The sequence below is a fragment of the Falco cherrug genome, chromosome 11 (genome assembly GCF_023634085.1).
Source record: "Falco cherrug isolate bFalChe1 chromosome 11, bFalChe1.pri, whole genome shotgun sequence".
Taxonomy (NCBI): domain Eukaryota; kingdom Metazoa; phylum Chordata; class Aves; order Falconiformes; family Falconidae; genus Falco; species Falco cherrug.
The window spans coordinates 3,193,022-3,473,283 of record NC_073707.1 but is presented as its reverse complement, the minus strand read 5'-3'; positions in this window follow the sequence as shown (position 1 = coordinate 3,473,283).

The following is a 280,262-nucleotide window of genomic DNA, read 5'->3' as shown; positions in this document are numbered from 1 at the left end:
CCGGGGTAGTGTAAAAACTACTAACAGAACTCGTTTCTGGCACCTTCCCCGGTGGAGTTGTGCACGGGGTGTGCTTGGAACATTTTGTCAGGAGCCGAGACCAAAATTCAGCGATTCCCCATCTCAGCCCAGAAAGCAGGTAGAACAAGTTTTGTGGTGCCTTTCAGCTGTCTACCGGGGTAGTGTAAAAAGTACCAGTAGAACTCGTTTTTGGCACTTTCCCCGGTGGAGTTGTGCATGGGGTGTGTTTGGAACATTTTGTCAGGAGCCGAGGCCAAAATTCAGCGTTTCCCCATCTCAGCCCAGAAAGCAGATAGAACATCTTTTGTGGTGCCTTTCAGCTGTCTACTGGGGTAGTGTAAAAACTACTAACAGAACTCGTTTCTGGCACCTTCCCCGGTGGAGTTGTGCATGGGGTGTGCTTGGAACATTTTGTCACCAGCCGAGTCCAAAATTCAGCGATTCCCCATCTCAGCCCAGAAAGCAGGTAGAACAAGTTTTGTGGTGCCTTTCAGCTGTCTACCGGGGTAGTGTAAAAGTACCAGTAGAACTCGTTTTTGGCACTTTCCCCGGTGGAGTTGTGCATGGGGTGTGTTTGGAACATTTTGTCAGGAGCCGAGGCCAAAATTCAGCGTTTCCCCATCTCAGCCCAGAAAGCAGGTAGAACATCTTTTGTGGTGCCTTTCAGCTGCCTACCGGGGTAGTGTAAAAACTACTAACAGAACTCGTTTCTGGCACGTTCCCCGGTGGAGTTGTGCACGGGGTGTGCTTGGAACATTTTGTCAGGAGCCGAGACCAAAATTCAGCGATTCCCCATCTCAGCCCAGAAAGCAGGTAGAACAAGTTTTGTGGTGCCTTTCAGCTGTCTACCGGGGTAGTGTAAAAGTACCAGTAGAACTCGTTTTTGGCACTTTCCCCGGTGGAGTTGTGCATGGGGTGTGTTTGGAACATTTTCTCAGGAGCCGAGACCAAAATTCAGCGATTCCCCATCTCAGCCCAGAAAGCAGGTAGAAACACTTTTGTGGTGCCTTTCAGCTGTCTACCGGGGTAGTGTAAAAACTACCAAGAGAACTCGTTTTTGGCAATTTTCCCGGTGGAATTGTGCATGGGGTGTGTTTGGAACATTTTGTCACCAGCCGAGTCCAAAATTCAGCGATTCCCCATCTCAGCCCAGAAAGCAGGTAGAACAACTTTTGTGGTGCCTTTCAGCTGTCTACCGGGGTAGTGTAAAAAGTACCAGTAGAACTCGTTTGTGGCACTTTCCCCGGTGGAATTGTGCATGGGGTGTGTTTGGAACATTTTGTCTCCAGCTGAGACCAAAATTCAGCGATTCCCCATCTCAGCCCAGAAAGCAGGTAGAACATCTTTTGCTGTGACTTTCAGCTGCCTACCGGGGTACTGTAAAAACTACCAACAGAACTCGTTTCTGGCACCTTCCGCGGTGGAGTTGTGCATGGGGTGTGTTTGGAACATTTTGTCACCAGCTGAGACCAAAATTCAGCGTTTCCCCATCTCAGCCCAGAAAGCAGGTAGAACAAGTTTTGTGGTGCCTTTCAGCTGTCTACCGGGGTAGTGTAAAAAGTACCAGTAGAACTCGTTTCTGGCACCTTCCGCGGTGGAGTTGTGCATGGGGTGTGTTTGGAACATTTTGTCAGGAGCCGAGACCAAAATTCAGCGGTTCCCCATCTCAGCCCAGAAAGCAGGTAGAACAACTTTTGTGGTGCCTTTCAGCTGTCTACCGGGGTAGTGTAAAAACTACTAACAGAACTCGATTCTGGCACCTTCCCCGGTGGAGTTGTGCATGGGGTGTGTTTGGAACATTTTGTCACCAGCCGAGACCAAAATTCAGCGATTCCCCATCTCAGCCCAGAAAGCAGGTAGAACAAGTTTTGTGGTGCCTTTCAGCTGCCTACCGGGGTAGTGTAAAATGTACCAGTAGAACTCGTTTTTGGCACTTTCCCCGGTGGAATTGTGCATGGGGTGTGTTTGGAACATTTTGTCAGGAGCCGAGACCAAAATTCAGCGATTCCCCATCTCAGCCCAGAAAGCAGGTAGAACAAGTTTTGTGGTGCCTTTCAGCTGCCTACCGGGGTAGTGTAAAAACTACCAAGAGAACTCGTTTCTGGCACCTTCCGCGGTGGAGTTGTGCATGGGGTGTGTTTGGAACATTTTGTCACCAGCTGAGGCCAAAATTCAGCGTTTCCCCATCTCAGTCCAGAAAGCAGGTAGAACATCTTTTGTGGTGCCTTTCAGCTGCCTACCGGGTTAGTGTAAAAAGTACCAGTAGAACTCCTTTCTGGCACTTTCCCCGGTGGAGTTGTGCATGGGGTGTGTTTGGAACATTTTGTCACCAGCCGAGACCAAAATTCAGCGATTCCCCATCTCAGCCCAGAAAGCAGGTAGAACAAGTTTTGTGGTGCCTTTCAGCTGCCTACCGGGGTAGTGCAAAAACTACCAAGAGAACTCGTTTCTGGCACCTTCCCCGGTGGAGTTGTGCATGGGGTGTGTTTGGAACATTTTGTCAGGACCCGAGACCAAAATTCAGCCATTCCCCATCTCAGCCCTGAAAGCAGGTAGAACAACTTTTGTGGTGCCTTTCAGCTGTCTACCGGGGTAGTGTAAAAACTACCAGTAGAACTCGTTTCTGGCACTTTCCCCGGTGGAGTTGTGCATGGGGTGTGTTTGGAACATTTTGTCAGGAGCCGAGACCAAAATTCAGCGATTCCCCTTCTCAGCCCAGAAAGCAGGTAGAACAACTTTTGTGGTGCCTTTCAGCTGCCTACCGGGTTAGTGTAAAAAGTACCAGTAGAACTCCTTTCTGGCACTTTCCCCGGTGGAGTTGTGCATGGGGTGTGTTTGGAACATTTTGTCAGGAGCCGAGACCAAAATTCAGCCATTCCCCATCTCAGCCTAGAAAGCAGGTAGAACAACTTTTGTGGTGCCTTTCAGCTGTCTACCGGGGTAGTGTAAAAAGTACCAGTAGAACTCGTTTCTGGCACTTTCCCCGGTGGAGTTGTGCATGGGGTGTGTTTGGAACATTTTGTCACCAGCCGAGACCAAAATTCAGCGATTCCCCATCTCAGCCCAGAAAGCAGGTAGAACAAGTTTTGTGGTGCCTTTCAGCTGCCTACCGGGGTAGTGCAAAAACTACCAAGAGAACTCGTTTCTGGCACCTTCCCCGGTGGAGTTGTGCATGGGGTGTGTTTGGAACATTTTGTCAGGACCCGAGACCAAAATTCAGCCATTCCCCATCTCAGCCCTGAAAGCAGGTAGAACAACTTTTGTGGTGCCTTTCAGCTGTCTACCGGGGTAGTGTAAAAACTACCAGTAGAACTCGTTTCTGGCACTTTCCCCGGTGGAGTTGTGCATGGGGTGTGTTTGGAACATTTTGTCAGGAGCCGAGACCAAAATTCAGCGATTCCCCTTCTCAGCCCAGAAAGCAGGTAGAACAACTTTTGTGGTGCCTTTCAGCTGTCTACCGGGGTAGTGTAAAAAGTACCAGTAGAACTCGTTTTTGGCACTTTCCCCGGTGGAATTGTGCATGGGGTGTGTTTGGAACATTTTGTCAGGAGCCGAGACCAAAATTCAGCGATTCCCCATCTCAGCCCAGAAAGCAGGTAGAACAAGTTTTGTGGTGCCTTTCAGCTGCCTACCGGGGTAGTGTAAAAACTACCAAGAGAACTCGTTTCTGGCACCTTCCGCGGTGGAGTTGTGCATGGGGTGTGTTTGGAACATTTTGTCACCAGCTGAGGCCAAAATTCAGCGTTTCCCCATCTCAGTCCAGAAAGCAGGTAGAACATCTTTTGTGGTGCCTTTCAGCTGACTACCGGGGTAGTGTAAAAAGTACCAGTAGAACTCCTTTCTGGCACTTTCCCCGGTGGAGTTGTGCATGGGGTGTGTTTGGAACATTTTGTCAGGAGCCGAGTCCAAAATTCAGCGATTCCCCTTCTCAGCCCAGAAAGCAGGTAGAACAAGTTTTGTGGTGCCTTTCAGCTGTCTACCGGGGTAGTGTAAAAAGTACCAGTAGAACTCCTTTCTGGCACTTTCCCCGGTGGAGTTGTGCATGGGGTGTGTTTGGATCATTTTGTCACCAGCTGAGGCCAAAATTCAGCGTTTCCCCATCTCAGCCCAGAAAGCAGGTAGAACAAGTTTTGTGGTGCCTTTCAGCTGCCTACCGGGGTAGTGTAAAAAGTACCAGTAGAACTCGTTTCTGGCACTTTCCCCGGTGGAGTTGTGCATGGGGTGTGTTTGGAACATTTTGTCACCAGCCGAGACCAAAATTCAGCGATTCCCCATCTCAGACCAGAAAGCAGGTAGAACATCTTTTGTGGTGCCTTTCAGCTGCCTACCGGGGTAGTGTAAAAACTACCAACAGAACTCGTTTCTGGCACTTTCCCCGGTGGAGTTGTGCATGGGGTGTGTTTGGAACATTTTGTCAGGAGCCGAGACCAAAATTCAGCGATTCCCCATCTCAGCCCAGAAAGCAGGTAGAACATCTTTTGTGGTGACTTTCAGCTGCCTACCGGGGTAGTGTAAAAACTACTAACAGAACTCGTTTCTGGCACTTTCCCCGGTGGAGTTGTGCATGGGGTGTACTTGGAACATTTTGTCAGGAGCCGAGACCAAAATTCAGCGATTCCCCATCTCAGCCCAGAAAGCAGGTAGAACAAGTTTTGTGGTGCCTTTCAGCTGTCTACCGGGGTAGTGTAAAAAGTACCAGTAGAACTCGTTTCTGGCACTTTCCCCGGTGGAGATGTGCATGGGGTGTGTTTGGAACATTTTGTCAGGAGCCGAGACCAAAATTCAGCCATTCCCCATCTCAGCCCAGAAAGCAGGTAGAACAAGTTTTGTGGTGCCTTTCAGCTGTCTACCGGGGTAGTGTAAAAGTACCAGTAGAACTCGTTTTTGGCACTTTCCCCGGTGGAATTGTGCATGGGGTGTGTTTGGAACATTTTGTCAGGAGCCGAGACCAAAATTCAGCGATTCCCCATCTCAGCCCAGAAAGCAGGTAGAACAAGTTTTGTGGTGCCTTTCAGCTGCCTACCGGGGTAGTGTAAAAACTACCAAGAGAACTCGTTTCTGGCACCTTCCGCGGTGGAGTTGTGCATGGGGTGTGTTTGGAACATTTTGTCACCAGCTGAGGCCAAAATTCAGCGTTTCCCCATCTCAGTCCAGAAAGCAGGTAGAACATCTTTTGTGGTGCCTTTCAGCTGCCTACCGGGGTAGTGTAAAAAGTACCAGTAGAACTCCTTTCTGGCACCTTCCGCGGTGGAGTTGTGCATGGGGTGTGTTTGGAACATTTTGTCACCAGCCGAGACCAAAATTCAGCGGTTCCCCATCTCAGCCCAGAAAGCAGGTAGAACAACTTTTGTGGTGCCTTTCAGCTGTCTACCGGGGTAGTGTAAAAAGTACCAGTAGAACTCGTTTCTGGCACTTTCCCCGGTGGAGTTGTGCATGGGGTGTGTTTGGAACATTTTGTCAGGAGCCGAGGCCAAAATTCAGCGTTTCCCCATCTCAGCCCAGAAAGCAGGTAGAACATCTTTTGTGGTGCCTTTCAGCTGCCTACCGGGGTAGTGTAAAAACTACTAACAGAACTCGTTTCTGGCACCTTCCCCGGTGGAGATGTGCATGGGGTGTGTTTGGAACATTTTGTCAGGAGCCGAGACCAAAATTCAGCGATTCCCCATCTCAGCCCAGAAAGCAGGTAGAACAAGTTTTGTGGTGCCTTTCAGCTGCCTACCGGGGTACTGTAAAAACTACCAACAGAAGTCGTTTCTGGCACCTTCCGCGGTGGAGTTGTGCATGGGGTGTGTTTGGAACATTTTGTCACCAGCTGAGACCAAAATTCAGCGTTTCCCCATCTCAGCCCAGAAAGCAGGTAGAACAAGTTTTGTGGTGCCTTTCAGCTGTCTACCGGGGTAGTGTAAAAAGTACCAGTAGAACTCGTTTCTGGCACCTTCCGCGGTGGAGTTGTGCATGGGGTGTGTTTGGAACATTTTGTCAGGAGCCGAGACCAAAATTCAGCGATTCCCCATCTCAGCCCAGAAAGCAGGTAGAACAAGTTTTGTGGTGCCTTTCAGCTGCCTACCGGGGTAGTGTAAAAACTACCAAGAGAACTCGTTTCTGGCACCTTCCGCGGTGGAGTTGTGCATGGGGTGTGTTTGGAACATTTTGTCACCAGCTGAGGCCAAAATTCAGCGTTTCCCCATCTCAGTCCAGAAAGCAGGTAGAACATCTTTTGTGGTGCCTTTCAGCTGCCTACCGGGTTAGTGTAAAAAGTACCAGTAGAACTCCTTTCTGGCACTTTCCCCGGTGGAGTTGTGCATGGGGTGTGTTTGGAACATTTTGTCAGGAGCCGAGACCAAAATTCAGCCATTCCCCATCTCAGCCTAGAAAGCAGGTAGAACAAGTTTTGTGGTGCCTTTCAGCTGTCTACCGGGGTAGTGTAAAAAGTACCAGTAGAACTCGTTTCTGGCACTTTCCCCGGTGGAGTTGTGCATGGGGTGTGTTTGGAACATTTTGTCACCAGCCGAGACCAAAATTCAGCGATTCCCCATCTCAGCCCAGAAAGCAGGTAGAACAAGTTTTGTGGTGCCTTTCAGCTGCCTACCGGGGTAGTGCAAAAACTACCAAGAGAACTCGTTTCTGGCACCTTCCCCGGTGGAGTTGTGCACGGGGTGTGCTTGGAACATTTTGTCAGGAGCCGAGACCAAAATTCAGCGATTCCCCATCTCAGCCCAGAAAGCAGGTAGAACAAGTTTTGTGGTGCCTTTCAGCTGTCTACCGGGGTAGTGTAAAAGTACCAGTAGAACTCGTTTTTGGCACTTTCCCCGGTGGAGTTGTGCATGGGGTGTGTTTGGAACATTTTCTCAGGAGCCGAGACCAAAATTCAGCGATTCCCCATCTCAGCCCAGAAAGCAGGTAGAACAACTTTTGTGGTGCCTTTCAGCTGTCTACCGGGGTAGTGTAAAAACTACCAAGAGAACTCGTTTTTGGCAATTTTCCCGGTGGAATTGTGCATGGGGTGTGTTTGGAACATTTTGTCACCAGCCGAGTCCAAAATTCAGCGATTCCCCATCTCAGCCCAGAAAGCAGGTAGAACAACTTTTGTGGTGCCTTTCAGCTGTCTACCGGGGTAGTGTAAAAAGTACCAGTAGAACTCGTTTCTGGCACTTTCCCCGGTGGAATTGTGCATGGGGTGTGTTTGGAACATTTTGTCTCCAGCTGAGACCAAAATTCAGCGATTCCCCATCTCAGCCCAGAAAGCAGGTAGAACATCTTTTGTTGTGACTTTCAGCTGCCTACCGGGGTAGTGTAAAAACTACCAACAGAACTCGTTTCTGGCACCTTCCGCGGTGGAGTTGTGCATGGGGTGTGTTTGGAACATTTTGTCACCAGCTGAGACCAAAATTCAGCGTTTCCCCATCTCAGCCCAGAAAGCAGGTAGAACAAGTTTTGTGGTGCCTTTCAGCTGTCTACCGGGGTAGTGTAAAAAGTACCAGTAGAACTCGTTTCTGGCACCTTCCGCGGTGGAGTTGTGCATGGGGTGTGTTTGGAACATTTTGTCAGGAGCCGAGACCAAAATTCAGCCATTCCCCATCTCAGCCCAGAAAGCAGGTAGAACAACTTTTGTGGTGCCTTTCAGCTGTCTACCGGGGTAGTGTAAAAACTACTAACAGAACTCGATTCTGGCACCTTCCCCGGTGGAGTTGTGCATGGGGTGTGTTTGGAACATTTTGTCACCAGCCGAGACCAAAATTCAGCGATTCCCCATCTCAGCCCAGAAAGCAGGTAGAACAAGTTTTGTGGTGCCTTTCAGCTGCCTACCGGGATAGTATAAAATGTACCAGTAGAACTCGTTTTTGGCACTTTCCCCGGTGGAATTGTGCATGGGGTGTGTTTGGAACATTTTGTCAGGAGCCGAGACCAAAATTCAGCGATTCCCCATCTCAGCCCAGAAAGCAGGTAGAACAACTTTTGTGGTGCCTTTCAGCTGCCTACCGGGGTAGTGTAAGAACTACCAAGAGAACTCGTTTCTGGCACCTTCCGCGGTGGAGTTGTGCATGGGGTGTGTTTGGAACATTTTGTCACCAGCTGAGGCCAAAATTCAGCGTTTCCCCATCTCAGTCCAGAAAGCAGGTAGAACATCTTTTGTGGTGCCTTTCAGCTGCCTACCGGGTTAGTGTAAAAAGTACCAGTAGAACTCCTTTCTGGCACTTTCCCCGGTGGAGTTGTGCATGGGGTGTGTTTGGAACATTTTGTCACCAGCCGAGACCAAAATTCAGCCATTCCCCATCTCAGCCTAGAAAGCAGGTAGAACAACTTTTGTGGTGCCTTTCAGCTGTCTACCGGGGTAGTGTAAAAAGTACCAGTAGAACTCGTTTCTGGCACTTTCCCCGGTGGAGTTGTGCATGGGGTGTGTTTGGAACATTTTGTCACCAGCTGAGACCAAAATTCAGCGTTTCCCCATCTCAGCCCAGAAAGCAGGTAGAACAAGTTTTGTGGTGCCTTTCAGCTGTCTACCGGGGTAGTGTAAAAAGTACCAGTAGAACTCGTTTCTGGCACCTTCCGCGGTGGAGTTGTGCATGGGGTGTGTTTGGAACATTTTGTCAGGAGCCGAGACCAAAATTCAGCCATTCCCCATCTCAGCCCAGAAAGCAGGTAGAACAACTTTTGTGGTGCCTTTCAGCTGTCTACCGGGGTAGTGTAAAAACTACTAACAGAACTCGATTCTGGCACCTTCCCCGGTGGAGTTGTGCATGGGGTGTGTTTGGAACATTTTGTCACCAGCCGAGACCAAAATTCAGCGATTCCCCATCTCAGCCCAGAAAGCAGGTAGAACAAGTTTTGTGGTGCCTTTCAGCTGCCTACCGGGATAGTGTAAAATGTACCAGTAGAACTCGTTTTTGGCACTTTCCCCGGAGGAATTGTGCATGGGGTGTGTTTGGAACATTTTGTCAGGAGCCGAGACCAAAATTCAGCGATTCCCCATCTCAGCCCAGAAAGCAGGTAGAACAACTTTTGTGGTGCCTTTCAGCTGCCTACCGGGGTAGTGTAAGAACTACCAAGAGAACTCGTTTCTGGCACCTTCCGCGGTGGAGTTGTGCATGGGGTGTGTTTGGAACATTTTGTCACCAGCTGAGGCCAAAATTCAGCGTTTCCCCATCTCAGTCCAGAAAGCAGGTAGAACATCTTTTGTGGTGCCTTTCAGCTGCCTACCGGGTTAGTGTAAAAAGTACCAGTAGAACTCCTTTCTGGCACTTTCCCCGGTGGAGTTGTGCATGGGGTGTGTTTGGAACATTTTGTCACCAGCCGAGACCAAAATTCAGCCATTCCCCATCTCAGCCTAGAAAGCAGGTAGAACAACTTTTGTGGTGCCTTTCAGCTGTCTACCGGGGTAGTGTAAAAAGTACCAGTAGAACTCGTTTCTGGCACTTTCCCCGGTGGAGTTGTGCATGGGGTGTGTTTGGAACATTTTGTCACCAGCCGAGACCAAAATTCAGCGATTCCCCATCTCAGCCCAGAAAGCAGGTAGAACAAGTTTTGTGGTGCCTTTCAGCTGCCTACCGGGGTAGTGCAAAAACTACCAAGAGAACTCGTTTCTGGCACTTTCCCCGGTGGAGTTGTGCATGGGGTGTGTTTGGAACATTTTGTCAGGACCCGAGACCAAAATTCAGCCATTCCCCATCTCAGCCCTGAAAGCAGGTAGAACAACTTTTGTGGTGCCTTTCAGCTGTCTACCGGGGTAGTGTAAAAACTACCAGTAGAACTCGTTTCTGGCACTTTCCCCGGTGGAGTTGTGCATGGGGTGTGTTTGGAACATTTTGTCAGGAGCCGAGACCAAAATTCAGCGATTCCCCTTCTCAGCCCAGAAAGCAGGTAGAACAACTTTTGTGGTGCCTTTCAGCTGTCTACCGGGGTAGTGTAAAAAGTACCAGTAGAACTCGTTTTTGGCACTTTCCCCGGTGGAATTGTGCATGGGGTGTGTTTGGAACATTTTGTCAGGAGCCGAGACCAAAATTCAGCGATTCCCCATCTCAGCCCAGAAAGCAGGTAGAACAAGTTTTGTGGTGCCTTTCAGCTGCCTACCGGGGTAGTGTAAAAACTACCAAGAGAACTCGTTTCTGGCACCTTCCGCGGTGGAGTTGTGCATGGGGTGTGTTTGGAACATTTTGTCACCAGCCGAGACCAAAATTCAGCGATTCCCCATCTCAGCCCAGAAAGCAGGTAGAACAACTTTTGTGGTGCCTTTCAGCTGCCTACCGGGGTAGTGTAAGAACTACCAAGAGAACTCGTTTCTGGCACCTTCCGCGGTGGAGTTGTGCATGGGGTGTGTTTGGAACATTTTGTCACCAGCTGAGGCCAAAATTCAGCGTTTCCCCATCTCAGTCCAGAAAGCAGGTAGAACATCTTTTGTGGTGCCTTTCAGCTGCCTACCGGGTTAGTGTAAAAAGTACCAGTAGAACTCCTTTCTGGCACTTTCCCCGGTGGAGTTGTGCATGGGGTGTGTTTGGAACATTTTGTCACCAGCCGAGACCAAAATTCAGCCATTCCCCATCTCAGCCTAGAAAGCAGGTAGAACAACTTTTGTGGTGCCTTTCAGCTGTCTACCGGGGTAGTGTAAAAAGTACCAGTAGAACTCGTTTCTGGCACTTTCCCCGGTGGAGTTGTGCATGGGGTGTGTTTGGAACATTTTGTCACCAGCTGAGACCAAAATTCAGCGTTTCCCCATCTCAGCCCAGAAAGCAGGTAGAACAAGTTTTGTGGTGCCTTTCAGCTGTCTACCGGGGTAGTGTAAAAAGTACCAGTAGAACTCGTTTCTGGCACCTTCCGCGGTGGAGTTGTGCATGGGGTGTGTTTGGAACATTTTGTCAGGAGCCGAGACCAAAATTCAGCCATTCCCCATCTCAGCCCAGAAAGCAGGTAGAACAACTTTTGTGGTGCCTTTCAGCTGTCTACCGGGGTAGTGTAAAAACTACTAACAGAACTCGATTCTGGCACCTTCCCCGGTGGAGTTGTGCATGGGGTGTGTTTGGAACATTTTGTCACCAGCCGAGACCAAAATTCAGCGATTCCCCATCTCAGCCCAGAAAGCAGGTAGAACAAGTTTTGTGGTGCCTTTCAGCTGCCTACCGGGATAGTGTAAAATGTACCAGTAGAACTCGTTTTTGGCACTTTCCCCGGAGGAATTGTGCATGGGGTGTGTTTGGAACATTTTGTCAGGAGCCGAGACCAAAATTCAGCGATTCCCCATCTCAGCCCAGAAAGCAGGTAGAACAACTTTTGTGGTGCCTTTCAGCTGCCTACCGGGGTAGTGTAAGAACTACCAAGAGAACTCGTTTCTGGCACCTTCCGCGGTGGAGTTGTGCATGGGGTGTGTTTGGAACATTTTGTCACCAGCTGAGGCCAAAATTCAGCGTTTCCCCATCTCAGTCCAGAAAGCAGGTAGAACATCTTTTGTGGTGCCTTTCAGCTGCCTACCGGGTTAGTGTAAAAAGTACCAGTAGAACTCCTTTCTGGCACTTTCCCCGGTGGAGTTGTGCATGGGGTGTGTTTGGAACATTTTGTCACCAGCCGAGACCAAAATTCAGCCATTCCCCATCTCAGCCTAGAAAGCAGGTAGAACAACTTTTGTGGTGCCTTTCAGCTGTCTACCGGGGTAGTGTAAAAAGTACCAGTAGAACTCGTTTCTGGCACTTTCCCCGGTGGAGTTGTGCATGGGGTGTGTTTGGAACATTTTGTCACCAGCCGAGACCAAAATTCAGCGATTCCCCATCTCAGCCCAGAAAGCAGGTAGAACAAGTTTTGTGGTGCCTTTCAGCTGCCTACCGGGGTAGTGCAAAAACTACCAAGAGAACTCGTTTCTGGCACTTTCCCCGGTGGAGTTGTGCATGGGGTGTGTTTGGAACATTTTGTCAGGACCCGAGACCAAAATTCAGCCATTCCCCATCTCAGCCCTGAAAGCAGGTAGAACAACTTTTGTGGTGCCTTTCAGCTGTCTACCGGGGTAGTGTAAAAACTACCAGTAGAACTCGTTTCTGGCACTTTCCCCGGTGGAGTTGTGCATGGGGTGTGTTTGGAACATTTTGTCAGGAGCCGAGACCAAAATTCAGCGATTCCCCTTCTCAGCCCAGAAAGCAGGTAGAACAACTTTTGTGGTGCCTTTCAGCTGTCTACCGGGGTAGTGTAAAAAGTACCAGTAGAACTCGTTTTTGGCACTTTCCCCGGTGGAATTGTGCATGGGGTGTGTTTGGAACATTTTGTCAGGAGCCGAGACCAAAATTCAGCGATTCCCCATCTCAGCCCAGAAAGCAGGTAGAACAAGTTTTGTGGTGCCTTTCAGCTGCCTACCGGGGTAGTGTAAAAACTACCAAGAGAACTCGTTTCTGGCACCTTCCGCGGTGGAGTTGTGCATGGGGTGTGTTTGGAACATTTTGTCACCAGCTGAGGCCAAAATTCAGCGTTTCCCCATCTCAGCCCAGAAAGCAGGTAGAACAAGTTTTGTGGTGCCTTTCAGCTGCCTACCGGGGTAGTGTAAAAAGTACCAGTAGAACTCGTTTCTGGCACTTTCCCCGGTGGAGTTGTGCATGGGGTGTGTTTGGAACATTTTGTCACCAGCCGAGACCAAAATTCAGCGGTTCCCCATCTCAGCCCAGAAAGCAGGTAGAACAACTTTTGTGGTGCCTTTCAGCTGTCTACCGGGGTAGTGTAAAAAGTACCAGTAGAACTCGTTTCTGGCACTTTCCCCGGTGGAGTTGTGCATGGGGTGTGTTTGGAACATTTTGTCACCAGCCGAGACCAAAATTCAGCGATTCCCCATCTCAGCCCAGAAAGCAGGTAGAACATCTTTTGTGGTGCCTTTCAGCTGCCTACCGGGGTAGTGTAAAAAGTACCAGTAGAACTCGTTTCTGGCACTTTCCCCGGTGGAGTTGTGCATGGGGTGTGTTTGGAACATTTTGTCAGGAGCCGAGACCAAAATTCAGCGATTCCCCATCTCAGCCCAGAAAGCAGGTAGAACATCTTTTGTGGTGACTTTCAGCTGCCTACCGGGGTAGTGTAAAAACTACTAACAGAACTCGTTTCTGGCACTTTCCCCGGTGGAGTTGTGCATGGGGTGTACTTGGAACATTTTGTCAGGAGCCGAGACCAAAATTCAGCGATTCCCCATCTCAGCCCAGAAAGCAGGTAGAACAAGTTTTGTGGTGCCTTTCAGCTGTCTACCGGGGTAGTGTAAAAAGTACCAGTAGAACTCATTTCTGGCACTTTCCCCGGTGGAGATGTGCATGGGGTGTGTTTGGAACATTTTGTCAGGAGCCGAGACCAAAATTCAGCCATTCCCCATCTCAGCCCAGAAAGCAGGTAGAACAAGTTTTGTGGTGCCTTTCAGCTGTCTACCGGGTTAGTGTAAAAGTACCAGTAGAACTCGTTTTTGGCACTTTCCCCGGTGGAATTGTGCATGGGGTGTGTTTGGAACATTTTGTCAGGAGCCGAGACCAAAATTCAGCGATTCCCCATCTCAGCCCAGAAAGCAGGTAGAACAAGTTTTGTGGTGCCTTTCAGCTGCCTACCGGGGTAGTGTAAAAACTACCAAGAGAACTCGTTTCTGGCACCTTCCGCGGTGGAGTTGTGCATGGGGTGTGTTTGGAACATTTTGTCACCAGCTGAGGCCAAAATTCAGCGTTTCCCCATCTCAGTCCAGAAAGCAGGTAGAACATCTTTTGTGGTGCCTTTCAGCTGCCTACCGGGGTAGTGTAAAAAGTACCAGTAGAACTCCTTTCTGGCACCTTCCGCGGTGGAGTTGTGCATGGGGTGTGTTTGGAACATTTTGTCACCAGCCGAGACCAAAATTCAGCGGTTCCCCATCTCAGCCCAGAAAGCAGGTAGAACAACTTTTGTGGTGCCTTTCAGCTGTCTACCGGGGTAGTGTAAAAAGTACCAGTAGAACTCGTTTCTGGCACTTTCCCCGGTGGAGTTGTGCATGGGGTGTGTTTGGAACATTTTGTCAGGAGCCGAGGCCAAAATTCAGCGTTTCCCCATCTCAGCCCAGAAAGCAGGTAGAACATCTTTTGTGGTGCCTTTCAGCTGCCTACCGGGGTAGTGTAAAAACTACTAACAGAACTCGTTTCTGGCACCTTCCCCGGTGGAGATGTGCATGGGGTGTGTTTGGAACATTTTGTCAGGAGCCGAGACCAAAATTCAGCGATTCCCCATCTCAGCCCAGAAAGCAGGTAGAACAAGTTTTGTGGTGCCTTTCAGCTGCCTACCGGGGTACTGTAAAAACTACCAACAGAACTCGTTTCTGGCACCTTCCGCGGTGGAGTTGTGCATGGGGTGTGTTTGGAACATTTTGTCACCAGCTGAGACCAAAATTCAGCGTTTCCCCATCTCAGCCCAGAAAGCAGGTAGAACAAGTTTTGTGGTGCCTTTCAGCTGTCTACCGGGGTAGTGTAAAAAGTACCAGTAGAACTCGTTTCTGGCACCTTCCGCGGTGGAGTTGTGCATGGGGTGTGTTTGGAACATTTTGTCAGGAGCCGAGACCAAAATTCAGCCATTCCCCATCTCAGCCCAGAAAGCAGGTAGAACAACTTTTGTGGTGCCTTTCAGCTGTCTACCGGGGTAGTGTAAAAACTACTAACAGAACTCGATTCTGGCACCTTCCCCGGTGGAGTTGTGCATGGGGTGTGTTTGGAACATTTTGTCACCAGCCGAGACCAAAATTCAGCGATTCCCCATCTCAGCCCAGAAAGCAGGTAGAACAAGTTTTGTGGTGCCTTTCAGCTGCCTACAGGGGTAGTGTAAAAAGTACCAGTAGAACTCGTTTTTGGCACTTTCCCCGGTGGAATTGTGCATGGGGTGTGTTTGGAACATTTTGTCAGGAGCCGAGACCAAAATTCAGCGATTCCCCATCTCAGCCCAGAAAGCAGGTAGAACAAGTTTTGTGGTGCCTTTCAGCTGCCTACCGGGGTAGTGTAAAAACTACCAAGAGAACTCGTTTCTGGCACCTTCCGCGGTGGAGTTGTGCATGGGGTGTGTTTGGAACATTTTGTCACCAGCTGAGGCCAAAATTCAGCGTTTCCCCATCTCAGTCCAGAAAGCAGGTAGAACATCTTTTGTGGTGCCTTTCAGCTGCCTACCGGGTTAGTGTAAAAAGTACCAGTAGAACTCCTTTCTGGCACTTTCCCCGGTGGAGTTGTGCATGGGGTGTGTTTGGAACATTTTGTCAGGAGCCGAGACCAAAATTCAGCCATTCCCCATCTCAGCCTAGAAAGCAGGTAGAACAACTTTTGTGGTGCCTTTCAGCTGTCTACCGGGGTAGTGTAAAAAGTACCAGTAGAACTCGTTTCTGGCACTTTCCCCGGTGGAGTTGTGCATGGGGTGTGTTTGGAACATTTTGTCACCAGCCGAGACCAAAATTCAGCGATTCCCCATCTCAGCCCAGAAAGCAGGTAGAACAAGTTTTGTGGTGCCTTTCAGCTGCCTACCGGGGTAGTGCAAAAACTACCAAGAGAACTCGTTTCTGGCACCTTCCCCGGTGGAGTTGTGCATGGGGTGTGTTTGGAACATTTTGTCACCAGCTGAGGCCAAAATTCAGCGTTTCCCCATCTCAGTCCAGTAAGCAGGTAGAACATCTTTTGTGGTGCCTTTCAGCTGCCTACTGGGGTAGTGTAAAAAGTACCAGTAGAACTCGTTTCTGGCACTTTCCCCGGTGGAGTTGTGCATGGGGTGTGTTTGGAACATTTTGTCAGGAGCCGAGACCAAAATTCAGCGATTCCCCTTCTCAGCCCAGAAAGCAGGTAGAACAACTTTTGTGGTGCCTTTCAGCTGTCTACCGGGGTAGTGTAAAAAGTACCAGTAGAACTCGTTTTTGGCACTTTCCCCGGTGGAATTGTGCATGGGGTGTGTCTGGAACATTTTGTCAGGAGCCGAGACCAAAATTCAGCGATTCCCCATCTCAGCCCAGAAAGCAGGTAGAACAAGTTTTGTGGTGCCTTTCAGCTGCCTACCGGGGTAGTGTAAAAACTACCAAGAGAACTCGTTTCTGGCACCTTCCGCGGTGGAGTTGTGCATGGGGTGTGTTTGGAACATTTTGTCACCAGCTGAGGCCAAAATTCAGCGTTTCCCCATCTCAGTCCAGAAAGCAGGTAGAACATCTTTTGTGGTGCCTTTCAGCTGACTACCGGGGTAGTGTAAAAAGTACCAGTAGAACTCCTTTCTGGCACTTTCCCCGGTGGAGTTGTGCATGGGGTGTGTTTGGAACATTTTGTCAGGAGCCGAGTCCAAAATTCAGCGATTCCCCATCTCAGCCCAGAAAGCAGGTAGAACAACTTTTGTGGTGCCTTTCAGCTGCCTACCGGGGTAGTGTAAAAAGTACCAGTAGAACTCCTTTCTGGCACTTTCCCCGGTGGAGTTGTGCATGGGGTGTGTTTGGAACATTTTGTCACCAGCCGAGACCAAAATTCAGCGGTTCCCCATCTCAGCCCAGAAAGCAGGTAGAACAACTTTTGTGGTGCCTTTCAGCTGTCTACCGGGGTAGTGTAAAAAGTACCAGTAGAACTCGTTTCTGGCACTTTCCCCGGTGGAGTTGTGCATGGGGTGTGTTTGGAACATTTTGTCACCAGCCGAGACCAAAATTCAGCCATTCCCCATCTCAGCCCAGAAAGCAGGTAGAACATCTTTTGTGGTGCCTTTCAGCTGCCTACCGGGGTAGTGTAAAAACTACCAACAGAACTCGTTTCTGGCACTTTCCCCGGTGGAGTTGTGCATGGGGTGTGTTTGGAACATTTTGTCAGGAGCCGAGACCAAAATTCAGCGATTCCCCATCTCAGCCCAGAAAGCAGGTAGAACATCTTTTGTGGTGACTTTCAGCTGCCTACCGGGGTAGTGTAAAAACTACTAACAGAACTCGTTTCTGGCACTTTCCCCGGTGGAGTTGTGCATGGGGTGTACTTGGAACATTTTGTCACCAGCCGAGTCCAAAATTCAGCCATTCCCCATCTCAGCCCAGAAAGCAGGTAGAACAAGTTTTGTGGTGCCTTTCAGCTGTCTACCGGGGTAGTGTAAAAGTACCAGTAGAACTCGTTTTTGGCACTTTCCCCGGTGGAGTTGTGCATGGGGTGTGTTTGGAACATTTTGTCAGGAGCCGAGACCAAAATTCAGCGATTCCCCATCTCAGCCCAGAAAGCAGGTAGAACAAGTTTTGTGGTGCCTTTCAGCTGCCTACCGGGGTACTGTAAAAACTACCAACAGAACTCGTTTCTGGCACCTTCCGCGGTGGAGTTGTGCATGGGGTGTGTTTGGAACATTTTGTCACCAGCTGAGACCAAAATTCAGCGTTTCCCCATCTCAGCCCAGAAAGCAGGTAGAACAAGTTTTGTGGTGCCTTTCAGCTGTCTACCGGGGTAGTGTAAAAAGTACCAGTAGAACTCGTTTCTGGCACCTTCCGCGGTGGAGTTGTGCATGGGGTGTGTTTGGAACATTTTGTCAGGAGCCGAGACCAAAATTCAGCCATTCCCCATCTCAGCCCAGAAAGCAGGTAGAACAACTTTTGTGGTGCCTTTCAGCTGTCTACCAAGGTAGTGTAAAAACTACTAACAGAACTCGATTCTGGCACCTTCCCCGGTGGAGTTGTGCATGGGGTGTGTTTGGAACATTTTGTCACCAGCCGAGACCAAAATTCAGCGATTCCCCATCTCAGCCCAGAAAGCAGGTAGAACAAGTTTTGTGGTGCCTTTCAGCTGCCTACAGGGGTAGTGTAAAAAGTACCAGTAGAACTCGTTTTTGGCACTTTCCCCGGTGGAATTGTGCATGGGGTGTGTTTGGAACATTTTGTCAGGAGCCGAGACCAAAATTCAGCGATTCCCCATCTCAGCCCAGAAAGCAGGTAGAACATCTTTTGTGGTGCCTTTCAGCTGCCTACCGGGGTAGTGTAAAAACTACCAAGAGAACTCGTTTCTGGCACCTTCCGCGGTGGAGTTGTGCATGGGGTGTGTTTGGAACATTTTGTCACCAGCTGAGGCCAAAATTCAGCGTTTCCCCATCTCAGTCCAGAAAGCAGGTAGAACATCTTTTGTGGTGCCTTTCAGCTGCCTACCGGGTTAGTGTAAAAAGTACCAGTAGAACTCCTTTCTGGCACTTTCCCCGGTGGAGTTGTGCATGGGGTGTGTTTGGAACATTTTGTCAGGAGCCGAGACCAAAATTCAGCCATTCCCCATCTCAGCCTAGAAAGCAGGTAGAACAACTTTTGTGGTGCCTTTCAGCTGTCTACCGGGGTAGTGTAAAAACTACCAGTAGAACTCGTTTCTGGCACTTTCCCCGGTGGAGTTGTGCATGGGGTGTGTTTGGAACATTTTGTCAGGAGCCGAGACCAAAATTCAGCGATTCCCCTTCTCAGCCCAGAAAGCAGGTAGAACAACTTTTGTGGTGCCTTTCAGCTGCCTACCGGGTTAGTGTAAAAAGTACCAGTAGAACTCCTTTCTGGCACTTTCCCCGGTGGAGTTGTGCATGGGGTGTGTTTGGAACATTTTGTCAGGAGCCGAGACCAAAATTCAGCCATTCCCCATCTCAGCCTAGAAAGCAGGTAGAACAACTTTTGTGGTGCCTTTCAGCTGTCTACCGGGGTAGTGTAAAAAGTACCAGTAGAACTCGTTTCTGGCACTTTCCCCGGTGGAGTTGTGCATGGGGTGTGTTTGGAACATTTTGTCACCAGCCGAGACCAAAATTCAGCGATTCCCCATCTCAGCCCAGAAAGCAGGTAGAACAAGTTTTGTGGTGCCTTTCAGCTGCCTACCGGGGTAGTGCAAAAACTACCAAGAGAACTCGTTTCTGGCACCTTCCCCGGTGGAGTTGTGCATGGGGTGTGTTTGGAACATTTTGTCAGGACCCGAGACCAAAATTCAGCCATTCCCCATCTCAGCCCTGAAAGCAGGTAGAACAACTTTTGTGGTGCCTTTCAGCTGTCTACCGGGGTAGTGTAAAAACTACCAGTAGAACTCGTTTCTGGCACTTTCCCCGGTGGAGTTGTGCATGGGGTGTGTTTGGAACATTTTGTCAGGAGCCGAGACCAAAATTCAGCGATTCCCCTTCTCAGCCCAGAAAGCAGGTAGAACAACTTTTGTGGTGCCTTTCAGCTGTCTACCGGGGTAGTGTAAAAAGTACCAGTAGAACTCGTTTTTGGCACTTTCCCCGGTGGAATTGTGCATGGGGTGTGTTTGGAACATTTTGTCAGGAGCCGAGACCAAAATTCAGCGATTCCCCATCTCAGCCCAGAAAGCAGGTAGAACAAGTTTTGTGGTGCCTTTCAGCTGCCTACCGGGGTAGTGTAAAAACTACCAAGAGAACTCGTTTCTGGCACCTTCCGCGGTGGAGTTGTGCATGGGGTGTGTTTGGAACATTTTGTCACCAGCTGAGGCCAAAATTCAGCGTTTCCCCATCTCAGTCCAGAAAGCAGGTAGAACATCTTTTGTGGTGCCTTTCAGCTGACTACCGGGGTAGTGTAAAAAGTACCAGTAGAACTCCTTTCTGGCACTTTCCCCGGTGGAGTTGTGCATGGGGTGTGTTTGGAACATTTTGTCAGGAGCCGAGTCCAAAATTCAGCGATTCCCCTTCTCAGCCCAGAAAGCAGGTAGAACAACTTTTGTGGTGCCTTTCAGCTGTCTACCGGGGTAGTGTAAAAAGTACCAGTAGAACTCCTTTCTGGCACTTTCCCCGGTGGAGTTGTGCATGGGGTGTGTTTGGAACATTTTGTCACCAGCTGAGGCCAAAATTCAGCGTTTCCCCATCTCAGCCCAGAAAGCAGGTAGAACAAGTTTTGTGGTGCCTTTCAGCTGCCTACCGGGGTAGTGTAAAAAGTACCAGTAGAACTCGTTTCTGGCACTTTCCCCGGTGGAGTTGTGCATGGGGTGTGTTTGGAACATTTTGTCACCAGCCGAGACCAAAATTCAGCGATTCCCCATCTCAGACCAGAAAGCAGGTAGAACATCTTTTGTGGTGCCTTTCAGCTGCCTACCGGGGTAGTGTAAAAACTACCAACAGAACTCGTTTCTGGCACTTTCCCCGGTGGAGTTGTGCATGGGGTGTGTTTGGAACATTTTGTCAGGAGCCGAGACCAAAATTCAGCGATTCCCCATCTCAGCCCAGAAAGCAGGTAGAACATCTTTTGTGGTGACTTTCAGCTGCCTACCGGGGTAGTGTAAAAACTACTAACAGAACTCGTTTCTGGCACTTTCCCCGGTGGAGTTGTGCATGGGGTGTACTTGGAACATTTTGTCAGGAGCCGAGACCAAAATTCAGCGATTCCCCATCTCAGCCCAGAAAGCAGGTAGAACAAGTTTTGTGGTGCCTTTCAGCTGTCTACCGGGGTAGTGTAAAAAGTACCAGTAGAACTCGTTTCTGGCACTTTCCCCGGTGGAGATGTGCATGGGGTGTGTTTGGAACATTTTGTCAGGAGCCGAGACCAAAATTCAGCCATTCCCCATCTCAGCCCAGAAAGCAGGTAGAACAAGTTTTGTGGTGCCTTTCAGCTGTCTACCGGGGTAGTGTAAAAGTACCAGTAGAACTCGTTTTTGGCACTTTCCCCGGTGGAATTGTGCATGGGGTGTGTTTGGAACATTTTGTCAGGAGCCGAGACCAAAATTCAGCGATTCCCCATCTCAGCCCAGAAAGCAGGTAGAACAAGTTTTGTGGTGCCTTTCAGCTGCCTACCGGGGTAGTGTAAAAACTACCAAGAGAACTCGTTTCTGGCACCTTCCGCGGTGGAGTTGTGCATGGGGTGTGTTTGGAACATTTTGTCACCAGCTGAGGCCAAAATTCAGCGTTTCCCCATCTCAGTCCAGAAAGCAGGTAGAACATCTTTTGTGGTGCCTTTCAGCTGCCTACCGGGGTAGTGTAAAAAGTACCAGTAGAACTCCTTTCTGGCACCTTCCGCGGTGGAGTTGTGCATGGGGTGTGTTTGGAACATTTTGTCACCAGCCGAGACCAAAATTCAGCGGTTCCCCATCTCAGCCCAGAAAGCAGGTAGAACAACTTTTGTGGTGCCTTTCAGCTGTCTACCGGGGTAGTGTAAAAAGTACCAGTAGAACTCGTTTCTGGCACTTTCCCCGGTGGAGTTGTGCATGGGGTGTGTTTGGAACATTTTGTCAGGAGCCGAGGCCAAAATTCAGCGTTTCCCCATCTCAGCCCAGAAAGCAGGTAGAACATCTTTTGTGGTGCCTTTCAGCTGCCTACCGGGGTAGTGTAAAAACTACTAACAGAACTCGTTTCTGGCACCTTCCCCGGTGGAGATGTGCATGGGGTGTGTTTGGAACATTTTGTCAGGAGCCGAGACCAAAATTCAGCGATTCCCCATCTCAGCCCAGAAAGCAGGTAGAACAAGTTTTGTGGTGCCTTTCAGCTGCCTACCGGGGTACTGTAAAAACTACCAACAGAACTCGTTTCTGGCACCTTCCGCGGTGGAGTTGTGCATGGGGTGTGTTTGGAACATTTTGTCACCAGCTGAGACCAAAATTCAGCATTTCCCCATCTCAGCCCAGAAAGCAGGTAGAACAAGTTTTGTGGTGCCTTTCAGCTGTCTACCGGGGTAGTGTAAAAAGTACCAGTAGAACTCGTTTCTGGCACCTTCCGCGGTGGAGTTGTGCATGGGGTGTGTTTGGAACATTTTGTCAGGAGCCGAGACCAAAATTCAGCCATTCCCCATCTCAGCCCAGAAAGCAGGTAGAACAACTTTTGTGGTGCCTTTCAGCTGTCTACCGGGGTAGTGTAAAAACTACTAACAGAACTCGATTCTGGCACCTTCCCCGGTGGAGTTGTGCATGGGGTGTGTTTGGAACATTTTGTCACCAGCCGAGACCAAAATTCAGCGATTCCCCATCTCAGCCCAGAAAGCAGGTAGAACAAGTTTTGTGGTGCCTTTCAGCTGCCTACAGGGGTAGTGTAAAAAGTACCAGTAGAACTCGTTTTTGGCACTTTCCCCGGTGGAATTGTGCATGGGGTGTGTTTGGAACATTTTGTCAGGAGCCGAGACCAAAATTCAGCGATTCCCCATCTCAGCCCAGAAAGCAGGTAGAACAAGTTTTGTGGTGCCTTTCAGCTGCCTACCGGGGTAGTGTAAAAACTACCAAGAGAACTCGTTTCTGGCACCTTCCGCGGTGGAGTTGTGCATGGGGTGTGTTTGGAACATTTTGTCACCAGCTGAGGCCAAAATTCAGCGTTTCCCCATCTCAGTCCAGAAAGCAGGTAGAACATCTTTTGTGGTGCCTTTCAGCTGCCTACCGGGTTAGTGTAAAAAGTACCAGTAGAACTCCTTTCTGGCACTTTCCCCGGTGGAGTTGTGCATGGGGTGTGTTTGGAACATTTTGTCAGGAGCCGAGACCAAAATTCAGCCTTTCCCCATCTCAGCCTAGAAAGCAGGTAGAACAAGTTTTGTGGTGCCTTTCAGCTGTCTACCGGGGTAGTGTAAAAAGTACCAGTAGAACTCGTTTCTGGCACTTTCCCCGGTGGAGTTGTGCATGGGGTGTGTTTGGAACATTTTGTCAGGAGCCGAGACCAAAATTCAGCCATTCCCCATCTCAGCCCAGAAAGCAGGTAGAACAAGTTTTGTGGTGCCTTTCAGCTGCCTACCGGGGTAGTGCAAAAACTACCAAGAGAACTCGTTTCTGGCACCTTCCCCGGTGGAGTTGTGCACGGGGTGTGCTTGGAACATTTTGTCAGGAGCCGAGACCAAAATTCAGCGATTCCCCATCTCAGCCCAGAAAGCAGGTAGAACAAGTTTTGTGGTGCCTTTCAGCTGTCTACCGGGGTAGTGTAAAAGTACCAGTAGAACTCGTTTTTGGCACTTTCCCCGGTGGAGTTGTGCATGGGGTGTGTTTGGAACATTTTCTCAGGAGCCGAGACCAAAATTCAGCGATTCCCCATCTCAGCCCAGAAAGCAGGTAGAACAACTTTTGTGGTGCCTTTCAGCTGTCTACCGGGGTAGTGTAAAAACTACCAAGAGAACTCGTTTTTGGCAATTTTCCCGGTGGAATTGTGCATGGGGTGTGTTTGGAACATTTTGTCACCAGCCGAGTCCAAAATTCAGCGATTCCCCATCTCAGCCCAGAAAGCAGGTAGAACAACTTTTGTGGTGCCTTTCAGCTGTCTACCGGGGTAGTGTAAAAAGTACCAGTAGAACTCGTTTCTGGCACTTTCCCCGGTGGAATTGTGCATGGGGTGTGTTTGGAACATTTTGTCTCCAGCTGAGACCAAAATTCAGCGATTCCCCATCTCAGCCCAGAAAGCAGGTAGAACATCTTTTGTTGTGACTTTCAGCTGCCTACCGGGGTAGTGTAAAAACTACCAACAGAACTCGTTTCTGGCACCTTCCGCGGTGGAGTTGTGCATGGGGTGTGTTTGGAACATTTTGTCACCAGCTGAGACCAAAATTCAGCGTTTCCCCATCTCAGCCCAGAAAGCAGGTAGAACAAGTTTTGTGGTGCCTTTCAGCTGTCTACCGGGGTAGTGTAAAAAGTACCAGTAGAACTCGTTTCTGGCACCTTCCGCGGTGGAGTTGTGCATGGGGTGTGTTTGGAACATTTTGTCAGGAGCCGAGACCAAAATTCAGCCATTCCCCATCTCAGCCCAGAAAGCAGGTAGAACAACTTTTGTGGTGCCTTTCAGCTGTCTACCGGGGTAGTGTAAAAACTACTAACAGAACTCGATTCTGGCACCTTCCCCGGTGGAGTTGTGCATGGGGTGTGTTTGGAACATTTTGTCACCAGCCGAGACCAAAATTCAGCGATTCCCCATCTCAGCCCAGAAAGCAGGTAGAACAAGTTTTGTGGTGCCTTTCAGCTGCCTACCGGGATAGTGTAAAATGTACCAGTAGAACTCGTTTTTGGCACTTTCCCCGGTGGAATTGTGCATGGGGTGTGTTTGGAACATTTTGTCAGGAGCCGAGACCAAAATTCAGCGATTCCCCATCTCAGCCCAGAAAGCAGGTAGAACAACTTTTGTGGTGCCTTTCAGCTGCCTACCGGGGTAGTGTAAGAACTACCAAGAGAACTCGTTTCTGGCACCTTCCGCGGTGGAGTTGTGCATGGGGTGTGTTTGGAACATTTTGTCACCAGCTGAGGCCAAAATTCAGCGTTTCCCCATCTCAGTCCAGAAAGCAGGTAGAACATCTTTTGTGGTGCCTTTCAGCTGCCTACCGGGTTAGTGTAAAAAGTACCAGTAGAACTCCTTTCTGGCACTTTCCCCGGTGGAGTTGTGCATGGGGTGTGTTTGGAACATTTTGTCACCAGCCGAGACCAAAATTCAGCCATTCCCCATCTCAGCCTAGAAAGCAGGTAGAACAACTTTTGTGGTGCCTTTCAGCTGTCTACCGGGGTAGTGTAAAAAGTACCAGTAGAACTCGTTTCTGGCACTTTCCCCGGTGGAGTTGTGCATGGGGTGTGTTTGGAACATTTTGTCACCAGCCGAGACCAAAATTCAGCGATTCCCCATCTCAGCCCAGAAAGCAGGTAGAACAAGTTTTGTGGTGCCTTTCAGCTGCCTACCGGGGTAGTGCAAAAACTACCAAGAGAACTCGTTTCTGGCACTTTCCCCGGTGGAGTTGTGCATGGGGTGTGTTTGGAACATTTTGTCAGGACCCGAGACCAAAATTCAGCCATTCCCCATCTCAGCCCTGAAAGCAGGTAGAACAACTTTTGTGGTGCCTTTCAGCTGTCTACCGGGGTAGTGTAAAAACTACCAGTAGAACTCGTTTCTGGCACTTTCCCCGGTGGAGTTGTGCATGGGGTGTGTTTGGAACATTTTGTCAGGAGCCGAGACCAAAATTCAGCGATTCCCCTTCTCAGCCCAGAAAGCAGGTAGAACAACTTTTGTGGTGCCTTTCAGCTGTCTACCGGGGTAGTGTAAAAAGTACCAGTAGAACTCGTTTTTGGCACTTTCCCCGGTGGAATTGTGCATGGGGTGTGTTTGGAACATTTTGTCAGGAGCCGAGACCAAAATTCAGCGATTCCCCATCTCAGCCCAGAAAGCAGGTAGAACAAGTTTTGTGGTGCCTTTCAGCTGCCTACCGGGGTAGTGTAAAAACTACCAAGAGAACTCGTTTCTGGCACCTTCCGCGGTGGAGTTGTGCATGGGGTGTGTTTGGAACATTTTGTCACCAGCTGAGGCCAAAATTCAGCGTTTCCCCATCTCAGCCCAGAAAGCAGGTAGAACAACTTTTGTGGTGCCTTTCAGCTGCCTACCGGGGTAGTGTAAAAAGTACCAGTAGAACTCGTTTCTGGCACTTTCCCCGGTGGAGTTGTGCATGGGGTGTGTTTGGAACATTTTGTCACCAGCCGAGACCAAAATTCAGCGGTTCCCCATCTCAGCCCAGAAAGCAGGTAGAACAACTTTTGTGGTGCCTTTCAGCTGTCTACCGGGGTAGTGTAAAAAGTACCAGTAGAACTCGTTTCTGGCACTTTCCCCGGTGGAGTTGTGCATGGGGTGTGTTTGGAACATTTTGTCACCAGCCGAGACCAAAATTCAGCGATTCCCCATCTCAGCCCAGAAAGCAGGTAGAACATCTTTTGTGGTGCCTTTCAGCTGCCTACCGGGGTAGTGTAAAAACTACCAACAGAACTCGTTTCTGGCACTTTCCCCGGTGGAGTTGTGCATGGGGTGTGTTTGGAACATTTTGTCAGGAGCCGAGACCAAAATTCAGCCATTCCCCATCTCAGCCCAGAAAGCAGGTAGAACATCTTTTGTGGTGACTTTCAGCTGCCTACCGGGGTAGTGTAAAAACTACTAACAGAACTCGTTTCTGGCACTTTCCCCGGTGGAGTTGTGCATGGGGTGTACTTGGAACATTTTGTCAGGAGCCGAGACCAAAATTCAGCGATTCCCCATCTCAGCCCAGAAAGCAGGTAGAACAAGTTTTGTGGTGCCTTTCAGCTGTCTACCGGGGTAGTGTAAAAAGTACCAGTAGAACTCGTTTCTGGCACTTTCCCCGGTGGAGATGTGCATGGGGTGTGTTTGGAACATTTTGTCAGGAGCCGAGACCAAAATTCAGCCATTCCCCATCTCAGCCCAGAAAGCAGGTAGAACAAGTTTTGTGGTGCCTTTCAGCTGTCTACCGGGGTAGTGTAAAAGTACCAGTAGAACTCGTTTTTGGCACTTTCCCCGGTGGAATTGTGCATGGGGTGTGTTTGGAACATTTTGTCAGGAGCCGAGACCAAAATTCAGCGATTCCCCATCTCAGCCCAGAAAGCAGGTAGAACAAGTTTTGTGGTGCCTTTCAGCTGCCTACCGGGGTAGTGTAAAAACTACCAAGAGAACTCGTTTCTGGCACCTTCCGCGGTGGAGTTGTGCATGGGGTGTGTTTGGAACATTTTGTCACCAGCTGAGGCCAAAATTCAGCGTTTCCCCATCTCAGTCCAGAAAGCAGGTAGAACATCTTTTGTGGTGCCTTTCAGCTGCCTACCGGGGTAGTGTAAAAAGTACCAGTAGAACTCCTTTCTGGCACCTTCCGCGGTGGAGTTGTGCATGGGGTGTGTTTGGAACATTTTGTCACCAGCCGAGACCAAAATTCAGCGGTTCCCCATCTCAGCCCAGAAAGCAGGTAGAACAACTTTTGTGGTGCCTTTCAGCTGTCTACCGGGGTAGTGTAAAAAGTACCAGTAGAACTCGTTTCTGGCACTTTCCCCGGTGGAGTTGTGCATGGGGTGTGTTTGGAACATTTTGTCAGGAGCCGAGGCCAAAATTCAGCGTTTCCCCATCTCAGCCCAGAAAGCAGGTAGAACATCTTTTGTGGTGCCTTTCAGCTGCCTACCGGGGTAGTGTAAAAACTACTAACAGAACTCGTTTCTGGCACCTTCCCCGGTGGAGATGTGCATGGGGTGTGTTTGGAACATTTTGTCAGGAGCCGAGACCAAAATTCAGCGATTCCCCATCTCAGCCCAGAAAGCAGGTAGAACAAGTTTTGTGGTGCCTTTCAGCTGCCTACCGGGGTACTGTAAAAACTACCAACAGAACTCGTTTCTGGCACCTTCCGCGGTGGAGTTGTGCATGGGGTGTGTTTGGAACATTTTGTCACCAGCTGAGACCAAAATTCAGCGTTTCCCCATCTCAGCCCAGAAAGCAGGTAGAACAAGTTTTGTGGTGCCTTTCAGCTGTCTACCGGGGTAGTGTAAAAAGTACCAGTAGAACTCGTTTCTGGCACCTTCCGCGGTGGAGTTGTGCATGGGGTGTGTTTGGAACATTTTGTCAGGAGCCGAGACCAAAATTCAGCCATTCCCCATCTCAGCCCAGAAAGCAGGTAGAACAACTTTTGTGGTGCCTTTCAGCTGTCTACCGGGGTAGTGTAAAAACTACTAACAGAACTCGATTCTGGCACCTTCCCCGGTGGAGTTGTGCATGGGGTGTGTTTGGAACATTTTGTCACCAGCCGAGACCAAAATTCAGCGATTCCCCATCTCAGCCCAGAAAGCAGGTAGAACAAGTTTTGTGGTGCCTTTCAGCTGCCTACAGGGGTAGTGTAAAAAGTACCAGTAGAACTCGTTTTTGGCACTTTCCCCGGTGGAATTGTGCATGGGGTGTGTTTGGAACATTTTGTCAGGAGCCGAGACCAAAATTCAGCGATTCCCCATCTCAGCCCAGAAAGCAGGTAGAACAAGTTTTGTGGTGCCTTTCAGCTGCCTACCGGGGTAGTGTAAAAACTACCAAGAGAACTCGTTTCTGGCACCTTCCGCGGTGGAGTTGTGCATGGGGTGTGTTTGGAACATTTTGTCACCAGCTGAGGCCAAAATTCAGCGTTTCCCCATCTCAGTCCAGAAAGCAGGTAGAACATCTTTTGTGGTGCCTTTCAGCTGCCTACCGGGTTAGTGTAAAAAGTACCAGTAGAACTCCTTTCTGGCACTTTCCCCGGTGGAGTTGTGCATGGGGTGTGTTTGGAACATTTTGTCAGGAGCCGAGACCAAAATTCAGCCATTCCCCATCTCAGCCTAGAAAGCAGGTAGAACAAGTTTTGTGGTGCCTTTCAGCTGTCTACCGGGGTAGTGTAAAAAGTACCAGTAGAACTCGTTTCTGGCACTTTCCCCGGTGGAGTTGTGCATGGGGTGTGTTTGGAACATTTTGTCACCAGCCGAGACCAAAATTCAGCGATTCCCCATCTCAGCCCAGAAAGCAGGTAGAACAAGTTTTGTGGTGCCTTTCAGCTGCCTACCGGGGTAGTGCAAAAACTACCAAGAGAACTCGTTTCTGGCACCTTCCCCGGTGGAGTTGTGCATGGGGTGTGTTTGGAACATTTTGTCACCAGCTGAGGCCAAAATTCAGCGTTTCCCCATCTCAGTCCAGTAAGCAGGTAGAACATCTTTTGTGGTGCCTTTCAGCTGCCTACTGGGGTAGTGTAAAAAGTACCAGTAGAACTCGTTTCTGGCACTTTCCCCGGTGGAGTTGTGCATGGGGTGTGTTTGGAACATTTTGTCAGGAGCCGAGACCAAAATTCAGCGATTCCCCTTCTCAGCCCAGAAAGCAGGTAGAACAACTTTTGTGGTGCCTTTCAGCTGTCTACCGGGGTAGTGTAAAAAGTACCAGTAGAACTCGTTTTTGGCACTTTCCCCGGTGGAATTGTGCATGGGGTGTGTCTGGAACATTTTGTCAGGAGCCGAGACCAAAATTCAGCGATTCCCCATCTCAGCCCAGAAAGCAGGTAGAACAAGTTTTGTGGTGCCTTTCAGCTGCCTACCGGGGTAGTGTAAAAACTACCAAGAGAACTCGTTTCTGGCACCTTCCGCGGTGGAGTTGTGCATGGGGTGTGTTTGGAACATTTTGTCACCAGCTGAGGCCAAAATTCAGCGTTTCCCCATCTCAGTCCAGAAAGCAGGTAGAACATCTTTTGTGGTGCCTTTCAGCTGACTACCGGGGTAGTGTAAAAAGTACCAGTAGAACTCCTTTCTGGCACTTTCCCCGGTGGAGTTGTGCATGGGGTGTGTTTGGAACATTTTGTCAGGAGCCGAGTCCAAAATTCAGCGATTCCCCATCTCAGCCCAGAAAGCAGGTAGAACAACTTTTGTGGTGCCTTTCAGCTGCCTACCGGGGTAGTGTAAAAAGTACCAGTAGAACTCCTTTCTGGCACTTTCCCCGGTGGAGTTGTGCATGGGGTGTGTTTGGAACATTTTGTCACCAGCCGAGACCAAAATTCAGCGGTTCCCCATCTCAGCCCAGAAAGCAGGTAGAACAACTTTTGTGGTGCCTTTCAGCTGTCTACCGGGGTAGTGTAAAAAGTACCAGTAGAACTCGTTTCTGGCACTTTCCCCGGTGGAGTTGTGCATGGGGTGTGTTTGGAACATTTTGTCACCAGCCGAGACCAAAATTCAGCCATTCCCCATCTCAGCCCAGAAAGCAGGTAGAACATCTTTTGTGGTGCCTTTCAGCTGCCTACCGGGGTAGTGTAAAAACTACCAACAGAACTCGTTTCTGGCACTTTCCCCGGTGGAGTTGTGCATGGGGTGTGTTTGGAACATTTTGTCAGGAGCCGAGACCAAAATTCAGCGATTCCCCATCTCAGCCCAGAAAGCAGGTAGAACATCTTTTGTGGTGACTTTCAGCTGCCTACCGGGGTAGTGTAAAAACTACTAACAGAACTCGTTTCTGGCACTTTCCCCGGTGGAGTTGTGCATGGGGTGTACTTGGAACATTTTGTCACCAGCCGAGTCCAAAATTCAGCCATTCCCCATCTCAGCCCAGAAAGCAGGTAGAACAAGTTTTGTGGTGCCTTTCAGCTGTCTACCGGGGTAGTGTAAAAGTACCAGTAGAACTCGTTTTTGGCACTTTCCCCGGTGGAGTTGTGCATGGGGTGTGTTTGGAACATTTTGTCAGGAGCCGAGGCCAAAATTCAGCGTTTCCCCATCTCAGCCCAGAAAGCAGGTAGAACATCTTTTGTGGTGCCTTTCAGCTGCCTACCGGGGTAGTGTAAAAACTACTAACAGAACTCGTTTCTGGCACCTTCCCCGGTGGAGATGTGCATGGGGTGTGTTTGGAACATTTTGTCAGGAGCCGAGACCAAAATTCAGCGATTCCCCATCTCAGCCCAGAAAGCAGGTAGAACAAGTTTTGTGGTGCCTTTCAGCTGCCTACCGGGGTACTGTAAAAACTACCAACAGAACTCGTTTCTGGCACCTTCCGCGGTGGAGTTGTGCATGGGGTGTGTTTGGAACATTTTGTCACCAGCTGAGACCAAAATTCAGCGTTTCCCCATCTCAGCCCAGAAAGCAGGTAGAACAAGTTTTGTGGTGCCTTTCAGCTGTCTACCGGGGTAGTGTAAAAAGTACCAGTAGAACTCGTTTCTGGCACCTTCCGCGGTGGAGTTGTGCATGGGGTGTGTTTGGAACATTTTGTCAGGAGCCGAGACCAAAATTCAGCCATTCCCCATCTCAGCCCAGAAAGCAGGTAGAACAACTTTTGTGGTGCCTTTCAGCTGTCTACCAAGGTAGTGTAAAAACTACTAACAGAACTCGATTCTGGCACCTTCCCCGGTGGAGTTGTGCATGGGGTGTGTTTGGAACATTTTGTCACCAGCCGAGACCAAAATTCAGCGATTCCCCATCTCAGCCCAGAAAGCAGGTAGAACAAGTTTTGTGGTGCCTTTCAGCTGCCTACAGGGGTAGTGTAAAAAGTACCAGTAGAACTCGTTTTTGGCACTTTCCCCGGTGGAATTGTGCATGGGGTGTGTTTGGAACATTTTGTCAGGAGCCGAGACCAAAATTCAGCGATTCCCCATCTCAGCCCAGAAAGCAGGTAGAACATCTTTTGTGGTGCCTTTCAGCTGCCTACCGGGGTAGTGTAAAAACTACCAAGAGAACTCGTTTCTGGCACCTTCCGCGGTGGAGTTGTGCATGGGGTGTGTTTGGAACATTTTGTCACCAGCTGAGGCCAAAATTCAGCGTTTCCCCATCTCAGTCCAGAAAGCAGGTAGAACATCTTTTGTGGTGCCTTTCAGCTGCCTACCGGGTTAGTGTAAAAAGTACCAGTAGAACTCCTTTCTGGCACTTTCCCCGGTGGAGTTGTGCATGGGGTGTGTTTGGAACATTTTGTCAGGAGCCGAGACCAAAATTCAGCCATTCCCCATCTCAGCCTAGAAAGCAGGTAGAACAACTTTTGTGGTGCCTTTCAGCTGTCTACCGGGGTAGTGTAAAAAGTACCAGTAGAACTCGTTTCTGGCACTTTCCCCGGTGGAGTTGTGCATGGGGTGTGTTTGGAACATTTTGTCACCAGCCGAGACCAAAATTCAGCGATTCCCCATCTCAGCCCAGAAAGCAGGTAGAACAAGTTTTGTGGTGCCTTTCAGCTGCCTACCGGGGTAGTGCAAAAACTACCAAGAGAACTCGTTTCTGGCACCTTCCCCGGTGGAGTTGTGCATGGGGTGTGTTTGGAACATTTTGTCACCAGCTGAGGCCAAAATTCAGCGTTTCCCCATCTCAGTCCAGTAAGCAGGTAGAACATCTTTTGTGGTGCCTTTCAGCTGCCTACTGGGGTAGTGTAAAAAGTACCAGTAGAACTCGTTTCTGGCACTTTCCCCGGTGGAGTTGTGCATGGGGTGTGCTTGGAACATTTTGTCACCAGCCGAGTCCAAAATTCAGCCATTCCCCATCTCAGCCCAGAAAGCAGGTAGAACAAGTTTTGTGGTGCCTTTCAGCTGTCTACCGGGGTAGTGTAAAAAGTACCAGTAGAACTCGTTTTTGGCACTTTCCCCGGTGGAATTGTGCATGGGGTGTGTTTGGAACATTTTGTCAGGAGCCGAGACCAAAATTCAGCGATTCCCCATCTCAGCCCAGAAAGCAGGTAGAACAAGTTTTATGGTGCCTTTCAGCTGCCTACCGGGGTAGTGTAAAAACTACCAAGAGAACTCGTTTCTGGCACCTTCCGCGGTGGAGTTGTGCATGGGGTGTGTTTGGAACGTTTTGTCACCAGCTGAGGCCAAAATTCAGCGTTTCCCCATCTCAGTCCAGAAAGCAGGTAGAACATCTTTTGTGGTGCCTTTCAGCTGACTACCGGGGTAGTGTAAAAAGTACCAGTAGAACTCCTTTCTGGCACTTTCCCCGGTGGAGTTGTGCATGGGGTGTGTTTGGAACATTTTGTCAGGAGCCGAGTCCAAAATTCAGCGATTCCCCATCTCAGCCCAGAAAGCAGGTAGAACAACTTTTGTGGTGCCTTTCAGCTGTCTACCGGGGTAGTGTAAAAAGTACCAGTAGAACTCCTTTCTGGCACTTTCCCCGGTGGAGTTGTGCATGGGGTGTGTTTGGAACATTGTGTCGGGAGCCGAGACCAAAATTCAGCCATTCCCCATCTCAGCCCAGAAAGCAGGTAGAACAAGTTTTGTGGTGCCTTTCAGCTGCCTACCGGGGTAGTGTAAAAAGTACCAGTAGAACTCGTTTCTGGCACTTTCCCCGGTGGAGTTGTGCATGGGGTGTGTTTGGAACATTTTGTCACCAGCCGAGACCAAAATTCAGCGTTTCCCCATCTCAGCCCAGAAAGCAGGTAGAACAACTTTTGTGGTGCCTTTCAGCTGTCTACCGGGGTAGTGTAAAAAGTACCAGTAGAACTCGTTTCTGGCACTTTCCCCGGTGGAGTTGTGCATGGGGTGTGTTTGGAACATTTTGTCACCAGCCGAGACCAAAATTCAGCCATTCCCCATCTCAGCCCAGAAAGCAGGTAGAACATCTTTTGTGGTGCCTTTCAGCTGCCTACCGGGGTAGTGTAAAAACTACCAACAGAACTCGTTTCTGGCACTTTCCCCGGTGGAGTTGTGCATGGGGTGTGTTTGGAACATTTTGTCAGGAGCCGAGACCAAAATTCAGCGATTCCCCATCTCAGCCCAGAAAGCAGGTAGAACATCTTTTGTGGTGACTTTCAGCTGCCTACCGGGGTAGTGTAAAAACTACTAACAGAACTCGTTTCTGGCACTTTCCCCGGTGGAGTTGTGCATGGGGTGTACTTGGAACATTTTGTCAGGAGCCGAGACCAAAATTCAGCGATTCCCCATCTCAGCCCAGAAAGCAGGTAGAACAAGTTTTGTGGTGCCTTTCAGCTGTCTACCGGGGTAGTGTAAAAAGTACCAGTAGAACTCGTTTTTGGCACTTTCCCCGGTGGAATTGTGCATGGGGTGTGTTTGGAACATTTTGTCAGGAGCCGAGACCAAAATTCAGCGATTCCCCATCTCAGCCCAGAAAGCAGGTAGAACAAGTTTTGTGGTGACTTTCAGCTGCCTACCGGGGTAGTGTAAAAACTACCAAGAGAACTCGTTTCTGGCACCTTCCGCGGTGGAGTTGTGCATGGGGTGTGTTTGGAACATTTTGTCACCAGCTGAGGCCAAAATTCAGCGTTTCCCCATCTCAGTCCAGAAAGCAGGTAGAACATCTTTTGTGGTGCCTTTCAGCTGCCTACCGGGGTAGTGTAAAAAGTACCAGTAGAACTCCTTTCTGGCACTTTCCCCGGTGGAGTTGTGCATGGGGTGTGTTTGGAACATTTTGTCAGGAGCCGAGACCAAAATTCAGCCATTCCCCATCTCAGCCTAGAAAGCAGGTAGAACAACTTTTGTGGTGCCTTTCAGCTGTCTACCGGGGTAGTGTAAAAAGTACCAGTAGAACTCGTTTCTGGCACTTTCCCCGGTGGAGTTGTGCATGGGGTGTGTTTGGAACATTTTGTCACCAGCCGAGACCAAAATTCAGCGATTCCCCATCTCAGCCCAGAAAGCAGGTAGAACAAGTTTTGTGGTGCCTTTCAGCTGCCTACCGGGGTAGTGTAAAAAGTACCAGTAGAACTCGTTTCTGGCACCTTCCGCGGTGGAGTTGTGCATGGGGTGTGTTTGGAACATTTTGTCACCAGCCGAGACCAAAATTCAGCGGTTCCCCATCTCAGCCCAGAAAGCAGGTAGAACAACTTTTGTGGTGCCTTTCAGCTGTCTACCGGGGTAGTGTAAAAAGTACCAGTAGAACTCGTTTCTGGCACTTTCCCCGGTGGAGTTGTGCATGGGGTGTGTTTGGAACATTTTGTCAGGAGCCGAGACCAAAATTCAGCGATTCCCCATCTCAGCCCAGAAAGCAGGTAGAACAAGTTTTGTGGTGCCTTTCAGCTGCCTACCGGGGTAGTGTAAAAAGTACCAGTAGAACTCGTTTCTGGCACCTTCCCCGGTGGAGTTGTGCATGGGGTGTGTTTGGAACATTTTGTCACCAGCCGAGACCAAAATTCAGCGTTTCCCCATCTCAGCCCAGAAAGCAGGTAGAACATCTTTTGTGGTGCCTTTCAGCTGTCTACTGGGGTAGTGTAAAAACTACTAACAGAACTCGTTTCTGGCACCTTCCCCGGTGGAGTTGTGCATGGGGTGTGCTTGGAACATTTTGTCACAAGCCGAGTCCAAAATTCAGCGATTCCCCATCTCAGCCCAGAAAGCAGGTAGAACAAGTTTTGTGGTGCCTTTCAGCTGTCTACCGGGGTAGTGTAAAAGTACCAGTAGAACTCGTTTTTGGCACTTTCCCCGGTGGAATTGTGCATGGGGTGTGTTTGGAACATTTTGTCAGGAGCCGAGACCAAAATTCAGCGATTCCCCATCTCAGCCCAGAAAGCAGGTAGAACAAGTTTTGTGGTGCCTTTCAGCTGCCTACCGGGGTAGTGTAAAAACTACCAAGAGAACTCGTTTCTGGCACCTTCCGCGGTGGAGTTGTGCATGGGGTGTGTTTGGAACATTTTGTCACCAGCTGAGGCCAAAATTCAGCGTTTCCCCATCTCAGTCCAGAAAGCAGGTAGAACATCTTTTGTGGTGCCTTTCAGCTGCCTACCGGGGTAGTGTAAAAAGTACCAGTAGAACTCCTTTCTGGCACTTTCCCCGGTGGAGTTGTGCATGGGGTGTGTTTGGAACATTTTGTCAGGAGCCGAGACCAAAATTCAGCCATTCCCCATCTCAGCCTAGAAAGCAGGTAGAACAACTTTTGTGGTGCCTTTCAGCTGTCTACCGGGGTAGTGTAAAAAGTACCAGTAGAACTCGTTTCTGGCACTTTCCCCGGTGGAGTTGTGCATGGGGTGTGTTTGGAACATTTTGTCACCAGCCGAGACCAAAATTCAGCGATTCCCCATCTCAGTCCAGAAAGCAGGTAGAACAAGTTTTGTGGTGCCTTTCAGCTGCCTACCGGGGTAGTGTAAAAAGTACCAGTAGAACTCGTTTCTGGCACCTTCCGCGGTGGAGTTGTGCATGGGGTGTGTTTGGAACATTTTGTCACCAGCCGAGACCAAAATTCAGCGGTTCCCCATCTCAGCCCAGAAAGCAGGTAGAACAACTTTTGTGGTGCCTTTCAGCTGTCTACCGGGGTAGTGTAAAAAGTACCAGTAGAACTCGTTTCTGGCACTTTCCCCGGTGGAGTTGTGCATGGGGTGTGTTTGGAACATTTTGTCAGGAGCCGAGACCAAAATTCAGCGATTCCCCATCTCAGCCCAGAAAGCAGGTAGAACAACTTTTGTGGTGCCTTTCAGCTGCCTACCGGGGTAGTGTAAAAAGTACCAGTAGAACTCGTTTCTGGCACTTTCCCCGGTGGAGTTGTGCATGGGGTGTGTTTGGAACATTTTGTCAGGAGCCGAGACCAAAATTCAGCCATTCCCCATCTCAGCCCAGAAAGCAGGTAGAACAAGTTTTGTGGTGCCTTTCCGCTGTCTACCGGGGTAGTGTAAAAACTACCAAGAGAACTCGTTTCTGGCACCTTCCCCGGTGGAGTTGTGCATGGGGTGTGTTTGGAACATTTTGTCAGGAGCCGAGACCAAAATTCAGCCATTCCCCATCTCAGTCCAGAAAGCAGGTAGAACATCTTTTGTGGTGCCTTTCAGCTGCCTACTGGGGTAGTGTAAAAAGTACCAGTAGAACTCGTTTCTGGCACTTTCCCCGGTGGAGTTGTGCATGGGGTGTGTTTGGAACATTTTGTCACCAGCCGAGACCAAAATTCAGCCATTCCCCATCTCAGCCCAGAAAGCAGGTAGAACATCTTTTGTGGTGCCTTTCAGCTGCCTACCGGGGTAGTGTAAAAACTACTAACAGAACTCATTTCTGGCACCTTCCCCGGTGGAGATGTGCATGGGGTGTGTTTGGAACATTTTGTCAGGAGCCGAGACCAAAATTCAGCGATTCCCCATCTCAGCCCAGAAAGCAGGTAGAACAAGTTTTGTGGTGCCTTTCAGCTGTCTACCGGGGTAGTGTAAAAGTACCAGTAGAACTCGTTTTTGGCACTTTCCCCGGTGGAGTTGTGCATGGGGTGTGCTTGGAACATTTTGTCACCAGCCGAGTCCAAAATTCAGCGTTTCCCCATCTCAGCCCAGAAAGCAGGTAGAACATCTTTTGTGGTGCCTTTCAGCTGCCTATTGGGGTAGTGTAAAAAGTACCAGTAGAACTCGTTTCTGGCACTTTCCCCGGTGGAGTTGTGCGTGGGGTGTGTTTGGAACATTTTGTCACCAGCCGAGACCAAAATTCAGCCATTCCCCATCTCAGCCCAGAAAGCAGGTAGAACATCTTTTGTGGTGCCTTTCAGCTGCCTACCGGGGTAGTGTAAAAACTACTAACAGAACTCATTTCTGGCACCTTCCCCGGTGGAGATGTGCATGGGGTGTGTTTGGAACATTTTGTCAGGAGCCGAGACCAAAATTCAGCGATTCCCCATCTCAGCCCAGAAAGCAGGTAGAACAAGTTTTGTGGTGCCTTTCAGCTGTCTACCGGGGTAGTGTAAAAGTACCAGTAGAACTCGTTTTTGGCACTTTCCCCGGTGGAGTTGTGCATGGGGTGTGCTTGGAACATTTTGTCACCAGCCGAGTCCAAAATTCAGCGTTTCCCCATCTCAGCCCAGAAAGCAGGTAGAACATCTTTTGTGGTGCCTTTCAGCTGCCTATTGGGGTAGTGTAAAAAGTACCAGTAGAACTCGTTTCTGGCACTTTCCCCGGTGGAGTTGTGCGTGGGGTGTGTTTGGAACATTTTGTCAGGAGCCGAGACCAAAATTCAGCGATTCCCCATCTCAGCCCAGAAAGCAGGTAGAACAAGTTTTGTGGTGCCTTTCAGCTGTCTACCGGGGTAGTGTAAAAAGTACCAGTAGAACTCGTTTTTGGCACTTTCCCCGGTGGAATTGTGCATGGGGTGTGTTTGGAACATTTTGTCACCAGCCGAGACCAAAATTCAGCGATTCCCCATCTCAGCCCAGAAAGCAGGTAGAACAAGTTTTGTGGTGCCTTTCAGCTGCCTACCGGGGTAGTGTAAAAACTACCAAGAGAACTCGTTTCTGGCACCTTCCGCGGTGGAGTTGTGCATGGGGTGTGTTTGGAACGTTTTGTCACCAGCTGAGGCCAAAATTCAGCGTTTCCCCATCTCAGTCCAGAAAGCAGGTAGAACATCTTTTGTGGTGCCTTTCAGCTGCCTACCGGGGTAGTGTAAAAAGTACCAGTAGAACTCGTTTCTGGCACTTTCCCCGGTGGAGTTGTGCATGGGGTGTGTTTGGAACATTTTGTCAGGAGCCGAGTCCAAAATTCAGCGATTCCCCATCTCAGCCCAGAAAGCAGGTAGAACAACTTTTGTGGTGCCTTTCAGCTGTCTACCGGGGTAGTGTAAAAAGTACCAGTAGAACTCGTTTCTGGCACTTTCCCCGGTGGAGTTGTGCATGGGGTGTGTTTGGAACATTTTGTCACCAGCTGAGGCCAAAATTCAGCGTTTCCCCATCTCAGCCCAGAAAGCAGGTAGAACAAGTTTTGTGGTGCCTTTCAGCTGCCTACCGGGGTAGTGTAAAAAGTACCAGTAGAACTCGTTTCTGGCACTTTCCCCGGTGGAGTTGTGCATGGGGTGTGTTTGGAACATTTTGTCACCAGCCGAGACCAAAATTCAGCGTTTCCCCATCTCAGCCCAGAAAGCAGGTAGAACAACTTTTGTGGTGCCTTTCAGCTGTCTACCGGGGTAGTGTAAAAAGTACCAGTAGAACTCGTTTCTGGCACTTTCCCCGGTGGAGTTGTGCATGGGGTGTGTTTGGAACATTTTGTCACCAGCCGAGACCAAAATTCAGCCATTCCCCATCTCAGCCCAGAAAGCAGGTAGAACATCTTTTGTGGTGCCTTTCAGCTGCCTACCGGGGTAGTGTAAAAACTACCAACAGAACTCGTTTCTGGCACTTTCCCCGGTGGAGTTGTGCATGGGGTGTGTTTGGAACATTTTGTCAGGAGCCGAGACCAAAATTCAGCGATTCCCCATCTCAGCCCAGAAAGCAGGTAGAACATCTTTTGTGGTGACTTTCAGCTGCCTACCGGGGTAGTGTAAAAACTACTAACAGAACTCGTTTCTGGCACTTTCCCCGGTGGAGTTGTGCATGGGGTGTACTTGGAACATTTTGTCAGGAGCCGAGACCAAAATTCAGCGATTCCCCATCTCAGCCCAGAAAGCAGGTAGAACAACTTTTGTGGTGCCTTTCAGCTGTCTACCGGGGTAGTGTAAAAAGTACCAGTAGAACTCGTTTTTGGCACTTTCCCCGGTGGAATTGTGCATGGGGTGTGTTTGGAACATTTTGTCAGGAGCCGAGACCAAAATTCAGCGATTCCCCATCTCAGCCCAGAAAGCAGGTAGAACAAGTTTTGTGGTGCCTTTCAGCTGCCTACCGGGGTAGTGTAAAAACTACCAAGAGAACTCGTTTCTGGCACCTTCCGCGGTGAAGTTGTGCATGGGGTGTGTTTGGAACATTTTGTCACCAGCTGAGGCCAAAATTCAGCGTTTCCCCATCTCAGTCCAGAAAGCAGGTAGAACATCTTTTGTGGTGCCTTTCAGCTGCCTACCGGGGTAGTGTAAAAAGTACCAGTAGAACTCCTTTCTGGCACTTTCCCCGGTGGAGTTGTGCATGGGGTGTGTTTGGAACATTTTGTCAGGAGCCGAGACCAAAATTCAGCCATTCCCCATCTCAGCCTAGAAAGCAGGTAGAACAACTTTTGTGGTGCCTTTCAGCTGTCTACCGGGGTAGTGTAAAAAGTACCAGTAGAACTCGTTTCTGGCACTTTCCCCGGTGGAGTTGTGCATGGGGTGTGTTTGGAACATTTTGTCACCAGCCGAGACCAAAATTCAGCGATTCCCCATCTCAGCCCAGAAAGCAGGTAGAACAAGTTTTGTGGTGCCTTTCAGCTGCCTACCGGGGTAGTGTAAAAAGTACCAGTAGAACTCGTTTCTGGCACCTTCCGCGGTGGAGTTGTGCATGGGGTGTGTTTGGAACATTTTGTCACCAGCCGAGACCAAAATTCAGCGGTTCCCCATCTCAGCCCAGAAAGCAGGTAGAACAACTTTTGTGGTGCCTTTCAGCTGTCTACCGGGGTAGTGTAAAAAGTACCAGTAGAACTCGTTTCTGGCACTTTCCCCGGTGGAGTTGTGCATGGGGTGTGTTTGGAACATTTTGTCAGGAGCCGAGACCAAAATTCAGCGATTCCCCATCTCAGCCCAGAAAGCAGGTAGAACAAGTTTTGTGGTGCCTTTCAGCTGCCTACCGGGGTAGTGTAAAAATTACCAGTAGAACTCGTTTCTGGCACCTTCCCCGGTGGAGTTGTGCATGGGGTGTGTTTGGAACATTTTGTCACCAGCCGAGACCAAAATTCAGCGTTTCCCCATCTCAGCCCAGAAAGCAGGTAGAACATCTTTTGTGGTGCCTTTCAGCTGTCTACTGGGGTAGTGTAAAAACTACTAACAGAACTCGTTTCTGGCACCTTCCCCGGTGGAGTTGTGCATGGGGTGTGCTTGGAACATTTTGTCACAAGCCGAGTCCAAAATTCAGCCATTCCCCATCTCAGCCCAGAAAGCAGGTAGAACAAGTTTTGTGGTGCCTTTCAGCTGTCTACCGGGGTAGTGTAAAAGTACCAGTAGAACTCGTTTTTGGCACTTTCCCCGGTGGAATTGTGCATGGGGTGTGTTTGGAACATTTTGTCAGGAGCCGAGACCAAAATTCAGCGATTCCCCATCTCAGCCCAGAAAGCAGGTAGAACAAGTTTTGTGGTGCCTTTCAGCTGCCTACCGGGGTAGTGTAAAAACTACCAAGAGAACTCGTTTCTGGCACCTTCCGCGGTGGAGTTGTGCATGGGGTGTGTTTGGAACATTTTGTCACCAGCTGAGGCCAAAATTCAGCGTTTCCCCATCTCAGTCCAGAAAGCAGGTAGAACATCTTTTGTGGTGCCTTTCAGCTGCCTACCGGGGTAGTGTAAAAAGTACCAGTAGAACTCCTTTCTGGCACTTTCCCCGGTGGAGTTGTGCATGGGGTGTGTTTGGAACATTTTGTCAGGAGCCGAGACCAAAATTCAGCCATTCCCCATCTCAGCCTAGAAAGCAGGTAGAACAACTTTTGTGGTGCCTTTCAGCTGTCTACCGGGGTAGTGTAAAAAGTACCAGTAGAACTCGTTTCTGGCACTTTCCCCGGTGGAGTTGTGCATGGGGTGTGTTTGGAACATTTTGTCACCAGCCGAGACCAAAATTCAGCGATTCCCCATCTCAGTCCAGAAAGCAGGTAGAACAAGTTTTGTGGTGCCTTTCAGCTGCCTACCGGGGTAGTGTAAAAAGTACCAGTAGAACTCGTTTCTGGCACCTTCCGCGGTGGAGTTGTGCATGGGGTGTGTTTGGAACATTTTGTCAGGAGCCGAGACCAAAATTCAGCGGTTCCCCATCTCAGCCCAGAAAGCAGGTAGAACAACTTTTGTGGTGCCTTTCAGCTGTCTACCGGGGTAGTGTAAAAAGTACCAGTAGAACTCGTTTCTGGCACTTTCCCCGGTGGAGTTGTGCATGGGGTGTGTTTGGAACATTTTGTCAGGAGCCGAGACCAAAATTCAGCGATTCCCCATCTCAGCCCAGAAAGCAGGTAGAACAACTTTTGTGGTGCCTTTCAGCTGCCTACCGGGGTAGTGTAAAAAGTACCAGTAGAACTCGTTTCTGGCACTTTCCCCGGTGGAGTTGTGCATGGGGTGTGTTTGGAACATTTTGTCAGGAGCCGAGACCAAAATTCAGCCATTCCCCATCTCAGCCCAGAAAGCAGGTAGAACAGGTTTCGTGGTGCCTTTCCGCTGTCTACCGGGGTAGTGTAAAAACTACCAAGAGAACTCGTTTCTGGCACCTTCCCCGGTGGAGTTGTGCATGGGGTGTGTTTGGAACATTTTGTCAGGAGCCGAGACCAAAATTCAGCCATTCCCCATCTCAGTCCAGAAAGCAGGTAGAACATCTTTTGTGGTGCCTTTCAGCTGCCTACTGGGGTAGTGTAAAAAGTACCAGTAGAACTCGTTTCTGGCACTTTCCCCGGTGGAGTTGTGCATGGGGTGTGTTTGGAACATTTTGTCACCAGCCGAGACCAAAATTCAGCCATTCCCCATCTCAGCCCAGAAAGCAGGTAGAACATCTTTTGTGGTGCCTTTCAGCTGCCTACCGGGGTAGTGTAAAAACTACTAACAGAACTCATTTCTGGCACCTTCCCCGGTGGAGATGTGCATGGGGTGTGTTTGGAACATTTTGTCAGGAGCCGAGACCAAAATTCAGCGATTCCCCATCTCAGCCCAGAAAGCAGGTAGAACAAGTTTTGTGGTGCCTTTCAGCTGTCTACCGGGGTAGTGTAAAAGTACCAGTAGAACTCGTTTTTGGCACTTTCCCCGGTGGAGTTGTGCATGGGGTGTGCTTGGAACATTTTGTCACCAGCCGAGTCCAAAATTCAGCGTTTCCCCATCTCAGCCCAGAAAGCAGGTAGAACATCTTTTGTGGTGCCTTTCAGCTGCCTATTGGGGTAGTGTAAAAAGTACCAGTAGAACTCGTTTCTGGCACTTTCCCCGGTGGAGTTGTGCGTGGGGTGTGTTTGGAACATTTTGTCAGGAGCCGAGACCAAAATTCAGCGATTCCCCATCTCAGCCCAGAAAGCAGGTAGAACAACTTTTGTGGTGCCTTTCAGCTGTCTACCGGGGTAGTGTAAAAAGTACCAGTAGAACTCGTTTTTGGCACTTTCCCCGGTGGAATTGTGCATGGGGTGTGTTTGGAACATTTTGTCACCAGCCGAGTCCAAAATTCAGCGATTCCCCATCTCAGCCCAGAAAGCAGGTAGAACAACTTTTGTGGTGCCTTTCAGCTGTCTACCGGGGTAGTGTAAAAAGTACCAGTAGAACTCGTTTCTGGCACTTTCCCCGGTGGAGTTGTGCATGGGGTGTGTTTGGAACATTTTGTCACCAGCCGAGACCAAAATTCAGCGATTCCCCATCTCAGTCCAGAAAGCAGGTAGAACAAGTTTTGTGGTGCCTTTCAGCTGCCTACCAGGGTAGTGTAAAAAGTACCAGTAGAACTCGTTTCTGGCACCTTCCGCGGTGGAGTTGTGCATGGGGTGTGTTTGGAACATTTTGTCACCAGCCGAGACCAAAATTCAGCGGTTCCCCATCTCAGCCCAGAAAGCAGGTAGAACAACTTTTGTGGTGCCTTTCAGCTGTCTACCGGGGTAGTGTAAAAAGTACCAGTAGAACTCGTTTCTGGCACTTTCCCCGGTGGAGTTGTGCATGGGGTGTGTTTGGAACATTTTGTCAGGAGCCGAGACCAAAATTCAGCGATTCCCCATCTCAGCCCAGAAAGCAGGTAGAACAACTTTTGTGGTGCCTTTCAGCTGCCTACCGGGGTAGTGTAAAAAGTACCAGTAGAACTCGTTTCTGGCACTTTCCCCGGTGGAGTTGTGCATGGGGTGTGTTTGGAACATTTTGTCAGGAGCCGAGACCAAAATACAGCCATTCCCCATCTCAGCCCAGAAAGCAGGTAGAACAAGTTTTGTGGTGCCTTTCAGCTGTCTACCGGGGTAGTGTAAAAACTACCAAGAGAACTCGTTTCTGGCACCTTCCCCGGTGGAGTTGTGCATGGGGTGTGTTTGGAACATTTTGTCAGGAGCCGAGACCAAAATTCAGCCATTCCCCATCTCAGTCCAGAAAGCAGGTAGAACATCTTTTGTGGTGCCTTTCAGCTGCCTACTGGGGTAGTGTAAAAAGTACCAGTAGAACTCGTTTCTGGCACTTTCCCCGGTGGAGTTGTGCATGGGGTGTGTTTGGAACATTTTGTCACCAGCCGAGACCAAAATTCAGCCATTCCCCATCTCAGCCCAGAAAGCAGGTAGAACATCTTTTGTGGTGCCTTTCAGCTGCCTACCGGGGTAGTGTAAAAACTACTAACAGAACTCATTTCTGGCACCTTCCCCGGTGGAGATGTGCATGGGGTGTGTTTGGAACATTTTGTCAGGAGCCGAGACCAAAATTCAGCGATTCCCCATCTCAGCCCAGAAAGCAGGTAGAACAAGTTTTGTGGTGCCTTTCAGCTGTCTACCGGGGTAGTGTAAAAGTACCAGTAGAACTCGTTTTTGGCACTTTCCCCGGTGGAGTTGTGCATGGGGTGTGCTTGGAACATTTTGTCACCAGCCGAGTCCAAAATTCAGCGTTTCCCCATCTCAGCCCAGAAAGCAGGTAGAACATCTTTTGTGGTGCCTTTCAGCTGCCTATTGGGGTAGTGTAAAAAGTACCAGTAGAACTCGTTTCTGGCACTTTCCCCGGTGGAGTTGTGCGTGGGGTGTGTTTGGAACATTTTGTCAGGAGCCGAGACCAAAATTCAGCGATTCCCCATCTCAGCCCAGAAAGCAGGTAGAACAACTTTTGTGGTGCCTTTCAGCTGTCTACCGGGGTAGTGTAAAAAGTACCAGTAGAACTCGTTTTTGGCACTTTCCCCGGTGGAATTGTGCATGGGGTGTGTTTGGAACATTTTGTCACCAGCCGAGTCCAAAATTCAGCGATTCCCCATCTCAGCCCAGAAAGCAGGTAGAACAACTTTTGTGGTGCCTTTCAGCTGTCTACCGGGGTAGTGTAAAAAGTACCAGTAGAACTCGTTTCTGGCACTTTCCCCGGTGGAGTTGTGCATGGGGTGTGTTTGGAACATTTTGTCACCAGCCGAGACCAAAATTCAGCGATTCCCCATCTCAGTCCAGAAAGCAGGTAGAACAAGTTTTGTGGTGCCTTTCAGCTGCCTACCGGGGTAGTGTAAAAAGTACCAGTAGAACTCGTTTCTGGCACCTTCCGCGGTGGAGTTGTGCATGGGGTGTGTTTGGAACATTTTGTCACCAGCCGAGACCAAAATTCAGCGGTTCCCCATCTCAGCCCAGAAAGCAGGTAGAACAACTTTTGTGGTGCCTTTCAGCTGTCTACCGGGGTAGTGTAAAAAGTACCAGTAGAACTCGTTTCTGGCACTTTCCCCGGTGGAGTTGTGCATGGGGTGTGTTTGGAACATTTTGTCAGGAGCCGAGACCAAAATTCAGCGATTCCCCATCTCAGCCCAGAAAGCAGGTAGAACAACTTTTGTGGTGCCTTTCAGCTGCCTACCGGGGTAGTGTAAAAAGTACCAGTAGAACTCGTTTCTGGCACTTTCCCCGGTGGAGTTGTGCATGGGGTGTGTTTGGAACATTTTGTCAGGAGCCGAGACCAAAATACAGCCATTCCCCATCTCAGCCCAGAAAGCAGGTAGAACAAGTTTTGTGGTGCCTTTCAGCTGTCTACCGGGGTAGTGTAAAAACTACCAAGAGAACTCGTTTCTGGCACCTTCCCCGGTGGAGTTGTGCATGGGGTGTGTTTGGAACATTTTGTCAGGAGCCGAGACCAAAATTCAGCCATTCCCCATCTCAGTCCAGAAAGCAGGTAGAACATCTTTTGTGGTGCCTTTCAGCTGCCTACTGGGGTAGTGTAAAAAGTACCAGTAGAACTCGTTTCTGGCACTTTCCCCGGTGGAGTTGTGCATGGGGTGTGTTTGGAACATTTTGTCACCAGCCGAGACCAAAATTCAGCCATTCCCCATCTCAGCCCAGAAAGCAGGTAGAACATCTTTTGTGGTGCCTTTCAGCTGCCTACCGGGGTAGTGTAAAAACTACTAACAGAACTCATTTCTGGCACCTTCCCCGGTGGAGATGTGCATGGGGTGTGTTTGGAACATTTTGTCAGGAGCCGAGACCAAAATTCAGCGATTCCCCATCTCAGCCCAGAAAGCAGGTAGAACAAGTTTTGTGGTGCCTTTCAGCTGTCTACCGGGGTAGTGTAAAAGTACCAGTAGAACTCGTTTTTGGCACTTTCCCCGGTGGAGTTGTGCATGGGGTGTGCTTGGAACATTTTGTCACCAGCCGAGTCCAAAATTCAGCGTTTCCCCATCTCAGCCCAGAAAGCAGGTAGAACATCTTTTGTGGTGCCTTTCAGCTGCCTATTGGGGTAGTGTAAAAAGTACCAGTAGAACTCGTTTCTGGCACTTTCCCCGGTGGAGTTGTGCGTGGGGTGTGTTTGGAACATTTTGTCAGGAGCCGAGACCAAAATTCAGCGATTCCCCATCTCAGCCCAGAAAGCAGGTAGAACAACTTTTGTGGTGCCTTTCAGCTGTCTACCGGGGTAGTGTAAAAAGTACCAGTAGAACTCGTTTTTGGCACTTTCCCCGGTGGAATTGTGCATGGGGTGTGTTTGGAACATTTTGTCACCAGCCGAGTCCAAAATTCAGCGATTCCCCATCTCAGCCCAGAAAGCAGGTAGAACAAGTTTTGTGGTGCCTTTCAGCTGTCTACCGGGGTAGTGTAAAAAGTACCAGTAGAACTCGTTTCTGGCACTTTCCCCGGTGGAATTGTGCATGGGGTGTGTTTGGAACATTTTGTCTCCAGCTGAGACCAAAATTCAGCGATTCCCCATCTCAGCCCAGAAAGCAGGTAGAACATCTTTTGTGGTGACTTTCAGCTGCCTACCGGGGTACTGTAAAAACTACCAACAGAACTCGTTTCTGGCACCTTCCGCGGTGGAGTTGTGCATGGGGTGTGTTTGGAACATTTTGTCAGGAGCCGAGACCAAAATTCAGCGATTCCCCATCTCAGCCCAGAAAGCAGGTAGAACAAGTTTTGTGGTGCCTTTCAGCTGCCTACCGGTGTAGTGTAAAAAGTACCAGTAGAACTCGTTTCTGGCACTTTCCCCGGTGGAGATGTGCATGGGGTGTGTTTGGAACATTTTGTCAGGAGCCGAGACCAAAATTCAGCCATTCCCCATCTCAGCCCAGAAAGCAGGTAGAACAAGTTTTGTGGTGCCTTTCAGCTGTCTACCGGGGTAGTGTAAAAAGTACCAGTAGAACTCGTTTCTGGCACTTTCCCCGGTGGAGTTGTGCATGGGGTGTGTTTGGAACATTTTGTCACCAGCTGAGGCCAAAATTCAGCGATTCCCCATCTCAGCCCAGAAAGCAGGTAGAACAAGTTTTGTGGTGACTTTCAGCTGCCTACCGGGGTAGTGTAAAAACTACTAACAGAACTCGTTTCTGGCACCTTCCCCGGTGGAGTTGTGCATGGGGTGTGTTTGGAACATTTTGTCACCAGCCGAGTCCAAAATTCAGCGATTCCCCATCTCAGCCCAGAAAGCAGGTAGAACAAGTTTTGTGGTGCCTTTCAGCTGTCTACCGGGGTAGTGTAAAAAGTACCAGTAGAACTCGTTTCTGGCACCTTCCCCGGTGGAGATGTGCATGGGGTGTGTTTGGAACATTTTGTCACCAGCTGAGGCCAAAATTCAGCCATTCCCCATCTCAGCCCAGAAAGCAGGTAGAACAAGTTTTGTGGTGCCTTTCAGCTGTCTACCGGGGTAGTGTAGAAACTGCCAAGAGAACTCGTTTCTGGCACTTTCCCCGGTGGAGTTGTGCATGGGGTGTGTTTGGAACATTTTGTCACCAGCCGAGACCAAAATTCAGCGATTCCCCATCTCAGCCCAGAAAGCAGGTAGAACAAGTTTTGTGGTGCCTTTCAGCTGCCTACCGGGGTAGTGTAAAAAGTACCAAGAGAACTCGTTTCTGGCACCTTCCCCGGTGGAGTTGTGCATGGGGTGTGTTTGGAACATTTTGTCACCAGCTGAGGCCAAAATTCAGCGTTTCCCCATCTCAGTCCAGTAAGCAGGTAGAACATCTTTTGTGGTGCCTTTCAGCTGCCTACTGGGGTAGTGTAAAAAGTACCAGTAGAACTCGTTTCTGGCACTTTCCCCGGTGGAGTTGTGCATGGGGTGTGTTTGGAACATTTTGTCAGGAGCCGAGACCAAAATTCAGCGATTCCCCTTCTCAGCCCAGAAAGCAGGTAGAACAACTTTTGTGGTGCCTTTCAGCTGTCTACCGGGGTAGTGTAAAAAGTACCAGTAGAACTCGTTTTTGGCACTTTCCCCGGTGGAATTGTGCATGGGGTGTGTTTGGAACATTTTGTCTCCAGCCGAGACCAAAATTCAGCCATTCCCCATCTCAGCCCAGAAAGCAGGTAGAACAAGTTTTGTGGTGCCTTTCAGCTGCCTACCGGGGTAGTGTAAAAAGTACCAGTAGAACTCGTTTCTGGCACTTTCCCCGGTGGAGTTGTGCATGGGGTGTGTTTGGAACATTTTGTCACCAGCTGAGGCCAAAATTCAGCGTTTCCCCATCTCAGTCCAGAAAGCAGGTAGAACATCTTTTGTGGTGCCTTTCAGCTGCCTACCGGGGTAGTGTAAAAAGTACCAGTAGAACTCCTTTCTGGCACTTTCCCCGGTGGAGTTGTGCATGGGGTGTGTTTGGAACATTTTGTCAGGAGCCGAGACCAAAATTCAGCCATTCCCCATCTCAGCCTAGAAAGCAGGTAGAACAACTTTTGTGGTGCCTTTCAGCTGTCTACCGGGGTAGTGTAAAAAGTACCAGTAGAACTCCTTTCTGGCACTTTCCCCGGTGGAGTTGTGCATGGGGTGTGTTTGGAACATTTTGTCAGGAGCCGAGACCAAAATTCAGCCATTCCCCATCTCAGCCCAGAAAGCAGGTAGAACAAGTTTTGTGGTGCCTTTCAGCTGCCTACCGGGGTAGTGTAAAAACTACCAAGAGAACTCGTTTCTGGCACCTTCCGCGGTGGAGTTGTGCATGGGGTGTGTTTGGAACATTTTGTTATGAGCCGAGTCCAAAATTCAGCGGTTCCCCATCTCAGCCCAGAAAGCAGGTAGAACAACTTTTGTGGTGCCTTTCAGCTGCCTACCGGGGTAGTGTAAAAACTACCAACAGAACTCGTTTCTGGCACTTTCCCCGGTGGAGTTGTGCATGGGGTGTGCTTGGAACATTTTGTCACCAGCCGAGTCCAAAATTCAGCCATTCCCCATCTCAGCCCAGAAAGCAGGTAGAACAAGTTTTGTGGTGCCTTTCAGCTGCCTACCGGGGTAGTGTAAAAACTACCAAGAGAACTCGTTTCTGGCACCTTCCCCGGTGGAGTTGTGCATGGGGTGTGTTTGGAACATTTTGTCACCAGCTGAGGCCAAAATTCAGCGTTTCCCCATCTCAGTCCAGTAAGCAGGTAGAACATCTTTTGTGGTGCCTTTCAGCTGCCTACTGGGGTAGTGTAAAAAGTACCAGTAGAACTCGTTTCTGGCACTTTCCCCGGTGGAGTTGTGCATGGGGTGTGTTTGGAACATTTTGTCACCAGCCGAGACCAAAATTCAGCGTTTCCCCTTCTCAGCCCAGAAAGCAGGTAGAACAACTTTTGTGGTGCCTTTCAGCTGTCTACCGGGGTAGTGTAAAAAGTACCAGTAGAACTCGTTTTTGGCACTTTCCCCGGTGGAATTGTGCATGGGGTGTGTTTGGAACATTTTGTCACCAGCCGAGACCAAAATTCAGCGATTCCCCATCTCAGCCCAGAAAGCAGGTAGAACAAGTTTTGTGGTGCCTTTCAGCTGCCTACCGGGGTAGTGTAAAAAGTACCAGTAGAACTCGTTTCTGGCACTTTCCCCGGTGGAGTTGTGCATGGGGTGTGTTTGGAACATTTTGTCACCAGCTGAGGCCAAAATTCAGCGTTTCCCCATCTCAGTCCAGAAAGCAGGTAGAACATCTTTTGTGGTGCCTTTCAGCTGCCTACCGGGGTAGTGTAAAAAGTACCAGTAGAACTCCTTTCTGGCACTTTCCCCGGTGGAGTTGTGCATGGGGTGTGTTTGGAACATTTTGTCAGGAGCCGAGACCAAAATTCAGCCATTCCCCATCTCAGCCTAGAAAGCAGGTAGAACAACTTTTGTGGTGCCTTTCAGCTGTCTACCGGGGTAGTGTAAAAAGTACCAGTAGAACTCCTTTCTGGCACTTTCCCCGGTGGAGTTGTGCATGGGGTGTGTTTGGAACATTTTGTCAGGAGCCGAGACCAAAATTCAGCCATTCCCCATCTCAGCCCAGAAAGCAGGTAGAACAAGTTTTGTGGTGCCTTTCAGCTGCCTACCGGGGTAGTGTAAAAACTACCAAGAGAACTCGTTTCTGGCACCTTCCGCGGTGGAGTTGTGCATGGGGTGTGTTTGGAACATTTTGTTATGAGCCGAGTCCAAAATTCAGCGGTTCCCCATCTCAGCCCAGAAAGCAGGTAGAACAACTTTTGTGGTGCCTTTCAGCTGCCTACCGGGGTAGTGTAAAAACTACCAACAGAACTCGTTTCTGGCACTTTCCCCGGTGGAGTTGTGCATGGGGTGTGTTTGGAACATTTTGTCAGGAGCCGAGACCAAAATTCAGCCATTCCCCATCTCAGCCCAGAAAGCAGGTAGAACAACTTTTGTGGTGCCTTTCAGCTGTCTACCGGGGTAGTGTAAAAACTACTAACAGAACTCATTTCTGGCACCTTCCCCGGTGGAGTTGTGCATGGGGTGTGCTTGGAACATTTTGTCACCAGCCGAGTCCAAAATTCAGCGATTCCCCATCTCAGCCCAGAAAGCACGTAGAACAAGTTTTGTGGTGCCTTTCAGCTGCCTACCGGGGTAGTGTAAAAAGTACCAGTAGAACTCGTTTCTGGCACTTTCCCCGGTGGAGTTGTGCATGGGGTGTGTTTGGAACATTTTGTCACCAGCTGAGGCCAAAATTCAGCGTTTCCCCATCTCAGTCCAGAAAGCAGGTAGAACATCTTTTGTGGTGCCTTTCAGCTGCCTACCGGGGTAGTGTAAAAAGTACCAAGAGAACTCGTTTCTGGCACCTTCCCCGGTGGAGTTTTGCATGGGGTGTGTTTGGAACATTTTGTCACCAGCTGAGGCCAAAATTCAGCGTTTCCCCATCTCAGTCCAGTAAGCAGGTAGAACATCTTTTGTGGTGCCTTTCAGCTGCCTACTGGGGTAGTGTAAAAAGTACCAGTAGAACTCGTTTCTGGCACTTTCCCCGGTGGAGTTGTGCATGGGGTGTGTTTGGAACATTTTGTCAGGAGCCGAGACCAAAATTCAGCGATTCCCCTTCTCAGCCCAGAAAGCAGGTAGAACAACTTTTGTGGTGCCTTTCAGCTGTCTACCGGGGTAGTGTAAAAAGTACCAGTAGAACTCGTTTTTGGCACTTTCCCCGGTGGAATTGTGCATGGGGTGTGTTTGGAACATTTTGTCACCAGCCGAGACCAAAATTCAGCCATTCCCCATCTCAGCCCAGAAAGCAGGTAGAACAAGTTTTGTGGTGCCTTTCAGCTGCCTACCGGGGTAGTGTAAAAAGTACCAGTAGAACTCGTTTCTGGCACTTTCCCCGGTGGAGTTGTGCATGGGGTGTGTTTGGAACATTTTGTCACCAGCTGAGGCCAAAATTCAGCGTTTCCCCATCTCAGTCCAGAAAGCAGGTAGAACATCTTTTGTGGTGCCTTTCAGCTGCCTACCGGGGTAGTGTAAAAAGTACCAGTAGAACTCCTTTCTGGCACTTTCCCCGGTGGAGTTGTGCATGGGGTGTGTTTGGAACATTTTGTCAGGAGCCGAGACCAAAATTCAGCCATTCCCCATCTCAGCCTAGAAAGCAGGTAGAACAACTTTTGTGGTGCCTTTCAGCTGTCTACCGGGGTAGTGTAAAAACTACTAACAGAACTCATTTCTGGCACCTTCCCCGGTGGAGTTGTGCATGGGGTGTGTTTGGAACATTTTGTCACCAGCCGAGTCCAAAATTCAGCGATTCCCCATCTCAGCCCAGAAAGCAGGTAGAACAAGTTTTGTGGTGCCTTTCAGCTGCCTACCGGGGTAGTGTAAAAAGTACCAGTAGAACTCATTTCTGGCACTTTCCCCGGTGGAGTTGTGCATGGGGTGTGTTTGGAACATTTTGTCACCAGCTGAGGCCAAAATTCAGCGTTTCCCCATCTCAGTCCAGAAAGCAGGTAGAACATCTTTTGTGGTGCCTTTCAGCTGCCTACCGGGGTAGTGTAAAAAGTACCAGTAGAACTCCTTTCTGGCACTTTCCCCGGTGGAGTTGTGCATGGGGTGTGTTTGGAACATTTTGTCAGGAGCCGAGACCAAAATTCAGCCATTCCCCATCTCAGCCTAGAAAGCAGGTAGAACAACTTTTGTGGTGCCTTTCAGCTGTCTACCGGGGTAGTGTAAAAAGTACCAGTAGAACTCCTTTCTGGCACTTTCCCCGGTGGAGTTGTGCATGGGGTGTGTTTGGAACATTTTGTCAGGAGCCGAGACCAAAATTCAGCCATTCCCCATCTCAGCCCAGAAAGCAGGTAGAACAAGTTTTGTGGTGCCTTTCAGCTGCCTACCGGGGTAGTGTAAAAACTACCAAGAGAACTCGTTTCTGGCACCTTCCGCGGTGGAGTTGTGCATGGGGTGTGTTTGGAACATTTTGTTATGAGCCGAGTCCAAAATTCAGCGGTTCCCCATCTCAGCCCAGAAAGCAGGTAGAACAACTTTTGTGGTGCCTTTCAGCTGCCTACCGGGGTAGTGTAAAAACTACCAACAGAACTCGTTTCTGGCACTTTCCCCGGTGGAGTTGTGCATGGGGTGTGCTTGGAACATTTTGTCACCAGCCGAGTCCAAAATTCAGCCATTCCCCATCTCAGCCCAGAAAGCAGGTAGAACAAATTTTGTGGTGCCTTTCAGCTGCCTACCGGGGTAGTGTAAAAACTACCAAGAGAACTCGTTTCTGGCACCTTCCCCGGTGGAGTTGTGCATGGGGTGTGTTTGGAACATTTTGTCACCAGCTGAGGCCAAAATTCAGCGTTTCCCCATCTCAGTCCAGTAAGCAGGTAGAACATCTTTTGTGGTGCCTTTCAGCTCCCTACTGGGGTAGTGTAAAAAGTACCAGTAGAACTCGTTTCTGGCACTTTCCCCGGTGGAGTTGTGCATGGGGTGTGTTTGGAACATTTTGTCACCAGCCGAGACCAAAATTCAGCGATTCCCCTTCTCAGCCCAGAAAGCAGGTAGAACAACTTTTGTGGTGCCTTTCAGCTGTCTACCGGGGTAGTGTAAAAAGTACCAGTAGAACTCGTTTTTGGCACTTTCCCCGGTGGAATTGTGCATGGGGTGTGTTTGGAACATTTTGTCAGGAGCCGAGACCAAAATTCAGCGATTCCCCATCTCAGCCCAGAAAGCAGGTAGAACAAGTTTTGTGGTGCCTTTCAGCTGCCTACCGGGGTAGTGTAAAAAGTACCAGTAGAACTCCTTTCTGGCACTTTCCCCGGTGGAGTTGTGCATGGGGTGTGTTTGGAACATTTTGTCAGGAGCCGAGACCAAAATTCAGCCATTCCCCATCTCAGCCTAGAAAGCAGGTAGAACAACTTTTGTGGTGCCTTTCAGCTGTCTACCGGGGTAGTGTAAAAAGTACCAGTAGAACTCCTTTCTGGCACTTTCCCCGGTGGAGTTGTGCATGGGGTGTGTTTGGAACATTTTGTCAGGAGCCGAGACCAAAATTCAGCCATTCCCCATCTCAGCCCAGAAAGCAGGTAGAACAAGTTTTGTGGTGCCTTTCAGCTGCCTACCGGGGTAGTGTAAAAACTACCAAGAGAACTCGTTTCTGGCACCTTCCGCGGTGGAGTTGTGCATGGGGTGTGTTTGGAACATTTTGTTATGAGCCGAGTCCAAAATTCAGCGGTTCCCCATCTCAGCCCAGAAAGCAGGTAGAACAACTTTTGTGGTGCCTTTCAGCTGTCTACCGGGGTAGTGTAAAAACTACCAACAGAACTCCTTTCTGGCACTTTCCCCGGTGGAGTTGTGCATGGGGTGTGTTTGGAACATTTTGTCAGGAGCCGAGACCAAAATTCAGCCATTCCCCATCTCAGCCCAGAAAGCAGGTAGAACAACTTTTGTGGTGCCTTTCAGCTGCCTACCGGGGTAGTGTAAAAACTACTAACAGAACTCATTTCTGGCACCTTCCCCGGTGGAGTTGTGCATGGGGTGTGCTTGGAACATTTTGTCACCAGCCGAGTCCAAAATTCAGCGATTCCCCATCTCAGCCCAGAAAGCACGTAGAACAAGTTTTGTGGTGCCTTTCAGCTGCCTACCGGGGTAGTGTAAAAAGTACCAGTAGAACTCGTTTCTGGCACTTTCCCCGGTGGAATTGTGCATGGGGTGTGTTTGGAACATTTTGTCTCCAGCTAGAGACCAAAATTCAGCGATTCCCCATCTCAGCCCAGAAAGCAGGTAGAACAAGTTTTGTGGTGCCTTTCAGCTGTCTACCGGGGTAGTGTAAAAGTACCAGTAGAACTCGTTTTTGGCACTTTCCCCGGTGGAGTTGTGCATGGGGTGTGTTTGGAACATTTTGTCAGGAGCCGAGGCCAAAATTCAGCGTTTCCCCATCTCAGCCCAGAAAGCAGGTAGAACATCTTTTGTGGTGCCTTTCAGCTGCCTACCGGGGTAGTGTAAAAACTACTAACAGAACTCGTTTCTGGCACCTTCCCCGGTGGAGATGTGCATGGGGTGTGTTTGGAACATTTTGTCAGGAGCCGAGACCAAAATTCAGCGATTCCCCATCTCAGCCCAGAAAGCAGGTAGAACAAGTTTTGTGGTGCCTTTCAGCTGTCTACCGGGGTAGTGTAAAAGTACCAGTAGAACTCGTTTTTGGCACTTTCCCCGGTGGAGTTGTGCATGGGGTGTGTTTGGAACATTTTGTCACCAGCTGAGGCCAAAATTCAGCGTTTCCCCATCTCAGTCCAGTAAGCAGGTAGAACATCTTTTGTGGTGCCTTTCAGCTGCCTACTGGGGTAGTGTAAAAAGTACCAGTAGAACTCGTTTCTGGCACTTTCCCCGGTGGAGTTGTGCATGGGGTGTGTTTGGAACATTTTGTCACCAGCCGAGACCAAAATTCAGCGATTCCCCTTCTCAGCCCAGAAAGCAGGTAGAACAACTTTTGTGGTGCCTTTCAGCTGTCTACCGGGGTAGTGTAAAAAGTACCAGTAGAACTCGTTTTTGGCACTTTCCCCGGTGGAATTGTGCATGGGGTGTGTTTGGAACATTTTGTCACCAGCCGAGACCAAAATTCAGCGATTCCCCATCTCAGCCCAGAAAGCAGGTAGAACAACTTTTGTGGTGCCTTTCAGCTGCCTACCGGGGTAGTGTAAAAAGTACCAGTAGAACTCGTTTCTGGCACTTTCCCCGGTGGAGTTGTGCATGGGGTGTGTTTGGAACATTTTGTCACCAGCTGAGGCCAAAATTCAGCGTTTCCCCATCTCAGTCCAGAAAGCAGGTAGAACATCTTTTGTGGTGCCTTTCAGCTGCCTACCGGGGTAGTGTAAAAAGTACCAGTAGAACTCCTTTCTGGCACTTTCCCCGGTGGAGTTGTGCATGGGGTGTGTTTGGAACATTTTGTCAGGAGCCGAGACCAAAATTCAGCCATTCCCCATCTCAGCCTAGAAAGCAGGTAGAACAACTTTTGTGGTGCCTTTCAGCTGTCTACCGGGGTAGTGTAAAAAGTACCAGTAGAACTCGTTTCTGGCACTTTCCCCGGTGGAGTTGTGCATGGGGTGTGTTTGGAACATTTTGTCAGGAGCCGAGACCAAAATTCAGCCATTCCCCATCTCAGCCCAGAAAGCAGGTAGAACAAGTTTTGTGGTGCCTTTCAGCTGTCTACCGGGGTAGTGTAAAAACTACCAAGAGAACTCGTTTCTGGCACCTTCCGCGGTGGAGTTGTGCATGGGGTGTACTTGGAACATTTTGTTATGAGCCGAGTCCAAAATTCAGCGGTTCCCCATCTCAGCCCAGAAAGCAGGTAGAACAACTTTTGTGGTGCCTTTCAGCTGCCTACCGGGGTAGTGTAAAAACTACTAACAGAACTCGTTTCTGGCACTTTCCCCGGTGGAGTTGTGCATGGGGTGTGTTTGGAACATTTTGTCAGGAGCCGAGACCAAAATTCAGCCATTCCCCATCTCAGCCCAGAAAGCAGGTAGAACAACTTTTGTGTTGCCTTTCAGCTGCCTACCGGGGTAGTGTAAAAACTACTAACAGAACTCGTTTCTGGCACCTTCCCCGGTGGAGTTGTGCATGGGGTGTGCTTGGAACATTTTGTCACCAGCCGAGTCCAAAATTCAGCGATTCCCCATCTCAGCCCAGAAAGCACGTAGAACAAGTTTTGTGGTGCCTTTCAGCTGTCTACCGGGGTAGTGTAAAAAGTACCAGTAGAACTCGTTTCTGGCACTTTCCCCGGTGGAATTGTGCATGGGGTGTGTTTGGAACATTTTGTCACCAGCCGAGACCAAAATTCAGCCATTCCCCATCTCAGCCCAGAAAGCAGGTAGAACAAGTTTTGTGGTGCCTTTCAGCTGTCTACCGGGGTAGTGTAAAAAGTACCAGTAGAACTCGTTTCTGGCACTTTCCCCGGTGGAGTTGTGCATGCGGTGTGTTTGGAACATTTTGTCAGGAGCCGAGACCAAAATTCAGCCATTCCCCATCTCAGCCCAGAAAGCAGGTAGAACATCTTTTGTGGTGCCTTTCAGCTGCCTACCGGGGTAGTGTAAAAACTACCAAGAGAACTCGTTTCTGGCACCTTCCCCGGTGGAGTTGTGCATGGGGTGTGCTTGGAACATTTTGTCACCAGCCGAGACCAAAATTCAGCGATTCCCCATCTCAGCCCAGAAAGCACGTAGAACAAGTTTTGTGGTGCCTTTCAGCTGCCTACCGGGGTAGTGTAAAAAGTACCAGTAGAACTCGTTTCTGGCACTTTCCCCGGTGGAATTGTGCATGGGGTGTGTTTGGAACATTTTGTCTCCAGCTAGAGACCAAAATTCAGCGATTCCCCATCTCAGCCCAGAAAGCAGGTAGAACATCTTTTGTGGTGACTTTCAGCTGCCTACCGGGGTACTGTAAAAACTACCAACAGAATTCGTTTCTGGCACCTTCCGCGGTGGAGTTGTGCATGGGGTGTGTTTGGAACATTTTGTCACCAGCTGAGACTAAAATTCAGCCTTTCCCCATCTCAGCCCAGAAAGCAGGTAGAACAAGTTTTGTGGTGCCTTTCAGCTGCCTACCGGGGTAATGTAAAAACTACCAAGAGAACTCGTTTCTGGCACCTTCCCCGGTGGAGTTGTGCATGGGGTGTGTTTGGAACATTTTGTCAGGAGCCGAGGCCAAAATTCAGCGTTTCCCCATCTCAGCCCAGAAAGCAGGTAGAACATCTTTTGTGGTGCCTTTCAGCTGTCTACTGGGGTAGTGTAAAAACTACTAACAGAACTCGTTTCTGGCACCTTCCGCGGTGGAGTTGTGCATGGGGTGTGCTTGGAACATTTTGTCACCAGCCGAGTCCAAAATTCAGCCATTCCCCATCTCAGCCCAGAAAGCAGGTAGAACAAGTTTTGTGGTGCCTTTCAGCTGTCTACCGGGGTAGTGTAAAAGTACCAGTAGAACTCGTTTTTGGCACTTTCCCCGGTGGAGTTGTGCATGGGGTGTGTTTGGAACATTTTGTCAGGAGCCGAGACCAAAATTCAGCGATTCCCCATCTCAGCCCAGAAAGCAGGTAGAACATCTTTTGTGGTGCCTTTCAGCTGCCTACCGGGGTAGTGTAAAAACTACTAACAGAACTCGTTTCTGGCACCTTCCCCGGTGGAGATGTGCATGGGGTGTGTTTGGAACATTTTGTCTCCAGCTAGAGACCAAAATTCAGCGATTCCCCATCTCAGCCCAGAAAGCAGGTAGAACAAGTTTTGTGGTGCCTTTCAGCTGTCTACCGGGGTAGTGTAAAAGTACCAGTAGAACTCGTTTTTGGCACTTTCCCCGGTGGAGTTGTGCATGGGGTGTGCTTGGAACATTTTGTCACCAGCCGAGTCCAAAATTCAGCGTTTCCCCATCTCAGCCCAGAAAGCAGGTAGAACATCTTTTGTGGTGCCTTTCAGCTGCCTATTGGGGTAGTGTAAAAAGTACCAGTAGAACTCGTTTCTGGCACTTTCCCCGGTGGAGTTGTGCGTGGGGTGTGTTTGGAACATTTTGTCAGGAGCCGAGACCAAAATTCAGCGATTCCCCATCTCAGCCCAGAAAGCAGGTAGAACAACTTTTGTGGTGCCTTTCAGCTGTCTACCGGGGTAGTGTAAAAAGTACCAGTAGAACTCGTTTTTGGCACTTTCCCCGGTGGAATTGTGCATGGGGTGTGTTTGGAACATTTTGTCACCAGCCGAGTCCAAAATTCAGCGATTCCCCATCTCAGCCCAGAAAGCAGGTAGAACAAGTTTTGTGGTGCCTTTCAGCTGTCTACCGGGGTAGTGTAAAAAGTACCAGTAGAACTCGTTTCTGGCACTTTCCCCGGTGGAATTGTGCATGGGGTGTGTTTGGAACATTTTGTCTCCAGCTGAGACCAAAATTCAGCGATTCCCCATCTCAGCCCAGAAAGCAGGTAGAACATCTTTTGTGGTGACTTTCAGCTGCCTACCGGGGTACTGTAAAAACTACCAACAGAACTCGTTTCTGGCACCTTCCCCGGTGGAGTTGTGCATGGGGTGTGTTTGGAACATTTTGTCACCAGCCGAGACCAAAATTCAGCCATTCCCCATCTCAGCCCAGAAAGCAGGTAGAACAAGTTTTGTGGTGCCTTTCAGCTGCCTACCGGGGTAGTGTAAAAAGTACCAGTAGAACTCGTTTCTGGCACTTTCCCCGGTGGAGATGTGCATGGGGTGTGTTTGGAACATTTTGTCAGGAGCCGAGACCAAAATTCAGCCATTCCCCATCTCAGCCCAGAAAGCAGGTAGAACAAGTTTTGTGGTGCCTTTCAGCTGTCTACCGGGGTAGTGTAAAAAGTACCAGTAGAACTCGTTTCTGGCACTTTCCCCGGTGGAGTTGTGCATGGGGTGTGTTTGGAACATTTTGTCACCAGCTGAGGCCAAAATTCAGCGATTCCCCATCTCAGCCCAGAAAGCAGGTAGAACAAGTTTTGTGGTGACTTTCAGCTGCCTACCGGGGTAGTGTAAAAACTACTAACAGAACTCGTTTCTGGCACCTTCCCCGGTGGAGTTGTGCATGGGGTGTGTTTGGAACATTTTGTCACCAGCCGAGTCCAAAATTCAGCGATTCCCCATCTCAGCCCAGAAAGCAGGTAGAACAAGTTTTGTGGTGCCTTTCAGCTGTCTACCGGGGTAGTGTAAAAAGTACCAGTAGAACTCATTTTTGGCACTTTCCCCGGTGGAGATGTGCATGGGGTGTGTTTGGAACATTTTGTCACCAGCTGAGGCCAAAATTCAGCCATTCCTCATCTCAGCCCAGAAAGCAGGTAGAACAAGTTTTGTGGTGCCTTTCAGCTGCCTACCGGGGTGTGCAAAAACTACCAAGAGAACTCGTTTCTGGCACCTTCCCCGGTGGAGTTGTGCATGGGGTGTGTTTGGAACATTTTGTCACCAGCTGAGGCCAAAATTCAGCGTTTCCCCATCTCAGTCCAGTAAGCAGGTAGAACATCTTTTGTGGTGCCTTTCAGCTGCCTACTGGGGTAGTGTAAAAAGTACCAGTAGAACTCGTTTCTGGCACTTTCCCCGGTGGAGTTGTGCATGGGGTGTGTTTGGAACATTTTGTCACCAGCCGAGACCAAAATTCAGCGATTCCCCTTCTCAACCCAGAAAGCAGGTAGAACAACTTTTGTGGTGCCTTTCAGCTGTCTACCGGGGTAGTGTAAAAAGTACCAGTAGAACTCGTTTTTGGCACTTTCCCCGGTGGAATTGTGCATGGGGTGTGTTTGGAACATTTTGTCACCAGCCGAGACCAAAATTCAGCCATTCCCCATCTCAGCCCAGAAAGCAGGTAGAACAAGTTTTGTGGTGCCTTTCAGCTGCCTACCGGGGTAGTGTAAAAACTACCAAGAGAACTCGTTTCTGGCACCTTCCGCGGTGGAGTTGTGCATGGGGTGTGTTTGGAACATTTTGTTATGAGCCGAGTCCAAAATTCAGCCATTCCCCATCTCAGCCCAGAAAGCAGGTAGAACAACTTTTGTGGTGCCTTTCAGCTGCCGACCGGGGTAGTGTAAAAACTACCAACAGAACTCGTTTCTGGCACTTTCCCCGGTGGAGTTGTGCATGGGGTGTGTTTGGAACATTTTGTCAGGAGCCGAGACCAAAATTCAGCCATTCCCCATCTCAGCCCAGAAAGCAGGTAGAACAACTTTTGTGGTGCCTTTCAGCTGCCTACCGGGGTAGTGTAAAAACTACTAACAGAACTCGTTTCTGGCACCTTCCCCGGTGGAGTTGTGCATGGGGTGGTGCTTGGAACATTTTGTCACCAGCCGAGTCCAAAATTCAGCGATTCCCCATTTCAGCCCAGAAAGCACGTAGAACAAGTTTTGTGGTGCCTTTCAGCTGTCTACCGGGGTAGTGTAAAAAGTACCAGTAGAACTCGTTTCTGGCACTTTCCCCGGTGGAATTGTGCATGGGGTGTGTTTGGAACATTTTGTCAGGAGCCGAGACCAAAATTCAGCGATTCCCCATCTCAGCCCAGAAAGCAGGTAGAACAACTTTTGTGGTGCCTTTCAGCTGCCTACCGGGGTAGTGTAAAAACTACCAACAGAACTCGTTTCTGGCACTTTCCCCGGTGGAGTTGTGCATGGGGTGTGTTTGGAACATTTTGTCAGGAGCCGAGTCCAAAATTCAGCGATTCCCCATCTCAGCCCAGAAAGCACGTAGAACAAGTTTTGTGGTGCCTTTCAGCTGCCTACCGGGGTAGTGTAAAAAGTACCAGTAGAACTCGTTTCTGGCACTTTCCCCGGTGGAATTGTGCATGGGGTGTGTTTGGAACATTTTGTCTCCAGCTAGAGACCAAAATTCAGCGATTCCCCATCTCAGCCCAGAAAGCAGGTAGAACATCTTTTGTGGTGCCTTTCAGCTGTCTACCGGGGTACTGTAAAAACTACCAACAGAATTCGTTTCTGGCACCTTCCACGGTGGAGTTGTGCATGGGGTGTGTTTGGAACATTTTGTCACCAGCTGAGACCAAAATTCAGCGTTTCCCCATCTCAGCCCAGAAAGCAGGTAGAACAAGTTTTGTGGTGCCTTTCAGCTGCCTACCGGGGTAATGTAAAAACTACCAAGAGAACTCGTTTCTGGAACCTTCCCCGGTGGAGTTGTGCATGGGGTGTGTTTGGAACATTTTGTCACCAGCTGAGGCCAAAATTCAGCGTTTCCCCATCTCAGTCCAGAAAGCAGGTAGAACATCTTTTGTGGTGCCTTTCAGCTGCCTACTGGGGTAGTGTAAAAAGTACCAGTAGAACTCGTTTCTGGCACTTTCCCCGGTGGAGTTGTGCATGGGGTGTGTTTGGAACATTTTGTCACCAGCCGAGACCAAAATTCAGCCATTCCCCATCTCAGCCCAGAAAGCAGGTAGAACAACTTTTGTGGTGCCTTTCAGCTGTCTACCGGGGTAGTGTAAAAAGTACCAGTAGAACTCGTTTTTGGCACTTTCCCCGGTGGAGTTGTGCATGGGGTGTGTTTGGAACATTTTGTCAGGAGCCGAGACCAAAATTCAGCCATTCCCCATCTCAGCCCAGAAAGCAGGTAGAACAAGTTTTGTGGTGCCTTTCAGCTGTCTACCGGGGTAGTGTAAAAAGTACCAGTAGAACTCGTTTCTGGCACTTTCCCCGGTGGAATTGTGCATGGGGTGTGTTTGGAACATTTTGTCAGGAGCCGAGACCAAAATTCAGCCATTCCCCATCTCAGCCCAGAAAGCAGGTAGAACAACTTTTGTGGTGCCTTTCAGCTGCCTACCGGGGTAGTGTAAAAAGTACCAGCAGAACTCCTTTCTGGCACCTTCCGCGGTGGAGTTGTGCATGGGGTGTGTTTGGAACATTTTGTCATGAGCCGAGTCCAAAATTCAGCCATTCCCCATCTCAGCCCAGAAAGCAGGTAGAACAAGTTTTGTGGTGCCTTTCAGCTGCCTACCGGGGTAGTGTAAAAACTACCAAGAGAACTCGTTTCTGGCACCTTCCGCGGTGGAGTTGTGCATGGGGTGTGTTTGGAACATTTTGTTATGAGCCGAGTCCAAAATTCAGCCATTCCCCATCTCAGCCCAGAAAGCAGGTAGAACAACTTTTGTGGTGCCTTTCAGCTGCCTACCGGGGTAGTGTAAAAACTACCAACAGAACTCGTTTCTGGCACTTTCCCCGGTGGAGTTGTGCATGGGGTGTGTTTGGAACATTTTGTCAGGAGCCGAGACCAAAATTCAGCCATTCCCCATCTCAGCCCAGAAAGCAGGTAGAACAAGTTTTGTGGTGCCTTTCAGCTGCCTACCGGGGTAGTGTAAAAACTACCAAGAGAACTCGTTTCTGGCACCTTCCCCGGTGGAGTTGTGCATGGGGTGTGTTTGGAACATTTTGTCACCAGCTGAGGCCAAAATTCAGCGTTTCCCCATCTCAGCCCAGAAAGCAGGTAGAACAAGTTTTGTGGTGCCTTTCAGCTGCCTACCGGGGTAGTGTAAAAACTACCAACAGAACTCGTTTCTGGCACTTTCCCCGGTGGAGTTGTGCATGGGGTGTGTTTGGAACATTTTGTCACCAGCTGAGGCCAAAATTCAGCGATTCCCCATCTCAGCCCAGAAAGCACGTAGAACAAGTTTTGTGGTGCCTTTCAGCTGCCTACCGGGGTAGTGTAAAAAGTACCAGTAGAACTCGTTTCTGGCACTTTCCCCGGTGGAATTGTGCATGGGGTGTGTTTGGAACATTTTGTCTCCAGCTAGAGACCAAAATTCAGCGATTCCCCATCTCAGCCCAGAAAGCAGGTAGAACATCTTTTGTGGTGACTTTCAGCTGCCTACCGGGGTAGTGTAAAAACTACCAACAGAATTCGTTTCTGGCACCTTCCACGGTGGAGTTGTGCATGGGGTGTGTTTGGAACATTTTGTCACCAGCTGAGACCAAAATTCAGCGTTTCCCCATCTCAGCCCAGAAAGCAGGTAGAACAAGTTTTGTGGTGCCTTTCAGCTGCCTACCGGGGTAATGTAAAAACTACCAAGAGAACTCGTTTCTGGAACCTTCCCCGGTGGAGTTGTGCATGGGGTGTGTTTGGAACATTTTGTCACCAGCTGAGGCCAAAATTCAGCGTTTCCCCATCTCAGTCCAGAAAGCAGGTAGAACATCTTTTGTGGTGCCTTTCAGCTGCCTACTGGGGTAGTGTAAAAAGTACCAGTAGAACTCGTTTCTGGCACTTTCCCCGGTGGAGTTGTGCATGGGGTGTGTTTGGAACATTTTGTCAGGAGCCGAGACCAAAATTCAGCCATTCCCCATCTCAGCCCAGAAAGCAGGTAGAACAAGTTTTGTGGTGCCTTTCAGCTGTCTACCGGGGTAGTGTAAAAAGTACCAGTAGAACTCGTTTCTGGCACTTTCCCCGGTGGAATTGTGCATGGGGTGTGTTTGGAACATTTTGTCAGGAGCCGAGACCAAAATTCAGCCATTCCCCATCTCAGCCCAGAAAGCAGGTAGAACAACTTTTGTGGTGCCTTTCAGCTGCCTACCGGGGTAGTGTAAAAACTACCAGCAGAACTCCTTTCTGGCACCTTCCGCGGTGGAGTTGTGCATGGGGTGTGTTTGGAACATTTTGTCATGAGCCGAGTCCAAAATTCAGCGGTTCCCCATCTCAGCCCAGAAAGCAGGTAGAACAACTTTTGTGGTGCCTTTCAGCTGTCTACCGGGGTAGTGTAAAAAGTACCAGTAGAACTCGTTTCTGGCACTTTCCCCGGTGGAGTTGTGCATGGGGTGTGTTTGGAACATTTTGTCAGGAGCCGAGACCAAAATTCAGCCATTCCCCATCTCAGCCCAGAAAGCAGGTAGAACAAGTTTTGTGGTGCCTTTCAGCTGCCTACCGGGGTAGTGTAAAAACTACCAAGAGAACTCGTTTCTGGCACCTTCCGCGGTGGAGTTGTGCATGGGGTGTGTTTGGAACATTTTGTTATGAGCCGAGTCCAAAATTCAGCCATTCCCCATCTCAGCCCAGAAAGCAGGTAGAACAACTTTTGTGGTGCCTTTCAGCTGCCTACCAGGGTAGTGTAAAAACTACCAACAGAACTCGTTTCTGGCACTTTCCCCGGTGGAGTTGTGCATGGGGTGTGTTTGGAACATTTTGTCAGGAGCCGAGACCAAAATTCAGCCATTCCCCATCTCAGCCCAGAAAGCAGGTAGAACAACTTTTGTGGTGCCTTTCAGCTGCCTACCGGGGTAGTGTAAAAACTACTAACAGAACTCGTTTCTGGCACCTTCCCCGGTGGAGTTGTGCATGGGGTGGTGCTTGGAACATTTTGTCACCAGCCGAGTCCAAAATTCAGCGATTCCCCATCTCAGCCCAGAAAGCACGTAGAACAAGTTTTGTGGTGCCTTTCAGCTGTCTACCGGGGTAGTGTAAAAACTACCAACAGAACTCGTTTCTGGCACTTTCCCCGGTGGAATTGTGCATGGGGTGTGTTTGGAACATTTTGTCAGGAGCCGAGTCCAAAATTCAGCGATTCCCCATCTCAGCCCAGAAAGCACGTAGAACAAGTTTTGTGGTGCCTTTCAGCTGCCTACCGGGGTAGTGTAAAAAGTACCAGTAGAACTCGTTTCTGGCACTTTCCCCGGTGGAATTGTGCATGGGGTGTGTTTGGAACATTTTGTCTCCAGCTAGAGACCAAAATTCAGCGATTCCCCATCTCAGCCCAGAAAGCAGGTAGAACATCTTTTGTGGTGACTTTCAGCTGCCTACCGGGGTACTGTAAAAACTACCAACAGAATTCGTTTCTGGCACCTTCCACGGTGGAGTTGTGCATGGGGTGTGTTTGGAACATTTTGTCAGGAGCCGAGACCAAAATTCAGCGTTTCCCCATCTCAGCCCAGAAAGCAGGTAGAACAAGTTTTGTGGTGCCTTTCAGCTGCCTACCGGGGTAATGTAAAAACTACCAAGAGAACTCGTTTCTGGAACCTTCCCCGGTGGAGTTGTGCATGGGGTGTGTTTGGAACATTTTGTCACCAGCTGAGGCCAAAATTCAGCGTTTCCCCATCTCAGTCCAGAAAGCAGGTAGAACATCTTTTGTGGTGCCTTTCAGCTGCCTACTGGGGTAGTGTAAAAAGTACCAGTAGAACTCGTTTCTGGCACTTTCCCCGGTGGAGTTGTGCATGGGGTGTGTTTGGAACATTTTGTCACCAGCCGAGACCAAAATTCAGCCATTCCCCATCTCAGCCCAGAAAGCAGGTAGAACAACTTTTGTGGTGCCTTTCAGCTGTCTACCGGGGTAGTGTAAAAAGTACCAGTAGAACTCGTTTTTGGCACTTTCCCCGGTGGAGTTGTGCATGGGGTGTGTTTGGAACATTTTGTCAGGAGCCGAGACCAAAATTCAGCCATTCCCCATCTCAGCCCAGAAAGCAGGTAGAACAAGTTTTGTGGTGCCTTTCAGCTGTCTACCGGGGTAGTGTAAAAAGTACCAGTAGAACTCGTTTCTGGCACTTTCCCCGGTGGAATTGTGCATGGGGTGTGTTTGGAACATTTTGTCAGGAGCCGAGACCAAAATTCAGCCATTCCCCATCTCAGCCCAGAAAGCAGGTAGAACAACTTTTGTGGTGCCTTTCAGCTGCCTACCGGGGTAGTGTAAAAACTACCAGCAGAACTCCTTTCTGGCACCTTCCGCGGTGGAGTTGTGCATGGGGTGTGTTTGGAACATTTTGTCAGGAGCCGAGTCCAAAATTCAGCGGTTCCCCATCTCAGCCCAGAAAGCAGGTAGAACAACTTTTGTGGTGCCTTTCAGCTGTCTACCGGGGTAGTGTAAAAAGTACCAGTAGAACTCGTTTCTGGCACTTTCCCCGGTGGAGTTGTGCATGGGGTGTGTTTGGAACATTTTGTCAGGAGCCGAGACCAAAATTCAGCCATTCCCCATCTCAGCCCAGAAAGCAGGTAGAACAAGTTTTGTGGTGCCTTTCAGCTGCCTACCGGGGTAGTGTAAAAACTACCAAGAGAACTCGTTTCTGGCACCTTCCCCGGTGGAGTTGTGCATGGGGTGTGTTTGGAACATTTTGTCACCAGCTGAGGCCAAAATTCAGCGTTTCCCCATCTCAGCCCAGAAAGCAGGTAGAACAAGTTTTGTGGTGCCTTTCAGCTGCCTACCGGGGTAGTGTAAAAACTACCAACAGAACTCGTTTCTGGCACTTTCCCCGGTGGAGTTGTGCATGGGGTGTGTTTGGAACATTTTGTCAGGAGCCGAGTCCAAAATTCAGCGATTCCCCATCTCAGCCCAGAAAGCACGTAGAACAAGTTTTGTGGTGCCTTTCAGCTGCCTACCGGGGTAGTGTAAAAAGTACCAGTAGAACTCGTTTCTGGCACTTTCCCCGGTGGAATTGTGCATGGGGTGTGTTTGGAACATTTTGTCTCCAGCTAGAGACCAAAATTCAGCGATTCCCCATCTCAGCCCAGAAAGCAGGTAGAACATCTTTTGTGGTGACTTTCAGCTGCCTACCGGGGTACTGTAAAAACTACCAACAGAATTCGTTTCTGGCACCTTCCACGGTGGAGTTGTGCATGGGGTGTGTTTGGAACATTTTGTCACCAGCTGAGACCAAAATTCAGCGTTTCCCCATCTCAGCCCAGAAAGCAGGTAGAACAAGTTTTGTGGTGCCTTTCAGCTGCCTACCGGGGTAATGTAAAAACTACCAAGAGAACTCGTTTCTGGCACTTTCCCCGGTGGAGTTGTGCATGGGGTGTGTTTGGAACATTTTGTCACCAGCTGAGGCCAAAATTCAGCGTTTCCCCATCTCAGTCCAGAAAGCAGGTAGAACATCTTTTGTGGTGCCTTTCAGCTGCCTACTGGGGTAGTGTAAAAAGTACCAGTAGAACTCGTTTCTGGCACTTTCCCCGGTGGAGTTGTGCATGGGGTGTGTTTGGAACATTTTGTCAGGAGCCGAGACCAAAATTCAGCCATTCCCCATCTCAGCCCAGAAAGCAGGTAGAACAAGTTTTGTGGTGCCTTTCAGCTGTCTACCGGGGTAGTGTAAAAAGTACCAGTAGAACTCGTTTCTGGCACTTTCCCCGGTGGAATTGTGCATGGGGTGTGTTTGGAACATTTTGTCAGGAGCCGAGACCAAAATTCAGCCATTCCCCATCTCAGCCCAGAAAGCAGGTAGAACAACTTTTGTGGTGCCTTTCAGCTGCCTACCGGGGTAGTGTAAAAACTACCAGCAGAACTCCTTTCTGGCACCTTCCGCGGTGGAGTTGTGCATGGGGTGTGTTTGGAACATTTTGTCATGAGCCGAGTCCAAAATTCAGCGGTTCCCCATCTCAGCCCAGAAAGCAGGTAGAACAACTTTTGTGGTGCCTTTCAGCTGTCTACCGGGGTAGTGTAAAAAGTACCAGTAGAACTCGTTTCTGGCACTTTCCCCGGTGGAGTTGTGCATGGGGTGTGTTTGGAACATTTTGTCAGGAGCCGAGACCAAAATTCAGCCATTCCCCATCTCAGCCCAGAAAGCAGGTAGAACAAGTTTTGTGGTGCCTTTCAGCTGCCTACCGGGGTAGTGTAAAAACTACCAAGAGAACTCGTTTCTGGCACCTTCCCCGGTGGAGTTGTGCATGGGGTGTGTTTGGAACATTTTGTCACCAGCTGAGGCCAAAATTCAGCGTTTCCCCATCTCAGCCCAGAAAGCAGGTAGAACAAGTTTTGTGGTGCCTTTCAGCTGCCTACCGGGGTAGTGTAAAAACTACCAACAGAACTCGTTTCTGGCACTTTCCCCGGTGGAGTTGTGCATGGGGTGTGTTTGGAACATTTTGTCACCAGCCGAGACCAAAATTCAGCCATTCCCCATCTCAGCCCAGAAAGCAGGTAGAACAACTTTTGTGGTGCCTTTCAGCTGTCTACCGGGGTAGTGTAAAAACTACTAACAGAACTCGTTTCTGGCACCTTCCCCGGTGGAGTTGTGCATGGGGTGTGCTTGGAACATTTTGTCACCAGCCGAGTCCAAAATTCAGCGATTCCCCATCTCAGCCCAGAAAGCAGGTAGAACCAGTTTTGTGGTGCCTTTCAGCTGTCTACCGGGGTAGTGTAAAAAGTACCAGTAGAACTCGTTTCTGGCACTTTCCCCGGTGGAGATGTGCATGGGGTGTGTTTGGAACATTTTGTCAGGAGCCGAGACCAAAATTCAGCGATTCCCCATCTCAGCCCAGAAAGCAGGTAGAACAAGTTTTGTGGTGCCTTTCAGCTGCCTACCGGGGTACTGTAAAAACTACCAAGAGAACTCGTTTCTGGCACTTTCCCCGGTGGAGTTGTGCATGGGGTGTGCTTGGAACATTTTGTCACCAGCCGAGTCCAAAATTCAGCGATTCCCCATCTCAGCCCAGAAAGCAGGTAGAACAAGTTTTGTGGTGCCTTTCAGCTGTCTACCGGGGTAGTGTAAAAAGTACCAGTAGAACTCGTTTCTGGCACTTTCCCCGGTGGAGTTGTGCATGGGGTGTATTTGGAACATTTTGTCAGGAGCCGAGACCAAAATTCAGCCATTCCCCATCTCAGCCCAGAAAGCAGGTAGAACAAGTTTTGTGGTGCCTTTCAGCTGCCTACCGGGGTAGTGTAAAAACTACCAAGAGAACTCGTTTCTGGCACCTTCCCCGGTGGAGTTGTGCATGGGGTGTGTTTGGAACATTTTATCACCAGCTGAGGCCAAAATTCAGCGTTTCCCCATCTCAGCCCAGAAAGCAGGTAGAACAAGTTTTGTGGTGCCTTTCAGCTGCCTACCGGGGTAGTGTAAAAACTACCAACAGAACTCGTTTCTGGCACTTTCCCCGGTGGAGTTGTGCATGGGGTGTGTTTGGAACATTTTGTCAGGAGCCAAGACCAAAATTCAGCCATTCCCCATCTCAGTCCAGAAAGCAGGTAGAACAACTTTTGTGGTGCCTTTCAGCTGTCTACCGGGGTAGTGTAAAAACTACTAACAGAACTCGTTTCTGGCACCTTCCCCGGTGGAGTTGTGCATGGGGTGTGCTTGGAACATTTTGTCACCAGCCGAGTCCAAAATTCAGCGATTCCCCATCTCAGCCCAGAAAGCAGGTAGAGCCAGTTTTGTGGTGCCTTTCAGCTGTCTACCGGGGTAGTGTAAAAAGTACCAGTAGAACTCGTTTCTGGCACTTTCCCCGGTGGAGATGTGCATGGGGTGTGTTTGGAACATTTTGTCAGGAGCCGAGACCAAAATTCAGCGATTCCCCATCTCAGCCCAGAAAGCAGGTAGAACAAGTTTTGTTGTGCCTTTCAGCTGTCTACCGGGGTAGTGTAAAAAGTACCAGTAGAACTCGTTTCTGGCACTTTCCCCGGTGGAGATGTGCATGGGGTGTGTTTGGAACATTTTGTCAGGAGCCGAGACCAAAATTCAGCCATTCCCCATCTCAGCCCAGAAAGCAGGTAGAACAAGTTTTGTGGTGACTTTCAGCTGTCTACCGGGGTAGTGTAAAAAGTACCAGTAGAACTCGTTTCTGGCACTTTCCCCGGTGGAATTGTGCATGGGGTGTGTTTGGAACATTTTGTCAGGAGCCGAGACCAAAATTCAGCGATTCCCCATCTCAGCCCAGAAAGCAGGTAGAACATCTTTTGTGGTGACTTTCAGCTGCCTACCGGGGTACTGTAAAAACTACCAACAGAACTCGTTTCTGGCACCTTCCGCGGTGGAGTTGTGCATGGGGTGTGTTTGGAACATTTTGTCACCAGCTGAGACCAAAATTCATCGTTTCCCCATCTCAGCCCAGAAAGCAGGTAGAACAAGTTTTGTGGTGTCTTGCAGCTGCCTACCGGGGTAGTGTAAAAAAGTACCAGTAGAACTCCTTTCTGGCACTTTCCCCGGTGGAGTTGTGCATGGGGTGTGTTTGGAACATTTTGTCAGGAGCCGAGACCAAAATTCAGCCATTCCCCATCTCAGCCCAGAAAGCAGGTAGAACAAGTTTTGTGGTGCCTTTCAGCTGCCTACCGGGGGTAGTGTAAAAACTACTAACAGAACTCGTTTCTGGCACCTTCCCCGGTGGAGTTGTGCACGGGGTGTGCTTGGAACATTTTGTCAGGAGCCGAGACCAAAATTCAGCGATTCCCCATCTCAGCCCAGAAAGCAGGTAGAACAAGTTTTGTGGTGCCTTTCAGCTGTCTACCGGGGTAGTGTAAAAAGTACCAGTAGAACTCGTTTTTGGCACTTTCCCCGGTGGAGTTGTGCATGGGGTGTGTTTGGAACATTTTGTCAGGAGCCGAGGCCAAAATTCAGCGTTTCACCATCTCAGCCCAGAAAGCAGGTAGAACATCTTTTGTGGTGCCTTTCAGCTGTCTACTGGGGTAGTGTAAAAACTACTAACAGAACTCGTTTCTGGCACCTTCCCCGGTGGAGTTGTGCATGGGGTGTGCTTGGAACATTTTGTCACCAGCCGAGTCCAAAATTCAGCGTTTCCCCATCTCAGTCCAGTAAGCAGGTAGAACATCTTTTGTGGTGCCTTTCAGCTGTCTACCGGGGTAGTGTAAAAGTACCAGTAGAACTCGTTTTTGGCACTTTCCCCGGTGGAGTTGTGCATGGGGTGTGTTTGGAACATTTTGTCAGGAGCCGAGACCAAAATTCAGCGTTTCCCCATCTCAGCCCAGAAAGCAGGTAGAACATCTTTTGTGGTGCCTTTCAGCTGCCTACCGGGGTAGTGTAAAAACTACTAACAGAACTCATTTCTGGCACCTTCCCCGGTGGAGATGTGCATGGGGTGTGTTTGGAACATTTTGTCAGGAGCCGAGACCAAAATTCAGCGATTCCCCATCTCAGCCCAGAAAGCAGGTAGAACAAGTTTTGTGGTGCCTTTCAGCTGTCTACCGGGGTAGTGTAAAAGTACCAGTAGAACTCGTTTTTGGCACTTTCCCCGGTGGAGTTGTGCATGGGGTGTGTTTGGAACATTTTGTCAGGAGCCGAGGCCAAAATTCAGCGTTTCCCCATCTCAGCCCAGAAAGCAGGTAGAACATCTTTTGTGGTGCCTTTCAGCTGCCTACTGGGGTAGTGTAAAAAGTACCAGTAGAACTCGTTTCTGGCACTTTCCCCGGTGGAGTTGTGCGTGGGGTGTGTTTGGAACATTTTGTCATGAGCCGAGTCCAAAATTCAGCGGTTCCCCATCTCAGCCCAGAAAGCAGGTAGAACAACTTTTGTGGTGCCTTTCAGCTGTCTACCGGGGTAGTGTAAAAACTACCAAGAGAACTCGTTTTTGGCAATTTTCCCGGTGGAATTGTGCATGGGGTGTGTTTGGAACATTTTGTCACCAGCCGAGTCCAAAATTCAGCGATTCCCCATCTCAGCCCAGAAAGCAGGTAGAACAACTTTTGTGGTGCCTTTCAGCTGTCTACCGGGGTAGTGTAAAAAGTACCAGTAGAACTCGTTTCTGGCACTTTCCCCGGTGGAATTGTGCATGGGGTGTGTTTGGAACATTTTGTCTCCAGCCGAGACCAAAATTCAGCGATTCCCCATCTCAGCCCAGAAAGCAGGTAGAACATCTTTTGTGGTGACTTTCAGCTGCCTACCGGGGTACTGTAAAAACTACCAACAGAACTCGTTTCTGGCACCTTCCGCGGTGGAGTTGTGCATGGGGTGTGTTTGGAACATTTTGTCACCAGCTGAGACCAAAATTCAGCGTTTCCCCATCTCAGCCCAGAAAGCAGGTAGAACAAGTTTTGTGGTGCCTTTCAGCTGTCTACCGGGGTAGTGTAAAAAGTACCAGTAGAACTCGTTTCTGGCACCTTCCGCGGTGGAGTTGTGCATGGGGTGTGTTTGGAACATTTTGTCAGGAGCCGAGACCAAAATTCAGCCATTCCCCATCTCAGCCCAGAAAGCAGGTAGAACAACTTTTGTGGTGCCTTTCAGCTGTCTACCGGGGTAGTGTAAAAACTACTAACAGAACTCGTTTCTGGCACCTTCCCCGGTGGAGTTGTGCATGGGGTGTGTTTGGAACATTTTGTCAGGAGCCGAGACCAAAATTCAGCCATTCCCCATCTCAGCCCAGAAAGCAGGTAGAACAAGTTTTGTGGTGCCTTTCAGCTGCCTACAGGGGTAGTGTAAAAAGTACCAGTAGAACTCGTTTTTGGCACTTTCCCCGGTGGAATTATGCATGGGGTGTGTTTGGAACATTTTGTCAGGAGCCGAGACCAAAATTCAGCCATTCCCCATCTCAGCCCAGAAAGCAGGTAGAACAAGTTTTGTGGTGCCTTTCAGCTGCCTACCGGGGTAGTGTAAAAACTACCAAGAGAACTCGTTTCTGGCACCTTCCGCGGTGGAGTTGTGCATGGGGTGTGTTTGGAACATTTTGTCACCAGCTGAGGCCAAAATTCAGCGTTTCCCCATCTCAGTCCAGAAAGCAGGTAGAACATCTTTTGTGGTGCCTTTCAGCTGCCTACCGGGGTAGTGTAAAAACTACCAAGAGAACTCGTTTCTGGCACTTTCCCCGGTGGAGTTGTGCATGGGGTGTGTTTGGAACATTTTGTCAGGAGCCGAGACCAAAATTCAGCCATTCCCCATCTCAGCCTAGAAAGCAGGTAGAACAACTTTTGTGGTGCCTTTCAGCTGTCTACCGGGGTAGTGTAAAAAGTACCAGTAGAACTCGTTTCTGGCACTTTCCCCGGTGGAGTTGTGCATGGGGTGTGTTTGGAACATTTTGTCAGGAGCCGAGACCAAAATTCAGCGATTCCCCATCTCAGCCCAGAAAGCAGGTAGAACATCTTTTGTGGTGCCTTTCAGCTGCCTACCGGGGTAGTGTAAAAACTACCAAGAGAACTCGTTTCTGGCACCTTCTGCGGTGGAGTTGTGCATGGGGTGTGTTTGGAACATTTTGTCACCAGCTGAGGCCAAAATTCAGCGTTTCCCCATCTCAGTCCAGTAAGCAGGTAGAACATCTTTTGTGGTGCCTTTCAGCTGCCTACTGGGGTAGTGTAAAAAGTACCAGTAGAACTCGTTTCTGGCACTTTCCCCGGTGGAGTTGTGCATGGGGTGTGTTTGGAACATTTTGTCACCAGCCGAGACCAAAATTCAGCGATTCCCCTTCTCAGCCCAGAAAGCAGGTAGAACAACTTTTGTGGTGCCTTTCAGCTGTCTACCGGGGTAGTGTAAAAAAGTACCAGTAGAACTCGTTTTTGGCACTTTCCCCGGTGGAATTGTGCATGGGGTGTGTTTGGAACATTTTGTCACCAGCCGAGACCAAAATTCAGCGATTCCCCATCTCAGCCCAGAAAGCAGGTAGAACATCTTTTGTGGTGACTTTCAGCTGCCTACCGGGGTAGTGTAAAAACTACCAAGAGAACTCGTTTCTGGCACCTTCCGCGGTGGAGTTGTGCATGGGGTGTGTTTGGAACATTTTGTCACCAGCTGAGGCCAAAATTCAGCGTTTCCCCATCTCAGTCCAGAAAGCAGGTAGAACATCTTTTGTGGTGACTTTCAGCTGACTACCGGGGTAGTGTAAAAAGTACCAGTAGAACTCGTTTCTGGCACTTTCCCCGGTGGAGTTGTGCATGGGGTGTGTTTGGAACATTTTGTCACCAGCCGAGACCAAAATTCAGCGTTTCCCCATCTCAGCCCAGAAAGCAGGTAGAACAACTTTTGTGGTGCCTTTCAGCTGTCTACCGGGGTAGTGTAAAAAGTACCAGTAGAACTCGTTTCTGGCACTTTCCCCGGTGGAGTTGTGCATGGGGTGTGTTTGGAACATTTTGTCAGGAGCCGAGACCAAAATTCAGCCATTCCCCATCTCAGCCTAGAAAGCAGGTAGAACAACTTTTGTGGTGCCTTTCAGCTGTCTACCGGGGTAGTGTAAAAAGTACCAGTAGAACTCCTTTCTGGCACTTTCCCCGGTGGAGTTGTGCATGGGGTGTGTTTGGAACATTTTGTCACCAGCCGAGGCCAAAATTCAGCGATTCCCCATCTCAGCCCAGAAAGCAGGTAGAACAAGTTTTGTGGTGCCTTTCAGCTGCCTACCGGGGTAGTGTAAAAACTACCAGTAGAACTCGTTTCTGGCACTTTCCCCGGTGGAGTTGTGCATGGGGTGTGTTTGGAACATTTTTCAGCAGCTGAGGCCAAAATTCAGCGTTTCCCCATCTCAGTCCAGAAAGCAGGTAGAACATCTTTTGTGGTGCCTTTCAGCTGCCTACCGGGGTAGTGTAAAAAGTACCAGTAGAACTCGTTTCTGGCACTTTCCCCGGTGGAGTTGTGCATGGGGTGTGTTTGGAACATTTTGTCAGGAGCCGAGACCAAAATTCAGCGATTCCCCATCTCAGCCCAGAAAGCAGGTAGAACAAGTTTTGTGGTGCCTTTCAGCTGCCTACCGGGGTAGTGTAAAAACTACTAACAGAACTAGTTTCTGGCACCTTCCCCGGTGGAGTTGTGCATGGGGTGTGCTTGGAACATTTTGTCAGGAGCCGAGACCAAAATTCAGCGATTCCCCATCTCAGCCCAGAAAGCAGGTAGAACAACTTTTGTGGTGCCTTTCAGCTGTCTACCGGGGTAGTGTAAAAAGTACCAGTAGAACTCGTTTCTGGCACTTTCCCCGGTGGAATTGTGCATGGGGTGTGTTTGGAACATTTTGTCACCAGCTGAGACCAAAATTCAGCGATTCCCCATCTCAGCCCAGAAAGCAGGTAGAACATCTTTTGTGGTGACTTTCAGCTGCCTACCGGGGTAGTGTAAAAACTACTAACAGAACTCGTTTCTGGCACTTTCCCCGGTGGAGTTGTGCATGGGGTGTACTTGGAACATTTTGTCAGGAGCCGAGACCAAAATTCAGCGATTCCCCATCTCAGCCCTGAAAGCAGGTAGAACATCTTTTGTGGTGCCTTTCAGCTGTCTACCGGGGTAGTGTAAAAAGTACCAGTAGAACTCGTTTCTGGCACTTTCCCCGGTGGAGATGTGCATGGGGTGTGTTTGGAACATTTTGTCAGGAGCCGAGACCAAAATTCAGCCATTCCCCATCTCAGCCCAGAAAGCAGGTAGAACAAGTTTTGTGGTGCCTTTCAGCTGTCTACCGGGGTAGTGTAAAAGTACCAGTAGAACTCGTTTTTGGCACTTTCCCCGGTGGAATTGTGCATGGGGTGTGTTTGGAACATTTTGTCAGGAGCCGAGACCAAAATTCAGCGATTCCCCATCTCAGCCCAGAAAGCAGGTAGAACAAGTTTTGTGGTGCCTTTCAGCTGCCTACCGGGGTAGTGTAAAAACTACCAAGAGAACTCGTTTCTGGCACCTTCCGCGGTGGAGTTGTGCATGGGGTGTGTTTGGAACATTTTGTCACCAGCTGAGGCCAAAATTCAGCGTTTCCCCATCTCAGTCCAGAAAGCAGGTAGAACATCTTTTGTGGTGCCTTTCAGCTGCCTACCGGGGTAGTGTAAAAAGTACCAGTAGAACTCCTTTCTGGCACTTTCCCCGGTGGAGTTGTGCATGGGGTGTGTTTGGAACATTTTGTCAGGAGCCGAGACCAAAATTCAGCCATTCCCCATCTCAGCCTAGAAAGCAGGTAGAACAACTTTTGTGGTGCCTTTCAGCTGTCTACCGGGGTAGTGTAAAAAGTACCAGTAGAACTCGTTTCTGGCACTTTCCCCGGTGGAGTTGTGCATGGGGTGTGTTTGGAACATTTTGTCACCAGCCGAGACCAAAATTCAGCGATTCCCCATCTCAGCCCAGAAAGCAGGTAGAACAAGTTTTGTGGTGCCTTTCAGCTGCCTACCGGGGTAGTGTAAAAAGTACCAGTAGAACTCGTTTCTGGCACTTTCCCCGGTGGAGTTGTGCATGGGGTGTGTTTGGAACATTTTGTCACCAGCCGAGACCAAAATTCAGCGGTTCCCCATCTCAGCCCAGAAAGCAGGTAGAACAACTTTTGTGGTGCCTTTCAGCTGTCTACCGGGGTAGTGTAAAAAGTACCAGTAGAACTCGTTTCTGGCACTTTCCCCGGTGGAGTTGTGCATGGGGTGTGTTTGGAACATTTTGTCACGAGCCGAGACCAAAATTCAGCGATTCCCCATCTCAGCCCAGAAAGCAGGTAGAACAAGTTTTGTGGTGCCTTTCAGCTGTCTACCGGGGTAGTGTAAAAGTACCAGTAGAACTCGTTTTTGGCACTTTCCCCGGTGGAGTTGTGCATGGGGTGTGTTTGGAACATTTTGTCAGGAGCCGAGGCCAAAATTCAGCGTTTACCCATCTCAGCCCAGAAAGCAGGTAGAACATCTTTTGTGGTGCCTTTCAGCTGCCTACCGGGGTAGTGTAAAAACTACTAACAGAACTCGTTTCTGGCACCTTCCCCGGTGGAGATGTGCATGGGGTGTGTTTGGAACATTTTGTCACCAGCTGAGGCCAAAATTCAGCCATTCCCCATCTCAGCCCAGAAAGCAGGTAGAACAAGTTTTGTGGTGCCTTTCAGCTGTCTACCGGGGTAGTGTAAAAGTACCAGTAGAACTCGTTTTTGGCACTTTCCCCGGTGGAGTTGTGCATGGGGTGTGTTTGGAACATTTTGTCAGGAGCCGAGGCCAAAATTCAGCGTTTCCCCATCTCAGCCCAGAAAGCAGGTAGAACATCTTTTGTGGTGCCTTTCAGCTGCCTATTGGGGTAGTGTAAAAAGTACCAGTAGAACTCGTTTCTGGCACTTTCCCCGGTGGAGTTGTGCGTGGGGTGTGTTTGGAACATTTTGTCAGGAGCCGAGACCAAAATTCAGCGATTCCCCATCTCAGCCCAGAAAGCAGGTAGAACAAGTTTTGTGGTGCCTTTCAGCTGTCTACCGGGGTAGTGTAAAAAGTACCAGTAGAACTCGTTTTTGGCACTTTCCCCGGTGGAATTGTGCATGGGGTGTGTTTGGAACATTTTGTCACCAGCCGAGTCCAAAATTCAGCGATTCCCCATCTCAGCCCAGAAAGCAGGTAGAACAAGTTTTGTGGTGCCTTTCAGCTGTCTACCGGGGTAGTGTAAAAAGTACCAGTAGAACTCGTTTCTGGCACTTTCCCCGGTGGAATTGTGCATGGGGTGTGTTTGGAACATTTTGTCTCCAGCTGAGACCAAAATTCAGCGATTCCCCATCTCAGCCCAGAAAGCAGGTAGAACATCTTTTGTGGTGACTTTCAGCTGCCTACCGGGGTACTGTAAAAACTACCAACAGAACTCGTTTCTGGCACCTTCCGCGGTGGAGTTGTGCATGGGGTGTGTTTGGAACATTTTGTCACCAGCTGAGACCAAAATTCAGCGTTTCCCCATCTCAGCCCAGAAAGCAGGTAGAACAAGTTTTGTGGTGCCTTTCAGCTGTCTACCGGGGTAGTGTAAAAAGTACCAGTAGAACTCGTTTCTGGCACTTTCCCCGGTGGAGTTGTGCATGCGGTGTGTTTGGAACATTTTGTCAGGAGCCGAGACCAAAATTCAGCGATTCCCCATCTCAGCCCAGAAAGCAGGTAGAACAACTTTTGTGGTGCCTTTCAGCTGTCTACCGGGGTAGTGTAAAAACTGCTAACAGAACTCGTTTCTGGCACCTTCCCCGGTGGAGTTGTGCATGGGGTGTGTTTGGAACATTTTGTCACCAGCCGAGACCAAAATTCAGCGTTTCCCCATCTCAGCCCAGAAAGCAGGTAGAACAAGTTTTGTGGTGCCTTTCAGCTGCCTACCCGGGTAGTGTAAAAAGTACCAGTAGAACTCGTTTCTGGCACTTTCCCCGGTGGAGTTGTGCATGGGGTGTGTTTGGAACATTTTGTCACCAGCTGAGGCCAAAATTCAGCGATTCCCCATCTCAGCCCAGAAAGCAGGTAGAACATCTTTTGTGGTGACTTTCAGCTGCCTACCGGGGTAGTGTAAAAACTACTAACAGAACTCGTTTCTGGCACCTTCCCCGGTGGAGTTGTGCATGGGGTGTGTTTGGAACATTTTGTCACCAGCCGAGTCCAAAATTCAGCGATTCCCCATCTCAGCCCAGAAAGCAGGTAGAACAAGTTTTGTGGTGCCTTTCAGCTGTCTACCGGGGTAGTGTAAAAAGTACCAGTAGAACTCATTTTTGGCACTTTCCCCGGTGGAGATGTGCATGGGGTGTGTTTGGAACATTTTGTCACCAGCTGAGGCCAAAATTCAGCGTTTCCCCATCTCAGTCCAGTAAGCAGGTAGAACATCTTTTGTGGTGCCTTTCAGCTGCCTACTGGGGTAGTGTAAAAAGTACCAGTAGAACTCGTTTCTGGCACTTTCCCCGGTGGAGTTGTGCATGGGGTGTGTTTGGAACATTTTGTCACCAGCCGAGACCAAAATTCAGCGATTCCCCTTCTCAGCCCAGAAAGCAGGTAGAACAAGTTTTGTGGTGCCTTTCAGCTGTCTACCGGGGTAGTGTAAAAAGTACCAGTAGAACTCGTTTTTGGCACTTTCCCCGGTGGAATTGTGCATGGGGTGTGTTTGGAACATTTTGTCACCAGCCGAGACCAAAATTCAGCCATTCCCCATCTCAGCCCAGAAAGCAGGTAGAACAAGTTTTGTGGTGCCTTTCAGCTGTCTACCGGGGTAGTGTAAAAAGTACCAGTAGAACTCGTTTCTGGCACTTTCCCCGGTGGAGATGTGCATGGGGTGTGTTTGGAACATTTTGTCACCAGCTGAGGCCAAAATTCAGCGTTTCCCCATCTCAGTCCAGAAAGCAGGTAGAACATCTTTTGTGGTGCCTTTCAGCTGCCTACCGGGGTAGTGTAAAAAGTACCAGTAGAACTCGTTTCTGGCACTTTCCCCGGTGGAGTTGTGCATGGGGTGTGTTTGGAACATTTTGTCAGGAGCCGAGACCAAAATTCAGCCATTCCCCATCTCAGCCTAGAAAGCAGGTAGAACAACTTTTGTGGTGCCTTTCAGCTGTCTACCGGGGTAGTGTAAAAAGTACCAGTAGAACTCCTTTCTGGCACTTTCCCCGGTGGAGTTGTGCATGGGGTGTGTTTGGAACATTTTGTCACCAGCCGAGACCAAAATTCAGCCATTCCCCATCTCAGCCCAGAAAGCAGGTAGAACAAGTTTTGTGGTGCCTTTCAGCTGCCTACCGGGGTAGTGTAAAAACTACCAAGAGAACTCGTTTCTGGCACCTTCCGCGGTGGAGTTGTGCATGGGGTGTGTTTGGAACATTTTGTTATGAGCCGAGTCCAAAATTCAGCGGTTCCCCATCTCAGCCCAGAAAGCAGGTAGAACAACTTTTGTGGTGCCTTTCAGCTGCCTACCGGGGTAGTGTAAAAACTACCAACAGAACTCGTTTCTGGCACTTTCCCCGGTGGAGTTGTGCATGGGGTGTGTTTGGAACATTTTGTCAGGAGCCGAGACCAAAATTCAGCCATTCCCCATCTCAGCCCAGAAAGCAGGTAGAACAACTTTTGTGGTGCCTTTCAGCTGCCTACCGGGGTAGTGTAAAAACTACTAACAGAACTCGTTTCTGGCACCTTCCCCGGTGGAGTTGTGCATGGGGTGTGCTTGGAACATTTTGTCACCAGCTGAGGCCAAAATTCAGCGTTTCCCCATCTCAGTCCAGTAAGCACGTAGAACAACTTTTGTGGTGCCTTTCAGCTGTCTACCGGGGTAGTGTAAAAAGTACCAGTAGAACTCGTTTCTGGCACTTTCCCCGGTGGAGTTGTGCATGGGGTGTGTTTGGAACATTTTGTCAGGAGCCGAGACCAAAATTCAGCCATTCCCCATCTCAGCCTAGAAAGCAGGTAGAACAACTTTTGTGGTGCCTTTCAGCTGCCTACCGGGGTAGTGTAAAAAGTACCAGTAGAACTCGTTTCTGGCACTTTCCCCGGTGGAGTTGTGCATGGGGTGTATTTGGAACATTTTGTCACCAGCCGAGACCAAAATTCAGCCATTCCCCATCTCAGCCCAGAAAGCAGGTAGAACAACTTTTGTGGTGCCTTTCAGCTGCCTACCGGGGTAGTGTAAAAACTACCAAGAGAACTCGTTTCTGGCACTTTCCCCGGTGGAGTTGTGCATGGGGTGTGTTTGGAACATTTTGTCAGGAGCCGAGTCCAAAATTCAGCGATTCCCCATCTCAGCCCAGAAAGCAGGTAGAACATCTTTTGTGGTGCCTTTCAGCTGTCTACCGGGGTAGTGTAAAAAGTACCAGTAGAACTCGTTTCTGGCACTTTCCCCGGTGGAGTTGTGCATGGGGTGTGTTTGGAACATTTTGTCAGGAGCCGAGACCAAAATTCAGCTATTCCCCATCTCAGCCTAGAAAGCAGGTAGAACAAGTTTTGTGGTGCCTTTCAGCTGCCTACCGGGGTAGTGTAAAAAGTACCAGTAGAACTCGTTTCTGGCACCTTCCCCGGTGGAGTTGTGCATGGGGTGTGTTTGGAACATTTTGTCACCAGCCGAGACCAAAATTCAGCCATTCCCCATCTCAGCCCAGAAAGCAGGTAGAACTAGTTTTGTGGTGCCTTTCAGCTGTCTACCGGGGTAGTGTAAAAAGTACCAGTAGAACTCGTTTCTGGCACTTTCCCCGGTGGAGTTGTGCATGGGGTGTGTTTGGAACATTTTGTCAGGAGCCGAGACCAAAATTCAGCCATTCCCCATCTCAGCCCAGAAAGCAGGTAGAACAACTTTTGTGGTGCCTTTCAGCTGTCTACCGGGGTAGTGTAAAAACTACCAGTAGAACTCGTTTCTGGCACCTTCCCCGGTGGAGTTGTGCATGGGGTGTGTTTGGAACATTTTGTCAGGAGCCGAGTCCAAAATTCAGCCATTCCCCATCTCAGCCCAGAAAGCAGGTAGAACAAGTTTTGTGGTGCCTTTCAGCTGCCTACCGGGGTAGTGTAAAAACTACCAAGAGAACTCGTTTCTGGCACCTTCCCCGGTGGAGTTGTGCATGGGGTGTGTTTGGAACGTTTTGTCACCAGCTGAGTCCAAAATTCAGCGTTTCCCCATCTCAGTCCAGAAAGCAGGTAGAACATCTTTTGTGGTGCCTTTCAGCTGCCTACTGGGGTAGTGTAAAAAGTACCAGTAGAACTCGTTTCTGGCACTTTCCCCGGTGGAGTTGTGCGTGGGGTGTGTTTGGAACATTTTGTCACCAGCCGAGACCAAAATTCAGCCATTCCCCATCTCAGCCCAGAAAGCAGGTAGAACAAGTTTTGTGGTGCCTTTCAGCTGTCTACCGGGGTAGTGTAAAAAGTACCAGTAGAACTCGTTTCTGGCACTTTCCCCGGTGGAGATGTGCATGGGGTGTGTTTGGAACATTTTGTCTCCAGCTGAGACCAAAATTCAGCGATTCCCCATCTCAGCCCAGAAAGCAGGTAGAACATCTTTTGTGGTGACTTTCAGCTGCCTACCGGGGTACTGTAAAAACTACCAACAGAACTCGTTTCTGGCACCTTCCGCGGTGGAGTTGTGCATGGGGTGTGTTTGGAACATTTTGTCACCAGCTGAGACCAAAATTCAGCGTTTCCCCATCTCAGCCCAGAAAGCAGGTAGAACAAGTTTTGTGGTGCCTTTCAGCTGTCTACCGGGGTAGTGTAAAAAGTACCAGTAGAACTCGTTTCTGGCACATTCCGCGGTGGAGTTGTGCATGCGGTGTGTTTGGAACATTTTGTCAGGAGCCGAGACCAAAATTCAGCGATTCCCCATCTCAGCCCAGAAAGCAGGTAGAACAACTTTTGTGGTGCCTTTCAGCTGTCTACCGGGGTAGTGTAAAAACTGCTAACAGAACTCGTTTCTGGCACCTTCCCCGGTGGAGTTGTGCATGGGGTGTGTTTGGAACATTTTTTCACCAGCCGAGACCAAAATTCAGCGTTTCCCCATCTCAGCCCAGAAAGCAGGTAGAACAAGTTTTGTGGTGCCTTTCAGCTGCCTACAGGGGTAGTGTAAAAAGTACCAGTAGAACTCGTTTCTGGCACTTTCCCCGGTGGAGTTGTGCATGGGGTGTGTTTGGAACATTTTGTCACCAGCCGAGACCAAAATTCAGCGATTCCCCATCTCAGCCCAGAAAGCAGGTAGAACAAGTTTTGTGGTGACTTTCAGCTGCCTACCGGGGTAGTGTAAAAACTACTAACAGAACTCGTTTCTGGCACCTTCCCCGGTGGAGTTGTGCATGGGGTGTGTTTGGAACATTTTGTCACCAGCCGAGTCCAAAATTCAGCGATTCCCCATCTCAGCCCAGAAAGCAGGTAGAACAAGTTTTGTGGTGCCTTTCAGCTGTCTACCGGGGTAGTGTAAAAAGTACCAGTAGAACTCATTTTTGGCACTTTCCCCGGTGGAGATGTGCATGGGGTGTGTTTGGAACATTTTGTCACCAGCTGAGGCCAAAATTCAGCCATTCCCCATCTCAGCCCAGAAAGCAGGTAGAACAAGTTTTGTGGTGCCTTTCAGCTGCCTACCGGGGTAGTGTAAAAAGTACCAGTAGAACTCCTTTCTGGCACTTTCCCCGGTGGAGTTGTGCATGGGGTGTGTTTGGAACATTTTGTCAGGAGCCGAGACCAAAATTCAGCCATTCCCCATCTCAGCCTAGAAAGCAGGTAGAACAACTTTTGTGGTGCCTTTCAGCTGTCTACCGGGGTAGTGTAAAAAGTACCAGTAGAACTCCTTTCTGGCACTTTCCCCGGTGGAGTTGTGCATGGGGTGTGTTTGGAACATTTTGTCAGGAGCCGAGACCAAAATTCAGCCATTCCCCATCTCAGCCCAGAAAGCAGGTAGAACAAGTTTTGTGGTGCCTTTCAGCTGTCTACCGGGGTAGTGTAAAAACTACCAAGAGAACTCGTTTCTGGCACCTTCCGCGGTGGAGTTGTGCATGGGGTGTGTTTGGAACATTTTGTTATGAGCCGAGTCCAAAATTCAGCGTTTCCCATCTCAGCCCAGAAAGCAGGTAGAACAAGTTTTGTGGTGCCTTTCAGCTGCCTACAGGGGTAGTGTAAAAAGTACCAGTAGAACTCGTTTCTGGCACTTTCCCCGGTGGAGTTGTGCATGGGGTGTGTTTGGAACATTTTGTCACCAGCTGAGGCCAAAATTCAGCGATTCCCCATCTCAGCCCAGAAAGCAGGTAGAACAAGTTTTGTGGTGACTTTCAGCTGCCTACCGGGGTAGTGTAAAAACTACTAACAGAACTCGTTTCTGGCACCTTCCCCGGTGGAGTTGTGCATGGGGTGTGTTTGGAACATTTTGTCACCAGCCGAGTCCAAAATTCAGCGATTCCCCATCTCAGCCCAGAAAGCAGGTAGAACAAGTTTTGTGGTGCCTTTCAGCTGTCTACCGGGGTAGTGTAAAAAGTACCAGTAGAACTCATTTTTGGCACTTTCCCCGGTGGAGATGTGCATGGGGTGTGTTTGGAACATTTTGTCACCAGCTGAGGCCAAAATTCAGCCATTCCTCATCTCAGCCCAGAAAGCAGGTAGAACAAGTTTTGTGGTGCCTTTCAGCTGTCTACCGGGGTAGTGTAGAAACTGCCAAGAGAACTCGTTTCTGGCACTTTCCCCGGTGGAGTTGTGCATGGGGTGTGTTTGGAACATTTTGTCACCAGCCGAGACCAAAATTCAGCGATTCCCCATCTCAGCCCAGAAAGCAGGTAGAACAAGTTTTGTGGTGCCTTTCAGCTGCCTACCGGGGTAGTGTAAAAACTAACAAGAGAACTCGTTTCTGGCACCTTCCCCGGTGGAGTTGTGCATGGGGTGTGTTTTGGAACATTTTGTCACCAGCTGAGGCCAAAATTCAGCGTTTCCCATCTCAGTCCAGTAAGCAGGTAGAACATCTTTTGTGGTGCCTTTCAGCTGCCTACTGGGGTAGTGTAAAAAAGTACCAGTAGAACTCGTTTCTGGCACTTTCCCCGGTGGAGTTGTGCATGGGGTGTGTTTGGAACATTTTGTCACCAGCCGAGACCAAAATTCAGCGATTCCCCTTCTCAGCCCAGAAAGCAGGTAGAACAACTTTTGTGGTGCCTTTCAGCTGTCTACCGGGGTAGTGTAAAAAAGTACCAGTAGAACTCGTTTTTGGCACTTTCCCCGGTGGAATTGTGCATGGGGTGTGTTTGGAACATTTTGTCACCAGCCGAGACCAAAATTCAGCCATTCCCCATCTCAGCCCAGAAAGCAGGTAGAACAAGTTTTGTGGTGCCTTTCAGCTGTCTACCGGGGTAGTGTAAAAAGTACCAGTAGAACTCGTTTCTGGCACTTTCCCCGGTGGAGTTGTGCATGGGGTGTGTTTGGAACATTTTGTCACCAGCTGAGGCCAAAATTCAGCGTTTCCCCATCTCAGTCCAGAAAGCAGGTAGAACATCTTTTGTGGTGCCTTTCAGCTGCCTACCGGGGTAGTGTAAAAAGTACCAGTAGAACTCCTTTCTGGCACTTTCCCCGGTGGAGTTGTGCATGGGGTGTGTTTGGAACATTTTGTCACCAGCCGAGACCAAAATTCAGCCATTCCCCATCTCAGCCCAGAAAGCAGGTAGAACAAGTTTTGTGGTGCCTTTCAGCTGTCTACCGGGGTAGTGTAAAAAGTACCAGTAGAACTCGTTTCTGGCACTTTCCCCGGTGGAGATGTGCATGGGGTGTGTTTGGAACATTTTGTCTCCAGCTGAGACCAAAATTCAGCGATTCCCCATCTCAGCCCAGAAAGCAGGTAGAACATCTTTTGTGGTGACTTTCAGCTGCCTACCGGGGTAGTGTAAAAACTACCAAGAGAACTCGTTTCTGGCACCTTCCGCGGTGGAGTTGTGCATGGGGTGTGTTTGGAACATTTTGTCACCAGCTGAGACCAAAATTCAGCGTTTCCCCATCTCAGCCCAGAAAGCAGGTAGAACAAGTTTTGTGGTGCCTTTCAGCTGTCTACCGGGGTAGTGTAAAAAGTACCAGTAGAACTCGTTTCTGGCACATTCCGCGGTGGAGTTGTGCATGCGGTGTGTTTGGAACATTTTGTCAGGAGCCGAGACCAAAATTCAGCGATTCCCCATCTCAGCCCAGAAAGCAGGTAGAACAACTTTTGTGGTGCCTTTCAGCTGTCTACCGGGGTAGTGTAAAAACTGCTAACAGAACTCGTTTCTGGCACCTTCCCCGGTGGAGTTGTGCATGGGGTGTGTTTGGAACATTTTTTCACCAGCCGAGACCAAAATTCAGCGTTTCCCCATCTCAGCCCAGAAAGCAGGTAGAACAAGTTTTGTGGTGCCTTTCAGCTGCCTACAGGGGTAGTGTAAAAAGTACCAGTAGAACTCGTTTCTGGCACTTTCCCGGTGGAGTTGTGCATGCGGTGTGTTTGGAACATTTTGTCACCAGCCGAGACCAAAATTCAGCGATTCCCCATCTCAGCCCAGAAAGCAGGTAGAACAAGTTTTGTGGTGACTTTCAGCTGCCTACCGGGGTAGTGTAAAAACTACTAACAGAACTCGTTTCTGGCACCTTCCCCGGTGGAGTTGTGCATGGGGTGTGTTTGGAACATTTTGTCACCAGCCGAGTCCAAAATTCAGCGATTCCCCATCTCAGCCCAGAAAGCAGGTAGAACAAGTTTTTGTGGTGCCTTTCAGCTGTCTACCGGGGGTAGTGTAAAAAGTACCAGTAGAACTCATTTTTGGCACTTTCCCCGGTGGAGATGTGCATGGGGTGTGTTTGGAACATTTTGTCACCAGCTGAGGCCAAAATTCAGCCATTCCCCATCTCAGCCCAGAAAGCAGGTAGAACAAGTTTTGTGGTGCCTTTCAGCTGCCTACCGGGGTAGTGTAAAAAGTACCAGTAGAACTCCTTTCTGGCACTTTCCCCGGTGGAGTTGTGCATGGGGTGTGTTTGGAACATTTTGTCAGGAGCCGAGACCAAAATTCAGCCATTCCCCATCTCAGCCCAGAAAGCACGTAGAACAACTTTTGTGGTGCCTTTCAGCTGTCTACCGGGGTAGTGTGAAAACTACCAAGAGAACTCGTTTCTGGCACCTTCCGCGGTGGAGTTGTGCATGGGGTGTGTTTGGAACATTTTGTTATGAGCCGAGTCCAAAATTCAGCGTTTCCCCATCTCAGCCCAGAAAGCAGGTAGAACAACTTTTGTGGTGCCTTTCAGCTGCCTACCGGGGGTAGTGTAAAAAACTACCAACAGAACTCCTTTCTGGCACTTTCCCGGGTGGAGTTGTGAATGGGGTGTGTTTGGAACATTTTGTCAGGAGCCGAGACCAAAATTCAGCCATTCCCCATCTCAGCCCAGAAAGCAGGTAGAACAACTTTTGTGGTGCCTTTCAGCTGTCTACCGGGGTAGTGTAAAAAGTACCAGTAGAACTCGTTTCTGGCACTTTCCCCGGTGGAATTGTGCATGGGGTGTGTTTGGAACATTTTGTCACCAGCTGAGACCAAAATTCAGCGATTCCCCATCTCAGCCCAGAAAGCAGGTAGAACATCTTTTGTGGTGCCTTTCAGCTGCCTACCGGGGTAGTGTAAAAAGTACCAGTAGAACTCGTTTCTGGCACTTTCCCCGGTGGAGTTGTGCATGGGGTGTGTTTGGAACATTTTGTCAGGAGCCGAGACCAAAATTCAGCCATTCCCCATCTCAGCCCAGAAAGCAGGTAGAACTAGTTTTGTGGTGCCTTTCAGCTGTCTACCGGGGTAGTGTAAAAAGTACCAGTAGAACTCGTTTCTGGCACTTTCCCCGGTGGAATTGTGCATGGGGTGTGTTTGGAACATTTTGTCTCCAGCTGAGACCAAAATTCAGCGATTCCCCATCTCAGCCCAGAAAGCAGGTAGAACATCTTTTGTGGTGACTTTCAGCTGCCTACCGGGGGTACTGTAAAAACTACCAACAGAACTCGTTTCTGGCACCTTCCGCGGTGGAGTTGTGCATGGGGTGTGTTTGGAACATTTTGTCACCAGCTGAGACCAAAATTCAGCGTTTCCCCATCTCAGCCCAGAAAGCAGGTAGAACAAGTTTTGTGGTGCCTTTCAGCTGTCTACCGGGGTAGTGTAAAAAGTACCAGTAGAACTCGTTTCTGGCACTTTCCCCGGTGGAGTTGTGCATGCGGTGTGTTTGGAACATTTTGTCAGGAGCCGAGACCAAAATTCAGCGATTCCCCATCTCAGCCCAGAAAGCAGGTAGAACAACTTTTGTGGTGCCTTTCAGCTGTCTACCGGGGTAGTGTAAAAACTGCTAACAGAACTCGTTTCTGGCACCTTCCCCGGTGGAGTTGTGCATGGGGTGTGTTTGGAACATTTTGTCACCAGCCGAGACCAAAATTCAGCGTTTCCCCATCTCAGCCCAGAAAGCAGGTAGAACAAGTTTTGTGGTGCCTTTCAGCTGCCTACAGGGGTAGTGTAAAAAGTACCAGTAGAACTCGTTTCTGGCACTTTCCCCGGTGGAGTTGTGCATGGGGTGTGTTTGGAACATTTTGTCACCAGCTGAGGCCAAAATTCAGCGATTCCCCATCTCAGCCCAGAAAGCAGGTAGAACAAGTTTTGTGGTGACTTTCAGCTGCCTACCGGGGTAGTGTAAAAACTACTAACAGAACTCGTTTCTGGCACCTTCCCCGGTGGAGTTGTGCATGGGGTGTGTTTGGAACATTTTGTCACCAGCCGAGTCCAAAATTCAGCGATTCCCCATCTCAGCCCAGAAAGCAGGTAGAACAAGTTTTGTGGTGCCTTTCAGCTGTCTACCGGGGTAGTGTAAAAAGTACCAGTAGAACTCATTTTTGGCACTTTCCCCGGTGGAGATGTGCATGGGGTGTGTTTGGAACATTTTGTCACCAGCTGAGGCCAAAATTCAGCCATTCCTCATCTCAGCCCAGAAAGCAGGTAGAACAAGTTTTGTGGTGCCTTTCAGCTGTCTACCGGGGTAGTGTAGAAACTGCCAAGAGAACTCGTTTCTGGCACTTTCCCCGGTGGAGTTGTGCATGGGGTGTGTTTGGAACATTTTGTCACCAGCCGAGACCAAAATTCAGCGATTCCCCATCTCAGCCCAGAAAGCAGGTAGAACAAGTTTTGTGGTGCCTTTCAGCTGCCTACCGGGGTAGTGTAAAAACTACCAAGAGAACTCGTTTCTGGCACCTTCCCCGGTGGAGCTGTGCATGGGGTGTGTTTGGAACATTTTGTCACCAGCTGAGGCCAAAATTCAGCGTTTCCCCATCTCAGTCCAGTAAGCAGGTAGAACATCTTTTGTGGTGCCTTTCAGCTGCCTACTGGGGTAGTGTAAAAAGTACCAGTAGAACTCGTTTCTGGCACTTTCCCCGGTGGAGTTGTGCATGGGGTGTGTTTGGAACATTTTGTCACCAGCCGAGACCAAAATTCAGCGATTCCCCTTCTCAGCCCAGAAAGCAGGTAGAACAACTTTTGTGGTGCCTTTCAGCTGTCTACCGGGGTAGTGTAAAAAGTACCAGTAGAACTCGTTTTTGGCACTTTCCCCGGTGGAATTGTGCATGGGGTGTGTTTGGAACATTTTGTCACCAGCCGAGACCAAAATTCAGCCATTCCCCATCTCAGCCCAGAAAGCAGGTAGAACAAGTTTTGTGGTGCCTTTCAGCTGTCTACCGGGGTAGTGTAAAAAGTACCAGTAGAACTCGTTTCTGGCACTTTCCCCGGTGGAGTTGTGCATGGGGTGTGTTTGGAACATTTTGTCTCCAGCTGAGGCCAAAATTCAGCGTTTCCCCATCTCAGTCCAGAAAGCAGGTAGAACATCTTTTGTGGTGCCTTTCAGCTGCCTACCGGGGGTAGTGTAAAAAGTACCAGTAGAACTCCTTTCTGGCACTTTCCCCGGTGGAGTTGTGCATGGGGTGTGTTTGGAACATTTTGTCAGGAGCCGAGACCAAAATTCAGCCATTCCCCCATCTCAGCCTAGAAAGCAGGTAGAACAACTTTTGTGGTGCCTTTCAGCTGTCTACCGGGTAGTGTAAAAAGTACCAGTAGAACTCCTTTCTGGCACTTTCCCCGGTGGAGTTGTGCATGGGGTGTGTTTGGAACATTTTGTCAGGAGCCGAGACCAAAATTCAGCCATTCCCCATCTCAGCCCAGAAAGCAGGTAGAACAAGTTTTGTGGTGCCTTTCAGCTGCCTACCGGGGTAGTGTAAAAAACTACCAAGAGAACTCGTTTCTGGCACCTTCCGCGGTGGAGTTGTGCATGGGGTGTGTTTGGAACATTTTGTCACCAGCCGAGTCCAAAATTCAGCGGTTCCCCCATCTCAGCCCAGAAAGCAGGTAGAACAACTTTTGTGGTGCCTTTCAGCTGCCTACCGGGGGTAGTGTAAAAACTACCAACAGAACTCGTTTCTGGCACTTTCCCCGGTGGAGTTGTGCATGGGGTGTGTTTGGAACATTTTGTCAGGAGCCGAGACCAAAATTCAGCCATTCCCCATCTCAGCCCAGAAAGCAGGTAGAACAACTTTTGTGGTGCCTTTCAGCTGCCTACCGGGGTAGTGTAAAAACTACTAACAGAACTCGTTTCTGGCACCTTCCCCGGTGGAGTTGTGCATGGGGTGTGCTTGGAACATTTTGTCACCAGCCGAGTCCAAAATTCAGCGATTCCCCATCTCAGCCCAGAAAGCACGTAGAACAACTTTTGTGGTGCCTTTCAGCTGTCTACCGGGGTAGTGTAAAAAGTACCAGTAGAACTCGTTTCTGGCACTTTCCCCGGTGGAATTGTGCATGGGGTGTGTTTGGAACATTTTGTCACCAGCTGAGACCAAAATTCAGCGATTCCCCATCTCAGCCCAGAAAGCAGGTAGAACATCTTTTGTGGTGCCTTTCAGCTGCCTACCGGGGTAGTGTAAAAAGTACCAGTAGAACTCGTTTCTGGCACTTTCCCCGGTGGAGTTGTGCATGGGGTGTGTTTGGAACATTTTGTCAGGAGCCGAGACCAAAATTCAGCCATTCCCCATCTCAGCCTAGAAAGCAGGTAGAACAACTTTTGTGGTGCCTTTCAGCTGCCTACCGGGGTAGTGTAAAAAGTACCAGTAGAACTCGTTTCTGGCACTTTCCCCGGTGGAGTTGTGCATGGGGTGTATTTGGAACATTTTGTCACCAGCCGAGACCAAAATTCAGCCATTCCCCATCTCAGCCCAGAAAGCAGGTAGAACAACTTTTGTGGTGCCTTTCAGCTGCCTACCGGGGGTAGTGTAAAAACTACCAAGAGAACTCGTTTCTGGCACTTTCCCCGGTGGAGTTGTGCATGGGGTGTGTTTGGAACATTTTGTCAGGAGCCGAGTCCAAAATTCAGCGATTCCCCATCTCAGCCCAGAAAGCAGGTAGAACATCTTTTGTGGTGCCTTTCAGCTGCCTACCGGGGTAGTGTAAAAAGTACCAGTAGTACTCGTTTCTGGCACTTTCCCCGGTGGAGTTGTGCATGGGGTGTGTTTGGAACATTTTGTCAGGAGCCGAGACCAAAATTCAGCTATTCCCCATCTCAGCCTAGAAAGCAGGTAGAACAAGTTTTGTGGTGCCTTTCAGCTGCCTACCGGGGTAGTGTAAAAAGTACCAGTAGAACTCGTTTCTGGCACCTTCCCCGGTGGAGTTGTGCATGGGGTGTGTTTGGAACATTTTGTCACCAGCCGAGACCAAAATTCAGCCATTCCCCATCTCAGCCCAGAAAGCAGGTAGAACTAGTTTTGTGGTGCCTTTCAGCTGTCTACCGGGGTAGTGTAAAAAGTACCAGTAGAACTCGTTTCTGGCACTTTCCCCGGTGGAGTTGTGCATGGGGTGTGTTTGGAACATTTTGTCAGGAGCCGAGACCAAAATTCAGCCATTCCCCATCTCAGCCCTGAAAGCAGGTAGAACAACTTTTGTGGTGCCTTTCAGCTGCCTACCGGGGTAGTGTAAAAACTACCAGTAGAACTCGTTTCTGGCACCTTCCCCGGTGGAGTTGTGCATGGGGTGTGTTTGGAACATTTTGTCAGGAGCCGAGTCCAAAATTCAGCCATTCCCCATCTCAGCCCAAAAAGCAGGTAGAACAAGTTTTGTGGTGCCTTTCAGCTGCCTACCGGGGTAGTGTAAAAACTACCAAGAGAACTCGTTTCTGGCACCTTCCCCGGTGGAGTTGTGCATGGGGTGTGTTTGGAACGTTTTGTCACCAGCTGAGGCCAAAATTCAGCGTTTCCCCATCTCAGTCCAGAAAGCAGGTAGAACATCTTTTGTGGTGCCTTTCAGCTGCCTACTGGGGTAGTGTAAAAAGTACCAGTAGAACTCGTTTCTGGCACTTTCCCCGGTGGAGTTGTGCGTGGGGTGTGTTTGGAACATTTTGTCACCAGCCGAGACCAAAATTCAGCCATTCCCCATCTCAGCCCAGAAAGCAGGTAGAACAAGTTTTGTGGTGCCTTTCAGCTGTCTACCGGGGTAGTGTAAAAAGTACCAGTAGAACTCGTTTCTGGCACTTTCCCCGGTGGAGATGTGCATGGGGTGTGTTTGGAACATTTTGTCTCCAGCTGAGACCAAAATTCAGCGATTCCCCATCTCAGCCCAGAAAGCAGGTAGAACATCTTTTGTGGTGACTTTCAGCTGCCTACCGGGGTACTGTAAAAACTACCAACAGAACTCGTTTCTGGCACCTTCCGCGGTGGAGTTGTGCATGGGGTGTGTTTGGAACATTTTGTCACCAGCTGAGACCAAAATTCAGCGTTTCCCCATCTCAGCCCAGAAAGCAGGTAGAACAAGTTTTGTGGTGCCTTTCAGCTGTCTACCGGGGTAGTGTAAAAAGTACCAGTAGAACTCGTTTCTGGCACATTCCGCGGTGGAGTTGTGCATGCGGTGTGTTTGGAACATTTTGTCAGGAGCCGAGACCAAAATTCAGCGATTCCCCATCTCAGCCCAGAAAGCAGGTAGAACAACTTTTGTGGTGCCTTTCAGCTGTCTACCGGGGTAGTGTAAAAACTGCTAACAGAACTCGTTTCTGGCACCTTCCCCGGTGGAGTTGTGCATGGGGTGTGTTTGGAACATTTTTTCACCAGCCGAGACCAAAATTCAGCGTTTCCCCATCTCAGCCCAGAAAGCAGGTAGAACAAGTTTTGTGGTGCCTTTCAGCTGCCTACAGGGGTAGTGTAAAAAGTACCAGTAGAACTCGTTTCTGGCACCTTCCCCGGTGGAGTTGTGCATGGGGTGTGTTTGGAACATTTTGTCAGGAGCCGAGTCCAAAATTCAGCCATTCCCCATCTCAGCCCAAAAAGCAGGTAGAACAAGTTTTGTGGTGCCTTTCAGCTGCCTACCGGGGTAGTGTAAAAACTACCAAGAGAACTCGTTTCTGGCACCTTCCCCGGTGGAGTTGTGCATGGGGTGTGTTTGGAACGTTTTGTCACCAGCTGAGGCCAAAATTCAGCGTTTCCCCATCTCAGTCCAGAAAGCAGGTAGAACATCTTTTGTGGTGCCTTTCAGCTGCCTACTGGGGTAGTGTAAAAAGTACCAGTAGAACTCGTTTCTGGCACTTTCCCCGGTGGAGTTGTGCGTGGGGTGTGTTTGGAACATTTTGTCACCAGCCGAGACCAAAATTCAGCCATTCCCCATCTCAGCCCAGAAAGCAGGTAGAACAAGTTTTGTGGTGCCTTTCAGCTGTCTACCGGGGTAGTGTAAAAAGTACCAGTAGAACTCGTTTCTGGCACTTTCCCCGGTGGAGATGTGCATGGGGTGTGTTTGGAACATTTTGTCTCCAGCTGAGACCAAAATTCAGCGATTCCCCATCTCAGCCCAGAAAGCAGGTAGAACATCTTTTGTGGTGACTTTCAGCTGCCTACCGGGGTACTGTAAAAACTACCAACAGAACTCGTTTCTGGCACCTTCCGCGGTGGAGTTGTGCATGGGGTGTGTTTGGAACATTTTGTCACCAGCTGAGACCAAAATTCAGCGTTTCCCCATCTCAGCCCAGAAAGCAGGTAGAACAAGTTTTGTGGTGCCTTTCAGCTGTCTACCGGGGTAGTGTAAAAAGTACCAGTAGAACTCGTTTCTGGCACATTCCGCGGTGGAGTTGTGCATGCGGTGTGTTTGGAACATTTTGTCAGGAGCCGAGACCAAAATTCAGCGATTCCCCATCTCAGCCCAGAAAGCAGGTAGAACAACTTTTGTGGTGCCTTTCAGCTGTCTACCGGGGTAGTGTAAAAACTGCTAACAGAACTCGTTTCTGGCACCTTCCCCGGTGGAGTTGTGCATGGGGTGTGTTTGGAACATTTTTTCACCAGCCGAGACCAAAATTCAGCGTTTCCCCATCTCAGCCCAGAAAGCAGGTAGAACAAGTTTTGTGGTGCCTTTCAGCTGCCTACAGGGGTAGTGTAAAAAGTACCAGTAGAACTCGTTTCTGGCACTTTCCCCGGTGGAGTTGTGCATGGGGTGTGTTTGGAACATTTTGTCACCAGCCGAGACCAAAATTCAGCGATTCCCCATCTCAGCCCAGAAAGCAGGTAGAACAAGTTTTGTGGTGACTTTCAGCTGCCTACCGGGGTAGTGTAAAAACTACTAACAGAACTCGTTTCTGGCACCTTCCCCGGTGGAGTTGTGCATGGGGTGTGTTTGGAACATTTTGTCACCAGCCGAGTCCAAAATTCAGCGATTCCCCATCTCAGCCCAGAAAGCAGGTAGAACAAGTTTTGTGGTGCCTTTCAGCTGTCTACCGGGGTAGTGTAAAAAGTACCAGTAGAACTCATTTTTGGCACTTTCCCCGGTGGAGATGTGCATGGGGTGTGTTTGGAACATTTTGTCACCAGCTGAGGCCAAAATTCAGCCATTCCCCATCTCAGCCCAGAAAGCAGGTAGAACAAGTTTTGTGGTGCCTTTCAGCTGCCTACCGGGGTAGTGTAAAAAGTACCAGTAGAACTCCTTTCTGGCACTTTCCCCGGTGGAGTTGTGCATGGGGTGTGTTTGGAACATTTTGTCAGGAGCCGAGACCAAAATTCAGCCATTCCCCATCTCAGCCTAGAAAGCAGGTAGAACAACTTTTGTGGTGCCTTTCAGCTGTCTACCGGGGTAGTGTAAAAAGTACCAGTAGAACTCCTTTCTGGCACTTTCCCCGGTGGAGTTGTGCATGGGGTGTGTTTGGAACATTTTGTCAGGAGCCGAGACCAAAATTCAGCCATTCCCCATCTCAGCCCAGAAAGCACGTAGAACAACTTTTGTGGTGCCTTTCAGCTGTCTACCGGGGTAGTGTAAAAACTACCAAGAGAACTCGTTTCTGGCACCTTCCGCGGTGGAGTTGTGCATGGGGTGTGTTTGGAACATTTTGTTATGAGCCGAGTCCAAAATTCAGCGGTTCCCCATCTCAGCCCAGAAAGCAGGTAGAACAACTTTTGTGGTGCCTTTCAGCTGCCTACCGGGGTAGTGTAAAAACTACCAACAGAACTCGTTTCTGGCACTTTCCCGGGTGGAGTTGTGAATGGGGTGTGTTTGGAACATTTTGTCAGGAGCCGAGACCAAAATTCAGCCATTCCCCATCTCAGCCCAGAAAGCAGGTAGAACAACTTTTGTGGTGCCTTTCAGCTGTCTACCGGGGTAGTGTAAAAAGTACCAGTAGAACTCGTTTCTGGCACTTTCCCCGGTGGAATTGTGCATGGGGTGTGTTTGGAACATTTTGTCACCAGCTGAGACCAAAATTCAGCGATTCCCCATCTCAGCCCAGAAAGCAGGTAGAACATCTTTTGTGGTGCCTTTCAGCTGCCTACCGGGGTAGTGTAAAAAGTACCAGTAGAACTCGTTTCTGGCACTTTCCCCGGTGGAGTTGTGCATGGGGTGTGTTTGGAACATTTTGTCAGGAGCCGAGACCAAAATTCAGCCATTCCCCATCTCAGCCTAGAAAGCAGGTAGAACAACTTTTGTGGTGCCTTTCAGCTGCCTACCGGGGTAGTGTAAAAAGTACCAGTAGAACTCGTTTCTGGCACTTTCCCCGGTGGAGTTGTGCATGGGGTGTGTTTGGAACATTTTGTCAGGAGCCGAGTCCAAAATTCAGCCATTCCCCATCTCAGCCCAGAAAGCAGGTAGAACATCTTTTGTGGTGCCTTTCAGCTGCCTACCGGGGTAGTGTAAAAACTACCAAGAGAACTCGTTTCTGGCACTTTCCCCGGTGGAGTTGTGCATGGGGTGTGTTTGGAACATTTTGTCAGGAGCCGAGACCAAAATTCAGCCATTCCCCATCTCAGCCCAGAAAGCAGGTAGAACATCTTTTGTGGTGCCTTTCAGCTGCCTACCGGGGTAGTGTAAAAAGTACCAGTAGAACTCGTTTCTGGCACTTTCCCCGGTGGAGTTGTGCATGGGGTGTGTTTGGAACATTTTGTCAGGAGCCGAGACCAAAATTCAGCTATTCCCCATCTCAGCCTAGAAAGCAGGTAGAACAAGTTTTGTGGTGCCTTTCAGCTGCCTACCGGGGTAGTGTAAAAAGTACCAGTAGAACTCGTTTCTGGCACTTTCCCCGGTGGAGTTGTGCATGGGGTGTGTTTGGAACATTTTGTCAGGAGCCGAGACCAAAATTCAGCCATTCCCCATCTCAGCCCAGAAAGCAGGTAGAACAAGTTTTGTGGTGCCTTTCAGCTGTCTACCGGGGTAGTGTAAAAAGTACCAGTAGAACTCGTTTCTGGCACTTTCCCCGGTGGAGTTGTGCATGGGGTGTGTTTGGAACATTTTGTCAGGAGCCGAGACCAAAATTCAGCCATTCCCCATCTCAGCCCTGAAAGCAGGTAGAACAACTTTTGTGGTGCCTTTCAGCTGTCTACCGGGGTAGTGTAAAAACTACCAGTAGAACTCGTTTCTGGCACCTTCCGCGGTGGAGTTGTGCATGGGGTGTGTTTGGAACATTTTGTCAGGAGCCGAGACCAAAATTCAGCCATTCCCCATCTCAGCCCAGAAAGCAGGTAGAATAAGTTTTGTGGTGCCTTTCAGCTGCCTACCGGGGTAGTGTAAAAACTACCAAGAGAACTCGTTTCTGGCACCTTCCCCGGTGGAGTTGTGCATGGGGTGTGTTTGGAACGTTTTGTCACCAGCTGAGGCCAAAATTCAGCGTTTCCCCATCTCAGTCCAGAAAGCAGGTAGAACATCTTTTGTGGTGCCTTTCAGCTGCCTACTGGGGTAGTGTAAAAAGTACCAGTAGAACTCGTTTCTGGCACTTTCCCCGGTGGAGTTGTGCGTGGGGTGTGTTTGGAACATTTTGTCACCAGCCGAGACCAAAATACAGCCATTCCCCATCTCAGCCCAGAAAGCAGGTAGAACAAGTTTTGTGGTGCCTTTCAGCTGTCTACCGGGGTAGTGTAAAAAGTACCAGTAGAACTCGTTTCTGGCACTTTCCCCGGTGGAGATGTGCATGGGGTGTGTTTGGAACATTTTGTCTCCAGCTGAGACCAAAATTCAGCGATTCCCCATCTCAGCCCAGAAAGCAGGTAGAACATCTTTTGTGGTGACTTTCAGCTGCCTACCGGGGTACTGTAAAAACTACCAACAGAACTCGTTTCTGGCACCTTCCGCGGTGGAGTTGTGCATGGGGTGTGTTTGGAACATTTTGTCACCAGCTGAGACCAAAATTCAGCGTTTCCCCATCTCAGCCCAGAAAGCAGGTAGAACAAGTTTTGTGGTGCCTTTCAGCTGTCTACCGGGGTAGTGTAAAAAGTACCAGTAGAACTCGTTTCTGGCACCTTCCGCGGTGGAGTTGTGCATGCGGTGTGTTTGGAACATTTTGTCAGGAGCCGAGACCAAAATTCAGCGATTCCCCATCTCAGCCCAGAAAGCAGGTAGAACAACTTTTGTGGTGCCTTTCAGCTGTCTACCGGGGTAGTGTAAAAACTGTTAACAGAACTCGTTTCTGGCACCTTCCCCGGTGGAGTTGTGCATGGGGTGTGTTTGGAACATTTTGTCACCAGCCGAGACCAAAATTCAGCGTTTCCCCATCTCAGCCCAGAAAGCAGGTAGAACAAGTTTTGTGGTGCCTTTCAGCTGCCTACAGGGGTAGTGTAAAAAGTACCAGTAGAACTCGTTTCTGGCACTTTCCCCGGTGGAGTTGTGCATGGGGTGTGTTTGGAACATTTTGTCACCAGCTGAGGCCAAAATTCAGCGATTCCCCATCTCAGCCCAGAAAGCAGGTAGAACAAGTTTTGTGGTGACTTTCAGCTGCCTACCGGGGTAGTGTAAAAACTACTAACAGAACTCGTTTCTGGCACCTTCCCCGGTGGAGTTGTGCATGGGGTGTGTTTGGAACATTTTGTCACCAGCCGAGTCCAAAATTCAGCGATTCCCCATCTCAGCCCAGAAAGCAGGTAGAACAAGTTTTGTGGTGCCTTTCAGCTGTCTACCGGGGTAGTGTAAAAAGTACCAGTAGAACTCATTTTTGGCACTTTCCCCGGTGGAGATGTGCATGGGGTGTGTTTGGAACATTTTTTCACCAGCTGAGGCCAAAATTCAGCCATTCCTCATCTCAGCCCAGAAAGCAGGTAGAACAAGTTTTGTGGTGCCTTTCAGCTGTCTACCGGGGTAGTGTAGAAACTGCCAAGAGAACTCGTTTCTGGCACTTTCCCCGGTGGAGTTGTGCATGGGGTGTGTTTGGAACATTTTGTCACCAGCCGAGACCAAAATTCAGCGATTCCCCATCTCAGCCCAGAAAGCAGGTAGAACAAGTTTTGTGGTGCCTTTCAGCTGCCTACCGGGGTAGTGTAAAAACTACCAAGAGAACTCGTTTCTGGCACCTTCCCCGGTGGAGTTGTGCATGGGGTGTGTTTGGAACATTTTGTCACCAGCCGAGACCAAAATTCAGCCATTCCCCATCTCAGTCCAGTAAGCAGGTAGAACATCTTTTGTGGTGCCTTTCAGCTGCCTACTGGGGTAGTGTAAAAAGTACCAGTAGAACTCGTTTCTGGCACTTTCCCCGGTGGAGTTGTGCATGGGGTGTGTTTGAAACATTTTGTCACCAGCCGAGACCAAAATTCAGCGATTCCCCTTCTCAGCCCAGAAAGCAGGTAGAACAACTTTTGTGGTGCCTTTCAGCTGTCTACCGGGGTAGTGTAAAAAGTACCAGTAGAACTCGTTTTTGGCACTTTCCCCGGTGGAATTGTGCATGGGGTGTGTTTGGAACATTTTGTCACCAGCCGAGACCAAAATTCAGCCATTCCCCATCTCAGCCCAGAAAGCAGGTAGAACAAGTTTTGTGGTGCCTTTCAGCTGCCTACCGGGGTAGTGTAAAAAGTACCAGTAGAACTCGTTTCTGGCACTTTCCCCGGTGGAGTTGTGCATGGGGTGTGTTTGGAACATTTTGTCACCAGCTGAGGCCAAAATTCAGCGTTTCCCCATCTCAGTCCAGAAAGCAGGTAGAACATCTTTTGTGGTGCCTTTCAGCTGCCTACCGGGGTAGTGTAAAAAGTACCAGTAGAACTCCTTTCTGGCACTTTCCCCGGTGGAGTTGTGCATGGGGTGTGTTTGGAACATTTTGTCAGGAGCCGAGACCAAAATTCAGCCATTCCCCATCTCAGCCTAGAAAGCAGGTAGAACAACTTTTGTGGTGCCTTTCAGCTGTCTACCGGGGTAATGTAAAAAGTACCAGTAGAACTCGTTTCTGGCACTTTCCCCGGTGGAGATGTGCATGGGGTGTGTTTGGAACATTTTGTCAGGAGCTGAGGCCAAAATTCAGCCATTCCCCATCTCAGCCCAGAAAGCAGGTAGAACAACTTTTGTGGTGCCTTTCAGCTGCCTACCGGGGTAGTGTAAAAACTACCAACAGAACTCGTTTCTGGCACTTTCCCCGGTGGAGTTGTGCATGGGGTGTGTTTGGAACATTTTGTCAGGAGCCGAGACCAAAATTCAGCCATTCCCCATCTCAGCCCAGAAAGCAGGTAGAACAACTTTTGTGGTGCCTTTCAGCTGCCTACCGGGGTAGTGTAAAAACTACTAACAGAACTCGTTTCTGGCACCTTCCCCGGTGGAGTTGTGCATGGGGTGTGCTTGGAACATTTTGTCACCAGCCGAGTCCAAAATTCAGCGATTCCCCATCTCAGCCCAGAAAGCACGTAGAACAAGTTTTGTGGTGCCTTTCAGCTGTCTACCGGGGTAGTGTAAAAAGTACCAGTAGAACTCGTTTCTGGCACTTTCCCCGGTGGAATTGTGCATGGGGTGTGTTTGGAACATTTTGTCACCAGCTGAGACCAAAATTCAGCGATTCCCCATCTCAGCCCAGAAAGCAGGTAGAACATCTTTTGTGGTGCCTTTCAGCTGCCTACCGGGGTAGTGTAAAAAGTACCAGTAGAACTCGTTTCTGGCACGTTCCCCGGTGGAGTTGTGCATGGGGTGTGTTTGGAACATTTTGTCAGGAGCCGAGACCAAAATTCAGCCATTCCCCATCTCAGCCTAGAAAGCAGGTAGAACATCTTTTGTGGTGCCTTTCAGCTGTTTACCGGGGTAGTGTAAAAAGTACCAGTAGAACTCGTTTCTGGCACCTTCCCCGGTGGAGTTGTGCATGGGGTGTATTTGGAACATTTTGTCACCAGCCGAGACCAAAATTCAGCCATTCCCCATCTCAGCCCAGAAAGCAGGTAGAACAACTTTTGTGGTGCCTTTCAGCTGCCTACCGGGGTAGTGTAAAAAGTACCAGTAGAACTCGTTTCTGGCACCTTCCGCGGTGGAGTTGTGCATGGGGTGTGTTTGGAACATTTTGTCAGGAGCCGAGTCCAAAATTCAGCCATTCCCCATCTCAGCCCAGAAAGCAGGTAGAACATCTTTTGTGGTGCCTTTCAGCTGCCTACCGGGGTAGTGTAAAAAGTACCAGTAGAACTCGTTTCTGGCACTTTCCCCGGTGGAGTTGTGCATGGGGTGTGTTTGGAACATTTTGTCAGGAGCCGAGACCAAAATTCAGCTATTCCCCATCTCAGCCTAGAAAGCAGGTAGAACAACTTTTGTGGTGCCTTTCAGCTGCCTACCGGGGTAGTGTAAAAAGTACCAGTAGAACTCGTTTCTGGCACCTTCCCCGGTGGAGTTGTGCATGGGGTGTGTTTGGAACATTTTGTCACCAGCCGAGACCAAAATTCAGCCATTCCCCATCTCAGCCCAGAAAGCAGGTAGAACAAGTTTTGTGGTGCCTTTCAGCTGCCTACCGGGGTAGTGTAAAAAGTACCAGTAGAACTCGTTTCTGGCACTTTCCCCGGTGGAGTTGTGCATGGGGTGTGTTTGGAACATTTTGTCAGGAGCCGAGACCAAAATTCAGCCATTCCCCATCTCAGCCCTGAAAGCAGGTAGAACAACTTTTGTGGTGCCTTTCAGCTGTCTACCGGGGTAGTGTAAAAACTACCAGTAGAACTCGTTTCTGGCACCTTCCCCGGTGGAGCTGTGCATGGGGTGTGTTTGGAACATTTTGTCACCAGCCGAGACCAAAATTCAGCGTTTCCCCATCTCAGCCCAGAAAGCAGGTAGAACAACTTTTGTGGTGCCTTTCAGCTGCCTACCGGGGTAGTGTAAAAACTACTAACAGAACTCGTTTCTGGCACCTTCCCCGGTGGAGTTGTGCATGGGGTGTGCTTGGAACATTTTGTCACCAGCCGAGTCCAAAATTCAGCGATTCCCCATCTCAGCCCAGAAAGCACGTAGAACAAGTTTTGTGGTGCCTTTCAGCTGTCTACCGGGGTAGTGTAAAAAGTACCAGTAGAACTCGTTTCTGGCACTTTCCCCGGTGGAATTGTGCATGGGGTGTGTTTGGAACATTTTGTCACCAGCTGAGACCAAAATTCAGCGATTCCCCATCTCAGCCCAGAAAGCAGGTAGAACATCTTTTGTGGTGCCTTTCAGCTGCCTACCGGGGTAGTGTAAAAAGTACCAGTAGAACTCGTTTCTGGCACGTTCCCCGGTGGAGTTGTGCATGGGGTGTGTTTGGAACATTTTGTCAGGAGCCGAGACCAAAATTCAGCCATTCCCCATCTCAGCCTAGAAAGCAGGTAGAACATCTTTTGTGGTGCCTTTCAGCTGTTTACCGGGGTAGTGTAAAAAGTACCAGTAGAACTCGTTTCTGGCACCTTCCCCGGTGGAGTTGTGCATGGGGTGTATTTGGAACATTTTGTCACCAGCCGAGACCAAAATTCAGCCATTCCCCATCTCAGCCCAGAAAGCAGGTAGAACAACTTTTGTGGTGCCTTTCAGCTGCCTACCGGGGTAGTGTAAAAAGTACCAGTAGAACTCGTTTCTGGCACCTTCCGCGGTGGAGTTGTGCATGGGGTGTGTTTGGAACATTTTGTCAGGAGCCGAGTCCAAAATTCAGCCATTCCCCATCTCAGCCCAGAAAGCAGGTAGAACATCTTTTGTGGTGCCTTTCAGCTGCCTACCGGGGGTAGTGTAAAAAGTACCAGTAGAACTCGTTTCTGGCACTTTCCCCGGTGGAGTTGTGCATGGGGTGTGTTTGGAACATTTTGTCAGGAGCCGAGACCAAAATTCAGCTATTCCCCATCTCAGCCTAGAAAGCAGGTAGAACAACTTTTGTGGTGCCTTTCAGCTGCCTACCGGGGTAGTGTAAAAAGTACCAGTAGAACTCGTTTCTGGCACCTTCCCCGGTGGAGTTGTGCATGGGGTGTGTTTGGAACATTTTGTCACCAGCCGAGACCAAAATTCAGCCATTCCCCATCTCAGCCCAGAAAGCAGGTAGAACAAGTTTTGTGGTGCCTTTCAGCTGCCTACCGGGGTAGTGTAAAAAGTACCAGTAGAACTCGTTTCTGGCACTTTCCCCGGTGGAGTTGTGCATGGGGTGTGTTTGGAACATTTTGTCAGGAGCCGAGACCAAAATTCAGCCATTCCCCATCTCAGCCCTGAAAGCAGGTAGAACAACTTTTGTGGTGCCTTTCAGCTGTCTACCGGGGTAGTGTAAAAACTACCAGTAGAACTCGTTTCTGGCACCTTCCCCGGTGGAGCTGTGCATGGGGTGTGTTTGGAACATTTTGTCACCAGCCGAGACCAAAATTCAGCGTTTCCCCATCTCAGCCCAGAAAGCAGGTAGAACAACTTTTGTGGTGCCTTTCAGCTGCCTACTGGGGTAGTGTAAAAAGTACCAGTAGAACTCGTTTCTGGCACTTTCCCCGGTGGAGTTGTGCATGGGGTGTGTTTGGAACATTTTGTCAGGAGCCGAGACCAAAATTCAGTGATTCCCCATCTCAGCCCAGAAAGCAGGTAGAACAAGTTTTGTGGTGCCTTTCAGATGCCTACCGGGGTAGTGTAAAAACTGCCAAGAGAACTCGTTTCTGGCACCTTCCCCGGTGGAGTTGTGCATGGGGTGTGTTTGGAACATTTTGTCACCAGCCGAGACCAAAATTCAGCGATTCCCCATCTCAGCCCAGAAAGCAGGTAGAACAACTTTTGTGGTGCCTTTCAGCTGTCTACCGGGGTAGTGTAAAAAGTACCAGTAGAACTCGTTTCTGGCACTTTCCCCGGTGGAGATGTGCATGGGGTGTGTTTGGAACATTTTATCAGGAGCCGAGACCAAAATTCAGCGTTTCCCCATCTCAGTCCAGAAAGCAGGTAGAACAAGTTTTGTGGTGACTTTCAGCTGTCTACCGGGGTAGTGTAAAAAGTACCAGTAGAACTCGTTTCTGGCACTTTCCCCGGTGGAGTTGTGCATGGGGTGTGTTTGGAACATTGTGTCGGGAGCCGAGACCAAAATTCAGCCATTCCCCATCTCAGCCCAGAAAGCAGGTAGAACAACTTTTGTGGTGCCTTTCAGCTGCCTACCGGGGTAGTGTAAAAACTACTAACAGAACTCGTTTCTGGCACCTTCCCCGGTGGAGTTGTGCATGGGGTGTGCTTGGAACATTTTGTCACCAGCCGAGTCCAAAATTCAGCGATTCCCCATCTCAGCCCAGAAAGCACGTAGAACAAGTTTTGTGGTGCCTTTCAGCTGTCTACCGGGGTAGTGTAAAAAGTACCAGTAGAACTCGTTTCTGGCACTTTCCCCGGTGGAATTGTGCATGGGGTGTGTTTGGAACATTTTGTCACCAGCTGAGACCAAAATTCAGCGATTCCCCATCTCAGCCCAGAAAGCAGGTAGAACATCTTTTGTGGTGCCTTTCAGCTGCCTACCGGGGTAGTGTAAAAAGTACCAGTAGAACTCGTTTCTGGCACGTTCCCCGGTGGAGTTGTGCATGGGGTGTGTTTGGAACATTTTGTCAGGAGCCGAGACCAAAATTCAGCCATTCCCCATCTCAGCCTAGAAAGCAGGTAGAACATCTTTTGTGGTGCCTTTCAGCTGTTTACCGGGGTAGTGTAAAAAGTACCAGTAGAACTCGTTTCTGGCACCTTCCCCGGTGGAGTTGTGCATGGGGTGTATTTGGAACATTTTGTCACCAGCCGAGACCAAAATTCAGCCATTCCCCATCTCAGCCCAGAAAGCAGGTAGAACAACTTTTGTGGTGCCTTTCAGCTGCCTACCGGGGTAGTGTAAAAAGTACCAGTAGAACTCGTTTCTGGCACCTTCCGCGGTGGAGTTGTGCATGGGGTGTGTTTGGAACATTTTGTCAGGAGCCGAGTCCAAAATTCAGCCATTCCCCATCTCAGCCCAGAAAGCAGGTAGAACATCTTTTGTGGTGCCTTTCAGCTGCCTACCGGGGTAGTGTAAAAAGTACCAGTAGAACTCGTTTCTGGCACTTTCCCCGGTGGAGTTGTGCATGGGGTGTGTTTGGAACATTTTGTCAGGAGCCGAGACCAAAATTCAGCTATTCCCCATCTCAGCCTAGAAAGCAGGTAGAACAACTTTTGTGGTGCCTTTCAGCTGCCTACCGGGGTAGTGTAAAAAGTACCAGTAGAACTCGTTTCTGGCACCTTCCCCGGTGGAGTTGTGCATGGGGTGTGTTTGGAACATTTTGTCACCAGCCGAGACCAAAATTCAGCCATTCCCCATCTCAGCCCAGAAAGCAGGTAGAACAAGTTTTGTGGTGCCTTTCAGCTGCCTACCGGGGTAGTGTAAAAAGTACCAGTAGAACTCGTTTCTGGCACTTTCCCCGGTGGAGTTGTGCATGGGGTGTGTTTGGAACATTTTGTCAGGAGCCGAGACCAAAATTCAGCCATTCCCCATCTCAGCCCTGAAAGCAGGTAGAACAACTTTTGTGGTGCCTTTCAGCTGTCTACCGGGGTAGTGTAAAAACTACCAGTAGAACTCGTTTCTGGCACCTTCCCCGGTGGAGCTGTGCATGGGGTGTGTTTGGAACATTTTGTCACCAGCCGAGACCAAAATTCAGCGTTTCCCCATCTCAGCCCAGAAAGCAGGTAGAACAACTTTTGTGGTGCCTTTCAGCTGCCTACTGGGGTAGTGTAAAAAGTACCAGTAGAACTCGTTTCTGGCACTTTCCCCGGTGGAGTTGTGCATGGGGTGTGTTTGGAACATTTTGTCAGGAGCCGAGACCAAAATTCAGTGATTCCCCATCTCAGCCCAGAAAGCAGGTAGAACAAGTTTTGTGGTGCCTTTCAGATGCCTACCGGGGTAGTGTAAAAACTGCCAAGAGAACTCGTTTCTGGCACCTTCCCCGGTGGAGTTGTGCATGGGGTGTGTTTGGAACATTTTGTCACCAGCCGAGACCAAAATTCAGCGATTCCCCATCTCAGCCCAGAAAGCAGGTAGAACAACTTTTGTGGTGCCTTTCAGCTGTCTACCGGGGTAGTGTAAAAAGTACCAGTAGAACTCGTTTCTGGCACTTTCCCCGGTGGAGATGTGCATGGGGTGTGTTTGGAACATTTTATCAGGAGCCGAGACCAAAATTCAGCGTTTCCCCATCTCAGTCCAGAAAGCAGGTAGAACAAGTTTTGTGGTGACTTTCAGCTGTCTACCGGGGTAGTGTAAAAAGTACCAGTAGAACTCGTTTCTGGCACTTTCCCCGGTGGAGTTGTGCATGGGGTGTGTTTGGAACATTGTGTCGGGAGCCGAGACCAAAATTCAGCCATTCCCCATCTCAGCCCAGAAAGCAGGTAGAACAACTTTTGTGGTGCCTTTCAGCTGTCTACCGGGGTAGTGTAAAAAGTACCAGTAGAACTCGTTTTTGGCACTTTCCCCGGTGGAGATGTGCATGGGGTGTGTTTGGAACATTTTGTCAGGAGCCGAGGCCAAAATTCAGCGATTCTCTATCTCAGCCCAGAAAGCAGGTAGAACAACTTTTGTGGTGCCTTTCAGCTGCCTACCGGGGTAGTGTAAAAACTACCAAGAGAACTCGTTTCTGGCACCTTCCCCGGTGGAGTTGTGCATGGGGTGTGTTTGGAACATTTTGTCAGGAGCCGAGACCAAAATTCAGCCATTCCCCATCTCAGCCCAGAAAGCAGGTAGAACAAGTTTTGTGGTGCCTTTCAGCTGCCTACCGGGGTAGTGTAAAAACTACCAAGAGAACTCGTTTCTGGCACCTTCCCCGGTGGAGTTGTGCATGGGGTGTGTTTGGAACATTTTGTCACCAGCCGAGACCAAAATTCAGCGATTCCCCATCTCAGCCCAGAAAGCAGGTAGAACAAGTTTTGTGGTGCCTTTCAGCTGCCTACTGGGGTAGTGTAAAAAGTACCAGTAGAACTCGTTTCTGGCACTTTCCCCGGTGGAGTTGTGCATGGGGTGTGTTTGGAACATTTTGTCAGGAGCCGAGACCAAAATTCAGTGATTCCCCATCTCAGCCCAGAAAGCAGGTAGAACAAGTTTTGTGGTGCCTTTCAGATGCCTACCGGGGTAGTGTAAAAAGTACCAGTAGAACTCGTTTCTGGCACTTTCCCCGGTGGAGTTGTGCATGGGGTGTGTTTGGAACATTTTGTCAGGAGCCGAGACCAAAATTCAGTGATTCCCCATCTCAGCCCAGAAAGCAGGTAGAACAAGTTTTGTGGTGACTTTCAGCTGCCTACCGGGGTAGTGTAAAAACTGCCAAGAGAACTCGTTTCTGGCACCTTCCCCGGTGGAGTTGTGCATGGGGTGTGTTTGGAACATTTTGTCAGGAGCCGAGACCAAAATTCAGCTATTCCCCATCTCAGCCTAGAAAGCAGGTAGAACAAGTTTTGTGGTGCCTTTCAGCTGCCTACCGGGGTAGTGTAAAAAGTACCAGTAGAACTCGTTTCTGGCACCTTCCCCGGTGGAGTTGTGCATGGGGTGTGTTTGGAACATTTTGTCACCAGCCGAGACCAAAATTCAGCCATTCCCCATCTCAGCCCAGAAAGCAGGTAGAACAAGTTTTGTGGTGCCTTTCAGCTGTCTACCGGGGTAGTGTAAAAAGTACCAGTAGAACTCGTTTCTGGCACTTTCCCCGGTGGAGTTGTGCATGGGGTGTGTTTGGAACATTTTGTCAGGAGCCGAGACCAAAATTCAGCCATTCCCCATCTCAGCCCTGAAAGCAGGTAGAACAACTTTTGTGGTGCCTTTCAGCTGCCTACCGGGGTAGTGTAAAAAGTACCAGTAGAACTCGTTTCTGGCACTTTCCCCGGTGGAGTTGTGCATGGGGTGTGTTTGGAACATTTTGTCAGGAGCCGAGACCAAAATTCAGCCATTCCCCATCTCAGCCCAGAAAGCAGGTAGAACAAGTTTTGTGGTGCCTTTCAGCTGCCTACCGGGGTAGTGTAAAAACTACCAAGAGAACTCGTTTCTGGCACCTTCCCCGGTGGAGTTGTGCATGGGGTGTGTTTGGAACATTTTGTCACCAGCCGAGACCAAAATTCAGCGATTCCCCATCTCAGCCCAGAAAGCAGGTAGAACAACTTTTGTGGTGCCTTTCAGCTGCCTACTGGGGTAGTGTAAAAAGTACCAGTAGAACTCGTTTCTGGCACTTTCCCCGGTGGAGTTGTGCATGGGGTGTGTTTGGAACATTTTGTCAGGAGCCGAGACCAAAATTCAGTGATTCCCCATCTCAGCCCAGAAAGCAGGTAGAACAAGTTTTGTGGTGCCTTTCAGATGCCTACCGGGGTAGTGTAAAAACTGCCAAGAGAACTCGTTTCTGGCACCTTCCGCGGTGGAGTTGTGCATGGGGTGTGTTTGGAACATTTTGTCTCCAGCTGAGACCAAAATTCAGCGATTCCCCATCTCAGCCCAGAAAGCAGGTAGAACAAGTTTTGTGGTGCCTTTCAGCTGCCTACCGGGGTAGTGTAAAAACTACCAAGAGAACTCGTTTCTGGCACCTTCCCCGGTGGAGTTGTGCATGGGGTGTGTTTGGAACATTTTGTCACCAGCCGAGACCAAAATTCAGCGATTCCCCATCTCAGCCCAGAAAGCAGGTAGAACAACTTTTGTGGTGCCTTTCAGCTGTCTACCGGGGTAGTGTAAAAAGTACCAGTAGAACTCGTTTCTGGCACTTTCCCCGGTGGAGATGTGCATGGGGTGTGTTTGGAACATTTTATCAGGAGCCGAGAGCAAAATTCAGCGTTTCCCCATCTCAGTCCAGAAAGCAGGTAGAACAAGTTTTGTGGTGACTTTCAGCTGTCTACCGGGGTAGTGTAAAAAGTACCAGTAGAACTCGTTTCTGGCACTTTCCCCGGTGGAGTTGTGCATGGGGTGTGTTTGGAACATTGTGTCGGGAGCCGAGACCAAAATTCAGCCATTCCCCATCTCAGCCCAGAAAGCAGGTAGAACAACTTTTGTGGTGCCTTTCAGCTGTCTACCGGGGTAGTGTAAAAAGTACCAGTAGAACTCGTTTTTGGCACTTTCCCCGGTGGAATTGTGCATGGGGTGTGTTTGGAACATTTTGTCAGGAGCCGAGACCAAAATTCAGCGATTCCCCATCTCAGCCCAGAAAGCAGGTAGAACAACTTTTGTGGTGCCTTTCAGCTGCCTACCGGGGTAGTGTAAAAACTACCAAGAGAACTCGTTTCTGGCACCTTCCGCGGTGGAGTTGTGCATGGGGTGTGTTTGGAACATTTTGTCAGGAGCCGAGACCAAAATTCAGCCATTCCCCATCTCAGCCCAGAAAGCAGGTAGAACAAGTTTTGTGGTGCCTTTCAGCTGCCTACCGGGGTAGTGTAAAAACTACCAAGAGAACTCGTTTCTGGCACCTTCCCCGGTGGAGTTGTGCATGGGGTGTGTTTGGAACATTTTGTCACCAGCCGAGACCAAAATTCAGCGATTCCCCATCTCAGCCCAGAAAGCAGGTAGAACAAGTTTTGTGGTGCCTTTCAGCTGCCTACTGGGGTAGTGTAAAAAGTACCAGTAGAACTCGTTTCTGGCACTTTCCCCGGTGGAGTTGTGCATGGGGTGTGTTTGGAACATTTTGTCAGGAGCCGAGACCAAAATTCAGTGATTCCCCATCTCAGCCCAGAAAGCAGGTAGAACAAGTTTTGTGGTGCCTTTCAGATGCCTACCGGGGTAGTGTAAAAACTGCCAAGAGAACTCGTTTCTGGCACCTTCCGCGGTGGAGTTGTGCATGGGGTGTGTTTGGAACATTTTGTCAGGAGCCGAGTCCAAAATTCAGCCATTCCCCATCTCAGCCCAGAAAGCAGGTAGAACAAGTTTTGTGGTGCCTTTCAGCTGCCTACCGGGGTAGTGTAAAAACTACCAAGAGAACTCGTTTCTGGCACCTTCCCCGGTGGAGTTGTGCATGGGGTGTGTTTGGAACGTTTTGTCACCAGCTGAGGCCAAAATTCAGCGTTTCCCCATCTCAGTCCAGAAAGCAGGTAGAACATCTTTTGTGGTGCCTTTCAGCTGCCTACTGGGGTAGTGTAAAAAGTACCAGTAGAACTCGTTTCTGGCACTTTCCCCGGTGGAGTTGTGCGTGGGGTGTGTTTGGAACATTTTGTCACCAGCCGAGACCAAAATACAGCCATTCCCCATCTCAGCCCAGAAAGCAGGTAGAACAAGTTTTGTGGTGCCTTTCAGCTGTCTACCAAGGTAGTGTAAAAAGTACCAGTAGAACTCGTTTCTGGCACTTTCCCCGGTGGAGATGTGCATGGGGTGTGTTTGGAACATTTTGTCTCCAGCTGAGACCAAAATTCAGCGATTCCCCATCTCAGCCCAGAAAGCAGGTAGAACATCTTTTGTGGTGACTTTCAGCTGCCTACCGGGGGTACTGTAAAAACTACCAACAGAACTCGTTTCTGGCACCTTCCGCGGTGGAGTTGTGCATGGGGTGTGTTTGGAACATTTTGTCACCAGCTGAGACCAAAATTCAGCGTTTCCCCATCTCAGCCCAGAAAGCAGGTAGAACAAGTTTTGTGGTGCCTTTCAGCTGTCTACAGGGGTAGTGTAAAAAGTACCAGTAGAACTCGTTTCTGGCACCTTCCCCGGTGGAGTTGTGCATGCGGTGTGTTTGGAACATTTTGTCAGGAGCCGAGACCAAAATTCAGCGATTCCCCATCTCAGCCCAGAAAGCAGGTAGAACAACTTTTGTGGTGCCTTTCAGCTGTCTACCGGGGTAGTGTAAAAACTGTTAACAGAACTCGTTTCTGGCACCTTCCCCGGTGGAGTTGTGCATGGGGTGTGTTTGGAACATTTTGTCACCAGCCGAGACCAAAATTCAGCGTTTCCCCATCTCAGCCCAGAAAGCAGGTAGAACAAGTTTTGTGGTGCCTTTCAGCTGCCTACTGGGGTAGTGTAAAAAGTACCAGTAGAACTCGTTTCTGGCACTTTCCCCGGTGGAGTTGTGCATGGGGTGTGTTTGGAACATTTTGTCACCAGCTGAGGCCAAAATTCAGCGATTCCCCATCTCAGCCCAGAAAGCAGGTAGAACAAGTTTTGTGGTGACTTTCAGCTGCCTACCGGGGTAGTGTAAAAACTACTAACAGAACTCGTTTCTGGCACCTTCCCCGGTGGAGTTGTGCATGGGGTGTGTTTGGAACATTTTGTCACCAGCCGAGTCCAAAATTCAGCGATTCCCTATCTCAGCCCAGAAAGCAGGTAGAACAAGTTTTGTGGTGCCTTTCAGCTGTCTACCGGGGTAGTGTAAAAAGTACCAGTAGAACTCATTTTTGGCACTTTCCCCGGTGGAGATGTGCATGGGGTGTGTTTGGAACATTTTGTCACCAGCTGAGGCCAAAATTCAGCCATTCCTCATCTCAGCCCAGAAAGCAGGTAGAACAAGTTTTGTGGTGCCTTTCAGCTGTCTACCGGGGTAGTGTAGAAACTGCCAAGAGAACTCGTTTCTGGCACTTTCCCCGGTGGAGTTGTGCATGGGGTGTGTTTGGAACATTTTGTCACCAGCCGAGACCAAAATTCAGCGATTCCCCATCTCAGCCCAGAAAGCAGGTAGAACAAGTTTTGTGGTGCCTTTCAGCTGCCTACCGGGGTAGTGTAAAAACTACCAAGAGAACTCGTTTCTGGCACCTTCCCCGGTGGAGTTGTGCATGGGGTGTGTTTGGAACATTTTGTCACCAGCTGAGGCCAAAATTCAGCGTTTCCCCATCTCAGTCCAGAAAGCAGGTAGAACATCTTTTGTGGTGCCTTTCAGCTGCCTACCGGGGTAGTGTAAAAAGTACCAGTAGAACTCCTTTCTGGCACTTTCCCCGGTGGAGTTGTGCATGGGGTGTGTTTGGAACATTTTGTCAGGAGCCGAGACCAAAATTCAGCCATTCCCCATCTCAGCCTAGAAAGCAGGTAGAACAACTTTTGTGGTGCCTTTCAGCTGTCTACCGGGGTAGTGTAAAAAGTACCAGTAGAACTCCTTTCTGGCACTTTCCCCGGTGGAGTTGTGCATGGGGTGTGTTTGGAACATTTTGTCAGGAGCCGAGACCAAAATTCAGCCATTCCCCATCTCAGCCCAGAAAGCAGGTAGAACAAGTTTTGTGGTGCCTTTCAGCTGTCTACCGGGGTAGTGTAAAAAGTACCAGTAGAACTCGTTTCTGGCACTTTCCCCGGTGGAGATGTGCATGGGGTGTGTTTGGAACATTTTGTCAGGAGCTGAGGCCAAAATTCAGCCATTCCCCATCTCAGCCCAGAAAGCAGGTAGAACAACTTTTGTGGTGCCTTTCAGCTGTCTACCGGGGTAGTGTAAAAACTACCAACAGAACTCGTTTCTGGCACTTTCCCCGGTGGAGTTGTGCATGGGGTGTGTTTGGAACATTTTGTCAGGAGCCGAGACCAAAATTCAGCCATTCCCCATCTCAGCCCAGAAAGCAGGTAGAACAACTTTTGTGGTGCCTTTCAGCTGCCTACCGGGGTAGTGTAAAAACTACTAACAGAACTCGTTTCTGGCACCTTCCCCGGTGGAGTTGTGCATGGGGTGTGCTTGGAACATTTTGTCACCAGCCGAGTCCAAAATTCAGCGATTCCCCATCTCAGCCCAGAAAGCACGTAGAACAAGTTTTGTGGTGCCTTTCAGCTGTCTACCGGGGTAGTGTAAAAAGTACCAGTAGAACTCGTTTCTGGCACTTTCCCCGGTGGAATTGTGCATGGGGTGTGTTTGGAACATTTTGTCACCAGCTGAGACCAAAATTCAGCGATTCCCCATCTCAGCCCAGAAAGCAGGTAGAACATCTTTTGTGGTGCCTTTCAGCTGCCTACCGGGGTAGTGTAAAAAGTACCAGTAGAACTCGTTTCTGGCACTTTCCCCGGTGGAGTTGTGCATGGGGTGTGTTTGGAACATTTTGTCAGGAGCCGAGACCAAAATTCAGCCATTCCCCATCTCAGCCTAGAAAGCAGGTAGAACAACTTTTGTGGTGCCTTTCAGCTGCCTACCGGGGTAGTGTAAAAAGTACCAGTAGAACTCGTTTCTGGCACCTTCCCCGGTGGAGTTGTGCATGGGGTGTATTTGGAACATTTTGTCACCAGCCGAGACCAAAATTCAGCCATTCCCCATCTCAGCCCAGAAAGCAGGTAGAACAACTTTTGTGGTGCCTTTCAGCTGCCTACCGGGGTAGTGTAAAAACTACCAAGAGAACTCGTTTCTGGCACCTTCCGCGGTGGAGTTGTGCATGGGGTGTGTTTGGAACATTTTGTCAGGAGCCGAGTCCAAAATTCAGCCATTCCCCATCTCAGCCCAGAAAGCAGGTAGAACATCTTTTGTGGTGCCTTTCAGCTGCCTACCGGGGTAGTGTAAAAAGTACCAGTAGAACTCGTTTCTGGCACTTTCCCCGGTGGAGTTGTGCATGGGGTGTGTTTGGAACATTTTGTCAGGAGCCGAGACCAAAATTCAGCCATTCCCCATCTCAGCCCTGAAAGCAGGTAGAACAACTTTTGTGGTGCCTTTCAGCTGTCTACCGGGGTAGTGTAAAAACTACCAGTAGAACTCGTTTCTGGCACCTTCCGCGGTGGAGTTGTGCATGGGGTGTGTTTGGAACATTTTGTCAGGAGCCGAGTCCAAAATTCAGCCATTCCCCATCTCAGCCCAGAAAGCAGGTAGAACAACTTTTGTGGTGCCTTTCAGCTGCCTACCGGGGTAGTGTAAAAACTACCAAGAGAACTCGTTTCTGGCACCTTCCCCGGTGGAGTTGTGCATGGGGTGTGTTTGGAACATTTTGTCAGGAGCCGAGACCAAAATTCAGCGTTTCCCCATCTCAGCCCAGAAAGCAGGTAGAACATCTTTTGTGGTGCCTTTCAGCTGCCTACTGGGGTAGTGTAAAAAGTACCAGTAGAACTCGTTTCTGGCACTTTCCCCGGTGGAGTTGTGCGTGGGGTGTGTTTGGAACATTTTGTCACCAGCCGAGACCAAAATTCAGCCATTCCCCATCTCAGCCTAGAAAGCAGGTAGAACAACTTTTGTGGTGCCTTTCAGCTGTCTACCGGGGTAGTGTAAAAACTACCAGTAGAACTCGTTTCTGGCACCTTCCCCGGTGGAGTTGTGCATGGGGTGTGTTTGGAACATTTTGTCAGGAGCCGAGTCCAAAATTCAGCCATTCCCCATCTCAGCCCAGAAAGCAGGTAGAACAACTTTTGTGGTGCCTTTCAGCTGCCTACCGGGGTAGTGTAAAAACTACCAAGAGAACTCGTTTCTGGCACCTTCCCCGGTGGAGTTGTGCATGGGGTGTGTTTGGAACATTTTGTCAGGAGCCGAGACCAAAATTCAGCGTTTCCCCATCTCAGTCCAGAAAGCAGGTAGAACATCTTTTGTGGTGCCTTTCAGCTGCCTACTGGGGTAGTGTAAAAAGTACCAGTAGAACTCGTTTCTGGCACTTTCCCCGGTGGAGTTGTGCATGGGGTGTGTTTGGAACATTTTGTCAGGAGCCGAGACCAAAATTCAGCCATTCCCCATCTCAGCCTAGAAAGCAGGTAGAACAACTTTTGTGGTGCCTTTCAGCTGTCTACCGGGGTAGTGTAAAAAGTACCAGTAGAACTCGTTTCTGGCACTTTCCCCGGTGGAGTTGTGCATGGGGTGTGTTTGGAACATTTTTTCATGAGCCGAGTCCAAAATTCAGCCATTCCCCATCTCAGCCCAGAAAGCAGGTAGAACAACTTTTGTGGTGCCTTTCAGCTGTCTACCGGGGTAGTGTAAAAAGTACCAACAGAACTCCTTTCTGGCACCTTCCCCGGTGGAGTTGTGCATGGGGTGTGTTTGGAACATTTTGTCAGGAGCCGAGACCAAAATTCAGCCATTCCCCATCTCAGCCCAGAAAGCAGGTAGAACATCTTTTGTGGTGCCTTTCAGCTGCGTACTGGGGTAGTGTAAAAAGTACCAGTAGAACTCGTTTCTGGCACCTTCCCCGGTGGAGATGTGCATGGGGTGTGTTTGGAACATTTTGTCAGGAGCCGAGACCAAAATTCAGTGATTCCCCATCTCAGCCCAGAAAGCAGGTAGAACAAGTTTTGTGGTGCCTTTCAGCTGCCTACCGGGGTAGTGTAAAAACTACCAAGAGAACTCGTTTCTGGCACCTTCCCCGGTGGAGCTGTGCATGGGGTGTGTTTGGAACATTTTGTCACCAGCCGAGACCAAAATTCAGCGATTCCCCATCTCAGCCCAGAAAGCAGGTAGAACAAGTTTTGTGGTGCCTTTCAGCTGCCTACTGGGGTAGTGTAAAAAGTACCAGTAGAACTCGTTTCTGGCACTTTCCCCGGTGGAGTTGTGCATGGGGTGTGTTTGGAACATTTTGTCAGGAGCCGAGACCAAAATTCAGTGATTCCCCATCTCAGCCCAGAAAGCAGGTAGAACAAGTTTTGTGGTGCCTTTCAGATGCCTACCGGGGTAGTGTAAAAACTGCCAAGAGAACTCGTTTCTGGCACCTTCCGCGGTGGAGTTGTGCATGGGGTGTGTTTGGAACATTTTGTCTCCAGCTGAGACCAAAATTCAGCGATTCCCCATCTCAGCCCAGAAAGCAGGTAGAACAAGTTTTGTGGTGCCTTTCAGCTGCCTACCGGGGTAGTGTAAAAACTACCAAGAGAACTCGTTTCTGGCACCTTCCCCGGTGGAGTTGTGCATGGGGTGTGTTTGGAACATTTTATCAGGAGCCGAGACCAAAATTCAGCGTTTCCCCATCTCAGTCCAGAAAGCAGGTAGAACAACTTTTGTGGTGCCTTTCAGCTGTCTACCGGGGTAGTGTAAAAAGTACCAGTAGAACTCGTTTCTGGCACTTTCCCCGGTGGAGTTGTGCATGGGGTGTGTTTGGAACATTGTGTCGGGAGCCGAGACCAAAATTCAGCCATTCCCCATCTCAGCCCAGAAAGCAGGTAGAACAACTTTTGTGGTGCCTTTCAGCTGTCTACCGGGGTAGTGTAAAAAGTACCAGTAGAACTCGTTTTTGGCACTTTCCCAGGTGGAATTGTGCATGGGGTGTGTTTGGAACATTTTGTCAGGAGCCGAGACCAAAATTCAGCGATTCTCTATCTCAGCCCAGAAAGCAGGTAGAACAACTTTTGTGGTGCCTTTCAGCTGCCTACCGGGGTAGTGTAAAAAGTACCAGTAGAACTCGTTTTTGGCACCTTCCCCGGTGGAGTTGTGCATGGGGTGTGTTTGGAACATTTTGTCACCAGCCGAGACCAAAATTCAGCCATTCCCCATCTCAGCCCAGAAAGCAGGTAGAACAAGTTTTGTGGTGCCTTTCAGCTGCCTACCGGGGTAGTGTAAAAACTACCAAGAGAACTCGTTTCTGGCACCTTCCCCGGTGGAGTTGTGCATGGGGTGTGTTTGGAACATTTTGTCACCAGCCGAGACCAAAATTCAGCGATTCCCCATCTCAGCCCAGAAAGCAGGTAGAACAAGTTTTGTGGTGCCTTTCAGCTGCCTACTGGGGTAGTGTAAAAAGTACCAGTAGAACTCGTTTCTGGCACTTTCCCCGGTGGAGTTGTGCATGGGGTGTGTTTGGAACATTTTGTCAGGAGCCGAGACCAAAATTCAGTGATTCCCCATCTCAGCCCAGAAAGCAGGTAGAACAAGTTTTGTGGTGCCTTTCAGATGCCTACCGGGGTAGTGTAAAAACTGCCAAGAGAACTCGTTTCTGGCACCTTCCGCGGTGGAGTTGTGCATGGGGTGTGTTTGGAACATTTTGTCTCCAGCTGAGACCAAAATTCAGCGATTCCCCATCTCAGCCCAGAAAGCAGGTAGAACAAGTTTTGTGGTGCCTTTCAGCTGCCTACCGGGGTAGTGTAAAAACTACCAAGAGAACTCGTTTCTGGCACCTTCCCCGGTGGAGTTGTGCATGGGGTGTGTTTGGAACATTTTATCAGGAGCCGAGACCAAAATTCAGCGTTTCCCCATCTCAGTCCAGAAAGCAGGTAGAACAACTTTTGTGGTGCCTTTCAGCTGTCTACCGGGGTAGTGTAAAAAGTACCAGTAGAACTCGTTTCTGGCACTTTCCCCGGTGGAGTTGTGCATGGGGTGTGTTTGGAACATTGTGTCGGGAGCCGAGACCAAAATTCAGCCATTCCCCATCTCAGCCCAGAAAGCAGGTAGAACAACTTTTGTGGTGCCTTTCAGCTGTCTACCGGGGGTAGTGTAAAAAGTACCAGTAGAACTCGTTTTTGGCACTTTCCCAGGTGGAATTGTGCATGGGGTGTGTTTGGAACATTTTGTCAGGAGCCGAGACCAAAATTCAGCGATTCTCTATCTCAGCCCAGAAAGCAGGTAGAACAACTTTTGTGGTGCCTTTCAGCTGCCTACCGGGGTAGTGTAAAAAGTACCAGTAGAACTCGTTTTTGGCACCTTCCCCGGTGGAGTTGTGCATGGGGTGTGTTTGGAACATTTTGTCACCAGCCGAGACCAAAATTCAGCCATTCCCCATCTCAGCCCAGAAAGCAGGTAGAACAAGTTTTGTGGTGCCTTTCAGCTGCCTACCGGGGTAGTGTAAAAACTACCAAGAGAACTCGTTTCTGGCACCTTCCCCGGTGGAGTTGTGCATGGGGTGTGTTTGGAACATTTTGTCACCAGCCGAGACCAAAATTCAGCGATTCCCCATCTCAGCCCAGAAAGCAGGTAGAACAAGTTTTGTGGTGCCTTTCAGCTGCCTACTGGGGTAGTGTAAAAAGTACCAGTAGAACTCGTTTCTGGCACTTTCCCCGGTGGAGTTGTGCATGGGGTGTGTTTGGAACATTTTGTCAGGAGCCGAGACCAAAATTCAGTGATTCCCCATCTCAGCCCAGAAAGCAGGTAGAACAAGTTTTGTGGTGCCTTTCAGATGCCTACCGGGGTAGTGTAAAAACTGCCAAGAGAACTCGTTTCTGGCACCTTCCGCGGTGGAGTTGTGCATGGGGTGTGTTTGGAACATTTTGTCTCCAGCTGAGACCAAAATTCAGCGATTCCCCATCTCAGCCCAGAAAGCAGGTAGAACAAGTTTTGTGGTGCCTTTCAGCTGCCTACCGGGGTAGTGTAAAAACTACCAACAGAACTCGTTTCTGGCACCTTCCCCGGTGGAGTTGTGCATGGGGTGTGTTTGGAACATTTTGTCAGGAGCCGAGACCAAAATTCAGCGATTCCCCATCTCAGCCCAGAAAGCAGGTAGAACAACTTCTGTGGTGCCTTTCAGCTGTCTACCGGGGTAGTGTAAAAAGTACCAGTAGAACTCGTTTCTGGCACTTTCCCCGGTGGAGATGTGCATGGGGTGTGTTTGGAACATTTTATCAGGAGCCGAGACCAAAATTCAGCCATTCCCCATCTCAGTCCAGAAAGCAGGTAGAACAAGTTTTGTGGTGACTTTCAGCTGTCTACCGGGGTAGTGTAAAAAGTACCAGTAGAACTCGTTTCTGGCACTTTCCCCGGTGGAGTTGTGCATGGGGTGTGTTTGGAACATTGTGTCGGGAGCCGAGACCAAAATTCAGCCATTCCCCATCTCAGCCCAGAAAGCAGGTAGAACAACTTTTGTGGTGCCTTTCAGCTGTCTACCGGGGTAGTGTAAAAAGTACCAGTAGAACTCGTTTTTGGCACTTTCCCCGGTGGAATTGTGCATGGGGTGTGTTTGGAACATTTTGTCAGGAGCCGAGACCAAAATTCAGCGATTCCCCATCTCAGCCCAGAAAGCAGGTAGAACAACTTTTGTGGTGCCTTTCAGCTGCCTACCGGGGTAGTGTAAAAACTACCAAGAGAACTCGTTTCTGGCACCTTCCGCGGTGGAGTTGTGCATGGGGTGTGTTTGGAACATTTTGTCAGGAGCCGAGACCAAAATTCAGCGTTTCCCCATATCAGTCCAGAAAGCAGGTAGAACATCTTTTGTGGTGCCTTTCAGCTGACTACCGGGGTAGTGTAAAAAGTACCAGTAGAACTCGTTTCTGGCACTTTCCCCGGTGGAGTTGTGCATGGGGTGTGTTTGGAACATTTTGTCACCAGCTGAGACCAAAATTCAGCGTTTCCCCATCTCAGTCCAGAAAGCAGGTAGAACAAGTTTTGTGGTGCCTTTCAGATGCCTACCGGGGTAGTGTAAAAACTGCGAAGAGAACTCGTTTCTGGCACCTTCCCCGGTGGAGTTGTGCATGGGGTGTGTTTGGAACATTTTGTCACCAGCCGAGTCCAAAATTCAGCGATTCCCCATCTCAGCCCAGAAAGCAGGTAGAACAAGTTTTGTGGTGCCTTTCAGCTGTCTACCGGGGTAGTGTAGAAACTGCCAAGAGAACTCGTTTCTGGCACTTTCCCCGGTGGAGTTGTGCATGGGGTGTGTTTGGAACATTTTGTCACCAGCCGAGACCAAAATTCAGCGATTCCCCATCTCAGCCCAGAAAGCAGGTAGAACAACTTTTGTGGTGCCTTTCAGCTGCCTACCGGGGTAGTGTAAAAACTACCAAGAGAACTCGTTTCTGGCACCTTCCCCGGTGGAGTTGTGCATGGGGTGTGTTTGGAACATTTTGTCACCAGCTGAGGCCAAAATTCAGCGTTTCCCCATCTCAGTCCAGTAAGCAGGTAGAACATCTTTTGTGGTGCCTTTCAGCTGCCTACTGGGGTAGTGTAAAAAGTACCAGTAGAACTCGTTTCTGGCACTTTCCCCGGTGGAGTTGTGCATGGGGTGTGTTTGGAACATTTTGTCACCAGCCGAGACCAAAATTCAGCGATTCCCCTTCTCAGCCCAGAAAGCAGGTAGAACAACTTTTGTGGTGCCTTTCAGCTGTCTACCGGGGTAGTGTAAAAAGTACCAGTAGAACTCGTTTTTGGCACTTTCCCCGGTGGAATTGTGCATGGGGTGTGTTTGGAACATTTTGTCACCAGCCGAGACCAAAATTCAGCCATTCCCCATCTCAGCCCAGAAAGCAGGTAGAACAAGTTTTGTGGTGCCTTTCAGCTGCCTACCGGGGTAGTGTAAAAAGTACCAGTAGAACTCCTTTCTGGCACTTTCCCCGGTGGAGTTGTGCATGGGGTGTGTTTGGAACATTTTGTCAGGAGCCGAGACCAAAATTCAGCCATTCCCCATCTCAGCCTAGAAAGCAGGTAGAACAACTTTTGTGGTGCCTTTCAGCTGTCTACCGGGGTAGTGTAAAAAGTACCAGTAGAACTCCTTTCTGGCACTTTCCCCGGTGGAGTTGTGCATGGGGTGTGTTTGGAACATTTTGTCAGGAGCCGAGACCAAAATTCAGCGATTCCCCATCTCAGCCCAGAAAGCAGGTAGAACAAGTTTTGTGGTGCCTTTCAGCTGCCTACCGGGGTAGTGTAAAAACTACCAAGAGAACTCGTTTCTGGCACCTTCCGCGGTGGAGTTGTGCATGGGGTGTGTTTGGAACATTTTGTTATGAGCCCAAAATTCAGCGGTTCCCCATCTCAGCCCAGAAAGCAGGTAGAACAAGTTTTGTGGTGCCTTTCAGCTGCCTACCGGGGTAGTGTAAAAACTACCAACAGAACTCGTTTCTGGCACTTTCCCCGGTGGAGTTGTGCATGGGGTGTGTTTGGAACATTTTGTCAGGAGCCGAGACCAAAATTCAGCCATTCCCCATCTCAGCCCAGAAAGCAGGTAGAACAACTTTTGTGGTGCCTTTCAGCTGCCTACCGGGGTAGTGTAAAAACTACTAACAGAACTCGTTTCTGGCACCTTCCCCGGTGGAGTTGTGCATGGGGTGTGCTTGGAACATTTTGTCACCAGCCGAGTCCAAAATTCAGCGATTCCCCATCTCAGCCAAGAAAGCACGTAGAACAAGTTTTGTGGTGCCTTTCAGCTGTCTACCGGGGTAGTGTAAAAAGTACCAGTAGAACTCGTTTCTGGCACTTTCCCCGGTGGAATTGTGCATGGGGTGTGTTTGGAACATTTTGTCACCAGCTGAGACCAAAATTCAGCGATTCCCCATCTCAGCCCAGAAAGCAGGTAGAACATCTTTTGTGGTGACTTTCAGCTGCCTACCGGGGTACTGTAAAAACTACCAACAGAACTCGTTTCTGGCACCTTATGCGGTGGAGTTGTGCATGGGGTGTGTTTGGAACATTTTGTCACCAGCTGAGACCAAAATTCAGCGTTTCCCCATCTCAGCCCAGAAAGCAGGTAGAACAACTTTTGTGGTGACTTTCAGCTGTCTACCGGGGTAGTGTAAAAAGTACCAGTAGAACTCGTTTCTGGCACTTTCCCCGGTGGAGTTGTGCATGGGGTGTGTTTGGAACATTTTGTCAGGAGCCGAGACCAAAATTCAGCCATTCCCCATCTCAGCCCAGAAAGCAGGTAGAACAACTTTTGTGGTGCCTTTCAGCTGTCTACCGGGGTAGTGTAAAAAGTACCAGTAGAACTCGTTTTTGGCACTTTCCCCGGTGGAATTGTGCATGGGGTGTGTTTGGAACATTTTGTCACCAGCCGAGACCAAAATTCAGCGATTCCCCATCTCAGCCCAGAAAGCAGGTAGAACAACTTTTGTGGTGCCTTTCAGCTGCCTACCGGGGTAGTGTAAAAACTACCAAGAGAACTCGTTTCTGGCACTTTCCCCGGTGGAGTTGTGCATGGGGTATGTTTGGAACATTTTGTCAGGAGCCGAGTCCAAAATTCAGCCATTCCCCATCTCAGCCCAGAAAGCAGGTAGAACAACTTTTGTGGTGCCTTTCAGCTGTCTACCGGGGTAGTGTAAAAAGTACCAGTAGAACTCGTTTCTGGCACTTTCCCCGGTGGAGTTGTGCATGGGGTGTGTTTGGAACATTTTGTCAGGAGCCGAGACCAAAATTCAGCGATTCCCCATCTCAGCCCAGAAAGCAGGTAGAACAACTTTTGTGGTGCCTTTCAGCTGCCTACCGGGGTAGTGTAAATAGTACCAGTAGAACTCGTTTTTGGCACTTTCCCCGGTGGAGTTGTGCATGGGGTGTGTTTGGAACATTTTGTCTCCAGCTGAGACCAAAATTCAGCGTTTCCCCATCTCAGTCCAGAAAGCAGGTAGAACATCTTTTGTGGTGCCTTTCAGCTGCCTACTGGGGTAGTGTAAAAAGTACCAGTAGAACTCGTTTCTGGCACTTTCCCCGGTGGAGTTGTGCGTGGGGTGTGTTTGGAACATTTTGTCACCAGCCGAGACCAAAATTCAGCCATTCCCCATCTCAGCCTAGAAAGCAGGTAGAACAACTTTTGTGGTGCCTTTCAGCTGTCTACCGGGGTAGTGTAAAAAGTACCAGTAGAACTCGTTTCTGGCACTTTCCCCGGTGGAGTTGTGCATGGGGTGTGTTTGGAACATTTTGTCACCAGCCGAGTCCAAAATTCAGCCATTCCCCATCTCAGCCCAGAAAGCAGGTAGAACAAGTTTTGTGGTGCCTTTCAGCTGTCTACCGGGGTAGTGTAAAAAGTACCAGTAGAACTCGTTTCTGGCACTTTCCCCGGTGGAGTTGTGCATGGGGTGTGTTTGGAACATTTTGTCAGGAGCCGAGACCAAAATTCAGCGATTCCCCATCTCAGCCCAGAAAGCAGGTAGAACAAGTTTTGTGGTGCCTTTCAGCTGCCTACTGGGGTAGTGTAAAAAGTACCAGTAGAACTCGTTTCTGGCACTTTCCCCGGTGGAGTTGTGCATGGGGTGTGTTTGGAACATTTTGTCAGGAGCCGAGACCAAAATTCAGTGATTCCCCATCTCAGCCCAGAAAGCAGGTAGAACAAGTTTTGTGGTGCCTTTCAGATGCCTACCGGGGTAGTGTAAAAACTGCCAAGAGAACTCGTTTCTGGCACTTTCCCCGGTGGAGTTGTGCATGGGGTGTGTTTGGAACATTTTGTCACCAGCCGAGTCCAAAATTCAGCGATTCCCCATCTCAGCCCAGAAAGCAGGTAGAACAAGTTTTGTGGTGCCTTTCAGCTGTCTACCGGGGTAGTGTAAAAAGTACCAGTAGAACTGGTTTCTGGCACTTTCCCCGGTGGAGATGTGCATGGGGTGTTTTTGGAACATTTTGTCAGGAGCCGAGACCAAAATTCAGCCATTCCCCATCTCAGTCCAGAAAGCAGGTAGAACATCTTTTGTGGTGCCTTTCAGCTGTCTACCGGGGTAGTGTAAAAACTACCAGTAGAACTCGTTTCTGGCACTTTCCCCGGTGGAGTTGTGCATGGGGTGTGTTTGGAACATTTTGTCTCCAGCCGAGTCCAAAATTCAGCCATTCCCCATCTCAGCCCAGAAAGCAGGTAGAACAACTTTTGTGGTGCCTTTCAGCTGTCTACCGGGGTAGTGTAAAAAGTACCAGTAGAACTCGTTTCTGGCACTTTCCCCGGTGGAGTTGTGCATGGGGTGTGTTTGGAACATTTTGTCACCAGCCGAGACCAAAATTCAGCGATTCCCCATCTCAGCCCAGAAAGCAGGTAGAACAACTTTTGTGGTGCCTTTCAGCTGCCTACCGGGGTAGTGTAAAAACTACCAAGAGAACTCGTTTCTGGCACCTTCCCCGGTGGAGTTGTGCATGGGGTGTGTTTGGAACGTTTTGTCACCAGCTGAGGCCAAAATTCAGCGTTTCCCCATCTCAGTCCAGAAAGCAGGTAGAACATCTTTTGTGGTGCCTTTCAGCTGCCTACTGGGGTAGTGTAAAAAGTACCAGTAGAACTCGTTTCTGGCACTTTCCCCGGTGGAGTTGTGCATGGGGTGTGTTTGGAACATTTTGTCAGGACCCGAGACCAAAATTCAGCCATTCCCCATCTCAGCCCAGAAAGCAGGTAGAACAACTTTTGTGGTGCCTTTCAGCTGTCTACCGGGGTAGTGTAAAAAGTACCAGTAGAACTCGTTTTTGGCACTTTCCCCGGTGGAATTGTGCATGGGGTGTGTTTGGAACATTTTGTCAGGAGCCGAGACCAAAATTCAGCGATTCCCCATCTCAGCCCAGAGAAGCAGGTAGAACAACCTTTTGTGGTGCCTTTCAGCTGTCTACCGGGGTAGTGTAAAAAGTACCAGTAGAACTCGTTTCTGGCACCTTCCGCGGTGGAGTTGTGCATGGGGTGTGTTTTGGGAACATTTTGTCTCCAGCCGAGTCCAAAATTCAGCGATTCCCCATCTCAGCCAGAAGAGCAGGTAGAACATCTTTTGTGGTGCCTTTCAGCTGCCTACCGGGGTAGTGTAAAAAAGTACCAGTAGAACTCGTTTCTGGCACTTTCCCCGGTGGAGTTGTGCATGGGGTGTGTTTGGAACATTTTATCAGGAGCCGAGACCAAAATTCAGCCATTCCCCATCTCAGCCTAGAAAGCAGGTAGAACAACTTTTGTGGTGCCTTTCAGCTGCCTACCGGGGTAGTGTAAAAAGTACCAGTAGAACTCGTTTCTGGCACCTTCCCCGGTGGAGTTGTGCATGGGGTGTATTTGGAACATTTTGTCACCAGCCGAGACCAAAATTCAGCCATTCCCCATCTCAGCCCAGAAAGCAGGTAGAACAACTTTTGTGGTGCCTTTCAGCTGCCTACCGGGGTAGTGTAAAAACTACCAAGAGAACTCGTTTCTGGCACCTTCCCCGGTGGAGTTGTGCATGGGGTGTGTTTGGAACATTTTGTCAGGAGCCGAGTCCAAAATTCAGCCATTCCCCATCTCAGCCCAGAAAGCAGGTAGAACATCTTTTGTGGTGCCTTTCAGCTGTCTACCGGGGTAGTGTAAAAAGTACCAGTAGAACTCGTTTCTGGCACTTTCCCCGGTGGAGTTGTGCATGGGGTGTGTTTGGAACATTTTGTCAGGAGCCGAGACCAAAATTCAGCCATTCCCCATCTCAGCCTAGAAAGCAGGTAGAACAACTTTTGTGGTGCCTTTCAGCTGCCTACCGGGGTAGTGTAAAAAGTACCAGTAGAACTCGTTTCTGGCACCTTCCCCGGTGGAGTTGTGCATGGGGTGTGTTTGGAACATTTTGTCAGGAGCCGAGACCAAAATTCAGCCATTCCCCATCTCAGCCCAGAAAGCAGGTAGAACAAGTTTTGTGGTGCCTTTCAGCTGCCTACCGGGGTAGTGTAAAAAGTACCAGTAGAACTCGTTTCTGGCACTTTCCCCGGTGGAGTTGTGCATGGGGTGTGTTTGGAACATTTTGTCAGGACCCGAGACCAAAATTCAGCCATTCCCCATCTCAGCCCTGAAAGCAGGTAGAACAACTTTTGTGGTGCCTTTCAGCTGTCTACCGGGGTAGTGTAAAAACTACCAGTAGAACTCGTTTCTGGCACCTTCCCCGGTGGAGTTGTGCATGGGGTGTGTTTGGAACATTTTGTCAGGAGCCGAGTCCAAAATTCAGCCATTCCCCATCTCAGCCCAGAAAGCAGGTAGAACAAGTTTTGTGGTGCCTTTCAGCTGCCTACCGGGGTAGTGTAAAAACTACCAAGAGAACTCGTTTCTGGCACCTTCCCCGGTGGAGTTGTGCATGGGGTGTGTTTGGAACGTTTTGTCACCAGCTGAGGCCAAAATTCAGCGTTTCCCCATCTCAGTCCAGAAAGCAGGTAGAACATCTTTTGTGGTGCCTTTCAGCTGCCTACTGGGGTAGTGTAAAAAGTACCAGTAGAACTCGTTTCTGGCACTTTCCCCGGTGGAGTTGTGCATGGGGTGTGTTTGGAACATTTTGTCACCAGCCGAGACCAAAATTCAGCCATTCCCCATCTCAGCCTAGAAAGCAGGTAGAACAACTTTTGTGGTGCCTTTCAGCTGTCTACCGGGGTAGTGTAAAAAGTACCAGTAGAACTCGTTTCTGGCACTTTCCCCGGTGGAGTTGTGCATGGGGTGTGTTTGGAACATTTTTTTCATGAGCCGGAGTCCAAAATTCAGCCATTCCCCATCTCAGCCCAGAAAGCAGGTAGAACAACTTTTGTGGTGCCTTTCAGCTGTCTACCGGGGGTAGTGTAAAAAGTACCAGTAGAACTCGTTTCTTGCACTTTCCCCGGTGGAGTTGTGCATGGGGTGTGTTGGAACATTTTGTCAGGAGCCGAGACCAAAAACTCAGCCATTCCCCATCTCAGCCAGAAAGCAGGTAGAACATCTTTTGTGGTGCCTTTCAGCTGCGTACTGGGGTAGTGTAAAAAGTACCAGTAGAACTCGTTTCTGGCACCTTCCCCGGTGGAGATGTGCATGGGGTGTGTTTGGAACATTTTGTCAGGAGCCGAGACCAAAATTCAGACATTCCCCATCTCAGCCCAGAAAGCAGGTAGAACAAGTTTTGTGGTGCCTTTCAGCTGCCTACCGGGGTAGTGTAAAAACTACCAAGAGAACTCGTTTCTGGCACCTTCCCCGGTGGAGTTGTGCATGGGGTGTGTTTGGAACATTTTGTCACCAGCCGAGACCAAAATTCAGCGATTCCCCATCTCAGCCCAGAAAGCAGGTAGAACAACTTTTGTGGTGCCTTTCAGCTGCCTACTGGGGGTAGTGTAAAAAGTACCAGTAGAACTCGTTTCTGGCACTTTCCCCGGTGGAGTTGTGCATGGGGTGTGTTTGGAACATTTTGTCAGGAGCCGAGACCAAAATTCAGTGATTCCCCATCTCAGCCCAGAAAGCAGGTAGAACAAGTTTTGTGGTGCCTTTCAGATGCCTACCGGGGTAGTGTAAAAACTGCCAAGAGAACTCGTTTCTGGCACCTTCCGCGGTGGAGTTGTGCATGGGGTGTGTTTGGAACATTTTGTCTCCAGCTGAGACCAAAATTCAGCGATTCCCCATCTCAGCCCAGAAAGCAGGTAGAACAACTTTTGTGGTGCCTTTCAGCTGCCTACCGGGGTAGCGTAAAAACTACCAAGAGAACTCGTTTCTGGCACCTTCCGCGGTGGAGTTGTGCATGGGGTGTGTTTGGAACATTTTGTCAGGAGCCGAGACCAAAATTCAGCCATTCCCCATCTCAGCCTAGAAAGCAGGTAGAACAACTTTTGTGGTGCCTTTCAGCTGCCTACCGGGGTAGTGTAAAAAGTACCAGTAGAACTCGTTTCTGGCACCTTCCCCGGTGGAGTTGTGCATGGGGTGTGTTTGGAACATTTTGTCACCAGCCGAGACCAAAATTCAGCGATTCCCCATCTCAGCCCAGAAAGCAGGTAGAACAAGTTTTGTGGTGCCTTTCAGCTGCCTACTGGGGTAGTGTAAAAAGTACCAGTAGAACTCGTTTCTGGCACTTTCCCCGGTGGAGTTGTGCATGGGGTGTTTTTGGAACATTTTGTCAGGAGCCGAGACCAAAATTCAGCCATTCCCCATCTCAGCCCAGAAAGCAGGTAGAACAAGTTTTGTGGTGCCTTTCAGCTGTCTACCGGGGGTAGTGTAAAAACTACCAGTAGAACTCGTTTCTGGCACTTTCCCCGGTGGAGTTGTGCATGGGGTGTGTTTGGAACATTTTGTCTCCAGCCGAGTCCAAAATTCAGCCATTCCCCATCTCAGCCCAGAAAGCAGGTAGAACAACTTTTGTGGTGCCTTTCAGCTGTCTACCGGGGTAGTGTAAAAAGTACCAGTAGAACTCGTTTCTGGCACTTTCCCCGGTGGAGTTGTGCATGGGGTGTGTTTGGAACATTTTGTCACCAGCCGAGACCAAAATTCAGCGATTCCCCATCTCAGCCCAGAAAGCAGGTAGAACAACTTTTGTGGTGCCTTTCAGCTGCCTACCGGGGTAGTGTAAAAAGTACCAGTAGAACTCGTTTCTGGCACCTTCCCCGGTGGAGTTGTGCATGGGGTGTATTTGGAACATTTTGTCACCAGCCGAGACCAAAATTCAGCCATTCCCCATCTCAGCCCAGAAAGCAGGTAGAACAACTTTTGTGGTGCCTTTCAGCTGCCTACCGGGGTAGTGTAAAAACTACCAAGAGAACTCGTTTCTGGCACCTTCCCCGGTGGAGTTGTGCATGGGGTGTGTTTGGAACATTTTGTCAGGAGCCGAGTCCAAAATTCAGCCATTCCCCATCTCAGCCCAGAAAGCAGGTAGAACATCTTTTGTGGTGCCTTTCAGCTGCCTACCGGGGTAGTGTAAAAAGTACCAGTAGAACTCGTTTCTGGCACTTTCCCCGGTGGAGTTGTGCATGGGGTGTGTTTGGAACATTTTGTCAGGAGCCGAGACCAAAATTCAGCTATTCCCCATCTCAGCCTAGAAAGCAGGTAGAACAACTTTTGTGGTGCCTTTCAGCTGCCTACCGGGGTAGTGTAAAAAGTACCAGTAGAACTCGTTTCTGGCACTTTCCCCGGTGGAGTTGTGCATGGGGTGTGTTTGGAACATTTTGTCAGGAGCCGAGACCAAAATTCAGCCATTCCCCATCTCAGCCCAGAAAGCAGGTAGAACAAGTTTTGTGGTGCCTTTCAGCTGTCTACCGGGGTAGTGTAAAAAGTACCAGTAGAACTCGTTTCTGGCACTTTCCCCGGTGGAGTTGTGCATGGGGTGTGTTTGGAACATTTTGTCAGGAGCCGAGACCAAAATTCAGCCATTCCCCATCTCAGCCCTGAAAGCAGGTAGAACAACTTTTGTGGTGCCTTTCAGCTGTCTACCGGGGTAGTGTAAAAACTACCAGTAGAACTCGTTTCTGGCACCTTCCCCGGTGGAGTTGTGCATGGGGTGTGTTTGGAACATTTTGTCAGGAGCCGAGTCCAAAATTCAGCCATTCCCCATCTCAGCCCAGAAAGCAGGTAGAACAAGTTTTGTGGTGCCTTTCAGCTGCCTACCGGGGTAGTGTAAAAACTACCAAGAGAACTCGTTTCTGGCACCTTCCCCGGTGGAGTTGTGCATGGGGTGTGTTTGGAACGTTTTGTCACCAGCTGAGGCCAAAATTCAGCGTTTCCCCATCTCAGTCCAGAAAGCAGGTAGAACATCTTTTGTGGTGCCTTTCAGCTGCCTACTGGGGTAGTGTAAAAAGTACCAGTAGAACTCGTTTCTGGCACTTTCCCCGGTGGAGTTGTGCATGGGGTGTGTTTGGAACATTTTGTCAGGAGCCGAGACCAAAATTCAGCCATTCCCCATCTCAGCCCAGAAAGCAGGTAGAACAACTTTTGTGGTGCCTTTCAGCTGTCTACCGGGGTAGTGTAAAAAGTACCAGTAGAACTCGTTTTTGGCACTTTCCCCGGTGGAATTGTGCATGGGGTGTGTTTGGAACATTTTGTCAGGAGCCGAGACCAAAATTCAGCGATTCCCCATCTCAGCCCAGAAAGCAGGTAGAACAACTTTTGTGGTGCCTTTCAGCTGTCTACCGGGGTAGTGTAAAAAGTACCAGTAGAACTCGTTTCTGGCACCTTCCGCGGTGGAGTTGTGCATGGGGTGTGTTTGGAACATTTTGTCTCCAGCCGAGTCCAAAATTCAGCGATTCCCCATCTCAGCCCAGAAAGCAGGTAGAACATCTTTTGTGGTGCCTTTCAGCTGCCTACCGGGGTAGTGTAAAAAGTACCAGTAGAACTCGTTTCTGGCACTTTCCCCGGTGGAGTTGTGCATGGGGTGTGTTTGGAACATTTTATCAGGAGCCGAGACCAAAATTCAGCCATTCCCCATCTCAGCCTAGAAAGCAGGTAGAACAACTTTTGTGGTGCCTTTCAGCTGCCTACCGGGGTAGTGTAAAAAGTACCAGTAGAACTCGTTTCTGGCACCTTCCCCGGTGGAGTTGTGCATGGGGTGTATTTGGAACATTTTGTCACCAGCCGAGACCAAAATTCAGCCATTCCCCATCTCAGCCCAGAAAGCAGGTAGAACAACTTTTGTGGTGCCTTTCAGCTGCCTACCGGGGTAGTGTAAAAACTACCAAGAGAACTCGTTTCTGGCACCTTCCCCGGTGGAGTTGTGCATGGGGTGTGTTTGGAACATTTTGTCAGGAGCCGAGTCCAAAATTCAGCCATTCCCCATCTCAGCCCAGAAAGCAGGTAGAACATCTTTTGTGGTGCCTTTCAGCTGCCTACCGGGGTAGTGTAAAAAGTACCAGTAGAACTCGTTTCTGGCACTTTCCCCGGTGGAGTTGTGCATGGGGTGTGTTTGGAACATTTTGTCAGGAGCCGAGACCAAAATTCAGCTATTCCCCATCTCAGCCTAGAAAGCAGGTAGAACAACTTTTGTGGTGCCTTTCAGCTGCCTACCGGGGTAGTGTAAAAAGTACCAGTAGAACTCGTTTCTGGCACCTTCCCCGGTGGAGTTGTGCATGGGGTGTGTTTGGAACATTTTGTCAGGAGCCGAGACCAAAATTCAGCCATTCCCCATCTCAGCCCAGAAAGCAGGTAGAACAAGTTTTGTGGTGCCTTTCAGCTGCCTACCGGGGTAGTGTAAAAAGTACCAGTAGAACTCGTTTCTGGCACCTTCCCCGGTGGAGTTGTGCATGGGGTGTGTTTGGAACATTTTGTCAGGAGCCGAGTCCAAAATTCAGCCATTCCCCATCTCAGCCCAGAAAGCAGGTAGAACAAGTTTTGTGGTGCCTTTCAGCTGCCTACCGGGGTAGTGTAAAAACTACCAAGAGAACTCGTTTCTGGCACCTTCCCCGGTGGAGTTGTGCATGGGGTGTGTTTGGAACGTTTTGTCACCAGCTGAGGCCAAAATTCAGCGTTTCCCCATCTCAGTCCAGAAAGCAGGTAGAACATCTTTTGTGGTGCCTTTCAGCTGCCTACTGGGGTAGTGTAAAAAGTACCAGTAGAACTCGTTTCTGGCACTTTCCCCGGTGGAGTTGTGCATGGGGTGTGTTTGGAACATTTTGTCAGGACCCGAGACCAAAATTCAGCCATTCCCCATCTCAGCCCTGAAAGCAGGTAGAACAACTTTTGTGGTGCCTTTCAGCTGTCTACCGGGGTAGTGTAAAAACTACCAGTAGAACTCGTTTCTGGCACCTTCCCCGGTGGAGTTGTGCATGGGGTGTGTTTGGAACATTTTGTCAGGAGCCGAGTCCAAAATTCAGCCATTCCCCATCTCAGCCCAGAAAGCAGGTAGAACAAGTTTTGTGGTGCCTTTCAGCTGCCTACCGGGGTAGTGTAAAAACTACCAAGAGAACTCGTTTCTGGCACCTTCCCCGGTGGAGTTGTGCATGGGGTGTGTTTGGAACGTTTTGTCACCAGCTGAGGCCAAAATTCAGCGTTTCCCCATCTCAGTCCAGAAAGCAGGTAGAACATCTTTTGTGGTGCCTTTCAGCTGCCTACTGGGGTAGTGTAAAAAGTACCAGTAGAACTCGTTTCTGGCACTTTCCCCGGTGGAGTTGTGCATGGGGTGTGTTTGGAACATTTTGTCACCAGCCGAGACCAAAATTCAGCCATTCCCCATCTCAGCCTAGAAAGCAGGTAGAACAACTTTTGTGGTGCCTTTCAGCTGTCTACCGGGGTAGTGTAAAAAGTACCAGTAGAACTCGTTTCTGGCACTTTCCCCGGTGGAGTTGTGCATGGGGTGTGTTTGGAACATTTTGTCAGGAGCCGAGACCAAAATTCAGCGATTCCCCATCTCAGCCCAGAAAGCAGGTAGAACAACTTTTGTGGTGCCTTTCAGCTGTCTACCGGGGTAGTGTAAAAAGTACCAGTAGAACTCGTTTCTGGCACTTTCCCCGGTGGAGTTGTGCATGGGGTGTGTTTGGAACATTTTGTCAGGAGCCGAGACCAAAATTCAGCCATTCCCCATCTCAGCCCAGAAAGCAGGTAGAACATCTTTTGTGGTGCCTTTCAGCTGCGTACTGGGGTAGTGTAAAAAGTACCAGTAGAACTCGTTTCTGGCACCTTCCCCGGTGGAGATGTGCATGGGGTGTGTTTGGAACATTTTGTCAGGAGCCGAGACCAAAATTCAGACATTCCCCATCTCAGCCCAGAAAGCAGGTAGAACAAGTTTTGTGGTGCCTTTCAGCTGCCTACCGGGGTAGTGTAAAAACTACCAAGAGAACTCGTTTCTGGCACCTTCCCCGGTGGAGTTGTGCATGGGGTGTGTTTGGAACATTTTGTCACCAGCCGAGACCAAAATTCAGCGATTCCCCATCTCAGCCCAGAAAGCAGGTAGAACAACTTTTGTGGTGCCTTTCAGCTGCCTACTGGGGTAGTGTAAAAAGTACCAGTAGAACTCGTTTCTGGCACTTTCCCCGGTGGAGTTGTGCATGGGGTGTGTTTGGAACATTTTGTCAGGAGCCGAGACCAAAATTCAGTGATTCCCCATCTCAGCCCAGAAAGCAGGTAGAACAAGTTTTGTGGTGCCTTTCAGATGCCTACCGGGGTAGTGTAAAAACTGCCAAGAGAACTCGTTTCTGGCACCTTCCGCGGTGGAGTTGTGCATGGGGTGTGTTTGGAACATTTTGTCTCCAGCTGAGACCAAAATTCAGCGATTCCCCATCTCAGCCCAGAAAGCAGGTAGAACAACTTTTGTGGTGCCTTTCAGCTGCCTACCGGGGTAGCGTAAAAACTACCAAGAGAACTCGTTTCTGGCACCTTCCGCGGTGGAGTTGTGCATGGGGTGTGTTTGGAACATTTTGTCAGGAGCCGAGACCAAAATTCAGCCATTCCCCATCTCAGCCTAGAAAGCAGGTAGAACAACTTTTGTGGTGCCTTTCAGCTGCCTACCGGGGTAGTGTAAAAACTACCAAGAGAACTCGTTTCTGGCACCTTCCCCGGTGGAGTTGTGCATGGGGTGTGTTTGGAACATTTTGTCACCAGCCGAGACCAAAATTCAGCGATTCCCCATCTCAGCCCAGAAAGCAGGTAGAACAAGTTTTGTGGTGCCTTTCAGCTGCCTACTGGGGTAGTGTAAAAAGTACCAGTAGAACTCGTTTCTGGCACTTTCCCCGGTGGAGTTGTGCATGGGGTGTGTTTGGAACATTTTGTCAGGAGCCGAGACCAAAATTCAGTGATTCCCCATCTCAGCCCAGAAAGCAGGTAGAACAAGTTTTGTGGTGCCTTTCAGATGCCTACCGGGGTAGTGTAAAAACTGCCAAGAGAACTCGTTTCTGGCACCTTCCGCGGTGGAGTTGTGCATGGGGTGTGTTTGGAACATTTTGTCTCCAGCTGAGACCAAAATTCAGCGATTCCCCATCTCAGCCCAGAAAGCAGGTAGAACAAGTTTTGTGGTGCCTTTCAGCTGCCTACCGGGGTAGTGTAAAAACTACCAACAGAACTCGTTTCTGGCACCTTCCCCGGTGGAGTTGTGCATGGGGTGTGTTTGGAACATTTTGTCAGGAGCCGAGACCAAAATTCAGCCATTCCCCATCTCAGCCCAGAAAGCAGGTAGAACAACTTTTGTGGTGCCTTTCAGCTGTCTACCGGGGTAGTGTAAAAAGTACCAGTAGAACTCGTTTCTGGCACTTTCCCCGGTGGAGATGTGCATGGGGTGTGTTTGGAACATTTTATCAGGAGCCGAGACCAAAATTCAGCCATTCCCCATCTCAGTCCAGAAAGCAGGTAGAACAAGTTTTGTGGTGACTTTCAGCTGTCTACCGGGGTAGTGTAAAAAGTACCAGTAGAACTCGTTTCTGGCACTTTCCCCGGTGGAGTTGTGCATGGGGTGTGTTTGGAACATTGTGTCGGGAGCCGAGACCAAAATTCAGCCATTCCCCATCTCAGCCCAGAAAGCAGGTAGAACAACTTTTGTGGTGCCTTTCAGCTGTCTACCGGGGTAGTGTAAAAAGTACCAGTAGAACTCGTTTTTGGCACTTTCCCCGGTGGAATTGTGCATGGGGTGTGTTTGGAACATTTTGTCAGGAGCCGAGACCAAAATTCAGCGATTCCCCATCTCAGCCCAGAAAGCAGGTAGAACAAGTTTTGTGGTGCCTTTCAGCTGCCTACCGGGGTAGTGTAAAAACTACCAAGAGAACTCGTTTCTGGCACCTTCCGCGGTGGAGTTGTGCATGGGGTGTGTTTGGAACATTTTGTCAGGAGCCGAGACCAAAATTCAGCGTTTCCCCATATCAGTCCAGAAAGCAGGTAGAACATCTTTTGTGGTGCCTTTCAGCTGACTACCGGGGTAGTGTAAAAAGTACCAGTAGAACTCGTTTCTGGCACTTTCCCCGGTGGAGTTGTGCATGGGGTGTGTTTGGAACATTTTGTCTCCAGCTGAGACCAAAATTCAGCGTTTCCCCATCTCAGTCCAGAAAGCAGGTAGAACAAGTTTTGTGGTGCCTTTCAGATGCCTACCGGGGTAGTGTAAAAACTGCCAAGAGAACTCGTTTCTGGCACCTTCCGCGGTGGAGTTGTGCATGGGGTGTGTTTGGAACATTTTGTCTCCAGCTGAGACCAAAATTCAGCGATTCCCCATCTCAGCCCAGAAAGCAGGTAGAACAAGTTTTGTGGTGCCTTTCAGCTGCCTACCGGGGTAGTGTAAAAACTACCAAGAGAACTCGTTTCTGGCACCTTCCGCGGTGGAGTTGTGCATGGGGTGTGTTTGGAACATTTTGTCAGGAGCCGAGACCAAAATTCAGCGATTCCCCATCTCAGCCCAGAAAGCAGGTAGAACAACTTTTGTGGTGCCTTTCAGCTGTCTACCGGGGTAGTGTAAAAAGTACCAGTATGACTCGTTTCTGGCACTTTCCCCGGTGGAGATGTGCATGGGGTGTGTTTGGAACATTTTATCAGGAGCCGAGACCAAAATTCAGCCATTCCCCATCTCAGCCCAGAAAGCAGGTAGAACAACTTTTGTGGTGCCTTTCAGCTGTCTACCGGGGTAGTGTAAAAAGTACCAGTAGAACTCGTTTCTGGCACTTTCCCCGGTGGAGTTGTGCATGGGGTGTGTTTGGAACATTGTGTCACCAGCCGAGACCAAAATTCAGCGATTCCCCATCTCAGCCCAGAAAGCAGGTAGAACAAGTTTTGTGGTGCCTTTCAGATGCCTACCGGGGTAGTGTAAAAACTGCCAAGAGAACTCGTTTCTGGCACCTTCCGCGGTGGAGTTGTGCATGGGGTGTGTTTGGAACATTTTGTCTCCAGCTGAGACCAAAATTCAGCGATTCCCCATCTCAGCCCAGAAAGCAGGTAGAACAAGTTTTGTGGTGCCTTTCAGCTGCCTACCGGGGTAGTGTAAAAACTACCAACAGAACTCGTTTCTGGCACCTTCCCCGGTGGAGTTGTGCATGGGGTGTGTTTGGAACATTTTGTCAGGAGCCGAGACCAAAATTCAGCCATTCCCCATCTCAGCCCAGAAAGCAGGTAGAACAACTTTTGTGGTGCCTTTCAGCTGTCTACCGGGGTAGTGTAAAAAGTACCAGTAGAACTCGTTTCTGGCACTTTCCCCGGTGGAGATGTGCATGGGGTGTGTTTGGAACATTTTATCAGGAGCCGAGACCAAAATTCAGCCATTCCCCATCTCAGTCCAGAAAGCAGGTAGAACAAGTTTTGTGGTGCCTTTCAGCTGCCTACCGGGGTAGTGTAAAAAGTACCAGTAGAACTCGTTTCTGGCACTTTCCCCGGTGGAGTTGTGCATGGGGTGTGTTTGGAACATTGTGTCGGGAGCCGAGACCAAAATTCAGCCATTCCCCATCTCAGCCCAGAAAGCAGGTAGAACAACTTTTGTGGTGCCTTTCAGCTGTCTACCGGGGTAGTGTAAAAAGTACCAGTAGAACTCGTTTTTGGCACTTTCCCCGGTGGAATTGTGCATGGGGTGTGTTTGGAACATTTTGTCAGGAGCCGAGACCAAAATTCAGCGATTCCCCATCTCAGCCCAGAAAGCAGGTAGAACAACTTTTGTGGTGCCTTTCAGCTGCCTACCGGGGTAGTGTAAAAACTACCAAGAGAACTCGTTTCTGGCACCTTCCGCGGTGGAGTTGTGCATGGGGTGTGTTTGGAACATTTTGTCAGGAGCCGAGACCAAAATTCAGCGTTTCCCCATATCAGTCCAGAAAGCAGGTAGAACATCTTTTGTGGTGCCTTTCAGCTGACTACCGGGGTAGTGTAAAAAGTACCAGTAGAACTCGTTTCTGGCACTTTCCCCGGTGGAGTTGTGCATGGGGTGTGTTTGGAACATTTTGTCTCCAGCTGAGACCAAAATTCAGCGTTTCCCCATCTCAGTCCAGAAAGCAGGTAGAACAAGTTTTGTGGTGCCTTTCAGATGCCTACCGGGGTAGTGTAAAAACTGCCAAGAGAACTCGTTTCTGGCACCTTCCGCGGTGGAGTTGTGCATGGGGTGTGTTTGGAACATTTTGTCAGGAGCCGAGGCCAAAATTCAGCGTTTCACCATATCAGTCCAGAAAGCAGGTAGAACATCTTTTGTGGTGCCTTTCAGATGCCTACCGGGGTAGTGTAAAAACTGCCAAGAGAACTCGTTTCTGGCACCTTCCCCGGTGGAGTTGTGCATGGGGTGTGTTTGGAACATTTTGTCTCCAGCTGAGACCAAAATTCAGCGATTCCCCATCTCAGCCCAGAAAGCAGGTAGAACAACTTTTGTGGTGCCTTTCAGCTGTCTACCGGGGTAGTGTAAAAAGTACCAGTAGAACTCCTTTCTGGCACTTTCCCCGGTGGAGATGTGCATGGGGTGTGTTTGGAACATTTTATCAGGAGCCGAGACCAAAATTCAGCCATTCCCCATCTCAGTCCAGATAGCAGGTAGAACAAGTTTTGTGGTGACTTTCAGCTGTCTACCGGGGTAGTGTAAAAAGTACCAGTAGAACTCGTTTCTGGCACTTTCCCCGGTGGATTGTGCATGGGGTGTGTTTGGAACATTGTGTCACCAGCCGAGACCAAAATTCAGCGATTCCCCATCTCAGCCCAGATAGCAGGTAGAACAACTTTTGTGGTGCCTTTCAGCTGTCTACCGGGGTAGTGTAAAAAGTACCAGTAGAACTCGTTTTTGGCACTTTCCCCGGTGGAGATGTGCATGGGGTGTGTTTGGAACATTTTGTCACCAGCCGAGACCAAAATTCAGCGATTCCCCATCTCAGCCCAGAAAGCAGGTAGAACAAGTTTTGTGGTGCCTTTCAGATGCCTACCGGGGTAGTGTAAAAACTTCCAAGAGAACTCGTTTCTGGCACCTTCCGCGGTGGAGTTGTGCATGGGGTGTGTTTGGAACATTTTGTCTCCAGCTGAGACCAAAATTCAGCGATTCCCCATCTCAGCCCAGAAAGCAGGTAGAACAACTTTTGTGGTGCCTTTCAGCTGCCTACCGGGGTAGTGTAAAAACTACCAACAGAACTCGTTTCTGGCACCTTCCCCGGTGGAGTTGTGCATGGGGTGTGTTTGGAACATTTTGTCAGGAGCCGAGACCAAAATTCAGCCATTCCCCATCTCAGCCCAGAAAGCAGGTAGAACAACTTTTGTGGTGCCTTTCAGCTGTCTACCGGGGTAGTGTAAAAAGTACCAGTAGAACTCGTTTCTGGCACTTTCCCCGGTGGAGATGTGCATGGGGTGTGTTTGGAACATTTTATCAGGAGCCGAGACCAAAATTCAGCCATTCCCCATCTCAGTCCAGAAAGCAGGTAGAACAAGTTTTGTGGTGCCTTTCAGCTGTCTACCGGGGTAGTGTAAAAAGTACCAGTAGAACTCGTTTCTGGCACTTTCCCCGGTGGAGTTGTGCATGGGGTGTGTTTGGAACATTGTGTCGGGAGCCGAGACCAAAATTCAGCCATTCCCCATCTCAGCCCAGAAAGCAGGTAGAACAACTTTTGTGGTGCCTTTCAGCTGTCTACCGGGGTAGTGTAAAAAGTACCAGTAGAACTCGTTTTTGGCACTTTCCCCGGTGGAATTGTGCATGGGGTGTGTTTGGAACATTTTGTCAGGAGCCGAGACCAAAATTCAGCGATTCCCCATCTCAGCCCAGAAAGCAGGTAGAACAACTTTTGTGGTGCCTTTCAGCTGCCTACCGGGGTAGTGTAAAAACTACCAAGAGAACTCGTTTCTGGCACCTTCCGCGGTGGAGTTGTGCATGGGGTGTGTTTGGAACATTTTGTCAGGAGCCGAGACCAAAATTCAGCGTTTCCCCATATCAGTCCAGAAAGCAGGTAGAACATCTTTTGTGGTGCCTTTCAGCTGACTACCGGGGTAGTGTAAAAAGTACCAGTAGAACTCGTTTCTGGCACTTTCCCCGGTGGAGTTGTGCATGGGGTGTGTTTGGAACATTTTGTCTCCAGCTGAGACCAAAATTCAGCGTTTCCCCATCTCAGTCCAGAAAGCAGGTAGAACAAGTTTTGTGGTGCCTTTCAGATGCCTACCGGGGTAGTGTAAAAACTGCCAAGAGAACTCGTTTCTGGCACCTTCCGCGGTGGAGTTGTGCATGGGGTGTGTTTGGAACATTTTGTCACCAGCTGAGACCAAAATTCAGCGATTCCCCATCTCAGCCCAGAAAGCAGGTAGAACAAGTTTTGTGGTGCCTTTCAGCTGCCTACCGGGGTAGTGTAAAAACTACCAAGAGAACTCGTTTCTGGCACCTTCCGCGGTGGAGTTGTGCATGGGGTGTGTTTGGAACATTTTGTCAGGAGCCGAGACCAAAATTCAGCGATTCCCCATCTCAGCCCAGAAAGCAGGTAGAACAACTTTTGTGGTGCCTTTCAGCTGTCTACCGGGGTAGTGTAAAAAGTACCAGTAGAACTCGTTTCTGGCACTTTCCCCGGTGGAGATGTGCATGGGGTGTGTTTGGAACATTTTATCAGGAGCCGAGACCAAAATTCAGCCATTCCCCATCTCAGTCCAGATAGCAGGTAGAACAAGTTTTGTGGTGACTTTCAGCTGTCTACCGGGGTAGTGTAAAAAGTACCAGTAGAACTCGTTTCTGGCACTTTCCCCGGTGGATTGTGCATGGGGTGTGTTTGGAACATTGTGTCACCAGCCGAGACCAAAATTCAGCGATTCCCCATCTCAGCCCAGATAGCAGGTAGAACAACTTTTGTGGTGCCTTTCAGCTGTCTACCGGGGTAGTGTAAAAAGTACCAGTAGAACTCGTTTTTGGCACTTTCCCCGGTGGAGATGTGCATGGGGTGTGTTTGGAACATTTTGTCACCAGCTGAGGCCAAAATTCAGCGATTCCCCATCTCAGCCCAGAAAGCAGGTAGAACAACTTTTGTGGTGCCTTTCAGCTGCCTACCGGGGTAGTGTAAAAACTACCAAGAGAACTCGTTTCTGGCACCTTCCCCGGTGGAGTTGTGCATGGGGTGTGTTTGGAACATTTTGTCAGGAGCCGAGACCAAAATTCAGCCATTCCCCATCTCAGCCCAGAAAGCAGGTAGAACAAGTTTTGTGGTGCCTTTCAGCTGCCTACCGGGGTAGTGTAAAAACTACCAAGAGAACTCGTTTCTGGCACCTTCCCCGGTGGAGTTGTGCATGGGGTGTGTTTGGAACATTTTGTCACCAGCCGAGACCAAAATTCAGCGATTCCCCATCTCAGCCCAGAAAGCAGGTAGAACAAGTTTTGTGGTGCCTTTCAGCTGCCTACCGGGCTAGTGTAAAAAGTAGAAGTAGAACTCGTTTCTGGCACTTTCCCCGGTGGAGTTGTGCATGGGGTGTGTTTGGAACATTTTGTCAGGAGCCGAGACCAAAATTCAGTGATTCCCCATCTCAGCCCAGAAAGCAGGTAGAACAAGTTTTGTGGTGCCTTTCAGATGCCTACCGGGGTAGTGTAAAAACTTCCAAGAGAACTCGTTTCTGGCACCTTCCGCGGTGGAGTTGTGCATGGGGTGTGTTTGGAACATTTTGTCTCCAGCTGAGACCAAAATTCAGCGATTCCCCATCTCAGCCCAGAAAGCAGGTAGAACAACTTTTGTGGTGCCTTTCAGCTGCCTACCGGGGTAGTGTAAAAACTACCAAGAGAACTCGTTTCTGGCACCTTCCCCGGTGGAGTTGTGCATGGGGTGTGTTTGGAACATTTTGTCAGGAGCCGAGACCAAAATTCAGCGATTCCCCATCTCAGCCCAGAAAGCAGGTAGAACAACTTTTGTGGTGCCTTTCAGCTGTCTACCGGGGTAGTGTAAAAAGTACCAGTAGAACTCGTTTCTGGCACTTTCCCCGGTGGAGATGTGCATGGGGTGTGTTTGGAACATTTTATCAGGAGCCGAGACCAAAATTCAGCCATTCCCCATCTCAGTCCAGAAAGCAGGTAGAACAAGTTTTGTGGTGACTTTCAGCTGTCTACCGGGGTAGTGTAAAAAGTACCAGTAGAACTCGTTTCTGGCACTTTCCCCGGTGGAGTTGTGCATGGGGTGTGTTTGGAACATTGTGTCGGGAGCCGAGACCAAAATTCAGCCATTCCCCATCTCAGCCCAGAAAGCAGGTAGAACAACTTTTGTGGTGCCTTTCAGCTGTCTACCGGGGTAGTGTAAAAAGTACCAGTACAACTCGTTTTTGGCACTTTCCCCGGTGGAATTGTGCATGGGGTGTGTTTGGAACATTTTGTCACCAGCCGAGTCCAAAATTCAGCGATTCCCCATCTCAGCCCAGAAAGCAGGTAGAACAACTTTTGTGGTGCCTTTCAGCTGCCTACCGGGGTAGTGTAAAAACTACCAAGAGAACTCGTTTCTGGCACCTTCCGCGGTGGAGTTGTGCATGGGGTGTGTTTGGAACATTTTGTCAGGAGCCGAGACCAAAATTCAGCGTTTCCCCATATCAGTCCAGAAAGCAGGTAGAACATCTTTTGTGGTGCCTTTCAGCTGACTACCGGGGTAGTGTAAAAAGTACCAGTAGAACTCGTTTCTGGCACTTTCCCCGGTGGAGTTGTGCATGGGGTGTGTTTGGAACATTTTGTCTCCAGCTGAGACCAAAATTCAGCGTTTCCCCATCTCAGCCCAGAAAGCAGGTAGAACAAGTTTTGTGGTGCCTTTCAGCTGCCTACCAGGGTAGTGTAAAAACTACTAACAGAACTCGTTTCTGGCACCTTCCGCGGTGGAGTTGTGCATGGGGTGTGTTTGGAACATTTTGTCAGGAGCCGAGGCCAAAATTCAGCGTTTCACCATATCAGTCCAGAAAGCAGGTAGAACATCTTTTGTGGTGCCTTTCAGATGCCTACCGGGGTAGTGTAAAAACTGCCAAGAGAACTCGTTTCTGGCACCTTCCCCGGTGGAGTTGTGCATGGGGTGTGTTTGGAACATTTTGTCTCCAGCTGAGACCAAAATTCAGCGATTCCCCATCTCAGCCCAGAAAGCAGGTAGAACAACTTTTGTGGTGCCTTTCAGCTGCCTACCAGGGTAGTGTAAAAACTACTAACAGAACTCGTTTCTGGCACCTTCCCCGGTGGAGTTGTGCATGGGGTGTGTTTGGAACATTTTGTCAGGAGCCGAGACCAAAATTCAGCCATTCCCCATCTCAGCCCAGAAAGCAGGTAGAACAACTTTTGTGGTGCCTTTCAGCTGTCTACCGGGGTAGTGTAAAAAGTACCAGTAGAACTCGTTTCTGGCACTTTCCCCGGTGGAGATGTGCATGGGGTGTGTTTGGAACATGTTATCAGGAGCCGAGACCAAAATTCAGCCATTCCCCATCTCAGTCCAGAAAGCAGGTAGAACAAGTTTTGTGGTGACTTTCAGCTGTCTACCGGGGTAGTGTAAAAAGTACCAGTAGAACTCGTTTCTGGCACTTTCCCCGGTGGAGTTGTGCATGGGGTGTGTTTGGAACATTGTGTCGGGAGCCGAGACCAAAATTCAGCCATTCCCCATCTCAGCCCAGAAAGCAGGTAGAACAACTTTTGTGGTGCCTTTCAGCTGTCTACCGGGGTAGTGTAAAAAGTACCAGTAGAACTCGTTTTTGGCACTTTCCCCGGTGGAATTGTGCATGGGGTGTGTTTGGAACATTTTGTCAGGAGCCGAGACCAAAATTCAGCGATTCCCCATCTCAGCCCAGAAAGCAGGTAGAACAACTTTTGTGGTGCCTTTCAGCTGCCTACCGGGGTAGTGTAAAAACTACCAAGAGTACTCGTTTCTGGCACCTTCCGCGGTGGAGTTGTGCATGGGGTGTGTTTGGAACATTTTGTCAGGAGCCGAGACCAAAATTCAGCCATTCCCCATCTCAGCCCAGAAAGCAGGTAGAACAAGTTTTGTGGTGCCTTTCAGCTGCCTACCGGGGTAGTGTAAAAACTACCAAGAGAACTCATTTCTTGCACCTTCCCCGGTGGAGTTGTGCATGGGGTGTGTTTGGAACATTTTGTCACCAGCTGAGTCCAAAATTCAGCGATTCCCCATCTCAGCCCAGAAAGCAGGTAGAACAAGTTTTGTGGTGCCTTTCAGCTGTCTACCGGGGTAGTGTAAAAAGTACCAGTAGAACTCCTTTCTGGCACTTTCCCCGGTGGAGTTGTGCATGGGGTGTGTTTGGAACATTTTGTCAGGAGCCGAGACCAAAATTCAGCGATTCCCCATCTCAGCCCAGAAAGCAGGTAGAACAACTTTTGTGGTGCCTTTCAGCTGTCTACCGGGGTAGTGTAAAAAGTACCAGTAGAACTCGTTTCTGGCACTTTCCCCGGTGGAGATGTGCATGGGGTGTGTTTGGAACATTTTGTCAGGAGCCGAGACCAAAATTCAGCCATTCCCCATCTCAGTCCAGAAAGCAGGTAGAACAAGTTTTGTGGTGACTTTCAGCTGTCTACCGGGGTAGTGTAAAAAGTACCAGTAGAACTCGTTTCTGGCACTTTCCCCGGTGGAGTTGTGCATGGGGTGTGTTTGGAACATTGTGTCGGGAGCCGAGACCAAAATTCAGCCATTCCCCATCTCAGCCCAGAAAGCAGGTAGAACAACTTTTGTGGTGCCTTTCAGCTGTCTACCGGGGTAGTGTAAAAAGTACCAGTAGAACTCGTTTTTGGCACTTTCCCCGGTGGAATTGTGCATGGGGTGTGTTTGGAACATTTTGTCAGGAGCCGAGACCAAAATTCAGCGATTCCCCATCTCAGCCCAGAAAGCAGGTAGAACAAGTTTTGTGGTGCCTTTCAGCTGCCTACTGGGGTAGTGTAAAAAGTACCAGTAGAACTCGTTTCTGGCACTTTCCCCGGTGGAGTTGTGCATGGGGTGTGTTTGGAACATTTTGTCAGGAGCCGAGGCCAAAATTCAGCGTTTCACCATATCAGTCCAGAAAGCAGGTAGAACATCTTTTGTGGTGCCTTTCAGATGCCTACCGGGGTAGTGTAAAAACTGCCAAGAGAACTCGTTTCTGGCACCTTCCCCGGTGGAGTTGTGCATGGGGTGTGTTTGGAACATTTTGTCTCCAGCTGAGACCAAAATTCAGCGATTCCCCATCTCAGCCCAGAAAGCAGGTAGAACAACTTTTGTGGTGCCTTTCAGCTGCCTACCAGGGTAGTGTAAAAACTACTAACAGAACTCGTTTCTGGCACCTTCCCCGGTGGAGTTGTGCATGGGGTGTGTTTGGAACATTTTGTCAGGAGCCGAGACCAAAATTCAGCCATTCCCCATCTCAGCCCAGAAAGCAGGTAGAACAACTTTTGTGGTGCCTTTCAGCTGTCTACCGGGGTAGTGTAAAAAGTACCAGTAGAACTCGTTTCTGGCACTTTCCCCGGTGGAGATGTGCATGGGGTGTGTTTGGAACATTTTATCAGGAGCCGAGACCAAAATTCAGCCATTCCCCATCTCAGTCCAGAAAGCAGGTAGAACAAGTTTTGTGGTGACTTTCAGCTGTCTAACGGGGTAGTGTAAAAAGTACCAGTAGAACTCGTTTCTGGCACTTTCCCCGGTGGAGTTGTGCATGGGGTGTGTTTGGAACATTGTGTCGGGAGCCGAGACCAAAATTCAGCCATTCCCCATCTCAGCCCAGAAAGCAGGTAGAACAACTTTTGTGGTGCCTTTCAGCTGTCTACCGGGGTAGTGTAAAAAGTACCAGTAGAACTCGTTTTTGGCACTTTCCCCGGTGGAATTGTGCATGGGGTGTGTTTGGAACATTTTGTCAGGAGCCGAGACCAAAATTCAGCGATTCCCCATCTCAGCCCAGAAAGCAGGTAGAACAAGTTTTGTGGTGCCTTTCAGCTGCCTACTGGGGTAGTGTAAAAAGTACCAGTAGAACTCGTTTCTGGCACTTTCCCCGGTGGAGTTGTGCATGGGGTGTGTTTGGAACATTTTGTCAGGAGCCGAGGCCAAAATTCAGCGTTTCACCATATCAGTCCAGAAAGCAGGTAGAACATCTTTTGTGGTGCCTTTCAGATGCCTACCGGGGTAGTGTAAAAACTGCCAAGAGAACTCGTTTCTGGCACTTTCCCCGGTGGAGTTGTGCATGGGGTGTGTTTGGAACATTTTGTCTCCAGCTGAGACCAAAATTCAGCGATTCCCCATCTCAGCCCAGAAAGCAGGTAGAACAACTTTTGTGGTGCCTTTCAGCTGCCTACCAGGGTAGTGTAAAAACTACTAACAGAACTCGTTTCTGGCACCTTCCCCGGTGGAGTTGTGCATGGGGTGTGTTTGGAACATTTTGTCAGGAGCCGAGACCAAAATTCAGCCATTCCCCATCTCAGCCCAGAAAGCAGGTAGAACAACTTTTGTGGTGCCTTTCAGCTGTCTACCGGGGTAGTGTAAAAAGTACCAGTAGAACTCGTTTCTGGCACTTTCCCCGGTGGAGATGTGCATGGGGTGTGTTTGGAACATTTTATCAGGAGCCGAGACCAAAATTCAGCCATTCCCCATCTCAGTCCAGAAAGCAGGTAGAACAAGTTTTGTGGTGACTTTCAGCTGTCTAACGGGGTAGTGTAAAAAGTACCAGTAGAACTCGTTTCTGGCACTTTCCCCGGTGGAGTTGTGCATGGGGTGTGTTTGGAACATTGTGTCGGGAGCCGAGACCAAAATTCAGCCATTCCCCATCTCAGCCCAGAAAGCAGGTAGAACAACTTTTGTGGTGCCTTTCAGCTGTCTACCGGGGTAGTGTAAAAAGTACCAGTAGAACTCGTTTTTGGCACTTTCCCCGGTGGAATTGTGCATGGGGTGTGTTTGGAACATTTTGTCAGGAGCCGAGACCAAAATTCAGCCATTCCCCATCTCAGCCCAGAAAGCAGGTAGAACAACTTTTGTGGTGCCTTTCAGCTGCCTACCGGGGTAGTGTAAAAACTACCAAGAGTACTCGTTTCTGGCACCTTCCGCGGTGGAGTTGTGCATGGGGTGTGTTTGGAACATTTTGTCAGGAGCCGAGACCAAAATTCAGCCATTCCCCATCTCAGCCCAGAAAGCAGGTAGAACAAGTTTTGTGGTGCCTTTCAGCTGCCTACCGGGGTAGTGTAAAAACTACCAAGAGAACTCATTTCTTGCACCTTCCCCGGTGGAGTTGTGCATGGGGTGTGTTTGGAACATTTTGTCACCAGCCGAGACCAAAATTCAGCGATTCCCCATCTCAGCCCAGAAAGCAGGTAGAACAAGTTTTGTGGTGCCTTTCAGCTGCCTACTGGGGTAGTGTAAAAAGTACCAGTAGAACTCGTTTCTGGCACTTTCCCCGGTGGAGTTGTGCATGGGGTGTGTTTGGAACATTTTGTCAGGAGCCGAGACCAAAATTCAGTGATTCCCCATCTCAGCCCAGAAAGCAGGTAGAACAAGTTTTGTGGTGCCTTTCAGCTGCCTACCGGGGTAGTGTAAAAACTACCAAGAGAACTCGTTTCTGGCACCTTCCGCGGTGGAGTTGTGCATGGGGTGTGTTTGGAACATTTTGTCAGGAGCCGAGACCAAAATTCAGCGATTCCCCATCTCAGCCCAGAAAGCAGGTAGAACAAGTTTTGTGGTGCCTTTCAGCTGTCTACCGGGGTAGTGTAAAAAGTACCAGTAGAACTCGTTTCTGGCACTTTCCCCGGTGGAGATGTGCATGGGGTGTGTTTGGAACATTTTATCAGGAGCCGAGACCAAAATTCAGCCATTCCCCATCTCAGTCCAGAAAGCAGGTAGAACAAGTTTTGTGGTGACTTTCAGCTGTCTACCGGGGTAGTGTAAAAAGTACCAGTAGAACTCGTTTCTGGCACTTTCCCCGGTGGAGTTGTGCATGGGGTGTGTTTGGAACATTGTGTCGGGAGCCGAGACCAAAATTCAGCCATTCCCCATCTCAGCCCAGAAAGCAGGTAGAACAACTTTTGTGGTGCCTTTCAGCTGTCTACCGGGGTAGTGTAAAAAGTACCAGTAGAACTCGTTTTTGGCACTTTCCCCGGTGGAATTGTGCATGGGGTGTGTTTGGAACATTTTGTCAGGAGCCGAGACCAAAATTCAGCGATTCCCCATCTCAGCCCAGAAAGCAGGTAGAACAACTTTTGTGGTGCCTTTCAGCTGCCTACCGGGGTAGTGTAAAAACTACCAAGAGAACTCGTTTCTGGCACCTTCCGCGGTGGAGTTGTGCATGGGGTGTGTTTGGAACATTTTGTCAGGAGCCGAGACCAAAATTCAGCGTTTCCCCATATCAGTCCAGAAAGCAGGTAGAACATCTTTTGTGGTGCCTTTCAGCTGACTACCGGGGTAGTGTAAAAAGTACCAGTAGAACTCGTTTCTGGCACTTTCCCCGGTGGAGTTGTGCATGGGGTGTGTTTGGAACATTTTGTCTCCAGCTGAGACCAAAATTCAGCGTTTCCCCATCTCAGTCCAGAAAGCAGGTAGAACAAGTTTTGTGGTGCCTTTCAGATGCCTACCGGGGTAGTGTAAAAACTGCCAAGAGAACTCGTTTCTGGCACCTTCCCCGGTGGAGTTGTGCATGGGGTGTGTTTGGAACATTTTGTCTCCAGCTGAGACCAAAATTCAGCGATTCCCCATCTCAGCCCAGAAAGCAGGTAGAACAAGTTTTGTGGTGCCTTTCAGCTGCCTACCGGGGTAGTGTAAAAACTACCAAGAGAACTCGTTTCTGGCACCTTCCGCGGTGGAGTTGTGCATGGGGTGTGTTTGGAACATTTTGTCAGGAGCCGAGACCAAAATTCAGCGATTCCCCATCTCAGCCCAGAAAGCAGGTAGAACAACTTTTGTGGTGCCTTTCAGCTGTCTACCGGGGTAGTGTAAAAAGTACCAGTAGAACTCGTTTCTGGCACTTTCCCCGGTGGAGTTGTGCATGGGGTGTGTTTGGAACATTTTGTCACCAGCCGAGTCCAAAATTCAGCGATTCCCCATCTCAGCCCAGAAAGCAGGTAGAACAACTTTTGTGGTGCCTTTCAGCTGCCTACCGGGGTAGTGTAAAAACTACCAAGAGAACTCGTTTCTGGCACCTTCCCCGGTGGAGTTGTGCATGGGGTGTGTTTGGAACATTTTGTCAGGAGCCGAGACCAAAATTCAGCGTTTCCCCATCTCAGCCCAGAAAGCAGGTAGAACATCTTTTGTGGTGCCTTTCAGCTGACTACCGGGGTAGTGTAAAAAGTACCAGTAGAACTCGTTACTGGCACTTTCCCCGGTGGAGTTGTGCATGGGGTGTGTTTGGAACATTTTGTCTCCAGCTGAGACCAAAATTCAGCGTTTCCCCATCTCAGCCCAGAAAGCAGGTAGAACAACTTTTGTGGTGCCTTTCAGCTGCCTACCAGGGTAGTGTAAAAACTACTAACAGAACTCGTTTCTGGCACTTTCCCCGGTGGAGTTGTGCATGGGGTGTGTTTGGAACATTTTGTCAGGAGCCGAGACCAAAATTCAGCCATTCCCCATCTCAGCCCAGAAAGCAGGTAGAACAACTTTTGTGGTGCCTTTCAGCTGTCTACCGGGGTAGTGTAAAAAGTACCAGTAGAACTCGTTTCTGGCACTTTCCCCGGTGGAGATGTGCATGGGGTGTGTTTGGAACATTTTATCAGGAGCCGAGACCAAAATTCAGCCATTCCCCATCTCAGTCCAGAAAGCAGGTAGAACAAGTTTTGTGGTGACTTTCAGCTGTCTACCGGGGTAGTGTAAAAAGTACCAGTAGAACTCGTTTCTGGCACTTTCCCCGGTGGAGTTGTGCATGGGGTGTGTTTGGAACATTGTGTCGGGAGCCGAGACCAAAATTCAGCCATTCCCCATCTCAGCCCAGAAAGCAGGTAGAACAACTTTTGTGGTGCCTTTCAGCTGTCTACCGGGGTAGTGTAAAAAGTACCAGTAGAACTCGTTTTTGGCACTTTCCCCGGTGGAATTGTGCATGGGGTGTGTTTGGAACATTTTGTCAGGAGCCGAGACCAAAATTCAGCCATTCCCCATCTCAGCCCAGAAAGCAGGTAGAACAACTTTTGTGGTGCCTTTCAGCTGCCTACCGGGGTAGTGTAAAAACTACCAAGAGTACTCGTTTCTGGCACCTTCCGCGGTGGAGTTGTGCATGGGGTGTGTTTGGAACATTTTGTCAGGAGCCGAGACCAAAATTCAGCGATTCCCCATCTCAGCCCAGAAAGCAGGTAGAACAAGTTTTGTGGTGCCTTTCAGCTGCCTACCGGGGTAGTGTAAAAACTACCAAGAGAACTCATTTCTTGCACCTTCCCCGGTGGAGTTGTGCATGGGGTGTGTTTGGAACATTTTGTCAGGAGCCGAGACCAAAATTCAGCGATTCCCCATCTCAGCCCAGAAAGCAGGTAGAACAAGTTTTGTGGTGCCTTTCAGCTGCCTACTGGGGTAGTGTAAAAAGTACCAGTAGAACTCGTTTCTGGCACTTTCCCCGGTGGAGTTGTGCATGGGGTGTGTTTGGAACATTTTGTCAGGAGCCGAGACCAAAATTCAGTGATTCCCCATCTCAGCCCAGAAAGCAGGTAGAACAAGTTTTGTGGTGCCTTTCAGCTGCCTACCGGGGTAGTGTAAAAACTACCAAGAGAACTCGTTTCTGGCACCTTCCCCGGTGGAGTTGTGCATGGGGTGTGTTTGGAACATTTTGTCAGGAGCCGAGACCAAAATTCAGCGATTCCCCATCTCAGCCCAGAAAGCAGGTAGAACAACTTTTGTGGTGCCTTTCAGCTGTCTACCGGGGTAGTGTAAAAAGTACCAGTAGAACTCGTTTCTGGCACTTTCCCCGGTGGAGATGTGCATGGGGTGTGTTTGGAACATTTTATCAGGAGCCGAGACCAAAATTCAGCCATTCCCCATCTCAGTCCAGAAAGCAGGTAGAACAAGTTTTGTGGTGCCTTTCAGCTGTCTACCGGGGTAGTGTAAAAAGTACCAGTAGAACTCGTTTCTGGCACTTTCCCCGGTGGAGTTGTGCATGGGGTGTGTTTGGAACATTGTGTCGGGAGCCGAGACCAAAATTCAGCCATTCCCCATCTCAGCCCAGAAAGCAGGTAGAACAACTTTTGTGGTGCCTTTCAGCTGTCTACCGGGGTAGTGTAAAAAGTACCAGTAGAACTCGTTTTTGGCACTTTCCCCGGTGGAATTGTGCATGGGGTGTGTTTGGAACATTTTGTCAGGAGCCGAGACCAAAATTCAGCGATTCCCCATCTCAGCCCAGAAAGCAGGTAGAACAACTTTTGTGGTGCCTTTCAGCTGCCTACCGGGGTAGTGTAAAAACTACCAAGAGAACTCGTTTCTGGCACCTTCCGCGGTGGAGTTGTGCATGGGGTGTGTTTGGAACATTTTGTCAGGAGCCGAGACCAAAATTCAGCGTTTCCCCATATCAGTCCAGAAAGCAGGTAGAACATCTTTTGTGGTGCCTTTCAGCTGACTACCGGGGTAGTGTAAAAAGTACCAGTAGAACTCGTTTCTGGCACTTTCCCCGGTGGAGTTGTGCATGGGGTGTGTTTGGAACATTTTGTCTCCAGCTGAGACCAAAATTCAGCGTTTCCCCATCTCAGCCCAGAAAGCAGGTAGAACAAGTTTTGTGGTGCCTTTCAGCTGCCTACCAGGGTAGTGTAAAAACTACTAACAGAACTCGTTTCTGGCACCTTCCGCGGTGGAGTTGTGCATGGGGTGTGTTTGGAACATTTTGTCAGGAGCCGAGTCCAAAATTCAGCGTTTCCCCATATCAGTCCAGAAAGCAGGTAGAACATCTTTTGTGGTGCCTTTCAGATGCCTACCAGGGTAGTGTAAAAACTACTAACAGAACTCGTTTCTGGCACCTTCCGCGGTGGAGTTGTGCATGGGGTGTGTTTGGAACATTTTGTCAGGAGCCGAGACCAAAATTCAGCCATTCCCCATCTCAGCCCAGAAAGCAGGTAGAACAACTTTTGTGGTGCCTTTCAGCTGTCTACCGGGGTAGTGTAAAAAGTACCAGTAGAACTCGTTTCTGGCACTTTCCCCGGTGGAGATGTGCATGGGGTGTGTTTGGAACATTTTATCAGGAGCCGAGACCAAAATTCAGCCATTCCCCATCTCAGTCCAGAAAGCAGGTAGAACAAGTTTTGTGGTGACTTTCAGCTGTCTACCGGGGTAGTGTAAAAAGTACCAGTAGAACTCGTTTCTGGCACTTTCCCCGGTGGAGTTGTGCATGGGGTGTGTTTGGAACATTGTGTCGGGAGCCGAGACCAAAATTCAGCCATTCCCCATCTCAGCCCAGAAAGCAGGTAGAACAACTTTTGTGGTGCCTTTCAGCTGTCTACCGGGGTAGTGTAAAAAGTACCAGTAGAACTCGTTTTTGGCACTTTCCCCGGTGGAATTGTGCATGGGGTGTGTTTGGAACATTTTGTCAGGAGCCGAGACCAAAATTCAGCGATTCCCCATCTCAGCCCAGTAAGCAGGTAGAACAACTTTTGTGGTGCCTTTCAGCTGCCTACCGGGGTAGTGTAAAAAGTACCAGTAGAACTCGTTTTTGGCACTTTCCCTGGTGGAGTTGTGCATGGGGTGTGTTTGGAACATTTTGTCTCCAGCTGAGACCAAAATTCAGCGTTTCCCCATCTCAGTCCAGAAAGCAGGTAGAACAAGTTTTGTGGTGCCTTTCAGATGCCTACCGGGGTAGTGTAAAAACTACCAAGAGAACTCGTTTCTGGCACCTTCCGCGGTGGAGTTGTGCATGGGGTGTGTTTGGAACATTTTGTCTCCAGCTGAGACCAAAATTCAGCGATTCCCCATCTCAGCCCAGAAAGCAGGTAGAACAAGTTTTGTGGTGCCTTTCAGCTGCCTACCGGGGTAGTGTAAAAACTACCAAGAGAACTCGTTTCTGGCACCTTCCCCGGTGGAGTTGTGCATGGGGTGTGTTTGGAACATTTTGTCAGGAGCCGAGACCAAAATTCAGCGATTCCCCATCTCAGCCCAGAAAGCAGGTAGAACAACTTTTGTGGTGCCTTTCAGCTGTCTACCGGGGTAGTGTAAAAAGTACCAGTAGAACTCGTTTCTGGCACTTTCCCCGGTGGAGTTGTGCATGGGGTGTGTTTGGAACATTTTGTCTCCAGCTGAGACCAAAATTCAGCGTTTCCCCATCTCAGCCCAGAAAGCAGGTAGAACAAGTTTTGTGGTGCCTTTCAGCTGCCTACCAGGGTAGTGTAAAAACTACTAACAGAACTCGTTTCTGGCACCTTCCGCGGTGGAGTTGTGCATGGGGTGTGTTTGGAACATTTTGTCAGGAGCCGAGGCCAAAATTCAGCGTTTCACCATATCAGTCCAGAAAGCAGGTAGAACATCTTTTGTGGTGCCTTTCAGATGCCTACCGGGGTAGTGTAAAAACTGCCAAGAGAACTCGTTTCTGGCACCTTCCCCGGTGGAGTTGTGCATGGGGTGTGTTTGGAACATTTTGTCTCCAGCTGAGACCAAAATTCAGCCATTCCCCATCTCAGCCCAGAAAGCAGGTAGAACAACTTTTGTGGTGCCTTTCAGCTGCCTACCAGGGTAGTGTAAAAACTACTAACAGAACTCGTTTCTGGCACCTTCCCCGGTGGAGTTGTGCATGGGGTGTGTTTGGAACATTTTGTCAGGAGCCGAGACCAAAATTCAGCCATTCCCCATCTCAGCCCAGAAAGCAGGTAGAACAACTTTTGTGGTGCCTTTCAGCTGTCTACCGGGGTAGTGTAAAAAGTACCAGTAGAACTCGTTTCTGGCACTTTCCCCGGTGGAGATGTGCATGGGGTGTGTTTGGAACATTTTATCAGGAGCCGAGACCAAAATTCAGCCATTCCCCATCTCAGTCCAGAAAGCAGGTAGAACAAGTTTTGTGGTGACTTTCAGCTGTCTACCGGGGTAGTGTAAAAAGTACCAGTAGAACTCGTTTCTGGCACTTTCCCCGGTGGAGTTGTGCATGGGGTGTGTTTGGAACATTGTGTCGGGAGCCGAGACCAAAATTCAGCCATTCCCCATCTCAGCCCAGAAAGCAGGTAGAACAACTTTTGTGGTGCCTTTCAGCTGCCTACCGGGGTAGTGTAAAAAGTACCAGTAGAACTCGTTTTTGGCACTTTCCCCGGTGGAATTGTGCATGGGGTGTGTTTGGAACATTTTGTCAGGAGCCGAGACCAAAATTCAGCCATTCCCCATCTCAGCCCAGAAAGCAGGTAGAACAACTTTTGTGGTGCCTTTCAGCTGCCTACCGGGGTAGTGTAAAAACTACCAAGAGTACTCGTTTCTGGCACCTTCCGCGGTGGAGTTGTGCATGGGGTGTGTTTGGAACATTTTGTCAGGAGCCGAGACCAAAATTCAGCCATTCCCCATCTCAGCCCAGAAAGCAGGTAGAACAAGTTTTGTGGTGCCTTTCAGCTGCCTACCGGGGTAGTGTAAAAACTACCAAGAGAACTCATTTCTGGCACCTTCCCCGGTGGAGTTGTGCATGGGGTGTGTTTGGAACATTTTGTCACCAGCCGAGACCAAAATTCAGCGATTCCCCATCTCAGCCCAGAAAGCAGGTAGAACAAGTTTTGTGGTGCCTTTCAGCTGCCTACTGGGGTAGTGTAAAAAGTACCAGTAGAACTCGTTTCTGGCACTTTCCCCGGTGGAGTTGTGCATGGGGTGTGTTTGGAACATTTTGTCAGGAGCCGAGACCAAAATTCAGTGATTCCCCATCTCAGCCCAGAAAGCAGGTAGAACAAGTTTTGTGGTGCCTTTCAGCTGCCTACCGGGGTAGTGTAAAAACTACCAAGAGAACTCGTTTCTGGCACCTTCCCCGGTGGAGTTGTGCATGGGGTGTGTTTGGAACATTTTGTCAGGAGCCGAGACCAAAATTCAGCGATTCCCCATCTCAGCCCAGAAAGCAGGTAGAACAACTTTTGTGGTGCCTTTCAGCTGTCTACCGGGGTAGTGTAAAAAGTACCAGTAGAACTCGTTTCTGGCACTTTCCCCGGTGGAGATGTGCATGGGGTGTGTTTGGAACATTTTATCAGGAGCCGAGACCAAAATTCAGCCATTCCCCATCTCAGCCCAGAAAGCAGGTAGAACAAGTTTTGTGGTGACTTTCAGCTGTCTACCGGGGTAGTGTAAAAAGTACCAGTAGAACTCGTTTCTGGCACTTTCCCCGGTGGAGTTGTGCATGGGGTGTGTTTGGAACATTGTGTCGGGAGCCGAGACCAAAATTCAGCCATTCCCCATCTCAGCCCAGAAAGCAGGTAGAACAACTTTTGTGGTGCCTTTCAGCTGTCTACCGGGGTAGTGTAAAAAGTACCAGTAGAACTCGTATTTGGCACTTTCCCCGGTGGAATTGTGCATGGGGTGTGTTTGGAACATTTTGTCACCAGCCGAGACCAAAATTCAGCCATTCCCCATCTCAGCCCAGAAAGCAGGTAGAACAACTTTTGTGGTGCCTTTCAGCTGTCTACCGGGGTAGTGTAAAAACTACCAAGAGAACTCGTTTCTGGCACCTTCCGCGGTGGAGTTGTGCATGGGGTGTGTTTGGAACATTTTGTCAGGAGCCGAGACCAAAATTCAGCGTTTCACCATATCAGTCCAGAAAGCAGGTAGAACATCTTTTGTGGTGCCTTTCAGCTGACTACCGGGGTAGTGTAAAAAGTACCAGTAGAACTCGTTTCTGGCACTTTCCCCGGTGGAGTTGTGCATGGGGTGTGTTTGGAACATTTTGTCTCCAGCTGAGACCAAAATTCAGCGTTTCCCCATCTCAGTCCAGAAAGCAGGTAGAACAAGTTTTGTGGTGCCTTTCAGCTGCCTACCGGGGTAGTGTAAAAACTGCCAAGAGAACTCGTTTCTGGCACCTTCCGCGGTGGAGTTGTGCATGGGGTGTGTTTGGAACATTTTGTCTCCAGCTGAGACCAAAATTCAGCGATTCCCCATCTCAGCCCAGAAAGCAGGTAGAACAAGTTTTGTGGTGCCTTTCAGCTGCCTACCGGGGTAGTGTAAAAACTACCAAGAGAACTCGTTTCTGGCACCTTCCCCGGTGGAGTTGTGCATGGGGTGTGTTTGGAACATTTTCTCAGGAGCCGAGACCAAAATTCAGCGATTCCCCATCTCAGCCCAGAAAGCAGGTAGAACAACTTTTGTGGTGCCTTTCAGCTGTCTACCGGGGTAGTGTAAAAAGTACCAGTAGAACTCGTTTCTGGCACTTTCCCCGGTGGAGATGTGCATGGGGTGTGTTTGGAACATTTTATCAGGAGCCGAGACCAAAATTCAGCCATTCCCCATCTCAGTCCAGATAGCAGGTAGAACAAGTTTTGTGGTGACTTTCAGCTGTCTACCGGGGTAGTGTAAAAAGTACCAGTAGAACTCGTTTCTGGCACTTTCCCCGGTGGAGTTGTGCATGGGGTGTGTTTGGAACATTGTGTCGGGAGCCGAGACCAAAATTCAGCCATTCCCCATCTCAGCCCAGAAAGCAGGTAGAACAACTTTTGTGGTGCCTTTCAGCTGTCTACCGGGGTAGTGTAAAAAGTACCAGTAGAACTCGTTTTTGGCACTTTCCCCGGTGGAATTGTGCATGGGGTGTGTTTGGAACATTTTGTCAGGAGCCGAGACCAAAATTCAGCGATTCCCCATCTCAGCCCAGAAAGCAGGTAGAACAACTTTTGTGGTGCCTTTCAGCTGCCTACCGGGGTAGTGTAAAAACTACCAAGAGAACTCGTTTCTGGCACCTTCCCCGGTGGAGTTGTGCATGGGGTGTGTTTGGAACATTTTGTCAGGAGCCGAGACCAAAATTCAGCCATTCCCCATCTCAGCCCAGAAAGCAGGTAGAACAAGTTTTGTGGTGCCTTTCAGCTGCCTACCGGGGTAGTGTAAAAACTACCAAGAGAACTCGTTTCTGGCACCTTCCCCGGTGGAGTTGTGCATGGGGTGTGTTTGGAACATTTTGTCACCAGCCGAGACCAAAATTCAGCGATTCCCCATCTCAGCCCAGAAAGCAGGTAGAACAACTTTTGTGGTGCCTTTCAGCTGTCTACCGGGGTAGTGTAAAAAGTACCAGTAGAACTCGTTTCTGGCACTTTCCCCGGTGGAGTTGTGCATGGGGTGTGTTTGGAACATTTTGTCAGGAGCCGAGACCAAAATTCAGTGATTCCCCATCTCAGCCCAGAAAGCAGGTAGAACAAGTTTTGTGGTGCCTTTCAGATGCCTACCGGGGTAGTGTAAAAACTTCCAAGAGAACTCGTTTCTGGCACCTTCCGCGGTGGAGTTGTGCATGGGGTGTGTTTGGAACATTTTGTCTCCAGCTGAGACCAAAATTCAGCGATTCCCCATCTCAGCCCAGAAAGCAGGTAGAACAAGTTTTGTGGTGCCTTTCAGCTGCCTACCGGGGTAGTGTAAAAACTACCAAGAGAACTCGTTTCTGGCACCTTCCCCGGTGGAGTTGTGCATGGGGTGTGTTTGGAACATTTTGTCAGGAGCCGAGACCAAAATTCAGCGATTCCCCATCTCAGCCCAGAAAGCAGGTAGAACAAGTTTTGTGGTGACTTTCAGCTGTCTACCGGGGTAGTGTAAAAAGTACCAGTAGAACTCGTTTCTGGCACTTTCCCCGGTGGAGATGTGCATGGGGTGTGTTTGGAACATTTTATCAGGAGCCGAGACCAAAATTCAGCCATTCCCCATCTCAGTCCAGAAAGCAGGTAGAACAAGTTTTGTGGTGACTTTCAGCTGTCTACCGGGGTAGTGTAAAAAGTACCAGTAGAACTCGTTTCTGGCACTTTCCCCGGTGGAGTTGTGCATGGGGTGTGTTTGGAACATTTTGTCACCAGCCGAGACCAAAATTCAGCCATTCCCCATCTCAGCCCAGAAAGCAGGTAGAACAACTTTTGTGGTGCCTTTCAGCTGTCTACCGGGGTAGTGTAAAAAGTACCAGTAGAACTCGTTTTTGGCACTTTCCCCGGTGGAATTGTGCATGGGGTGTGTTTGGAACATTTTGTCACCAGCCGAGACCAAAATTCAGCGATTCCCCATCTCAGCCCAGAAAGCAGGTAGAACAACTTTTGTGGTGCCTTTCAGCTGCCTACCGGGGTAGTGTAAAAACTACCAAGAGAACTCGTTTCTGGCACCTTCCGCGGTGGAGTTGTGCATGGGGTGTGTTTGGAACATTTTGTCAGGAGCCGAGACCAAAATTCAGCGTTTCCCCATATCAGTCCAGAAAGCAGGTAGAACATCTTTTGTGGTGCCTTTCAGCTGACTACCGGGGTAGTGTAAAAAGTACCAGTAGAACTCGTTTCTGGCACTTTCCCCGGTGGAGTTGTGCATGGGGTGTGTTTGGAACATTTTGTCTCCAGCTGAGACCAAAATTCAGCGTTTCCCCATCTCAGTCCAGAAAGCAGGTAGAACAAGTTTTGTGGTGCCTTTCAGATGCCTACCGGGGTAGTGTAAAAACTACTAACAGAACTCGTTTCTGGCACCTTCCGCGGTGGAGTTGTGCATGGGGTGTGTTTGGAACATTTTGTCAGGAGCCGAGGCCAAAATTCAGCGTTTCACCATATCAGTCCAGAAAGCAGGTAGAACATCTTTTGTGGTGCCTTTCAGCTGTCTACCGGGGTAGTGTAAAAAGTACCAGTAGAACTCGTTTCTGGCACTTTCCCCGGTGGAGTTGTGCATGGGGTGTGTTTGGAACATTTTGTCAGGAGCCGAGACCAAAATTCAGTGATTCCCCATCTCAGCCCAGAAAGCAGGTAGAACAAGTTTTGTGGTGCCTTTCAGATGCCTACCGGGGTAGTGTAAAAACTTCCAAGAGAACTCGTTTCTGGCACCTTCCGCGGTGGAGTTGTGCATGGGGTGTGTTTGGAACATTTTGTCTCCAGCTGAGACCAAAATTCAGCGATTCCCCATCTCAGCCCAGAAAGCAGGTAGAACAAGTTTTGTGGTGCCTTTCAGCTGCCTACCGGGGTAGTGTAAAAACTACCAAGAGAACTCGTTTCTGGCACCTTCCCCGGTGGAGTTGTGCATGGGGTGTGTTTGGAACATTTTGTCAGGAGCCGAGACCAAAATTCAGCGATTCCCCATCTCAGCCCAGAAAGCAGGTAGAACAAGTTTTGTGGTGACTTTCAGCTGTCTACCGGGGTAGTGTAAAAAGTACCAGTAGAACTCGTTTCTGGCACTTTCCCCGGTGGAGATGTGCATGGGGTGTGTTTGGAACATTTTATCAGGAGCCGAGACCAAAATTCAGCCATTCCCCATCTCAGTCCAGAAAGCAGGTAGAACAAGTTTTGTGGTGACTTTCAGCTGTCTACCGGGGTAGTGTAAAAAGTACCAGTAGAACTCGTTTCTGGCACTTTCCCCGGTGGAGTTGTGCATGGGGTGTGTTTGGAACATTTTGTCACCAGCCGAGACCAAAATTCAGCCATTCCCCATCTCAGCCCAGAAAGCAGGTAGAACAACTTTTGTGGTGCCTTTCAGCTGCCTACCGGGGTAGTGTAAAAACTACCAAGAGAACTCGTTTCTGGCACCTTCCGCGGTGGAGTTGTGCATGGGGTGTGTTTGGAACATTTTGTCAGGAGCCGAGACCAAAATTCAGCGTTTCCCCATATCAGTCCAGAAAGCAGGTAGAACATCTTTTGTGGTGCCTTTCAGCTGACTACCGGGGTAGTGTAAAAAGTACCAGTAGAACTCGTTTCTGGCACTTTCCCCGGTGGAGTTGTGCATGGGGTGTGTTTGGAACATTTTGTCTCCAGCTGAGACCAAAATTCAGCGTTTCCCCATCTCAGTCCAGAAAGCAGGTAGAACAAGTTTTGTGGTGCCTTTCAGATGCCTACCGGGGTAGTGTAAAAACTACTAACAGAACTCGTTTCTGGCACCTTCCGCGGTGGAGTTGTGCATGGGGTGTGTTTGGAACATTTTGTCAGGAGCCGAGGCCAAAATTCAGCGTTTCACCATATCAGTCCAGAAAGCAGGTAGAACATCTTTTGTGGTGCCTTTCAGCTGTCTACCGGGGTAGTGTAAAAAGTACCAGTAGAACTCGTTTCTGGCACTTTCCCCGGTGGAGTTGTGCATGGGGTGTGTTTGGAACATTTTGTCAGGAGCCGAGACCAAAATTCAGTGATTCCCCATCTCAGCCCAGAAAGCAGGTAGAACAAGTTTTGTGGTGCCTTTCAGATGCCTACCGGGGTAGTGTAAAAACTTCCAAGAGAACTCGTTTCTGGCACCTTCCGCGGTGGAGTTGTGCATGGGGTGTGTTTGGAACATTTTGTCTCCAGCTGAGACCAAAATTCAGCGATTCCCCATCTCAGCCCAGAAAGCAGGTAGAACAAGTTTTGTGGTGCCTTTCAGCTGCCTACCGGGGTAGTGTAAAAACTACCAAGAGAACTCGTTTCTGGCACCTTCCCCGGTGGAGTTGTGCATGGGGTGTGTTTGGAACATTTTGTCAGGAGCCGAGACCAAAATTCAGCGATTCCCCATCTCAGCCCAGAAAGCAGGTAGAACAAGTTTTGTGGTGACTTTCAGCTGTCTACCGGGGTAGTGTAAAAAGTACCAGTAGAACTCGTTTCTGGCACTTTCCCCGGTGGAGATGTGCATGGGGTGTGTTTGGAACATTTTATCAGGAGCCGAGACCAAAATTCAGCCATTCCCCATCTCAGTCCAGAAAGCAGGTAGAACAAGTTTTGTGGTGACTTTCAGCTGTCTACCGGGGTAGTGTAAAAAGTACCAGTAGAACTCGTTTCTGGCACTTTCCCCGGTGGAGTTGTGCATGGGGTGTGTTTGGAACATTGTGTCGGGAGCCGAGACCAAAATTCAGCCATTCCCCATCTCAGCCCAGAAAGCAGGTAGAACAACTTTTGTGGTGCCTTTCAGCTGTCTACCGGGGGTAGTGTAAAAAGTACCAGTAGAACTCGTTTTTGGCACTTTCCCCGGTGGAATTGTGCATGGGGTGTGTTTGGAACATTTTGTCACCAGCCGAGTCCAAAATTCAGCGATTCCCCATCTCAGCCCAGAAAGCAGGTAGAACAACTTTTGTGGTGCCTTTCAGCTGCCTACTGGGGTAGTGTAAAAACTACCAAGAGAACTCGTTTCTGGCACCTTCCGCGGTGGAGTTGTGCATGGGGTGTGTTTGGAACATTTTGTCAGGAGCCGAGACCAAAATTCAGCGTTTCCCCATATCAGTCCAGAAAGCAGGTAGAACAAGTTTTGTGGTGCCTTTCAGCTGACTACCGGGGTAGTGTAAAAAGTACCAGTAGAACTCGTTTCTGGCACTTTCCCCGGTGGAGTTGTGCATGGGGTGTGTTTGGAACATTTTGTCTCCAGCTGAGACCAAAATTCAGCGTTTCCCCATCTCAGTCCAGAAAGCAGGTAGAACAAGTTTTGTGGTGCCTTTCAGATGCCTACCGGGGTAGTGTAAAAACTACTAACAGAACTCGTTTCTGGCACCTTCCGCGGTGGAGTTGTGCATGGGGTGTGTTTGGAACATTTTGTCAGGAGCCGAGGCCAAAATTCAGCGTTTCACCATATCAGTCCAGAAAGCAGGTAGAACATCTTTTGTGGTGCCTTTCAGATGCCTACCGGGGTAGTGTAAAAACTGCCAAGAGAACTCGTTTCTGGCACCTTCCGCGGTGGAGTTGTGCATGGGGTGTGTTTGGAACATTTTGTCTCCAGCTGAGACCAAAATTCAGCGATTCCCCATCTCAGCCCAGAAAGCAGGTAGAACAACTTTTGTGGTGCCTTTCAGCTGCCTACCAGGGTAGTGTAAAAACTACTAACAGAACTCGTTTCTGGCACCTTCCCCGGTGGAGTTGTGCATGGGGTGTGTTTGGAACATTTTGTCAGGAGCCGAGACCAAAATTCAGCCATTCCCCATCTCAGCCCAGAAAGCAGGTAGAACAACTTTTGTGGTGCCTTTCAGCTGTCTACCGGGGTAGTGTAAAAAGTACCAGTAGAACTCGTTTCTGGCACTTTCCCCGGTGGAGATGTGCATGGGGTGTGTTTGGAACATTTTATCAGGAGCCGAGACCAAAATTCAGCCATTCCCCATCTCAGTCCAGAAAGCAGGTAGAACAAGTTTTGTGGTGCCTTTCAGCTGTCTACCGGGGTAGTGTAAAAAGTACCAGTAGAACTCGTTTCTGGCACTTTCCCCGGTGGAGTTGTGCATGGGGTGTGTTTGGAACATTGTGTCGGGAGCCGAGACCAAAATTCAGCCATTCCCCATCTCAGCCCAGAAAGCAGGTAGAACAACTTTTGTGGTGCCTTTCAGCTGTCTACCGGGGTAGTGTAAAAAGTACCAGTAGAACTCGTTTTTGGCACTTTCCCCGGTGGAATTGTGCATGGGGTGTGTTTGGAACATTTTGTCAGGAGCCGAGACCAAAATTCAGCGATTCCCCATCTCAGCCCAGAAAGCAGGTAGAACAAGTTTTGTGGTGCCTTTCAGCTGCCTACCGGGGTAGTGTAAAAACTACCAAGAGTACTCGTTTCTGGCACCTTCCGCGGTGGAGTTGTGCATGGGGTGTGTTTGGAACATTTTGTCAGGAGCCGAGACCAAAATTCAGCCATTCCCCATCTCAGCCCAGAAAGCAGGTAGAACAAGTTTTGTGGTGCCTTTCAGCTGCCTACCGGGGTAGTGTAAAAACTACCAAGAGAACTCATTTCTGGCACCTTCCCCGGTGGAGTTGTGCATGGGGTGTGTTTGGAACATTTTGTCACCAGCCGAGACCAAAATTCAGCGATTCCCCATCTCAGCCCAGAAAGCAGGTAGAACAAGTTTTGTGGTGCCTTTCAGCTGCCTACTGGGGTAGTGTAAAAAGTACCAGTAGAACTCGTTTCTGGCACTTTCCCCGGTGGAGTTGTGCATGGGGTGTGTTTGGAACATTTTGTCAGGAGCCGAGACCAAAATTCAGCGATTCCCCATCTCAGCCCAGAAAGCAGGTAGAACAACTTTTGTGGTGCCTTTCAGCTGCCTACCGGGGTAGTGTAAAAACTACCAAGAGTACTCGTTTCTGGCACCTTCCGCGGTGGAGTTGTGCATGGGGTGTGTTTGGAACATTTTGTCAGGAGCCGAGACCAAAATTCAGCCATTCCCCATCTCAGCCCAGAAAGCAGGTAGAACAAGTTTTGTGGTGCCTTTCAGCTGCCTACCGGGGTAGTGTAAAAACTACCAAGAGAACTCATTTCTGGCACCTTCCCCGGTGGAGTTGTGCATGGGGTGTGTTTGGAACATTTTGTCACCAGCCGAGACCAAAATTCAGCGATTCCCCATCTCAGCCCAGAAAGCAGGTAGAACAAGTTTTGTGGTGCCTTTCAGCTGCCTACTGGGGTAGTGTAAAAAGTACCAGTAGAACTCGTTTCTGGCACTTTCCCCGGTGGAGTTGTGCATGGGGTGTGTTTGGAACATTTTGTCAGGAGCCGAGACCAAAATTCAGTGATTCCCCATCTCAGCCCAGAAAGCAGGTAGAACAAGTTTTGTGGTGCCTTTCAGCTGCCTACCGGGGTAGTGTAAAAACTACTAACAGAACTCGTTTCTGGCACCTTCCCCGGTGGAGTTGTGCATGGGGTGTGTTTGGAACATTTTGTCAGGAGCCGAGACCAAAATTCAGCCATTCCCCATCTCAGCCCAGAAAGCAGGTAGAACAACTTTTGTGGTGCCTTTCAGCTGTCTACCGGGGTAGTGTAAAAAGTACCAGTAGAACTCGTTTCTGGCACTTTCCCCGGTGGAGATGTGCATGGGGTGTGTTTGGAACATTTTATCAGGAGCCGAGACCAAAATTCAGCCATTCCCCATCTCAGTCCAGAAAGCAGGTAGAACAAGTTTTGTGGTGACTTTCAGCTGTCTACCGGGGTAGTGTAAAAAGTACCAGTAGAACTCGTTTCTGGCACTTTCCCCGGTGGAGTTGTGCATGGGGTGTGTTTGGAACATTTTGTCACCAGCCGAGACCAAAATTCAGCCATTCCCCATCTCAGCCCAGAAAGCAGGTAGAACAACTTTTGTGGTGCCTTTCAGCTGTCTACCGGGGTAGTGTAAAAAGTACCAGTAGAACTCGTTTTTGGCACTTTCCCCGGTGGAATTGTGCATGGGGTGTGTTTGGAACATTTTGTCAGGAGCCGAGACCAAAATTCAGCGATTCCCCATCTCAGCCCAGAAAGCAGGTAGAACAACTTTTGTGGTGCCTTTCAGCTGCCTACCGGGGTAGTGTAAAAACTACCAAGAGAACTCGTTTCTGGCACCTTCCGCGGTGGAGTTGTGCATGGGGTGTGTTTGGAACATTTTGTCAGGAGCCGAGACCAAAATTCAGCCATTCCCCATCTCAGCCCAGAAAGCAGGTAGAACAAGTTTTGTGGTGCCTTTCAGCTGCCTACCGGGGTAGTGTAAAAACTACCAAGAGAACTCGTTTCTGGCACCTTCCCCGGTGGAGTTGTGCATGGGGTGTGTTTGGAACATTTTGTCACCAGCCGAGACCAAAATTCAGCGATTCCCCATCTCAGCCCAGAAAGCAGGTAGAACAAGTTTTGTGGTGCCTTTCAGCTGCCTACCGGGGTAGTGTAAAAAGTACCAGTAGAACTCGTTTCTGGCACTTTCCCCGGTGGAGTTGTGCATGGGGTGTGTTTGGAACATTTTGTCAGGAGCCGAGACCAAAATTCAGTGATTCCCCATCTCAGCCCAGAAAGCAGGTAGAACAAGTTTTGTGGTGCCTTTCAGATGCCTACCGGGGTAGTGTAAAAACTTCCAAGAGAACTCGTTTCTGGCACCTTCCGCGGTGGAGTTGTGCATGGGGTGTGTTTGGAACATTTTGTCTCCAGCTGAGACCAAAATTCAGCGATTCCCCATCTCAGCCCAGAAAGCAGGTAGAACAAGTTTTGTGGTGCCTTTCAGCTGCCTACCGGGGTAGTGTAAAAACTACCAAGAGAACTCGTTTCTGGCACCTTCCCCGGTGGAGTTGTGCATGGGGTGTGTTTGGAACATTTTGTCAGGAGCCGAGACCAAAATTCAGCGATTCCCCATCTCAGCCCAGAAAGCAGGTAGAACAATTTTTGTGGTGCCTTTCAGCTGTCTACCGGGGTAGTGTAAAAAGTACCAGTAGAACTCGTTTCTGGCACTTTCCCCGGTGGAGATGTGCATGGGGTGTGTTTGGAACATTTTATCAGGAGCCGAGACCAAAATTCAGCCATTCCCCATCTCAGTCCAGAAAGCAGGTAGAACAAGTTTTGTGGTGACTTTCAGCTGTCTACCGGGGTAGTGTAAAAAGTACCAGTAGAACTCGTTTCTGGCACCTTCCCCGGTGGAGTTGTGCATGGGGTGTGTTTGGAACATTGTGTCGGGAGCCGAGACCAAAATTCAGCCATTCCCCATCTCAGCCCAGAAAGCAGGTAGAACAACTTTTGTGGTGCCTTTCAGCTGTCTACCGGGGGTAGTGTAAAAAGTACCAGTAGAACTCGTTTTTGGCACTTTCCCCGGTGGAATTGTGCATGGGGTGTGTTTGGAACATTTTGTCAGGAGCCGAGACCAAAATTCAGCGATTCCCCATCTCAGCCCAGAAAGCAGGTAGAACAACTTTTGTGGTGCCTTTCAGCTGCCTACCGGGGTAGTGTAAAAAGTACCAGTAGAACTCGTTTCTGGCACTTTCCCCGGTGGAGTTGTGCATGGGGTGTGTTTGGAACATTTTGTCTCCAGCTGAGACCAAAATTCAGCGTTTCCCCATCTCAGTCCAGAAAGCAGGTAGAACAAGTTTTGTGGTGCCTTTCAGATGCCTACCGGGGTAGTGTAAAAACTGCCAAGAGAACTCGTTTCTGGCACCTTCCGCGGTGGAGTTGTGCATGGGGTGTGTTTGGAACATTTTGTCGGGAGACGAGGCCAAAATTCAGCGTTTCACCATATCAGTCCAGAAAGCAGGTAGAACATCTTTTGTGGTGCCTTTCAGATGCCTACCGGGGTAGTGTAAAAACTGCCAAGAGAACTCGTTTCTGGCACCTTCCCCGGTGGAGTTGTGCATGGGGTGTGTTTGGAACATTTTGTCTCCAGCTGAGACCAAAATTCAGCGATTCCCCATCTCAGCCCAGAAAGCAGGTAGAACAACTTTTGTGGTGCCTTTCAGCTGCCTACCAGGGTAGTGTAAATACTACTAACAGAACTCGTTTCTGGCACCTTCCCCGGTGGAGTTGTGCATGGGGTGTGTTTGGAACATTTTGTCAGGAGCCAAGACCAAAATTCAGCCATTCCCCATCTCAGCCCAGAAAGCAGGTAGAACAACTTTTGTGGTGCCTTTCAGCTGTCTACCGGGGTAGTGTAAAAAGTACCAGTAGAACTCGTTTCTGGCACTTTCCCCGGTGGAGATGTGCATGGGGTGTGTTTGGAACATTTTGTCAGGAGCCGAGACCAAAATTCAGCCATTCCCCATCTCAGCCCAGAAAGCAGGTAGAACAAGTTTTGTGGTGCCTTTCAGCTGCCTACCGGGGTAGTGTAAAAACTACCAAGAGAACTCGTTTCTGGCACCTTCCGCGGTGGAGTTGTGCATGGGGTGTGTTTGGAACATTTTGTCTCCAGCTGAGACCAAAATTCAGCGATTCCCCATCTCAGCCCAGAAAGCAGGTAGAACAACTTTTGTGGTGCCTTTCAGCTGCCTACCGGGGTAGTGTAAAAACTACTAACAGAACTCGTTTCTGGCACCTTCCCCGGTGGAGTTGTGCATGGGGTGTGTTTGGAACATTTTGTCACCAGCCGAGTCCAAAATTCAGCGATTCCCCATCTCAGCCCAGAAAGCAGGTAGAACAAGTTTTGTGGTGCCTTTCAGCTGTCTACCGGGGTAGTGTAAAAACTGCCAAGAGAACTCGTTTCTGGCACCTTCCGCGGTGGAGTTGTGCATGGGGTGTGTTTGGAACATTTTGTCTCCAGCTGAGACCAAAATTCAGCGATTCCCCATCTCAGCCCAGAAAGCAGGTAGAACAAGTTTTGTGGTGCCTTTCAGCTGCCTACCGGGGTAGTGTAAAAACTACCAAGAGAACTCGTTTCTGGCACCTTCCCCGGTGGAGTTGTGCATGGGGTGTGTTTGGAACATTTTGTCAGGAGCCGAGACCAAAATTCAGCGATTCCCCATCTCAGCCCAGAAAGCAGGTAGAACAACTTTTGTGGTGCCTTTCAGCTGTCTACCGGGGTAGTGTAAAAAGTACCAGTAGAACTCGTTTCTGGCACTTTCCCCGGTGGAGATGTGCATGGGGTGTGTTTGGAACATTTTATCAGGAGCCGAGACCAAAATTCAGCCATTCCCCATCTCAGTCCAGAAAGCAGGTAGAACAAGTTTTGTGGTGACTTTCAGCTGTCTACCGGGGGTAGTGTAAAAAGTACCAGTAGAACTCGTTTCTGGCACTTTCCCCGGTGGAGTTGTGCATGGGGTATGTTTGGAACATTGTGTCGGGAGCCGAGACCAAAATTCAGCGGTTCCCCATCTCAGCCCAGAAAGCAGGTAGAACAACTTTTGTGGTGCCTTTCAGCTGTCTACCGGGGTAGTGTAAAAAGTACCAGTAGAACTCGTTTTTGGCACTTTCCCCGGTGGAATTGTGCATGGGGTGTGTTTGGAACATTTTGTCAGGAGCCGAGACCAAAATTCAGCGATTCCCCATCTCAGCCCAGAAAGCAGGTAGAACAACTTTTGTGGTGCCTTTCAGCTGCCTACCGGGGTAGTGTAAAAACTACCAAGAGAACTCGTTTCTGGCACCTTCCGCGGTGGAGTTGTGCATGGGGTGCGTTTGGAACATTTTGTCAGGAGCCGAGACCAAAATTCAGCGTTTCCCCATATCAGTCCAGAAAGCAGGTAGAACATCTTTTGTGGTGCCTTTCAGCTGACTACCGGGGTAGTGTAAAAAGTACCAGTAGAACTCGTTTCTGGCACTTTCCCCGGTGGAGATGTGCATGGGGTGTGTTTGGAACATTTTATCAGGAGCCGAGACCAAAATTCAGCCATTCCCCATCTCAGTCCAGAAAGCAGGTAGAACATCTTTTGTGGTGCCTTTCAGCTGTCTACCGGGGTAGTGTAAAAAGTACCAGTAGAACTCGTTTCTGGCACTTTCCCCGGTGGAGTTGTGCATGGGGTGTGTTTGGAACATTTTGTCAGGAGCCGAGACCAAAATTCTGTGATTCCCCATCTCAGCCCAGAAAGCAGGTAGAACAAGTTTTGTGGTGCCTTTCAGATGCCTACCGGGGTAGTGTAAAAACTGCCAAGAGAACTCGTTTCTGGCACCTTCCGCGGTGGAGTTGTGCATGGGGTGTGTTTGGAACATTTTGTCTCCAGCTGAGACCAAAATTCAGCGATTCCCCATCTCAGCCCAGAAAGCAGGTAGAACAAGTTTTGTGGTGCCTTTCAGCTGCCTACCGGGGTAGTGTAAAAACTACCAAGAGAACTCGTTTCTGGCACCTTCCCCGGTGGAGTTGTGCATGGGGTGTGTTTGGAACATTTTGTCAGGAGCCGAGACCAAAATTCAGCGATTCCCCATCTCAGCCCAGAAAGCAGGTAGAACAACTTTTGTGGTGCCTTTCAGCTGTCTACCGGGGTAGTGTAAAAAGTACCAGTAGAACTCGTTTCTGGCACTTTCCCCGGTGGAGATGTGCATGGGGTGTGTTTGGAACATTTTATCAGGAGCCGAGACCAAAATTCAGCCATTCCCCATCTCAGTCCAGAAAGCAGGTAGAACAAGTTTTGTGGTGACTTTCAGCTGTCTACCGGGGTAGTGTAAAAAGTACCAGTAGAACTCGTTTCTGGCACTTTCCCCGGTGGAGTTGTGCATGGGGTATGTTTGGAACATTGTGTCGGGAGCCGAGACCAAAATTCAGCGGTTCCCCATCTCAGCCCAGAAAGCAGGTAGAACAACTTTTGTGGTGCCTTTCAGCTGTCTACCGGGGTAGTGTAAAAAGTACCAGTAGAACTCGTTTTTGGCACTTTCCCCGGTGGAATTGTGCATGGGGTGTGTTTGGAACATTTTGTCAGGAGCCGAGACCAAAATTCAGCGATTCCCCATCTCAGCCCAGAAAGCAGGTAGAACAACTTTTGTGGTGCCTTTCAGCTGCCTACCGGGGTAGTGTAAAAACTACCAAGAGAACTCGTTTCTGGCACCTTCCGCGGTGGAGTTGTGCATGGGGTGCGTTTGGAACATTTTGTCAGGAGCCGAGACCAAAATTCAGCGTTTCCCCATATCAGTCCAGAAAGCAGGTAGAACATCTTTTGTGGTGCCTTTCAGCTGACTACCGGGGTAGTGTAAAAAGTACCAGTAGAACTCGTTTCTGGCACTTTCCCCGGTGGAGTTGTGCATGGGGTGTGTTTGGAACATTTTGTCTCCAGCTGAGACCAAAATTCAGCGTTTCCCCATCTCAGTCCAGAAAGCAGGTAGAACAAGTTTTGTGGTGCCTTTCAGCTGCCTACCAGGGTAGTGTAAAAACTACTAACAGAACTCGTTTCTGGCACCTTCCGCGGTGGAGTTGTGCATGGGGTGTGTTTGGAACATTTTGTCAGGAGCCGAGGCCAAAATTCAGCGTTTCACCATATCAGTCCAGAAAGCAGGTAGAACATCTTTTGTGGTGCCTTTCAGATGCCTACCGGGGTAGTGTAAAAACTGCCAAGAGAACTCGTTTCTGGCACCTTCCCCGGTGGAGTTGTGCATGGGGTGTGTTTGGAACATTTTGTCTCCAGCTGAGACCAAAATTCAGCGATTCCCCATCTCAGCCCAGAAAGCAGGTAGAACAACTTTTCTGGTGCCTTTCAGCTGCCTACCAGGGTAGTGTAAAAACTACTAACAGAACTCGTTTCTGGCACCTTCCCCGGTGGAGTTGTGCATGGGGTGTGTTTGGAACATTTTGTCAGGAGCCGAGACCAAAATTCAGCGATTCCCCATCTCAGCCCAGAAAGCAGGTAGAACAACTTTTGTGGTGCCTTTCAGCTGTCTACCGGGGTAGTGTAAAAAGTACCAGTAGAACTCGTTTCTGGCACTTTCCCCGGTGGAGATGTGCATGGGGTGTGTTTGGAACATTTTATCAGGAGCCGAGACCAAAATTCAGCCATTCCCCATCTCAGTCCAGAAAGCAGGTAGAACAAGTTTTGTGGTGACTTTCAGCTGTCTACCGGGGTAGTGTAAAAAGTACCAGTAGAACTCGTTTCTGGCACTTTCCCCGGTGGAGTTGTGCATGGGGTGTGTTTGGAACATTGTGTCGGGAGCCGAGACCAAAATTCAGCCATTCCCCATCTTAGCCCAGAAAGCAGGTAGAACAACTTTTGTGGTGCCTTTCAGCTGTCTACCGGGGTAGTGTAAAAAGTACCAGTAGAACTCGTTTTTGGCACTTTCCCCGGTGGAATTGTGCATGGGGTGTGTTTGGAACATTTTGTCAGGAGCCGAGACCAAAATTCAGCGATTCCCCATCTCAGCCCAGAAAGCAGGTAGAACAACTTTTGTGGTGCCTTTCAGCTGCCTACCGGGGGTAGTGTAAAAACTACCAAGAGTACTCGTTTCTGGCACCTTCCGCGGTGGAGTTGTGCATGGGGTGTGTTTGGAACATTTTGTCAGGAGCCGAGACCAAAATTCAGCCATTCCCCATCTCAGCCCAGAAAGCAGGTAGAACAAGTTTTGTGGTGCCTTTCAGCTGCCTACCGGGGGTAGTGTAAAAACTACCAAGAGAACTCATTTCTGGCACCTTCCCCGGTGGAGTTGTGCATGGGGTGTGTTTGGAACATTTTGTCACCAGCCGAGACCAAAATTCAGCGATTCCCCATCTCAGCCCAGAAAGCAGGTAGAACAAGTTTTGTGGTGCCTTTCAGCTGCCTACTGGGGTAGTGTAAAAAGTACCAGTAGAACTCGTTTCTGGCACTTTCCCCGGTGGAGTTGTGCATGGGGTGTGTTTGGAACATTTTGTCAGGAGCCGAGACCAAAATTCAGCGATTCCCCATCTCAGCCCAGAAAGCAGGTAGAACAAGTTTTGTGGTGCCTTTCAGCTGCCTACCGGGGTAGTGTAAAAAGTACCAGTAGAACTCGTTTCTGGCACTTTCCCCGGTGGAGATGTGCATGGGGTGTGTTTGGAACATTTTATCAGGAGCCGAGACCAAAATTCAGCCATTCCCCATCTCAGTCCAGAAAGCAGGTAGAACAAGTTTTGTGGTGACTTTCAGCTGTCTACCGGGGTAGTGTAAAAAGTACCAGTAGAACTCGTTTCTGGCACTTTCCCCGGTGGAGTTGTGCATGGGGTGTGTTTGGAACATTTTGTCGGGAGCCGAGACCAAAATTCAGCCATTCCCCATCTCAGCCCAGAAAGCAGGTAGAACAACTTTTGTGGTGCCTTTCAGCTGTCTACCGGGGTAGTGTAAAAAGTACCAGTAGAACTCGTTTTTGGCACTTTCCCCGGTGGAATTGTGCATGGGGTGTGTTTGGAACATTTTGTCAGGAGCCGAGACCAAAATTCAGCGATTCCCCATCTCAGCCCAGAAAGCAGGTAGAACAAGTTTTGTGGTGCCTTTCAGCTGCCTACCGGGGTAGTGTAAAAACTACCAAGAGAACTCGTTTCTGGCACCTTCCGCGGTGGAGTTGTGCATGGGGTGTGTTTGGAACATTTTGTCAGGAGCCGAGACCAAAATTCAGCGATTCCCCATCTCAGCCCAGAAAGCAGGTAGAACAAGTTTTGTGGTGCCTTTCAGCTGCCTACCGGGGTAGTGTAAAAACTACCAACAGAACTCGTTTCTGGCACCTTCCCCGGTGGAGTTGTGCATGGGGTGTGTTTGGAACATTTTGTCACCAGCCGAGACCAAAATTCAGCGATTCCCCATCTCAGCCCAGAAAGCAGATAGAACAAGTTTTGTGGTGCCTTTCAGCTGCCTACTGGGGTAGTGTAAAAAGTACCAGTAGAACTCGTTTCTGGCACTTTCCCCGGTGGAGTTGTGCATGGGGTTTGTTTGGAACATTTTGTCAGGAGCCGAGACCAAAATTCAGTGATTCCCCATCTCAGCCCAGAAAGCAGGTAGAACAAGTTTTGTGGTGCCTTTCAGATGCCTACCGGGGTAGTGTAAAAACTGCCAAGAGAACTAGTTTCTGGCACCTTCCGCGGTGGAGTTGTGCATGGGGTGTGTTTGGAACATTTTGTCTCCAGCTGAGACCAAAATTCAGCGATTCCCCATCTCAGCCCAGAAAGCAGGTAGAACAAGTTTTGTGGTGCCTTTCAGCTGCCTACCGGGGTAGTGTAAAAACTACCAAGAGAACTCGTTTCTGGCACCTTCCGCGGTGGAGTTGTGCATGGGGTGTGTTTGGAACATTTTGTCACCAGCCGAGACCAAAATTCAGCGATTCCCCATCTCAGCCCAGAAAGCAGGTAGAACAACTTTTGTGGTGCCTTTCAGCTGTCTACCGGGGTAGTGTAAAAAGTACCAGTAGAACTCGTTTCTGGCACTTTCCCCGGTGGAGATGTGCATGGGGGTGTGTTTGGAACATTTTATCAGGAGCCGAGACCAAAATTCAGCCATTCCCCATCTCAGTCCAGAAAGCAGGTAGAACAAGTTTTGTGGTGACTTTCAGCTGTCTACCGGGGTAGTGTAAAAAGTACCAGTAGAACTCGTTTCTGGCACTTTCCCCCGGTGGAGTTGTGCATGGGGTGTGTTTGGAACATTTTGTCAGGAGCCGAGGCCAAAATTCAGCGTTTCACCATATCAGTCCAGAAAGCAGGTAGAACATCTTTTGTGGTGCCTTTCAGCTGTCTACCGGGGTAGTGTAAAAAGTACCAGTAGAACTCGTTTTTGGCACTTTCCCCGGTGGAGTTGTGCATGGGGTGTGTTTGGAACATTTTGTCTCCAGCTGAGACCAAAATTCAGCCATTCCCCATCTCAGCCCAGAAAGCAGGTAGAACAAGTTTTGTGGTGCCTTTCAGATGCCTACCGGGGTAGTGTAAAAACTACCAAGAGAACTCGTTTCTGGCACCTTCCGCGGTGGAGTTGTGCATGGGGTGTGTTTGGAACATTTTGTCACCAGCCGAGACCAAAATTCAGCGATTCCCCATCTCAGCCCAGAAAGCAGGTAGAACAACTTTTGTGGTGCCTTTCAGCTGTCTACCGGGGTAGTGTAAAAAGTACCAGTAGAACTCGTTTCTGGCACTTTCCCCGGTGGAGATGTGCATGGGGTGTGTTTGGAACATTTTATCAGGAGCCGAGACCAAAATTCAGCCATTCCCCATCTCAGTCCAGAAAGCAGGTAGAACAAGTTTTGTGGTGACTTTCAGCTGTCTACCGGGGTAGTGTAAAAAGTACCAGTAGAACTCGTTTCTGGCACTTTCCCCGGTGGAGTTGTGCATGGGGTGTGTTTGGAACATTGTTTCGGGAGCCGAGACCAAAATTCAGCCATTCCCCATCTCAGCCCAGAAAGCAGGTAGAACAACTTTTGTGGTGCCTTTCAGCTGTCTACCGGGGTAGTGTAAAAAGTACCAGTAGAACTCGTTTTTGGCACTTTCCCCGGTGGAATTGTGCATGGGGTGTGTTTGGAACATTTTGTCAGGAGCCGAGACCAAAATTCAGCCATTCCCCATCTCAGCCCAGAAAGCAGGTAGAACAACTTTTGTGGTGCCTTTCAGCTGCCTACCGGGGTAGTGTAAAAACTACCAAGAGAACTCGTTTCTGGCACCTTCCGCGGTGGAGTTGTGCATGGGGTGTGTTTGGAACATTTTGTCAGGAGCCGAGGCCAAAATTCAGCGTTTCACCATATCAGTCCAGAAAGCAGGTAGAACATCTTTTGTGGTGCCTTTCAGATGCCTACCGGGGTAGTGTAAAAACTGCCAAGAGAACTCGTTTCTGGCACCTTCCCCGGTGGAGTTGTGCATGGGGTGTGTTTGGAACATTTTGTCTCCAGCTGAGACCAAAATTCAGCGTTTCCCCATCTCAGCCCAGAAAGCAGGTAGAACAAGTTTTGTGGTGCCTTTCAGCTGCCTACCAGGGTAGTGTAAAAACTACTAACAGAACTCGTTTCTGGCACCTTCCCCGGTGGAGTTGTGCATGGGGTGTGTTTGGAACATTTTGTCAGGAGCCGAGACCAAAATTCAGCGATTCCCCATCTCAGCCCAGAAAGCAGGTAGAACAACTTTTGTGGTGCCTTTCAGCTGTCTACCGGGGTAGTGTAAAAAGTACCAGTAGAACTCGTTTCTGGCACTTTCCCCGGTGGAGATGTGCATGGGGTGTGTTTGGAACATTTTATCAGGAGCCGAGACCAAAATTCAGCCATTCCCCATCTCAGTCCAGAAAGCAGGTAGAACAAGTTTTGTGGTGACTTTCAGCTGTCTACCGGGGTAGTGTAAAAAGTACCAGTAGAACTCGTTTCTGGCACTTTCCCCGGTGGAGTTGTGCATGGGGTGTGTTTGGAACATTGTTTCGGGAGCCGAGACCAAAATTCAGCCATTCCCCATCTCAGCCCAGAAAGCAGGTAGAACAAGTTTTGTGGTGCCTTTCAGCTGTCTACCGGGGTAGTGTAAAAAGTACCAGTAGAACTCGTTTTTGGCACTTTCCCCGGTGGAGTTGTGCATGGGGTGTGTTTGGAACATTTTGTCTCCAGCTGAGACCAAAATTCAGCCATTCCCCATCTCAGCCCAGAAAGCAGGTAGAACAAGTTTTGTGGTGCCTTTCAGATGCCTACCGGGGTAGTGTAAAAACTACCAAGAGAACTCGTTTCTGGCACCTTCCGCGGTGGAGTTGTGCATGGGGTGTGTTTGGAACATTTTGTCACCAGCCGAGACCAAAATTCAGCGATTCCCCATCTCAGCCCAGAAAGCAGGTAGAACAACTTTTGTGGTGCCTTTCAGCTGTCTACCGGGGTAGTGTAAAAAGTACCAGTAGAACTCGTTTCTGGCACTTTCCCCGGTGGAGATGTGCATGGGGTGTGTTTGGAACATTTTATCAGGAGCCGAGACCAAAATTCAGCCATTCCCCATCTCAGTCCAGAAAGCAGGTAGAACAAGTTTTGTGGTGACTTTCAGCTGTCTACCGGGGTAGTGTAAAAAGTACCAGTAGAACTCGTTTCTGGCACTTTCCCCGGTGGAGTTGTGCATGGGGTGTGTTTGGAACATTGTTTCGGGAGCCGAGACCAAAATTCAGCCATTCCCCATCTCAGCCCAGAAAGCAGGTAGAACAACTTTTGTGGTGCCTTTCAGCTGTCTACCGGGGGTAGTGTAAAAAGTACCAGTAGAACTCGTTTTTGGCACTTTCCCCGGTGGAATTGTGCATGGGGTGTGTTTGGAACATTTTGTCAGGAGCCGAGACCAAAATTCAGCCATTCCCCATCTCAGCCCAGAAAGCAGGTAGAACAACTTTTGTGGTGCCTTTCAGCTGCCTACCGGGGTAGTGTAAAAACTACCAAGAGAACTCGTTTCTGGCACCTTCCGCGGTGGAGTTGTGCATGGGGTGTGTTTGGAACATTTTGTCAGGAGCCGAGGCCAAAATTCAGCGTTTCACCATATCAGTCCAGAAAGCAGGTAGAACATCTTTTGTGGTGCCTTTCAGATGCCTACCGGGGTAGTGTAAAAACTGCCAAGAGAACTCGTTTCTGGCACCTTCCCCGGTGGAGTTGTGCATGGGGTGTGTTTGGAACATTTTGTCTCCAGCTGAGACCAAAATTCAGCGTTTCCCCATCTCAGCCCAGAAAGCAGGTAGAACAAGTTTTGTGGTGCCTTTCAGCTGCCTACCAGGGTAGTGTAAAAACTACCAAGAGAACTCGTTTCTGGCACCTTCCGCGGTGGAGTTGTGCATGGGGTGTGTTTGGAACATTTTGTCAGGAGCCGAGGCCAAAATTCAGCGTTTCACCATATCAGTCCAGAAAGCAGGTAGAACATCTTTTGTGGTGCCTTTCAGATGCCTACCGGGGTAGTGTAAAAACTGCCAAGAGAACTCGTTTCTGGCACCTTCCGCGGTGGAGTTGTGCATGGGGTGTGTTTGGAACATTTTGTCTCCAGCTGAGACCAAAATTCAGCGATTCCCCATCTCAGCCCAGAAAGCAGGTAGAACAACTTTTGTGGTGCCTTTCAGCTGCCTACCAGGGTAGTGTAAAAACTACTAACAGAACTCGTTTCTGGCACCTTCCCCGGTGGAGTTGTGCATGGGGTGTGTTTGGAACATTTTGTCAGGAGCCGAGACCAAAATTCAGCCATTCCCCATCTCAGCCCAGAAAGCAGGTAGAACAACTTTTGTGGTGCCTTTCAGCTGTCTACCGGGGTAGTGTAAAAAGTACCAGTAGAACTCGTTTCTGGCACTTTCCCCGGTGGAGTTGTGCATGGGGTGTGTTTGGAACATTGTGTCGGGAGCCGAGACCAAAATTCAGCCATTCCCCATCTCAGCCCAGAAAGCAGGTAGAACAACTTTTGTGGTGCCTTTCAGCTGTCTACCGGGGTAGTGTAAAAAGTACCAGTAGAACTCGTTTTTGGCACTTTCCCCGGTGGAATTGTGCATGGGGTGTGTTTGGAACATTTTGTCAGGAGCCGAGACCAAAATTCAGCGATTCCCCATCTCAGCCCAGAAAGCAGGTAGAACAACTTTTGTGGTGCCTTTCAGCTGCCTACCGGGGTAGTGTAAAAACTACCAAGAGTACTCGTTTCTGGCACCTTCCGCGGTGGAGTTGTGCATGGGGTGTGTTTGGAACATTTTGTCAGGAGCCGAGACCAAAATTCAGCCATTCCCCATCTCAGCCCAGAAAGCAGGTAGAACAAGTTTTGTGGTGCCTTTCAGCTGCCTACCGGGGTAGTGTAAAAACTACCAAGAGAACTCATTTCTGGCACCTTCCCCGGTGGAGTTGTGCATGGGGTGTGTTTGGAACATTTTGTCACCAGCCGAGACCAAAATTCAGCGATTCCCCATCTCAGCCCAGAAAGCAGGTAGAACAAGTTTTGTGGTGCCTTTCAGCTGCCTACTGGGGTAGTGTAAAAAGTACCAGTAGAACTCGTTTCTGGCACTTTCCCCGGTGGAGTTGTGCATGGGGTGTGTTTGGAACATTTTGTCAGGAGCCGAGACCAAAATTCAGTGATTCCCCATCTCAGCCCAGAAAGCAGGTAGAACAAGTTTTGTGGTGCCTTTCAGCTGCCTACCGGGGGTAGTGTAAAAACTACCAAGAGAACTCGTTTCTGGCACCTTCCCCGGGTGGAGTTGTGCATGGGGTGTGTTTGGAACATTTTGTCAGGACCCGAGACCAAAATTCAGCGATTCCCCATCTCAGCCCAGAAAGCAGGTAGAACAACTTTTGTGGTGCCTTTCAGCTGTCTACCGGGGTAGTGTAAAAAGTACAGTAGAACTCGTTTCTGGCACTTTCCCCGGTGGAGATGTGCATGGGGTGTGTTTGGAACATTTTATCAGGAGCCGAGACCAAAATTCAGCCATTCCCCATCTCAGCCCAGAAAGCAGGTAGAACAAGTTTTGTGGTGCCTTTCAGCTGCCTACCGGGGTAGTGTAAAAAGTACCAAGAGAACTCGTTTCTGGCACTTTCCCGGTGGAGTTGTGCATGGGGTGTGTTTGGAACATTTTGTCACCAGCCGAGACCAAAATTCAGCCATTCCCCATCTCAGCCCAGAAAGCAGGTAGAACAAGTTTTGTGGTGCCTTTCAGCTGCCTACCGGGGTAGTGTAAAAAACTACTAACAGAACTCGTTTCTGGCACCTTCCGCGGTGGAGTTGTGCATGGGGTGTGTTTGGAACATTTTGTCAGGAGCCGAGACCAAAATTCAGCGTTTCCCCATATCAGTCCAGAAAGCAGGTAGAACATCTTTTGTGGTGCCTTTCAGATGCCTACCGGGGTAGTGTAAAAACTGCCAAGAGAACTCGTTTCTGGCACCTTCCCCGGTGGAGTTGTGCATGGGGTGTGTTGTGGAACATTTTGTCTCCAGCTGAGACCAAAATTCAGCGATTCCCCATCTCAGCCCAGAAAGCAGGTAGAACAACTTTTGTGGTGCCTTTCAGCTGCCTACCGGGGTAGTGTAAAAACTACTAACAGAACTCGTTTCTGGCACCTTCCCCGGTGGAGTTGTGCATGGGGTGTGTTTGGAACATTTTGTCACCAGCCAAGTCCAAAATTCAGCGATTCCCCATCTCAGCCCAGAAAGCAGGTAGAACAAGTTTTGTGGTGCCTTTCAGCTGCCTACTGGGGTAGTGTAAAAAGTACCAGTAGAACTCGTTTCTGGCACTTTCCCCGGTGGAGATGTGCATGGGGTGTGTTTGGAACAATTTATCAGGAGCCGAGACCAAAATTCAGCCATTCCCCATCTCAGCCCAGAAAGCAGGTAGAACAACTTTTGTGGTGCCTTTCAGCTGTCTACCGGGGTAGTGTAAAAAGTACCAGTAGAACTCGTTTTTGGCACTTTCCCCGGTGGAATTGTGCATGGGGTGTGTTTGGAACATTTTGTCACCAGCCGAGACCAAAATTCAGCGATTCCCCATCTCAGCCCAGAAAGCAGGTAGAACAACTTTTGTGGTGCCTTTCAGCTGCCTACCGGGGTAGTGTAAAAACTACCAAGAGAACTCATTTCTGGCACCTTCCGCGGTGGAGTTGTGCATGGGGTGTGCTTGGAACATTTTGTCACCAGCCCAGTCCAAAATTCAGCGATTCCCCATCTCAGCCCAGAAAGCAGGTAGAACAAGTTTTGTGGTGCCTTTCAGCTGACTACCGGGGTAGTGTAAAAAGTACCAGTAGAACTCGTTTCTGGCACTTTCCCCGGTGGAGTTGTGCATGGGGTGTGTTTGGAACATTTTGTCAGGAGCCGAGACCAAAATTCAGCCACTCCCCATCTCAGCCCAGAAAGCAGGTAGAACAAGTTTTGTGGTGCCTTTCAGATGCCTACCGGGGTAGTGTAAAAACTGCCAAGAGAACTCGTTTCTGGCACCTTCCGCGGTGGAGTTGTGCATGGGGTGTGTTTGGAACATTTTGTCTCCAGCTGAGACCAAAATTCAGCGATTCCCCATCTCAGCCCAGAAAGCAGGTAGAACAACTTTTGTGGTGCCTTTCAGCTGCCTACCAGGGTAGTGTAAAAACTACTAACAGAACTCGTTTCTGGCACCTTCCCCGGTGGAGTTGTGCATGGGGTGTGTTTGGAACATTTTGTCACCAGCCGAGTCCAAAATTCAGCGATTCCCCATCTCAGCCCAGAAAGCAGGTAGAACAAGTTTTGTGGTGCCTTTCAGCTGTCTACCGGGGTAGTGTAAAAAGTACCAGTAGAACTCGTTTCTGGCACTTTCCCCGGTGGAGATGTGCATGGGGTGTGTTTGGAACATTTTGTCAGGAGCCGAGACCAAAATTCAGCCATTCCCCATCTCAGTCCAGAAAGCAGGTAGAACATCTTTTGTGGTGCCTTTCAGCTGTCTACCGGGGTAGTGTAAAAAGTACCAGTAGAACTCGTTTCTGGCACTTTCCCCGGTGGAGTTGTGCATGGGGTGTGTTTGGAACATTTTGTCAGGAGCCGAGACCAAAATTCAGCCATTCCCCATCTCAGCCCAGAAAGCAGGTAGAACAACTTTTGTGGTGCCTTTCAGCTGTCTACCGGGGTAGTGTAAAAAGTACCAGTAGAACTCGTTTTTGGCACTTTCCCCGGTGGAGATGTGCATGGGGTGTGTTTGGAACATTTTGTCACCAGCTGAGGCCAAAATTCAGCGATTCCCCATCTCAGCCCAGAAAGCAGGTAGAACATCTTTTGTGGTGCCTTTCAGCTGCCTACTGGGGTAGTGTAAAAAGTACCAGTAGAACTCGTTTCTGGCACTTTCCCCGGTGGAGTTGTGCATGGGGTGTGTTTGGAACATTTTGTCACCAGCCGAGACCAAAATTCAGCCATTCCCCATCTCAGCCTAGAAAGCAGGTAGAACAACTTTTGTGGTGCCTTTCAGCTGTCTACCGGGGTAGTGTAAAAAGTACCAGTAGAACTCGTTTCTGGCACTTTCCCCGGTGGAGTTGTGCATGGGGTGTGTTTGGAACATTTTGTCATGAGCCGAGTCCAAAATTCAGCCATTCCCCATCTCAGCCCAGAAAGCAGGTAGAACAACTTTTGTGGTGCCTTTCAGCTGTCTACCGGGGTAGTGTAAAAAGTACCAGTAGAACTCGTTTCTGGCACTTTCCCCGGTGGAGTTGTGCATGGGGTGTGTTTGGAACATTTTGTCAGGAGCCGAGACCAAAATTCAGCCATTCCCCATCTCAGCCCAGAAAGCAGGTAGAACAAGTTTTGTGGTGCCTTTCAGCTGCCTACCGGGGTAGTGTTAAAAGTACCAGTAGAACTCCTTTCTGGCACTTTCCCCGGTGGAGATGTGCATGGGGTGTGTTTGGAACATTTTGTCAGGAGCCGAGACCAAAATTCAGCGATTCCCCATCTCAGCCCAGAAAGCAGGTAGAACAACTTTTGTGGTGCCTTTCAGCTGTCTACCGGGGTAGTGTAAATAGTACCAGTAGAACTCGGTTTTGGCACTTTCCCCGGTGGAGTTGTGCATGGGGTGTGTTTGGAACATTTTGTCACCAGCCGAGACCAAAATTCAGCGATTCCCCATCTCAGCCCCAGAAAGCAGGTAGAACAAGTTTTGTGGTGCCTTTCAGCTGCCTACTGGGGTAGTGTAAAAAGTACCAGTAGAACTCGTTTCTGGCACTTTCCCCGGTGGAGTTGTGCATGGGGTGTGTTTGGAACATTTTGTCACCAGCTGAGGCCAAAATTCAGCGTTTCCCCATATCAGTCCAGAAAGCAGGTAGAACATCTTTTGTGGTGCCTTTCAGCTGACTACCGGGGTAGTGTAAAAAGTACCAGTAGAACTCGTTTCTGGCACTTTCCCCGGTGGAGTTGTGCATGGGGTGTGTTTGGAACATTTTGTCACCAGCCGAGACCAAAATTCAGCCATTCCCCATCTCAGCCTAGAAAGCAGGTAGAACAACTTTTGTGGTGCCTTTCAGCTGCCTACCGGGGTAGTGTAAAAACTACCAAGAGAACTCGTTTCTGGCACCTTCCCCGGTGGAGTTGTGCATGGGGTGTGTTTGGAACATTTTGTCAGGAGCCGAGACCAAAATTCAGCCATTCCCCATCTCAGCCCAGAAAGCAGGTAGAACAACTTTTGTGGTGCCTTTCAGCTGTCTACCGGGGTAGTGTAAAAAGTACCAGTAGAACTCGTTTTTGGCACTTTCCCCGGTGGAGATGTGCATGGGGTGTGTTTGGAACATTTTGTCAGGAGCCGAGACCAAAATTCAGCCATTCCCCATCTCAGCCCAGAAAGCAGGTAGAACAACTTTTGTGGTGCCTTTCAGCTGCCTACCGGGGTAGTGTAAAAACTACCAAGAGAACTCGTTTCTGGCACCTTCCCCGGTGGAGTTGTGCATGGGGTGTGTTTGGAACATTTTGTCACCAGCTGAGGCCAAAATTCAGCGTTTCCCCATCTCAGTCCAGAAAGCAGGTAGAACATCTTTTGTGGTGCCTTTCAGCTGCCTACCGGGGTAGTGTAAAAACTACCAAGAGAACTCGTTTCTGGCACCTTCCGCGGTGGAGTTGTGCATGGGGTGTGTTTGGAACGTTTTGTCACCAGCTGAGGCCAAAATTCAGCGTTTCCCCATCTCAGTCCAGAAAGCAGGTAGAACAACTTTTGTGGTGCCTTTCAGCTGCCTACCGGGGTAGTGTAAAAACTACTAACAGAACTCGTTTCTGGCACCTTCCCCGGTGGAGTTGTGCATGGGGTGTGTTTGGAACATTTTGTCACCAGCCGAGTCCAAAATTCAGCGTTTCCCCCATCTCAGCCCAGAAAGCAGGTAGAACATCTTTTGTGGTGCCTTTCAGCTGCCTACCGGGGTAGTGTAAAAAGTACCAGTAGAACTCGTTTCTGGCACTTTCCCCGGTGGAGATGTGCATGGGGTGTGTTTGGAACATTTTATCAGGAGCCGAGACCAAAATTCAGCCATTCCCCATCTCAGCCCAGAAAGCAGGTAGAACAAGTTTTGTGGTGCCTTTCAGCTGCCTACCGGGGTAGTGTAAAAAGTACCAGTAGAACTCCTTTCTGGCACTTTCCCCGGTGGAGTTGTGCATGGGGTGTGTTTGGAACATTTTGTCACCAGCCGAGACCAAAATTCAGCGATTCCCCATCTCAGCCCAGAAAGCAGGTAGAACAACTTTTGTGGTGCCTTTCAGCTGTCTACCGGGGTAGTGTAAAAAGTACCAGTAGAACTCGTTTTTGCACTTTCCCCGGTGGAATTGTGCATGGGGTGTGTTTGGAACATTTTGTCACCAGCCGAGACCAAAATTCAGCGATTCCCCATCTCAGCCCAGAAAGCAGGTAGAACAACTTTTGTGGTGACTTTCAGCTGCCTACCGGGGTACTGTAAAAACTACCAAGAGAACTCGTTTCTGGCACCTTCCCCGGTGGAGTTGTGCATGGGGTGTGTTTGGAACATTTTGTCACCAGCTGAGGCCAAAATTCAGCGTTTCCCCATCTCAGTCCAGAAAGCAGGTAGAACATCTTTTGTGGTGCCTTTCAGCTGACTACCGGGGTAGTGTAAAAACTACCAAGAGAACTCGTTTCTGGCACCTTCCGCGGTGGAGTTGTGCATGGGGTGTGTTTGGAACATTTTGTCTCCAGCTGAGACCAAAATTCAGCCATTCCCCATCTCAGCCCAGAAAGCAGGTAGAACAACTTTTGTGGTGCCTTTCAGCTGCCTACCGGGGTAATTTAAAAACTACTAACAGAACTCGTTTCTGGCACCTTCCCCGGTGGAGTTGTGCATGGGGTGTGTTTGGAACATTTTGTCACCAGCCGAGACCAAAATTCAGCCATTCCCCATCTCAGCCCAGAAAGCAGGTAGAACAAGTTTTGTGGTGCCTTTCAGCTGTCTACCGGGGTAGTGTAAAAAGTACCAGTAGAACTCGTTTTTGGCACTTTCCCCGGTGGAGATGTGCATGGGGTGTGTTTGGAACATTTTGTCAGGAGCCGAGACCAAAATTCAGCCATTCCCCATCTCAGCCCAGAAAGCAGGTAGAACAACTTTTGTGGTGCCTTTCAGCTGTCTACCGGGGGTAGTGTAAAAAACTACCAAGAGAACTCGTTTCTGGCACCTTCCCCGGTGGAGATGTGCATGGGGTGTGTTTGGAACATTTTGTCAGGAGCCGAGACCAAAATTCAGCCATTCCCCATCTCAGCCCAGAAAGCAGGTAGAACAACTTTTGTGGTGCCTTTCAGCTGCCTACCGGGGTAGTGTAAAAACTACCAAGAGAACTCGTTTCTGGCACCTTCCCCGGTGGAGTTGTGCATGGGGTGTGTTTGGAACATTTTGTCACCAGCTGAGGCCAAAATTCAGCGTTTCCCCATCTCAGTCCAGAAAGCAGGTAGAACATCTTTTGTGGTGCCTTTCAGCTGCCTACCGGGGTAGTGTAAAAACTACCAAGAGAACTCGTTTCTGGCACCTTCCGCGGTGGAGTTGTGCATGGGGTGTGTTTGGAACGTTTTGTCACCAGCTGAGGCCAAAATTCAGCGTTTCCCCATCTCAGTCCAGAAAGCAGGTAGAACAACTTTTGTGGTGCCTTTCAGCTGCCTACCGGGGTAGTGTAAAAACTACTAACAGAACTCGTTTCTGGCACCTTCCCCGGTGGAGTTGTGCATTGGGGTGTGTTTGGAACATTTTGTCACCAGCCGAGTCCAAAATTCAGCGTTTCCCCATCTCAGCCCAGAAAGCAGGTAGAACATCTTTTGTGGTGCCTTTCAGCTGCCTACCGGGGTAGTGTAAAAAGTACCAGTAGAACTCGTTTCTGGCACTTTCCCCGGTGGAGATGTGCATGGGGTGTGTTTGGAACATTTTGTCAGGAGCCGAGACCAAAATTCAGCCATTCCCCATCTCAGCCCAGAAAGCAGGTAGAACAAGTTTTGTGGTGCCTTTCAGCTGTCTACCGGGGTAGTGTAAAAAGTACCAGTAGAACTCCTTTCTGGCACTTTCCCCGGTGGAGTTGTGCATGGGGTGTGTTTGGAACATTTTGTCACCAGCCGAGACCAAAATTCAGCGATTCCCCATCTCAGCCCAGAAAGCAGGTAGAACAACTTTTGTGGTGCCTTTCAGCTGTCTACCGGGGTAGTGTAAAAAGTACCAGTAGAACTCGTTTCTGGCACTTTCCCCGGTGGAATTGTGCATGGGGTGTGTTTGGAACATTTTGTCACCAGCCGAGACCAAAATTCAGCGATTCCCCATCTCAGCCCAGAAAGCAGGTAGAACAACTTTTGTGGTGACTTTCAGCTGCCTACCGGGGTACTGTAAAAACTACCAAGAGAACTCGTTTCTGGCACCTTCCGCGGTGGAGTTGTGCATGGGGTGTGTTTGGAACATTTTGTCACCAGCTGAGGCCAAAATTCAGCGTTTCCCCATATCAGTCCAGAAAGCAGGTAGAACATCTTTTGTGGTGCCTTTCAGCTGACTACCGGGGTAGTGTAAAAAGTACCAGTAGAACTCGTTTCTGGCACTTTCCCCGGTGGAGTTGTGCATGGGGTGTGTTTGGAACATTTTGTCAGGAGCCGAGACCAAAATTCAGCCATTCCCCATCTCAGCCTAGAAAGCAGGTAGAACAACTTTTGTGGTGCCTTTCAGCTGCCTACCGGGGTAGTGTAAAAAGTACCAGTAGAACTCGTTTCTGGCACTTTCCCCGGTGGAGTTGTGCATGGGGTGTGTTTGGAACATTTTGTCACCAGCCGAGACCAAAATTCAGCCATTCCCCATCTCAGCCCAGAAAGCAGGTAGAACAAGTTTTGTGGTGCCTTTCAGCTGTCTACCGGGGTAGTGTAAAAAGTACCAGTAGAACTCGTTTTTGGCACTTTCCCCGGTGGAGATGTGCATGGGGTGTGTTTGGAACATTTTGTCAGGAGCCGAGACCAAAATTCAGCCATTCCCCATCTCAGCCCAGAAAGCAGGTAGAACAACTTTTGTGGTGCCTTTCAGCTGCCTACCGGGGTAGTGTAAAAAGTACCAGTAGAACTCGTTTCTGGCACCTTCCCCGGTGGAGTTGTGCATGGGGTGTGTTTGGAACATTTTGTCACCAGCTGAGGCCAAAATTCAGCGTTTCCCCATCTCAGTCCAGAAAGCAGGTAGAACATCTTTTGTGGTGCCTTTCAGCTGCCTACCGGGGTAGTGTAAAAACTACCAAGAGAACTCGTTTCTGGCACCTTCCGCGGTGGAGTTGTGCATGGGGTGTGTTTGGAACGTTTTGTCACCAGCTGAGGCCAAAATTCAGCGTTTCCCCATCTCAGTCCAGAAAGCAGGTAGAACAACTTTTGTGGTGCCTTTCAGCTGCCTACCGGGGGTAGTGTAAAAACTACTAACAGAACTCGTTTCTGGCACCTTCCCCGGTGGAGTTGTGCATGGGGTGTGTTTGGAACATTTTGTCAGGAGCCGAGTCCAAAATTCAGCGTTTCCCCATCTCAGCCCAGAAAGCAGGTAGAACATCTTTTGTGGTGCCTTTCAGCTGCCTACCGGGGTAGTGTAAAAAGTACCAGTAGAACTCGTTTCTGGCACTTTCCCCGGTGGAGTTGTGCATGGGGTGTGTTTCGAACATTTTGTCAGGAGCCGAGACCAAAATTCAGCCATTCCCCATCTCAGCCCAGAAAGCAGGTAGAACAACTTTTGTGGTGCCTTTCAGCTGTCTACCGGGGTAGTGTAAAAAAGTACCAAGAGAACTCGTTTTTGGCACTTTCCCCGGTGGAATTGTGCATGGGGTGTGTTTGGAACATTTTGTCACCAGCCGAGACCAAAATTCAGCCATTCCCCATCTCAGCCTAGAAAGCAGGTAGAACAACTTTTGTGGTGCCTTTCAGCTGCCTACGGGGTAGTGTAAAAAGTACCAGTAGTACTCGTTTCTGGCACCTTCCCCGGTGGAGTTGTGCATGGGGTGTGTTTGGAACATTTTGTCACCAGCCGAGACCAAAATTCAGCCATTCCCCATCTCAGCCCAGAAAGCAGGTAGAACAAGTTTTGTGGTGCCTTTCAGCTGTATACCGGTGGTAGTGTAAAAAGTACCAGTAGAACTCGTTTCTGGCACTTTTCCCCGGTAAAGATGTGCATCGGGTGTGTTTGGAACATTTTGTCAGGAGCCGAGACCAAAATAAGCCATTCCCCATCTCAGCCAGAAAGCAGGTAGAACAACTTTTGTGGTGCCTTTCAGCTGCCTACCGGGGTAGTGTAAAAACTACCAAGAGAACTCGTTTCTGGCACCTTCCCCGGTGGAGTTGTGCATGGGGTGTGTTTTGGAACATTTTGTCACCAGCTGAGGCCAAAATTCAGCGTTTCCCCATCTCAGCCCAGAAAGCAGGTAGAACATCTTTTGTGGTGACTTTCAGCTGCCTACCGGGGGTAGTGTAAAAACTACCAAGAGAACTCGTTTCTGGCACCTTCCCCGGTGGAGTTGTGCATGGGGTGTGTTTGGAACGTTTTTGTCACCAGCTGAGGCCAAAATTCAGCGTTTCCCCATCTCAGTCCAGAAAGCAGGTAGAACATCTTTTGTGGTGCCTTTCAGCTGCCTACTGGGGGTAGTGTAAAAAGTACCAGTAGAACTCGTTTCTGGCACTTTCCCCGGTGGAGTTGTGCATGGGGTGTGTTTGGAACATTTTGTCACCAGCCGAGACCAAAATTCAGCCATTCCCCATCTCAGCCTAGAAAGCAGGTAGAACAACTTTTGTGGTGCCTTTCAGCTGCCTACCGGGGGTAGTGTAAAAAAGTACCAGTAGAACTCCTTTCTGGCACTTTCCCCGGTGGAGTTGTGCATGGGGTGTGTTTGGAACATTTTGTCACCAGCCGAGTCCAAAATTCAGCCATTCCCCATCTCAGCCCAGAAAGCAGGTAGAACAACTTTTGTGGTGCCTTTCAGCTGCCTACCGGGGTAGTGTAAAAACTACCAAGAGAACTCGTTTCTGGCACCTTCCCCGGTGGAGTTGTGCATGGGGTGTGTTTGGAACATTTTGTCACCAGCTGAGGCCAAAATTCAGCGTTTCCCCATCTCAGTCCAGAAAGCAGGTAGAACATCTTTTGTGGTGCCTTTCAGCTGCCTACCGGGGGTAGTGTAAAAACTACCAACAGAACTCCTTTCTGGCACCCTTCCCCGGTGGAGTTGTGCATGGGGTGTGTTTGGAACATTTTGTCTCCAGCTGAGACCAAAATTCAGCGATTCCCATCTCAGCCCAGAAAGCAGGTAGAACATCTTTTGTGGTGCCTTTCAGCTGTCTACCGGGGTAGTGTAAAAAGTACCAGTAGAACTCGTTTCTGGCACTTTCCCCGGTGGAGTTGTGCATGGGGTGTGTTTGGAACATTTTGTCAGGAGCCGAGACCAAAATTCAGCCATTCCCCATCTCAGCCCAGAAAGCAGGTAGAACAACTTTTGTGGTGCCTTTCAGCTGTCTACCGGGGTAGTGTAAAAAGTACCAGTAGAACTCGTTTCTGGCACTTTCCCCGGTGGAATTGTGCATGGGGTGTGTTTGGAACATTTTGTCACCAGCCGAGACCAAAATTCAGCGATTCCCCATCTCAGCCCAGAAAGCAGGTAGAACATCTTTTGTGGTGCCTTTCAGCTGCCTACCGGTGGTAGTGTAAAAACTACCAAGAGAACTCGTTTCTGGCACCTTCCGCGGTGGGAGTTGTGCATGGGGTGTGTTTGGAACATTTTGTCACCAGCTGAGGCCAAAATTCAGTGTTTTCCCCATATCAGTCCAGAAAGCAGGTAGAACATCTTTTGTGGTGCCTTTCAGCTGACTACCGGTGGTAGTGTAAAAAGTACCAAGAGAAGTCGTTTCTGGCACTTTCCCCGGTGGAGTTGTGCATGGGGTGTGTTTGGAACATTTTGTCAGGAGCCGAGACCAAAATTCAGCCATTCCCCATCTCAGCCTAGAAAGCAGGTAGAACAACTTTTGTGGTGCCTTTCAGCTGCCTACCGGGGTAGTGTAAAAAGTACCAGTAGTACTCGTTTCTGGCACCTTCCCCGGTGGAGTTGTGCATGGGGTGTGTTTGGAACATTTTGTCACCAGCCGAGACCAAAATTCAGCCATTCCCCATCTCAGCCCAGAAAGCAGGTAGAACAAGTTTTGTGGTGCCTTTCAGCTGTCTACCGGGGTAGTGTAAAAAGTACCAGTAGAACTCGTTTTTGGCACTTTCCCCGGTGGAGATGTGCATGGGGTGTGTTTGGAACATTTTGTCAGGAGCCGAGACCAAAATAAGCCATTCCCCATCTCAGCCCAGAAAGCAGGTAGAACAAGTTTTTGTGGTGCCTTTCAGCTGCCTACCGGGGTAGTGTAAAAACTACCAAGAGAACTCGTTTCTGGCACCTTCCCCCGGTGGAGTTGTGCATGGGGTGTGTTTGGAACATTTTGTCAGGAGCCGAGTCCAAAAATTCAGCGTTTTCCCCATCTCAGCCCAGAAAGCAGGTAGAACATCTTTTGTGGTGCCTTTCAGCTGCCTACCGGGGGTAGTGTAAAAAGTACCAGTAGAACTCGTTTCTGGCACTTTCCCCGGTGGAGTTGTGCATGGGGTGTGTTTCGAACATTTTGTCAGGAGCCGAGACCAAAATTCAGCCATTCCCCATCTCAGCCCAGAAAGCAGGTAGAACAACTTTTGTGGTGCCTTTCAGCTGTCTACCGGGGTAGTGTAAAAAGTACCAAGAGAACTCGTTTTTGGCACTTTCCCCGGTGGAATTGTGCATGGGGGTGTGTTTGGAACATTTTGTCACCAGCCGAGACCAAAATTCAGCCATTCCCCATCTCAGCCTAGAAAAGCAGGTAGAACAACTTTTGTGGTGCCTTTCAGCTGCCTACCGGGGGTAGTGTAAAAAGTACCAGTAGTACTCGTTTCTGGCACCTTCCCCGGTGGAGTTGTGCATGGGGTGTGTTTGGAACATTTTGTCACCAGCCGAGACCAAAATTCAGCCATTCCCCATCTCAGCCCAGAAAGCAGGTAGAACAAGTTTTGTGGTGCCTTTCAGCTGTATACCGGGGTAGTGTAAAAAGTACCAGTAGAACTCGTTTCTGGCACTTTCCCCGGTAAAGATGTGCATCGGGTGTGTTTGGAACATTTTGTCAGGAGCCGAGACCAAAATAAGCCATTCCCCATCTCAGCCCAGAAAGCAGGTAGAACAACTTTTGTGGTGCCTTTCAGCTGCCTACCGGGGTAGTGTAAAAAACTACCAAGAGAACTCGTTTCTGGCACCTTCCCCGGTGGAGTTGTGCATGGGGTGTGTTTGGAACATTTTGTCACCAGCTGAGGCCAAAAATCAGCGTTTCCCCATCTCAGCCCAGAAAGCAGGTAGAACATCTTTTGTGGTGACTTTCAGCTGCCTACCGGGGTAGTGTAAAAACTACCAAGAGAACTCGTTTCTGGCACCTTCCCCGGTGGAGTTGTGCATGGGGTGTGTTTGGAACGTTTTGTCACCAGCTGAGGCCAAAATTCAGCGTTTCCCCATCTCAGTCCAGAAAGCAGGTAGAACATCTTTTGTGGTGCCTTTCAGCTGCCTACTGGGGGTAGTGTAAAAAGTACCAGTAGAACTCGTTTCTGGCACTTTCCCCGGTGGAGTTGTGCATGGGGTGTGTTTGGAACATTTTGTCACCAGCCGAGACCAAAATTCAGCCATTCCCCATCTCAGCCTAGAAAGCAGGTAGAACAACTTTTGTGGTTGCCTTTCAGCTGTCTACCGGTGGTAGTGTAAAAAGTACCAGTAGAACTCCTTTCTGGCACTTTCCCGGTGGAGTTGTGCATGGGGGTGTGTTTGGAACATTTTGTCACCAGCCGAGTCCAAAATTCAGCCATTCCCCATCTCAGCCCAGAAAGCAGGTAGAACAACTTTTGTGGTGCCTTTCAGCTGCCTACCGGGGTAGTGTAAAAACTACCAAGAGAACTCGTTTCTGGCACCTTCCCCGGTGGAGTTGTGCATGGGGTGTGTTTGGAACATTTTGTCACCAGCTGAGGCCAAAATTCAGCGTTTCCCCATCTCAGTCCAGAAAGCAGGTAGAACATCTTTTGTGGTGCCTTTCAGCTGCCTACCGGGGTAGTGTAAAAACTACCAACAGAACTCCTTTCTGGCACCTTCCCCGGTGGAGTTGTGCATGGGGTGTGTTTGGAACATTTTGTCTCCAGCTGAGACCAAAATTCAGCGATTCCCCATCTCAGCCCAGAAAGCAGGTAGAACATCTTTTGTGGTGCCTTTCAGCTGTCTACCGGGGTAGTGTAAAAAGTACCAGTAGAACTCGTTTCTGGCACTTTCCCCGGGTGGAGTTGTGCATGGGGTGTGTTTGGAACATTTTGTCAGGAGCCGAGACCAAAATTCAGCCATTCCCCATCTCAGCCCAGAAAGCAGGTAGAACAACTTTTGTGGTGCCTTTCAGCTGTCTACCGGGGGTAGTGTAAAAAGTACCAGTAGAACTCGTTTCTGGCACTTTCCCCGGTGGAATTGTGCATGGGGTGTGTTTGGAACATTTTTGTCACCAGCCGAGACCAAAATTCAGCGATTCCCCATCTCAGCCCAGAAAGCAGGTAGAACATCTTTTGTGGTGCCTTTCAGCTGCCTACCGGGGTAGTGTAAAAACTACCAAGAGAACTCGTTTCTGGCACCTTCCGCGGTGGAGTTGGTTGTGCATGGGGTGTGTTTGGAACATTTTGTCACCAGCTGAGGCCAAAATTCAGTGTTCCCCATATCAGTCCAGAAAGCAGGTAGAACATCTTTTGTGGTGCCCTTTCAGCTGACTACCGGGGTAGTGTAAAAAGTACCAAGAGAAGTCGTTTCTGGCACTTTCCCCGGTGGAGTTGTGCATGGGGTGTGTTTGGAACATTTTGTCAGGAGCCGAGACCAAAATTCAGCCATTCCCCATCTCAGCCTAGAAAGCAGGTAGAACAACTTTTGTGGTGCCTTTCAGCTGCCTACCGGGGGTAGTGTAAAAAGTACCAGTAGTACTCGTTTCTGGCACCTTCCCCGGTGGAGTTGTGCATGGGGTGTGTTTGGAACATTTTGTCACCAGCCGAGACCAAAATTCAGCCATTCCCCATCTCAGCCCAGAAAGCAGGTAGAACAAGTTTTGTGGTGCCTTTCAGCTGTCTACCGGGGGTAGTGTAAAAAGTTACAGTAGAACTCGTTTTTGGCACTTTCCCCGGTGGAGATGTGCATGGGGGTGTGTTTGGAACATTTTGTCAGGAGCCGAGGAGCCGAGACCAAAATAAGCCATTCCCCATCTCAGCCCAGAAAGCAGGTAGAACAAGTTTTGTGGTGCCTTTCAGCTGCCTACCGGGGTAGTGTAAAAACTACCAAGAGAACTCGTTTCTGGCACCTTCCCCGGTGGAGTTGTGCATGGGGTGTGTTTGGAACATTTTGTCACCAGCCGAGACCAAAATTCAGCGTTTCCCCATCTCAGCCCAGAAAGCAGGTAGAACATCTTTTGTGGTGCCTTTCAGCTGCCTACCGGGGTAGTGTAAAAACTACCAAGAGAACTCGTTTCTGGCACCTTCCCCGGTGGAGTTGTGCCTGGGGTGTGTTTGGAACATTTTGTCAGGAGCCGAGACCAAAATTCAGCCATTCCCCATCTCAGCCCAGAAAGCAGGTAGAACAACTTTTGTGGTGCCTTTCAGCTGCCTACCGGGGTAGTGTAAAAAGTATCAGTAGAACTCGTTTCTGGCACCTTCCCCGGTGGAGTTGTGCATGGGGTGTGTTTGGAACATTTTGTCACCAGCCGAGACCAAAATTCAGCGATTCCCCTTCTCAGCCCAGAAAGCAGGTAGAACAAGTTTTGTGGTGCCTTTCAGCTGCCTACCGGGGTAGTGTAAAAACTACCAAGAGAACTCGTTTCTGGCACCTTCCCCGGTGGAGTTGTGCATGGGGTGTGTTTGGAACGTTTTGTCACCAGCTGAGGCCAAAATTCAGCCTTTCCCCATCTCAGTCCAGAAAGCAGGTAGAACATCTTTTGTGGTGCCTTTCAGCTGCCTACTGGGGTAGTGTAAAAAGTACCAGTAGAACTCGTTTCTGGCACTTTCCCCGGTGGAGTTGTGCATGGGGTGTGTTTGGAACATTTTGTCACCAGCCGAGACCAAAATTCAGCCATTCCCCATCTCAGCCCAGAAAGCAGGTAGAACAACTTTTGTGGTGCCTTTCAGCTGTCTACCGGGGTAGTGTAAAAAGTACCAGTAGAACTCCTTTCTGGCACTTTCCCCGGTGGAGTTGTGCATGGGGTGTGTTTGGAACATTTTGTCACCAGCCGAGTCCAAAATTCAGCCATTCCCCATCTCAGCCCAGAAAGCAGGTAGAACAACTTTTGTGGTGCCTTTCAGCTGTCTACCGGGGTAGTGTAAAAAGTACCAGTAGAACTCGTTTCTGGCACTTTCCCCGGTGGAGTTGTGCATGGGGTGTGTTTGGAACATTTTGTCAGGAGCCGAGACCAAAATTCAGCCATTCCCCATCTCAGCCCAGAAAGCAGGTAGAACAACTTTTGTGGTGCCTTTCAGCTGCCTACCGGGGTAGTGTTAAAAGTACCAGTAGAACTCGTTTCTGGCACTTTCCCCGGTGGAGATGTGCATGGGGTGTGTTTGGAACATTTTGTCACCAGCCGAGACCAAAATTCAGCCATTCCCCATCTCAGCCCAGAAAGCAGGTAGAACAACTTTTGTGGTGCCTTTCAGCTGCCTACCGGGGTAGTGTAAAAAGTACCAACAGAACTCCTTTCTGGCACCTTCCCCGGTGGAGTTGTGCATGGGGTGTGTTTGGAACATTTTGTCACCAGCCGAGACCAAAATTCAGCGATTCCCCATCTCAGCCCAGAAAGCAGGTAGAACAACTTTTGTGGTGCCTTTCAGCTGCCTACCGGGGTAGTGTAAAAACTACCAAGAGAACTCGTTTCTGGCACCTTCCCCGGTGGAGTTGTGCATGGGGTGTGTTTGGAACGTTTTGTCAGGAGCCGAGACCAAAATTCAGCGTTTCCCCATCTCAGTCCAGAAAGCAGGTAGAACATCTTTTGTGGTGCCTTTCAGCTGACTACCGGGGTAGTGTAAAAAGTACCAGTAGAACTCGTTTCTGGCACTTTCCCCGGTGGAGTTGTGCATGGGGTGTGTTTGGAACATTTTGTCAGGAGCCGAGACCAAAATTCAGCCATTCCCCATCTCAGCCTAAAAAGCAGGTAGAACAAGTTTTGTGGTGCCTTTCAGCTGCCTACCGGGGTAGTGTAAAAACTACCAAGAGAACTCGTTTCTGGCACCTTCCCCGGTGGAGTTGTGCATGGGGTGTGTTTGGAACATTTTGTCACCAGCCGAGACCAAAATTCAGCGATTCCCCATCTCAGCCCAGAAAGCAGGTAGAACAACTTTTGTGGTGCCTTTCAGCTGCCTACTGGGGTAGTGTAAAAAGTACCAGTAGAACTCGTTTCTGGCACTTTCCCCGGTGGAGTTGTGCATGGGGTGTGTTTGGAACATTTTGTCAGGAGCCGAGACCAAAATTCAGTGATTCCCCATCTCAGCCCAGAAAGCAGGTAGAACAAGTTTTGTGGTGCCTTTCAGATGCCTACCGGGGTAGTGTAAAAACTGCCAAGAGAACTCGTTTCTGGCACCTTCCGCGGTGGAGTTGTGCATGGGGTGTGTTTGGAACATTTTGTCTCCAGCTGAGACCAAAATTCAGCGATTCCCCATCTCAGCCCAGAAAGCAGGTAGAACAACTTTTGTGGTGCCTTTCAGCTGACTACCGGGGTAGTGTAAAAACTACCAAGAGAACTCGTTTCTGGCACTTTCCCCGGTGGAGTTGTGCATGGGGTGTGTTTGGAACATTTTGTCAGGAGCCGAGACCAAAATTCAGCGATTCCCCATCTCAGCCCAGAAAGCAGGTAGAACAAGTTTTGTGGTGCCTTTCAGCTGCCTACCGGGGTAGTGTAAAAAGTACCAGTAGAACTCGTTTCTGGCACTTTCCCCGGTGGAGTTGTGCATGGGGTGTGTTTGGAACATTTTGTCAGGAGCCGAGTCCAAAATTCAGCCATTCCCCATCTCAGCCCAGAAAGCAGGTAGAACAAGTTTTGTGGTGCCTTTCAGCTGTCTACCGGGGTAGTGTAAAAACTGCCAAGAGAACTCGTTTCTGGCACCTTCCCCGGTGGAGTTGTGCATGGGGTGTGTTTGGAACATTTTGTCTCCAGCTGAGACCAAAATTCAGCGTTTCCCCATCTCAGCCCAGAAAGCAGGTAGAACAAGTTTTGTGGTGACTTTCAGCTGTCTACCGGGGTAGTGTAAAAAGTACCAGTAGAACTCCTTTCTGGCACTTTCCCCGGTGGAGTTGTGCATGGGGTGTGTTTGGAACATTTTGTCAGGAGCCGAGTCCAAAATTCAGCCATTCCCCATCTCAGCCCAGAAAGCAGGTAGAACAACTTTTGTGGTGCCTTTCAGCTGCCTACCGGGGTAGTGTAAAAACTACCAAGAGAACTCGTTTCTGGCACCTTCCCCGGTGGAGTTGTGCATGGGGTGTGTTTGGAACATTTTGTCACCAGCTGAGGCCAAAATTCAGCGTTTCCCCATCTCAGTCCAGAAAGCAGGTAAAAAAGAACATCTTTTGTGGTGCCTTTCAGCTGCCTACCGGGGGTAGTGTAAAAACTACCAACAGAACTCGTTTCTGGCACCTTCCGCGGTGGAGTTGTGCATGGGGTGTGTTTGGAACATTTTGTCAGGAGCCGAGACCAAAATTCAGCGATTCCCCATCTCAGCCCAGAAAGCAGGTAGAACATCTTTTGTGGTGACTTTCAGCTGCGTACCGGGGTACTGTAAAACCTACCAACAGAACTCGTTTCTGGCACCTTCCACGGTGGAGTTGTGCATGGGGTGTGTTTGGAACATTTTGTCACCAGCCGAGTCCAAAATTCAGCCATTCCCCATCTCAGCCCAGAAAGCAGGTAGAACAACTTTTGTGGTGCCTTTCAGCTGCCTACTGGTGTAGTGTAAAAACTACCAAGAGAACTCGTTTCTGGCACCTTCCCCGGTGGAGTTGTGCATGGGGTGTGTTTGGAACATTTTGTCACCAGCCGAGTCCAAAATTCAGCGATTCCCCATCTCAGCCCAGAAAGCAGGTAGAACAAGTTTTGTGGTGCCTTTCAGCTGTCTACCGGGGTAGTGTAAAAAGTACCAGTAGAACTCGTTTCTGGCACTTTCCCCGGTGGAGATGTGCATGGGGTGTGTTTGGAACATTTTGTCAGGAGCCGAGACCAAAATTCAGCGATTCCCCATCTCAGCCCAGAAAGCAGGTAGAACAAGTTTTGTGGTGCCTTTCAGCTGTCTACCGGGGTAGTTTAAAAACTACTAACAGAACTCGTTTCTGGCACCTTCCCCGGTGGAGATGTGCATGGGGTGTGTTTGGAACATTTTGTCACCAGCCGAGACCAAAATTCAGCGATTCCCCATCTCAGCCCAGAAAGCAGGTAGAACAAGTTTTGTGGTGCCTTTCAGCTGCCTACCGGGGTAGTGTAAAAACTACCAAGAGAACTCGTTTCTGGCACCTTCCCCGGTGGAGTTGTGCATGGGGTGTGTTTGGAACGTTTTGTCAGGAGCCGAGACCAAAATTCAGCGTTTCCCCATCTCAGTCCAGAAAGCAGGTAGAACATCTTTTGTGGTGCCTTTCAGCTGACTACCGGGGTAGTGTAAAAAGTACCAGTAGAACTCGTTTCTGGCACTTTCCCCGGTGGAGTTGTGCATGGGGTGTGTTTGGAACATTTTGTCAGGAGCCGAGACCAAAATTCAGCCATTCCCCATCTCAGCCTAAAAAGCAGGTAGAACAAGTTTTGTGGTGCCTTTCAGCTGCCTACCGGGGTAGTGTAAAAACTACCAAGAGAACTCGTTTCTGGCACCTTCCCCGGTGGAGTTGTGCATGGGGTGTGTTTGGAACATTTTGTCACCAGCTGAGGCCAAAATTCAGCCATTCCCCATCTCAGCCCAGAAAGCAGGTAGAAGAACTTTTGTGGTGCCTTTCAGCTGCCTACCGGGGTAGTGTAAAAACTACTAACAGAACTCGTTTCTGGCACCTTCCCCGGTGGAGTTGTGCATGGGGTGTGTTTGGAACATTTTGTCACCAGCCGAGACCAAAATTCAGCGTTTCCCCATCTCAGTCCAGAAAGCAGGTAGAACATCTTTTGTGGTGCCTTTCAGCTGCCTACCGGGGTAGTGTAAAAACTACCAAGAGAACTCGTTTCTGGCACTTTCCCCGGTGGAGTTGTGCATGGGGTGTGTTTGGAACATTTTGTCAGGAGCCGAGACCAAAATTCAGCGATTCCCCATCTCAGCCCAGAAAGCAGGTAGAACAAGTTTTGTGGTGCCTTTCAGCTGCCTACCGGGGTAGTGTAAAAAGTACCAGTAGAACTCGTTTCTGGCACTTTCCCCGGTGGAGTTGTGCATGGGGTGTGTTTGGAACATTTTGTCAGGAGCCGAGTCCAAAATTCAGCCATTCCCCATCTCAGCCCAGAAAGCAGGTAGAACAAGTTTTGTGGTGCCTTTCAGCTGTCTACCGGGGTAGTGTAAAAACTGCCAAGAGAACTCGTTTCTGGCACCTTCCCCGGTGGAGTTGTGCATGGGGTGTGTTTGGAACATTTTGTCTCCAGCTGAGACCAAAATTCAGCGTTTCCCCATCTCAGCCCAGAAAGCAGGTAGAACAAGTTTTGTGGTGACTTTCAGCTGTCTACCGGGGTAGTGTAAAAAGTACCAGTAGAACTCCTTTCTGGCACTTTCCCCGGTGGAGTTGTGCATGGGGTGTGTTTGGAACATTTTGTCAGGAGCCGAGTCCAAAATTCAGCCATTCCCCATCTCAGCCCAGAAAGCAGGTAGAACAACTTTTGTGGTGCCTTTCAGCTGCCTACCGGGGTAGTGTAAAAACTACCAAGAGAACTCGTTTCTGGCACCTTCCCCGGTGGAGTTGTGCATGGGGTGTGTTTGGAACATTTTGTCACCAGCTGAGGCCAAAATTCAGCGTTTCCCCATCTCAGTCCAGAAAGCAGGTAGAACATCTTTTGTGGTGCCTTTCAGCTGCCTACCGGGGGTAGTGTAAAAACTACCAACAGAACTCGTTTCTGGCACCTTCCGCGGTGGAGTTGTGCATGGGGTGTGTTTGGAACATTTTGTCAGGAGCCGAGACCAAAATTCAGCGATTCCCCATCTCAGTCCAGAAAGCAGGTAGAACATCTTTTGTGGTGCCTTTCAGCTGCGTACCGGGGTACTGTAAAACCTACCAACAGAACTCGTTTCTGGCACCTTCCACGGTGGAGTTGTGCATGGGGTGTGTTTGGAACATTTTGTCACCAGCCGAGTCCAAAATTCAGCCATTCCCCATCTCAGCCCAGAAAGCAGGTAGAACAACTTTTGTGGTGCCTTTCAGCTGCCTACTGGTGTAGTGTAAAAACTACCAAGAGAACTCGTTTCTGGCACCTTCCCCGGTGGAGTTGTGCATGGGGTGTGTTTGGAACATTTTGTCACCAGCCGAGTCCAAAATTCAGCGATTCCCCATCTCAGCCCAGAAAGCAGGTAGAACAAGTTTTGTGGTGCCTTTCAGCTGTCTACCGGGGTAGTGTAAAAAGTACCAGTAGAACTCGTTTCTGGCACTTTCCCCGGTGGAGATGTGCATGGGGTGTGTTTGGAACATTTTGTCAGGAGCCGAGACCAAAATTCAGCGATTCCCCATCTCAGCCCAGAAAGCAGGTAGAACAACTTTTGTGGTGCCTTTCAGCTGCCTACCGGGGTAGTGTAAAAACTACCAAGAGAACTCGTTTCTGGCACCTTCCGCGGTGGAGTTGTGCATGGGGTGTGTTTGGAACATTTTGTCAGGAGCCGAGACCAAAATTCAGCGTTTCCCCATCTCAGCCCAGAAAGCAGGTAGAACATCTTTTGTGGTGCCTTTCAGCTGACTACCGGGGTAGTGTAAAAAGTACCAGTAGAACTCGTTTCTGGCACTTTCCCCGGTGGAGTTGTGCATGGGGTGTGTTTGGAACATTTTGTCAGGAGCCGAGACCAAAATTCAGCCATTCCCCATCTCAGCCCAGAAAGCAGGTAGAACATCTTTTGTGGTGCCTTTCAGCTGCCTACTGGTGTAGTGTAAAAAGTACCAGTAGTACTCCTTTCTGGCACTTTCCCCGGTGGAGTTGTGCATGGGGTGTGTTTGGAACATTTTGTCATGAGCTGAGACCAAAATTCAGCGATTCCCCATCTCAGCCCAGAAAGCAGGTAGACAACTTTTGTGGTGCCTTTCAGCTGCCTACCGGGGTAGTGTAAAAACTACTAACAGAACTCGTTTCTGGCACCTTCCCCGGTGGAGTTGTGCAAGGGGTGTGTTTGGAACATTTTGTCAGGAGCCGAGTCCAAAATTCAGCGATTCCCCATCTCAGCCCAGAAAGCAGGTAGAAAAAGTTTTGTGGTGCCTTTCAGCTGTCTACCGGGGTAGTGTAAAAAGTACCAGTAGAACTCGTTTCTGGCACTTTCCCCGGTGGAGATGTGCATGGGGTGTGTTTGGAACATTTTGTCAGGAGCCGAGACCAAAATTCAGCGATTCCCCATCTCAGCCCAGAAAGCAGGTAGAACAAGTTTTGTGGTGCCTTTCAGCTGTCTACCGGGGTAGCGTAAAAAGTACCAGTAGAACTCCTTTCTGGCACTTTCCCCGGTGGAGATGTGCATGGGGTGTGTTTGGAACATTTTGTCAGGAGCCGAGTCCAAAATTCAGCGATTCCCCATCTCAGCCCAGAAAGCAGGTAGAACAAGTTTTGTGGTGCCTTTCAGCTGCCTACCGGGGTAGTGTAAAAACTACCAAGAGAACTCGTTTCTGGCACCTTCCGCGGTGGAGTTGTGCATGGGGTGTGTTTGGAATATTTTGTCAGGAGCCGAGGCCAAAATTCAGCGTTTCCCCATCTCAGCCCAGAAAGCAGGTAGAACAAGTTTTGTGGTGACTTTCAGCTGTCTACCGGGGTAGTGTAAAAAGTACCAGTAGAACTCCTTTCTGGCACTTTCCCCGGTGGAGTTGTGCATGGGGTGTGTTTGGAACATTTTGTCAGGAGCCGAGTCCAAAATTCAGCCATTCCCCATCTCAGCCCAGAAAGCAGGTAGAACAACTTTTGTGGTGCCTTTCAGCTGCCTACCGGGGTAGTGTAAAAACTACCAAGAGAACTCGTTTCTGGCACCTTCCCCGGTGGAGTTGTGCATGGGGTGTGTTTGGAACATTTTGTCACCAGCTGAGGCCAAAATTCAGCGTTTCCCCATCTCAGTCCAGAAAGCAGGTAGAACATCTTTTGTGGTGCCTTTCAGCTGCCTACCGGGGTAGTGTAAAAACTACCAACAGAACTCGTTTCTGGCACCTTCCGCGGTGGAGTTGTGCATGGGGTGTGTTTGGAACATTTTGTCAGGAGCCGAGACCAAAATTCAGCGATTCCCCATCTCAGTCCAGAAAGCAGGTAGAACATCTTTTGTGGTGCCTTTCAGCTGCGTACCGGGGTACTGTAAAACCTACCAACAGAACTCGTTTCTGGCACCTTCCACGGTGGAGTTGTGCATGGGGTGTGTTTGGAACATTTTGTCACCAGCCGAGTCCAAAATTCAGCCATTCCCCATCTCAGCCCAGAAAGCAGGTAGAACAACTTTTGTGGTGCCTTTCAGCTGCCTACTGGTGTAGTGTAAAAACTACCAAGAGAACTCGTTTCTGGCACCTTCCCCGGTGGAGTTGTGCATGGGGTGTGTTTGGAACATTTTGTCACCAGCCGAGTCCAAAATTCAGCGATTCCCCATCTCAGCCCAGAAAGCAGGTAGAACAAGTTTTGTGGTGCCTTTCAGCTGTCTACCGGGGTAGTGTAAAAAGTACCAGTAGAACTCGTTTCTGGCACTTTCCCCGGTGGAGATGTGCATGGGGTGTGTTTGGAACATTTTGTCAGGAGCCGAGACCAAAATTCAGCGATTCCCCATCTCAGCCCAGAAAGCAGGTAGAACAACTTTTGTGGTGCCTTTCAGCTGCCTACCGGGGTAGTGTAAAAACTACCAAGAGAACTCGTTTCTGGCACCTTCCGCGGTGGAGTTGTGCATGGGGTGTGTTTGGAACATTTTGTCAGGAGCCGAGACCAAAATTCAGCGTTTCCCCATCTCAGCCCAGAAAGCAGGTAGAACATCTTTTGTGGTGCCTTTCAGCTGACTACCGGGGTAGTGTAAAAAGTACCAGTAGAACTCGTTTCTGGCACTTTCCCCGGTGGAGTTGTGCATGGGGTGTGTTTGGAACATTTTGTCAGGAGCCGAGACCAAAATTCAGCCATTCCCCATCTCAGCCCAGAAAGCAGGTAGAACATCTTTTGTGGTGCCTTTCAGCTGCCTACTGGTGTAGTGTAAAAAGTACCAGTAGTACTCCTTTCTGGCACTTTCCCCGGTGGAGTTGTGCATGGGGTGTGTTTGGAACATTTTGTCATGAGCTGAGACCAAAATTCAGCGATTCCCCATCTCAGCCCAGAAAGCAGGTAGACAACTTTTGTGGTGCCTTTCAGCTGCCTACCGGGGTAGTGTAAAAACTACTAACAGAACTCGTTTCTGGCACCTTCCCCGGTGGAGTTGTGCAAGGGGTGTGTTTGGAACATTTTGTCAGGAGCCGAGTCCAAAATTCAGCGATTCCCCATCTCAGCCCAGAAAGCAGGTAGAAAAAGTTTTGTGGTGCCTTTCAGCTGTCTACCGGGGTAGTGTAAAAAGTACCAGTAGAACTCGTTTCTGGCACTTTCCCCGGTGGAGATGTGCATGGGGTGTGTTTGGAACATTTTGTCAGGAGCCGAGACCAAAATTCAGCGATTCCCCATCTCAGCCCAGAAAGCAGGTAGAACAAGTTTTGTGGTGCCTTTCAGCTGTCTACCGGGGTAGCGTAAAAAGTACCAGTAGAACTCCTTTCTGGCACTTTCCCCGGTGGAGATGTGCATGGGGTGTGTTTGGAACATTTTGTCAGGAGCCGAGTCCAAAATTCAGCGATTCCCCATCTCAGCCCAGAAAGCAGGTAGAACAAGTTTTGTGGTGCCTTTCAGCTGCCTACCGGGGTAGTGTAAAAACTACCAAGAGAACTCGTTTCTGGCACCTTCCGCGGTGGAGTTGTGCATGGGGTGTGTTTGGAATATTTTGTCAGGAGCCGAGGCCAAAATTCAGCGTTTCCCCATCTCAGCCCAGAAAGAAGGTAGAACAACTTTTGTGGTGCCTTTCAGCTGCCTACCGGGGTAGTGTAAAAAGTACCAGTAGAACTCGTTTCTGGCACTTTCCCCGGTGGAGTTGTGCATGGGGTGTGTTTGGAACATTTTGTCAGGAGCCGAGACCAAAATTCAGCGATTCCCCATCTCAGCCCAGAAAGCAGGTAGAACAAGTTTTGTGGTGCCTTTCAGATGCCTACCGGGGTAGTGTAAAAACTGCCAAGAGAACTCGTTTCTGGCACCTTCCGCGGTGGAGTTGTGCATGGGGTGTGTTTGGAACATTTTGTCTCCAGCTGAGACCAAAATTCAGCGATTCCCCATCTCAGCCCAGAAAGCAGGTAGACAACTTTTGTGGTGCCTTTCAGCTGCCTACCGGGGTAGTGTAAAAACTACTAACAGAACTCGTTTCTGGCACCTTCCCCGGTGGAGTTGTGCAAGGGGTGTGTTTGGAACATTTTGTCACCAGCCGAGTCCAAAATTCAGCGATTCCCCATCTCAGCCCAGAAAGCAGGTAGAACAAGTTTTGTGGTGCCTTTCAGCTGCCTACCGGGGTAGTGTAAAAACTACCAACAGAACTCGTTTCTGGCACCTTCCGCGGTGGAGTTGTGCATGGGGTGTGTTTGGAACATTTTGTCAGGAGCCGAGACCAAAATTCAGCGTTTCCCCATCTCAGCCCAGAAAGCAGGTAGAACATCTTTTGTGGTGCCTTTCAGCTGACTACCGGGGTAGTGTAAAAAGTACCAGTAGAACTCGTTTCTGGCACTTTCCCCGGTGGAGTTGTGCATGGGGTGTGTTTGGAACATTTTGTCAGGAGCCGAGACCAAAATTCAGCCATTCCCCATCTCAGCCCAGAAAGCAGGTAGAACATCTTTTGTGGTGCCTTTCAGCTGCCTACTGGTGTAGTGTAAAAAGTACCAGTAGTACTCCTTTCTGGCACTTTCCCCGGTGGAGTTGTGCATGGGGTGTGTTTGGAACATTTTGTCATGAGCTGAGACCAAAATTCAGCGATTCCCCATCTCAGCCCAGAAAGCAGGTAGACAACTTTTGTGGTGCCTTTCAGCTGCCTACCGGGGTAGTGTAAAAACTACTAACAGAACTCGTTTCTGGCACCTTCCCCGGTGGAGTTGTGCAAGGGGTGTGTTTGGAACATTTTGTCAGGAGCCGAGTCCAAAATTCAGCGATTCCCCATCTCAGCCCAGAAAGCAGGTAGAAAAAGTTTTGTGGTGCCTTTCAGCTGTCTACCGGGGTAGTGTAAAAAGTACCAGTAGAACTCGTTTCTGGCACTTTCCCCGGTGGAGATGTGCATGGGGTGTGTTTGGAACATTTTGTCAGGAGCCGAGACCAAAATTCAGCGATTCCCCATCTCAGCCCAGAAAGCAGGTAGAACAAGTTTTGTGGTGCCTTTCAGCTGTCTACCGGGGTAGCGTAAAAAGTACCAGTAGAACTCCTTTCTGGCACTTTCCCCGGTGGAGATGTGCATGGGGTGTGTTTGGAACATTTTGTCAGGAGCCGAGTCCAAAATTCAGCGATTCCCCATCTCAGCCCAGAAAGCAGGTAGAACAAGTTTTGTGGTGCCTTTCAGCTGCCTACCGGGGTAGTGTAAAAACTACCAAGAGAACTCGTTTCTGGCACCTTCCGCGGTGGAGTTGTGCATGGGGTGTGTTTGGAATATTTTGTCAGGAGCCGAGGCCAAAATTCAGCGTTTCCCCATCTCAGCCCAGAAAGAAGGTAGAACAACTTTTGTGGTGCCTTTCAGCTGCCTACCGGGGTAGTGTAAAAAGTACCAGTAGAACTCGTTTCTGGCACTTTCCCCGGTGGAGTTGTGCATGGGGTGTGTTTGGAACATTTTGTCAGGAGCCGAGACCAAAATTCAGCGATTCCCCATCTCAGCCCAGAAAGCAGGTAGAACAAGTTTTGTGGTGCCTTTCAGATGCCTACCGGGGTAGTGTAAAAACTGCCAAGAGAACTCGTTTCTGGCACCTTCCGCGGTGGAGTTGTGCATGGGGTGTGTTTGGAACATTTTGTCTCCAGCTGAGACCAAAATTCAGCGATTCCCCATCTCAGCCCAGAAAGCAGGTAGACAACTTTTGTGGTGCCTTTCAGCTGCCTACCGGGGTAGTGTAAAAACTACTAACAGAACTCGTTTCTGGCACCTTCCCCGGTGGAGTTGTGCATGGGGTGTGTTTGGAACATTTTGTCACCAGCCGAGTCCAAAATTCAGCGATTCCCCATCTCAGCCCAGAAAGCAGGTAGAACAAGTTTTGTGGTGCCTTTCAGCTGCCTACCGGGGTAGTGTAAAAACTACCAACAGAACTCGTTTCTGGCACCTTCCGCGGTGGAGTTGTGCATGGGGTGTGTTTGGAACATTTTGTCAGGAGCCGAGACCAAAATTCAGCGTTTCCCCATCTCAGCCCAGAAAGCAGGTAGAACATCTTTTGTGGTGCCTTTCAGCTGACTACCGGGGTAGTGTAAAAAGTACCAGTAGAACTCGTTTCTGGCACTTTCCCCGGTGGAGTTGTGCATGGGGTGTGTTTGGAACATTTTGTCAGGAGCCGAGACCAAAATTCAGCCATTCCCCATCTCAGCCCAGAAAGCAGGTAGAACATCTTTTGTGGTGCCTTTCAGCTGCCTACTGGTGTAGTGTAAAAAGTACCAGTAGTACTCCTTTCTGGCACTTTCCCCGGTGGAGTTGTGCATGGGGTGTGTTTGGAACATTTTGTCATGAGCTGAGACCAAAATTCAGCGATTCCCCATCTCAGCCCAGAAAGCAGGTAGACAACTTTTGTGGTGCCTTTCAGCTGCCTACCGGGGTAGTGTAAAAACTACTAACAGAACTCGTTTCTGGCACCTTCCCCGGTGGAGTTGTGCAAGGGGTGTGTTTGGAACATTTTGTCAGGAGCCGAGTCCAAAATTCAGCGATTCCCCATCTCAGCCCAGAAAGCAGGTAGAAAAAGTTTTGTGGTGCCTTTCAGCTGTCTACCGGGGTAGTGTAAAAAGTACCAGTAGAACTCGTTTCTGGCACTTTCCCCGGTGGAGATGTGCATGGGGTGTGTTTGGAACATTTTGTCAGGAGCCGAGACCAAAATTCAGCGATTCCCCATCTCAGCCCAGAAAGCAGGTAGAACAAGTTTTGTGGTGCCTTTCAGCTGTCTACCGGGGTAGCGTAAAAAGTACCAGTAGAACTCCTTTCTGGCACTTTCCCCGGTGGAGATGTGCATGGGGTGTGTTTGGAACATTTTGTCAGGAGCCGAGTCCAAAATTCAGCGATTCCCCATCTCAGCCCAGAAAGCAGGTAGAACAAGTTTTGTGGTGCCTTTCAGCTGCCTACCGGGGTAGTGTAAAAACTACCAAGAGAACTCGTTTCTGGCACCTTCCGCGGTGGAGTTGTGCATGGGGTGTGTTTGGAATATTTTGTCAGGAGCCGAGGCCAAAATTCAGCGTTTCCCCATCTCAGCCCAGAAAGAAGGTAGAACAACTTTTGTGGTGCCTTTCAGCTGCCTACCGGGGTAGTGTAAAAAGTACCAGTAGAACTCGTTTCTGGCACTTTCCCCGGTGGAGTTGTGCATGGGGTGTGTTTGGAACATTTTGTCAGGAGCCGAGACCAAAATTCAGCGATTCCCCATCTCAGCCCAGAAAGCAGGTAGAACAAGTTTTGTGGTGCCTTTCAGATGCCTACCGGGGTAGTGTAAAAACTGCCAAGAGAACTCGTTTCTGGCACCTTCCGCGGTGGAGTTGTGCATGGGGTGTGTTTGGAACATTTTGTCTCCAGCTGAGACCAAAATTCAGCGATTCCCCATCTCAGCCCAGAAAGCAGGTAGACAACTTTTGTGGTGCCTTTCAGCTGCCTACCGGGGTAGTGTAAAAACTACTAACAGAACTCGTTTCTGGCACCTTCCCCGGTGGAGTTGTGCAAGGGGTGTGTTTGGAACATTTTGTCACCAGCCGAGTCCAAAATTCAGCGATTCCCCATCTCAGCCCAGAAAGCAGGTAGAACAAGTTTTGTGGTGCCTTTCAGCTGTCTACCGGGGTAGTGTAAAAAGTACCAGTAGAACTCGTTTCTGGCACTTTCCCCGGTGGAGTTGTGCATGGGGTGTGTTTGGAACATTTTGTCAGGAGCCGAGACCAAAATTCAGCGATTCCCCATCTCAGCCCAGAAAGCAGGTAGAACAAGTTTTGTGGTGCCTTTCAGCTGCCTACCGGGGTAGTGTAAAAAGTACCAGTAGAACTCCTTTCTGGCACTTTCCCCGGTGGAGATGTGCATGGGGTGTGTTTGGAACATTTTGTCAGGAGCCGAGTCCAAAATTCAGCGATTCCCCATCTCAGCCCAGAAAGCAGGTAGAACAAGTTTTGTGGTGCCTTTCAGCTGCCTACCGGGGTAGTGTAAAAACTACCAAGAGAACTCGTTTCTGGCACCTTCCGCGGTGGAGTTGTGCATGGGGTGTGTTTGGAACATTTTGTCAGGAGCCGAGACCAAAATTCAGCGTTTCCCCATCTCAGCCCAGAAAGCAGGTAGAACATCTTTTGTGGTGCCTTTCAGCTGCCTACCGGGGTAGTGTAAAAACTACCAAGAGAACTCGTTTCTGGCACCTTCCGCGGTGGAGTTGTGCATGGGGTGTGTTTGGAACATTTTGTCAGGAGCCGAGACCAAAATTCAGCCATTCCCCATCTCAGCCCAGAAAGCAGGTAGAACATCTTTTGTGGTGCCTTTCAGCTGCCTACTGGTGTAGTGTAAAAAGTACCAGTAGTACTCCTTTCTGGCACTTTCCCCGGTGGAGTTGTGCATGGGGTGTGTTTGGAACATTTTGTCAGGAGCTGAGACCAAAATTCAGCGATTCCCCATCTCAGCCCAGAAAGCAGGTAGACAACTTTTGTGGTGCCTTTCAGCTGCCTACCGGGGTAGTGTAAAAACTACTAACAGAACTCGTTTCTGGCACCTTCCCCGGTGGAGTTGTGCAAGGGGTGTGTTTGGAACATTTTGTCACCAGCCGAGTCCAAAATTCAGCGATTCCCCATCTCAGCCCAGAAAGCAGGTAGAACAAGTTTTGTGGTGCCTTTCAGCTGTCTACCGGGGTAGTGTAAAAAGTACCAGTAGAACTCGTTTCTGGCACTTTCCCCGGTGGAGATGTGCATGGGGTGTGTTTGGAACATTTTGTCAGGAGCCGAGACCAAAATTCAGCGATTCCCCATCTCAGCCCAGAAAGCAGGTAGAACAAGTTTTGTGGTGCCTTTCAGCTGTCTACCGGGGTAGTGTAAAAAGTACCAGTAGAACTCCTTTCTGGCACTTTCCCCGGTGGAGATGTGCATGGGGTGTGTTTGGAACATTTTGTCAGGAGCCGAGTCCAAAATTCAGCGATTCCCCATCTCAGCCCAGAAAGCAGGTAGAACAACTTTTGTGGTGCCTTTCAGCTGCCTACCGGGGTAGTGTAAAAACTACCAAGAGAACTCGTTTCTGGCACCTTCCCCGGTGGAGTTGTGCATGGGGTGTGTTTGGAATATTTTGTCACCAGCCGAGGCCAAAATTCAGCGGTTCCCCATCTCAGCCCAGAAAGAAGGTAGAACAACTTTTGTGGTGCCTTTCAGCTGCCTACCGGGGTAGTGTAAAAAGTACCAGTAGAACTCGTTTCTGGCACCTTCCCCGGTGGAGTTGTGCATGGGGTGTGTTTGGAACATTTTGTCAGGAGCCGAGACCAAAATTCAGCGATTCCCCATCTCAGCCCAGAAAGCAGGTAGAACAAGTTTTGTGGTGCCTTTAAGATGCCTACCGGGGTAGTGTAAAAACTGCCAAGAGAACTCGTTTCTGGCACCTTCCGCGGTGGAGTTGTGCATGGGGTGTGTTTGGAACATTTTGTCTCCAGCTGAGACCAAAATTCAGCGATTCCCCATCTCAGCCCAGAAAGCAGGTAGAACAACTTTTGTGGTGCCTTTCAGCTGCCTACCGGGGTAGTGTAAAAACTACTAACAGAACTCGTTTCTGGCACCTTCCGCGGTGGAGTTGTGCATGGGGTGTGTTTGGAACATGTTGTCACCAGCTGAGGCCAAAATTCAGCGATTCCCCATATGAGTCCAGAAAGCAGGTAGAACATCTTTTGTGGTGCCTTTCAGCTGACTACCGGGGTAGTGTAAAAAGTACCAGTAGAACTCGTTTCTGGCACTTTCCCCGGTGGAGTTGTGCATGGGGTGTGTTTGGAACATTTTGTCACCAGCCGAGACCAAAATTCAGCCATTCCCCATCTCAGCCTAGAAAGCAGGTAGAACAACTTTTGTGGTGCCTTTCAGCTGCCTACCGGGGTAGTGTAAAAAGTACCAGTAGAACTCGTTTCTGGCACCTTCCCCGGTGGAGTTGTGCATGGGGTGTGTTTGGAACATTTTGTCAGGAGCCGAGACCAAAATTCAGCGATTCCCCATCTCAGCCCAGAAAGCAGGTAGAACAAGTTTTGTGGTGCCTTTCAGCTGTCTACCGGGGTAGTGTAAAAAGTACCAGTAGAACTCGTTTCTGGCACCTTCCCCGGTGGAGATGTGCATGGGGTGTGTTTGGAACATTTTGTCAGGAGCCGAGACCAAAATTCAGCCATTCCCCATCTCAGCCCAGAAAGCAGGTAGAACAACTTTTGTGGTGCCTTTCAGCTGTCTACCGGGGTAGTGTAAAAAGTACCAGTAGAACTCGTTTCTGGCACTTTCCCCGGTGGAGTTGTGCATGGGGTGTGTTTGGAACATTTTGTCACCAGCCGAGACCAAAATTCAGCGATTCCCCTTCTCAGCCCAGAAAGCAGGTAGAACAAGTTTTGTGGTGCCTTTCAGCTGCCTACCGGGGTAGTGTAAAAACTACCAAGAGAACTCGTTTCTGGCACCTTCCCCGGTGGAGTTGTGCATGGGGTGTGTTTGGAACATTTTGTCACCAGCTGAGGCCAAAATTCAGCCATTCCCCATCTCAGCCCAGAAAGCAGGTAGAACATCTTTTGTGGTGCCTTTCAGCTGCCTACTGGGGTAGTGTAAAAAGTACCAGTAGAACTCGTTTCTGGCACTTTCCCCGGTGGAGTTGTGCATGGGGTGTGTTTGGAACATTTTGTCACCAGCCGAGACCAAAATTCAGCCATTCCCCATCTCAGCCCAGAAAGCAGGTAGAACAACTTTTGTGGTGCCTTTCAGATGCCTACCGGGGTAGTGTAAAAACTGCCAAGAGAACTCGTTTCTGGCACCTTCCCCGGTGGAGATGTGCATGGGGTGTGTTTGGAACATTTTGTCAGGAGCCGAGACCAAAATTCAGCCATTCCCCATCTCAGCCCAGAAAGCAGGTAGAACAACTTTTGTGGTGCCTTTCAGCTGTCTACCGGGGTAGTGTAAAAAGTACCAGTAGAACTCGTTTCTGGCACTTTCCCCGGTGGAGTTGTGCATGGGGTGTGTTTGGAACATTTTGTCACCAGCCGAGACCAAAATTCAGCGATTCCCCTTCTCAGCCCAGAAAGCAGGTAGAACAAGTTTTGTGGTGCCTTTCAGCTGCCTACCGGGGTAGTGTAAAAACTACCAAGAGAACTCGTTTCTGGCACCTTCCCCGGTGGAGTTGTGCATGGGGTGTGTTTGGAACATTTTGTCACCAGCTGAGGCCAAAATTCAGCGTTTCCCCATCTCAGTCCAGAAAGCAGGTAGAACATCTTTTGTGGTGCCTTTCAGCTGCCTACTGGGGTAGTGTAAAAAGTACCAGTAGAACTCGTTTCTGGCACTTTCCCCGGTGGAGTTGTGCATGGGGTGTGTTTGGAACATTTTGTCACCAGCCGAGACCAAAATTCAGCCATTCCCCATCTCAGCCCAGAAAGCAGGTAGAACAAGTTTTGTGGTGCCTTTCAGCTGCCTACTGGGGTAGTGTAAAAACTGCCAAGAGAACTCGTTTCTGGCACCTTCCGCGGTGGAGTTGTGCATGGGGTGTGTTTGGAACATTTTGTCTCCAGCTGAGACCAAAATTCAGCGATTCCCCATCTCAGCCCAGAAAGCAGGTAGAACAACTTTTGTGGTGCCTTTCAGCTGCCTACCGGGGTAGTGTAAAAACTACTAACAGAACTCGTTTCTGGCACCTTCCCCGGTGGAGTTGTGCATGGGGTGTGTTTGGAACATTTTGTCACCAGCCGAGTCCAAAATTCAGCGATTCCCCATCTCAGCCCAGAAAGCAGGTAGAACAAGTTTTGTGGTGCCTTTCAGCTGTCTACCGGGGTAGTGTAAAAAGTACCAGTATTACTCGTTTCTGGCACTTTCCCCGGTGGAGTTGTGCATGGGGTGTGTTTGGAACATTTTGTCAGGAGCCGAGACCAAAATTCAGCCATTCCCCATCTCAGCCTAGAAAGCAGGTAGAACAAGTTTTGTGGTGCCTTTCAGCTGCCTACCGGGGTAGTGTAAAAAGTACCAGTAGAACTCGTTTCTGGCACCTTCCGCGGTGGAGTTGTGCATGGGGTGTGTTTGGAACATTTTGTCAGGAGCCGAGACCAAAATTCAGCGATTCCCCTTCTCAGCCCAGAAAGCAGGTAGAACAACTTTTGTGGTGCCTTTCAGATGCCTACCGGGGTAGTGTAAAAACTACCAAGAGAACTCGTTTCTGGCACCTTCCGCGGTGGAGTTGTGCATGGGGTGTGTTTGGAACATTTTGTCTCCAGCTGAGACCAAAATTCAGCGATTCCCCATCTCAGCCCAGAAAGCAGGTAGAACAACTTTTGTGGTGCCTTTCAGCTGCCTACCGGGGTAGTGTAAAAACTACTAACAAAACTCGTTTCTGGCACCTTCCGCGGTGGAGTTGTGCATGGGGTGTGTTTGGAACATTTTGTCAGGAGCCGAGACCAAAATTCAGCCATTCCCCATCTCAGTCCAGAAAGCAGGTAGAACATCTTTTGTGGTGCCTTTCAGCTGACTACCGGGGTAGTGTAAAAAGTACCAGTAGAACTCGTTTCTGGCACTTTCCCCGGTGGAGTTGTGCATGGGGTGTGTTTGGAACATTTTGTCAGGAGCCGAGACCAAAATTCAGCCATTCCCCATCTCAGCCTAGGAAGCAGGTAGAACAACTTTTGTGGTGCCTTTCAGCTGCCTACCGGGGTAGTGTAAAAAGTACCAGTAGAACTCGTTTCTGGCACCTTCCCCGGTGGAGTTGTGCATGGGGTGTGTTTGGAACACTTTGTCAGGAGCCGAGACCAAAATTCAGCGATTCCCCATCTCAGCCCAGAAAGCAGGTAGAACAAGTTTTGTGGTGCCTTTCAGCTGTCTACCGGGGTAGTGTAAAAAGTACCAGTAGAATTCGTTTCTGGCACCTTCCCCGGTGGAGATGTGCATGGGGTGTGTTTGGAACATTTTGTCAGGAGCCGAGACCAAAATTCAGCCATTCCCCATCTCAGCCCAGAAAGCAGGTAGAACAAGTTTTGTGGTGCCTTTCAGCTGTCTACCGGGGTAGTGTAAAAAGTACCAGTAGAACTCGTTTCTGGCACTTTCCCCGGTGGAGTTGTGCATGGGGTGTGTTTGGAACATTTTGTCACCAGCCGAGACCAAAATTCAGCGATTCCCCTTCTCAGCCCAGAAAGCAGGTAGAACAAGTTTTGTGGTGCCTTTCAGCTGCCTACCGGGGTAGTGTAAAAACTACCAACAGAAGTCGTTTCTGGCACCTTCCCCGGTGGAGTTGTGCATGGGGTGTGTTTGGAACATTTTGTCACCAGCCGAGACCAAAATTCAGCCATTCCCCATCTCAGCCCAGAAAGCAGGTAGAACATCTTTTGTGGTGCCTTTCAGCTGCCTACTGGGGTAGTGTAAAAAGTACCAGTAGAACTCGTTTCTGGCACTTTCCCCGGTGGAGTTGTGCATGGGGTGTGTTTGGAACATTTTGTCACCAGCCGAGACCAAAATTCAGCGATTCCCCATCTCAGCCCAGAAAGCAGGTAGAACAAGTTTTGTGGTGCCTTTCAGCTGCCTACCGGGGTAGTGTAAAAAGTACCAGTAGAACTCGTTTTTGGCACTTTCCCCGGTGGAGTTGTGCATGGGGTGTGTTTGGAACATTTTGTCACCAGCTGAGGCCAAAATTCAGCGTTTCCCCATCTCAGTCCAGAAAGCAGGTAGAACATCTTTTGTGGTGCCTTTCAGCTGACTACCGGGGTAGTGTAAAAACTACCAAGAGAACTCGTTTCTGGCACTTTCCCCGGTGGAGTTGTGCATGGGGTGTGTTTGGAACATTTTGTCAGGAGCCGAGACCAAAATTCAGCCATTCCCCATCTCAGCCCAGAAAGCAGGTAGAACAAGTTTTGTGGTGCCTTTCAGCTGCCTACCGGGGTAGTGTAAAAAGTACCAGTAGAATTCGTTTCTGGCACTTTCCCCGGTGGAGTTGTGCATGGGGTGTGTTTGGAACATTTTGTCACCAGCCGAGACCAAAATTCAGCGATTCCCCATCTCAGCCCAGAAAGCAGGTAGAACAAGTTTTGTGGTGCCTTTCAGCTGCCTACCGGGGTAGTGTAAAAAGTACCAGTAGAACTCCTTTCTGGCACTTTCCCCGGTGGAGATGTGCATGGGGTGTGTTTGGAACATTTTGTCAGGAGCCGAGTCCAAAATTCAGCGATTCCCCATCTCAGCCCAGAAAGCAGGTAGAACAAGTTTTGTGGTGCCTTTCAGCTGCCTACCGGGGTAGTGTAAAAACTACCAAGAGAACTCGTTTCTGGCACCTTCCGCGGTGGAGTTGTGCATGGGGTGCGTTTGGAATATTTTGTCACCAGCCGAGGCCAAAATTCAGCGGTTCCCCATCTCAGTCCAGAAAGCAGGTAGAACAAGTTTTGTGGTGCCTTTCAGCTGCCTACCGGGGTAGTGTAAAAAGTACCAGTAGAACTCGTTTCTGGCACTTTCCCCGGTGGAGTTGTGCATGGGGTGTGTTTGGAACATTTTGTCAGGAGCCGAGACCAAAATTCAGCGATTCCCCATCTCAGCCCAGAAAGCAGGTAGAACAAGTTTTGTGGTGCCTTTCAGCTGCCTACCGGGGTAGTGTAAAAAGTACCAGTAGAACTCGTTTCTGGCACCTTCCGCGGTGGAGTTGTGCATGGGGTGTGTTTGGAACATTTTGTCTCCAGCTGAGACCAAAATTCAGCGATTCCCCATCTCAGCCCAGAAAGCAGGTAGAACAACTTTTGTGGTGCCTTTCAGCTGCCTACCGGGGTAGTGTAAAAACTACTAACAGAACTCGTTTCTGGCACCTTCCGCGGTGGAGTTGTGCATGGGGTGTGTTTGGAACATTTTGTCACCAGCTGAGGCCAAAATTCAGCGATTCCCCATATGAGTCCAGAAAGCAGGTAGAACATCTTTTGTGGTGCCTTTCAGCTGTCTACCGGGGTAGTGTAAAAAGTACCAGTAGAACTCGTTTCTGGCACTTTCCCCGGTGGAGTTGTGCATGGGGTGTGTTTGGAACATTTTGTCACCAGCCGAGACCAAAATTCAGCCATTCCCCATCTCAGCCTAGAAAGCAGGTAGAACAACTTTTGTGGTGCCTTTCAGCTGCCTACCGGGGTAGTGTAAAAAGTACCAGTAGAACTCGTTTCTGGCACCTTCCCCGGTGGAGTTGTGCATGGGGTGTGTTTGGAACATTTTGTCAGGAGCCGAGACCAAAATTCAGCGCTTCCCCATCTCAGCCCAGAAAGCAGGTAGAACAAGTTTTGTGGTGCCTTTCAGCTGTCTACCGGGGTAGTGTAAAAAGTACCAGTAGAACTCGTTTCTGGCACCTTCCCCGGTGGAGATGTGCATGGGGTGTGTTTGGAACATTTTGTCAGGAGCCGAGACCAAAATTCAGCCATTCCCCATCTCAGCCCAGAAAGCAGGTAGAACAAGTTTTGTGGTGCCTTTCAGCTGTCTACCGGGGTAGTGTAAAAAGTGCCAGTAGAACTCGTTTCTGGCACTTTCCCCGGTGGAGTTGTGCATGGGGTGTGTTTGGAACATTTTGTCACCAGCCGAGACCAAAATACAGCCATTCCCCATCTCAGCCCAGAAAGCAGGTAGAACAAGTTTTGTGGTGCCTTTCAGCTGCCTACCGGGGTAGTGTAAAAACTACCAAGAGAACTCGTTTCTGGCACCTTCCCCGGTGGAGTTGTGCATGGGGTGTGTTTGGAACATTTTGTCACCAGCTGAGGCCAAAATTCAGCGTTTCCCCATCTCAGTCCAGAAAGCAGGTAGAACATCTTTTGTGGTGCCTTTCAGCTGCCTACTGGGGTAGTGTAAAAAGTACCAGTAGAACTCGTTTCTGGCACTTTCCCCGGTGGAGTTGTGCATGGGGTGTGTTTGGAACATTTTGTCACCAGCCGAGACCAAAATTCAGCCATTCCCCATCTCAGCCCAGAAAGCAGGTAGAACAAGTTTTTGGTGCCTTTCAGCTGCCTACTGGTGTAGTGTAAAAACTACCAAGAGAACTCGTTTCTGGCACCTTCCCCGGTGGAGTTTTGCATGGGGTGTGTTTGGAACATTTTGTCACCAGCTGAGGCCAAAATTCAGCGTTTCCCCATCTCAGTCCAGAAAGCAGGTAGAACAAGTTTTGTGGTGCCTTTCAGCTGTCTACCGGGGTAGTGTAAAAAGTACCAGTAGAACTCGTTTCTGGCACCTTCCCCGGTGGAGATGTGCATGGGGTGTGTTTGGAACATTTTGTCAGGAGCCGAGACCAAAATTCAGCCATTCCCCATCTCAGCCCAGAAAGCAGGTAGAACAACTTTTGTGGTGCCTTTCAGCTGTCTACCGGGGTAGTGTAAAAAGTACCAGTAGAACTCGTTTCTGGCACTTTCCCCGGTGGAGTTGTGCATGGGGTGTGTTTGGAACATTTTGTCACCAGCCGAGACCAAAATTCAGCGATTCCCCTTCTCAGCCCAGAAAGCAGGTAGAACAAGTTTTGTGGTGCCTTTCAGCTGCCTACCGGGGTAGTGTAAAAACTACCAGTAGAACTCGTTTCTGGCACCTTCCCCGGTGGAGTTGTGCATGGGGTGTGTTTGGAACATTTTGTCACCAGCTGAGGCCAAAATTCAGCGTTTCCCCATCTCAGTCCAGAAAGCAGGTAGAACATCTTTTGTGGTGCCTTTCAGCTGCCTACTGGGGTAGTGTAAAAAGTACCAGTAGAACTCCTTTCTGGCACTTTCCCCGGTGGAGTTGTGCATGGGGTGTGTTTGGAACATTTTGTCACCAGCCGAGAACAAAATTCAGCCATTCCCCATCTCAGCCCAGAAAGCAGGTAGAACAAGTTTTGTGGTGCCTTTCAGCTGCCTACTGGGGTAGTGTAAAAACTACCAAGAGAACTCGTTTCTGGCACCTTCCCCGGTGGAGATGTGCATGGGGTGTGTTTGGAACATTTTGTCACCAGCTGAGGCCAAAATTCAGCGTTTCCCCATCTCAGTCCAGAAAGCAGGTAGAACATCTTTTGTGGTGCCTTTCAGCTGCCTACTGGGGTAGTGTAAAAAGTACCAGTAGAACTCGTTTCTGGCACTTTCCCCGGTGGAGTTGTGCATGGGGTGTGTTTGGAACATTTTGTCAGGAGCCGAGACCAAAATTCAGCGATTCCCCATCTCAGCCCAGAAAGCAGGTAGAACAACTTTTGTGGTGCCTTTCAGATGCCTACCGGGGTAGTGTAAAAACTGCCAAGAGAACTCGTTTCTGGCACCTTCCGCGGTGGAGTTGTGCATGGGGTGTGTTTGGAACATTTTGTCTCCAGCTGAGACCAAAATTCAGCGATTCCCCATCTCAGCCCAGAAAGCAGGTAGAACAAGTTTTGTGGTGCCTTTCAGCTGCCTACCGGGGTAGTGTAAAAACTACTAACAGAACTCGTTTCTGGCACTTTCCCCGGTGGAGTTGTGCATGGGGTGTGTTTGGAACATTTTGTCACCAGCCGAGACCAAAATTCAGCCATTCCCCATCTCAGCCTAGAAAGCAGGTAGAACAACTTTTGTGGTGCCTTTCAGCTGCCTACCGGGGTAGTGTAAAAAGTACCAGTAGAACTCGTTTCTGGCACCTTCCCCGGTGGAGTTGTGCATGGGGTGTGTTTGGAACATTTTGTCAGGAGCCGAGACCAAAATTCAGCGATTCCCCATCTCAGCCCAGAAAGCAGGTAGAACAAGTTTTGTGGTGCCTTTCAGCTGTCTACCGGGGTAGTGTAAAAAGTACCAGTAGAACTCGTTTCTGGCACCTTCCCCGGTGGAGATGTGCATGGGGTGTGTTTGGAACATTTTGTCAGGAGCCGAGACCAAAATTCAGCCATTCCCCATCTCAGCCCAGAAAGCAGGTAGAACAAGTTTTGTGGTGCCTTTCAGCTGTCTACCGGGGTAGTGTAAAAAGTACCAGTAGAACTCGTTTCTGGCACTTTCCCCGGTGGAGTTGTGCATGGGGTGTGTTTGGAACATTTTGTCACCAGCCGAGACCAAAATTCAGCGATTCCCCATCTCAGCCCAGAAAGCAGGTAGAACAAGTTTTGTGGTGCCTTTCAGCTGCCTACCGGGGTAGTGTAAAAACTACCAAGAGAACTCGTTTCTGGCACCTTCCCCGGTGGAGTTGTGCATGGGGTGTGTTTGGAACATTTTGTCACCAGCTGAGGCCAAAATTCAGCGTTTCCCCATCTCAGTCCAGAAAGCAGGTAGAACATCTTTTGTGGTGCCTTTCAGCTGCCTACTGGGGTAGTGTAAAAAGTACCAGTAGAACTCGTTTCTGGCACTTTCCCCGGTGGAGTTGTGCATGGGGTGTGTTTGGAACATTTTGTCACCAGCCGAGACCAAAATTCAGCCATTCCCCATCTCAGCCCAGAAAGCAGGTAGAACAAGTTTTTGGTGCCTTTCAGCTGCCTACTGGTGTAGTGTAAAAACTACCAAGAGAACTCGTTTCTGGCACCTTCCCCGGTGGAGTTTTGCATGGGGTGTGTTTGGAACATTTTGTCACCAGCCGAGACCAAAATTCAGCGATTCCCCATCTCAGCCCAGAAAGCAGGTAGAACAAGTTTTGTGGTGCCTTTCAGCTGCCTACCGGGGTAGTGTAAAAACTACCAAGAGAACTCGTTTCTGGCACCTTCCCCGGTGGAGTTTTGCATGGGGTGTGTTTGGAACATTTTGTCACCAGCTGAGGCCAAAATTCAGCGTTTCCCCATCTCAGTCCAGAAAGCAGGTAGAACAAGTTTTGTGGTGCCTTTCAGCTGTCTACCGGGGTAGTGTAAAAAGTACCAGTAGAACTCGTTTCTGGCACCTTCCCCGGTGGAGATGTGCATGGGGTGTGTTTGGAACATTTTGTCAGGAGCCGAGACCAAAATTCAGCCATTCCCCATCTCAGCCCAGAAAGCAGGTAGAACAACTTTTGTGGTGCCTTTCAGCTGTCTACCGGGGTAGTGTAAAAAGTACCAGTAGAACTCGTTTCTGGCACTTTCCCCGGTGGAGTTGTGCATGGGGTGTGTTTGGAACATTTTGTCATGAGCTGAGACCAAAATTCAGCGATTCCCCTTCTCAGCCCAGAAAGCAGGTAGAACAAGTTTTGTGGTGCCTTTCAGCTGCCTACTGGGGTAGTGTAAAAACTACCAAGAGAACTCGTTTCTGGCACCTTCCCCGGTGGAGATGTGCATGGGGTGTGTTTGGAACATTTTGTCACCAGCTGAGGCCAAAATTCAGCGTTTCCCCATCTCAGTCCAGAAAGCAGGTAGAACATCTTTTGTGGTGCCTTTCAGCTGCCTACTGGGGTAGTGTAAAAAGTACCAGTAGAACTCGTTTCTGGCACTTTCCCCGGTGGAGTTGTGCATGGGGTGTGTTTGGAACATTTTGTCAGGAGCCGAGACCAAAATTCAGCGATTCCCCATCTCAGCCCAGAAAGCAGGTAGAACAACTTTTGTGGTGCCTTTCAGATGCCTACCGGGGTAGTGTAAAAACTGCCAAGAGAACTCGTTTCTGGCACCTTCCGCGGTGGAGTTGTGCATGGGGTGTGTTTGGAACATTTTGTCTCCAGCTGAGACCAAAATTCAGCGATTCCCCATCTCAGCCCAGAAAGCAGGTAGAACAAGTTTTGTGGTGCCTTTCAGCTGCCTACCGGGGTAGTGTAAAAACTACCAAGAGAAGTCGTTTCTGGCACTTTCCCCGATGGAGTTGTGCATGGGGTGTGTTTGGAACATTTTGTCACCAGCCGAGTCCAAAATTCAGCGATTCCCCATCTCAGCCCAGAAAGCAGGTAGAACAAGTTTTGTGGTGCCTTTCAGCTGTCTACCGGGGTAGTGTAAAAAGTACCAGTATTACTCGTTTCTGGCACTTTCCCCGGTGGAGTTGTGCATGGGGTGTGTTTGGAACATTTTGTCAGGAGCCGAGACCAAAATTCAGCCATTCCCCATCTCAGCCTAGAAAGCAGGTAGAACAAGTTTTGTGGTGCCTTTCAGCTGCCTACCCGGGTAGTGTAAAAAGTACCAGTAGAACTCGTTTCTGGCACCTTCCGCGGTGGAGTTGTGCATGGGGTGTGTTTGGAACATTTTGTCAGGAGCCGAGACCAAAATTCAGCGATTCCCCATCTCAGCCCAGAAAGCAGGTAGAACAACTTTTGTGGTGCCTTTCAGCTGCCTACCGGGGTAGTGTAAAAACTACTAACAAAACTCGTTTCTGGCACCTTCCGCGGTGGAGTTGTGCATGGGGTGTGTTTGGAACATTTTGTCACCAGCTGAGGCCAAAATTCAGCGATTCCCCATATCAGTCCAGAAAGCAGGTAGAACATCTTTTGTGGTGCCTTTCAGCTGTCTACCGGGGTAGTGTAAAAAGTACCAGTAGAACTCGTTTCTGGCACTTTCCCCGGTGGAGTTGTGCATGGGGTGTGTTTGGAACATTTTGTCAGGAGCCGAGACCAAAATTCAGCCATTCCCCATCTCAGCCTAGAAAGCAGGTAGAACAACTTTTGTGGTGCCTTTCAGCTGCCTACCGGGGTAGTGTAAAAAGTACCAGTAGAACTCGTTTCTGGCACCTTCCCCGGTGGAGTTGTGCATGGGGTGTGTTTGGAACATTTTGTCAGGAGCCGAGACCAAAATTCAGCGATTCCCCATCTCAGCCCAGAAAGCAGGTAGAACAAGTTTTGTGGTGCCTTTCAGCTGTCTACCGGGGTAGTGTAAAAAGGACCAGTAGAACTCGTTTCTGGCACCTTCCCCGGTGGAGTTGTGCATGGGGTGTGTTTGGAACATTTTGTCACCAGCTGAGGCCAAAATTCAGCGTTTCCCCATCTCAGTCCAGAAAGCAGGTAGAACATCTTTTGTGGTGCCTTTCAGCTGCCTACCGGGGTAGTGTAAAAAGTACCAGTAGAACTCGTTTCTGGCACCTTCCCCGGTGGAGTTGTGCATGGGGTGTGTTTGGAACATTTTGTCACCAGCCGAGACCAAAACTCAGCGATTCCCCTTCTCAGCCCAGAAAGCAGGTAGAACAACTTTTGTGGTGCCTTTCAGCTGTCTACCGGGGTAGTGTAAAAAGTACCAGTAGAACTCGTTTCTGGCACCTTCCCCGGTGGAGATGTGCATGGGGTGTGTTTGGAACATTTTGTCAGGAGCCGAGACCAAAATTCAGCCATTCCCCATCTCAGCCCAGAAAGCAGGTAGAACAAGTTTTGTGGTGCCTTTCAGCTGCCTACCGGGGTAGTGTAAAAACTACCAAGAGAACTCGTTTCTGGCACCTTCCCCGGTGGAGTTGTGCATGGGGTGTGTTTGGAACATTTTGTCACCAGCCGAGACCAAAATTCAGCGATTCCCCTTCTCAGCCCAGAAAGCAGGTAGAACAAGTTTTGTGGTGCCTTTCAGCTGCCTACCGGGGTAGTGTAAAAACTACCAAGAGAAGTCGTTTCTGGCACTTTCCCCGGTGGAGTTGTGCATGGGGTGTGTTTGGAACATTTTGTCACCAGCCGAGACCAAAATTCAGCCATTCCCCATCTCAGCCTAGAAAGCAGGTAGAACAACTTTTGTGGTGCCTTTCAGCTGTCTACCGGGGTAGTGTAAAAAGTACCAGTAGAACTCGTTTCTGGCACTTTCCCCGGTGGAGTTGTGCATGGGGTGTGTTTGGAACATTTTGTCATGAGCCGAGTCCAAAATTCAGCGGTTCCCCATCTCAGCCCAGAAAGCAGGTAGAACAAGTTTTGTGGTGCCTTTCAGCTGCCTACCGGGGTAGTGTAAAAAGTACCAGTAGAACTCGTTTCTGGCACTTTCCCCGGTGGAGTTGTGCATGGGGTGTTTTTGGAACATTTTGTCACCAGCCGAGACCAAAATTCAGCGTTTCCCCATCTCAGTCCAGAAAGCAGGTAGAACATCTTTTGTGGTGCCTTTCAGCTGCCTACCGGGGTAGTGTAAAAACTACCAAGAGAACTCGTTTCTGGCACCTTCCCCGGTGGAGTTGTGCATGGGGTGTGTTTGGAACATTTTGTCACCAGCCGAGACCAAAATTCAGCCATTCCCCATCTCAGCCCAGAAAGCAGGTAGAACATCTTTTGTGGTGCCTTTCAGCTGCCTACTGGGGTAGTGAAAAAAGTACCAGTAGAACTCGTTTCTGGCACTTTCCCCGGTGGAGTTGTGCATGGGGTGTGTTTGGAACATTTTGTCACCAGCCGAGACCAAAATTCAGCGATTCCCCATCTCAGCCCAGAAAGCAGGTAGAACAAGTTTTGTGGTGCCTTTCAGCTGTCTACCGGGGTAGTGTAAAAACTACCAACAGAACTCGTTTCTGGCACCTTCCCCGGTGGAGTTGTGCATGGGGTGTGTTTGGAACATTTTGTCACCAGCTGAGGCCAAAATTCAGCGTTTCCCCATCTCAGCCCAGAAAGCAGGTAGAACATCTTTTGTGGTGCCTTTCAGCTGCCTACTGGGGTAGTGTAAAAAGTACCAGTAGAACTCGTTTCTGGCACTTTCCCCGGTGGAGTTGTGCATGGGGTGTGTTTGGAACATTTTGTCACCAGCCGAGACCAAAATTCAGCCATTCCCCATCTCAGCCCAGAAAGCAGGTAGAACAAGTTTTTGGTGCCTTTCAGCTGCCTACTGGGGTAGTGTAAAAACTACCAAGAGAACTCGTTTCTGGCACCTTCTCCGGTGGAGTTTTGCATGGGGTGTGTTTGGAACATTTTGTCACCAGCTGAGGCCAAAATTCAGCGTTTCCCCATCTCAGTCCAGAAAGCAGGTAGAACAAGTTTTGTGGTGCCTTTCAGCTGTCTACCGGGGTAGTGTAAAAAGTACCAGTAGAACTCGTTTCTGGCACCTTCCCCGGTGGAGATGTGCATGGGGTGTGTTTGGAACATTTTGTCAGGAGCCGAGACCAAAATTCAGCCATTCCCCATCTCAGCCCAGAAAGCAGGTAGAACAACTTTTGTGGTGCCTTTCAGCTGTCTACCGGGGTAGTGTAAAAAGTACCAGTAGAACTCGTTTCTGGCACTTTCCCCGGTGGAGTTGTGCATGGGGTGTGTTTGGAACATTTTGTCACCAGCCGAGACCAAAATTCAGCCATTCCCCATCTCAGCCCAGAAAGCAGGTAGAACAAGTTTTGTGGTGCCTTTCAGCTGCCTACCGGGGTAGTGTAAAAACTACCAAGAGAACTCGTTTCTGGCACCTTCCCCGGTGGAGATGTGCATGGGGTGTGTTTGGAACATTTTGTCACCAGCTGAGGCCAAAATTCAGCGTTTCCCCATCTCAGCCCAGAAAGCAGGTAGAACATCTTTTGTGGTGCCTTTCAGCTGCCTACTGGGGTAGTGTAAAAAGTACCAGTAGAACTCGTTTCTGGCACTTTCCCCGGTGGAGTTGTGCATGGGGTGTGTTTGGAACATTTTGTCAGGAGCCGAGACCAAAATTCAGCGATTCCCCATCTCAGCCCAGAAAGCAGGTAGAACAACTTTTGTGGTGCCTTTCAGATGCCTACCGGGGTAGTGTAAAAACTGCCAAGAGAACTCGTTTCTGGCACCTTCCGCGGTGGAGTTGTGCATGGGGTGTGTTTGGAACATTTTGTCTCCAGCTGAGACCAAAATTCAGCGATTCCCCATCTCAGCCCAGAAAGCAGGTAGAACAAGTTTTGTGGTGCCTTTCAGCTGCCTACCGGGGTAGTGTAAAAACTACTAACAGAACTCGTTTCTGGCACTTTCCCCGGTGGAGTTGTGCATGGGGTGTGTTTGGAACATTTTGTCACCAGCCGAGTCCAAAATTCAGCGATTCCCCATCTCAGCCCAGAAAGCAGGTAGAACAAGTTTTGTGGTGCCTTTCAGCTGTCTACCGGGGTAGTGTAAAAAGTACCAGTAGAACTCGTTTCTGGCACCTTCCGCGGTGGAGTTGTGCATGGGGTGTGTTTGGAACATTTTGTCAGGAGCCGAGACCAAAATTCAGCGATTCCCCATCTCAGCCCAGAAAGCAGGTAGAACAACTTTTGTGGTGCCTTTCAGCTGCCTACCGGGGTAGTGTAAAAACTACTAACAAAACTCGTTTCTGGCACCTTCCGCGGTGGAGTTGTGCATGGGGTGTGTTTGGAACATTTTGTCACCAGCTGAGGCCAAAATTCAGCGATTCCCCATATCAGTCCAGAAAGCAGGTAGAACATCTTTTGTGGTGCCTTTCAGCTGACTACCGGGGTAGTGTAAAAAGTACCAGTAGAACTCGTTTCTGGCACTTTCCCCGGTGGAGTTGTGCATGGGGTGTGTTTGGAACATTTTGTCAGGAGCCGAGACCAAAATTCAGCCATTCCCCATCTCAGCCTAGAAAGCAGGTAGAACAACTTTTGTGGTGCCTTTCAGCTGCCTACCGGGGTAGTGTAAAAAGTACCAGTAGAACTCATTTCTGGCACCTTCCCCGGTGGAGTTGTGCATGGGGTGTGTTTGGAACATTTTGTCAGGAGCCGAGACCAAAATTCAGCGATTCCCCATCTCAGCCCAGAAAGCAGGTAGAACAACTTTTGTGGTGCCTTTCAGCTGTCTACCGGGGTAGTGTAAAAAGTACCAGTAGAACTCATTTCTGGCACCTTCCCCGGTGGAGATGTGCATGGGGTGTGTTTGGAACATTTTGTCAGGAGCCGAGACCAAAATTCAGCCATTCCCCATCTCAGCCCAGAAAGCAGGTAGAACATCTTTTGTGGTGCCTTTCAGCTGCCTACTGGGGTAGTGTAAAAAGTACCAGTAGAACTCGTTTCTGGCACTTTCCCCGGTGGAGTTGTGCATGGGGTGTGTTTGGAACATTTTGTCACCAGCCGAGACCAAAATTCAGCCATTCCCCATCTCAGCCCAGAAAGCAGGTAGAACAAGTTTTGTGGTGCCTTTCAGCTGCCTACCGGGGTAGTGTAAAAACTACCAACAGAACTCGTTTCTGGCACCTTCCCCGGTGGAGTTGTGCATGGGGTGTGTTTGGAACATTTTGTCACCAGCTGAGGCCAAAATTCAGCGTTTCCCCATCTCAGTCCAGAAAGCAGGTAGAACATCTTTTGTGGTGCCTTTCAGCTGCCTACCGGGGTAGTGTAAAAAGTACCAGTAGAACTCGTTTCTGGCACTTTCCCCGGTGGAGTTGTGCATGGGGTGTGTTTGGAACATTTTGTCACCAGCCGAGTCCAAAATTCAGCGATTCCCCATCTCAGCCCAGAAGCAGGTAGAACAAGTTTTGTGGTGCCTTTCAGCTGTCTACCGGGGTAGTGTAAAAAGTACCAGTAGAACTCGTTTCTGGCACTTTCCCCGGTGGAGTTGTGCATGGGGTGTTTTTGGAACATTTTGTCAGGAGCCGAGACCAAAATTCAGCCATTCCCCATCTCAGCCTAGAAAGCAGGTAGAACAACTTTTGTGGTGCCTTTCAGCTGCCTACCGGGGTAGTGTAAAAAGTACCAGTAGAACTCGTTTCTGGCACCTTCCCCGGTGGAGTTGTGCATGGGGTGTGTTTGGAACATTTTGTCAGGAGCCGAGACCAAAATTCAGCGATTCCCCATCTCAGCCCAGAAAGCAGGTAGAACAAGTTTTGTGGTGCCTTTCAGCTGTCTACCGGGGTAGTGTAAAAAGTACCAGTAGAACTCGTTTCTGGCACTTTCCCCGGTGGAGATGTGCATGGGGTGTGTTTGGAACATTTTGTCAGGAGCCGAGACCAAAATTCAGCCATTCCCCATCTCAGCCCAGAAAGCAGGTAGAACAAGTTTTGTGGTGCCTTTCAGCTGCCTACCGGGGTAGTGTAAAAACTACCAAGAGAACTCGTTTCTGGCACCTTCCCCGGTGGAGTTGTGCATGGGGTGTGTTTGGAACATTTTGTCACCAGCCGAGACCAAAATTCAGCGATTCCCCTTCTCAGCCCAGAAAGCAGGTAGAACAAGTTTTGTGGTGCCTTTCAGCTGCCTACCGGGGTAGTGTAAAAACTACCAAGAGAAGTCGTTTCTGGCACTTTCCCCGGTGGAGTTGTGCATGGGGTGTGTTTGGAACATTTTGTCACCAGCCGAGACCAAAATTCAGCCATTCCCCATCTCAGCCTAGAAAGCAGGTAGAACAACTTTTGTGGTGCCTTTCAGCTGTCTACCGGGGTAGTGTAAAAAGTACCAGTAGAACTCATTTCTGGCACTTTCCCCGGTGGAGTTGTGCATGGGGTGTGTTTGGAACATTTTGTCACCAGCCGAGACCAAAATTCAGCCATTCCCCATCTCAGCCCAGAAAGCAGGTAGAACAAGTTTTGTGGTGCCTTTCAGCTGCCTACCGGGGTAGTGTAAAAACTACCAACAGAACTCGTTTCTGGCACCTTCCCCGGTGGAGTTGTGCATGGGGTGTGTTTGGAACATTTTGTCACCAGCTGAGGCCAAAATTCAGCGTTTCCCCATCTCAGTCCAGAAAGCAGGTAGAACATCTTTTGTGGTGCCTTTCAGCTGCCTACCGGGGTAGTGTAAAAAGTACCAGTAGAACTCGTTTCTGGCACTTTCCCCGGTGGAGTTGTGCATGGGGTGTGTTTGGAACATTTTGTCACCAGCCGAGTCCAAAATTCAGCGATTCCCCATCTCAGCCTAGAAAGCAGGTAGAACAACTTTTGTGGTGCCTTTCAGCTGCCTACCGGGGTAGTGTAAAAAGTACCAGTAGAACTCGTTTCTGGCACCTTCCCCGGTGGAGTTGTGCATGGGGTGTGTTTGGAACATTTTGTCAGGAGCCGAGTCCAAAATTCAGCCATTCCCCATCTCAGCCCAGAAAGCAGGTAGAACAAGTTTTGTGGTGCCTTTCAGCTGTCTACCGGGGTAGTGTAAAAAGTACCAGTAGAACTCGTTTCTGGCACCTTCCCCGGTGGAGATGTGCATGGGGTGTGTTTGGAACATTTTGTCAGGAGCCGAGACCAAAATTCAGCCATTCCCCATCTCAGCCCAGAAAGCAGGTAGAACATCTTTTGTGGTGCCTTTCAGCTGCCTACTGGGGTAGTGTAAAAAGTACCAGTAGAACTCGTTTCTGGCACTTTCCCCGGTGGAGTTGTGCATGGGGTGTGTTTGGAACATTTTGTCAGGAGCCGAGACCAAAATTCAGCCATTCCCCATCTCAGCCCAGAAAGCAGGTAGAACAAGTTTTGTGGTGCCTTTCAGCTGCCTACCGGGGTAGTGTAAAAACTACCAAGAGAACTCGTTTCTGGCACCTTCCCCGGTGGAGTTGTGCATGGGGTGTGTTTGGAACATTTTGTCACCAGCCGAGACCAAAATTCAGCGATTCCCCTTCTCAGCCCAGAAAGCAGGTAGAACAAGTTTTGTGGTGCCTTTCAGCTGCCTACCGGGGTAGTGTAAAAACTACCAAGAGAAGTCGTTTCTGGCACTTTCCCCGGTGGAGTTGTGCATGGGGTGTGTTTGGAACATTTTGTCATGAGCCGAGTCCAAAATTCAGCGATTCCCCATCTCAGCCCAGAAAGCAGGTAGAACAAGTTTTGTGGTGCCTTTCAGCTGCCTACCGGGGTAGTGTAAAAAGTACCAGTAGAACTCGTTTCTGGCACTTTCCCCGGTGGAGTTGTGCATGGGGTGTGTTTGGAACATTTTGTCACCAGCCGAGACCAAAATTCAGCGTTTCCCCATCTCAGTCCAGAAAGCAGGTAGAACATCTTTTGTGGTGCCTTTCAGCTGCCTACCGGGGTAGTGTAAAAACTACCAAGAGAACTCGTTTCTGGCACCTTCCCCGGTGGAGTTGTGCATGGGGTGTGTTTGGAACATTTTGTCACCAGCCGAGACCAAAATTCAGCCATTCCCCATCTCAGCCCAGAAAGCAGGTAGAACATCTTTTGTGGTGCCTTTCAGCTGACTACCGGGGTAGTGTAAAAAGTACCAGTAGAACTCGTTTCTGGCACTTTCCCCGGTGGAGTTGTGCATGGGGTGTGTTTGGAACATTTTGTCAGGAGCCGAGACCAAAATTCAGCCATTCCCCATCTCAGCCCAGAAAGCAGGTAGAACATCTTTTGTGGTGCCTTTCAGCTGCCTACTGGTGTAGTGTAAAAAGTACCAGTAGTACTCCTTTCTGGCACTTTCCCCGGTGGAGTTGTGCATGGGGTGTGTTTGGAACATTTTGTCACCAGCTGAGGCCAAAATTCAGCGTTTCCCCATCTCAGTCCAGAAAGCAGGTAGAACATCTTTTGTGGTGCCTTTCAGCTGCCTACTGGGGTAGTGTAAAAAGTACCAGTAGAACTTGTTTCTGGCACTTTCCCCGGTGGAGTTGTGCATGGGGTGTGTTTGGAACATTTTGTCACCAGCCGAGACCAAAATTCAGCGATTCCCCATCTCAGCCCAGAAAGCAGGTAGAACAAGTTTTGTGGTGCCTTTCAGCTGCCTACCGGGGTAGTGTAAAAAGTACCAAGAGAACTCGTTTCTGGCACCTTCCGCGGTGGAGTTGTGCATGGGGTGTGTTTGGAACATTTTGTCAGGAGCCGAGACCAAAATTCAGCGATTCCCCTTCTCAGCCCAGAAAGCAGGTAGAACAAGTTTTGTGGTGCCTTTCAGCTGCCTACCGGGGTAGTGTAAAAACTACCAAGAGAAGTCGTTTCTGGCACTTTCCCCGGTGGAGTTGTGCATGGGGTGTGTTTGGAACATTTTGTCACCAGCCGAGACCAAAATTCAGCCATTCCCCATCTCAGCCTAGAAAGCAGGTAGAACAACTTTTGTGGTGCCTTTCAGCTGTCTACCGGGGTAGTGTAAAAAGTACCAGTAGAACTCGTTTCTGGCACTTTCCCCGGTGGAGTTGTGCATGGGGTGTGTTTGGAACATTTTGTCATGAGCCGAGGCCAAAATTCAGCGGTTCCCCATCTCAGCCCAGAAAGCAGGTAGAACAAGTTTTGTGGTGCCTTTCAGCTGCCTACCGGGGTAGTGTTAAAAGTACCAGTAGAACTCGTTTCTGGCACTTTCCCCGGTGGAGTTGTGCATGGGGTGTGTTTGGAACATTTTGTCACCAGCCGAGACCAAAATTCAGCGTTTCCCCATCTCAGTCCAGAAAGCAGGTAGAACATCTTTTGTGGTGCCTTTCAGCTGTCTACCGGGGTAGTGTAAAAAGTACCAGTAGAACTCGTTTCTGGCACTTTCCCCGGTGGAGTTGTGCATGGGGTGTGTTTGGAACATTTTGTCACCAGCCGAGACCAAAATTCAGCGATTCCCCTTCTCAGCCCAGAAAGCAGGTAGAACAAGTTTTGTGGTGCCTTTCAGCTGCCTACCGGGGTAGTGTAAAAACTACCAAGAGAACTCGTTTCTGGCACCTTCCCCGGTGGAGTTGTGCATGGGGTGTGTTTGGAACATTTTGTCCCCAGCTGAGGCCAGAATTCAGCGTTTCCCCATCTCAGTCCAGAAAGCAGGTAGAACATCTTTTGTGGTGCCTTTCAGCTGCCTACTGGGGTAGTGTAAAAAGTACCAGTAGAACTCGTTTCTGGCACTTTCCCCGGTGGAGTTGTGCATGGGGTGTGTTTGGAACATTTTGTCAGGAGCCGAGACCAAAATTCAGCCATTCCCCATCTCAGCCCAGAAAGCAGGTAGAACAAGTTTTGTGGTGCCTTTCAGCTGCCTACCGGGGTAGTGTAAAAACTACCAAGAGAACTCGTTTCTGGCACCTTCCCCGGTGGAGTTGTGCATGGGGTGTGTTTGGAACATTTTGTCACCAGCTGAGGCCAAAATTCAGCGTTTCCCCATCTCAGTCCAGAAAGCAGGTAGAACATCTTTTGTGGTGCCTTTCAGCTGCCTACTGGGGTAGTGTAAAAAGTACCAGTAGAACTCGTTTCTGGCACTTTCCCCGGTGGAGTTGTGCATGGGGTGTGTTTGGAACATTTTGTCACCAGCCGAGACCAAAATTCAGCGATTCCCCATCTCAGCCCAGAAAGCAGGTAGAACAAGTTTTGTGGTGCCTTTCAGATGCCTACCGGGGTAGTGTAAAAACTACCAAGAGAACTCGTTTCTGGCACCTTCCGCGGTGGAGTTGTGCATGGGGTGTGTTTGGAACATTTTGTCTCCAGCTGAGACCAAAATTCAGCGATTCCCCATCTCAGCCCAGAAAGCAGGTAGAACAACTTTTGTGGTGCCTTTCAGCTGCCTACCGGGGTAGTTTAAAAACTACTAACAGAACTCGTTTCTGGCACCTTCCCCGGTGGAGTTGTGCATGGGGTGTGTTTGGAACATTTTGTCAGGAGCCGAGTCCAAAATTCAGCGATTCCCCATCTCAGCCCAGAAAGCAGGTAGAACAAGTTTTGTGGTGCCTTTCAGCTGTCTACCGGGGTAGTGTAAAAAGTACCTGTAGAACTCGTTTCTGGCACTTTCCCCGGTGGAGATGTGCATGGGGTGTGTTTGGAACATTTTGTCACCAGCCGAGACCAAAATTCAGCCATTCCCCATCTCAGCCCAGAAAGCAGGTAGAACAAGTTTTGTGGTGCCTTTCAGCTGCCTACTGGGGTAGTGTAAAAAGTACCAGTAGAACTCGTTTCTGGCACTTTCCCCGGTGGAGTTGTGCATGGGGTGTGTTTGGAACATTTTGTCACCAGCCGAGACCAAAATTCAGCGATTCCCCATCTCAGCCCAGAAAGCAGGTAGAACAAGTTTTGTGGTGCCTTTCAGCTGTCTACCGGGGTAGTGTAAAAAGTACCAGTAGAACTTGTTTCTGGCACCTTCCCCGGTGGAGATGTGCATGGGGTGTGTTTGGAACATTTTGTCAGGAGCCGAGACCAAAATTCAGCGATTCCCCATCTCAGCCCAGAAAGCAGGTAGAACAAGTTTTGTGGTGCCTTTCAGCTGCCTACCGGGGTAGTGTAAAAACTACCAAGAGAACTCGTTTCTGGCACCTTCCGCGGTGGAGTTGTGCATGGGGTGTGTTTGGAACATTTTGTCAGGAGCCGAGACCAAAATTCAGCGATTCCCCTTCTCAGCCCAGAAAGCAGGTAGAACAAGTTTTGTGGTGCCTTTCAGCTGCCTACCGGGGTAGTGTAAAAACTACCAAGAGAAGTCGTTTCTGGCACTTTCCCCGGTGGAGTTGTGCATGGGGTGTGTTTGGAACATTTTGTCACCAGCCGAGACCAAAATTCAGCCATTCCCCATCTCAGCCTAGAAAGCAGGTAGAACAACTTTTGTGGTGCCTTTCAGCTGTCTACCGGGGTAGTGTAAAAAGTACCAGTAGAACTCGTTTCTGGCACTTTCCCCGGTGGAGTTGTGCATGGGGTGTGTTTGGAACATTTTGTCATGAGCCGAGGCCAAAATTCAGCGGTTCCCCATCTCAGCCCAGAAAGCAGGTAGAACAAGTTTTGTGGTGCCTTTCAGCTGCCTACCGGGGTAGTGTTAAAAGTACCAGTAGAACTCGTTTCTGGCACTTTCCCCGGTGGAGTTGTGCATGGGGTGTGTTTGGAACATTTTGTCACCAGCCGAGACCAAAATTCAGCGTTTCCCCATCTCAGTCCAGAAAGCAGGTAGAACATCTTTTGTGGTGCCTTTCAGCTGTCTACCGGGGTAGTGTAAAAAGTACCAGTAGAACTCGTTTCTGGCACTTTCCCCGGTGGAGTTGTGCATGGGGTGTGTTTGGAACATTTTGTCACCAGCCGAGACCAAAATTCAGCGATTCCCCTTCTCAGCCCAGAAAGCAGGTAGAACAAGTTTTGTGGTGCCTTTCAGCTGCCTACCGGGGTAGTGTAAAAACTACCAAGAGAACTCGTTTCTGGCACCTTCCCCGGTGGAGTTGTGCATGGGGTGTGTTTGGAACATTTTGTCCCCAGCTGAGGCCAGAATTCAGCGTTTCCCCATCTCAGTCCAGAAAGCAGGTAGAACATCTTTTGTGGTGCCTTTCAGCTGCCTACTGGGGTAGTGTAAAAAGTACCAGTAGAACTCGTTTCTGGCACTTTCCCCGGTGGAGTTGTGCATGGGGTGTGTTTGGAACATTTTGTCAGGAGCTGAGACCAAAATTCAGCCATTCCCCATCTCAGCCCAGAAAGCAGGTAGAACAAGTTTTGTGGTGCCTTTCAGCTGCCTACCGGGGTAGTGTAAAAACTACCAAGAGAACTCGTTTCTGGCACCTTCCCCGGTGGAGTTGTGCATGGGGTGTGTTTGGAACATTTTGTCACCAGCTGAGGCCAAAATTCAGCGTTTCCCCATCTCAGTCCAGAAAGCAGGTAGAACATCTTTTGTGGTGCCTTTCAGCTGCCTACTGGGGTAGTGTAAAAAGTACCAGTAGAACTCGTTTCTGGCACTTTCCCCGGTGGAGTTGTGCATGGGGTGTGTTTGGAACATTTTGTCACCAGCTGAGGCCAAAATTCAGCGATTCCCCATCTCAGCCCAGAAAGCAGGTAGAACAAGTTTTGTGGTGCCTTTCAGATGCCTACCGGGGTAGTGTAAAAACTACCAAGAGAACTCGTTTCTGGCACCTTCCGCGGTGGAGTTGTGCATGGGGTGTGTTTGGAACATTTTGTCTCCAGCTGAGACCAAAATTCAGCGATTCCCCATCTCAGCCCAGAAAGCAGGTAGAACAACTTTTGTGGTGCCTTTCAGCTGCCTACCGGGGTAGTTTAAAAACTACTAACAGAACTCGTTTCTGGCACCTTCCCCGGTGGAGTTGTGCATGGGGTGTGTTTGGAACATTTTGTCAGGAGCCGAGTCCAAAATTCAGCGATTCCCCATCTCAGCCCAGAAAGCAGGTAGAACAAGTTTTGTGGTGCCTTTCAGCTGTCTACCGGGGTAGTGTAAAAAGTACCTGTAGAACTCGTTTCTGGCACTTTCCCCGGTGGAGATGTGCATGGGGTGTGTTTGGAACATTTTGTCACCAGCCGAGACCAAAATTCAGCCATTCCCCATCTCAGCCCAGAAAGCAGGTAGAACAAGTTTTGTGGTGCCTTTCAGCTGCCTACTGGGGTAGTGTAAAAAGTACCAGTAGAACTCGTTTCTGGCACTTTCCCCGGTGGAGTTGTGCATGGGGTGTGTTTGGAACATTTTGTCAGGAGCCGAGACCAAAATTCAGCGATTCCCCATCTCAGCCCAGAAAGCAGGTAGAACAAGTTTTGTGGTGCCTTTCAGCTGTCTACCGGGGTAGTGTAAAAAGTACCAGTAGAACTCGTTTTTGGCACCTTCCGCGGTGGAGTTGTGCATGGGGTGTGTTTGGAACATTTTGTCACCAGCTGAGGCCAAAATTCAGCGTTTCCCCATCTCAGTCCAGAAAGCAGGTAGAACATCTTTTGTGGTGCCTTTCAGCTGCCTACCGGGGTAGTGTAAAAACTACCAACAGAACTCCTTTCTGGCACCTTCCCCGGTGGAGTTGTGCATGGGGTGTGTTTGGAACATTTTGTCTCCAGCCGAGACCAAAATTCAGCGATTCCCCATCTCAGCCCAGAAAGCAGGTAGAACATGTTTTGTGGTGCCTTTCAGCTGCGTACCGGGGTACTGTAAAACCTACCAACAGAACTCGTTTCTGGCACCTTCCCCGGTGGAGATGTGCATGGGGTGTGTTTGGAACATTTTGTCAGGAGCCGAGACCAAAATTCAGCGATTCCCCATCTCAGCCCAGAAAGCAGGTAGAACAAGTTTTGTGGTGCCTTTCAGCTGTCTACCGGGGTAGTGTAAAAAGTACCAGTAGAACTCGTTTCTGGCACTTTCCCCGGTGGAGTTGTGCATGGGGTGTGTTTGGAACATTTTGTCACCAGCCGAGTCCAAAATTCAGCGATTCCCCTTCTCAGCCCAGAAAGCAGGTAGAACAAGTTTTGTGGTGCCTTTCAGCTGCCTACCGGGGTAGTGTAAAAACTACCAAGAGAACTCGTTTCTGGCACCTTCCCCGGTGGAGTTGTGCATGGGGTGTGTTTGGAACATTTTGTCACCAGCTGAGGCCAAAATTCAGCGTTTCCCCATCTCAGTCCAGAAAGCAGGTAGAACATCTTTTGTGGTGCCTTTCAGCTGCCTACTGGGGTAGTGTAAAAAGTACCAGTAGAACTCGTTTCTGGCACTTTCCCCGGTGGAGTTGTGCATGGGGTGTGTTTGGAACATTTTGTCAGGAGCCGAGACCAAAATTCAGCCATTCCCCATCTCAGCCCAGAAAGCAGGTAGAACAAGTTTTGTGGTGCCTTTCAGCTGCCTACCGGGGTAGTGTAAAAAGTACCAGTAGAACTCGTTTCTGGCACTTTCCCCGGTGGAGTTGTGCATGGGGTGTGTTTGGAACATTTTGTCACCAGCCGAGACCAAAATTCAGCGATTCCCCATCTCAGCCCAGAAAGCAGGTAGAACAAGTTTTGTGGTGCCTTTCAGATGCCTACCGGGGTAGTGTAAAAACTACCAAGAGAACTCGTTTCTGGCACCTTCCGCGGTGGAGTTGTGCATGGGGTGTGTTTGGAACATTTTGTCTCCAGCTGAGACCAAAATTCAGCGATTCCCCATCTCAGCCCAGAAAGCAGGTAGAACAACTTTTGTGGTGCCTTTCAGCTGCCTACCGGGGTAGTTTAAAAACTACTAACAGAACTCGTTTCTGGCACCTTCCCCGGTGGAGTTGTGCATGGGGTGTGTTTGGAACATTTTGTCAGGAGCCGAGTCCAAAATTCAGCGATTCCCCATCTCAGCCCAGAAAGCAGGTAGAACAAGTTTTGTGGTGCCTTTCAGCTGTCTACCGGGGTAGTGTAAAAAGTACCTGTAGAACTCGTTTCTGGCACTTTCCCCGGTGGAGATGTGCATGGGGTGTGTTTGGAACATTTTGTCACCAGCCGAGACCAAAATTCAGCCATTCCCCATCTCAGCCCAGAAAGCAGGTAGAACAAGTTTTGTGGTGCCTTTCAGCTGCCTACTGGGGTAGTGTAAAAAGTACCAGTAGAACTCGTTTCTGGCACTTTCCCCGGTGGAGTTGTGCATGGGGTGTGTTTGGAACATTTTGTCACCAGCCGAGACCAAAATTCAGCGATTCCCCATCTCAGCCCAGAAAGCAGGTAGAACAAGTTTTGTGGTGCCTTTCAGCTGTCTACCGGGGTAGTGTAAAAAGTACCAGTAGAACTTGTTTCTGGCACCTTCCCCGGTGGAGATGTGCATGGGGTGTGTTTGGAACATTTTGTCAGGAGCCGAGACCAAAATTCAGCGATTCCCCATCTCAGCCCAGAAAGCAGGTAGAACAAGTTTTGTGGTGCCTTTCAGCTGCCTACCGGGGTAGTGTAAAAACTACCAAGAGAACTCGTTTCTGGCACCTTCCGCGGTGGAGTTGTGCATGGGGTGTGTTTGGAACATTTTGTCAGGAGCCGAGACCAAAATTCAGCGATTCCCCTTCTCAGCCCAGAAAGCAGGTAGAACAAGTTTTGTGGTGCCTTTCAGCTGCCTACCGGGGTAGTGTAAAAACTACCAAGAGAAGTCGTTTCTGGCACTTTCCCCGGTGGAGTTGTGCATGGGGTGTGTTTGGAACATTTTGTCACCAGCCGAGACCAAAATTCAGCCATTCCCCATCTCAGCCTAGAAAGCAGGTAGAACAACTTTTGTGGTGCCTTTCAGCTGTCTACCGGGGTAGTGTAAAAAGTACCAGTAGAACTCGTTTCTGGCACTTTCCCCGGTGGAGTTGTGCATGGGGTGTGTTTGGAACATTTTGTCATGAGCCGAGGCCAAAATTCAGCGGTTCCCCATCTCAGCCCAGAAAGCAGGTAGAACAAGTTTTGTGGTGCCTTTCAGCTGCCTACCGGGGTAGTGTTAAAAGTACCAGTAGAACTCGTTTCTGGCACTTTCCCCGGTGGAGTTGTGCATGGGGTGTGTTTGGAACATTTTGTCACCAGCCGAGACCAAAATTCAGCGTTTCCCCATCTCAGTCCAGAAAGCAGGTAGAACATCTTTTGTGGTGCCTTTCAGCTGTCTACCGGGGTAGTGTAAAAAGTACCAGTAGAACTCGTTTCTGGCACTTTCCCCGGTGGAGTTGTGCATGGGGTGTGTTTGGAACATTTTGTCACCAGCCGAGACCAAAATTCAGCGATTCCCCTTCTCAGCCCAGAAAGCAGGTAGAACAAGTTTTGTGGTGCCTTTCAGCTGCCTACCGGGGTAGTGTAAAAACTACCAAGAGAACTCGTTTCTGGCACCTTCCCCGGTGGAGTTGTGCATGGGGTGTGTTTGGAACATTTTGTCCCCAGCTGAGGCCAGAATTCAGCGTTTCCCCATCTCAGTCCAGAAAGCAGGTAGAACATCTTTTGTGGTGCCTTTCAGCTGCCTACTGGGGTAGTGTAAAAAGTACCAGTAGAACTCGTTTCTGGCACTTTCCCCGGTGGAGTTGTGCATGGGGTGTGTTTGGAACATTTTGTCAGGAGCTGAGACCAAAATTCAGCCATTCCCCATCTCAGCCCAGAAAGCAGGTAGAACAAGTTTTGTGGTGCCTTTCAGCTGCCTACCGGGGTAGTGTAAAAACTACCAAGAGAACTCGTTTCTGGCACCTTCCCCGGTGGAGTTGTGCATGGGGTGTGTTTGGAACATTTTGTCACCAGCTGAGGCCAAAATTCAGCGTTTCCCCATCTCAGTCCAGAAAGCAGGTAGAACATCTTTTGTGGTGCCTTTCAGCTGCCTACTGGGGTAGTGTAAAAAGTACCAGTAGAACTCGTTTCTGGCACTTTCCCCGGTGGAGTTGTGCATGGGGTGTGTTTGGAACATTTTGTCACCAGCTGAGGCCAAAATTCAGCGATTCCCCATCTCAGCCCAGAAAGCAGGTAGAACAAGTTTTGTGGTGCCTTTCAGATGCCTACCGGGGTAGTGTAAAAACTACCAAGAGAACTCGTTTCTGGCACCTTCCGCGGTGGAGTTGTGCATGGGGTGTGTTTGGAACATTTTGTCTCCAGCTGAGACCAAAATTCAGCGATTCCCCATCTCAGCCCAGAAAGCAGGTAGAACAACTTTTGTGGTGCCTTTCAGCTGCCTACCGGGGTAGTTTAAAAACTACTAACAGAACTCGTTTCTGGCACCTTCCCCGGTGGAGTTGTGCATGGGGTGTGTTTGGAACATTTTGTCAGGAGCCGAGTCCAAAATTCAGCGATTCCCCATCTCAGCCCAGAAAGCAGGTAGAACAAGTTTTGTGGTGCCTTTCAGCTGTCTACCGGGGTAGTGTAAAAAGTACCTGTAGAACTCGTTTCTGGCACTTTCCCCGGTGGAGATGTGCATGGGGTGTGTTTGGAACATTTTGTCACCAGCCGAGACCAAAATTCAGCCATTCCCCATCTCAGCCCAGAAAGCAGGTAGAACAAGTTTTGTGGTGCCTTTCAGCTGCCTACTGGGGTAGTGTAAAAAGTACCAGTAGAACTCGTTTCTGGCACTTTCCCCGGTGGAGTTGTGCATGGGGTGTGTTTGGAACATTTTGTCAGGAGCCGAGACCAAAATTCAGCGATTCCCCATCTCAGCCCAGAAAGCAGGTAGAACAAGTTTTGTGGTGCCTTTCAGCTGTCTACCGGGGTAGTGTAAAAAGTACCAGTAGAACTCGTTTTTGGCACCTTCCGCGGTGGAGTTGTGCATGGGGTGTGTTTGGAACATTTTGTCACCAGCTGAGGCCAAAATTCAGCGTTTCCCCATCTCAGTCCAGAAAGCAGGTAGAACATCTTTTGTGGTGCCTTTCAGCTGCCTACCGGGGTAGTGTAAAAACTACCAACAGAACTCCTTTCTGGCACCTTCCCCGGTGGAGTTGTGCATGGGGTGTGTTTGGAACATTTTGTCTCCAGCCGAGACCAAAATTCAGCGATTCCCCATCTCAGCCCAGAAAGCAGGTAGAACATGTTTTGTGGTGCCTTTCAGCTGCGTACCGGGGTACTGTAAAACCTACCAACAGAACTCGTTTCTGGCACCTTCCCCGGTGGAGATGTGCATGGGGTGTGTTTGGAACATTTTGTCAGGAGCCGAGACCAAAATTCAGCGATTCCCCATCTCAGCCCAGAAAGCAGGTAGAACAAGTTTTGTGGTGCCTTTCAGCTGTCTACCGGGGTAGTGTAAAAAGTACCAGTAGAACTCGTTTCTGGCACTTTCCCCGGTGGAGTTGTGCATGGGGTGTGTTTGGAACATTTTGTCACCAGCCGAGTCCAAAATTCAGCGATTCCCCTTCTCAGCCCAGAAAGCAGGTAGAACAAGTTTTGTGGTGCCTTTCAGCTGCCTACCGGGGTAGTGTAAAAACTACCAAGAGAACTCGTTTCTGGCACCTTCCCCGGTGGAGTTGTGCATGGGGTGTGTTTGGAACATTTTGTCACCAGCTGAGGCCAAAATTCAGCGTTTCCCCATCTCAGTCCAGAAAGCAGGTAGAACATCTTTTGTGGTGCCTTTCAGCTGCCTACTGGGGTAGTGTAAAAAGTACCAGTAGAACTCGTTTCTGGCACTTTCCCCGGTGGAGTTGTGCATGGGGTGTGTTTGGAACATTTTGTCAGGAGCCGAGACCAAAATTCAGCCATTCCCCATCTCAGCCCAGAAAGCAGGTAGAACAAGTTTTGTGGTGCCTTTCAGCTGCCTACCGGGGTAGTGTAAAAACTACCAAGAGAACTCGTTTCTGGCACCTTCCCCGGTGGAGTTGTGCATGGGGTGTGTTTGGAACATTTTGTCACCAGCTGAGGCCAAAATTCAGCGTTTCCCCATCTCAGCCCAGAAAGCAGGTAGAACAACTTTTGTGGTGCCTTTCAGCTGTCTACCGGGGTAGTGTAAAAAAGTACCAGTAGAACTCGTTTCTGGCACTTTCCCCGGTGGAGTTGTGCATGGGGTGTGTTTGGAACATTTTGTCACCAGCCGAGTCCAAAATTCAGCGTTTCCCCATCTCAGTCCAGAAAGCAGGTAGAACATCTTTTGTGGTGCCTTTCAGCTGCCTACTGGGGTAGTGTAAAAAGTACCAGTAGAACTCGTTTCTGGCACTTTCCCCGGTGGAGTTGTGCATGGGGTGTGTTTGGAACATTTTGTCACCAGCCGAGTCCAAAATTCAGCGATTCCCCTTCTCAGCCCAGAAAGCAGGTAGAACAAGTTTTGTGGTGCCTTTCAGCTGCCTACCGGGGTAGTGTAAAAACTACCAAGAGAACTCGTTTCTGGCACCTTCCCCGGTGGAGTTGTGCATGGGGTGTGTTTGGAACATTTTGTCACCAGCTGAGGCCAAAATTCAGCGTTTCCCCATCTCAGTCCAGAAAGCAGGTAGAACATCTTTTGTGGTGCCTTTCAGCTGCCTACTGGGGTAGTGTAAAAAGTACCAGTAGAACTCGTTTCTGGCACTTTCCCCGGTGGAGTTGTGCATGGGGTGTGTTTGGAACATTTTGTCACCAGCCGAGACCAAAATTCAGCCATTCCCCATCTCAGCCCAGAAAGCAGGTAGAACAAGTTTTGTGGTGCCTTTCAGCTGCCTACCGGGGTAGTGTAAAAACTACCAAGAGAACTCGTTTCTGGCACCTTCCCCGGTGGAGTTGTGCATGGGGTGTGTTTGGAACATTTTGTCACCAGCTGAGGCCAAAATTCAGCGTTTCCCCATCTCAGCCCAGAAAGCAGGTAGAACAACTTTTGTGGTGCCTTTCAGCTGTCTACCGGGGTAGTGTAAAAAGTACCAGTAGAACTCGTTTCTGGCACTTTCCCCGGTGGAGTTGTGCATGGGGTGTGTTTGGAACATTTTGTCTCCAGCTGAGACCAAAATTCAGCGATTCCCCATCTCAGCCCAGAAAGCAGGTAGAACAAGTTTTGTGGTGCCTTTCAGGTGCCTACCGGGGTAGTGTAAAAACTACTAACAGAACTCGTTTCTGGCACCTTCCCCGGTGGAGTTGTGCATGGGGTGTGTTTGGAACATTTTGTCAGGAGCCGAGTCCAAAATTCAGCGATTCCCCATCTCAGCCCAGAAAGCAGGTAGAACAAGTTTTGTGGTGCCTTTCAGCTGTCTACCGGGGTAGTGTAAAAAGTACCAGTAGAACTCGTTTCTGGCACTTTCCCCGGTGGAGTTGTGCATGGGGTGTGTTTGGAACATTTTGTCAGGAGCCGAGACCAAAATTCAGCCATTCCCCATCTCAGCCCAGAAAGCAGGTAGAACAAGTTTTGTGGTGCCTTTCAGCTGTCTACCGGGGTAGTGTAAAAAGTACCAGTAGAACTCGTTTCTGGCACTTTCCCCGGTGGAATTGTGCATGGGGTGTGTTTGGAACATTTTGTCTCCAGCTGAGACCAAAATTCAGCGATTCCCCATCTCAGCCCAGAAAGCAGGTAGAACATCTTTTGTGGTGACTTTCAGCTGCCTACCGGGGTACTGTAAAAACTACCAACAGAACTCGTTTCTGGCACCTTCCGCGGTGGAGTTGTGCATGGGGTGTGTTTGGAACATTTTGTCACCAGCCGAGACCAAAATTCAGCCATTCCCCATCTCAGCCCAGAAAGCAGGTAGAACAACTTTTGTGGTGCCTTTCAGCTGTCTACCGGGGTAGTGTAAAAAGTACCAGTAGAACTCGTTTCTGGCACTTTCCCCGGTGGAGTTGTGCATGGGGTGTGTTTGGAACATTTTGTCAGGAGCCGAGACCAAAATTCAGCCATTCCCCATCTCAGCCCAGAAAGCAGGTAGAACAACTTTTGTGGTGCCTTTCAGCTGCCTACCGGGGTAGTGTAAAAAGTACCAGTAGAACTCGTTTCTGGCACCTTCCCCGGTGGAGTTGTGCATGGGGTGTGTTTGGAACATTTTGTCTCCAGCTGAGACCAAAATTCAGCCATTCCCCATCTCAGCCCAGAAAGCAGGTAGAACAACTTTTGTGGTGCCTTTCAGCTGCCTACCGGGGTAGTTTAAAAACTACTAACAGAACTCGTTTCTGGCACCTTCCCCGGTGGAGTTGTGCATGGGGTGTGTTTGGAACATTTTGTCAGGAGCCGAGTCCAAAATTCAGCGATTCCCCATCTCAGCCCAGAAAGCAGGTAGAACAACTTTTGTGGTGCCTTTCAGCTGTCTACCGGGGTAGTGTAAAAAGTACCAGTAGAACTCGTTTCTGGCACTTTCCCCGGTGGAGTTGTGCATGGGGTGTGTTTGGAACATTTTGTCACCAGCCGAGACCAAAATTCAGCGATTCCCCTTCTCAGCCCAGAAAGCAGGTAGAACAAGTTTTGTGGTGCCTTTCAGCTGCCTACCGGGGTAGTGTAAAAACTACCAAGAGAACTCGTTTCTGGCACCTTCCCCGGTGGAGTTGTGCATGGGGTGTGTTTGGAACATTTTGTCACCAGCTGAGGCCAGAATTCAGCGTTTCCCCATCTCAGTCCAGAAAGCAGGTAGAACATCTTTTGTGGTGCCTTTCAGCTGCCTACTGGGGTAGTGTAAAAAGTACCAGTAGAACTCGTTTCTGGCACTTTCCCCGGTGGAGTTGTGCATGGGGTGTGTTTGGAACATTTTGTCACCAGCCGAGACCAAAATTCAGCCATTCCCCATCTCAGCCCAGAAAGCAGGTAGAACATCTTTTGTGGTGCCTTTCAGCTGACTACCGGGGTAGTGTAAAAAGTACCAGTAGAACTCGTTTCTGGCACTTTCCCCGGTGGAGTTGTGCATGGGGTGTGTTTGGAACATTTTGTCAGGAGCCGAGACCAAAATTCAGCCATTCCCCATCTCAGCCCAGAAAGCAGGTAGAACAACTTTTGTGGTGCCTTTCAGCTGCCTACCGGGGTAGTGTAAAAAGTACCAGTAGAACTCGTTTCTGGCACCTTCCCCGGTGGAGTTGTGCATGGGGTGTGTTTGGAACATTTTGTCTCCAGCTGAGACCAAAATTCAGCCATTCCCCATCTCAGCCCAGAAAGCAGGTAGAACAACTTTTGTGGTGCCTTTCAGCTGCCTACCGGGGTAGTTTAAAAACTACTAACAGAACTCGTTTCTGGCACCTTCCCCGGTGGAGTTGTGCATGGGGTGTGTTTGGAACATTTTGTCAGGAGCCGAGTCCAAAATTCAGCGATTCCCCATCTCAGCCCAGAAAGCAGGTAGAACAACTTTTGTGGTGCCTTTCAGCTGTCTACCGGGGTAGTGTAAAAAGTACCAGTAGAACTCATTTCTGGCACTTTCCCCGGTGGAGTTGTGCATGGGGTGTGTTTGGAACATTTTGTCACCAGCCGAGACCAAAATTCAGCCATTCCCCATCTCAGCCCAGAAAGCAGGTAGAACAAGTTTTGTGGTGCCTTTCAGCTGTCTACCGGGGTAGTGTAAAAACTACCAACAGAAGTCGTTTCTGGCACCTTCCCCGGTGGAGTTGTGCATGGGGTGTGTTTGGAACATTTTGTCACCAGCCGAGACCAAAATTCAGCCATTCCCCATCTCAGCCCAGAAAGCAGGTAGAACATCTTTTGTGGTGCCTTTCAGCTGCCTACTGGGGTAGTGTAAAAAGTACCAGTAGAACTCGTTTCTGGCACTTTCCCCGGTGGAGTTGTGCATGGGGTGTGTTTGGAACATTTTGTCACCAGCCGAGACCAAAATTCAGCCATTCCCCATCTCAGCCCAGAAAGCAGGTAGAACATCTTTTGTGGTGCCTTTCAGATGCCTACCGGGGTAGTGTAAAAACTGCCAAGAGAACTCGTTTCTGGCACCTTCCCCGGTGGAGTTGTGCATGGGGTGTGTTTGGAACATTTTGTCTCCAGCTGAGACCAAAATTTAGCCATTCCCCATCTCAGCCTAGAAAGCAGGTAGAACAACTTTTGTGGTGCCTTTCAGCTGCCTACTGGGGTAGTGTAAAAAGTACCAGTAGAACTCGTTTCTGGCACCTTCCCCGGTGGAGTTGTGCATGGGGTGTGTTTGGAACATTTTGTCAGGAGCCGAGACCAAAATTCAGTGATTCCCCATCTCAGCCCAGAAAGCAGGTAGAACAACTTTTGTGGTGCCTTTCAGCTGTCTACCGGGGTAGTGTAAAAAGTACCAGTAGAACTCGTTTCTGGCACCTTCCCCGGTGGAGATGTGCATGGGGTGTGTTTGGAACATTTTGTCAGGAGCCGAGACCAAAATTCAGCCATTCCCCATCTCAGCCCAGAAAGCAGGTAGAACAAGTTTTGTGGTGCCTTTCAGCTGCCTACCGGGGTAGTGTAAAAACTACCAAGAGAACTCGTTTCTGGCACCTTCCCCGGTGGAGTTGTGCATGGGGTGTGTTTGGAACATTTTGTCACCAGCCGAGACCAAAATTCAGCGATTCCCCTTCTCAGCCCAGAAAGCAGGTAGAACAAGTTTTGTGGTGCCTTTCAGCTGCCTACCGGGGTAGTGTAAAAACTACCAAGAGAAGTCGTTTCTGGCTCTTTCCCCGGTGGAGTTGTGCATGGGGTGTGTTTGGAACATTTTGTCACCAGCCGAGACCAAAATTCAGCCATTCCCCATCTCAGCCTAGAAAGCAGGTAGAACAACTTTTGTGGTGCCTTTCAGCTGTCTACCGGGGTAGTGTAAAAAGTACCAGTAGAACTCGTTTCTGGCACTTTCCCCGGTGGAGTTGTGCATGGGGTGTGTTTGGAACATTTTGTCATGAGCCGAGTCCAAAATTCAGCGGTTCCCCATCTCAGCCCAGAAAGCAGGTAGAACAAGTTTTGTGGTGCCTTTCAGCTGCCTACCGGGGTAGTGTAAAAAGTACCAGTAGAACTCGTTTCTGGCACTTTCCCCGGTGGAGTTGTGCATGGGGTGTGTTTGGAACATATTGTCACCAGCCGAGACCAAAATTCAGTGTTTCCCCATCTCAGTCCAGAAAGCAGGTAGAACATCTTTTGTGGTGCCTTTCAGCTGCCTACCGGGGTAGTGTAAAAACTACCAAGAGAAGTCGTTTCTGGCACCTTCCCCGGTGGAGTTGTGCATGGGGTGTGTTTGGAACATTTTGTCACCAGCCGAGACCAAAATTCAGCCTTTCCCCATCTCAGCCCAGAAAGCAGGTAGAACATCTTTTGTGGTGCCTTTCAGCTGCCTACTGGGGTAGTGAAAAAAGTACCAGTAGAACTCGTTTCTGGCACTTTCCCCGGTGGAGTTGTGCATGGGGTGTGTTTGGAACATTTTGTCACCAGCCGAGACCAAAATTCAGCCATTCCCCATCTCAGCCCAGAAAGCAGGTAGAACAAGTTTTGTGGTGCCTTTCAGCTGCCTACTGGGGTAGTGTAAAAACTACCAAGAGAACTCGTTTCTGGCACCTTCCCCGGTGGAGTTGTGCATGGGGTGTGTTTGGAACATTTTGTCACCAGCTGAGGCCAAAATTCAGCCATTCCCCATCTCAGCCCAGAAAGCAGGTAGAACATCTTTTGTGGTGCCTTTCAGATGCCTACCGGGGTAGTGTAAAAACTGCCAAGAGAACTCGTTTCTGGCACCTTCCCCGGTGGAGTTGTGCATGGGGTGTGTTTGGAACATTTTGTCTCCAGCTGAGACCAAAATTCAGCCATTCCCCATCTCAGCCTAGAAAGCAGGTAGAACAACTTTTGTGGTGCCTTTCAGCTGCCTACTGGGGTAGTGTAAAAAGTACCAGTAGAACTCGTTTCTGGCACCTTCCCCGGTGGAGTTGTGCATGGGGTGTGTTTGGAACATTTTGTCAGGAGCCGAGACCAAAATTCAGTGATTCCCCATCTCAGCCCAGAAAGCAGGTAGAACAAGTTTTGTGGTGCCTTTCAGCTGTCTACCGGGGTAGTGTAAAAAGTACCAGTAGAACTCGTTTCTGGCACCTTCCCCGGTGGAGATGTGCATGGGGTGTGTTTGGAACATTTTGTCAGGAGCCGAGACCAAAATTCAGCCATTCCCCATCTCAGCCCAGAAAGCAGGTAGAACAAGTTTTGTGGTGCCTTTCAGCTGCCTACCGGGGTAGTGTAAAAAGTACCAGTAGAACTCGTTTCTGGCACTTTCCCCGGTGGAGTTGTGCATGGGGTGTGTTTGGAACATTTTGTCACCAGCCGAGACCAAAATTCAGCGTTTCCCCATCTCAGTCCAGAAAGCAGGTAGAACATCTTTTGTGGTGCCTTTCAGCTGCCTACCGGGGTAGTGTAAAAACTACCAAGAGAAGTCGTTTCTGGCACCTTCCCCGGTGGAGTTGTGCATGGGGTGTGTTTGGAACATTTTGTCACCAGCCGAGACCAAAATTCAGCCATTCCCCATCTCAGCCCAGAAAGCAGGTAGAACATCTTTTGTGGTGCCTTTCAGCTGCCTACTGGGGTAGTGAAAAAAGTACCAGTAGAACTCGTTTCTGGCACTTTCCCCGGTGGAGTTGTGCATGGGGTGTGTTTGGAACATTTTGTCACCAGCCGAGACCAAAATTCAGCCATTCCCCATCTCAGCCCAGAAAGCAGGTAGAACAAGTTTTGTGGTGCCTTTCAGCTGCCTACCGGGGTAGTGTAAAAACTACCAAGAGAACTCGTTTCTGGCACCTTCCCCGGTGGAGTTGTGCATGGGGTGTGTTTGGAACATTTTGTCACCAGCTGAGGCCAAAATTCAGCGTTTCCCCATCTCAGTCCAGAAAGCAGGTAGAACATCTTTTGTGGTGCCTTTCAGCTGCCTACTGGGGTAGTGTAAAAAGTACCAGTAGAACTCGTTTCTGGCACTTTCCCCGGTGGAGTTGTGCATGGGGTGTGTTTGGAACATTTTGTCACCAGCCGAGTCCAAAATTCAGCGATTCCCCATCTCAGCCCAGAAGCAGGTAGAACAAGTTTTGTGGTGCCTTTCAGCTGTCTACCGGGGTAGTGTAAAAAGTACCAGTAGAACTCGTTTCTGGCACTTTCCCCGGTGGAGTTGTGCATGGGGTGTGTTTGGAACATTTTGTCAGGAGCCGAGACCAAAATTCAGCCATTCCCCATCTCAGCCTAGAAAGCAGGTAGAACAACTTTTGTGGTGCCTTTCAGCTGACTACCGGGGTAGTGTAAAAAGTACCAGTAGAACTCGTTTCTGGCACCTTCCCCGGTGGAGTTGTGCATGGGGTGTGTTTGGAACATTTTGTCTCCAGCCGAGACCAAAATTCAGCGATTCCCCACCTCAGCCCAGAAAGCAGGTAGAACATCTTTTGTGGTGACTTTCAGCTGCGTACCGGGGGTACTGTAAAACCTACCAACAGAACTCGTTTCTGGCACCTTCCCCGGTGGAGATGTGCATGGGGTGTGTTTGGAACATTTTGTCAGGAGCCGAGACCAAAATTCAGCGATTCCCCATCTCAGCCCAGAAAGCAGGTAGAACAAGTTTTGTGGTGCCTTTCAGCTGTCTACCGGGGTAGTGTAAAAAGTACCAGTAGAACTCGTTTCTGGCACTTTCCCCGGTGGAGTTGTGCATGGGGTGTGTTTGGAACATTTTGTCAGGAGCCGAGACCAAAATTCAGCCATTCCCCATCTCAGCCCAGAAAGCAGGTAGAACAAGTTTTGTGGTGCCTTTCAGCTGCCTACCGGGGTAGTGTAAAAACTACCAAGAGAACTCGTTTCTGGCACCTTCCCCGGTGGAGTTGTGCATGGGGTGTGTTTGGAACATTTTGTCACCAGCTGAGGCCAAAATTCAGCGTTTCCCCATCTCAGTCCAGAAAGCAGGTAGAACATCTTTTGTGGTGCCTTTCAGCTGCCTACTGGGGTAGTGTAAAAAGTACCAGTAGAACTCGTTTCTGGCACTTTCCCCGGTGGAGTTGTGCATGGGGTGTGTTTGGAACATTTTGTCACCAGCCGAGACCAAAATTCAGCCATTCCCCATCTCAGCCCAGAAAGCAGGTAGAACAAGTTTTGTGGTGCCTTTCAGCTGCCTACCGGGGTAGTGTAAAAACTACCAAGAGAACTCGTTTCTGGCACTTTCCCCGGTGGAGTTGTGCATGGGGTGTGTTTGGAACATTTTGTCACCAGCTGAGGCCAAAATTCAGCGATTCCCCATCTCAGCCCAGAAGGCAGGTAGAACATCTTTTGTGGTGACTTTCAGCTGCGTACCGGGGTACTGTAAAACCTACCAACAGAACTCGTTTCTGGCACCTTCCCCGGTGGAGATGTGCATGGGGTGTGTTTGGAACATTTTGTCAGGAGCCGAGACCAAAATTCAGCGATTCCCCATCTCAGCCCAGAAAGCAGGTAGAACAAGTTTTGTGGTGCCTTTCAGCTGTCTACCGGGGTAGTGTAAAAAGTACCAGTAGAACTCGTTTCTGGCACTTTCCCCGGTGGAGTTGTGCATGGGGTGTGTTTGGAACATTTTGTCACCAGCCGAGACCAAAATTCAGCGATTCCCCTTCTCAGCCCAGAAAGCAGGTAGAACAAGTTTTGTGGTGCCTTTCAGCTGCCTACCGGGGTAGTGTAAAAACTACCAAGAGAACTCGTTTCTGGCACCTTCCCCGGTGGAGTTGTGCATGGGGTGTGTTTGGAACATTTTGTCACCAGCTGAGGCCAAAATTCAGCGTTTCCCCATCTCAGTCCAGAAAGCAGGTAGAACATCTTTTGTGGTGCCTTTCAGCTGCCTACTGGGGTAGTGTAAAAAGTACCAGTAGAACTCGTTTCTGGCACTTTCCCCGGTGGAGTTGTGCATGGGGTGTGTTTGGAACATTTTGTCACCAGCCGAGACCAAAATTCAGCCATTCCCCATCTCAGCCCAGAAAGCAGGTAGAACAAGTTTTGTGGTGCCTTTCAGCTGCCTACCGGGGTAGTGTAAAAACTACCAAGAGAACTCGTTTCTGGCACCTTCCCCGGTGGAGTTGTGCATGGGGTGTGTTTGGAACATTTTGTCACCAGCTGAGGCCAAAATTCAGCCATTCCCCATCTCAGCCCAGAAAGCAGGTAGAACAACTTTTGTGGTGCCTTTCAGCTGCCTACTGGGGTAGTGTAAAAAGTACCAGTAGAACTCGTTTCTGGCACTTTCCCCGGTGGAGTTGTGCATGGGGTGTGTTTGGAACATTTTGTCACCAGCCGAGACCAAAATTCAGCGATTCCCCTTCTCAGCCCAGAAAGCAGGTAGAACAAGTTTTGTGGTGCCTTTCAGCTGCCTACCGGGGTAGTGTAAAAACTACCAAGAGAACTCGTTTCTGGCACCTTCCCCGGTGGAGTTGTGCATGGGGTGTGTTTGGAACATTTTGTCACCAGCTGAGGCCAAAATTCAGCGTTTCCCCATCTCAGCCCAGAAAGCAGGTAGAACATCTTTTGTGGTGCCTTTCAGCTGCCTACTGGGGTAGTGTAAAAAGTACCAGTAGAACTCGTTTCTGGCACTTTCCCCGGTGGAGTTGTGCATGGGGTGTGTTTGGAACATTTTGTCAGGAGCCGAGACCAAAATTCAGCCATTCCCCATCTCAGCCCAGAAAGCAGGTAGAACAAGTTTTGTGGTGCCTTTCAGCTGCCTACCGGGGTAGTGTAAAAACTACCAAGAGAACTCGTTTCTGGCACCTTCCCCGGTGGAGTTGTGCATGGGGTGTGTTTGGAACATTTTGTCAGGAGCCGAGACCAAAATTCAGCGTTTCCCCATCTCAGTCCAGAAAGCAGGTAGAACATCTTTTGTGGTGCCTTTCAGCTGCCTACTGGGGTAGTGTAAAAAGTACCAGTAGAACTCGTTTCTGGCACTTTCCCCGGTGGAGTTGTGCATGGGGTGTGTTTGGAACATTTTGTCAGGAGCCGAGACCAAAATTCAGCGATTCCCCATCTCAGCCCAGAAAGCAGGTAGAACAAGTTTTGTGGTGCCTTTCAGATGCCTACCGGGGTAGTGTAAAAACTACCAAGAGAACTCGTTTCTGGCACCTTCCGCGGTGGAGTTGTGCATGGGGTGTGTTTGGAACATTTTGTCTCCAGCTGAGACCAAAATTCAGCCATTCCCCATCTCAGCCCAGAAAGCAGGTAGAACAAGTTTTGTGGTGCCTTTCAGCTGCCTACCGGGGTAGTGTAAAAACTACCAAGAGAACTCGTTTCTGGCACCTTCCGCGGTGGAGTTGTGCATGGGGTGTGTTTGGAACATTTTGTCACCAGCTGAGGCCAAAATTCAGCGTTTCCCCATCTCAGTCCAGAAAGCAGGTAGAACATCTTTTGTGGTGCCTTTCAGCTGCCTACTGGGGTAGTGTAAAAAGTACCAGTAGAACTCGTTTCTGGCACTTTCCCCGGTGGAGTTGTGCATGGGGTGTGTTTGGAACATTTTGTCACCAGCCGAGACCAAAATTCAGCCATTCCCCATCTCAGCCCAGAAAGCAGGTAGAACAAGTTTTGTGGTGCCTTTCAGCTGCCTACCGGGGTAGTGTAAAAACTACCAAGAGAACTCGTTTCTGGCACCTTCCCCGGTGGAGTTGTGCATGGGGTGTGTTTGGAACATTTTGTCAGGAGCCGAGACCAAAATTCAGCGTTTCCCCATCTCAGTCCAGAAAGCAGGTAGAACATCTTTTGTGGTGCCTTTCAGCTGCCTACTGGGGTAGTGTAAAAAGTACCAGTAGAACTCGTTTCTGGCACTTTCCCCGGTGGAGTTGTGCATGGGGTGTGTTTGGAACATTTTGTCAGGAGCCGAGACCAAAATTCAGCGATTCCCCATCTCAGCCCAGAAAGCAGGTAGAACAAGTTTTGTGGTGCCTTTCAGATGCCTACCGGGGTAGTGTAAAAACTACCAAGAGAACTCGTTTCTGGCACCTTCCGCGGTGGAGTTGTGCATGGGGTGTGTTTGGAACATTTTGTCTCCAGCTGAGACCAAAATTCAGCCATTCCCCATCTCAGCCCAGAAAGCAGGTAGAACAACTTTTGTGGTGCCTTTCAGCTGCCTACCGGGGTAGTTTAAAAACTACTAACAGAACTCGTTTCTGGCACCTTCCCCGGTGGAGTTGTGCATGGGGTGTGTTTGGAACATTTTGTCAGGAGCCGAGTCCAAAATTCAGCGATTCCCCATCTCAGCCCAGAAAGCAGGTAGAACAAGTTTTGTGGTGCCTTTCAGCTGTCTACCGGGGTAGTGTAAAAAGTACCTGTAGAACTCGTTTCTGGCACTTTCCCCGGTGGAGATGTGCATGGGGTGTGTTTGGAACATTTTGTCACCAGCTGAGACCAAAATTCAGCCATTCCCCATCTCAGCCCAGAAAGCAGGTAGAACAACTTTTGTGGTGCCTTTCAGCTGCTTACCGGGGTAGTTTAAAAACTACTAACAGAACTCGTTTCTGGCACCTTCCCCGGTGGAGTTGTGCATGGGGTGTGTTTGGAACATTTTGTCAGGAGCCGAGTCCAAAATTCAGCGATTCCCCTTCTCAGCCCAGAAAGCAGGTAGAACAAGTTTTGTGGTGCCTTTCAGCTGCCTACCGGGGTAGTGTAAAAACTACCAAGAGAAGTCGTTTCTGGCACTTTCCCCGGTGGAGTTGTGCATGGGGTGTGTTTGGAACATTTTGTCACCAGCCGAGACCAAAATTCAGCCATTCCCCATCTCAGCCTAGAAAGCAGGTAGAACAACTTTTGTGGTGCCTTTCAGCTGTCTACCGGGGTAGTGTAAAAAGTACCAGTAGAACTCGTTTCTGGCACTTTCCCCGGTGGAGTTGTGCATGGGGTGTGTTTGGAACATTTTGTCATGAGCCGAGTCCAAAATTCAGCGGTTCCCCATCTCAGCCCAGAAAGCAGGTAGAACAAGTTTTGTGGTGCCTTTCAGCTGCCTACCGGGGTAGTGTAAAAAGTACCAGTAGAACTCGTTTCTGGCACTTTCCCCGGTGGAGTTGTGCATGGGGTGTGTTTGGAACATATTGTCACCAGCCGAGACCAAAATTCAGTGTTTCCCCATCTCAGTCCAGAAAGCAGGTAGAACATCTTTTGTGGTGCCTTTCAGCTGCCTACCGGGGTAGTGTAAAAACTACCAAGAGAAGTCGTTTCTGGCACCTTCCCCGGTGGAGTTGTGCATGGGGTGTGTTTGGAACATTTTGTCACCAGCCGAGACCAAAATTCAGCCTTTCCCCATCTCAGCCCAGAAAGCAGGTAGAACATCTTTTGTGGTGCCTTTCAGCTGCCTACTGGGGTAGTGAAAAAAGTACCAGTAGAACTCGTTTCTGGCACTTTCCCCGGTGGAGTTGTGCATGGGGTGTGTTTGGAACATTTTGTCACCAGCCGAGACCAAAATTCAGCCATTCCCCATCTCAGCCCAGAAAGCAGGTAGAACAAGTTTTGTGGTGCCTTTCAGCTGCCTACTGGGGTAGTGTAAAAACTACCAAGAGAACTCGTTTCTGGCACCTTCCCCGGTGGAGTTGTGCATGGGGTGTGTTTGGAACATTTTGTCACCAGCTGAGGCCAAAATTCAGCCATTCCCCATCTCAGCCCAGAAAGCAGGTAGAACATCTTTTGTGGTGCCTTTCAGATGCCTACCGGGGTAGTGTAAAAACTGCCAAGAGAACTCGTTTCTGGCACCTTCCCCGGTGGAGTTGTGCATGGGGTGTGTTTGGAACATTTTGTCTCCAGCTGAGACCAAAATTCAGCCATTCCCCATCTCAGCCTAGAAAGCAGGTAGAACAACTTTTGTGGTGCCTTTCAGCTGCCTACTGGGGTAGTGTAAAAAGTACCAGTAGAACTCGTTTCTGGCACCTTCCCCGGTGGAGTTGTGCATGGGGTGTGTTTGGAACATTTTGTCAGGAGCCGAGACCAAAATTCAGTGATTCCCCATCTCAGCCCAGAAAGCAGGTAGAACAAGTTTTGTGGTGCCTTTCAGCTGTCTACCGGGGTAGTGTAAAAAGTACCAGTAGAACTCGTTTCTGGCACCTTCCCCGGTGGAGATGTGCATGGGGTGTGTTTGGAACATTTTGTCAGGAGCCGAGACCAAAATTCAGCCATTCCCCATCTCAGCCCAGAAAGCAGGTAGAACAAGTTTTGTGGTGCCTTTCAGCTGCCTACCGGGGTAGTGTAAAAACTACCAAGAGAACTCGTTTCTGGCACCTTCCCCGGTGGAGTTGTGCATGGGGTGTGTTTGGAACATTTTGTCACCAGCCGAGACCAAAATTCAGCGATTCCCCTTCTCAGCCCAGAAAGCAGGTAGAACAAGTTTTGTGGTGCCTTTCAGCTGCCTACCGGGGTAGTGTAAAAACTACTAACAGAACTCGTTTCTGGCACCTTCCCCGGTGGAGTTGTGCATGGGGTGTGTTTGGAACATTTTGTCACCAGCCGAGACCAAAATTCAGCCATTCCCCATCTCAGCCTAGAAAGCAGGTAGAACAACTTTTGTGGTGCCTTTCAGCTGTCTACCGGGGTAGTGTAAAAAGTACCAGTAGAACTCGTTTCTGGCACTTTCCCCGGTGGAGTTGTGCATGGGGTGTGTTTGGAACATTTTGTCATGAGCCGAGTCCAAAATTCAGCGGTTCCCCATCTCAGCCCAGAAAGCAGGTAGAACAAGTTTTGTGGTGCCTTTCAGCTGCCTACCGGGGTAGTGTAAAAAGTACCAGTAGAACTCGTTTCTGGCACTTTCCCCGGTGGAGTTGTGCATGGGGTGTGTTTGGAACATTTTGTCAGGAGCCGAGACCAAAATTCAGCGTTTCCCCATCTCAGTCCAGAAAGCAGGTAGAACATCTTTTGTGGTGCCTTTCAGCTGCCTACCGGGGTAGTGTAAAAACTACCAAGAGAAGTCGTTTCTGGCACCTTCCCCGGTGGAGTTGTGCATGGGGTGTGTTTGGAACATTTTGTCACCAGCTGAGGCCAAAATTCAGCGTTTCCCCATCTCAGTCCAGAAAGCAGGTAGAACATCTTTTGTGGTGCCTTTCAGCTGCCTACTGGGGTAGTGTAAAAAGTACCAGTAGAACTCGTTTCTGGCACTTTCCCCGGTGGAGTTGTGCATGGGGTGTGTTTGGAACATTTTGTCACCAGCCGAGTCCAAAATTCAGCGATTCCCCATCTCAGCCCAGAAGCAGGTAGAACAAGTTTTGTGGTGCCTTTCAGCTGTCTACCGGGGTAGTGTAAAAAGTACCAGTAGAACTCGTTTCTGGCACTTTCCCCGGTGGAGTTGTGCATGGGGTGTGTTTGGAACATTTTGTCAGGAGCCGAGACCAAAATTCAGCCATTCCCCATCTCAGCCTAGAAAGCAGGTAGAACAACTTTTGTGGTGCCTTTCAGCTGACTACCGGGGTAGTGTAAAAAGTACCAGTAGAACTCGTTTCTGGCACCTTCCCCGGTGGAGTTGTGCATGGGGTGTGTTTGGAACATTTTGTCACCAGCCGAGACCAAAATTCAGCGATTCCCCATCTCAGCCCAGAAAGCAGGTAGAACAAGTTTTGTGGTGCCTTTCAGCTGTCTACCGGGGTAGTGTAAAAAGTACCAGTAGAACTCGTTTCTGGCACCTTCCCCGGTGGAGATGTGCATGGGGTGTGTTTGGAACATTTTGTCACCAGCTGAGGCCAAAATTCAGCAGTTCCCCATCTCAGCCCAGAAAGCAGGTAGAACAAGTTTTGTGGTGCCTTTCAGCTGCCTACCGGGGTAGTGTAAAAACTGCCAAGAGAACTCGTTTCTGGCACCTTCCGCGGTGGAGTTGTGCATGGGGTGTGTTTGGAACATTTTGTCACCAGCCGAGACCAAAATTCAGCGATTCCCCTTCTCAGCCCAGAAAGCAGGTAGAACAAGTTTTGTGGTGCCTTTCAGCTGCCTACCGGGGTAGTGTAAAAACTACCAAGAGAAGTCGTTTCTGGCACTTTCCCCGGTGGAGTTGTGCATGGGGTGTGTTTGGAACATTTTGTCACCAGCCGAGACCAAAATTCAGCCATTCCCCATCTCAGCCTAGAAAGCAGGTAGAACAACTTTTGTGGTGCCTTTCAGCTGCCTACCGGGGTAGTGTTAAAAGTACCAGTAGAACTCGTTTCTGGCACTTTCCCCGGTGGAGTTGTGCATGGGGTGTGTTTGGAACATTTTGTCACCAGCCGAGACCAAAATTCAGCGTTTCCCCATCTCAGTCCAGAAAGCAGGTAGAACATCTTTTGTGGTGACTTTCAGCTGCGTACCGGGGTACTGTAAAACCTACCAACAGAACTCGTTTCTGGCACCTTCCCCGGTGGAGATGTGCATGGGGTGTGTTTGGAACATTTTGTCAGGAGCCGAGACCAAAATTCAGCGTTTCCCCATCTCAGCCCAGAAAGCAGGTAGAACAACTTTTGTGGTGCCTTTCAGCTGTCTACCGGGGTAGTGTAAAAAGTACCAGTAGAACTCGTTTCTGGCACTTTCCCCGGTGGAGTTGTGCATGGGGTGTGTTTGGAACATTTTGTCACCAGCCGAGACCAAAATTCAGCGATTCCCCTTCTCAGCCCAGAAAGCAGGTAGAACAAGTTTTGTGGTGCCTTTCAGCTGCCTACCGGGGTAGTGTAAAAACTACCAAGAGAACTCGTTTCTGGCACCTTCCCCGGTGGAGTTGTGCATGGGGTGTGTTTGGAACATTTTGTCACCAGCTGAGGCCAAAATTCAGCGTTTCCCCATCTCAGTCCAGAAAGCAGGTAGAACATCTTTTGTGGTGCCTTTCAGCTGCCTACTGGGGTAGTGTAAAAAGTACCAGTAGAACTCGTTTCTGGCACTTTCCCCGGTGGAGTTGTGCATGGGGTGTGTTTGGAACATTTTGTCAGGAGCCGAGACCAAAATTCAGCCATTCCCCATCTCAGCCCAGAAAGCAGGTAGAACAAGTTTTGTGGTGCCTTTCAGCTGCCTACCGGGGTAGTGTAAAAACTACCAAGAGAACTCGTTTCTGGCACCTTCCCCGGTGGAGTTGTGCATGGGGTGTGTTTGGAACATTTTGTCAGGAGCCGAGACCAAAATTCAGCGTTTCCCCATCTCAGTCCAGAAAGCAGGTAGAACATCTTTTGTGGTGCCTTTCAGCTGCCTACTGGGGTAGTGTAAAAAGTACCAGTAGAACTCGTTTCTGGCACTTTCCCCGGTGGAGTTGTGCATGGGGTGTGTTTGGAACATTTTGTCAGGAGCCGAGACCAAAATTCAGCGATTCCCCATCTCAGCCCAGAAAGCAGGTAGAACAACTTTTGTGGTGCCTTTCAGATGCCTACCGGGGTAGTGTAAAAACTACCAAGAGAACTCGTTTCTGGCACCTTCCGCGGTGGAGTTGTGCATGGGGTGTGTTTGGAACATTTTGTCTCCAGCTGAGACCAAAATTCAGCCATTCCCCATCTCAGCCCAGAAAGCAGGTAGAACAAGTTTTGTGGTGCCTTTCAGCTGCCTACCGGGGTAGTGTAAAAACTACCAAGAGAACTCGTTTCTGGCACCTTCCCCGGTGGAGTTGTGCATGGGGTGTGTTTGGAACATTTTGTCACCAGCTGAGGCCAAAATTCAGCGTTTCCCCATCTCAGTCCAGAAAGCAGGTAGAACATCTTTTGTGGTGCCTTTAAGCTGCCTACTGGGGTAGTGTAAAAAGTACCAGTAGAACTCGTTTCTGGCACTTTCCCCGGTGGAGTTGTGCATGGGGTGTGTTTGGAACATTTTGTCACCAGCCGAGACCAAAATTCAGCCATTCCCCATCTCAGCCCAGAAAGCAGGTAGAACAAGTTTTGTGGTGCCTTTCAGCTGCCTACCGGGGTAGTGTAAAAACTACCAAGAGAACTCGTTTCTGGCACCTTCCCCGGTGGAGTTGTGCATGGGGTGTGTTTGGAACATTTTGTCAGGAGCCGAGACCAAAATTCAGCGTTTCCCCATCTCAGTCCAGAAAGCAGGTAGAACATCTTTTGTGGTGCCTTTCAGCTGCCTACTGGGGTAGTGTAAAAAGTACCAGTAGAACTCGTTTCTGGCACTTTCCCCGGTGGAGTTGTGCATGGGGTGTGTTTGGAACATTTTGTCAGGAGCCGAGACCAAAATTCAGCGATTCCCCATCTCAGCCCAGAAAGCAGGTAGAACAAGTTTTGTGGTGCCTTTCAGATGCCTACCGGGGTAGTGTAAAAACTACCAAGAGAACTCGTTTCTGGCACCTTCCGCGGTGGAGTTGTGCATGGGGTGTGTTTGGAACATTTTGTCTCCAGCTGAGACCAAAATTCAGCCATTCCCCATCTCAGCCCAGAAAGCAGGTAGAACAACTTTTGTGGTGCCTTTCAGCTGCCTACCGGGGTAGTTTAAAAACTACTAACAGAACTCGTTTCTGGCACCTTCCCCGGTGGAGTTGTGCATGGGGTGTGTTTGGAACATTTTGTCAGGAGCCGAGTCCAAAATTCAGCGATTCCCCATCTCAGCCCAGAAAGCAGGTAGAACAAGTTTTGTGGTGCCTTTCAGCTGTCTACCGGGGTAGTGTAAAAAGTACCTGTAGAACTCGTTTCTGGCACTTTCCCCGGTGGAGATGTGCATGGGGTGTGTTTGGAACATTTTGTCACCAGCCGAGACCAAAATTCAGCCATTCCCCATCTCAGTCCAGAAAGCAGGTAGAACATCTTTTGTGGTGCCTTTCAGCTGCCTACTGGGGTAGTGTAAAAAGTACCAGTAGAACTCGTTTCTGGCACTTTCCCCGGTGGAGTTGTGCATGGGGTGTGTTTGGAACATTTTGTCACCAGCCGAGACCAAAATTCAGCGATTCCCCATCTCAGCCCAGAAAGCAGGTAGAACAACTTTTGTGGTGCCTTTCAGCTGTCTACCGGGGTAGTGTAAAAAGTACCAGTAGAACTCGTTTTTGGCACCTTCCGCGGTGGAGTTGTGCATGGGGTGTGTTTGGAACATTTTGTCACCAGCTGAGGCCAAAATTCAGCGATTCCCCATCTCAGTCCAGAAAGCAGGTAGAACATCTTTTGTGGTGCCTTTCAGCTGCCTACCGGGGTAGTGTAAAAACTACCAACAGAACTCCTTTCTGGCACCTTCCCCGGTGGAGTTGTGCATGGGGTGTGTTTGGAACATTTTGTCTCCAGCCGAGACCAAAATTCAGCGATTCCCCACCTCAGCCCAGAAAGCAGGTAGAACATCTTTTGTGGTGACTTTCAGCTGCGTACCGGGGTACTGTAAAACCTACCAACAGAACTCGTTTCTGGCACCTTCCCCGGTGGAGATGTGCATGGGGTGTGTTTGGAACATTTTGTCAGGAGCCGAGACCAAAATTCAGCGATTCCCCATCTCAGCCCAGAAAGCAGGTAGAACAAGTTTTGTGGTGCCTTTCAGCTGTCTACCGGGGTAGTGTAAAAAGTACCAGTAGAACTCGTTTCTGGCACTTTCCCCGGTGGAGTTGTGCATGGGGTGTGTTTGGAACATTTTGTCACCAGCCGAGACCAAAATTCAGCGATTCCCCTTCTCAGCCCAGAAAGCAGGTAGAACAAGTTTTGTGGTGCCTTTCAGCTGCCTACCGGGGTAGTGTAAAAACTACCAAGAGAACTCGTTTCTGGCACCTTCCCCGGTGGAGTTGTGCATGGGGTGTGTTTGGAACATTTTGTCACCAGCTGAGGCCAAAATTCAGCGTTTCCCCATCTCAGTCCAGAAAGCAGGTAGAACATCTTTTGTGGTGCCTTTCAGCTGCCTACTGGGGTAGTGTAAAAAGTACCAGTAGAACTCGTTTATGGCACTTTCCCCGGTGGAGTTGTGCATGGGGTGTGTTTGGAACATTTTGTCACCAGCCGAGACCAAAATTCAGCCATTCCCCATCTCAGCCCAGAAAGCAGGTAGAACAAGTTTTGTGGTGCCTTTCAGCTGCCTACCGGGGTAGTGTAAAAACTACCAAGAGAACTCGTTTCTGGCACCTTCCCCGGTGGAGTTGTGCATGGGGTGTGTTTGGAACATTTTGTCACCAGCTGAGGCCAAAATTCAGCGATTCCCCATCTCAGCCCAGAAAGCAGGTAGAACAACTTTTGTGGTGCCTTTCAGCTGCCTACTGGGGTAGTGTAAAAAGTACCAGTAGAACTCGTTTCTGGCACTTTCCCCGGTGGAGTTGTGCATGGGGTGTGTTTGGAACATTTTGTCAGGAGCCGAGACCAAAATTCAGCGATTCCCCATCTCAGCCCAGAAAGCAGGTAGAACAAGTTTTGTGGTGCCTTTCAGATGCCTACCGGGGTAGTGTAAAAACTACCAAGAGAACTCGTTTCTGGCACCTTCCGCGGTGGAGTTGTGCATGGGGTGTGTTTGGAACATTTTGTCTCCAGCTGAGACCAAAATTCAGCGATTCCCCATCTCAGCCCAGAAAGCAGGTAGAACAACTTTTGTGGTGCCTTTCAGCTGCCTACCGGGGTAGTGTAAAAACTACTAACAGAACTCGTTTCTGGCACCTTCCCCGGTGGAGTTGTGCATGTCGTGTGTTTGGAACATTTTGTCACCAGCCGAGTCCAAAATTCAGCGATTCCCCATCTCAGCCCAGAAAGCAGGTAGAACAAGTTTTGTGGTGCCTTTCAGCTGTCTACCGGGGTAGTGTAAAAAGTACCAGTAGAACTCCTTTCTGGCACTTTCCCCGGTGGAGATGTGCATGGGGTGTGTTTGGAACATTTTATCAGGAGCCGAGACCAAAATTCAGCCATTCCCCATCTCAGTCCAGAAAGCAGGTAGAACATCTTTTGTGGTGCCTTTCAGCTGCCTACCGGGGTAGTGTAAAAAGTACCAGTAGAACTCGTTTCTGGCACTTTCCCCGGTGGAGTTGTGCATGGGGTGTGTTTGGAACATTTTGTCAGGAGCCGAGACCAAAATTCAGCGTTTCCCCATCTCAGCCCAGAAAGCAGGTAGAACATCTTTTGTGGTGCCTTTCAGCTGCGTACTGGGGTAGTGTAAAAAGTACCAGTAGAACTCATTTCTGGCACTTTCCCCGGTGGAGTTGTGCATGGGGTGTGTTTGGAACATTTTGTCACCAGCCGAGTCCAAAATTCAGCCATTCCCCATCTCAGCCTAGAAAGTAGGTAGAACAACTTTTGTGGTGCCTTTCAGCTGCCTACCGGGGTAGTGTAAAAAGTACCAGTAGAACTCGTTTCTGGCACTTTCCCCGGTGGAGTTGTGCATGGGGTGTGTTTGGAACATTTTGTCAGGAGCCGAGACCAAAATTCAGCGATTCCCCATCTCAGCCCAGAAAGCAGGTAGAACAAGTTTTGTGGTGCCTTTCAGATGCCTACCGGGGTAGTGTAAAAACTGCCAAGAGAACTCGTTTCTGGCGCCTTCCGCGGTGGAGTTGTGCATGGGGTGTGTTTGGAACATTTTGTCACCAGCTGAGGCCAAAATTCAGCGTTTCCCCATCTCAGTCCAGAAAGCAGGTAGAACATCTTTTGTGGTGCCTTTCAGCTGCCTACTGGGGTAGTGTAAAAAGTACCAGTAGAACTCGTTTCTGGCACTTTCCCCGGTGGAGTTGTGCATGGGGTGTGTTTGGAACATTTTGTCACCAGCCGAGACCAAAATCCAGCCATTCCCCATCTCAGCCCAGAAAGCAGGTAGAACAAGTTTTGTGGTGCCTTTCAGATGCCTACCGGGGTAGTGTAAAAACTACCAAGAGAACTCGTTTCTGGCACCTTCCGCGGTGGAGTTGTGCATGGGGTGTGTTTGGAACATTTTGTCTCCAGCTGAGACCAAAATTCAGCCATTCCCCATCTCAGCCCAGAAAGCAGGTAGAACAACTTTTGTGGTGCCTTTCAGCTGCCTACCGGGGTAGTTTAAAAACTACTAACAGAACTCGTTTCTGGCACCTTCCCCGGTGGAGTTGTGCATGGGGTGTGTTTGGAACATTTTGTCAGGAGCCGAGTCCAAAATTCAGCGATTCCCCATCTCAGCCCAGAAAGCAGGTAGAACAAGTTTTGTGGTGCCTTTCAGCTGTCTACCGGGGTAGTGTAAAAAGTACCTGTAGAACTCGTTTCTGGCACTTTCCCCGGTGGAGATGTGCATGGGGTGTGTTTGGAACATTTTGTCACCAGCCGAGACCAAAATTCAGCCATTCCCCATCTCAGTCCAGAAAGCAGGTAGAACATCTTTTGTGGTCCCTTTCAGCTGCCTACTGGGGTAGTGTAAAAAGTACCAGTAGAACTCGTTTCTGGCACTTTCCCCGGTGGAGTTGTGCATGGGGTGTGTTTGGAACATTTTGTCAGGAGCCGAGACCAAAATTCAGCGATTCCCCATCTCAGCCCAGAAAGCAGGTAGAACAACTTTTGTGGTGCCTTTCAGCTGTCTACCGGGGTAGTGTAAAAAGTACCAGTAGAACTCGTTTTTGGCACCTTCCGCGGTGGAGTTGTGCATGGGGTGTGTTTGGAACATTTTGTCACCAGCTGAGGCCAAAATTCAGCGTTTCCCCATCTCAGTCCAGAAAGCAGGTAGAACATCTTTTGTGGTGCCTTTCAGCTGCCTACCGGGGTAGTGTAAAAACTACCAACAGAACTCCTTTCTGGCACCTTCCCCGGTGGAGTTGTGCATGGGGTGTGTTTGGAACATTTTGTCTCCAGCCGAGACCAAAATTCAGCGATTCCCCACCTCAGCCCAGAAAGCAGGTAGAACATCTTTTGTGGTGACTTTCAGCTGCGTACCGGGGTACTGTAAAACCTACCAACAGAACTCGTTTCTGGCACCTTCCCCGGTGGAGATGTGCATGGGGTGTGTTTGGAACATTTTGTCAGGAGCCGAGACCAAAATTCAGCGATTCCCCATCTCAGCCCAGAAAGCAGGTAGAACAAGTTTTGTGGTGCCTTTCAGCTGTCTACCGGGGTAGTGTAAAAAGTACCAGTAGAACTCGTTTCTGGCACTTTCCCCGGTGGAGTTGTGCATGGGGTGTGTTTGGAACATTTTGTCACCAGCCGAGACCAAAATTCAGCGATTCCCCTTCTCAGCCCAGAAAGCAGGTAGAACAAGTTTTGTGGTGCCTTTCAGCTGCCTACCGGGGTAGTGTAAAAACTACCAAGAGAACTCGTTTCTGGCACCTTCCCCGGTGGAGTTGTGCATGGGGTGTGTTTGGAACATTTTGTCACCAGCTGAGGCCAAAATTCAGCGTTTCCCCATCTCAGTCCAGAAAGCAGGTAGAACATCTTTTGTGGTGCCTTTCAGCTGCCTACTGGGGTAGTGTAAAAAGTACCAGTAGAACTCGTTTATGGCACTTTCCCCGGTGGAGTTGTGCATGGGGTGTGTTTGGAACATTTTGTCACCAGCCGAGACCAAAATTCAGCCATTCCCCATCTCAGCCCAGAAAGCAGGTAGAACAAGTTTTGTGGTGCCTTTCAGCTGCCTACCGGGGTAGTGTAAAAACTACCAAGAGAACTCGTTTCTGGCACCTTCCCCGGTGGAGTTGTGCATGGGGTGTGTTTGGAACATTTTGTCACCAGCTGAGGCCAAAATTCAGCGATTCCCCATCTCAGCCCAGAAAGCAGGTAGAACAACTTTTGTGGTGCCTTTCAGCTGCCTACTGGGGTAGTGTAAAAAGTACCAGTAGAACTCGTTTCTGGCACTTTCCCCGGTGGAGTTGTGCATGGGGTGTGTTTGGAACATTTTGTCAGGAGCCGAGACCAAAATTCAGCGATTCCCCATCTCAGCCCAGAAAGCAGGTAGAACAAGTTTTGTGGTGCCTTTCAGATGCCTACCGGGGTAGTGTAAAAACTACCAAGAGAACTCGTTTCTGGCACCTTCCGCGGTGGAGTTGTGCATGGGGTGTGTTTGGAACATTTTGTCTCCAGCTGAGACCAAAATTCAGCGATTCCCCATCTCAGCCCAGAAAGCAGGTAGAACAACTTTTGTGGTGCCTTTCAGCTGCCTACCGGGGTAGTGTAAAAACTACTAACAGAACTCGTTTCTGGCACCTTCCCCGGTGGAGTTGTGCATGTCGTGTGTTTGGAACATTTTGTCACCAGCCGAGTCCAAAATTCAGCGATTCCCCATCTCAGCCCAGAAAGCAGGTAGAACAAGTTTTGTGGTGCCTTTCAGCTGTCTACCGGGGTAGTGTAAAAAGTACCAGTAGAACTCCTTTCTGGCACTTTCCCCGGTGGAGATGTGCATGGGGTGTGTTTGGAACATTTTATCAGGAGCCGAGACCAAAATTCAGCCATTCCCCATCTCAGTCCAGAAAGCAGGTAGAACATCTTTTGTGGTGCCTTTCAGCTGCCTACCGGGGTAGTGTAAAAAGTACCAGTAGAACTCGTTTCTGGCACTTTCCCCGGTGGAGTTGTGCATGGGGTGTGTTTGGAACATTTTGTCAGGAGCCGAGACCAAAATTCAGCGTTTCCCCATCTCAGCCCAGAAAGCAGGTAGAACATCTTTTGTGGTGCCTTTCAGCTGCGTACTGGGGTAGTGTAAAAAGTACCAGTAGAACTCATTTCTGGCACTTTCCCCGGTGGAGTTGTGCATGGGGTGTGTTTGGAACATTTTGTCACCAGCCGAGTCCAAAATTCAGCCATTCCCCATCTCAGCCTAGAAAGCAGGTAGAACAACTTTTGTGGTGCCTTTCAGCTGCCTACCGGGGTAGTGTAAAAAGTACCAGTAGAACTCGTTTCTGGCACTTTCCCCGGTGGAGTTGTGCATGGGGTGTGTTTGGAACATTTTGTCAGGAGCCGAGACCAAAATTCAGCGATTCCCCATCTCAGCCCAGAAAGCAGGTAGAACAACTTTTGTGGTGCCTTTCAGCTGCCTACCGGGGTAGTGTAAAAACTGCCAAGAGAACTCGTTTCTGGCGCCTTCCGCGGTGGAGTTGTGCATGGGGTGTGTTTGGAACATTTTGTCACCAGCTGAGGCCAAAATTCAGCGTTTCCCCATCTCAGTCCAGAAAGCAGGTAGAACATCTTTTGTGGTGCCTTTCAGCTGCCTACTGGGGTAGTGTAAAAAGTACCAGTAGAACTCGTTTCTGGCACTTTCCCCGGTGGAGTTGTGCATGGGGTGTGTTTGGAACATTTTGTCACCAGCCGAGACCAAAATCCAGCCATTCCCCATCTCAGCCCAGAAAGCAGGTAGAACAAGTTTTGTGGTGCCTTTCAGATGCCTACCGGGGTAGTGTAAAAACTACCAAGAGAACTCGTTTCTGGCACCTTCCGCGGTGGAGTTGTGCATGGGGTGTGTTTGGAACATTTTGTCTCCAGCTGAGACCAAAATTCAGCCATTCCCCATCTCAGCCCAGAAAGCAGGTAGAACAACTTTTGTGGTGCCTTTCAGCTGCCTACCGGGGTAGTTTAAAAACTACTAACAGAACTCGTTTCTGGCACCTTCCCCGGTGGAGTTGTGCATGGGGTGTGTTTGGAACATTTTGTCAGGAGCCGAGTCCAAAATTCAGCGATTCCCCATCTCAGCCCAGAAAGCAGGTAGAACAAGTTTTGTGGTGCCTTTCAGCTGTCTACCGGGGTAGTGTAAAAAGTACCTGTAGAACTCGTTTCTGGCACTTTCCCCGGTGGAGATGTGCATGGGGTGTGTTTGGAACATTTTGTCACCAGCCGAGACCAAAATTCAGCCATTCCCCATCTCAGTCCAGAAAGCAGGTAGAACATCTTTTGTGGTCCCTTTCAGCTGCCTACTGGGGTAGTGTAAAAAGTACCAGTAGAACTCGTTTCTGGCACTTTCCCCGGTGGAGTTGTGCATGGGGTGTGTTTGGAACATTTTGTCAGGAGCCGAGACCAAAATTCAGCGATTCCCCATCTCAGCCCAGAAAGCAGGTAGAACAACTTTTGTGGTGCCTTTCAGCTGTCTACCGGGGTAGTGTAAAAAGTACCAGTAGAACTCGTTTTTGGCACCTTCCGCGGTGGAGTTGTGCATGGGGTGTGTTTGGAACATTTTGTCACCAGCTGAGGCCAAAATTCAGCGTTTCCCCATCTCAGTCCAGAAAGCAGGTAGAACATCTTTTGTGGTGCCTTTCAGCTGCCTACCGGGGTAGTGTAAAAACTACCAACAGAACTCCTTTCTGGCACCTTCCCCGGTGGAGTTGTGCATGGGGTGTGTTTGGAACATTTTGTCTCCAGCCGAGACCAAAATTCAGCGATTCCCCATCTCAGCCCAGAAAGCAGGTAGAACATCTTTTGTGGTGACTTTCAGCTGCCTACCGGGGTAGTGTAAAAACTACCAACAGAACTCCTTCCTGGCACCTTCCCCGGTGGAGTTGTGCATGTCGTGTGTTTGGAACATTTTGTCACCAGCCGAGTCCAAAATTCAGCGATTCCCCATCTCAGCCCAGAAAGCAGGTAGAACAAGTTTTGTGGTGCCTTTCAGCTGTCTACCGGGGTAGTGTAAAAAGTACCAGTAGAACTCGTTTCTGGCACTTTCCCCGGTGGAGTTGTGCATGGGGTGTGTTTGGAACATTTTGTCACCAGCCGAGACCAAAATTCAGCGATTCCCCTTCTCAGCCCAGAAAGCAGGTAGAACAAGTTTTGTGGTGCCTTTCAGCTGCCTACCGGGGTAGTGTAAAAACTACCAAGAGAACTCGTTTCTGGCACCTTCCCCGGTGGAGTTGTGCATGGGGTGTGTTTGGAACATTTTGTCACCAGCTGAGGCCAAAATTCAGCGTTTCCCCATCTCAGTCCAGAAAGCAGGTAGAACATCTTTTGTGGTGCCTTTCAGCTGCCTACTGGGGTAGTGTAAAAAGTACCAGTAGAACTCGTTTCTGGCACTTTCCCCGGTGGAGTTGTGCATGGGGTGTGTTTGGAACATTTTGTCACCAGCCGAGACCAAAATTCAGCCATTCCCCATCTCAGCCCAGAAAGCAGGTAGAACAAGTTTTGTGGTGCCTTTCAGCTGCCTACTGGGGTAGTGTAAAAACTACCAAGAGAACTCGTTTCTGGCACCTTCCCCGGTGGAGATGTGCATGGGGTGTGTTTGGAACATTTTGTCAGGAGCCGAGACCAAAATTCAGCGTTTCCCCATCTCAGTCCAGAAAGCAGGTAGAACATCTTTTGTGGTGCCTTTCAGCTGCCTACTGGGGTAGTGTAAAAAGTACCAGTAGAACTCGTTTCTGGCACTTTCCCCGGTGGAGTTGTGCATGGGGTGTGTTTGGAACATTTTGTCAGGAGCCGAGACCAAAATTCAGCGATTCCCCATCTCAGCCCAGAAAGCAGGTAGAACAACTTTTGTGGTGCCTTTCAGCTGTCTACCGGGGTAGTGTAAAAACTACTAACAGAACTCGTTTCTGGCACCTTCCCCGGTGGAGTTGTGCATGGGGTGTGTTTGGAACATTTTGTCTCCAGCTGAGACCAAAATTCAGCGATTCCCCATCTCAGCCCAGAAAGCAGGTAGAACAAGTTTTGTGGTGCCTTTCAGCTGCCTACCGGGGTAGTGTAAAAACTACTAACAGAACTCGTTTCTGGCACCTTCCCCGGTGGAGTTGTGCATGGGGTGTGTTTGGAACATTTTGTCAGGAGCCGAGTCCAAAATTCAGCGATTCCCCATCTCAGCCCAGAAAGCAGGTAGAACAACTTTTGTGGTGCCTTTCAGCTGTCTACCGGGGTAGTGTAAAAAGTACCAGTAGAACTCGTTTCTGGCACTTTCCCCGGTGGAGTTGTGCATGGGGTGTGTTTGGAACATTTTGTCAGGAGCCGAGACCAAAATTCAGCCATTCCCCATCTCAGCCTAGAAAGCAGGTAGAACAACTTTTGTGGTGCCTTTCAGCTGCCTACCGGGGTAGTGTAAAAAGTACCAGTAGAACTCGTTTCTGGCACCTTCCGCGGTGGAGTTGTGCATGGGGTGTGTTTGGAACATTTTGTCAGGAGCCGAGACCAAAATTCAGCCATTCCCCATCTCAGCCCAGAAAGCAGGTAGAACAAGTTTTGTGGTGCCTTTCAGATGCCTACCGGGGTAGTGTAAAAACTGCCAAGAGAACTCGTTTCTGGCACCTTCCGCGGTGGAGTTGTGCATGGGGTGTGTTTGGAACATTTTGTCTCCAGCTGAGACCAAAATTCAGCGCTTCCCCATCTCAGCCCAGAAAGCAGGTAGAACAACTTTTGTGGTGCCTTTCAGCTGCCTACCGGGGTAGTGTAAAAACTACTAACAAAACTCGTTTCTGGCACCTTCCGCGGTGGAGTTGTGCATGGGGTGTGTTTGGAACATTTTGTCACCAGCTGAGGCCAAAATTCAGCGGTTCCCCATCTCAGCCCAGAAAGCAGGTAGAACATCTTTTGTGGTGCCTTTCAGCTGACTACCGGGGTAGTGTAAAAAGTACCAGTAGAACTCGTTTCTGGCACTTTCCCCGGTGGAGTTGTGCATGGGGTGTGTTTGGAACATTTTGTCAGGAGCCGAGACCAAAATTCAGCCATTCCCCATCTCAGCCTAGAAAGCAGGTAGAACAACTTTTGTGGTGCCTTTCAGCTGCCTACCGGGGTAGTGTAAAAAGTACCAGTAGAACTCGTTTCTGGCACCTTCCCCGGTGGAGTTGTGCATGGGGTGTGTTTGGAACATTTTGTCTCCAGCTGAGACCAAAATTCAGCCATTCCCCATCTCAGCCCAGAAAGCAGGTAGAACAACTTTTGTGGTGCCTTTCAGCTGCCTACCGGGGTAGTTTAAAAACTACTAACAGAACTCGTTTCTGGCACCTTCCCCGGTGGAGTTGTGCATGGGGTGTGTTTGGAACATTTTGTCAGGAGCCGAGTCCAAAATTCAGCGATTCCCCATCTCAGCCCAGAAAGCAGGTAGAACAACTTTTGTGGTGCCTTTCAGCTGTCTACCGGGGTAGTGTAAAAAGTACCAGTAGAACTCGTTTCTGGCACTTTCCCCGGTGGAGTTGTGCATGGGGTGTGTTTGGAACATTTTGTCACCAGCCGAGACCAAAATTCAGCGATTCCCCTTCTCAGCCCAGAAAGCAGGTAGAACAAGTTTTGTGGTGCCTTTCAGCAGCCTACCGGGGTAGTGTAAAAACTACCAACAGAAGTCGTTTCTGGCACCTTCCCCGGTGGAGTTGTGCATGGGGTGTGTTTGGAACATTTTGTCACCAGCCGAGACCAAAATTCAGCCATTCCCCATCTCAGCCCAGAAAGCAGGTAGAACAAGTTTTGTGGTGCCTTTCAGCTGCCTACTGGGGTAGTGTAAAAACTACCAAGAGAACTCGTTTCTGGCACCTTCCCCGGTGGAGTTGTGCATGGGGTGTGTTTGGAACATTTTGTCACCAGCTGAGGCCAAAATTCAGCGTTTCCCCATCTCAGTCCAGAAAGCAGGTAGAACATCTTTTGTGGTGCCTTTCAGCTGCCTACTGGGGTAGTGTAAAAAGTACCAGTAGAACTCGTTTCTGGCACTTTCCCCGGTGGAGTTGTGCATGGGGTGTGTTTGGAACATTTTGTCACCAGCCGAGTCCAAAATTCAGCGATTCCCCATCTCAGCCCAGAAGCAGGTAGAACAAGTTTTGTGGTGCCTTTCAGCTGTCTACCGGGGTAGTGTAAAAAGTACCAGTAGAACTCGTTTCTGGCACTTTCCCCGGTGGAGTTGTGCATGGGGTGTGTTTGGAACATTTTGTCAGGAGCCGAGACCAAAATTCAGTGATTCCCCATCTCAGCCCAGAAAGCAGGTAGAACAACTTTTGTGGTGCCTTTCAGATGCCTACCGGGGTAGTGTAAAAACTGCCAAGAGAACTCGTTTCTGGCACCTTCCGCGGTGGAGTTGTGCATGGGGTGTGTTTGGAACATTTTGTCTCCAGCTGAGACCAAAATTCAGCCATTCCCCATCTCAGCCTAGAAAGCAGGTAGAACAACTTTTGTGGTGCCTTTCAGCTGCCTACCGGGGTAGTGTAAAAAGTACCAGTAGAACTCGTTTCTGGCACCTTCCCCGGTGGAGTTGTGCATGGGGTGTGTTTGGAACATTTTGTCAGGAGCCGAGACCAAAATTCAGCGATTCCCCATCTCAGCCCAGAAAGCAGGTAGAACAAGTTTTGTGGTGCCTTTCAGCTGTCTACCGGGGTAGTGTAAAAAGTACCAGTAGAACTCGTTTCTGGCACTTTCCCCGGTGGAGATGTGCATGGGGTGTGTTTGGAACATTTTGACAGGAGCCGAGACCAAAATTCAGCCATTCCCCATCTCAGCCCAGAAAGCAGGTAGAACAAGTTTTGTGGTGCCTTTCAGCTGCCTACCGGGGTAGTGTAAAAACTACCAAGAGAACTCGTTTCTGGCACCTTCCCCGGTGGAGTTGTGCATGGGGTGTGTTTGGAACATTTTGTCACCAGCCGAGACCAAAATTCAGCGATTCCCCTTCTCAGCCCAGAAAGCAGGTAGAACAAGTTTTGTGGTGCCTTTCAGCTGCCTACCGGGGTAGTGTAAAAACTGCCAAGAGAACTCGTTTCTGGCACTTTCCCCGGTGGAGTTGTGCATGGGGTGTGTTTGGAACATTTTGTCACCAGCCGAGACCAAAATTCAGCGATTCCCCATCTCAGCCCAGAAAGCAGGTAGAACAACTTTTGTGGTGCCTTTCAGATGCCTACCGGGGTAGTGTAAAAACTGCCAAGAGAACTCGTTTCTGGCACCTTCCGCGGTGGAGTTGTGCATGGGGTGTGTTTGGAACATTTTGTCTCCAGCTGAGACCAAAATTCAGCGATTCCCCATCTCAGCCCAGAAAGCAGGTAGAACAAGTTTTGTGGTGCCTTTCAGCTGCCTACCGGGGTAGTGTAAAAACTACTAACAGAACTCGTTTCTGGCACCTTCCCCGGTGGAGTTGTGCATGGGGTGTGTTTGGAACATTTTGTCAGGAGCCGAGTCCAAAATTCAGCGATTCCCCATCTCAGCCCAGAAAGCAGGTAGAACAACTTTTGTGGTGCCTTTCAGCTGTCTACCGGGGTAGTGTAAAAAGTACCAGTAGAACTCGTTTCTGGCACTTTCCCCGGTGGAGTTGTGCATGGGGTGTGTTTGGAACATTTTGTCAGGAGCCGAGACCAAAATTCAGCCATTCCCCATCTCAGCCTAGAAAGCAGGTAGAACAACTTTTGTGGTGCCTTTCAGCTGCCTACCGGGGTAGTGTAAAAAGTACCAGTAGAACTCGTTTCTGGCACCTTCCGCGGTGGAGTTGTGCATGGGGTGTGTTTGGAACATTTTGTCAGGAGCCGAGACCAAAATTCAGCCATTCCCCATCTCAGCCCAGAAAGCAGGTAGAACAAGTTTTGTGGTGCCTTTCAGATGCCTACCGGGGTAGTGTAAAAACTGCCAAGAGAACTCGTTTCTGGCACCTTCCGCGGTGGAGTTGTGCATGGGGTGTGTTTGGAACATTTTGTCTCCAGCTGAGACCAAAATTCAGCGCTTCCCCATCTCAGCCCAGAAAGCAGGTAGAACAACTTTTGTGGTGCCTTTCAGCTGCCTACCGGGGTAGTGTAAAAACTACTAACAAAACTCGTTTCTGGCACCTTCCGCGGTGGAGTTGTGCATGGGGTGTGTTTGGAACATTTTGTCACCAGCTGAGGCCAAAATTCAGCGGTTCCCCATCTCAGCCCAGAAAGCAGGTAGAACATCTTTTGTGGTGCCTTTCAGCTGACTACCGGGGTAGTGTAAAAAGTACCAGTAGAACTCGTTTCTGGCACTTTCCCCGGTGGAATTGTGCATGGGGTGTGTTTGGAACATTTTGTCAGGAGCCGAGACCAAAATTCAGCCATTCCCCATCTCAGCCTAGAAAGCAGGTAGAACAACTTTTGTGGTGCCTTTCAGCTGCCTACCGGGGTAGTGTAAAAAGTACCAGTAGAACTCGTTTCTGGCACCTTCCCCGGTGGAGTTGTGCATGGGGTGTGTTTGGAACATTTTGTCTCCAGCTGAGACCAAAATTCAGCCATTCCCCATCTCAGCCCAGAAAGCAGGTAGAACAACTTTTGTGGTGCCTTTCAGCTGCCTACCGGGGTAGTTTAAAAACTACTAACAGAACTCGTTTCTGGCACCTTCCCCGGTGGAGTTGTGCATGGGGTGTGTTTGGAACATTTTGTCAGGAGCCGAGTCCAAAATTCAGCGATTCCCCATCTCAGCCCAGAAAGCAGGTAGAACAACTTTTGTGGTGCCTTTCAGCTGTCTACCGGGGTAGTGTAAAAAGTACCAGTAGAACTCGTTTCTGGCACTTTCCCCGGTGGAGTTGTGCATGGGGTGTGTTTGGAACATTTTGTCACCAGCCGAGACCAAAATTCAGCGATTCCCCTTCTCAGCCCAGAAAGCAGGTAGAACAAGTTTTGTGGTGCCTTTCAGCTGCCTACCGGGGTAGTGTAAAAAGTACCAACAGAAGTCGTTTCTGGCACCTTCCCCGGTGGAGTTGTGCATGGGGTGTGTTTGGAACATTTTGTCACCAGCCGAGACCAAAATTCAGCCATTCCCCATCTCAGCCCAGAAAGCAGGTAGAACATCTTTTGTGGTGCCTTTCAGCTGCCTACTGGGGTAGTGTAAAAAGTACCAGTAGAACTCGTTTCTGGCACTTTCCCCGGTGGAGTTGTGCATGGGGTGTGTTTGGAACATTTTGTCACCAGCCGAGACCAAAATTCAGCCATTCCCCATCTCAGCCCAGAAAGCAGGTAGAACAAGTTTTGTGGTGCCTTTCAGCTGCCTACTGGGGTAGTGTAAAAACTACCAAGAGAACTCGTTTCTGGCACCTTCCCCGGTGGAGTTGTGCATGGGGTGTGTTTGGAACATTTTGTCACCAGCTGAGGCCAAAATTCAGCGTTTCCCCATCTCAGTCCAGAAAGCAGGTAGAACATCTTTTGTGGTGCCTTTCAGCTGCCTACTGGGGTAGTGTAAAAAGTACCAGTAGAACTCGTTTCTGGCACTTTCCCCGGTGGAGTTGTGCATGGGGTGTGTTTGGAACATTTTGTCACCAGCCGAGTCCAAAATTCAGCGATTCCCCATCTCAGCCCAGAAGCAGGTAGAACAAGTTTTGTGGTGCCTTTCAGCTGTCTACCGGGGTAGTGTAAAAAGTACCAGTAGAACTCGTTTCTGGCACTTTCCCCGGTGGAGTTGTGCATGGGGTGTGTTTGGAACATTTTGTCAGGAGCCGAGACCAAAATTCAGTGATTCCCCATCTCAGCCCAGAAAGCAGGTAGAACAACTTTTGTGGTGCCTTTCAGATGCCTACCGGGGTAGTGTAAAAACTGCCAAGAGAACTCGTTTCTGGCACCTTCCGCGGTGGAGTTGTGCATGGGGTGTGTTTGGAACATTTTGTCTCCAGCTGAGACCAAAATTCAGCCATTCCCCATCTCAGCCTAGAAAGCAGGTAGAACAACTTTTGTGGTGCCTTTCAGCTGCCTACCGGGGTAGTGTAAAAAGTACCAGTAGAACTCGTTTCTGGCACCTTCCCCGGTGGAGTTGTGCATGGGGTGTGTTTGGAACATTTTGTCAGGAGCCGAGACCAAAATTCAGCGATTCCCCATCTCAGCCCAGAAAGCAGGTAGAACAAGTTTTGTGGTGCCTTTCAGCTGTCTACCGGGGTAGTGTAAAAAGTACCAGTAGAACTCGTTTCTGGCACCTTCCCCGGTGGAGATGTGCATGGGGTGTGTTTGGAACATTTTGTCAGGAGCCGAGACCAAAATTCAGCCATTCCCCATCTCAGCCCAGAAAGCAGGTAGAACAAGTTTTGTGGTGCCTTTCAGCTGCCTACCGGGGTAGTGTAAAAACTACCAAGAGAACTCGTTTCTGGCACCTTCCCCGGTGGAGTTGTGCATGGGGTGTGTTTGGAACATTTTGTCACCAGCCGAGACCAAAATTCAGCGATTCCCCTTCTCAGCCCAGAAAGCAGGTAGAACAAGTTTTGTGGTGCCTTTCAGCTGCCTACCGGGGTAGTGTAAAAACTACCAAGAGAAGTCGTTTCTGGCACTTTCCCCGGTGGAGTTGTGCATGGGGTGTGTTTGGAACATTTTGTCATGAGCCGAGTCCAAAATTCAGCGGTTCCCCATCTCAGCCCAGAAAGCAGGTAGAACAAGTTTTGTGGTGCCTTTCAGCTGCCTACCGGGGTAGTGTAAAAAGTACCAGTAGAACTCGTTTCTGGCACTTTCCCCGGTGGAGTTGTGCATGGGGTGTGTTTGGAACATTTTGTCACCAGCCGAGACCAAAATTCAGCGTTTCCCCATCTCAGTCCAGAAAGCAGGTAGAACATCTTTTGTGGTGCCTTTCAGCTGCCTACCGGGGTAGTGTAAAAACTACCAAGAGAAGTCGTTTCTGGCACCTTCCCCGGTGGAGTTGTGCATGGGGTGTGTTTGGAACATTTTGTCACCAGCCGAGACCAAAATTCAGCCATTCCCCATCTCAGCCCAGAAAGCAGGTAGAACATCTTTTGTGGTGCCTTTCAGCTGCCTACTGGGGTAGTGAAAAAAGTACCAGTAGAACTCGTTTCTGGCACTTTCCCCGGTGGAGTTGTGCATGGGGTGTGTTTGGAACATTTTGTCACCAGCCGAGACCAAAATTCAGCCATTCCCCATCTCAGCCCAGAAAGCAGGTAGAACAAGTTTTGTGGTGCCTTTCAGCTGCCTACTGGGGTAGTGTAAAAACTACCAAGAGAACTCGTTTCTGGCACCTTCCCCGGTGGAGTTGTGCATGGGGTGTGTTTGGAACATTTTGTCACCAGCTGAGGCCAAAATTCAGCGTTTCCCCATCTCAGTCCAGAAAGCAGGTAGAACATCTTTTGTGGTGCCTTTCAGCTGCCTACTGGGGTAGTGTAAAAAGTACCAGTAGAACTCGTTTCTGGCACTTTCCCCGGTGGAGTTGTGCATGGGGTGTGTTTGGAACATTTTGTCACCAGCCGAGACCAAAATTCAGCGATTCCCCATCTCAGCCCAGAAGCAGGTAGAACAAGTTTTGTGGTGCCTTTCAGCTGTCTACCGGGGTAGTGTAAAAAGTACCAGTAGAACTCGTTTCTGGCACTTTCCCCGGTGGAGTTGTGCATGGGGTGTGTTTGGAACATTTTGTCAGGAGCCGAGACCAAAATTCAGCCATTCCCCATCTCAGCCTAGAAAGCAGGTAGAACAACTTTTGTGGTGCCTTTCAGCTGACTACCGGGGTAGTGTAAAAAGTACCAGTAGAACTCGTTTCTGGCACCTTCCCCGGTGGAGTTGTGCATGGGGTGTGTTTGGAACATTTTGTCACCAGCCGAGACCAAAATTCAGCGTTTCCCCATCTCAGTCCAGAAAGCAGGTAGAACATCTTTTGTGGTGACTTTCAGCTGCGTACCGGGGTACTGTAAAACCTACCAACAGAACTCGTTTCTGGCACCTTCCCCGGTGGAGATGTGCATGGGGTGTGTTTGGAACATTTTGTCAGGAGCCGAGACCAAAATTCAGCGATTCCCCATCTCAGCCCAGAAAGCAGGTAGAACAAGTTTTGTGGTGCCTTTCAGCTGTCTACCGGGGTAGTGTAAAAAGTACCAGTAGAACTCGTTTCTGGCACTTTCCCCGGTGGAGTTGTGCATGGGGTGTGTTTGGAACATTTTGTCACCAGCCGAGACCAAAATTCAGCGATTCCCCTTCTCAGCCCAGAAAGCAGGTAGAACAAGTTTTGTGGTGCCTTTCAGCTGCCTACCGGGGTAGTGTAAAAACTACCAAGAGAACTCGTTTCTGGCACCTTCCCCGGTGGAGTTGTGCATGGGGTGTGTTTGGAACATTTTGTCACCAGCTGAGGCCAAAATTCAGCGTTTCCCCATCTCAGTCCAGAAAGCAGGTAGAACATCTTTTGTGGTGCCTTTCAGCTGCCTACTGGGGTAGTGTAAAAAGTACCAGTAGAACTCGTTTCTGGCACTTTCCCCGGTGGAGTTGTGCATGGGGTGTGTTTGGAACATTTTGTCAGGAGCCGAGACCAAAATTCAGCCATTCCCCATCTCAGCCCAGAAAGCAGGTAGAACAAGTTTTGTGGTGCCTTTCAGCTGCCTACCGGGGTAGTGTAAAAACTACCAAGAGAACTCGTTTCTGGCACCTTCCCCGGTGGAGTTGTGCATGGGGTGTGTTTGGAACATTTTGTCACCAGCTGAGGCCAAAATTCAGCGTTTCCCCATCTCAGCCCAGAAAGCAGGTAGAACATCTTTTGTGGTGCCTTTCAGCTGCCTACTGGGGTAGTGTAAAAAGTACCAGTAGAACTCGTTTCTGGCACTTTCCCCGGTGGAGTTGTGCATGGGGTGTGTTTGGAACATTTTATCAGGAGCCGAGACCAAAATTCAGCGATTCCCCATCTCAGCCCAGAAAGCAGGTAGAACAAGTTTTGTGGTGCCTTTCAGATGCCTACCGGGGTAGTGTAAAAACTACCAAGAGAACTCGTTTCTGGCACCTTCCGCGGTGGAGTAGTGCATGGGGTGTGTTTGGAACATTTTGTCTCCAGCTGAGACCAAAATTCAGCGATTCCCCATGTCAGCCCAGAAAGCAGGTAGAACAACTTTTGTGGTGCCTTTCAGCTGCCTACCGGGGTAGTTTAAAAACTACTAACAGAACTCGTTTCTGGCACCTTCCCCGGTGGAGTTGTGCATGGGGTGTGTTTGGAACATTTTGTCAGGAGCCGAGTCCAAAATTCAGCGATTCCCCATCTCAGCCCAGAAAGCAGGTAGAACAAGTTTTGTGGTGCCTTTCAGCTGTCTACCGGGGTAGTGTAAAAAGTACCTGTAGAACTCGTTACTGGCACTTTCCCCGGTGGAGATGTGCATGGGGTGTGTTTGGAACATTTTGTCACCAGCCGAGACCAAAATTCAGCCATTCCCCATCTCAGTCCAGAAAGCAGGTAGAACATCTTTTGTGGTGCCTTTCAGCTGCCTACTGGGGTAGTGTAAAAAGTACCAGTAGAACTCGTTTCTGGCACTTTCCCCGGTGGAGTTGTGCATGGGGTGTGTTTGGAACATTTTGTCAGGAGCCGAGACCAAAATTCAGCGATTCCCCATCTCAGCCCAGAAAGCAGGTAGAACAACTTTTGTGGTGCCTTTCAGCTGTCTACCGGGGTAGTGTAAAAAGTACCAGTAGAACTCGTTTTTGGCACCTTCCGCGGTGGAGTTGTGCATGGGGTGTGTTTGGAGCATTTTGTCACCAGCTGAGGCCAAAATTCAGCGTTTCCCCATCTCAGTCCAGAAAGCAGGTAGAACATCTTTTGTGGTGCCTTTCAGCTGCCTACCGGGGTAGTGTAAAAACTACCAACAGAACTCCTTTCTGGCACCTTCCCCGGTGGAGTTGTGCATGGGGTGTGTTTGGAACATTTTGTCTCCAGCCGAGACCAAAATTCAGCGATTCCCCATCTCAGCCCAGAAAGCAGGTAGAACATCTTTTGTGGTGACTTTCAGCTGCGTACCGGGGTACTGTAAAACCTACCAACAGAACTCGTTTCTGGCACCTTCCCCGGTGGAGATGTGCATGGGGTGTGTTTGGAACATTTTGTCAGGAGCCGAGACCAAAATTCAGCGATTCCCCATCTCAGCCCAGAAAGCAGGTAGAACAAGTTTTGTGGTGCCTTTCAGCTGTCTACCGGGGTAGTGTAAAAAGTACCAGTAGAACTCGTTTCTGGCACTTTCCCCGGTGGAGTTGTGCATGGGGTGTGTTTGGAACATTTTGTCACCAGCCGAGACCAAAATTCAGCGATTCCCCTTCTCAGCCCAGAAAGCAGGTAGAACAAGTTTTGTGGTGCCTTTCAGCTGCCTACCGGGGTAGTGTAAAAACTACCAAGAGAACTCGTTTCTGGCACCTTCCCCGGTGGAGTTGTGCATGGGGTGTGTTTGGAACATTTTGTCACCAGCTGAGGCCAAAATTCAGCGTTTCCCCATCTCAGTCCAGAAAGCAGGTAGAACATCTTTTGTGGTGCCTTTCAGCTGCCTACTGGGGTAGTGTAAAAAGTACCAGTAGAACTCGTTTCTGGCACTTTCCCCGGTGGAGTTGTGCATGGGGTGTGTTTGGAACATTTTGTCAGGAGCCGAGACCAAAATTCAGCCATTCCCCATCTCAGCCCAGAAAGCAGGTAGAACAACTTTTGTGGTGCCTTTCAGCTGCCTACCGGGGTAGTGTAAAAACTACCAAGAGAACTCGTTTCTGGCACCTTCCCCGGTGGAGTTGTGCATGGGGTGTGTTTGGAACATTTTGTCACCAGCTGAGGCCAAAATTCAGCGTTTCCCCATCTCAGCCCAGAAAGCAGGTAGAACAACTTTTGTGGTGCCTTTCAGCTGCCTACTGGGGTAGTGTAAAAAGTACCAGTAGAACTCGTTTCTGGCACTTTCCCCGGTGGAGTTGTGCATGGGGTGTGTTTGGAACATTTTGTCAGGAGCCGAGACCAAAATTCAGCGATTCCCCATCTCAGCCCAGAAAGCAGGTAGAACAAGTTTTGTGGTGCCTTTCAGATGCCTACCAGGGTAGTGTAAAAACTACCAAGAGAACTCGTTTCTGGCACCTTCCGCGGTGGAGTTGTGCATGGGGTGTGTTTGGAACATTTTGTCTCCAGCTGAGACCAAAATTCAGCGATTCCCCATCTCAGCCCAGAAAGCAGGTAGAACAACTTTTGTGGTGCCTTTCAGCTGCCTACCGGGGTAGTGTAAAAACTACTAACAGAACTCGTTTCTGGCACCTTCCCCGGTGGAGTTGTGCATGTCGTGTGTTTGGAACATTTTGTCACCAGCCGAGTCCAAAATTCAGCGATTCCCCATCTCAGCCCAGAAAGCAGGTAGAACAAGTTTTGTGGTGCCTTTCAGCTGTCTACCGGGGTAGTGTAAAAAGTACCAGTAGAACTCCTTTCTGGCACTTTCCCCGGTGGAGATGTGCATGGGGTGTGTTTGGAACATTTTATCAGGAGCCGAGACCAAAATTCAGCCATTCCCCATCTCAGCCCAGAAAGCAGGTAGAACATCTTTTGTGGTGACTTTCAGCTGCCTACCGGGGTACTGTAAAAAGTACCAGTAGAACTCGTTTCTGGCACTTTCCCCGGTGGAGTTGTGCATGGGGTGTGTTTGGAACATTTTGTCAGGAGCCGAGACCAAAATTCAGCGTTTCCCCATCTCAGCCCAGAAAGCAGGTAGAACATCTTTTGTGGTGCCTTTCAGCTGCGTACTGGGGTAGTGTAAAAAGTACCAGTAGAACTCATTTCTGGCACTTTCCCCGGTGGAGTTGTGCATGGGGTGTGTTTGGAACATTTTGTCAGGAGCCGAGACCAAAATTCAGCCATTCCCCATCGCAGCCTAGAAAGCAGGTAGAACAACTTTTGTGGTGCCTTTCAGCTGCCTACCGGGGTAGTGTAAAAAGTACCAGTAGAACTCGTTTCTGGCACTTTCCCCGGTGGAGTTGTGCATGGGGTGTGTTTGGAACATTTTGTCAGGAGCCGAGACCAAAATTCAGCGATTCCCCATCTCAGCCCAGAAAGCAGGTAGAACAAGTTTTGTGGTGCCTTTCAGATGCCTACCGGGGTAGTGTAAAAACTGCCAAGAGAACTCGTTTCTGGCGCCTTCCGCGGTGGAGTTGTGCATGGGGTGTGTTTGGAACATTTTGTCACCAGCTGAGGCCAAAATTCAGCGTTTCCCCATCTCAGTCCAGAAAGCAGGTAGAACATCTTTTGTGGTGCCTTTCAGCTGCCTACTGGGGTAGTGTAAAAAGTACCAGTAGAACTCGTTTCTGGCACTTTCCCCGGTGGAGTTGTGCATGGGGTGTGTTTGGAACATTTTGTCACCAGCCGAGACCAAAATTCAGCGATTCCCCATCTCAGCCCAGAAAGCAGGTAGAACAAGTTTTGTGGTGCCTTTCAGATGCCTACCGGGGTAGTGTAAAAACTACCAAGAGAACTCGTTTCTGGCACCTTCCGCGGTGGAGTTGTGCATGGGGTGTGTTTGGAACATTTTGTCTCCAGCTGAGACCAAAATTCAGCCATTCCCCATCTCAGCCCAGAAAGCAGGTAGAACAACTTTTGTGGTGCCTTTCAGCTGCCTACCGGGGTAATTTAAAAACTACTAACAGAACTCGTTTCTGGCACCTTCCCCGGTGGAGTTGTGCATGGGGTGTGTTTGGAACATTTTGTCAGGAGCCGAGTCCAAAATTCAGCGATTCCCCATCTCAGCCCAGAAAGCAGGTAGAACAACTTTTGTGGTGCCTTTCAGCTGTCTACCGGGGTAGTGTAAAAAGTACCAGTAGAACTCGTTTCTGGCACTTTCCCCGGTGGAGTTGTGCATGGGGTGTGTTTGGAACATTTTGTCACCAGCCGAGACCAAAATTCAGCGATTCCCCTTCTCAGCCCAGAAAGCAGGTAGAACAAGTTTTGTGGTGCCTTTCAGCTGCCTACCGGGGTAGTGTAAAAACTACCAACAGAAGTCGTTTCTGGCACCTTCCCCGGTGGAGTTGTGCATGGGGTGTGTTTGGAACATTTTGTCACCAGCCGAGACCAAAATTCAGCCATTCCCCATCTCAGTCCAGAAAGCAGGTAGAACATCTTTTGTGGTGCCTTTCAGCTGCCTACTGGGGTAGTGTAAAAAGTACCAGTAGAACTCGTTTCTGGCACTTTCCCCGGTGGAGTTGTGCATGGGGTGTGTTTGGAACATTTTGTCAGGAGCCGAGACCAAAATTCAGCGATTCCCCATCTCAGCCCAGAAAGCAGGTAGAACAACTTTTGTGGTGCCTTTCAGCTGTCTACCGGGGTAGTGTAAAAAGTACCAGTAGAACTCGTTTTTGGCACCTTCCGCGGTGGAGTTGTGCATGGGGTGTGTTTGGAACATTTTGTCACCAGCTGAGGCCAAAATTCAGCGTTTCCCCATCTCAGTCCAGAAAGCAGGTAGAACATCTTTTGTGGTGCCTTTCAGCTGCCTACCGGGGTAGTGTAAAAACTACCAACAGAACTCCTTCCTGGCACCTTCCCCGGTGGAGTTGTGCATGGGGTGTGTTTGGAACATTTTGTCTCCAGCCGAGACCAAAATTCAGCGATTCCCCATCTCAGCCCAGAAAGCAGGTAGAACATCTTTTGTGGTGACTTTCAGCTGCGTACCGGGGTACTGTAAAACCTACCAACAGAACTCGTTTCTGGCACCTTCCCCGGTGGAGATGTGCATGGGGTGTGTTTGGAACATTTTGTCAGGAGCCGAGACCAAAATTCAGCGATTCCCCATCTCAGCCCAGAAAGCAGGTAGAACAACTTTTGTGGTGCCTTTCAGCTGTCTACCGGGGTAGTGTAAAAAGTACCAGTAGAACTCGTTTCTGGCACTTTCCCCAGTGGAGTTGTGCATGGGGTGTGTTTGGAACATTTTGTCACCAGCCGAGACAAAAATTCAGCGATTCCCCTTCTCAGCCCAGAAAGCAGGTAGAACAAGTTTTGTGGTGCCTTTCAGCTGCCTACCGGGGTAGTGTAAAAACTACCAAGAGAACTCGTTTCTGGCACCTTCCCCGGTGGAGTTGTGCATGGGGTGTGTTTGGAACATTTTGTCACCAGCTGAGGCCAAAATTCAGCGTTTCCCCATCTCAGTCCAGAAAGCAGGTAGAACATCTTTTGTGGTGCCTTTCAGCTGCCTACTGGGGTAGTGTAAAAAGTACCAGTAGAACTCGTTTCTGGCACTTTCCCCGGTGGAGTTGTGCATGGGGTGTGTTTGGAACATTTTGTCACCAGCCGAGACCAAAATTCAGCCATTCCCCATCTCAGCACAGAAAGCAGGTAGAACAAGTTTTGTGGTGCCTTTCAGCTGCCTACCGGGGTAGTGTAAAAAGTACCAAGAGAACTCGTTTCTGGCACCTTCCCCGGTGGAGTTGTGCATGGGGTGTGTTTGGAACATTTTGTCACCAGCTGAGGCCAAAATTCAGCGTTTCCCCATCTCAGCCCAGAAAGCAGGTAGAACAACTTTTGTGGTGCCTTTCAGCTGCCTACTGGGGTAGTGTAAAAAGTACCAGTAGAACTCGTTTCTGGCACTTTCCCCGGTGGAGTTGTGCATGGGGTGTGTTTGGAACATTTTGTCAGGAGCCGAGACCAAAATTCAGCGATTCCCCATCTCAGCCCAGAAAGCAGGTAGAACAAGTTTTGTGGTGCCTTTCAGATGCCTACCGGGGTAGTGTAAAAACTGCCAAGAGAACTCGTTTCTGGCACCTTCCGCGGTGGAGTTGTGCATGGGGTGTGTTTGGAACATTTTGTCTCCAGCTGAGACCAAAATTCAGCGATTCCCCATCTCAGCCCAGAAAGCAGGTAGAACAACTTTTGTGGTGCCTTTCAGCTGCCTTCGGGGTAGTGTAAAAACTACTAACAGAACTCGTTTCTGGCACCTTCCCCGGTGGAGTTGTGCATGTCGTGTGTTTGGAACATTTTGTCACCAGCCGAGTCCAAAATTCAGCGATTCCCCATCTCAGCCCAGAAAGCAGGTAGAACAAGTTTTGTGGTGCCTTTCAGCTGTCTACCGGGGTAGTGTAAAAAGTACCAGTAGAACTCCTTTCTGGCACTTTCCCCGGTGGAGATGTGCATGGGGTGTGTTTGGAACATTTTATCAGGAGCCGAGACCAAAATTCAGCCATTCCCCATCTCAGTCCAGAAAGCAGGTAGAACATCTTTTGTGGTGCCTTTCAGCTGTCTACCGGGGTAGTGTAAAAAGTACCAGTAGAACTCGTTTCTGGCACTTTCCCCGGTGGAGTTGTGCATGGGGTGTGTTTGGAACATTTTGTCAGGAGCCGAGACCAAAATTCAGCCATTCCCCATCTCAGCCCAGAAAGCAGGTAGAACAACTTTTGTGGTGCCTTTCAGCTGTCTACCGGGGTAGTGTAAAAAGTACCAGTAGAACTCGTTTTTGGCACCTTCCGCGGTGGAGTTGTGCATGGGGTGTGTTTGGAACATTTTGTCACCAGCTGAGGCCAAAATTCAGCGTTTCCCCATCTCAGCCCAGAAAGCAGGTAGAACATCTTTTGTGGTGCCTTTCAGCTGCGTACTGGGGTAGTGTAAAAAGTACCAGTAGAACTCATTTCTGGCACTTTCCCCGGTGGAGTTGTGCATGGGGTGTGTTTGGAACATTTTGTCAGGAGCCGAGACCAAAATTCAGCCATTCCCCATCTCAACCTAGAAAGCAGGTAGAACAACTTTTGTGGTGCCTTTCAGCTGCCTACCGGGGTAGTGTAAAAAGTACCAGTAGAACTCGTTTCTGGCACTTTCCCCGGTGGAGTTGTGCATGGGGTGTGTTTGGAACATTTTGTCAGGAGCCGAGACCAAAATTCAGCGATTCCCCATCTCAGCCCAGAAAGCAGGTAGAACAAGTTTTGTGGTGCCTTTCAGATGCCTACCGGGGTAGTGTAAAAACTGCCAAGAGAACTCGTTTCTGGCGCCTTCCGCGGTGGAGTTGTGCATGGGGTGTGTTTGGAACATTTTGTCACCAGCCGAGACCAAAATTCAGCCATTCCCCATCTCAGCCCAGAAAGCAGGTAGAACAAGTTTTGTGGTGCCTTTCAGCTGCCTACCGGGGTAGTGTAAAAACTACCAAGAGAACTCGTTTCTGGCACCTTCCCCGGTGGAGTTGTGCATGGGGTGTGTTTGGAACATTTTGTCACCAGCTGAGGCCAAAATTCAGCGATTCCCCATCTCAGCCCAGAAAGCAGGTAGAACAACTTTTGTGGTGCCTTTCAGCTGCCTACTGGGGTAGTGTAAAAAGTACCAGTAGAACTCGTTTCTGGCACTTTCCCCGGTGGAGTTGTGCATGGGGTGTGTTTGGAACATTTTGTCAGGAGCCGAGACCAAAATTCAGCGATTCCCCATCTCAGCCCAGAAAGCAGGTAGAACAAGTTTTGTGGTGCCTTTCAGATGCCTACCGGGGTAGTGTAAAAACTGCCAAGAGAACTCGTTTCTGGCACCTTCCGCGGTGGAGTTGTGCATGGGGTGTGTTTGGAACATTTTGTCTCCAGCCGAGACCAAAATTCAGCGATTCCCCATCTCAGCCCAGAAAGCAGGTAGAACATCTTTTGTGGTGACTTTCAGCTGCGTACCGGCGTACTGTAAAACCTACCAACAGAACTCGTTTCTGGCACCTTCCCCGGTGGAGTTGTGCATGGGGTGTGTTTGGAACATTTTGTCAGGAGCCGAGACCAAAATTCAGCGATTCCCCATCTCAGCCCAGAAAGCAGGTAGAACAAGTTTTGTGGTGCCTTTCAGCTGTCTACCGGGGTAGTGTAAAAAGTACCAGTAGAACTCATTTCTGGCACTTTCCCCGGTGGAGTTGTGCATGGGGTGTGTTTGGAACATTTTGTCACCAGCCGAGACCAAAATTCAGCGATTCCCCTTCTCAGCCCAGAAAGCAGGTAGAACAAGTTTTGTGGTGCCTTTCAGCTGCCTACCGGGGTAGTGTAAAAAGTACCAGTAGAACTCGTTTCTGGCACCTTCCGCGGTGGAGTTGCGCATGGGGTGTGTTTGGAACATTTTGTCACCAGCTGAGGCCAAAATTCAGCGTTTCCCCATCTCAGTCCAGAAAGCAGGTAGAACATCTTTTGTGGTGCCTTTCAGCTGCCTACTGGGGTAGTGTAAAAAGTACCAGTAGAACTCGTTTCTGGCACTTTCCCCGGTGGAGTTGTGCATGGGGTGTGTTTGGAACATTTTGTCACCAGCCGAGACCAAAATTCAGCCATTCCCCATCTCAGCCCAGAAAGCAGGTAGAACAAGTTTTGTGGTGCCTTTCAGCTGCCTACCGGGGTAGTGTAAAAACTACCAAGAGAACTCGTTTCTGGCACCTTCCCCGGTGGAGTTGTGCATGGGGTGTGTTTGGAACATTTTGTCACCAGCTGAGGCCAAAATTCAGCGTTTCCCCATCTCAGCCCAGAAAGCAGGTAGAACAACTTTTGTGGTGCCTTTCAGCTGCCTACTGGGGTAGTGTAAAAAGTACCAGTAGAACTCGTTTCTGGCACTTTCCCCGGTGGAGTTGTGCATGGGGTGTGTTTGGAACATTTTGTCACCAGCCGAGACCAAAATTCAGCGATTCCCCATCTCAGCCCAGAAAGCAGGTAGAACAAGTTTTGTGGTGCCTTTCAGATGCCTACCGGGGTAGTGTAAAAACTGCCAAGAGAACTCGTTTCTGGCACCTTCCGCGGTGGAGTTGTGCATGGGGTGTGTTTGGAACATTTTGTCTCCAGCTGAGACCAAAATTCAGCGATTCCCCATCTCAGCCCAGAAAGCAGGTAGAACAACTTTTGTGGTGCCTTTCAGCTGCCTACCGGGGTAGTGTAAAAACTACCAACAGAACTCCTTCCTGGCACCTTCCCCGGTGGAGTTGTGCATGTCGTGTGTTTGGAACATTTTGTCACCAGCCGAGTCCAAAATTCAGCGATTCCCCATCTCAGCCCAGAAAGCAGGTAGAACAAGTTTTGTGGTGCCTTTCAGCTGTCTACCGGGGTAGTGTAAAAAGTACCAGTAGAACTCGTTTCTGGCACTTTCCCCGGTGGAGATGTGCATGGGGTGTGTTTGGAACATTTTATCAGGAGCCGAGACCAAAATTCAGCCATTCCCCATCTCAGTCCAGAAAGCAGGTAGAACATCTTTTGTGGTGCCTTTCAGCTGCCTACCGGGGTAGTGTAAAAAGTACCAGTAGAACTCGTTTCTGGCACTTTCCCCGGTGGAGTTGTGCATGGGGTGTGTTTGGAACATTTTGTCAGGAGCCGAGACCAAAATTCAGCGATTCCCCATCTCAGCCCAGAAAGCAGGTAGAACAACTTTTGTGGTGCCTTTCAGCTGTCTACCGGGGTAGTGTAAAAAGTACCAGTAGAACTCGTTTTTGGCACCTTCCGCGGTGGAGTTGTGCATGGGGTGTGTTTGGAACATTTTGTCACCAGCTGAGGCCAAAATTCAGCGTTTCCCCATCTCAGCCCAGAAAGCAGGTAGAACATCTTTTGTGGTGCCTTTCAGCTGCGTACTGGGGTAGTGTAAAAAGTACCAGTAGAACTCATTTCTGGCACTTTCCCCGGTGGAGTTGTGCATGGGGTGTGTTTGGAACATTTTGTCAGGAGCCGAGACCAAAATTCAGCCATTCCCCATCTCAGCCTAGAAAGCAGGTAGAACAACTTTTGTGGTGCCTTTCAGCTGCCTACCGGGGTAGTGTAAAAAGTACCAGTAGAACTCGTTTCTGGCACTTTCCCCGGTGGAGTTGTGCATGGGGTGTGTTTGGAACATTTTGTCAGGAGCCGAGACCAAAATTCAGCGATTCCCCATCTCAGTCCAGAAAGCAGGTAGAACAAGTTTTGTGGTGCCTTTCAGATGCCTACCGGGGTAGTGTAAAAACTGCCAAGAGAACTCGTTTCTGGCGCCTTCCGCGGTGGAGTTGTGCATGGGGTGTGTTTGGAACATTTTGTCTCCAGCTGAGGCCAAAATTCAGCGATTCCCCATCTCAGCCCAGAAAGCAGGTAGAGCAACTTTTGTGGTGCCTTTCAGCTGCCTACCGGGGTAGTGTAAAAACTACTAACAGAACTCGTTTCTGGCACCTTCCCCGGTGGAGTTGTGCATGGGGTGTGTTTGGAACATTTTGTCAGGAGCCGAGTCCAAAATTCAGCGATTCCCCATCTCAGCCCAGAAAGCAGGTAGAACAACTTTTGTGGTGCCTTTCAGCTGCCTACTGGGGTAGTGTTAAAAGTACCAGTAGAACTCGTTTCTGGCACTTTCCCCGGTGGAGTTGTGCATGGGGTGTGTTTGGAACATTTTGTCAGGAGCCGAGACCAAAATTCAGCGATTCCCCATCTCAGCCCAGAAAGCAGGTAGAACAAGTTTTGTGGTGCCTTTCAGATGCCTACCGGGGTAGTGTAAAAACTGCCAAGAGAACTCGTTTCTGGCACCTTCCGCGGTGGAGTTGTGCATGGGGTGTGTTTGGAACATTTTGTCTCCAGCTGAGACCAAAATTCAGCGATTCCCCATCTCAGCCCAGAAAGCAGGTAGAACAACTTTTGTGGTGCCTTTCAGCTGCCTACCGGGGTAGTGTAAAAACTACTAACAGAACTCGTTTCTGGCACCTTCCCCGGTGGAGTTGTGCATGGGGTGTGTTTGGAACATTTTGTCACCAGCCGAGTCCAAAATTCAGCGATTCCCCATCTCAGCCCAGAAAGCAGGTAGAACAAGTTTTGTGGTGCCTTTCAGCTGTCTACCGGGGTAGTGTAAAAAGTACCAGTAGAACTCGTTTCTGGCACTTTCCCCGGTGGAGTTGTGCATGGCGTGTGTTTGGAACATTTTGTCAGGAGCCGAGACCAAAATTCAGCGATTCCCCATCTCAGCCCAGAAAGCAGGTAGAACAACTTTTGTGGTGCCTTTCAGCTGTCTACCGGGGTAGTGTAAAAAGTACCAGTAGAACTCGTTTCTGGCACCTTCCCCGGTGGAGTTGTGCATGGGGTGTGTTTGGAACATTTTGTCACCAGCTGAGGCCAAAATTCAGCGTTTCCCCATCTCAGCCCAGAAAGCAGGTAGAACATCTTTTGTGGTGCCTTTCAGCTGCGTACTGGGGTAGTGTAAAAAGTACCAGTAGAACTCGTTTCTGGCACTTTCCCCGGTGGAGTTGTGCATGGGGTGTGTTTGGAACATTTTGTCAGGAGCCGAGACCAAAATTCAGCGTTTCCCCATCTCAGCCTAGAAAGCAGGTAGAACAACTTTTGTGGTGCCTTTCAGCTGCCTACCGGGGTAGTGTAAAAAGTACCAGTAGAACTCGTTTCTGGCACTTTCCCCGGTGGAGTTGTGCATGGGGTGTGTTTGGAACATTTTGTCAGGAGCCGAGACCAAAATACAGCCATTCCCCATCTCAGCCCAGAAAGCAGGTAGAACAAGTTTTGTGGTGCCTTTCAGCTGTCTACCGGGGTAGTGTAAAAACTACCAAGAGAACTCGTTTCTGGCACCTTCCCCGGTGGAGTTGTGCATGGGGTGTGTTTGGAACATTTTGTCACCAGCTGAGGCCAAAATTCAGCGTTTCCCCATCTCAGCCCAGAAAGCAGGTAGAACATCTTTTGTGGTGCCTTTCAGCTGCCTACTGGGGTAGTGTAAAAAGTACCAGTACAACTCGTTTCTGGCACTTTCCCCGGTGGAGTTGTGCATGGGGTGTGTTTGGAACATTTTGTCACCAGCCGAGACCAAAATTCAGCCATTCCCCATCTCAGCCCAGAAAGCAGGTAGAACAAGTTTTGTGGTGCCTTTCAGCTGCCTACCGGGGTAGTGTAAAAACTACCAAGAGAACTCGTTTCTGGCACCTTCCCCGGTGGAGTTGTGCATGGGGTGTGTTTGGAACATTTTGTCACCAGCTGAGGCCAAAATTCAGCGTTTCCCCATCTCAGCCCAGAAAGCAGGTAGAACAACTTTTGTGGTGCCTTTCAGCTGCCTACTGGGGTAGTGTAAAAAGTACCAGTAGAACTCGTTTCTGGCACTTTCCCCGGTGGAGTTGTGCATGGGGTGTGTTTGGAACATTTTGTCAGGAGCCGAGACCAAAATTCAGCGATTCCCCATCTCAGCCCAGAAAGCAGGTAGAACAAGTTTTGTGGTGCCTTTCAGATGCCTACCGGGGTAGTGTAAAAACTGCCAAGAGAACTCGTTTCTGGCACCTTCCGCGGTGGAGTTGTGCATGGGGTGTGTTTGGAACATTTTGTCTCCAGCTGAGACCAAAATTCAGCAATTCCCCATCTCAGCCCAGAAAGCAGGTAGAACAACTTTTGTGGTGCCTTTCAGCTGCCTACCGGGGTAGTGTAAAAACTACCAACAGAACTCGTTTCTGGCACCTTCCCCGGTGGAGTTGTGCATGGGGTGTGTTTGGAACATTTTGTCACCAGCCGAGTCCAAAATTCAGCGATTCCCCATCTCAGCCCAGAAAGCAGGTAGAACAAGTTTTGTGGTGCCTTTCAGCTGTCTACCGGGGTAGTGTAAAAAGTACCAGTAGAACTCGTTTCTGGCACTTTCCCCGGTGGAGTTGTGCATGGCGTGTGTTTGGAACATTTTGTCAGGAGCCGAGACCAAAATTCAGCGATTCCCCATCTCAGCCCAGAAAGCAGGTAGAACAACTTTTGTGGTGCCTTTCAGCTGTCTACCGGGGTAGTGTAAAAAGTACCAGTAGAACTCGTTTCTGGCACCTTCCCCGGTGGAGTTGTGCATGGGGTGTGTTTGGAACATTTTGTCACCAGCTGAGGCCAAAATTCAGCGTTTCCCCATCTCAGCCCAGAAAGCAGGTAGAACATCTTTTGTGGTGCCTTTCAGCTGCGTACTGGGGTAGTGTAAAAAGTACCAGTAGAACTCGTTTCTGGCACTTTCCCCGGTGGAGTTGTGCATGGGGTGTGTTTGGAACATTTTGTCAGGAGCCGAGACCAAAATTCAGCGTTTCCCCATCTCAGCCTAGAAAGCAGGTAGAACAACTTTTGTGGTGCCTTTCAGCTGCCTACCGGGGTAGTGTAAAAAGTACCAGTAGAACTCGTTTCTGGCACTTTCCCCGGTGGAGTTGTGCATGGGGTGTGTTTGGAACATTTTGTCAGGAGCCGAGACCAAAATACAGCCATTCCCCATCTCAGCCCAGAAAGCAGGTAGAACAAGTTTTGTGGTGCCTTTCAGCTGTCTACCGGGGTAGTGTAAAAACTACCAAGAGAACTCGTTTCTGGCACCTTCCCCGGTGGAGTTGTGCATGGGGTGTGTTTGGAACATTTTGTCACCAGCTGAGGCCAAAATTCAGCGTTTCCCCATCTCAGCCCAGAAAGCAGGTAGAACATCTTTTGTGGTGCCTTTCAGCTGCCTACTGGGGTAGTGTAAAAAGTACCAGTAGAACTCGTTTCTGGCACTTTCCCCGGTGGAGTTGTGCATGGGGTGTGTTTGGAACATTTTGTCACCAGCCGAGACCAAAATTCAGCCATTCCCCATCTCAGCCCAGAAAGCAGGTAGAACAAGTTTTGTGGTGCCTTTCAGCTGCCTACCGGGGTAGTGTAAAAACTACCAAGAGAACTCGTTTCTGGCACCTTCCCCGGTGGAGTTGTGCATGGGGTGTGTTTGGA